Raw genomic sequence first — 236,618 nt, forward strand, 5'->3', positions numbered from 1 at the left:
CAGCAAAGCAGACAAAGGTTTCCCCCCCCGCCCCAGTCTTTTTCTTTTTTTCTTTTTTTTTCTGGTCCTGGAACTCCTCTTGCCTATACTATAACTTTTGGCCCTTCCCATTGAAGTGGAAGAATCACAAGTTATAGGTGGGGTTTTGATGACTGTGGTCATAAACATAAGGCATGGTCACTTTTCATTTGCATTCTTATGGGAGCAAAAGCTTATATGCAAATGGGGCTTTATGAGGGTGTTTTTTACTTTCTGCCAGAATTTACAGTTGCCACCAGAGGTAGAAAGAACACTTTGATCATCCTCCACCTGCTGAGGCAGCTGTAAAGGCTGTGTGACCGCTGTCAGAGGTCACTCCAGGCAGGCATTGTTTCATTGTCAGCCCTTGCTTGACCTGGGCTCTAGGTAAGCAAGGGGCTCAGCTCAAGTTTGTCTCAACCAGTTCTTCATAGACTTAGATCATGTCTGAGTGTTTAAGGCATCATCCACCTCCTGACCACAGTGTCTCAAACAACACCTATAAAAAGCACAAGAAATTCTGTGAAGCTGCCCGTGACTAAAGCTCTGTGAAGTGCCCCATCCTGCAGACACTGTTGCCACAATATCTAGAAGATTATTCCTTTGTTCCTTTCACAATTTCCTGTTCCTTGACCACGACTGACCTCACTTTTGCCATCACACTTCAAACATGTCCCTTCCATGATGCTTTTCTTCATGTGGTATTTGCCTGACTTGTCTTTCCCATTCAGTAGGATTAGGAGATACATGTAGGATGAGGCTTAGGTGATACATGGAATGCTGTGGAGCATAAGGGGAGGGAACACTCACCAAAGGAGCCCCATCTACTTCTCAGGTGAAAAATCTCACTGCATTGGCACATGGCACCTTGCAAATGGATTCAGGATCCCTAAACAGGGACTTGTCAGCGATACAAGTGGCCATATTTCACACACAGGAGAACAAACACTGCTCATTCATTCTTCATTAAACTCACTAGGTACCTCTGAAAACCTGTCCTTTCTGTCCTGCTTCTGAGACAACTCCTCTACTGGATACAGCATATCATTCAGAACAATGTGTAGGAGAACTGCACTTGTGTTGAAAAAAAACCTAATATATTTTCTGATTGCCAGCACTGAGGTGCTTGATCTTAATTGTTGGTGCATTTTCTCTGAACAAGAAAAATGCATATAGGGCATGGAGAATATGTGACATGATCTTTTCATCACAAAGGATGCCTGAGGATCCCTCATTACAAATGCATTTTTTTCTCTTGTCTTCAGCAGGAAGGCTCTTTGGACAAATATCCAACTAGAGCAGTAAAGAGTACAAATAAAGAAAATAGAAAAGAAGGGTCTGGCAGAGCTCAAGGGTTAGTCAGGCGAACAGACCCTTCCCTCCACAATGAGCATGTAATCCCTTCAAAATCCAGTGTAAAGATACAACCCAGACTGTTCACCAGATTTGCCATGGTCAAGTGCAAATCCAGCTCAAAGGACCACTTCTTCAGACCCAGCTGGAGCCTGGCAGTGCATGGCCTATTTGACCACAGTTCTTGCCTTATGTGCTTCCAACAGAGATAAGCCTATCTCCTTAGCCAAGACAATATCCATGGGCAAATACACTTGCAGCACAGAACTACAGGTTTGCAAGAATTAACAGGAGGTTTGATTCCCTCCAAAGCAAGTTTCCAACAGAGCAGAATGATGATACATACTTCCCAGAATAAGAATAATAAGAATAATAATCCTGGATGTTGGTATTTGCCAGGCATAGCTGCAAGCCTTCCTGTCTACTCAGGCAGGCAAATGCCAAACCAACTACTTTGAATGGTGCTGACATTACTTGGGTTGAATTACAATTTCACAATAGGTGCAGTGCTGGGCAAGTGCCATGAAAACTATTCAGGATGCATCTGAAAGAACGTGAGACACAGTAAAGCTACAGAGGAAGTGGCAAAATGGGGTGAGACAAACAAAAGAAGAAATAAACAGTGGAAAATTTAAGCCAAGGGTACTACAGAAGAAAACCCCAAGCAAAACAGTTATCCCAAAAGTTACTCTAATACTAAGTTTTAAATCACTAATATTTAGTTTTAAATCATTCTAATCACTTCATTTTCATGCAGTGGTAGGGTAAGAAACACAGTATTGCTTTTCTGTCAATGAGGTTACAATTCCAAAAGATACTTTAAATGAAAGCTTCTATTGACTCTTGAACACAGCAACATGAGCAACACAGCTTTAAGGAATATACCCTGAAGTCTAAATGCAATTTCCTGCTACAAGAAGCAACACAACGCTTCCACTAGGGACCTAGACATCAGTTTTTCCTGACTGTCTTGTCCATACTACATGTCTTGAATGTTTCATAGCTACCTGTGAGAATGCCTGAATTGTATTTTCATTTTTGCTGGAAATGTTTTTCATCTTTACAATCACATCTTGTAGATTTTGTTTACACAAAAAAGGATTTTCATTTGGGTTTTTAATTTTAACAAAATACAGGCAATGCTTTCTTACTCTGACTATAGTTATGGTTACTCTCTGTTACTACCCTGGGAAATCTTCAGCACTGAAGCATTGTTTTCCTTGCAAAGCAGATGCCAGGGACCTAAGAAAATTCTGAATTGCAATGAAGTATATAACTTCTCTTTCATTATAGCAGTCTTCATTATTTACACTCATCTATGTATTTATTATAACCCTTAGATTTTGTCATATTTATTGGAACCCTTAGATTCATATTTGATAATATCACAGGGATTAATAGGTAGTGTACATTGCATAGATACACTTTATTGTGTATCTGTTGTGAAAATGATTAAGTTCTGATTTATATGGAAGTGGATGGCAGATTATATATATACATTAAAGTGTGTTTGAAATTATATAAGGCAAGAGTTAAATATTATCTCAGGATCTATAAAGTTTGAGACAGTGCATGTAACAATTATAAGAAGAATGCAGAATTGGTGTTCTCCTATCAGAGTTTGTATAGAACTTCCTAGGTTAGAAATGAAAGAAATAATTTGATAGAAGAGCAACAAGGTGCAGAAGAGTTTCCCTGCCAGCTTCTGGAGATGTTTTGGATTGCATGTTTGAATGGTTTGGATCTTCTCTAGAGGATGAATATAGTGTAGAACTTGACTAGGCTTCTTGAGTGAATATATCCAGTATGCCTTAGGGAGAATGCAGAGGGAACTCTAGCACAGTTGAACAACATGGGAGAGTGTTACTTTATGAAGCTGATTCGATTTATATGCCTCTTTTGGGCCTACTTTTTGTTTCACTTTCCATACTTGACCTTACTTTTGTCTGCCTTAATCTGTCATTCAATAACTTACTCTTCTTTCCTACACAGGTCCGTGCTGCTTATTTTCCATAACTACTGAAGGGATGTAAAGCTGAAATTTCACAGTTTAGTTATATATTTAGATATGAAGCTTTTGCCTGGGCAAAGACTGTTTTGGGACAACAGAGTTACAGATGGAGGCTGGAAAGGAGTTCTGGCCAAGCCCTACTCAGAGCAGCACCAGTTTAGACCTTCAGATATCTCCCTCAGGAGCACAGGACTCTTGACCTAAAGAAATAATCCAGTATTTTCCCAAACTTTTTAAAAATGTGATCCTCACCCTCCCTACTTTTCTGACTCATCATGTGTATGCAGCCAATTATATAAGACCACGAAGTGTGAGATAAGTGACTTAAATTAAGGTACTACTAGCAGTCAGACTTCTCTTTTGAAAAGTTTCACTTCCCCTTTCGTAGAGCAGAGCAGAACTTGATGAGTTCCAGACATCCCCTTCAGCCTATATTTTTCTGACTCCGTGATTCTCTGTCATTTCTAATTTTAATTTCTAATTCATCTTTCTATTTTATTTCCTTGTAGGTTGTTTGTATTAGAAGATCTCTAGTATTCGGATGTTGCCCATGATGATATTAACTTTATTCCTGATGACATCAAGAACCTCAGGTACCTAAACAACAGGAAATGAAAACAGATCTGTACATCATAATGCTCTGGACCATATCTGGATAGTAATTATGCCACTGAATACATTCAAAAAATTCACTGCCCCCTTCTCCCTCTTCTTACTCCTGTCCTATGGGAAAGTCTCATTGAAACAAATCCAGCAGATGATAACTGCATACCAGAAACAGCTCTGGTAGTGTACACCCAGCCACTATTTGCAAGAATAGCCATAAGTCAAATATTCCTGTGCAAAATATGATCATTCCCTCAACTGACCATACGTGCTCACACACTCTTGCTTTCTATGGTAAGGAAAGAGAAGATGTATTTCTAAACCATGTATGGTTGTTTTCAAGCAGTGTGAAGTGTTAGTGAGATAAAAATTAAAATGGGGACCCACCTAATAGAATCTGTAGGAAAAAAATATTCATATGAGACTTGTTCTTTGCTGACCTTAATGTTGATGTTATCTGCATATACATGTCTAATACATTCAGATGCTCACATTCCTGTTTTTCCAGATAATCCAGGTACTTAAAGTATCATTAGAAACGTACTGTACATACAATTGTGTCTAGAACCTAAAGAGCACTATGAGAAACACATAGCATTTTTTATGTACATACCAGCTTGTTTTATTAATTCACCAAATAGGATTTAGGACAACAATAATGTGGTCAAGGTTGGATATGGTGTGTAGAACCTATAAATGCCTAGTGATGCCTCAAGTTACTTAAAAATCAAGGGTTTGAACACTGAAGAGAACCAGCTCTCTGCTTTGCTATCTGGGATTTTGAATCTTCCACTAAAATTCCTCCAAACAAAAAATTACTTTGCTTGCTCACGTGGCTGCCATTTGCTTCTCCAGAAAGAACCCAACGGAAAATTACCTAGACATTAAAGACAGAAAACAAAAAAAAAATTGGATGAGTAATACAGAAATATGTCCCATTTTCTTGCCCCCCTCCAAGGAGTATTTTGAGCAAGAAATATGCAGAGATGAGCCCAAATCAGGAATTGTACGAGTAGCAGGAGAGTGGAAGTTCATAAGTGGTCCCCTCTTTCACATGAAATTAATGTTGAGCAGGGATATGATGTATGAGGTATGTCATGGTTTGCTCAGATCCAGATCTCAAGTGTAACTGAATGAACATGAAACCACTTCTAAGGGAGATTTATCAGGCATGCAAATATTTCCCTGTATCTGAGGTTTCCTAGGATTTTACACTGCCACCTGTCCTCTAGACAAATGTGCCTTGCAGCTTCACGTTGTGGCCGTGTGCCAAGCCAGTCTGCTCAGAAGGGAGATGGACCTGAAGTTCACAGCTGAGACAAAATTTTGTCAGCTCCATTTCAGGGAACTGCAGAAGCATTTTCTCCCCTCTCTTTTCACCCCACTGCACTGTACAGCACATCTTTCTATTCCTGACATGCCTGCCTCCTTCCCCACGGGAGCCCTGCAGACTGTGTGTGCTTTAAGGCCACAGTAATTTCTCCTCTGCAGGGTTGTGAGCCCACGCTGAAGTGGAGCTGGAAAGTTTAAGCACCTTCTCTAGTGAACCACAGCTATTTTGAGGCCAGATGATATCTTTAATCTGCATTTCTGAGTGAGGAGGTTGAGCTGCTGTGGGGGTGTGCACATGGTTGTAGAAGGATGATGCAAAATTTTTGGCCCAGTTTCTTCTCCAGCAGAGTTTTACCGTACTGATTGCTGCAGTGGACCTTGGGATGGGAAAGGACTTTGGCTCATCATTACAGGAGCATGCTTAGATTTGGAAGACTTCCCTTTTGTTTCCATGCTTGCTCATCATCATGCTACAGAAACCTCATCTCTCAGACTGCACTTGTCTCCTGTACCTTGTGAAAAATGATCTGGATTGCAGCAGAGGAACTGTGAATGGGATAAAATAGATTAAAAATAAAGATCTCATGCTATGCTGTTCTGTTGTACAACCAGGGACTGAGCTGGAGCAGTGATGGTATCAGTGCTTTCAGCCCTGAAAGGTCTGTTTCATCAATGTATATATAGTTGAATCAAAAGGAAAGGCAGACCCAGCCCTATGTAAAATCAATCAGGTTATATGCTGACCCTGTGTTTCCTCCAGTGATACTTGGAGAGGGATCAGATTTTTTCTGCTAGCACTATGTCATTTTACATCATAAGGCTCGTCCAAAAAAAAACCGCCAACAACAAGAACAAAAACAAACAAAAAACCCCAAACCAAGAACAATACTAAAAAAAAAAATAAAACAAAACAAAAAAACCCCAAACAAAACCCCAAAAACAAGAAAAAACACAACAATTACTTTATTCCTGGACCACAAATTACATATAGGACCTATTTGTCAAAACCGCAACATTTTTGCAAACTTTAGAAGGTCTTGCAAATAAATCTTGGCATTTCTTGTAAATACATTTGGTTTATTATAGGAAGAAAACCTGAATTTTTCATGAGTTGCAGTCCCCAAATCTGAAATGTCTGATGTTTTTTCTAAACACTAAGATCTCAAACAAACAAAAGCACTTTGCCTAAGTGCCTTGATGATGAAGATGGCCTGCAAGAGAAAGGAATCAGAGCTCCAGCTTCTGATCTGTTACCCCTTAACCACTGTACTGCTCAGTAAGGGCTTATTGGTTCTCCCTGCTGTTTCCCACATGGTATCTTTACCAGTGATACAGCACACAAACATAGTGTAACTTGAATGCTTTTTTAATTTTGAAAAATAAAACCCCTCTGCTTTTATTACAGTGCACTTAACAAGACATTATTATTAAGTGTGACAGATTTTAATATCTTTGGTTAAATTACAAAATCCAGCATCATTTCACAACTACAGTTGAAGGGGTTTGTTCTGATTTCTGTAACAAACATTGTACTTTTGCCTGTTCCAAGGCAAACATTTTCTGTATTGAAGGATTTATACCATAGCTCTGTAGCAGACTTTGGGCCCTGATGCACTGAATCCAGTGCCTGAGTCTTCCCTGAGTGTGGAACACCTGCAGCTACAACCTGGACTAAACAGGAGAAGGGGACTTCCAACATGGCCCTATGGGACTTGTCCAAACCTGGTGTTTCCATAACCTTCAGCTGGGAGTGCCTTGGTTTTTTTATGTGTCTTGATTGTCAATAACGTAAATTGTCTCAACAGTCAGTATTGTTTGACTTGAGGCTGGGAAGTCTGGAAATGGCTTTTCACAGATGCTGGATACACAGCATTATAAATGCAGGTGGGACTCCAAGACAGAAGAGGGAAATACTAAGGGAGAGATGAAAAACTGGTGACACAGTTCTTCTTTGTATCCCAGCACTCCTGTGCACAGATGTAATCCTCTGTCCCAGTGATAAGAACACAGTATTTGTCCCAAAATAGTTGCTGGATAAATTGCATCAGTAATTAAATAACACAGTATTTGTCCCAAAATAGTTGCTGGATACATTGCATCAAGGGCAGAGCCCTACATATGGGCCTCCTGCTTGTCTTAGATTTGGGCCACAAAGACAGGCGCCTTCTGCTGACCTCTTTCTCTGGCCCCATGAATCTTGCATGCCTGATGATGGCTGTGTAGCCCAGTATCACTGTCATATTTTCTGAAAAATCCCTTGGCCAGGATTTCTTCTCCTGGGAAGCTGAGAAGCCTCAGAGAAAAATGTAAATAATAATTATCTGATTCACTTCTCCTGTGTTTGCGGCTTTGGAATGTGGTTTGGACATTGTTTACCAGCTGTCAATGTTTGATTGGTTTCATGTGAATTGTTTTTACTTAATGACCAATCTCCATCAGCTGTGTCAGAGTCTGAGGAGTCAGTCACGAGTTTTTATAATCATTCTTGCTAAGCCTTCTGTCAGTATCCTTTCTTTTTGTTTAGTATAGTTATATTATAGTATTCTTTAATATCATGTCATGTCATAATAAATCGGCCTTCTGAGAACACGTAGTCAGATTCCTCATCTCTCACCTCATCCTGGGGACCTCACAAACTCAACAGCCTAGTAGCCCCCATTTCTCTCCCCACCACCCTTTCTCTCCCCACCACCCTTTCTGCTTTCCAGCATGTATCACTTTATTGTTACTGACCTGTGGTTGGTGAGCTCTGCTCCGCTAAGGTCACAGGCAGGGAAAGCAGCTCAGCCAAAGAAGGAATGCTTTTCACTTCCTGCTGAGTGCTCCAAACTCTGCTCAGCTGTGCAGACTCGGTTTCACTTCTCCCCTCCTCCTCCTCAATCTCAAGTGAAATTAGCGTTGTCCTTTTGTGGTTCCCACAGAACAGTCACCCACCTGTGTGTGCAGCAGGGAGTCTTCAAGTGCATTGAGGAGCTGCAAGGAGAATTTAGGTGCCTGTGGACAAAGGCCAAGGCAAAGACACAGTGAGGCTTCACTCTGTTAACACACCCAAAATCTTGTTTCTGTGGAGCTGAAGGATGGAAGTAATTTTGTGACTCTTCCTCCACTTGCTGGACTAAACATAGTAAAAAACTCAACTTCTTATTTCTGCTGGGATTTTCACTGGAGTCATTAATCTCAGTTACAAGTACCCTGCTACACACTGCCAGAAATAGGGAAATAGGGATAGACAGCCGTGGGGACTGGGAGTGAAATTAGAGATATTTAAATGCAGAAGCAGAAAATGATGCAGCAGAAAGAGAACTGCAAGAGGGAATTCAGAGTTTTAATAGAACTCATGGGCATTGCAAAGAAGACAGAAAATCTGAAGGAGTTTTTGGAAATGATAATAAGGATTATTCAAACATAGAAAACAGGGAAATGTGTTACTTGCAAGAAGATTGTCACTGGCTAAGTGTTAAAGCTTCATATACAGAGGGGAATGGCTAGTACTGAAACTCCACAGCAGTTTCAATGCGTACCATGGAACAGGTAGTCTGAACAACCACTTCATGATTTTGAGAGGAACAGGAAAGGAACATGCTACAGGAATAAGAGAGAATTTTCTTTTCCTTTAAAATTGTTTGGGATTTATGTCATTCCAGAAGATTTGTGCACACTGAGGAACCTGTGGCTGAAAACCAAAATAATCCAAAAACTAGCAAGATGCCCAGTAAAATTAACAGTGCCCTTTGGCTTTGTCTCACCAGTTGCTGGCTGTTTGTGGTGAGTAAAATGAACTCTGCACTGCAGAGTACAGTACAGAGCACAGAGTACAGCAGGTGCTTCTGCAAAGGGGCACGAAGGCATCGATAAACACAGACACGTGTGACCTCCTGTGCTCTGGGCTTGGAGCTGGCTGGCAGAGAGGGAGCTGTGAGCTGCAGTGACATTGTCTTCCATGCTACTCTAGTAGTAGTCAGAGTACCTCAAGTGCAGCGCTCTATCAGATACTCTCTGGCTTCTAAGTGAGAGTTTGGGCTGTGCCAGGGTCAGGGAGGAACCACCACGTGTCTGATCCTGCCTGAGCAGATATGCCTTTAAGGAACAGTAGTCTTGTGTCTTCCAAAGGGGAAAAAAATGTTCAGCAACACTGAGCTGCTCTAGGGATTACTTTAAAAATGTCTTCCTTTATTTTAGGAATGGCTGTGAAGCTTTCCAGGATTAATTAATAGGAGGAGTCTCCAGACTGAGGGAGTTCCAAATGCATTCAGGATTTCTGGCCCAGACTCCCGGCCTCTGTGCCAGGCTCTAGGGCAGGGATGTACTGTGCATTGCTAACGTGGCAGCAGCAGAGAGAGCCGGCGCTCGGTGCGTCTGTCACAGAACGGGAATAATGCAAGGAGTTAAGGGAGTGTAGGAATAGAAGTGGGCAAGCTTGGAGAAACGAGAAGGTGCCAAGCTGGCTGTGAACACACGGTGCAGCCGTGTCCTGCAGCCGCTGGAGTTGCTGGGGGGGTGGGCATCCCTGCCTCGGGATGAGCCTCCGCTCGTCTCCAGCCCGGAGCGGCTCTGCAGACCCACCTTAGGAACGGAGAGCAGCACCAACACAGCGGTACAGCAATGCTGAGGCCAGAAATCTGGTTCTGCCCGTGGTTCTAGGCAGAATTTGCAGTTTGCGTGGCTCCAGCTACACCGCGGCGTGTTTGCGGAGCCTCGTTTGTCTGTCTGTCTGTCCGTCTGTCTGTCCCCGCCGTCTGTGAGCCCGGTCCCGCGGCGCAGGAACGCGCCGCAGCCGTGTACAGCCAGCCCCCTCTAGTGGCACTTGTCCCCGCAGGGTCGGATGCCTCTCGAGACTGGACTCGGTTTTTTAAATTTTTAAATTTTATACTACGTAATATAGCATGGCGAGACGAGATGGTGACACAGAACCACAGGTTCGGAGAGACTGAAGCTGTTGGACTCGCCTGCAGTCTCTCTTACCTTGCATACGGAGCAAGTCACCTTCAGAAGTTTCTGTGGTGGAGTGAAATGAAAACCATGATCAAAGCTGCTCCTCGGGAACACACAGCTCTTCAGCTCACCACTAATGCTTCCCTCATCTCCTCTGTGAAAGCCCTCAAGCCTCACTTGCCTTCCTCCTCATTCAGGCCGCTCCCCCATTCATTCCTTTAAATGTAAAGCTAGTGTTAGATGAGATCCATACCCTGAAACTACCCTTGAGCATTTTACTAGCAGTATTTATTGCAGTGTAACTTCAGGCATCTGACCCACATGCTGGACCACAGGCATTTTTTGCATGGCCTCCAGACAGAGCTCACGCTTACACAGTTCCTCAAACAGAAGAGTGGAAAATATTAAAGTTACAGCCAGTTTGTGCTGGGGACCTCAGTTTGATCTTCCCACTAACTCAGGATTTGAAATTGTGTACTCTGGAGGCAGAGGACCAAGGTTATGTGAGGTTAAAAGTTTTTTCTTTTTTGTTTTATCCGGAGATCACAAAAAATATAATTCTAACTTTCACATCGTGTTTAGATAGTGCAGAAATTACTGACTAGGGGTGGTAAATACACAGCATTCTTGCTTCTCAGATGTGGCCTGATTTGAGACAAGATGTAATTTAGTCAAAGCTAAAATTGGCATTTCTTGATTGCATTGCACTGGGCCCTGCTCCCTTAAACATGTTTCTCTCTGTGTGCACACATGTAAAAGCAGATGTGTTCAGACATACCTGTACAGGCAGGCAGGGCAAGAGGGGAAGGAAGCTTTTTATTGCAAATCCTTTCTCAATTCACAGCTCTGGTCAGCTGAAAGGAGCTCTAAGAGTGAAGGTAATAAGGATGGTGAAGCAAGACACCCCGAGAGCTCCTGCCTTTGCATGCTGAGGGTAAGGTAGCTGTGAGTGACACACACTCATGCACTGATTTTGCACAGCCAGTGGGGAGAATTTGGGCCACAGTTAATAGCTGCAGCATGCCCTCTCCCATAGCTTTCAGAGGAAAAGCCAATGATTGAGGACTGTGTACTGTATTCCTTGCTTTGTGGCTACACCTGCGGCATTTTGTACCTGTAAAACACAGAGGGATTTCTAGACCAACACACAGGGTTGGTCACTGGACCAGCTGGAGCATGCAGGGTGGTTTCCTGGTCCATTCTGGAGGGTGTCCTCCTACCAGGAAACATTTTCTGCAGGTCAGTTGTGATTGGCAAGCACAAGAAAGATGTCTGTCTTGGGGGAATGAAGTGGAGTTTACAGAAAAAACTGCAACCATCTGTGCTTAACAGCACTGGCTGTGCCCCATCACATCTACAAAACTCCCAACAGGCTTGCTCCTGCTGTTCTGCATGTTTGCTCTTCACTCTTACCTGCTGCCTGTTCTGTCTTCTCACTGGGCTCAGCACACTTGGCTGTTTCTGTCACCTGCAACAGCCCCATCTCCTCTACCATCTACAGTGTCCTTTGGAGCCCAGATGAGGAAGAATCTTCCAGCTCTCATGATGAGAGGAAAGCTGAGGTTTCTGCTTCATTGATTGACACTGGTGGGAAGGGAGGTGAACAGATACAAGTCACTGCTCTCCTCATTCTTCCTGCCTGTGAACTGTGTCCAATCCCTCTGGAGGTCAAGGCACATCTTTCTGATCAACATATGAAACACACACCACTCGTTTCTTGGCCCTCATCTTGGCTTAGGGCACAGTCCTAGGGCACTGCACAGGGTATAAAATTTATGTGATATCTTATTTTTCAGTGTAGAGCTGCCTATGGCTGAGAAGCCCAGAAGCAGGCACGAGGACATATCTGACCATTAAACACCAGACTGGCCACCTGGGGCTTCTACAAGCAACCTACAAGCCTCACACATAACTAGAAGCTCAAGACTGTGTATAAATCCACTATTTCCTGCAGCCCCAGTGCATGAACTACCACACAGAGGGTGATAGCCACACCAGAGCCTCTTGCTCAAGTGGGATCCTCAGCCCTGACTCTCTGCATGACGCTGGGACCTCTTTCTCACTCTGACTCACAGGTGTCAAATGTCACAGGACTGCAGTCACAGTACAAATACAAGGGGTTGATTCACTCCCTCTCCTTGCTTCATTCTGATGCCTGCTTAGCAGAGAGGAGGGAGGGGGAAAACCCTTTTTTTTTTTTTTTTGCATAAATTAGGAAATTTCTAGGTAATCTCTTATTTCACTGGGGTAGAAACAGAAATTATTCAGTGTCAGTAAGTTCCATCTTCTTCCTTCCCCTGACTCAGGAAGAACTCTGAAGAGAAGTCCTGTGTAGCCATGCACCATCTTTGCTTTGGACAGGGCTTTGCACACATCCTTGGTCAGGCAGGGCAGGACAAGCAAACAGTAAATACCAGCATGAGCAGTGCATGAAATGAGCTATAGCACAGCAAAGGGACAGGACCAGCAAGAAGGTTTTATGCCATCTGCTGTCAAATTGGATGGTAGGACTTGTTTGAGAAATCTGCCCTTAGGCACTAGCATGGTTTCAGTATTTGTTTTCCTGGTAAGATCCAGTGCATAGAAAAGACTGACAACACCTTTGGATGTATTGATTTGGCAAAATAGCACCCTGAGGACAGTCTGATACTGTGGTACCTGTGATCCTAGCCCAGCTCTGAAGACAAAAGAAGTGTGATTTTTTCATGAGGCGTGGTAAACACCATTTGTAAATCTAGAGCACTTTTGTGATCTCCTGGATTATGAAGTCTGAGGATTTACAATCAGGTTTTTTTCACTCAGACAAAAGCATGTTCTTGTGCTCTGTCATCAACATGAAGTGGGAAAAAAAAGTGTGAGCTCCATCTTACAGCATTAGAAAGAGGTTTTATTCTCTAAGCTTGAATTCTGAATTCCTTTGACTGGGAAGCTATGTAGGTGAGCATAGATCATTGGGAAACAGAGTCATGGTTTAGTTGTTGATGTGTATTTCAGGTTTCACTGGCAGGTCAAGTTGGAAGAAAGGATGAGTGGTGAAAATGTACCCAGGAGAGAGCAGTGTGGATTTCAGTCCTGAAGAAAGTGAAGGCTCTTAGCAATAGTCAAAGGTTAATTAATGTGATATGTGCTGGAAAATCAGAGTTCTTCCAGGTTCTTCAAGTTCTTTGGGTTGGAGGTGGAACAAGGAGAGAGAGCAGGAGAGCACTTGGGCCTGAGATGAGTGCCCAGAGGAGACAGCAGCTGGAGGCAATAAGCTGCAGGGACCGAGGGGTACCTTCTTGACAGGCAAGGTGAGAAGGAAGGATTGCTGAAGGCTCCAGACAACCACAGGTGGCAGATGCCAGAAAAAGAGGGAGAAAGTGCTAGGAAGAAAAGGCATGGCTGTGGGAGCTAGGAACCCCTCGAAGGTAGGAGTGAATGAGGTGTCCACAGAAACCTGGAGATGAAAACATAGGGTAGGGGGGCCTGGAGAGATGAAAATAGAAGGAAAATTGCTGGGAAAATATGGGAATAATGTAATCATGTTCCTTTGGGGAGCACTCAGGACAGTGCTGAGACAAGACTGCCATGGAGACAGGCCCTGGACACAGCATCAAAGGCCCAATCAGGATCAGCAGATAGGCTGGTTGTGAATTCCCCCATCTCCTGGCTGGAGTAACTGGAAGACTGACACAGGGAAGCAACTTGTCCATCAGCAGCCAGCACCTGCTGCAGCAGCAGTTGTGCACATTTGCTGTGTGAAAAAGGAAGTACATGTGTTAAGCAGCCAGAACGCAATTTTGAAATAGGAAGTGTGTGGGATATGCTGGTAGCTATTTCTGCTTTCCCATCAGTCCGACAGATGCAGAAATCCTGGGGATTTGGGTTAGAGGAATCCAGCCTGTCCAGCTCAGGCCTTGTGCCTGACTGCTGGGACCGACAGAAGGAGCCCTACAGTGGATGCAGGGATATTCAGCAAGGAGAGTGAGCCAGGGGTCTTTGGGGCAATCAGCCTCTTTCTTGAGAGGGACAGCTTGATGAGTGGTGCTGCTAACATGTTGACTAATACATTGATGAAACATAATCCAATTTTTCTCCACTATAGGGAAGGAACAGGGTCTCTTCAGCCTTCTCTCTGCATTTCATCCTTTCTGAGAAAGTCAGTCTCCATCACTGCTGTGTCTCTCAGGGTTAGAGATGATCCTCTGCTCAGTCTGCTGGTCTACATCGAGGATGTGCTTCCATTTGAGCCATCACCTTCCTCAGGGCTGTTTAAGACTTAGCATTTTGCTACTCACACTTTTCTCTAATTACACATGACCTCATCCCATTGTATTTTTCTTCTTCAGTGACTTCTCACTCTTTTGTTACACTTCTAAGTGGTCCTGTGGCTCTGTTTCAGTCATAGACCACAAATATTTTTTCTAGTGTGACACAGCACAACATGCTGGCCATGTTAATGCTGTGCTAACCCAGGGAAATGCTGTGCCAAAGTATTTTCCTGTGAAAGAAGATTGCAATTGCAGCTAGATGTTCCTACAGTCCAAATCAGCTTTTGGGAAATCCTCTGTTATAGAAGCGTGGATATATCCACTGTGCTGACATAGAGTAACAGGCACATTCTTTTGCCTCATCCATGAAATGCATAGATGCCTAAAATCATATCCTCTTCCAGTAAAACCATTCCTGCTTTTAGTTTCACCTTCTGAGAACTCAGGGAGGGGAAGCTTGATTCACAGCAACTCTTGGCCAGAGATGAGAGGGCAGTAAAATGGCTCCCAGGTGAGGCACATAAATTCTCCTTTCCCACATCATGCTCCTTGATGCACAACAGTGCATTTTGGCAGTCTCTGACTTGCTTTGAAGTGACCACAGCACCACATTATTGCTGATTTATGCAAGGCACTCTGATCCCTTTCTTGGAGGAAATGCTTCTTGGTGTTGTCACCTAAGGCAGCAGGCAGGCCTCCCTAAGGACCTGCCAGCATTTTTCATCTCTTCAAGCTGACAATACCTCAATAGATTTGCTTCTCTCTTTTTTTTTTTTCCCCTCTCCAAACATCTCTCTTTGTATCATCCTTAGCTTATGGAATAGCCAAAGTATTTTATTACATTATTTGTTTTATCATAAAGATATTCATCTGGGCTGTAAAGACGCAACAATGGTTTAAAAAGTGAATAAAACAAGCAGGCCTAGGAGAAGAGGGGCTGGTAACATTGGGGATTTATCTCTGTTTCATTTTGCCTCTATGGACAACTGGAAATGCCTTGACTAAAATAGCAGAGAAAGGAATCCAAGAGGAACTGCTGCTGCTGCTTGGGGAAGTAAAGCAAGTCAGATAATTTCAGATAAGTGACATAGGGACAGTGGGAGCAGCTGTCAAAAATCAGTCCAGCTCAACTCTTGCAACTGTCCAAACAGCTTCATGGTCATCCAGACACTGCACTGTTCACAGCATCAGCAACACAGCGCTGGGACAAGACAGGCCCATGAATAAAATGATGTTGCTAAAAGCTGACATTGAAACATGCTTCACAAGCATTTTGCCCTGTTCCCTGGGCTCTCTTGAGCAAGCATCTGTCCATCACTCAAGCTGACTTCACCGTTTCTTAATCACAGGCAGACCCTGGCAGGAAACTGGAATCAAGATGCTCTGACCAGACCAATTCTCAGCCTGAGGAAAAGACCTCCAGGCAATGAAAAAATTTTCACTGGAAAGGACCATTGAAATAAGGCCTTCAGAAAACTGCATTTTTTCTTACTCAACTCCTCCTTAATACTGAAGTCAGCACTTTTTATTGGATCCTGGAGATTGATGGGTGTGACAGACATCCCTGGCATTGTATGGACCCATAAAACTATAAAGTATTTGACATTTACAGTTGCAACAACACCTGTATTTGTGAGACCGTACTACACCTGATAATTAGTATTATTCTGCTGTTTACACTAATAGCTGTATGATGCATCATGAAAAATCCTGGCTTCAATGCACCGCACACAACCTTAGCAAAGCACTTCCACCTCCAGAAAACTCACAACTGAAACTAAGAAGGAAAATATGACAAATCAGTATAAACAAATAATTATTGGAGAAGAGGGCAAAATTGGTATTGCATTCCCTTGAAACCTTGTGCCTATGGAAATTACTAGAAATACTGTCTTTAAGTGAACTCTGCCTCTGAAGTGAGGTGGGCAGTTAGCTAGGAGTAGGTTTCTCTGCCACCAAAGCCCCTGAAAGTGCTCCCCCAGCAGTGCCCTCAGCAGTGCTCCTGTTGTATCTACATGGCAACATAAAAACTCACAGTAAAGAATGAGCTTGGGTCATCACTGCTCATGCAAACAGAAGAGTTTGACAATTCCCTTTCCATAGCTGAACAATCAGGTCTGTTGCAACTCTTCTGTGAAACATGTTCAGCTCTCTAGCTAGTAGGCAGCTTATTTTGAACTGGCCCAACTCCTTAGTAAGTTTTCCTAACCCTTTTATGTCTACTCCTATCAAAGAATTCAGAGCTTGCATGTATAAGGACTGGAGGATTTAACTTCCTGCAAAGAAATTCACTGTAGCCATACAGCTTTTGTTTCTTAAATTCTTCTCTTGGATATACCTTATCATCTGGTTTAGCCTCAGAAATTACCAAACTCAGAAATTACCCATAGAGATATACTCAGAAGAGCATGGGATTGAGCTGAGAAGCTTAATGAGCTTCAAAACCTGATTCAAAGAACTTGGCTACACCCTAAAGCCATTTAGAGGGTTTGTACATAGAAATCATCCCTTTCTGTCCAAGCCACTTTATCACCCAAGACAGAAAGATAATGCATGCTTTCATCTGTATGATGGTTGCTGTATGCTATCCTAGGATAGGAGCTGGTAAGACACTCTCACCTCAGCAATGCTGAGAAAACCTTGTGTTTACTGCTCCAGTCACCTGTGCCTTGCTTCTCACCAGAGAAGACACTCAGGGTGAGTAGCCTCAGGTATTCCTGTGCTGTCCTGTGCTAACACCAGTACACAAGAATGTGGATTTGCTATGATCCCCCACCAGACCCATCAGTCAAAGGCAGTATCCCCTCAAATGCAGAAAATAGTTGGCAATGGGTGGCAATAATTAGTGAGGATAAGCTGTACTGGCTCTGTGGAGACCTGCACTGAACAGGGAGGATGTGAAGGACCAACACCTGATGCACACAACTTTTTGCCCGACACTCCCCCTCCTTGCACTGCTACTGCTTAGTGAGACCTCAGCATTCATGGAAAGCACAGCCAGAAACCAGATCAGCTCTTCTAAACTAATGAATAGTGAAAAAGACATACTCAGCTGCCCTGCAGGTTATCCCACAGAAGAATCATTCACAACTACTCCTTCGTAAGCACAAAATCCCTGCAAGCAAGGCCTTTCATGTGATTCAGTTAGCTGTGCACCCAACTTAAATGAGAATTTACTCTTGCATAACATTAAATACAGTCAGCTGCAAAAGCAGGCTCTTTCTCACCATGTCTTACCCTGCATTGGTGAGCTTGTGTAAGAGACACTAATCTTGCTTCAGAGCAGCAAGTAGGTAAGCTGGTTTTGATCACAGAAAAAGTAGATTAGTGGAAGTGTTAGTGAGCTTATTAGTACTGTAAACATTTATGTAGAGGTGAACTCCCAGGTAGCAGATCCTTTCCTTGCTAAAAGGTGGAGCAAAGAGATGAGGAGGGCAACAAAAAAATGCACAAAATGAGAACAAAAAATCCAAAATACTAACAGCATCCCACTGGAGAGAACAGAATGCTGATTCATACTTTCAGGTCCTGGGATTTCTCTGTTCATTGGTACTTCACAGCACTAACAGAAAAATGGTTTTACAGGTTTGAGCAGCTGTTCTACCTTTCTGAAGGTAAGGGCTTCATTAGAAGTAACCAACCAGGCAGGAAAATAAAGCTGCTTTCAATTTCCAGCACTTCACCTTCAGGCAAGGACTCTGTCTGCAAGTGTGAGGGTGGATTTAAACAGGAACATCTCTCCTGATCACTCCTGTCTCTCCTCACATTGCCAAGTTCTCTGGAAAGAAACTTCCAGAGTGGATTAGCTGGTGGAGGTGGCAAGATGCTGGCACTGGGTGACTGCATGGTGGCCTGTGTGTGCAGAGGCCAGGACTGCCCCATGCCAGATCCAGCTGCTTCCAGCCAGCTCCGATGGACACACTGCAGAACAGGGCTGAGCACCTCAGCCACAACGGCGATACTGCTAAAAACTGTATTTCAGAAAGAGCACGAGAAACAGCAGCAAAACACCAAGGTCAGTGAAAAAAGAGGAGGAAGAGGTGCTTTAGGCATCAGAGCACAGATTCCCCTGCAGTCCATGGAAAGGATCTCACTGGAGCACATGCATATTTCCTGAAGGAACTATAACTTCCGGAGAGCCTGTACAGGAGCAGGTTTATCCTGAAAGATTTCAGCCCATGGGAAGGATGCACACTGGAGAAAGGGAAAAGTGTGAGGAGGCAGGAGTAGAAGAAAGGAGCAGTTATGGACTGACAGCAACCTCAATTCCCCATCTGCCTTGCACCACTTGGGACAGGCTATAAGGTAGAAAAATTGCAAATGAAGATGCAAAGTTCAGCCTGGAAAATGGGTGGGTAAGGTAAGGGGAAATGATTGGTTTAGTCTTTGCTTTTCACCATCCTACTCAATTTCTAATTCACAATGCGTTTAATTTTCTCCAAATCAGGTTTGGTTTTTTTTACCCATGACAGTAGCTAGCAAGTGATCTCCCTGTCTGTATCTCAGCCTGTGAGCTCTTCCATCTTCTTTTCTCCCTCTATCCTCTTGAGGAATGAGGTGAGAGAGCAGCTGGGTGAAGTGTAAAGAGCACCTAGCAGCAGGCCAAGTTACCTCACGACAGGCTGTTGAATTGATGTGTTTAAAAGAAACTTAAAATTCACTGGTCCACAATAAGAATTTGCCATAACAATTTCAGATTAGCATCTGCCTAAAATTTGCAGACAGGTCTTTTCTATTTATTGTAGAGGTTTTCAGAGAACAATTTTGTACTTCACCACTTTTTCCCCATTTCCAAAATCGAACACAGGCAAAGACTTCCAACATTCACTTACTATCTATACATTATCTGCAGAATTACAGGGATGAATCATTTTTATATAAAAAAATACAGTATTAAAAATCTTACATCCAAGGACAAAACATAGCAACAAAAGGCAGCCCGAAAAATTAACATCCAGTCTGTCACCATTGAGAAGAAACTCCTTCAGGGTGAGTTTTCAATGACAAAAATGAAAAATGTCTTTTTCTTTTTTTTTTTTTTTTTTTTTTATTTTACCCCCCATAAAGGAGACATGCATTAAAAACAGTAATGTCTAAAACAACATTATTTAACACTTAATCATGCACCTGAAGATTTGGCTCTAAGCATCTTCTAAAGCCAGCAGTCGGGGAGCCCAGTTTCACTGAGGCACCAGTGATGGAGTTTCTGAAAGAGTCCTCCGAGCTGAGATCCGCAGACATTTGGGGCAGCCTCCAGACTTGAAGCATGCTTTGTGAAAGCACGTTTTGCACTCTGTTTATACATACAGAGTAGCATTTAGAGAGAAAAAAAAAATAGAATTAAAAAAAATGAATCAACAGCTGTGTTCCTTGAATCGTGTTCTATCATGTACGTATCAGCACAAAGTAAACAGAAGCAGTGCAAGGCTGGGACAGCCACCACCACTGTAATCATTTACACTGAATGCTGGCAAGATCTGATAAAACAGCTCTCTCATGCCTAGACCCAAAAAACAGCCTCCCCCTGCAAGCATAACCACAGTCAGGCCTGGTTTTGGTTTTGCTCTCTGAATCCACTGATACAAAACAGCTGCCACAGGCTGGTTTTCCAGGATGCATGCTGCCCATGGTTTACAACGCACATGCAAGTTTTCAAATATGCATGCTTTCAGTGAAGCTAGTTCTCAAAGTTTAAAATAAACCTAAATGGTTTTATACACCAAAATTCCCCCAAGATAAAAAAGAAAAACATTCAGTCTGGAACATACCTGGGCACCTTTTACATTTGGCAGTCTGATACGGAAAGAGCAGGTCTGTGCTCTGACAGAATTCACAGATAAACCCCTTCGCTTGACAGAGCTACAACAACAGCAAAAGGGTCGAATTTAAATCTAAGTAAAAAATTATCTGGGAATGGCAGCAGGGATATTTCCTCACAGTAGCAGCTGCAAGGATACTTAAAGCCCTGGTTTTTCCTTACCTCACAGCCATCTACATGAGAGGTGGAGCTCTTCAGAATATCTTTAAGAAGGGGCAGTAACTGCCCTCGTTTGATCTTCACCAGATCATCCAGTGAGAAAAGATGCAGCTCCTCTGTCAGATGGCTGGGAACCTGCTCAAATTCTTTCAGTACACTGCAAAGAGAAATAAAACCCAATTAAAGTTACAAAAAGTTATTTTTCAAGTGTATTTCCAGAATAAGCATCTTTCACTTCTCTAGTCACATGGGGATTATACAAGGCAAGTTCCTGATATCTACCTCCCTCCCAATTTGAGATCACTCTAATAAAAATTGTTAGGTTTGGGATTTAGAACAAACTATCTGCTTAAACATGCCTTCCTCAGGCTTTGGAGCTGCCATACACTGTTACCCCAGCAATCCTTAAATAATGTGTAAAGGGCTCCCTCCTACCTCAGTAACAGTAGGCAAAATCCCAGATAGTATCTAATAAAATAAGCCAGGCTTATTTATTTATTTATTTGCTTTGCAAAGAGGACTTTGAGGGCTTTTATCCCTGCACAGGTCACTAATGGGTGAAAGTATGCTTGTGCTGAGCAGGTGAACTCTGGAAATAGAGCTATTGGTCTTTATCACTTCTGCTTACTACCACTTTCATTTGCATATTTTAATAAAATAAACTGAATTGAGCATTATGACAGGTTTCTGGAAGAAATCTTTAAATGCTCAAGGAACACACTTGTTAATTTAAAAAAGCCAACATATTTTTAAAGACAAATATTCTCAGAAAGGTAAGTATCTTTGACATTTTAAGGAGTGAGAACCTAGGAGAAATAGAACAGGAAAAAATACACACCTAACTAAAATGACTCAACATTAAAACCAAACTATATTACAACAAACAGCTACCACATAAAACTGCACTTCACTCAACATTTGCAGTGCAATAGAAGGCAGTTTTTTTATTAGACTTCTCTCATGATCATATCAACTTATTTAAAACTGCACCCAAATGTCTCTAGAGAAGAAGGTTCTACAAGCACATAATGTACATTTATTAAGCTATTTTTCATGCATAATTACAGTCCATACCTTTCAGCAAACCTGCATGTTTTCAAAAGCTTTTTTAAATGAAAAAGCTGTTCTTGCACCTCCTAAAAGATGGAGGAGAAAAACAAAGCATTTTTAAATCAAAAGCATTGTTTGTACATACTCCTAAGTGAGGAACACCACTATTTGAGTCTGTGACCCTTGCAAGTACACCAAACCACACCTAAAAAAAAGGGACTTTACACCTAGCATAGTATGAAACAAATGGATTTTCTAATGCATGAAAGCCAAAAGGCAAAGGCTATTTTTATTCCCTGACAAGTGAAGCAAGTCCTAATGCTAAAAACAGCTGCAGGTCTTGATGCATGCTAGACCCACATCTGTGTAAGAACAGGTAATCCAGGTAAACTCCTCAGCCAAGAAGGGAACACATGCCTACTTGCAGTCTTCAGCAGAACACTCTTCCTGAAGCTGTAGGAGGTACAGCTCTTACATAAGCAAAATGTGTTTCCCCAGATGGCCCACAAAATTAAGGAGTCATTCCAAAATTACAGAACTTTCCAACAGCCGAAAGCCAGGAAGATGTAAATATTTACTGCTGGAGACTAACTCCCTTATATGCACTAAAATTGGAAACCACTAAAGAAGCACCTCCCAAAGAAAACAGGGCTAAGGAGACCTCTGGCATAGGCTGGAAACACCTCTCTTTGCTCCCTTCACCTGAGGGAAAAGAGGGCAATCCCAGAAGTGGTGATGGGATAAGTCAGAAAAAGACAAACCTCCTCCTTACCCCATACACACACAGGACATCCTGCCCCACTAAGGACTTCTTCCTGAAAGTCTCAGACCCAGAAATTCCTAATAAAAAAAACTCCAACACTTACCCTGACCCTGTCCATTTCTTTACTTTTCGTGTAGAGGGTTTTGTTAATAGATGACACATTGAAAATGGGGTGCTGCCATATGCTGTCCAGTAGGTGTTTGGAGAAGTTGCACACATAGTATTTTTTGAAATCCCACTTTGAAAGTATTCGGGCAGGAATAGAAGACTGGGCATAGCTGTGGCAGCAGTCACAGAAGTACTTCCCCAGGTAGTCACAATAGCGGAGTCTCCTGATATATTCTGCAGGCAGACAGCAATGAAATGCTGAGTATTTTAAAAACTTATGGGACATAACCCTTGTCTGTACGCCTAGTCTGTCTAAATAACTCAGATCTAGTGGAATGAAGAGAAAGGGATTTTTTTTTTTATTATTCTTTTCAGTAGAGGGCTTCATTATTGTGGCAAACACATGTGCAAGGCTTGTACTTGGCATTAGAACACAAAGCTTTCCTCATTTCCATATTTGTTCAACTGATTATAATTATCAAGTTCCTAGAAAAAAAACCTGGTTTGCTTTAACCACAAAAGAAACACTATGTAAAATACACAACAAAAATACTTCCATCGATTTTGGAGTCATGTTGGTACAATACTTTTTCACATCAGGAGATTTGTGGGGTTTTTCCCAGCTATTACAGCATCTCCTATTTGCTCAAATCAATATGCCATCATAGATTGTTGATACTTTACAGGACACCACAAATGCTGCTCTGGTGAGCTGACCCAGAGCGAGACTTAAGAGCCACTTCAAAGATTTCTTAGGTAAGATGTCTGTAAGTTCTGTAAATCATTGTGCTTTCAAGCAGTTCTCACAAAGTATCAGGAATTAAGCAAAAAAACAAGAAAGGTTTTGTCATCAAGATCTAAACAAACAAAAAGTTCTAAAAATACACCCCAAAAGAACAAAAACACAGATTCCATTAGCTTGCATACAGTCTCCAGAAAGAGACTTTTGGCAATGTCTAAACTGGCACAGAGAAAGAATTATTAAAAAAAACCAACTGGATTATGTAAAACCAGCACTTTCCAGCCTGGAAGGTTTATTTTCTTTGTATAGTTTTTTTTCTGTTTTATGACTGTTATGAATTTTTGTGGTTATGAGAAGGACATCTATCAAGTATTGTATTCTGTATTGTATGAAAAATTCCAGACACCGGAAAGATCCCACTGTCTGTTTTACTATTGCAGGCACATCCAACAAGGAGATTTTCCTTCTAACTCAGATGATAATTTAAAAATTGTGGTACATCTGTGTTGGTGAGGATTATAGTCTGATTACAGCACTGACTGCAGTACAAGTACTGCACTTATTAGGGGTTTCTTGCCCGTTTTGGTAATACTTACTGCTTTCTATCGGGGTTCCACAGCCAACACACGTAAAGTTTTGTGCAGCCACCACTGCATCTCTCCTGTATACAGAGGCAAATAGTTAGACCATTCAGCACCCAAAAGACAGTTTAAATTAACATTCTTCCCAAGTGCAAAAGAGCTAACGCTGGCACCGGGGAGAACGTCCACCTCAGGAGCTGACTCCTACCCTTCACATGAAGAAGGGAGATTCTGTAACGCTTGTAGAAAGAACTAAATTATTTTCCATTTCTTAAGGTGGCATCAGTATCATAGAGTTTGGAGAGGGGAAATCCACATTTGCAACTGAAAAAGCAACTGTACCTGCAGCAACACAGGGAACAGCCAGTTTGCTTACTGTCTGCACTTCACAGCATTTGAGACAGGGTGAGACAGCCATTTCCTCACACATGACCTGCTGCCTCCCCCCACTTTCTGAAAACCAGCTATCCATAAAATACAAGCAGGACAGCAGGGAAAGGCAAGAATATTCTCCAGGTGGTGTCACAAAACGAAATTTCCAGGAGCTAAGTACACTGCCACTGTAACACCAAAGAGCACGTGTATTATCACATGGAAAATTGGACATGCTGTGTTCATCAGGATGTGCCAAGAGAGGGAAAAAGAGGCCATCTGTTTTCTAGCGAGGCTGGTGACAGACACTGCAGAAGGCTGTGCCATGCACCAGCTCTAGACCTGTTCACAGATCATCTGCACATGCACTAGATCTGTTAATCACCCAAGCTCCTTCCAGCAGCTTTCCCCAAGCGATACAAAACGACAATGCCCAGATTCCTCAAAACTTACTTGACTGAAGGATGAATATTAAATATAATCTGTGATCTTGGCGGGGACCAGCCAGAAGATCCTCTCAACTTGGATATGATCTTTATTTCTTCAGCCAGATTCAAACTGGACTCAAGTTCTCTTGGAATCTCTTCTTTCAGCACGGACTATTGGGAAAGACAAGATCATGAAGATAACCAGCCCATCAACTGGACATATGTTAAATGTTACAGATGTTTATCTCCCTTTATACTCCAGTATTTTAAAGTTCAGTTCTCATCTGCATGTAGTCCCCCCTCAAACTCCCTCATATCAGTCCCAGAAAAAAGCACATCCTGATTGTTCACAACTACATTGTTTTAAGTGGGCTGAATTTTGCTGGAGAGAGAAGACATTTTCTAAAAATTTAGATAAAGTGAACTAATAAACTGTAAGCACTCATGTGTATTTGTTTTCTTTTTCTTTTTTTTTTTTTTAATGCAGCTTCCTCCTTTTCCTAGCAGCGAAGCAGCTGCAGTGAGACTGTGATTATTGGGGGAACTGAATAAAGAGCTCGTTGTTTTCAGATCAGACTCACTCTCTGCTTAGATGAGCTCAGGCAACCAGACAGCTGAACTGCAGAGTCTGTCTGCAACCAGTATTTTCTGAAAGCTCTGCACAACTCCTGGGCTGTTGCTTCAGCAGAATTGCAGCCTGGTTCAAAAGATGATCTGAAAGGTAAGGAATACTGTCAGTGAAAAATAGCAGCATGTCATCAGTGTCTCCACTGCCTTTTCTGCACCCAGGAAAAGTTTTCTCCCATTTCTTCATTCCTACCCTGTTTCTTTGATACACCCAGGCCCTTGAAGAGCCACAGACACACCACCCTCCAGCAAGACTAGGGAGCAGAGAAACACTGCTAAGCCAAGCAGCAGAGACATTTGCTGTCAAGCAACATTCCTTCCCTTCCTTGAGAGGGCCCAATTTATCACTCCCACAACTTTCCCTGCCCCAGCCAGAAGAACCACCAGAAAGCTGCTCCAGCAGAAAAGGCAGAGCCAGGGGGCTATTATAGTAAAGATACACACCTTTTATCAGGGGCAACAGACAGATTTTCAAGGTCTTCAAGTTCTGCAGTAAAGGAGAAAATTTTATTAAACCATTTAAGAAACAAAGCATCTCTTACTCAGCACTGTTTTAAAAATACTTTCTGTGTTACCACAGTGTCAGTTTCAAATCTATTCATCTTTCAAACACCCTTCCTGGATGTGGGAAATAACCTCAGCCCTGGCTGTAAAACAGGCATAAGGAGTCTCATCTCCTCTGCATATCTCTGACGTGATGAAGAATATTCCCTAATAACTTTGCATCTTATCATCACCATCAGCCTGCCTTCAAGACCTGAAAAGGTAAGGAGAGACTAAGTGCATGCTGGTCTATGTCCAGACAGAAGTCACTCAACAGCACAGAGCCAAGAGTGGCCACATCAGCTTTTTTGGACACTAACAGATGTTTGGAGACCCCAGTCATAAACATCCCAATTAATGCTATAAACATGTTAGTAACAGGTGAGATTAATGCAACTAAAGGACACACTTCATTATGTCTACATGGACACAATAGGCTTATGCCAACGGGGTGTTCACACTGTAGTGTCAGTTTTGACCATGCTTATTGCTCTCAAGACAAATGTTTCCCCATTTATACATCTCAAAGTAACTCTTGCTGCTAGGAATGTAGTTCTTTTGGGAGCTTGTTCTTCATTAGTAGATCAGGGAAAGATGAGAGGAAAAAATAAGTCTCTGAGATCAAAGAGAACAATAAAATCCATTTGTTATCAGGAAAAAGATAAAATAAAGGTTAAAAGTTGCACAGGCCACTTTGCAGGGTTTCTATTTCTCTCTGTGTAAAAATCAGAAGCAAACCAAATCAAACTCGGGATGTCCTAAAGAGAAGCAAAGCACATCTAAGAGAACAGAGACATTTTACTCTAGTCCTGAAGCAGAGGGAGAGGCTGCCTAAAACTGAGTCAACCTGTTTCATTAGAAAATTATCATGTCCTAAATTCTCTCAAACAGTGCTGCCATAGCTGACTGAGGTTGTGCCAGTTTCACACTTTCTTCATGCATGTTCCTTTGGTTTAATCCTTAGATATAATTTTAGTCCCTCTGTTGGGTTTGCATGGCAAGATTTTGGTAGCAGGAGGGGCTATGGCAGTGGCTTGTGTGAGAAGCTGCCAGAAGCTTCTCCCAAACCTGAGAGCCAATACCAGACAGCTCCAGAATGGACACACCACGGGCCAAGGCTGAGCCCACAGCCATAGTGGTAGTGCCTGTGGGATAACAGAGTCAAAATGGGAGGGGAAAAACCCTGGAGAGAGGTGTGAGAATATGTGTGAGGAACAGCCCTGCAGACACCCAGGTCAGTGGTGAAGGAGGGGCAGGAGGTGCTCCAGGAGGCAGAACTGGGGTTCCCCTGCAGCTCCTCACGCAGCCCATGGTGAGGCAGCTGTGCCCCTGCAGCCCACGGGGATTAACGGGGGAGCAGAGATCCCCCTGCAACCTGTGGAAGAGCCCAGGCTGGGGCTGGAAGGAGGCTGTGAGCTAGAGGAAAGAAGCCCATGCTGCAGCAGGCTCCTGACAGGATGTGTGGGAAGCCCCAAGAGGTAGAGAAATCAGAAGTGAAGTTTAGCTCAGGAAGAAGGGAGAGGTAGGTGGGGGGGGAAGATGCTTTAAAACTTGATTTAATTTCTCATTACCCTACTCCGATTTGATTTGCAATAAATGAATTTCCCCAGGTTGACTGTTTTGTTTGGGACAGTTTTTTTTGATGAGTGATGTCTCCCTGTCCATATCCAACCCACAAGCCTTTTGTTCTGATTTCTCTCTCTTTCCAGTGGAGAAAGGAAGTGACAGAGTGGTTTGGTGATCACTTTTGTCCAGCCAGAGTCAGCTCACCACACTCCCAAACCAAAAAAGATATTCTTTCCTATAAATGAAATCCTGCAGCAGTCTGATATTTCTGCATGTGTTCTAATAATAATTATGTATGCTACACATACATAATTATTTCCATTTTCTCATGTTATTTCTCCTACAATAACATCTACTAAATCAAGAGAATTCCCACACAATGGAATAGATTCAACTAACCAATATATCTGTTTCTGCAGTTACAATATTAAAGCCTTACCAATAATTACATATTCATCCTCTGAGTCACTGGGGCAATGAAATCTGGTAACCTCGTGATGTGATGGTAGATGCACTGGGGAGCTGACAGGCAGCAAAGCACAGCCTGCCCAAGACAAGGACAAGATCAGTTGAACTTTTCCAGCATTTATAAGTAGCTGCGATTATGTTTACATTTTTCATCACTTGCCAAAACTTTAGCACACAGACTGCATTTATACAGCAATTTTAATTGTTTTTGTACATACACAGAGCAGGCCAGTTCTTGGGAGTCTGCCATACAGTATGCCCCTCAGTTTCTCAGCCAGAATCTTGTAGAGATAAACCCAAACCTTTTATATTGCTGGTGGTCTCTCCCCTTTTCACGTCCAAGAACACCATTCATTTTTCCACTGAATTTATGTCATTTAGACTTTAGACTTATGACATTTAGACTTTATGTCACTTTTGACTCATGATTCATCACTAAGATCTGTACTGCTCAAGAGACTAAAATCCACTTAAAATTGCTTGTTCTGACTCAAGCATAATAATGCCAGGAGTATTTATTATCTTGCCTTAAACTGTATGTGAATGAATACTCTGGGGAGTCTCACTCAAACCAATTGCACATTGGTTGCATTCCTCATCTGCATATTGTAGAAGCAAACACAGAAGGAAAGACAAAAATTGCAAATACTACAAAAAAAAAAATATTTAAGCAGAGAGAAAAACAGCCAGCTACAGGCATGCTCTGTGGAGAGTCATGCTTGGCTTGTGGCATCTAACCCTACATTTTAATTTTAACGTAAAAAATGATTATAATTAATAAAACATAGGTGTGAGCCACCAATGTGGTGGCAAAAGGAAGTATGTGACCCACAGGAAAACACATAATGACATAATGATCCTCAATGGCATAATGATCCTCAATGGACCCAGCTCCCCAGAGACTCAGAGAAGATAACAGAGGATTTGGTTGCAAGCAACGCCCCAATTTGTTTAGTATTTTCTTGCACAGAAACGAACAGCAAAGGCTTTCAAACAAGGTTACATTCTAAATTAAGTAACTTGCCTTCATAACCACTGTCTGAAGAGGTAACGGAAGAATCAGACTTCTTTACTCCAGGGTAAGAAGATAACTCTGAATCAGTGTGATAGCTGCCATCTGATCCACTTGTTTCCTCCACACCCCAGGACTCTGCTTGTTGTTGGCTTAGGATATTACATTTCATTTTTTCTAGTGATGCTATAATCATATCTGCGACAAAAAAGTGTGCGTTTTCCTGGACACGAGATTGGAACACTCATTAGTACAGATATTTAGTCAAGATGAAGTGAAATGTATCATTTTCCCCCCATACTTTTTCAACTCTATAAATAAAAATGTAAACTTGTCTGACCTTTTATTTAAATTCAAAAAAAAACCACCCCAAGAGCAATTCAGGAACAATATGCAAAAGGCGACTGCCTAGATAATTGTCTAACCCTTGATTATAACATCCAATCTATTTTATCTTACCCATGTATTAAATAAAAATGAACTTGATTACATGACTAACTGGTGTATATGTATGCATTTCAGAGATGCAGTCTTCTAGTTACACTGCATTATGTAGTATGCAAGCATGCATCCAAGTAACCCATGATTTAATTTCAAGTCAATGTGTATGAGCAGTTTTGCACACACGCTAGCTGGAGGAGGCCAGAAGTGGCAAGTGTTGAATGGAGTGTAGATCTTCAGGTGGTGGGAAGCACAAGAGCTAGTAAAATGTTTTCATGTGTTAAGAGTTAGGGTAGTGAGGTGGGGAATATGCAGCAAGATAGCTTACATGGCCAACTCAACCCTACATAGAAAGTCTGTGATATGAGTAAGTGGGAACCTGGCTCCCCTGGGCTTCCCACTGCCTTAAATAAAAGGTAGCTGTTCCAAAGCTTCACTGTAGCATTTCCGAATCAGACAACACTTCCCTGTGATGTCTCTTGCCATCCTGCCTGCCCTGGTCACCCATTCTCTAGGAAAAGGGACCACTGAGACATACACACACACCTGGGGCTCCTTTCCTAATACCACTGCTGCATCCCTTGCTTTCTGAGGTCTAACAGAGCATCCCACCAGCCCCACCTGAGCTACTGCTGATAGCCTGGGCACAAGTCCCACACCAGTCTCAGCTCAAAAGTGGACACATCATGGACACATGTTGTACTCAGGGTGGTAATCCAGAGACACCCAGGATACTCTCAAGTGCCATGTGCAAACATAAACTTACACCTAAAAAGCTATGGCAGCATCCAAGGCTAGAGATTGCTGAGTACAGGATAATTAAAGCTTTAAAAAAGTGACTTATGCTTAGAAAATTGTACCACTCAACATCAGTATTCATTATATCCCCTCAACTTGTATGGGAACCATGAAGAAAGACATCAGTGTTTAGGAACAGCTAAATCTTAAGGAGCACAACAGACAGCACAGCTTTCTTACTGCTCACAGACAAATACATGTAGACAAGATTAATCTCAGCATTAGAGTGCGCCCAAGTCCCTGTGGGTGTTTGGAGAGACTTATCTTTTTCCTACCACTAATTAATATGACTTGCTTGGTGCACAGTTTCCCCAGAGACAACTTTCAGTGAACTTTAGGAGTCCAGGACTTCGCTATCCCTTCCATTAGCAAAGAAATCATTTAAAAGCCTTTTTTCCTTTAGGGAGTTATCTCCTACTTTGAAGATAGAAAAAGTCTCAAGTTAGTGGCAGAAGACAGCCTATCAGCATGCCCTGCTGATAAAAGCAATTATGAGTATATCTGAGAGAGCTGCATTGAAACAGAACACACAGACTCCTGTACTCAGCATGACTATCAGCTTTCAGCTCTGCCTACTGATAGCTCCCTCACCCTACGAAGCAGAACCAACTCAGCTGTGACACACCAACCTTCTCATTTCTGTCCTCTCCCACTAACATCAGTGGAAAGTCCCTTTAAGATTATCTGACCCATTTCCTTCCTAGCACACAACTGCAGGACCTACTGACACCACATGTACCTTAACTTTCAGTCCTAAAGTTGAAAGACACAAGCTAAAAGTATTTGAAATTTAGTGAGTTTTTGTTTGGTTGGCTTTTTTTGTTCTTTGGGTTTATTTTAAAGGCAGCCTTGCTCATAACAGACAGCTCTTGCTATCTTTTAACTTGTACTCACATCAGCCCCCAATCTCTGCACAGCAGTAGTAGCTGATAAGATCTTTATTCACTCAACACTCAGATTGTGCTTTCTAATCCAGATACTGCTCACCGGTCTCCTGGTGTTTGAAAACAAATTACTTTTGTTTTAGGTCCCACAATAAAGGTGGAGAAACATTGTCTCCTTTCTGAAACACCTTTCATAAAAAGCAACACAAAAAGCTAGTTCAAGTTTGTTGAGTTTTGCTGTGTGATTTATTGAGTGGGTTTTGTTGTTTGAAATGCACCTTATGGGTGTTGAGAGCTTCAAACCAAAGGCAGAATTTGCTCCTCTGGTAAAACCAGTGCTGTGCACAAAGATGATGGTTACTTCTGGGACCCAGGACACGGGACCACATGCACACAGTCCAGCAAAAAAAAAAAAATTTCCTTTACTAGGCACATTTTTAAAGCTCTTTTATATTAAATCCTACTCATTGCAATCCATTAACCCCTCTTTTTCCACTGTTGGAAAAGATTAACATTTAGCGCACAGAGTTATGTGTGACAGCTTTAGCTCCTTATCTTTAGCTCTCTTTATAGGCTGGAGTGGACTGCCTATCTGGCAACACACCTAAGACTGTTTGAGGCCCTTATGAGAAACTGCTTGAATTACCACAGCTCTTAAGAGTTATTGTGCTTGGTATCCATACTGTAATTCTTTGACAAAAAATTTCACATGCTTATCATCAACACACACAAAAAAACCCCATCCTCTCCCCATCTTTTGATAGTAAAAGCATGAGGTAAATCTCATACACATGCATGCATGCAGCTGCAACAACTTCTATGTAACATATTCTAATACAACTTTAAAGATACTAATGTTAAAGTTTGCTTTCAAGGAATGTGTGGGGAAATGATGGAATGAAAAGCAGAAACATACATTGTTCCTGTATATATTTCCATTATTTAAGAATAATTAAAATATTTCATTAATGGGTCAAGAGTAGAAGACAAATTATGAAATAGGCATTTTATGTTTGTAGGTTCGCCCATAGAGGGCAAGAAGAGGGAAAATAGAGTATTTGTAAAGATTAGTACATCTATCAGGAAGTTCATTTATTGAGAAACACCTCTCGTCATTTGGTTTTGCCACAATAAAACGTAAATCCATGATGATGATAGTGTTTGTTGTGCTCACCTTTTCCACATCCTCTGGAAGCATGCAGACCTCCTGCAGTGAACGATTCAAGGGTATAGCACTAATATTCAAAGGAGAAGTAGAACCTGAGGGTAATAACAAGAACTTTTATTAGTTACTTCTTTCTCTGTAGCTCTCACAATGCATGCTGGGATTTCCAGAAAGCAAAGCAAGGCTTTTTTCCCAAAACTGAACACTACTGGGGCTGGAGGCTGTGGTAGAAGCTAAGGCAGAGAAAAATGTGAGAAACACACTGGCATTTGACCTATTCCGGCAACCTGAAGCATGAACATCAACTATGAGAGAAACACAATTTCAATGCTGTGCTGTGACAGCAGCGCTGCACTCTCACACCAATTCTCTCCAAGCTACAGCCTGAGCTGCTGGGGACAACCACAAACAGAACCTGAGGCTGGATGTGCAGCGATGCTCTGCAGCAGGTGACACAGCCAGCTAACACTGGCTGCTCCTTCACAGCTGCTGGAAGAAACACAAATCCCACTGCTGTCTGGGCATGCAGAGAGATGCACCAGCCTTAAAAGATTCCCCATATCACTGCTGGTATTGGTTGGAAACATTAAGTTTGGAAAACATTTTGACACTATGTTTCCCTACCCCGAGGAAATATCCCTCCTGCTTCCAACTGCAACCCATACTGAAGGGTAGTACGTCCAACTGTGGCATTAGCCACAGTATTCCTTCCTTCCCAGAATTGCAGCTTTTTTCTCCTGGTAGCCTCTCATGAGTACGTGAAATAAATTTTATCTCTTTTTCCCCAAAAAGAACTTTTCACTGTACAGCAGAGCACACATCAGGTTTTTACTGGGGCTTACCACCTCTTCTTGGACCTTGAACTCACAGAGTTTCTGTTTCACCCTCATGATGTTCACGGGATAAAACAGACCACATGTGGTAGAAAAGGGCCACCACACAGACACCATTTAAAGCCTGTGCAAATAGCACAGCTCAATCAATGGCTCTTTATTTTTTAAAAAACGCCCCTCCTAAATTGGTTTAAAAGTCACAGGCTAAAGAGCTCCCACAAAATACGATCCTAATTTATGTAAAACTTTTCTCCAACTGAGGGACACTGACTCTCAGGCCTAGTTTGGATTATTTATGTTGCTGCAGTTAGAGAAACCACGTTATGCTGCCCTGAGCATCGATGACATCAGGCTGTAAAGTCAATACTGTGCTCAAGCAGAGTGACACAGATGGAGAGTTTGTGTACAGAATTATTAATACCTCCATTGTGTATACCATGAAGGAAAAATGGAAAGGCTGACAATGTGACTTTTCAAAACACATTTAACAGCCTAATTAAGTTGTTTTCATACCTACCTGATGATTCATCTTACTAGGTAACCTCTATAGCTTGATAATAGACTACATTCTCGTCAGTTAAGGTAACAAATATTACTCTCTAAACTAAAAATAATAAGCAGAAATAAGGAAATGGGAAAATTATTCCTTTCTCTTTAAAATATAAGACCCAAATCATCTTCAATATAATTTTGAAATCTAATGGGAGCTCTCTCCTTTGCTTACCTCTTGCACCCCACTTGCATCTTTAAGTAAAAAGAAAATGTAAAAAAAAGCAGAGAAGGAGCTCAGCACATCAAGCAATGGGATGCAACTCTAGGTCTGATGCAGAAAAGTTATCTGGTTTCTCTTCTGCTCCTGAGCACTGTTGCCTGAGGCTGCTGGGGCTGCGGAAAGAGTTCTAAGAGCCAGAGAAGGAAGTGACTTTGATGTACATAGAGGTTAAAAGAAAGAACAAGCTTGTGAACTCGGTGACACACTAGCCACAATAAAGCCCCCAGAAAACACTAAACTCAGTCACAAACTCTTCACTAACAGTGACAGAGCCTTTTCAAAAGGTTGAATAAGGGCCATTCTCTGGTAGCCTCAAACATATGAACACAGCCTAGAAGGAATTTCAGGGGACCAGCAGAAAATCCCGCTAAACAAAAATTATATACCACTGAAAAAGAAACTTTTCTAATTTAAGTGATATTACATAGTTTTCTTGTATCTTGTGAATCCCTCAGCAATTCTCCTGCGAGAAACCATCATCTCTAAGACAGCAAGTCAGGAAATCCTATTGTGTAATTTCTGCACTCAAATTAGGCATTATATTTCTTCTTTTTCGTTTTGCTATTCCCTTTTTACATCCTCATAGTACTTGACAGTGTAGAGAGAACGAGACCTCATTACCCAAGCTACCCAGTAGCAAGTTAATGGTTAAAAGCAACAAGGAATGAAGAAATGCAGAAGTTTTCACTTTGTACAGAAAAGGCCTGAGTCTAAGGCAGACAGAACATACCACATCGTGAAGAGTCTACCAGAATCCTGCCTCCTATGAGGAGTATCTTTTAGTAAAATCAAGGATGCTCTTCAGTCACCTGGCTGCCACATTCCTTGCTCCCTTTGTTTTGGAGAGCCAGCAGCGCTACTATCCAAACACAAGCTTGTGACACATCCGACTCGTGCCAGAAGGTCGAGTCACACACGATGTGTTTGTTCTTCGACGCGTGCCTCGTGCCTCACAGTCGCTGCTGACCCCGAGAGCCTGGGCTGTGCTTTCCAGACCCAGCTCCCCAAACACGTGTGACTGGCCTCAGCCAGCCCCAACTGCTGGGTGCGGTTTCCTTCTCCCTGCTGGGCACTTCTCGAAGGCACAGAGCCAACGCAACACCCAGCAGAAGGAAACAGCCATAATCGTCACATACTAACTGATGACAGCAGCCTGTCCCAGATGACAGAGGTGTTACTAAGAGCACACAGTCCTGCAAAGGCACGTGCCTGTTTGAGACCTTGCTGCCAACTTAGACCTCGGGTGAATAGCTAACAAGGATCAGAAACTGGAAGTGGAGGTCAGTGGAGTGTCACCGTTAGGACTACTACTGACCAAACGGAGAAGAAAAAACCCAAATCGAAACAAACAAACAAGACCTAGACATTGTATTATTCTTTTATAATACAAAGGCAGGATGAACACTCCCTGCTCTTTGCCTTTATTCCAGTAGAAAAATCAGACCTCAGCTGCAATATTTTTCTGAAGCTCATAATCCATCATCATGGAATCATAGAGGGGTTTGGATTGGAACAGAAATGGAACATTACCTTTTTCCAAACCTCTTGCCATGGACAGGGACACCTTCCACTATACCAGGTTGCTTGAAGATCACTCACTAGACCAGGTTGGTCAGGACCCTATCCAACCTGGCCTTGAACACTTAAAGGGATGGGGCATCCACAACTTCTCTGAGCAATCTGTGCCAGTGCCTCAGCACCCTCATAATAAAAGATTTCTTCCTAATATCTGGTCGCCCTTCCTATTTTTTTATAAGACCCCCCTCTAAGTACTGGGGGGCTGCTACAAGGTCTCCCTGGAGCCTTGTCCAAGCTGAACAACCCCAGCTCTGTCTTCATAGAAGAGGTGCTCTGTCCATCTGAACATCTTTGTGGCCCTAAGTCAAGTCCTTAGATGCCACTAACATCCTCTATAAACAAACCAAAAATGCTTCATCTCTCTGTACCAAAGGCTGCTCCTGTCAATATTGGGTGTTAAACAGGAAGGAACAGTTCTGCTGCCAAAGGGCAGGAGCCACACACAACCCCAAGGCCAGGCCAGTTGCTCCCCCAGCCATCTCAGGGACACGTGCTGAACTTTCCCACTGAACAGCTCCTCACCTACAGGAGACACTGCCCAGAACCCCCTGACACTGCAGGGACAGAAGGCACCCTGCTCAAAGAGCACCCTCTGCTAGCAGCCCTCAGCCAGTCCTCTTCACAGACAACACAGGGGATTATCCATATGGCTGGAAACTGGTGAAAGGTGTAAAGAACCTGTTCTACATCAGATGGGAGTTTGTGTCTCCAAAACCTCAGGGGCACTTGTAAAGGAGAACAGGGGAAAAAGTTCCGCTCCAGAACAAGCCAATTTAGTCATAATAAACTGGATGATAATGCCCTGCTTCCAAAACCCCAGAATCCAAGGACTCCCTTTTCTCCAGCTGCTGCCAAGCACAACATGACTCCACACACACCAATGAATCACTACCCAATGCCCAGATCCATGCTATCTGCTGTTGGGAAAAGGGTAACAGTGATGACAAGATAAAGCTGGTAGAAAGCTCATCCAGTGGACATTCTACATTTCTCACAGGTCAGCAACTTCTACATTTTATCTACAGTTGTATATTGCAAAAGCATTTCTGCATCCTGAGAGATGCCTACCGCAAAAGCGTGAGCATCTCCCATTTAACCAACCACGCCTCAGGGTTCTCCTTGGGTTTTAAGCTCTTTCTCCCCTCTCTCCTATTTTGAATGACAGCATCTGTCTTATTTGCAATCACCATAAATACAGCCTGCTTCAATTACAGTTCTTTCCAGAGATCTTACAACAAAAATGCAGCTGCAAAGTTACCTGTTGGATTGACTGGCTCTGACTGGGAAAGGCCACTGGGAGAATCGCTGTCACGGCTGCTGAGAGGCACAGGCTCCACGGCATGAGGGTATTTCACTAGATCTGCTTTACCAACAGTTGAATCTGAAAGCAACCTCGTGAAAGCCAAGTCTCTTTCAGGGGAGGTACAAGATTCTTTTCCAGAATGCACAACAGCGGATGTGACGGTGCCTCCTGTCAACGTCACCTGGGTAAAGCAGTCACGCTTCAGAGGGGACACGCTTGAAAGAGTGAAACCATTCAAGGAGGAAGTAGCAGGATCTCCATCAGTATAACGGGGACAAGGGAAAGTATCCAGCGAAAGTCTGGGGGAATCACAGTCCGTGTTGTTCCAACATGCCCGGGGCCTGGTGAACCGAATGTCTGTTTGTGTACAGGCAGTGCTGTGATGTGCAGAATCACTGTCACTGTCATCATGGCTGTCCCCAGAGCTGCTTTCTTCCCACTGCTCCACATCACTGTCCGGATGCTCAGCTCCCTGCATTGTGCTCTGCTCCAACACCAAAGAGGGCTTCAAACCAGATGCATTTAAAACAGACACGAGAATATCTTTGATAGCTTCAGCACTGCCTGGGTATGATCCAAAACTTCCAGCATGTCCAATCACTGCTGGCCTTGAAGATTCATCTGTTCAGAAATTAGAAGAGAAAAACAGGTTAGGAAACAATACTAAGAAAAGGTTAATACACAACATGAATAAAATGCATGGTATTTTTTTACGCAGGTGAGAAGACAGGACAGCTGAATTCACTCACCACTCGCTGCTGCCTCTTCCTGCAAAAAACCTCTTGCTTTCTGCACTCAGGAAGCAATTCTGTCATTGATAAAGGCTAGGTAATAAACCAACAGTAAAGTATTCTGCTGCTATCCAAACACGATTAGCTAAGACTTTAATGGTGACTGATTGTCAGTGTGCTTAAAAACATCACTGTTGTACAAAACAGGATAACAAAACTATTACTGGTACAGGTACTGATCCTATTGCCAATAGAAGAGACAACTACATTATAGTAAGTCACATGGAAGATCAATAGAGCAAAAAGAGAAACAAAAAAATACACTCAGTAATACAAGGTCAACGTGCTTGTGTGTTTCAGTTCAGTCAGACTGCAAATGGCTAAAGTAAACTGCAGTCCCATTATTCATGGGGTGGCAACACTTGGCCAAAACCATAACAAACTTAGCTCTGTCACACCAAGATCATTATATATCATTATATATTATATATATTATATATCATTATAATGCCTGTGAAAGAATGAAAAGCACTGCCAAGGTCCTATGTGATCTATTGCAAAACTTAGTTCAACAGAAAATGGAAAAACTCCTTTTAGTGGCAGATATAGCAACATTAGCAGGACACAGAAGCATGCACCACAACCAGTAGCTTTTGAAGAATAAACTGAAGTCCTGTACCTTGAACAAAACAAACAAAAAATCCAAAAACAAACTAAGAAAAAAGCCTCAGAGGAACTGCCATAATCCAAGTAATTGTGAGATCAGACACAAAGTCTATGTTCAAGAAGAAACCATCGACTGCATCAACACAATGAAGTTAACAACTATCTCCTTTGGGGAAGATAAGTCAGTTGTAAAATTCTAAGAATAGATATAATCAAGAAGAATCATTTCCAGCACAAAGAACTCCTAGCTAAGACCACGAGGATTGTTAAACACAGCTGGTGACAAAAGCAGGAAGTCTTGCAGACTCCAGACTTTGCCCAGAGGTTGCTCTCCTTGGACAAATCTCATTGGAAAACAGTAAACTTCTCCAAGAGTCTCTCAACTGGAAGCCTGCCTGCACGCAAACCACATGATAAGAAAGTTTACTAATAAAGGGATCAAAACCAAAACAAAAAAACCCTAAGTATTTTGGAACACCAAGTCCATATAAAGACCCAGGCTTATCAAGAAAAAGCTGAAAAAATCAGAGAACATCACATATAACTGAAAGAGCAAGAGCTGCTAGCAAAACTAACATAGTAAAGCCAGGTCAAAATCAGCCAGAGTATGTCAGTAATAGGAATCAGTCACCTGCCACTTACCAGGCCAAAGCTCTTGCAGAAATAGAACAAAACTGCACACTTTACTGGCTGCACTAGCAAACAAACATCTTGCCAATGTAGCCACCCATGGCAATGTAAGGACAGGAATGGGAAAATTAAAACTAGCTGACTTTCAAACAAATACATTTCAAACTTTTCATGGAAAGAAAGACACTTTGGTAACTACTGACATTTCAAGTGCACAGGAATACCTAAATTTGGGCTGCAAACATCATCTTCTCTGTGCAAAACATGTAGTGTTATAATAAAAAAATTGTCAAATTTTATAAGCTGAAAGGGGCCTGAAAGATCATCTAGTTCCAACCCCCCTGCTGTAGGTGGGGACACCTTCCATTAGACCAGATTGCTCAGAGTCCCATCCAACCTTGCCTTGAACACTTAAAGGGATGGGGCATTCACAGCTTTTCTGGGCAACCTGATCCACCCTCACACCCAAATATCAGCATTAACTAAAACAGCCAAACTACCATTAAAAAACCACCCATAGGCAAAAAACACCCATACTTGCAAATTGTATAATGTATTTTGATGTTGCACCACCCTCAAAGCCATTAAGCAAGGAACCCTCTTCAAACAAACTAGACTTGTTTAGTACATACAAACACCAATAGCTTTTGCTAGCACCATCAAAACTCCCTCAGAGGGAGGCAGTTTGGGACTAAGTGGCATTACCTGAGAGAACAGAGATTTGAGGTGTCGGAGCAAGGCAGCTAATCCTCACGGAGGGATTTGAAGAACACGCTGAGTCGGTGAATGCCACCTTTAGGCTTTCTTGGTTTAACTATAATGAGAACAGAGAGGCAGACAATTTGGTTATAAGATAACAGCACTCTGCTAATGATACCCTCAGTGTCACAGTCATCCCAGCAGGAAGAGCACTTTTCTGAAGCCTGCTGACAGTCACCTAACCAATGCCTACATTTCTGGCTGCCTGGAAATATCCACAGAAGCATGTACTGTCTGGAGAGCACTCACATCTCAGCTCTGCATCTCTCATTTCAATCCAGGAGGCAGGTGACCAAAAGAAACTCTCCACAGCAGGAAGATTAAGCATGTGCATAAGGCACAAATGAGACAAAATGCTGAATAGGATGCCTGTATATCTACCAAAACACCAGCAATGGAGGGGAAAAGAATTCAAGGAACCACCAATCTGTATCTGGAAGCACTGGCCTATTTAGATGTATACAAGTTATAAGCTAAATCTATGAGGATCCAACTCCACAAATATCTGATCCATGTGCTGCTTTATCTTCCAGCCCTAACAACTGGGAGCAAGTGTGGTCATGTCACCTAATTTGATAGAACACAGTACATGCGGTTCATGTCAGCAACGTGACTGACCCAGCATAATGCAAGAGGTGACACAGATAGATAATACTCATCCTGCCATAGGAGCCTGCCAGTATAAGCTGACCAAAATTCTGAATGCATTTGAACTGCCTGAGCAAGTTTATACCAGACCAGCACTTCATTTTTTTGCAGGCAGGATGCTCCCAATTCAGTATTTCTAGCCTCAAAGCTGGATTTACCATAATTACCAGCTGAAGCAGGGAAGCAGATAGTGCAGATACTCAGGGGCTAATTCCAGCAAGAGACTGATACACTCAAGACAGCAAAGCAACAGGTATCCTCCCTAAGCTCATAAATTCCTTGTGAGGACCTAAAATTTGTCCCCCCACCTCCCTGCTGCCTCAAGTATGTGATGGACCTGCAGAGCACACCACAGAAACCAGGGAAATGAAAGGCATGCCCTCGTTGAAAGGCACTTAACCAAGGTGTTGTGCCTTCCCCCAGATCAGTGAGAATGTCTGCACACTGAAGCACTACCAGGACTCCTCTCACCCTCCCCTGAACTCTGTGATCCCATAAAAAGAGAAGGGAGTTAAAGGTGTGCTGTCCTCGGCCACCCCAGGTTGTTGACCTCTACACTTCCTACGTGGAACAGCGAGGTGACTCAGAGTACAGCTCTTGTCCAGATACCCCTCAGACTCACGGAAAGCAGAAGAAATTAAAACCCACAGAGAATTTCCCTTTTAACTGAAGAATAACGTTTCAAGCCAAAAATAGTATGTTTAATTTAAAATATTTAGCATCTGATTATGCCAGTGCTTAGAAAAATACTCTTTCCAGTATCTGCTAGCATTTTCTATTTTTCCCCCATCTGTACCTCTTTAGAGAAACTGGCAGGTAGACAGGCTTTATAAATATAAATATCATATGGTCAAAATTGTTTTCAATACAATTAACAAACTCTCAGCAATTAACAGATTCTACCCCTTAGGACGCAAGTATCCCAACCGCCCAGCAAGATAAATACAAGTACTTTATCAGTAAGAATAGTTGTTAAGGGTGCTGAGTTTTAAGACTTTTATCTTTGTTTTTAAACAATGCTCCCATCTCTCAGGTCTTATCAGAATGGTGTGAGAATTCAGGTACGATTTCCATTTACTCTCCAGATGCTATGATTTCAACTACATCACAGGGAAAAATAAAAAAGCCACATAACTGTCCCCTCCAATAACCGCAAGAAAAAAAAAAAGCGATTAAAGAGCAGTGATAAGGAAATACAACAATAACAGACACACATGGAAAGCACAAAACACTGCCATAACAAGAAAAAAAAAAAAAAAGACAATTTGACATCTTCCCATCTTCCTACTATAAAAGAAGTCTGCCTTTTCCTCCCCCACCTCAATGTTGGGACTGTGTTTCCCAAGTTAACTCTACCAGCATTTAAAAATAACTTAGGACGTCCACTGAAACTAAAAGCTGTTTTTTGAACCAAAACCCCCCCGAGCTAAGAGCACACTGAGCCACCATTCAGAGGTCTCCCTTGCCTCACCTTCTCAGAGCAGGGGTGTTTGAAGACTTCTGTTCTGCTGAAGCTGGCGAGCGCTACTGTATGGAGAGACATGATGGGAAAGCTTTCATTTTTCGGTGTAGTTAAGTACCTGGAAGCAATAGAGAATTACAGTCACCACTACGTTATCCGTGCTTCTCCATCTGTTTTGCAGACTCTACAGTTAATATTCTGAACTATTTTCCGTCCCGACTTGGCACGCTTATAGAAGCTCACCGAAAAGCAGAGCTCAGCAACAATGGAAACGCGCTTTAAAAAAGTGCCTTAGTCAGAGATGGGGGATCGTTTGTTTGCGTGTTTGTTTTTCTAAGTAACACAACAGAAACGCCTTCCACATGCATAAGAGAAAGATTATTGATCTGTGGTCCTTCAGTTTGCTATAAAAGGAAGAAGAGAGGGAGCGGAGTGAGCAGCAGCGAGCTCCGCGCTCCGGCTCTGCAGCAGAGGCTGCATCCCCCACGCCGGGTGCCAGGCAGAGGCAGGGGCGGGCAGCGGCGATGGCAAACGCGGGCGATGTTCCCGGCACGCCGCGCTGCCCTGCTCCCACCGGGCACCGACCGCTCTCCCCCGGCCGCGCTCCCCGCTCCCACCTGCGGCCGCGGCTCCAGCGCCTCCTGCCCGCCCGGCCGCCGCGCCGACGATGCTGAGGCCGCCTCCTCCCGCTCCACCTCCCTCCCTCTCTCCCGGCCCGCCTACCTTCCCTCCCGAGGCGGGGCCCAAACCAAACGACGCCGAGCAAATCTAAACAACAAAAAAGCTGCTGCCGAGGCGTAGCGGTGGAGCTTTGCGCTTGTCTGGGCTGGAGAAAATGAGGCTGAGGGCCGGCGACCTCGTTGCTCTTTGCAGTTTCCTTAGGAGAGCGAGGGGTTGAGCTCTTCTCGCTCAGCGACAGGACGCCTGGGAATGGTTCAAAGCTGCTCCTTAAGTTTACACTGGACACTGGGGAGCGTTTCTTTGCCGAGAGGAATGGCGATCCTGAAGGTGGTCAATGCCCCAAGGCTGTCCTTGTTTGAGAAGCATTCGGACAACGACCTTATCAATATGGTTTAACTTGGTCAGCACTCAGTTACCCAGGAAGTTGGACCAGGTGATCACCGTAGTACCACACAACCAAACAAACCCAAGAGGAGTCAACTGGGAATGAATGGAGGGTGTTCTCTCGGTCGGTGTGAGCTGGGGTGGAGTACAGTGAAGCTTCCAGGCAACGTATGGAGACACAACTCGAGAATCAGCTGTATCCGAGGACTTGCTAACTGGCTGATTTGAAGTGCCAAGTCCATTCTCACTGAGCTTTTGGAAAAGAATTGAGCCATCTGCCAGGCTGATCTACGAGTCAGCTGCCCTAGCAGGCTCAAAACTAGCAAGCTGTAGATCCTAGTAGCCAGTCTGAGCTAAAAATAGAGTGAAGGAATGCTGAGCTGTATTTGTGAGGCTAAAAAATTGCTGATTGTTCATAAAAAGCAAAAAATATGTGCAGGAACTTGGGAAATCGCAAATCATGAGGAAGTGGGAAGGAGATAGAGTCCAGATGGTACCATGCAGAAATAAGTAGAAGCAGTAAATAGAATGCAAAACAAAGCTGCAGCTGAAAATGTGGCTTTCAGATGTTCTGGAGTAATTGTCTCCTTTTTAAGCACAAATTATGACTTAGCCAGTAAACAGGAGAGTGGAAATAGACTGTGGAAACTTAGGAGGAGCTGCTGGCCACGCTGCACATTTACCTGAATTTAGGCTGGGTGGGGCTGTAAGCAACACTGATCTCATCAAAGATGTCCCTGCTTATCCCAGGGGGGTTTGACTAGATATCCTTTAAATGTCCCTTCTAACACAAACTATTCTATGATTCTGTGTTATCCCATGGCGTGAGTTTCAAAGTCCCAGATACAGAATGGTAATTTCACATTATTATTCGTAAAAATAAATTCTACTTTTGAGACATATTAGTGTCAGGAAGGGCAGTTAGTAAAATGGAAGGTAGTTCTTACTAAAGCCTGGCAAAAGATGTGCTAGAGAATTTGTGTTTTATAAAGTTTTCTGAAATGTTTACAGGAAAATAATTATACAAATGAAAAACACTAAGTATGTCTGAAAGCAACCCAACACCAAAAAAAAAAAAATTGTGGTAGTATTTTCATGTCCATTAGTACTTTTTTTCCCTTCCTTCTACACTCCTTGTACATATATGTGTGTGTGTGTGTATTGCCAGGAACCTTTGTATTGTATCAGGCTCTTTGCTCAGGATATGAATAAAAGCACTTTTTGCAGATGTCACCAATAGAAATATTGGAAAACTGGACACAAGGAAAAAGGGGAAGAAAATGTCAGACTGTTTTTAAAGTTGATTAGGTGGAAACTCAACAAAGCTAGGACGCACCAAGCTGGCATCTCACCCCTAGAAATGTATCACCCACAGTGGCTTAGGAAGAGGCAAACCCAATTTATTTTGTCAGGTGTATCTGCTAAAACAAAAAGCATCAGCAAAAATGTGTCCCAAACCTTACAGCAGAATGTAAAAACCTAGAGGCTGGGAGCAGAGACAGCAGATTAAAAGCCCATCAATGGGCTTCTGTAGAGGAACCTTCCTACTTTCCATATCTTGGGCATGGAAGTACATGTCCTGCAAACTTCAGGGTATAGACCACGGAGATCTTTGAGGTACAAAAGGATACTGGGGAGAACTAAAGCGGATTTACTGGGTGTCTCTAATATAGTTTATTTATTTTATGTTGAAGTCATTGTTCCCAACAGGGACCCAAGAGAGTCCTGACTCTGTAATGTTTGCATCAAACTGCCTGAAAGTAATCAAGAAGAGCAGGATTTTTAATCACACCTAAAATAGCTCAAAGCTCAATAGCTCAATTATTTGGAAGACTTTAACAGAGAAGCCCCAAAGGCTTTAATTTTTTTGTTTGTTTCTTTGTTTTTAATTTTAAGGATAATATTACAGAATGACCCAACTCTACCTTTTGAAAAGACTCAATATTCCTAATTCTCTGTAAAAGAGCTACCAGGAATAGCTTTAAAGTTAAACATGTAAGCAATATAAAAGGAGGAAGTGTACAAGTAATTGCATGTAAAACCAAAATAATTACAAGGATAGGAGAACTATTCCAAGCCAAATGTACATCCAGGAAATTGGTGGTCAGCTGACCTTCTAAGGAATTCCAAACATGCTGATTTACAGGGATCCACTCAAAATACAAAATATGTCTGAGGGTGTTGGTCCCCTGGCAGAGGATGACAGCTTGAGACAGTGTCCTCAGCTTCCCACCCAGTGTGGCCATGCTGCTCCTGAGTGAGCTACCAGAGCCTCGGCATGCTGGTAGACCTTGCAGTGCTCCATCAGAGCAAATGCACATCCTGCTTTCTTCCTTTTCTTTTTTTTTTTTTTTTCCTGGCAGATACTTAGTTACAAATATGTAGTCAATTCTAACGCGGCCAAAGACCATCATTTCTGTGGCAATGTCGTTTAATCCCAGTAGCTGAATAGAGGTTGATGAGTGGCTCTGCCACCCAAGTCAGAAGGTCAAGGAGACCAAAGGCACTGCAGTCATTCCTGTTCAGAAATTCTGACTCTGCACTACTGGTACTGTGCAACTGTCATAATTGACACATATTCATATTTTAGATGAGTTTAAGCCTTTTTAAAAACCCTGTAATGAGCTAAATTATCCTCAGTAGAAGACAGAGTCAAGTGTCCTTCTATTCATCCTTTTAAACATTGAAAATGGAGCAGAGAAAAGGATAGAGTGGAGCTGCTTTCAGCAGGAGTAGAGCTGGATTCTGAAGGTTGAGGAAAGAGAAAAGGGAAAGACCTTGCAGTTTTCCATTAAAATCAGTCTGTAAAGGCTTTCCAGTATTGATCATTTCAAGGCATATGGGAAAACTTGGCATTTTGGGAAAAGGCTAATCCTTACAGCTATGAACTGAATATCAGAAACAGTTAAAAAAACATCACTTTTGGATGTTTTTAATAGTAAACTCTGCACCAGTACAACTGCTGAGGCAAGGATTATACAGGGTATTTAAAGTCAAAAATATACCATATGTAGATTCATATTTCAGTAAGTTCTGGTTTTAACCTCTTGTTTAGCTGAGGATGCGACTATTCCTCATGAGTACAACTTTAAAAAACACTCACTAATGTAGAAAAAACCCTCACTGATGTACAACTTGCATAGAAATTTCTGAAGTGAAGTGTGTTTGGAAGAATCCTGGAGAAAAAGGGAGAAGAGTGAATCACAGAGAAGTTAAAGACAGAGGAAATAGAGACATTTAAGAGCTATCTCTCTGTTGTGCTGAGTTTACTCGAGGTGGAGAGTCAAACTCACACAATGCTTACCAATGTGATGGGGTTTTTTGACATAAATGCGTGACAGAGAGAACAGATACTGTTGAGGTGCATCATACTTCTCCATATCCCATATGAGTAGAGACAACAGATATTTTCTAGGATAGCAAAAGTGGCTTAAGTAGTTCTTGTCCTTGCTGCCAGGTGTCTTGTCTCATAGCTCTGTGTTCCCACATCTAGTCTGCTCCTTCAGTTGCCAGTGCCACAGTAATTCAGACTATACATTACAAGGAAGAAAACTAACAGGAATTACAGCTTATTATTAAATTTAATTATTTCGCAATCCAATGTACAGCAAGCTGATACAGGACTGATACAGATGAGAAAGCATGTATATGAGAAGAAATCACAGATGAGGGCAAAATATGGGGCTGACTGCTTGTTAAACCAGTTTTTTTTTCATAATATAAAATGGATCAAGGAGCTACATCTATATCTCTAGACCAGTCACCTGTAAAGAGATGGTTTTTCCTCTTGCATTTTGCTCATCACAGATGCTGAGTGGTTTACTACAAGGAAAGAATTGGTTCTCCTCACAAAACTTCAGTAGCAAGTTGTTTCACCTGCATTAAATAATTCAGAAAAGCTTCCAAAATAAAATGCTGAGAACCATAGTTGCAAAGAGGAAAGGTGAAAGATCAAGCAGAATTAGACACTGAAAGTCACTGAAGTAGGCATGCCCAATAGGCACAGTTTCTTTTCCTCCAGTCTTTGCTGGGAAAACTATGTGAATCAAATGAAAATGTGAAGTTGACGCACCAAATTTACATTGAGGTCTCTCTTTCATTTAAACAGAGCAAAAGCATGGCCATGGCTCTTTTTGATTCAAATGTTTAGCACAGACAAGTGATAGATGTTTCATTCACAGAATCACAAGTTTGACTTCTGATGTCTGAGCTGTGTAACCACTGTAATGGAGAGCTGCACGATGAGGAAATGATGCTTGGTCTGTTCTGGTGAGATGCAGTTGCCAGACTGTGTGCTGGAAGAACTGAGTATTTTCACAGGATGTCTTACCCCATAAATGTAAGATGGCCCATTTGTCAGAGACAGACCCTCAAAAGCTTTCATATTGTAATGCTGAAGAGCATGCTGTAGGGTCTTCTCATGCCACTTCCTTAGCCTGCAGGGCTGCTGCTTAGATCGATTTCTGAGATAAGTCTTGGTAACATTTGCTCTTTGTTGGAAAAATGAAGTGTAGGAAAACACCATGGAAAAAAATGACTGCTGAGTGATTGAGCAGCAGAACCATGACAAATTATATTAGACTGCATAATATTTTCAGTTGCTTCAAGATATTTTGCTCTTGCCTCTGTCATCAAACTTCTAAGTAATTATCTACAAAAAAAGTGCACAAAATGTGCACCAGTTCAACAAAAATGTTCTTTTTTCCCTCCAAGCACTCTGTGTTCACAAATGATGGCAACATACTTAGAGTGGGTATATTTCATCACCACTGTTGATGGAAATGCAGATATTTGCAGTTCAGCATCTTTGAAGCAGATGACTACTCATTCACTTACTTCTGCCTTCCAGTTTTAAACAGGAGTTCTGCTATTTAGACCTCCCATGTCCTTTCAACTGTAAAATGAACCAATCCATGTGCAAGGTTATTTTATGAACTTCTGCTTTTCAGTATTTGCCACACTAAATTGTTTTAAATAAACAAATCTTGCAAAAGCAGTTCAACTTTCTCTCCAGGACAGTCAAGCATTTGTTTAATTAGACTGATTTACAAACAGGTGTGGTGTTTGTATTGCAGGCAGAGCCAGAAGTGCCATTTTTGAAACAGCATTATGCTCACAGATTTCCCTGGAAATCATGAGGAGTATAAAGAGGCACAGCTCTCCACCCAGACAAACACACTGGGAGCAGTCCAGCTGAAGGCTCCTTCCTGGAGAAGTTTCCTTGTTGTGATAGAATCTCATTTATATAATGGACATTTTCTGCTCACATACTATTCTGGTGATAGAGAGAATACGGAAATGCCATGATGCTCTTTCAGGGTAGGAAACTTTTGAACTATCAAGTGGTTACAAGTGAGAAGTAATGCCTGCAGTGAGAAGTAATGTCTTTTATTAGACCAGATGATGCAGTGGTGAAGAACAGGCTGGCTTTCATGAACACAAAAAGCCCTTCATCTTATTGAGGGTGGAGGCCCAGTTCATGGAGCCTGAACAATGGAACCATCCAAGGCCATGGTCCCACAGGATGAAAGGCTGGGTCCTAGGGCACCAAGTACAGGATCAAAACCACTGCAGCTACTTGACACACAATCATACAAACTCATAATGCCAGCTGAAGTGTAATACATGTTTTGCAGAGATAATTTTGTCCAAGCATATTTTACAGTAAATCAGGTATCATCTGCCAGAGCCCAGTGACCATAGCATGGTTGTAAACACTATGTCCTGTGCTTTAACATGACAGAAGTGGTATTGTTGGCTGGCACTTTGTATGGATGAAATTTATACTCTTATGTGATGTTGTAGCACAGATCTAGTATCAATGAGTGAAAAAAGAAACCAGTCTAAACCAAAAGTGCTTGTTTTAAATTACTTTGTATTTATGAAAGGTTTTCTGTTGTAAACACATGATCATATCCACACACTGAACTCCTTTGATACTTCTTGATGAAGTGCTGGTTTAAAAAAAATCAGTAAAATGCTTAAACTTTGTAGTTCTAACTAGTCATGGAAAAACAGTCTTTTGACCATCACTAAATTTAGTAATGATGGAGAAAATTAGGTTTTTATGTGAGACAAAAGAAACGAATTTAGTGAAGTTTGTATCTTACACTGATACTTTCCTACACATGAAAATACATCAGAACATTCAAACAGGCCTAAAATATATTTTTCAAATATGGGGGAGTGGTGTGCAGTAGAAAAGTATTGTTACAGAACTAAATTCCTACCACACAGACACTTTAATATGATCTAGGATAATGGATATGTGTCTGTCTGCCATGAATCACTATGAAATGCTGCTGGAGGAAGAGTAGAAAAAAAATCCAGATTTGTCAAGAATTTCAGAATTCCAAAAGGATTGTCTCAAAGATAAACTGTATGAATACACTGGCATTAAAGTTTTTCAGCCTTACTTCCACTCCAGTCTGTATTTTTGCCAGTGGGACAAGGGTAGAATTTGCTAGTTCCCTTCACAGGGAGAAACTACTCCACCATGTTGTTTTGATCACAGGGATTCATTAATAATTGGTCACTAATTTATTATTGTCACATAATCACATCGTGGTCAGTGTGCTACACGTATGAAATCTGTACCAGCACTACAACAGATAAATCAGAGTGCTAACCAACATTGACAAATGCTTGAACACCCTTCTATGAGAACTCCCCAGAATTTCAACCCCCTCCCAGGTGCTACAGAGCTGCAGGCACCCATAAATCACATACCTCATGGCATGATACCTTGTGTTGACAGGCCAGGTTTCTCTTCCCTCATTGTGAAGTTTCATGCTTTGTTTAGACTTCTCTTGAAGCTGAGGGGTTTTTTTTTTGTTGTTGTTTTACTTGAGAAGTCTCTTGGTAATTTCCTGGTTACTATTTAATCCAGCTGATGGCCATCTCCTAAGCAAACCTCATTATTGTTATTCTCCTCTTTAGCATGACTTGCTCTGGGGCAAATGCCTTTGCAGGTGTATTTGGGGATTCTGTTCATTCACACTTTTCTCAGCTGCATGTTGTCATATCAGAAGCTGTTACCCACCCCATGGCACCGAGGTGGGGGCCCTGCACATTGACTGCATCTCCCAGGTGAGGAGCCACATGTTTCACACCTCCCTCCCCACCTCTGAGCCAGTCGTCCTCAGCCAGGCTGGCAATTGTACACATTTAGGATGTGATTCAGTTCCTCCTAAGAGGAAACAGCCAGAAGAGATCAGAAACCTGCCCTGTAGGCACCTAAACAAGGGTCCCAACTCCAGACTTCAAAGAATGTATACTATGTTTTAAACATTTTACTAATTGTGAAACTAGAAGTCAGGCTGGCCTGGCTTGTCATGCACAGATGAAGCTAATTGCAAGCCACATGTGAGGTACATAATTTATGCAGTTTCTCCCTTACTAAGATATATACTGAGAACTCCCCTTCCTGAAATCTTTTACATGGTGACCTAACTTCACTGAGTTTGGTTACAGCTCTGATTTCCCCCAACTTTTTTTTGTGTGGACCAAGGACTTGTGTAACAGCTATGAGGGATTTGGGGTTTGGCCTGGAGTGTCCTGCACAAGGGCGAGTCTGTGCCAAGGGTTTGTTAGCCAGCGCTCGTTTGCGCACTATTGTGGCTCCCTTTATTTCTTTTGCAGCACATACAGCGGCAGACCCTGGTTTCACATTTGGTGATAGTGCTGCCTAAGATGCTTAATGGGCTTGGTTCCTACTGCTCTGCTCATGGCTTCTTGTTCCCGTTGCCCCCCTGAACCACCCTTGCAGCAGCTTGCACAGTGAGGTTGTGAACCAAGGGGTGGAATGGGGACAGCTTGTGGTGGTTCAGAAAAAAACAGGTTGTTTTCCAGCCAGATCAGTTTAACTTGCAGCTGCATACACACACACAGCTGATTTGGCGCAGTAAGGGGGTAACACAGGCCTGAGAATTTGCAAGGGGAATGGGAGCTCCATGGGGCACTATTGCCATTCAAAACAATGCCTGTGTAACCATGTCCTCTGAGGACATAAATTAACTCAAATGAATGAGAAGATCTTGCTAGGGGTATCTCTGAGGTGCTGTATACCTGTTATTGAAGCTCTAGCCATGCCTGCAGGATGAACTGCAGGATATTTTTCAACTGCCCAAGATTTGGAAGAGATGCTGGAGAGATCTGGCCCTGCACTTCTCTTGAGCTTCTTGTTCCCACTGCTCTCAGTAGGAGCTGAGATTTTGCAGTACTTCGTGGATGTGAGTGTCTTCTCAGGGCTCAGATACTAAAGTCAATCTTGGCAGGGCATTGCCACCAGGTAGCATGTTGCAAACCTTGTTCGTGTACTCTGGAAAAGAAAAGATGTAGTGGGGCATAGCAAACAGCCTTTGCAGCAGCTACACTTGTGTTAAGAATTGCAGTGTCTGAGCTCTTGTTGCTTAACTGCTTCTTCCAAGACATAGTTTATAACTGTCACATTAGTGTTTACTCGTGTTTAACCCCATTAGATCCATTGGAAAGCTGAGCTGTAACTTAAAATTGCCACATTCCCTGTAAAAATTACATCACTCTGTGTTTGTGTATCACTAACACTTTCTTTTAAATTCAAAGCTAAATGTGACTAGACAAATATTTACCAGCAGTACACTTCTGCTTTACTTCCTTAAATATGTATATCATCTGCCCTTAAACATAGACATAATTTTGTTGCTAATTTGAGCAGGTCAGAGTGATTTTCCATATGTATTATTTTGTCTCAGGAGAGTCCTCTGTTGAAACAAAAACATTTCCATGGCACTTTTGCTAACAAAATAGCTGTTTTTTGTTGAAGGAAAAGGAATGACAGGGAATACCAAAATTTTAATTTCATATTATTAAGAGAGTAATTAGGTGCACTGTACATAGTAACACACCGAGTTATTTTTTTCTTTTACTGCATAAATGAGAATATCAGCTGTTTCTAATATCAATGCTTTAGGCTACATTACGTCTCCAAGATATTAAAACCAGATGGCTTTCAGGTCAGGTTTGCAGCTGAAAAATTTTGCTGAAATGTTACTGAAAAAAATTTCCTATTGTGTGTGCAGCTTATACCAACTAAATAAAATCCTAGCACACACCACCTATTTTGAACCCTAAAAATTAAAGAACTGTTTTCCTACTGACCTAGAACAAACTCAATTGAAGAACTTAAGAAATAAGGTTTCAGACTAGCCCCTCCTAGTGTGTCTTTTCATAGTGTGTTAAATGGTGTGAGTCTTGTTAGACACCACTGTTATATCTCCCACCATTCTCCATGACTGCTTTGAGGCACTTTACTGGGCAGCTTTTCAAAACTACCAGCAGAAACCTGTGCTAGCAGGACTTCAGCTGGCAAAATCCTTTAGTCCAGATAAAATCTACAGTGCCTTTAAGATGTAGGGCAACTGGTTATGAGAAAGGCAGTTTCTTCTTTCACAACACAGAAAAGAGAATCTAGGTGTCTGCTTAGTTATTTGTCAATTAGACACCAATTTGTAAATCCACAGTGGGCGGTGTGTGGCAGAATTTGGAAGAATAAAATACTGGGTGTGCCCAGGTTGCCAGAGGAGTTTGAGTTTGAAGTTATTTTCAAGTACAGACTTGTTACTGAGCTTCCTTGTGTGCACAGAGTTTATCCTGGCTCTGGAGTCTGCTGAAAACAGAATTTAAATGAATCCAAACTCTCATTAATAATATCTATGCAAATGGCTGAAAGACAAACCAAATCATCTTTTAATTTCACAGCACTCAGCAGTCCGACTTGGGATGAGTTTCATGTTATGTGGGCTGGGCAACATGTGCAAAAAAAAAGGTTAAGGAGCAGCTGATACTTATTTAAAATATGTGTCTTGCAGTCTGGGTTTCTCCTTAGTTACACCAGCTCGACTCATGTGCAGGTTCACTGAGAAAAGCTGACCTGTAGTGATTGTAACACTACAAAACTACATGGGGAAAAAAGCTTTGTGAAGGAGGTCTTCAGGTTGTGTTTTTTTAAGAACATTTATCATGTAGAGTGTGTGAATTATGTTGGAACTTCAGCTACTGGTAGCATTTCATAGAATAACAGAATGGTTGAGGTCAGAACCTTTAAAGGTCATCTAGTCTAACCCCCTTAACATGAGCAGGGACATTTTTCAACAGATTACGTTGCTCAGAGCCCCCCCATTCAATTTGATCTTGAACACTGAGATGAGGCATTCGCAGCTTTTCTGGGCAATTTGTGCCAGTGCCTCAACACTCTCAAATTAAAGAATTTCTTCTTAATACCTAATTTAAACCTGCCCTCTTTCCGTTTGAAGCCATTCCCCCTTGTCTGATCACTGCATAGTATTGTAAAAAGTCCCTCATTAGCTCTCCTATAGCCCCCTTTAGGTGCTGGAAGGTGCTCTAAGGTCTTCCCCGCACCTTCTCTTCTCCAGGCTGAACAACCACAATTCTCTCAGCCTGTCTTCATAGGAGAGGTTCTCCAGCCCTTTAACTTCCTCTGGGTCCCTCCTCTGGACCCACTGTAACCAGTCCATGTCTTTCTTGTTCCGAGGACCCCAGAGCTGGATGCAGCACTCCAGATGATGTCTCACCAGAGTGTAGAAGAGGGGCTGAATCCCCTCCTTTGCCCTTGCTGACCACGCTGCTTTTGTTGCAGCCCAGGATACAGATGGCTTTCTGGGCTGTGAGTGCAAATTGCCGAGTCATGCCCAGTTTTTCATCTGCCAGCTGCTTCAAGCCCTTTTCCTCAGGGCTGCTCTCAATCCATCCATCCCTCAGGCCCTGTTGGTAGTAGAGCTTGCCCTGACCAAGCGCTTAGACCTTGCACAAGTGCCTTGCACTTGGCACTAGATAATGGGAATTATTTACAGGAAGGGAGAGGAACGGCACCACCTCACTCTGCAGGGTGTGGTTATATTTGACACCTAACAATATATGATAATAATAAAATGATCTGTTATCAGCTACTAAGAACTTCACATTTTGGAAGTGGCAAGAATGAAGGGAGGGGCAACTTTTCTGGACTATTGGTAGGACTGGCATTAGCTGTATGAAAACAGACAAACTGGTGCATTTGCAGTCTTTTATCAGCTCTCAGAAATCTACTGCAACCAACTTACTGAATACAGTGGGTGGGCTTGTGTCAGTACCTGAAGCCTTTGAACAAATTCCCTGCTAATTGACACCTGGGTAAGACTATTTGAAAGAATGACTTTCATTTCACTGCCCATCCAAGCAGCTGAAAACCCACACCTTTTTTGCCCAATTAATAAGTGTTACTAATTCAAGGATTTTTGTTTCCTTTTGTTTTGGTTTTTTGTTTTGTTTTTGTTTTTTTGTTTGGTTGGTTGTTTTTTTTTTTTTTTTTTTTTTTTTTTTTTTTTGGTGTGTGTGGGTTTTTTTTCTCCTCCTGGGATTTGAAGAAAACTAACTTTCAGCTTCAGGGAAGCAAAGAGGTAGGCTCTCAGAAAGGGGCTGACTGAGGTTCTGAGTGAGAAGACAGCAGGTTTGGTGGGTGCAGTTGCTTCCTCCTTGTGAGAGATGTCACACACTTTGTGATTAGTGTCTTCAGCATCAGGGTTTGGGTTGCTGTGACCTGCATGTGCTCAGTCTCCTTCTGAATAAAGATGTAACGTGAAACAAGAAATTCATTGGAAACCCCAAAACCCAACAATTTGAGTGTGTGGCTTTGCTGTCAGGGCCTTCACACAAAGGAGGCGATATTGGGAGGCAGACCTTGCTTTGAACGTACACAACGTAAACTACTCTTGCCAAGAAATGCTCTGTCAGTGATGCACTGACCTCTGCTGCATTAATGACTGAACAGGGAAGAGACAGCAGACATCCTTGATTACCTGAGGGGGTATTAATCTGGCAGTGAAGGCTCAAACCTTAGCAATGAATGTGGTGGAATCCAGTGGTAGAACCTGTTTGGTTATATCCTTCTGTTCTTCTTCTTTATAATGCTGACCTGTTAGGACAGCTGTGTCTTTCTCTGCATTACATCTTTCTCTCTCTGTCTTTTTCCAGTTCTAGGTTTTTGGGTTCTTTTCCTGATATTGTCTGCAGTGCTTTTGAACTGTTCTGATGTGCAGGCATCCTACACTTTTTTCAAAGGAGGAGTACATTTGTATGGTGAATGGAAACCTGCTGTCCATATCCTTGCTTTTCTTAGTTACCTTTCAAGGCTAAAATAGTCCACAGACTCCTCACAGAAAATCAGTGAGCTACTTTGAATGCTGGGATCTTAATATTCATAAATGAGACTAAAGACTTGACTTAGCTGTAAAGAGAGAAGTTACTTAGTTTCGTTATGACTATTGAAGTCCTTCAAGCTGGACGAAGCCCTGGCGGTTGAGTGGTAGTAAATTTTCAGTATGGAAGGGTTATTTCAAATGGAAAATATAGATATCTTTTTTGCAAACTCATAGACTTCAAGCCAAGGCATGATTCTGCTCTGAATGAAATCAGTGGAATTTTTTGTTTCTCTAATTAAATGCCACAAGTAAATGCGGGGTTTGTTCTTGATCTTCAGGCAGTGTTTGTTACATCCTCTTTTGGCTATTTCCTTTTCCACTCACTTTCTATTCTCTATTTAAATGATTCATATTTGTTTTCTTTCTTTCCTTTCCTTGATATTCTGATTCCTTTTTATAAAAGCTAATGACATGTGGGAGCATACAGAAGAATCACGTCACTCTGCCTTCATGGCATTTAAGCCCTGGGTTAGCAATCTGGCTGTGCTGAATGAAATAATGCTCTGTAGGACGCTGCTGAGGCCGGCATTGTGAGGTGGTTTGGTGACCCCACTCTTGGCCATGGCTTCCTGTTATTTTGGTACTTCTCCAGTGGTGAGGCAGCCACAACAGACCAAGACTTTGGGAAATGAAGCTGGCGTATATTGAGATAAAAGAGACCAACTTTGTGGCTGCTTTGCCTGTGAAAATGTCACCTCATATTCTGTGGAAAACCCCCGCTTATATGGCCACCTCAGGCCACCTCGAGACCTGCCCATGTCTCCCTGTCAGCTGATGGCCAAACACAGAAAGGCTCACTGGCTCCATGGGAACAAAATCCATGCTGCAGTACTGAATGGTTCACATTGTCAGCTGAGATCCTGAATGAAGCAAATCACCTGGAATAATTAGTGACAGAGGCACTGGCAGCAACGTGGGCTTCTTCCCATGGAGGTAAATGAGTGCAGAGCCCCCTCATCCATTCTCAGCATTGCTTAGCAGCACTGAGATCCCTGTTAAAAGCTGAGAAAGAATGCGCTAGATTTAAGGGGCTGATAATTAAGGCATTTTAGGCATTTATTGCAATGAAAGGAGGAATTAATCTTAGGATATGAAACTGAACTAGTTACCTATTTAAAATAGGATTTCCAATTACCACTTTCCCAGAAAAAAAGGTAATTACCTCCTCAAAAAGCTTTCTGTTCTGTTTTTGACAAGACCCAATTTGTATGGGTCAATTGACTTAGGTGATCTAATAGATCTATTCAGTAAAATGCACTGGGATCCTGAGAGCAGAAAGTGTGCCAGTGTTACTGATTTTATTTATAAGAAGTACTAACCTAATCAGAAAGCTCACAAAGGGAGCATTGTGCAAGGATTTACCTGTAGTTGCAAATAAGCTGGTTGTAGCTGCAGAATGTTTGATGTTCCTAGGATTAGTGTGAGGTAATTGCTCCCTATAAAAAAACCCAAAACCCTAAACATAAAAACAACATGCACAAGAGCATTATCAAAATATCACTGAGGTTTTCTTTAAGGTTTTTGAGGAGGGGATCACATTTGCTTTTGACAAGCTGCTGGGCAGCTCCCAGTGCAATCTAATTAGAAAGAAATGAATTGTCTGGCTCCTAGAAGAAAAAAAGGTGATTAATGCTAAAAGTACAATTTTTGTATGTCATAGAATGCTTCTGCTTTTGTTGTAGTTCCCCAGTTTAATAGGCTGTTTGGAATAACTTCAGTTGGTTGTTGAATGGCAGGGTGTGAGGTATATATTGGTTTATATATATGTATAGTATATAGTGTGTATATATATAGTATAGTATAATAGGTATACTTATAGTATAACAGGCAGCCCAAAGGCTATTTCAGGGTCATCACTGAACAAAACTGAAATCAGACAGCTCAAATTCAGCTGGAGGACAGATGGCAGCTTCTGAGAGGGGAGGGAAGGAAAAGAGGGAGGTGACTATGGTAGCCTCAGATGAGACAAATTTAAGCCATCATAGAACAGTTGCTTTTTATTTCACATTGTGTCTGTTTGCTTTGGTGGGTGCGTGGTTGAGAGTGCATGCTTGTGGGATCTGGCCCCATGTCATGCCTCCACACAGACTTCCCAAAATTGGAGTTTTGAGGTTGAGAAAAGGGAAAAGTCTGTGGAGGAATCCTCACGCAGACAAGCTTGTTTATAGGTCATTAAATAGTAGCAAATACTTTTAATTCCAGCAGCAGACACATTCTGCAAATATGGTAGTTCATAGTATTTTTTTACAGATTCACAGAATATTCTGGGTTGGAAGGGACCCACAACTATAAGTTGTACTACATTTCAGCTTCCATTTTAGGAGGACAACTTTTGTTTTGATAAAAAATACTGGGCTCTGCTTTTTCAAAAATGGACTTTGGCTATTCATTTCCCCTGGAGTGGCTATGAGACCTAGAATCCTGATGGTACCTGTGTCGGTATTATGTAGCCACCTGTGGCTGGTGATTACTCGGATGAACTCGTGTTGGTGGGGTGCTGGAGAATTCAGTTCTGCCTTAGGTTTAGGCCCCATTTGGTTAAAGAAGAATCAGAGGCTGTGCAATGACCTCTGCCAGGACAAACCTGGCTAGCACTGCTCTCGGGGGCTTATGGCATCACTGTGTATGGTAGAAATGAGTCTATTTAGGTCAGGGCTTGTCCCTGTACCCAGCACTGGTGATGCCACACCTCAGACCCTGTGTCCAGTTCTGGGCCCCTCACCACAAAGAAGACATTGAGGGGCTGGAGCATGTCCAGAGAAGGGCAGTGGAGCTGGGGAATGGTCTGGAGCACAAGACAAGAAGGAGCTGGGGGTGTTTATGCTGGAGAAAAGGAGGCTCAGGGGGACCTTATTGCTCTCTACAACTGCCTGAGAGGAGGGTCAGCTGCAGGGGCAGGGCGGGGGGGAGTCAGTCTCTTCTCTCGAGCAAGAAGTGATAGGACAAGAGGGCCTCAAGTCACACCAGGGAGGTTTAGATTGGGTATGTGAAGAATGCCAGTCACTTGTTTCTTAAAATTTTAAAAGTTTAATGATAATAAAATGGTTATAAAAATAGCAATACAAATAGAGTAATAATAATTTGGACAATTTGGATTAGGACAATATGAGACAATAAGAACAAAGAGTTACTGATGTCCGGGTGCCTTTTTCTGGGCAACATAAGCCTGAAAAAGGACACACGTTAACAGAGGATTAATCCTTAAAAACAACAGCCTGTTGCATGTTCATACACCTCATACATTATGCATAAATTCCATTCAAACACAGGATTCTGTCTGGTCATCATCAGCTTCTTCCTCTGAATCCAAATGGAATCTTCATGGCTGAGCGAGGTGGGAAGAAGTTAGTTTCTTCTGATAAGAAGCAATAAATTGTCTTTCTCTGAAAGATTTAGGTGTCCTGTGGCTGCTATCTCACTGTGAGTCCATTCTTTAAAAAAAATATCTTACATAGCATAGTTTCTATTTTAACATTTTGTTATAACCTAAAACTATATTTAACATGCTACTTAAAAAAATTAATACAGCATAACTTTCTAACATAACACATACAATATTCATTTTAATATTTGCGAAAAGCCAATCATAAAATACGCAGTTTTCACACGGTATATGGAGGTTTTCATTGGGTAAAAACTTCTGTATGGAAAAGATGGCCATGCATTATGTGAAAAATGCATATTTTATGATTGGCTTTTCGCAAATATTAAAATGAATATTATATGTGTTGTGTTAGAAAGTAATGCTGTATTAATTCTCTTAAGTAGCATCTTAAATATAGTTTTGGGTTATAACAAAATGTTAAAATAGAAACGATGCTATGTAAGATACTTTTTTTAAAGAAAGGATTTGCAGTGGGCTAGCAGCCACAGGACACCTAAATCTTTCAGAGAAAAAGAATTTATTGCCCTCCTATCAGAAGGAAGGAACTTCTTCTCGCCTCGAAGGTGCTGTTAGGATTAGGAGGAAGAAGGTGATGATGACCAGACCGAATCCTTTATTTGAATGGAATTTATGCATCATGTATAAAGTGTATGAATATCCAACAAGTTTTTAAGGGTTAATCCTCTGTTAATACGTGTCCTTTTTCGGGCTTGTGCTGCCCAGAAAAGGGGACCCGGACGTCCGTAACTCTTTGTTTTTTGTTGTCTCATATTGTCCTAATTCAAGTTGTCCAAATTATTACTACTCTAACTGTATTGCTATTTCTATAACCATTTTATTACTATTAAACCTTTAAAATTTTAAAAATAAATGATTGGCGTTTTTCTCAATTAGAAGAGGCTGCCCAGGGAAGCGGTTAAGTCCCCATCCCTGGAGGTGTTTAAAAGGCGCGCGTAGGGGTGGCACTGAGGGACATGGTTTAAATGGTGGCCTTGGCAGTGCCGGGTTAATAGTTGGATGATCTCGGATGTCTTTTCCAACACGAACGATTCCACGATCCTCTGAGGTTTGCATTGTATCTCCCACGCTGGGTGGCCGGGGAGTAGCGCTGGGAGCTGTGGCAGGACGGCGGCTGACGAGGGCACGGCGCCACAGGCCACGGGCCACAGGCCACAGGCCGCGGGCGGGGCGGGGCGGGGCGGGGCGGGCGTGAGGCGGCCGTGGCGGGCAGTGCCCGGCAGGGGGCGGCAGAGCCCGCCCGCAGCGCCCACAGCGCCCACAGCGCCCACAGCGCGGGGCCTGCTCCGCGCAGCGCCCCGGTGCCCGCGCTGCTGCCCGGCGCTCCTGCCCAGCATTCCTGCCCAGCGTTCCTGCCCGGCATTCCTGCATTCCCGGCCCTCGCACCCGCGCGAGGGAAGCCCGCGGAACGCCCCGGGGCTGGCGATGCTCCCTCACGTCCCGCACGCCGCTCCCCAGGGAGAGGGGCTGGAGAAGGAAAGGGAGGCTCATAATGCCCGCGCTTCTTAAAGGCCAGCTAATAGTCTTTGTCCACTTCAGAAAAGAGGAGGAGGTACAAATGGATATTCGGTACTAATATTGTCAGACAGGGGAAGGGTAGATATACAAAAACTCATAAATAAGAGGATGAACAATGAGCCATTGTGCTGATAGTACTGGCAGGGGGGAAAGAAATGAGGTCGCCTGTCTCTCTTGCCCCACCTCACCTGGCACGGCTTGTTGGCTTTGTTGTCTGTCCTCAGCTAAAGCTGCCATTCACATATGAAAATGGGATGTTTGCAGGAAATGTTGCTCCCTCCAAAGTTGGACTGTTTATCTAGCCAAAATGTGTGGGAAATTCTGTTTTGGTCACAAGGATGCTAAACTACCTCATGATGTCAGCCTTATCAATATTGGGTTTTGAGGGGGAAAAAGCTCATGCAAAATTCAGATGGACTGAAGATGAACATCCGTAGGTAAATAACAGATAAATACTTTTCTGAGTATGAGCATGGTGTAATTAGGAAAAAAAAAAAAAAAACAACCAACTTGCAAAGTAAGAATAGTATTCTCCTGTCTTATGGAAGTTATAAGGACAAACTCAACAAGCAGCACTGAGATCCTCCAAGTCTGATGCCTTCCTTATGCTCAAGGCTTAAAAATAATGTACCTGCCCCCACAGGGAGACCCAGAATTCCTTATCTGGATTTCTAGTATGCCTCTTATTAATGGAAGCATCTCTGAAGCAGAGCATGTCTAGAATGCTCATATGCAGAGAGGACCCAAAGGAAAGAAGGCATAGCTGGTAGGAAACACTCATCTTCTTTCTGCAGTGCAATAATGAGTCTTGGTGTCCCTTTGGAGAAGTGTTTCCCTTTAAAAAAAAAAAAAAAAAAGTGGAATAAATGGAGAAATGCAGGTGGTGGCTGAGGATGTTGTCTGACTTGTCAAAGTGTAAACATCAATTTTAATATGTTCCTTTCCTCTTTAAATGCAGCGCCCAGAGTTGTCTGCTAATGTTCATCTTTATGCTGTTGTCCAACTCAACTGAGTATATCAACCAAGCTCAGGACCCTCTGCTGAAAAAAGACAGAGAAAATTTGGGTTCAGGTCAGTAGAAACTTAGATGCTGCTTAGACATAACATATCAGCCACTTTCTTGGGTTGTATGGGACCGTGGTTAATACAGCCCACCCTCCTTAAGGTAGCCACAAGTTCCAGTAGAAATGCAGTTCAAGCATCTGCCCTGGGGCAGTGTCATTTAACTTCTTCAAGGTAAGCCACACCTTGAATCCAAACAGTAAAAATCAGTATGAAAATATGTGGTGAAAGTTGTGCTATAGATCCAGCATATAAATTTGCCTTGGCTCAGACAGGCAGTGCCAAGGCCAGGGCTACAGTGGCATTTCCAGGCCAATCAGAAAATGGCCATCCTATGGTTGATGTCTGTTGTCTTATTCATATAAAAAGGTTAGCTGAGCTGAATAAAGTATTTAATAAGATCACTTACGTTGTGACTGGTAAAAAAAGGTGATTTATTTTACATATTCTGTGCGAAGTAAATCCATTAATCGTTTTTGGATTCACAGAGAGTAGACAGGGATAAAGACCAGTAAGTTTATCTCTGTGCCTGTCTCACCTATGAAAAATAATTCCGTATGCTGTCATTTGATTATTTAATCCAATATTTCTAGAATATTAGAAATTCAGGCTATTTCTCATGCAAGATTGTGCAGAATCCAGCATGTCTTTCTGTTTTTATTTAATGTAAATTTTTCGTTCTTTAGTTTCACTTCATTGCTTTGAGTTACACCTGTTTTCATCCCTGAGAAATCCAAAAACTGTAGGGTCTCCTTTAAGCATGCTAGGACTCTTTTTCAACATGTGGGTTTGATTTACATGCCAAATTCTACTTATTGAACTTAATTCCAGATAATTGGGACTGTGAATGAGGGAACTTTGTCTTTGCAGTCTCTGCAGGAAAGGTATTGCTTTGCTTCCAATAAGGTTTGCTTCCCATAAGATTAAACAGTCCATGGTGCATTATTTCCTAAATTCAGTGCACTGGTGTGTCCATGTTTCACTGGGCATAAACTGCTACTGCTGCCTGACAAGTGGTGTACAGCTCAGTATTAATGACCAAGGAGTTCCATATAAAATGGAATATCCAGGTCACAATATAGGAACATGATGGGAGAACAGGGCTGTGCTACAGTGAAAGAGTTCCTCAGCCACAAGTTTGCTTCCCAACACTGTGTCTGTCCCCTCCACTGAGCAATGCACCAGCTTCTGTGGCTGGACTGCAGAGGACTGGATTATTGACATAATTTAAGTTAAAGAATAATAGGAAAAAAAAAAGTTTATTTTTAAACTAAGATAGTTGAAATGATCCAGTTTGCAGCAGTCCCCAAAGCAGCTGCCTTGGCACAACTGAGGGGAGCATGAGCTGCAGCACGTGGCTGGGAAGGAAGGGGCTGAAACCAAGAGAGGAGCAGTTTTTCTAACCCATTTTCCACTGGCAGAGGTGGCTTTCCAAATCAAAAGCCTTAGCTTCTAAGGTGCCAGCTGTTTGCCCTGCACTGACACCTCTCAAGTCTTCCCCACAACCTTTGTTATAGTGAATTTGAGACTTGCTGAAGGGTGTGGCACTATCAGAACAAACCATGGCTGCCCTTTCTGGACGAGGAGTATTTTGAAGCAGGGATGAGAGAAAGGTGACCTGAGCTGCTGCATTCCTTTTATTCTCAGCTGTTGCAATGCCCTTCAGGGGGCTGCCAGCGGGGGCAGGGATGCAGCAGCTCCCTGCAGCTGAACAGAAATCATCAGAGAGCTGAGATTGTAGCTTGTGCACTGGTGACACTGGAGGCAGTCCAAGGGAGGAGAAAAAGGCCAAAGCCCTGTCTGTTCCTTGCCTCCTGTTTTCTGCTTGACACAATTGATTTTAAAATCTGGACAGGCCCAGGAAGCCTTTTGTTCACATTCCTTAACTTCAGGAAAAGCAACTCTGCTGTAATTGCACCACATGTTATCCTTCAGCCTCGCTTTTTCAGAGCTCAGGATGCTCTCACAGCATTGAAGGGAAGTGCCTGAACAGGGAATTACAAATAAAGAGGATCAAGCTATATGCTCTAAATCCTGAATGCTAACACTAAACACATTTTTCTTTAAATGGATCTCATCTGACTTCTGCCTGCAGGCACAGCTCCGAGGGTGAAATTAAGACATTAGGCAAGGTCTAGGATGCAACAATAAACTTTTCATTCCTATTAGTGGGAATCATGTGCTTAAGCTACCCTCCAAAGTCACCCATGGTAATTAAGGAACATACTTAGCCCATAATGGAGAGTTAATGGATTAAAGTGATGCCTTATTGCACAGTGGTTCAACTTTACAGGGCTGCTTTCATCCTAAAACTCTTGAAAATCCCAGGGCTCAGGCTTGTTGTTATTGGAATCAGTGCTGAAATTGTGATTGATCGTCCATCAGCCGAGCAGAGATCTCACTATGGCCAGCAGTTCTGAAGGGACCTCCCTTTAGGAATCTTCACTCCCTCAGCCCCATCAAAGCTCATGCCTGCATAAAGAGGGGCACTTTCATGCCAGTTCTTGTTCCACAGGCAGGTTACCTATTTTGCATTCATCAGCATAAAGCAGCCCTTAAAGAAGAGATTAAACCAGTTTTCTTCCCTTCTGGGTGAATCCCTTAATCCGTGGACTACAGCTATGCTCAGTTACTGCCCCCTTCAATCTTTTAGTCCATGCTGCAAAGTAGGACAGCTTCCTAGGGAAAAGCAGGCTCTTCCCACCGGGTGGGTGAAGAGATATGGGTCTGAACCTTCTGGCTCTGCTCCTGAAGGTCAGAGTGGCTGAGGGCCATTGTTGTCTGGGTTGTAGGGGCTTTGGCATCCCCATGTTCTGAAGCATGGGGATGAATGAATCCCTGAAGCATGTAGTGGCACAGCAGCCCATTTAATCCGATAAGGAATGAAGCTGATTCTGCTTGAAGCTATAATTAAAAAAAAAAACTGCATAAAAATTGGGCTGTTTTGTGGATTAAAAAGACAAAGCAACTGATTTTTTTAGGCTAATAAATCTAGATGTTCCAACCTTACCTGCATTTGAGCAAGTCTGTGAGAAGAAGACCTAAGTGGCAAACACTTGTTCTGTATTTATTATTCAGTCTATCTGTAACATTCATCTATGTATTCATTTTATAAAGCTCTGGGTTAATAACAAATTTGAAATTCTTCAATACTCCCTGAAGCCCTGAACCCATTCTAAAATGAGTGTAAATGAAACTTGATGGCTCATTTATCCTCACCATTATGTGCCTATTTTGATTTAGACTTAATTTGGAGACAATGTAACGATATGATAGGGGGATGCTCCATGATCTTGCTTTGATAGGTCAGAAAGCCCTTGTACAGTGATATGACCACAATAATAGCCAGAATTTATTAATAATGGAATTTGGTAAAGCTGAAATGGAACAGCCAGGTCTCGTTCTGGTTTTCTTAGTCTTCCAATAAAGTTTTTAATCAGTTAATTTATGCATTATCAGTTGAATCCTTTGAAGTCCACTAATCACAAATGGACATACAGTATATCCTCATCTACCAGTTTAATAAAGTGGCATTCCTCACTCCTAGTTTAAAAGTGTCTTTTACTATCCTTGTAGGAGAAATAGGATTCTCAGAAGGGATTTGCAAGCAGCTCTACTGATCTTTGCAATATTTCTTTCACCTTGTCTTTCATAATGAATTTTAAAAAAATCACATGTCCAGGGAAGAGGGTAATTTAGAACTTTAATAGATTGCTGCTGCTGCCATTCATGAAAAATTATACTCTGAAGCATGGATGGTACCACTGAATTCAATGGAGCAAATGATTGTGAGCAGCAAGATACTCCAGGGGAGTGTGGCAGACTTTACCCAGGGATTGTTGCTGCTTCAGGACAGAGACAGTGTTTAACTAGACAACACATACAGTCTCCATCTCAAACTGGCTACTCCAGGCACTGCTGTAATACATATTAATAGAAGTTTTGTTGAAAGGCCTTATTGCAATATTTAATTTGCTTTGGCCCAGCCACATGAAAGGACATCCAAGTAAGAACAAAGAGAACACACCATGGCCAGGGACAGAGTCAGCTAGTTAGGAGCAATCTGGGGCCAAAAGCTGAGGGCCCAGTAAACCAGTCTGGCATCTGATCTGCATGGCTCATTTGAAACAGACTGATAAAAACTACAGAGAGAAGACCAGAGAAATTCTAAAGAACTAAAACCCCCCCAAAAATTTAAATAAATTTTTAGCATCTCAAAAAGAAAATTAAGACACCAGAGCATTGCAATGCTTAGGTACCTTGATTCAGAGAAAATGCAGAAGTCTTTAGGATGGCAAGGCTCTACAGAAATGCTGTAATATGACTCATTTAAACTAACAAGTAAAGTTTAAAAATGAGGCAGATATTTTTACATGAGGGTCTCCCACTGAAGCAACAAGACATGGATGAAAGAGGTGAATGCCTCTTCAATGGCTTCTTTAAGTGAAGTCTAAAGCGGGAATTGTTTGTATTTTATGACACCTAAAAGTTTTTCCATTATGGTAAACTTTTATTTGTGTACTAAATGACACCTTGATGTATCACACTGTGTTATATTCAACAGCCTGACTTTTTCTAACTTGCTTGATTTAAGTTTGAAGTTCCTGCTGATTTTCCAGAGCACAGTTGTAGAACATCAGCTCAAATTTTCTGCTTTCCTTCATGCAGAATTTGAATTGGGAAGAACATGTAGTATTTTGCTAACCTTTCTGAGATTAAAACAAAAAAGGCTTTCCTTCAGAGAGACACTATGGAAGGAGGATGTTAAGAGGCAGAAAGATGATGAATTTTGTTGAGTTTTGTTGGAGGAGGCATTGAGCAATGTCCACAAGAGGAATGTTGATTTTCAAGGCTGCATAAGCTGTACTGTTGGGAGATGACTCAAATTTCGGTAACCCATCAGCCTGCTGTGGTCTCACAGATGGGCCATTTCCCGTAGGATCCAAATCATTAGCCTGGCTCCATAGCTAGTCTGCAGAGACAGTGAAGGACTCCCACCAGCCCCGACCTCTACAGTCATGCAGGACCCAAGCTCCAGCAATCACAGAGCAAGGAGTCCATAACTAAAGGTCCAGCTAAAAATATACCAGGAACCATGGGGACTGAGCAACTGAAGTGTGATGCTGTTAATAAAAAGCCTGATATATGTGTGCAGTACACACACTTAAAGCAACATTATGTAGGAGCAGGGAGGTCACTTTCCTATGAACTGTTCCTGCTAAGATCTTTACCATGCATTAAGATCCAAGAAAAGTTGGAGCAGGGCAGGTCCAGATGCACAGTCACAGGTCTGGGGATATGAAACAAGAGCCAGTCCAGTCAACATCATGTCGTTCATCATGGTCACAGTGGTCTTCAGTGTCATTGCTGCTGGGTGTTGATAACTTGTGTATTCTGTGGGTGTTACCATAATGCCTCTTCCTGCAATCTGTGGGGCTTCTCTGGCTAAAGGTGGTGCTGCAGCACAACCCTGCTCTTAGCAGGCATCTTCCAAAACCATGGCCCCACCCTCACCTCTGTGGTGGAGCCATGTAAGACTGCCCAGCTAAGGAAAGACCAGAGCAGGTTGTCATGCGCACAGTGCTATAACAGGCTGCAAATTATGAGGGCTATTAAAAATGAAAAGAAAAGCAAAAGGAAATTGTAAATCATACCAGTTCTACTTAAATCAATCCAAATAATTTTAGCAAGTGGAGAAAGACTGTGAGGATGATGTCAAAAGTGTAATATATTTGCTGTCCCTGGCTGAGGGGAAGCAACACACATAAAACATGTGTAATAGGTGGCTTGACAAAAATAAATCTTAGACACAAATCATGTTAATTGAGTTCCTTAGTGCAGAGCAGCCTTTCTGGCAGACACATGGATAGAATTTGTCTGTAATCATGAGGTTTCCCCCAGGCAACCCCTAAGTGCTCTGTACATTTTGTCACTGTGTTTTACAATAGTAGCAGCTTCTGGAGCCCCAATCACTTCACTACACGAAATTCAGTATTTCTGTATTTAGAGTGATCTGATCACCATCTATTCAAATAGCTTTCATTGAAACGTCTCCAGCTCTTTTGCTGGACTGAAATATAGAATTGAGTACCATGGTTGATGATAAAATTATTTCAGTTAGAGGTGTTTATAATTTACAAAAGCTGTTTATCTTTCAACTTGTGTATGTTTTGTTCCAGGGCTATACATATCACTGATTATACCAGCATTCATGCAGAGTCACAGATAAGCAAGACAGTAAGTGTTTTAGTTTGCATCGATACCCACAACCACAGAAAAGGTTGTGAAAGGTGTCGACTGCATCTGGATGGATTTAACACTCCAACAGAAACGAAATTTTCTGTGCATTTTAATTCTCATTTCCACTCAGGTGTTTTACTGGTAGCTTATAATACTAAAGGAGGCATGCCAGCATTAAAAGGATTTACATCTGCTTTGATTTTCATAACATGCTGGTAATGTATAGATCATGTCATATGAGGAAAACTGAGAAAAATTACAAGGAATACCACATCTTGACAGAACAGAATTACAAGAAATATTATAAATGAAATGAGATGAGGGGGCAGTGGGTACAGTATCAGTGAAATATGCTCTTTTATTAGATTTGGACTCTGAGCCTTTAACCTGCCCAAGCCAAAGGGCATTTATAAACATATGGGCAGGTATTAGCCATGAGGTGGAGAAATGCTTTTCTTGTACAGCACCACCAGAAACACCAGGTTGACAGATCTATTTACCATTGTGCCCAAAGGCAAAACGAGTTTCTTCTGCTTTGACTCACTTCAGATGGGCTGATTGCAGCCCTCAGTTTATGTAGTCATAACTCTGCTGAAGGAAACATGACTGCGTAAATGTACCTTGAGGACAGACCACAGATCATCATAAAAATGACCTAGTGAGATCACCTGGTCTGCAGAGCCACACAGGGCAGCCAAAAGCACACACAGAGTCCTCTTTCTCACAGCCTTCAAGACAGGACTGCCTCTCTAAGGAAAAGAGTCCCTGCAATAAGAAATTATGTTCTGTTCATATTGCCATTTTCTTTTCCTTTCCTGTTTAACAGGTTTGTGGCTTCTTGCCTAAGTCCTGAGTATGTATAATCCAACATTTTCTTGCTACTGATGCTTTGTCTCTGAACACAACAGGTCTAGCCCAGAGACAGGGCTGGCCTTGCCCCTTCTTTGGGAGCAGTGTCATCAATAGCTTTGGATAATGCAAGATGTTAACTTTGGAAGATGCCTCTCTAGAAGAAAAAAAAATCTTTTCTTCCAGCTGATCAAATTTCTCACATACAGCAAAGCAATTTGATTTTAAAAGCAGTTTAGCAACACTTACAGATATTTTCTCAATTCCAAGAGTTTTATAATTGTGGGAGAGATATCACTTTTGCTAACTTTAGACACATGAAAATATATAGGTATATATTCTATGATGATTATCTCATAGAGTTGCATTAAAAGGAATTAAAAATATCTTTTCTAGCTCTTAAAAAAAAACCCAGCCAAAATTCCTTCTTTATCTCTTTCAGTGTTAGGTAACGATTTTCCACTTGCACTTTAAAATTCTTAGATGCAGTTGACAAAGGGATATTATCAAAAGTTTAACATTTCTTTCACAATGTGTCACAAGATTTTTTTAATATGATAACATTGAAATTGAATGACCTAATGATGTATGTGCTGAAATTAACTGTGTCATGCATTTATGAGAGGTAAGTCACAAGACAGAATTGGTTGTTCCTCAGTAATAAGTACAGTTTTTATCTAAAGCACTTCTTAGTCAACAAAAAAAAAAGGCTTTTGTCGCATATCCAAATACTTGACTTCACATTTTAGTTTTAATCTCAATCAGACTAAGATGATTTCTCTGAAAAAAAACCAGTGACTTTCCGGGTACAGTAAGTTCTCCTGAGTAACTTCAATCTGATAGAAAGCTGGATACAGCATATTTTCATAAGACTTCTTATATACTGGGAGTCTCAGCACAGCAGCTTTAACATGTTTCAGGAGTCTTTTATTAAGATATAGACTAAACCGTCCTCTTTTCATTATCATAAGCCCCTTAGAACTCATGATGCCATTCCTACTTCAGATGCAGAGAAAATGCTGAATATTTTTCACAAGTGAACCTGTTAAAAACTGAATTATGTAAGGCTTCAAACTAAAGTAATTTCAGTCTTTTTGAGGAGAATTGCATTATCTGATTTCAAGACATGCAGGATACATTAGTTGTTATTGTCAATAACAACTAAGTAAATGTTGCCCTGGAACTCAGTAAATTGATTAGCTGCTGGAGGTATTTGACTGAATGCTTGAAAGACACATCCACAATTAAATGGAAAATCTCACCCCCATAAAATATCCCATAGCAGTCATGACTCACTCACAAGAGTTGACCACCTGTGCCATGAAGGACCTGCACTCGTCCACCCTCCCAGTGAGCCCTGCCCCAAAAGGACACCCAGATGTCTTGCCCCACCTTGGCTCCCTTCCCCTCTCCTTACTCTCAACCCCAAAATCTCCTAATTCCTGCCGTCTTTCATGGCAGTTTCTCATCAAAAGCATTAAAAGAGGTTGCAGCAGGAACCTCTTTGGTTGAACCTCTTTGGCAGGATGTGGGTGACCCAAAGCCACCGGATGCTGATGTGGGACCTTGAAGTGGCTGGCAGGTGTGCTTGCTCACCTCCTGTGCTGTGCTGCACCCTGAGTTGCAGCAATTGAACTCCCTTATCACTGCCCGACCAGACCTTAAAATAAAAAGAGAAGTAAGGCTCTTTTCATGTGCCTAAGCAGTCTAGGGTAGCACTTGTTATGCAGGCAGGTGCTGCATGCAGTCAGCTTCTGCCCTGGGTGAGCATGTTTTTCTCACAGGGGAGAAAAAAAAAGTTGTCAGTAAAATGCTGTTTCTAAACAAAGCTTGGCAGGGGTTTCAGGATAAGGTACAGTGCTGCACTTAATCTTTTTTCCAAAAGAACGGATTTGAAGTTAATGACCCCTGAAGCACATTTATTTGCTTTGTGGTAACAACCAAAACATCAATTTTTTTCTTTATTTGGGGACAAGAAGGAAGGTTTACAGCGCCAATTACTTCTACTTTGCTACTTGAAAGACCATTCTGTGTTTCATAGGAGAGTATTTGGAAGATATTCCTGCCTTAGGAAAAATACTTGGGACTGCAGGGGCAGGAAGTAACTACTGCAGATATTTTAGTAGAGTCTGTGGGTTGTTGGCATTGCTGCAAGCTCAGGTCTGTCTAGAGGCGAGGGCTGTGCAGTTTTCAGTATGACTTTGTCTTGATGTTGGCATGTGACCTGCCTGACGAAGCCAAAGCATGATAAGACTCGCAACGTGATTTAGCAGTGCAGGAAGAGGGAAAACAATGATTGTTTTTGAGAGTGTCAGGAAAAGAAATCCCATTCCAGTCAACTTTTTTTTTTTTTTAATTGTTTTCCAGAGTAATGAAATCTTTAAAAAAAGAGAAAAAAGAGAGAGCTTGTTCTCAGTGTGAATTTTTTCCTGTGGGTAATGATCTGGACAAGCATAAAACTGGATCAGTGGTTTCCACTGTTTCCAAGCCACGTTTGCCATTGCTGGATTTCTGCCAAACTTATCAACTTGCCTTGAAGTGGAAGAACTGTGGTAGATCTGACCTCTATAGCCCTGTCACTCCCAGCAGCAGTCACGCTGCAAACACAACTGTCTTGGCAACTACTCAGATACTTTTTACTGATCTACAGTTGCTGAGACATAGCTGAAAGCTGGGCCTCCAGTCTTTGCATCTGTCAGGGTGATTTAAAAATATACATAGTCAGAACCATGAACACTGAATTATGGGTACTCACAGAACCCAGTGAATAGTCAGAACAAAACTTTTATGTCTCTGTGTGCTGACAGATCTTGTCATTCAATGATCTTGGTGTGCACTGCTAAAATATTTTGAAGCTTTTGCACTAATACACTCCACTACAGTTCAGTGACATCTTGCTGAACCCAAAGCTTAGTTTTTCTACCCGGCACTGGTCATACTTGTTTCCAGCTGAGCTCTTTGGGCTCATGACCCCAGGAGAGATGGGCAATATCCACAAGAAAAAGCACTTGACAAAGACTAAGCTCAGCAGCAGTGTTATGTTACAAACATGTCATAAGATTGTGTGTCTAGATGTATGTCTGTCTGTCTAATATCTATAACTGCTAAAAGCACTGGAGGATAACAAGAGGTATATAACAACATATACAGCTGAACTTTGTAAGCATTTCCTTTGACGAAAACCAGTATAATTTTAGGACAAAAGAAAAGCAGTTTGGAAGAAATGTATGTTCCACCCCAGCGTTCAGATCGGTTCTGTCAGGGGTGTGTGACTCCCCCATGTGCCTTCTGTTTTGCTCATTCAATGAGGTTACCCAAAGAAAATGGTGCACACATCTTATATCATCTGAAATGTCAAACAGCCTTGGAAAAACAAAGAAAAGTTGTCTTTATACTTCCTCCCTGATGGCCTTTTCATAGCTCCAGCAATCTATACAAACTCCCCTTGCAGAGGACCTTATCTTGTGTGTGTCATGGACTTCATATACAGAGCAAAGCCAGGTTCCCATTGCTCTCAAAGCAGAACATTGTTCTTGTCCCAGTATTGGATTCATAGCTCTTCAAACAGACACAGAGCTTCCTATAAACCTTTGAAGTCATGATATGAAACATAATGCTGGCAGCAAAAGCCACAATGTGGGAAGCAGAACTGAGGGACAGAGACACCCAGCTCTTCTGTTTAACAAATAGCTCACTTCCTTTTAGCAGTAGAGTTACCTCCTGCAGGCAAAGCCATAAATCATGCTGCCCAGCAGTCACCAAGTTGAGAAAGTCATCCCTGAATTTAGAAACTGAGTGTCAAGTTATACCACCTATTGCTCTCTGACTTATTCATTATGCTTGAATCTGTGGAATTTGCGGTATTCTAGCCCAGCTCATAAAAATAATGTCCTGGATGATGAAAGGTGTACTTTGATCTGCAGACCTCTTTCTTTGTCTTGAGGCACCAGCCTCAAACACCTCAAGGACATCTGGTAATTAGACTGAAATGAGTCTGCTCTGCTGAGCAGAGCTACATGCATGACAACAAGCAACCCTCAAGCCAGTTTGTGTAGTAACACGTTGGTCAGTTTTTCACTTCTCCTAAGCACGGTGAGGCCTCTCAGATATTGAAAGACATCTTATCTCCACCTGGCCTGTCTGAAAGGGAACATTTTGTCTCAGGATTTTATGAAGCATCTTCTGTTTAGTCCTGACTCAAAACTCCAGTTACTCTGATAGGAAATGACTCTCCAGCAAATCTTGGAAAACCATTTTCCCTGGGGACAGACTCACCTCAGACTATTCTCTTTCCCATGAAAGACCTTGGTAGCACTCAGGCAAAGATTTCTGCTGATTTTCCGCTTGGTCTGGTGGAGAAAGCTTGAACTTTGGCAAACCCTTAACACGGACCAGGGTGTGCAGATGCTCTGAGAATTCTCTGTCTTAGCAGCTCCACTTGGTGTCCTGGTAGCCTGTTACATGGTGATGGGAAAGATATGATCTTTCTAGTAAGCGTCCTGATATTGCCTGACAGGGGTAACTAGGATTTGTAGATACCTTGATACGAGCCTTCCTTTGCATGTGAGTGCTTGCTGCTAAGCCTGATGCACACAGAGTGTGCTTGGACTAGGTGTGAGGAAGCACACCAGGTTTTTCTGGCTTGGCCAGCTCACCTAGAGTTCAGGTTTACCAAAAACACACTAGGCTTTGCTGCAACTTGTTACAATTCCAGTGTCTGCCAATGATGGCCTGAAGAGTACCTAGTCCTCAGGAAGACCTGAACTGGGGACCTGTTAAAGAGAGGAGGCTTGCTCTGTGGAAACGGTGAAGGAAAGAACTCAAACTATGTGAGATTCTCACAGTATTTAATGCTGCAAGTGTTAATGAGACTTGTGGTGTAGCTGTGCAGGGCAAGAGCAGGGAGGTGGAGAGTTGCATTACCAGTAAGTTCCCAGAGGTGCAACATTAATGAGTTTGAGAACTTGAATTAGGAAATAAGACCAAAGCTCAGAAGAAAACAAGAAGTAGAATTCGTTGTCTATAATTTGGTTTGGGGTTTTTTTTTGTTGTTGTTGGTTTTGTTTGGTTGGGTTTTGGTTTGGTTTTTTTTGTTTGGTTTTTTTTTTTTTTTTTTTTTTTTTTGTGTGTGCACAAGCTAAAAAGAAAGTGCCATCTGGGATCTCAGAGACTGAAATATCTTGAATATTCATATGGCATTATATGGTATTATGGAAGGGTATCCATAGCCAAGCATGTGGCCATCAGTGCCGCAGTGAATGAGTAGGGCATATAGGTCACATAAAGAGGTGAATATCAGGGAAATTTCATATCATCTGGAGTTCCTAAAGAGATCAGAGGACAGCAAGGGGAAAAGATTGAGATCACAGGCTAGGTAAAAGATCAAGATCAAACAGCACATCATTTTGATGCAGAGACAGTTACAGACACTGAAGTACTCAGTAGAGAAACAGCTACAGGTTAGTACAGATCAGTCACCAAACCTGATGGATTTCCAGTTATTTGCTCCCTCTGTCTAAGGTTTGCTGGGTACCAGTGAGTGGTGCTTTAGACACAAGGATGTGTAGCATTAAGGCACAAATGCTACACATCCTTGTGTCTAAATGACGCAAGGATGTGTAGCATTTGTGCCTAAATGCTACACATTTGCTACAAATTTGTAGCATATTATCAGGTCTCTTTTACTAAGGTTTACATCACTTTCTGACTTTGCCCCCAACTGTTATGGGTGCCACAGAGGGGAGAGTTTTGCTGTGAAGGAAATCTTGGAGTTAAACCCAGGGTAAACACATGACTTGAATATGCAGAGTATTCCTGTTAGGTTTACAAGCTATTTATTTGACTCTTTCGTGGATTAAATAAGGTGGTTTTGACCAGCCAGTGTGGCAATCCATTAATTTAATCCTATTCATTTTGGTATGAGCATATCTGTATGCATGCATTTACACTCCACTGAGCAGTGACTTGGTTGTGGTTTAAGCCCCACATAGCCGCTCGCTCACTCCATCACTAGTGGGATCAGGGAGAGAATCAGAAGGGTAAAAGCTGGAGAACTCATGGATTGAGATAAAGAGCATTTGATGGGGAAAGTAAAAGCTGCACACAAAAGTAAAACAAATCATTCATTAGTTCACTGCTCCCCCTGGGCAGGCAGGTGTTCAGCCATCTTCAGGAGAGCAGGACCCCATCGTGTGTAATGGGTACTTAGGAAGACAAGCACCATTGCTCCAAATGTCCTCCACTTCCTCCTTCTTCCCCCACTTTATATATTGGGCATGGTGTTGCATGGTCTGGAGTCTCCCTTTGGTCAGTTTGGGTCACCTGTCCTGGCTGTGTCTCCTCCCATGCACCCTGAGCCTCCTTGCCAGAATGGCAGTACAAAAGGGAGAAAACTGGGTCTGTGTAAACTCTGCTCAGCAATAACAAAAACATTTCTGTAGTATTAACCTTGTGTCCAGCACAAATCCAAAACACAGCCTCATACCAGCTACTGTGAAGAAAATTACCCCAGCCGAAATCAGCACAGACTTGAACTCCTGCTGGATCCTGGTTACTTGACTCACATTGGTCCACACACAGATGATAAGTACAAGACTGACTGCTGGAATGCAACAATTTAATGTATGAGCAGTTAGATAGTATTGAGAAAGAGGTAAAAGGCCTGATGGATATAGGCAGGTTTTCTCTAATGACATATTTAATGCTTAGAGGGGAAATTATCATAAAATTTGAGATACCTGAATCTGATGAATGAAACAACATAGGAGCAGTTTATACACATACACACATATATAGACACATACACACAGAGGTCTTATGTTTTTGGGAGTTTATATATGTGTATGTCTCTACATGTATATGTACATATATGTATGTGTACTTGCTCTGCTGATGCATTTAGGCTCATGAGCAAGCACAGCTACTGCATTGGCCCACCCTTGCTGGAATGGGAAGGGCTGGTGGACTGACCTACAGTGGCCTGGTACTCCAATGGCACAATTTCCACCCCATGTGAGAGTGAAATTACTCATTCTCTAAAAACATGCAAATCTTGACACTGAATAAATGGGAAATAAGGTTACCTAGGTCAAGCGGTGAGTACTTATGTCTGCTTTGGATTTGTCTACATTTAGTCAGATGACAGAGAAGTTTGTGGTATTCCCTAAACCATCACTGCCTTTCTGCAGGGATGTGTCTTGAGAGAACAGCTGGAGCAGAGCATTATTGTTTGGGGGTGCACAACAGATAAAGCCACCCTGACCATTTAATCTCTGCACCCACAGAATTACATCATTTTAGCCAGAAGTGCAATATTTAACGTTTGATTTTATTCTTCTTTCATGTACATAATCCACTGGTAGACAGACTCTTCTAATCCTCTTGTCAGTGAGGGCTTTGTAGGGTTTATGTTCTCTAAGATGATATATCCTAGCAACATCAGACTTAAACTAGCTGCAGTGAAAGAGGGAAGCTGCAGGAATGTCCAAGTTACTGGGTATTCACCATAATTTGATTAATACAGCTGCTTGCAGTGATGTTTCCAACAGTTCAGTGGCCCAAAGAGGTATCCTGACAGTGGCACAAAGTATAGGCCATTTCTTACAGTCATATTCTCAGAGCCCCAGAATCCTCTTTGATGTTATGCTTACTGGTAGAGACACTGTGACATGGTTACACAGGTAGCTCTCAAACCTGGAGGGATGGAATGCGAGTAGCTCATGCAGAGAAATGGCACTGCTTCTATGTCTCTAAAGGAAAGGGGGTGCTTCACTCTCCCATGCTGATTGCTGGATGTCTCTTAGCATGTGAGCTCAAAGGAAGTTTTTATTTTAATAACAGCACTTTTTCCCATTTTTTGTTTTTCTTGATCTGTTTTTTTTTAACTTATGGAAAATTGTCTGAAAAGGGAAAACCAGAGTCCTGCTACAAGAGCCATGTCTGATGTGAGGTAGCAGCTGGGGCACCACTTTGATCTACAATAATACAATGGATTAGAACCTGCATATGTTCCTGTGTGATACTGGAAGACGTCAGTGAAGAACAAAGTGCATAAAAATCTCCCCTTTTTAAACAAACAAACAAACAACTAGAAAATCCACCAGAGAAAGTTTCTTTTCATTGATGTTGAAGACACCTTGTTGGACTGCAATTTTGATGGACAGTTCCTTTCCCAGTGCCTCTTAGCACTAGGCTGTATTTTGCCTTTATGTCCTGAACTTTTGTGAGAAAAAGCTTTCATCCTACCACAAATGATTTAAATCTTCTTTCCCCCTCCAGCCCAAGCTTATTAATCTCACTCAGTTTGCAAACAGACTGTGTAACTCAGCTGCTTCCTTTAATGCCAGCCCAGATTTAGAGTGTCACACTTTCTGGTGTGACATTTGGTCCTGTTCACTGCTCACCCCCAAGTACTGCTCTAAAAAATCTGTGTCATACTCCTGGTGTCCTGTGCATCCTTTCTTCTGGGTGTTGCCTGCCCTCCCTTATGCCCAGGACAGTGTAAGAGGGAGTTTCCCCTCCCTTACCCAAAGAGTTTCAATGTGCTCCAGTTTGCCCTCCAGTTCTGGCCATCCTCCCACTAATGCTGGTGACTCTACTGGCCTTTCTCCTACTTTCTTTCTTTCCCTGCTCCCTGACATTGTTTTTAATTCACTTGCAGTCTGTAAAAATGATGCTGACATTAACTGGGGCTGTGGCCAGGGTTGAGATAAGTCAGAAGCATCTGTCTGCTGGGAGGCAATAACTCCACTACCCATGAGCTGCTTTGAAGTTGATAATTAGGGTCAGTGAGTATCATGTCACACAACATTAGTCCTCTACTCTTTCCTAGCTCTGTGATTCCTCCCTAAATCAATTGCCAATGGTTGCCTTTAAGACACCACACAATTCTGGAACTGGCTGACTGCTTCAGCATCCTTAAAAGGCTGCATCGAGGAAGACACTTGTCCTCTAGTTGAACAAAAAGATTTGATTTGCTTTGTGGGGAAGAAAGGGTTTCAGCTGAAAAATAAAACAAAAGTTCAAACCATTGAAGAATGGTTACTTGCTTATCAAAAGATATTTCCCAGAGGTCTCTAGGACATGCAGGCTGAGTGTGCACAACATTCCCTGAACAAATGCTCCAATCTGATATCTTCTTATGGTGATTCTAAAGGAGAGAAGAAATCAAATAGAAATACAAATAAAGTAATTTAAAGGAAATGGCCATATGACAAGTTCACCAGATTATTGTAATTCTACTTAAGCATATGATTAACTCCCAATTTTCAAATACTAGGGATCTGTGCATACATTGATATAGTCAGGCCACACTTAGGGCACATGAAAAGAATATAGAATGGCATTTGGGTCAACAGCATAAAAAAATTATTCCTGTAATCAGTCTGTTAATTACTTGCTCTTTATCAGAAAATTCTTATTAAATTTATCATGCTAATTTATTACTACCATGACAATATTTGGCATTTTGCCATTACTTGGAATTTGATTCTGAGAAAATCTGAACTTTTAATAAAAAGATAATTTTAAAAGGCTTGAATCATTGCATAAGATGACATGAATGTGCAAATTATATAGGCCTTAAAGGCTCAGAAACCAGCCGGCAAATTGAAAGAACCTACCATTTATTAAAATAAAATGAAAAACCAAACAAAGAAAAACCTTTCATGATTTTCAAGGCATTTTCCTGCTGCTCAAGGATCTGATGTTGTTCAAAACCCTGATCCTGACAATGTTGCTAAACTCAAAAAACTTCTCAGAAGTGGAAACCTGCTGCTGTACCCTTTAATTCATCTGGGCAACATGTTTTGTCCAGAAGTGTCCCAATTCCTTGTGACTTCATTACACTTTTCTCGATTCCTCCCCTCTTGCTCCCTTCTCTTTTCTGGTGGAACTAGATTCTGAGCACTTGCTCTGCTCCTAAGCCCTTCCTATTTGCTTTGCACTTGCTCATTTGTTTCTACCATTGTTTGCTTGGACTTCTCCTTAGGTTGTAGCTGCAAAGAAACAGCCAGTTGCAGAATTATGCTAAGGCAACCCAAAAGAGGAAGGCATGTCACCAGCCCAGAGACCCAGGGGAGCTGCTGTGGCATTGCAGCAATCCCCAGTGCCTTTACCAGCTTCTCCTTCCCTGCTACAGCAGATGACATCCTCTCCTTCGGCTCTTTGCTCCATTACCTGCCCCGTTGGGCCCCAGGAGCAGGTGGCAGCCCCCTCCTGGCCCCATCAGGCTGCTGGAGGTGTTGGAGTGTCAGGGAGAAGGGCTAGGGCATTGAAGACTTGCAGGTGGCATTGGGGCAGCTGTCTTTCTCAGGCTGTGTTTCTGCATCCACACTTGTTACAGTTTACATCATTTATAGTCTCTTCCTGCACAGCCACGGCTGCTTTCCCAGGCCCACCCCCTTGCCCCTCCAGCTGGAAGTGCCATCTCCCTGGCTCCTAAGCTTTCATGGCTGATTCCTGTTCGATGACAGTACTAAAGGCAGATGCTTAGATGCATAGTAGGATATTTGCAGGCAACTAATGTAAGACACTTGTAAATATTTGTCTTGACTTTCTCAAGGAGTGACTTTGGCCATATCAAAGTCTCTTTCTATAACCCATCAAACTGCGCTAGCAAAAATGTGTTTGGAGAATTGGAAAGAGGTGCTGGCTCTGTGTGACAAGCTCTCTCACCCTCAGTGCTGCTGGAATTAGGATTTGATAGATGCTGTGAATCTAATTGCTATGACACTGGCTTCTTAAAGTCTTTGTTGCAAGTTTTATAGCAGTGCTCCTGCCAGCATAGGCTTATCACCAAAATGTTGCTTTCCTCTGATTTTCTGCCTCTCAAAGGAGGGTAAGAATGTCCTGCTGTGAGTGGGAGCAGGCATGAAAAAACCCAGATTACTTCCTGAAATGAGATTTGAAGACAAAAACAGATCTGACTACTCATTCTGGTGGAGATTTCCACAAGTAAGCACACAGAGGGTGCTTTGTAAGGCCAAGGTGAAGGTAACCTTAAGGGGATACTGTTTGAAAGCACATCCCAACTGCTCCAGACGAAGTGTTCAGTTCAGATAAATTGCACTAATGCAGCAATCAACAATAAGGGTGTTTGGAAATGCATGATCATCTTTTAGTCATATAGAAGTCAAATGATCTTTCAATTTCAGCACTTGAAAAACATCTGAATTACTCCCTGATGTATCCAGTGAGGGACACTGGAGATCTAAAAAAAGAGACATTTAATAAATGCTTCTATGCTCATTACCCATTAAGGCAAAAATTGTTTGATCATCTCTACAAACCTCTGCCTGAGATGGACTGTTGTTGTCTGTGCCCTCAGCTCAGCCCTCCCTGAGGGTCTCCCAGCCCCCCACGGTCTCTCTACTGCAGCTGCCAGCACTGAGCAGCCCTACCTGTTTAACCCAGGCATGGAAGACCTTCTATATTTCTACTTCAGTTCACCTGTAGTGTGCTAGTTTTTCTTTCCCATGTCAGGCTTAGCCAATGATCCTCACACCAGGAGGAACCTGCCTTCAGTGGTGGGAGTTTTCTGCCTGGGTATTGAGCAGAGTACTTTGAAATCTCTGGGAGTTTAAGGCATCAACCAACTACAGTGTTATTTTCTAACTCAAATGCATGAAAGGAACTAAAATATCATCTCTCTCTGCACTGCAGATCTATTTAATATTCCTCCCTTATCTGCAAGCAGAAGTTCTACTGACATTAACTGGAGCTTTATATTCAAAATACAGTAAACAGCAAAGTCCTCAATGCAAACAGAATAGATAAACAAAGATGTATCAAACATGAGAGGAAAAACTTGGATGCTGGGCACCCAGGGGTCACCACTGAAAAATTTGGAAGGGATATTTCTATGCATTGTTTCCTTTCTGTGACTAGGGTTTGCAGTGCCATATGGATAAATTCATTTAAGTTAATTTGAATGTCTTGTTCATCCAGACATAACAGAGCATCACATAATGTCTTGTGGATAGACACATGAGCTTATCCTAATAGAAGGTCCCCGTAGATGAATGCATGCCTGACACTCAAAAGACCAGCCTGTGTGATTTTGCCTGCATTGACCCAAGGTCTAGTCAAATATGCACATATGTGAGGAAGGATGTCAGGTCATGTTAGTGTGCATCATGCACCCCAGCACACAACCAGGATGACTGTTGGATGTAAAAATAGGAGGAAAACATGAATCTGCTTGTGAGCAAGTGAATCAGGAACTGTGAGGGGGGTGGGGAAGAAGCCAGTGTGTCATGTAGGGACTGCTTTGGAGACCTGTAGCTCCTCTGGAGGAGGGTCTTTGAGGCATTTGTGGGCTCCTGGAGAATGTGGAGCACTTCTGATATGTTGAAACAAACTCCTCTGCACAAAATGCAGATGGGCTGTGTGTGTGTCTTTGCAAAATATGATAAGAGGTGTTCTGGTAGGTTCATCAGCAGGAGCACAAAAACCCCATCCCTTAAATGGCAATCCTGGCCTCCTCTCTCACCCCAAGCTGGAAGGAGCATATGTGCTGGGTAGGGTGAGGAGGAATTATGTTTACTGTGGTAACAGATTGCCAGAGAGTTATTTGCTCTTTCTGTTCACCAACTCTCAGACTTCACCCTTGAAATCCAGCAGCCATTCCTGTCAGTCTACATGATGGAGAACCGCCATCTTATTGTACAGATGCAGCCTGCACATACTGGAGCTATTTTTGAGATGTCATGCCCTTCCCTGGGATGGAGAAATTGTGGTAATGTATCTCCACCCATTTTCAGTGCATGTTTCACTCTGATTAAATAGGCAATTTTTACCTTCATCCTTTTGGTGAAGGACCTACGCTGTGATTCCTGTGGGATGACACCTGCAGAGCTGATCTCTTCTGACAAATGAGCAGCGCTGCAGTCACGCTGGGTTTTTCTCCAAGAAAATTGCCTGGAAGCCTTCCAGTATCTCTTAATCCCGCCTTCTATCCCAGCAGCCAGTACAGCCCTAATCTGATCAAGTTCTGCAACTATGGGGCAACGATGACATGCTTGGGGCGCTCATGTTCTTGTCCAGGAAACCCCATGATTGCTAAAGGGTCTGTCCTTCTTTATTTGAAAAAAAAAAATGAGAGAGAGAAGAGGGAGAGAAGGACAACCTTTCTTTTTCTCTGTTAGTTTCATAAGATTGCTCCCATGCCCCCAGGGTGAAGAAAGAACCTTTTTTTCTGGGATAAGAAAGTATGCAGGAATGTTCTTCAGAGGGACATGAAGAGTTAGGGCTTCCCTAGCCTGACCAGTCTGGTTCAGCCTGTGCTAGATAAATGTTTGCTTTGAAATGGGTGGAAAGTTATGGAAAAATCCCACTTCCTATGGGGAAAACTCCCATCAGCTTCAGATGGAATTTTGCTTAAATGTAACCACCAGGATATGGCCCAAAGAAGATGAAAGCTATATGCAAAGGAATTGCATAGCAGTGGTGAGACCCAGAGTGGCTGTCTCTGCCCTGTGACAGACAGATGCAGCCTCTACCCAGCAGGATGTGAGGATCCACAGTTTGCTGGCCCATGTGACAGATCGTGCTACAGCACCTGCTGCGATTGTTGTGCTTCTGATGGGAATGTAACAAAACTGGAAGAGCCAGATCAAAATCTGCCAGCACCAGGGAGCTATGAGCCTCTGTGTGCATGCAGTACAGGAGAAACAGCTCAGGAGGGAGTGTACAGTTGATGGAGGATAAGGGCAGGGGGAGCAGGGAGCCTTTATTTCAGTGACTACCCTAAGGGCAGCCATGGCCTCTGTGATGCTCAAAGTGTGAGCTCTGAGCTGCACAAGCTCAGGAAAACTGCACGGAGGTATTCACTGTGGCAAAGGACTGAGAGGGTGCTCAAGACCCTGGCATCACCCCACTAAGTCAGTACCCTGCCCCTGTGGCATGGACCATGTCTGAAAGGCTGGCTCTGAAACGTTTCCAGGGAGGACTGCGTCCCCCACCCCTTGCCACTAGAAAGCTGAACTCTCAGTACATACAAGCCATGCATCATCAGCGAAGACCTCAGCTTTTCCTATAATTTACCAGTTATTTCTGTAAAAGGCACCTTTTCTGCCTGATCCAAGACCACACAGTGCCGGTGCTCACTGGAGAAGAGAAAATGTTCAAATAGCCCTGGGGATCACTCAGTATCAAACACCTTTTTCTCCTTCTCAGGAAAGGCCCTTTCCACAGCTTTCCACCACCCTGCTCTCTTCCTTGGCTAGCTCTAGTGGGGGAGGAAGTGCTGTTCCCCAAGCTTTGCCTTGGGGAGAACAGAAACCCACTGGAAACACAAGGAAATCTCCCCTCCGACCTGTCATTTTTGATCCTCACTACTCCTCCTTCATCACCTCATTTGGGAAGAAGGAGAGGAACTGAAAACACCTCTTAGATACTTTCCTCAGTTTGCAAGGATGAGCAGCTGGCTGAGAGTCATTTGCTCTTTCTCCCTTCACCACCTGTGGAGCAGAGAGTGCAAAGCCCCAGGAGCTGTGGGTATGAGCTGGGTGGTGCAGGATTGACAGGATGTAGGGTTCTTGTTGGGGTAAAAATACTGTGGAGTTGCTGGGCATGTGGGTGCCCCCACTGGGGCTGGGGCTTGGGGAGGGTTTGTCAATCAGAGAGGATCTTGAGACCAGTGTTATCAGGTGACAGGAAAATCAGGCTCTTTTTGGGCTTTGTGAATTTCCTAATGGGCTGTTAAAATTAATTAGCAGGTGGAAGAGTGAACCAAAATAGGGACAGCAATATACCAAGCCCTTAATACATGTACACACATGCGTTTTTCTAAGCCATTTTAGGAACAGCCTGGCAGTGCCTGGGTCTTCAAACCCATCTCACCTCTATTCTCATTTCTCATTTATAAGTGACCCTGAATAAATATGTTGAACCTAACCTAACAGGCAAAGACAAGACGTTTACTTGCAATTTCATCAATACACTTCTTAAGATAGGCAATATAAAGGAGCAGTGGAGGGCATAATCTGGAAAGGGGGTGATAACAGATGCCCTTGAAAGATGAAAACCATGTTGTGAGTGACTGTTGAAAACACAGCTGGTTCTCACTAGACATCAGTAGGTGCTGAAGAGGCAGAATCCAGCAAAATAAAAAACTGTGGAGGATGAAGTGATGTAGGAGTACAAGAATGGTGAGGTGGGATAGGTGGAAGCTATCAATAAATACTTGGACCTTTCTGGTGGGCAGCAGGTATAAGGAAGCTGTTTCAGGATGTCTTCCATGTTCTTTCCCTGGTCAATATTTTTCCCTATATGCAAGCAGGAAAAATGCGAAGCTCTGGCTACCGTGCTAGGCAGAGCTAAAGGGATGGTGAGAGACAGACACAGAGAGAATTAGGACGAAGCAGATGGTAGCATATAAAATTATCTATCATCTGTGTCTTAGAAATATCTTATTTTCTCCTTTGCTTATAGAGATGCCATTTCAGATATAGACATCTCCCCATAAGTGTCAGGCTAGATGGCATTGATTTGTCCCCAGTCTATTGCACATTCCCAGGGGAAGAGGCCCTAGTTTTGCAGCAGAGAGCCATCAAAAGCTTCTGTCTTGCTTTTGGTGTAAAGAGAGACTTCTGTTTACTTCTGTGTCCCTGCCATCTCTCGACAGATGGCTTGTTTGCTTGTACATTCACTTCCAATCAATCCTCTTTCAAATGAAGTGTGTCAGGCTTTAATAGCAAAAGCCTATTTATGATATTTTTTAAGGTACTAAGGCTACTTTTGTCTGAATTGTGTTAGAGAACAATCTTATAGGTAGTTTATCTGTCTAGCATATGCACAAGGCTGAGAAAGTGGAGAGCAAGTGTGATGAGGAGAATCGTCACTGGGAGTCCAATTCAGTGAAGGACCTGAAGTACTCTGCCAGGTTTTAAAGAAATCAGCATCTCATTACGTTTAACATGCAAGGCTGCCCTGCAAGCTCATGCCAGCAGCAGTGAAAGGAGGACTTCCCAACCCAGCTGCTCACAGGGCTGGGAAGACATCCCCACTCCAGAATGGTGGGGGTTCTTCAGCCCCTGTTCAGCACAGCCAAAATGCATTGGTTGCTGCTGCTGCTCATGTAGAGATGCAGCACTTCAGTCAGCCAAGGAAATACGGACATTGCAGACAGCCTCTTGTATAGGCTGGGAACCTCCCAGGATGAGTTGGAATTGACCAGTTGTCTCCAGCATTGCTGCTCTGGATTTGGGTTACAAAGGCCAGTTTTAGACATCTGTGACTGCTCTGGATCTGTCACTTGGATACATGATGATGCAATATGAGATAGCTCAACCTTTATATGCAGTATCTAGTCTCTATCAGGGGCCCAATTTCCACTTTCTGTGGGCTTGCTAAGAAGAATATGTTTCTGCAGTAGCTTGCAAAATTTAGGGGGTTTCAACAAGCACATCTTAATTTCCTAAGATTAGATATTAGATGTGTCGTTTTGCCACTGATGAATGTAAATAAAGACCCAAATCTTTGAGCTATAGGCCATATGCAGCTAACAGTAGGGAAAAAAAGAGAGCTCTTGAGGAGTGAACTTCAAGAATATTTTATTACAAAACAAACCAGTCTCTAAGTAAAGCACCACGATTTAAAAGAAGGAGTTGGACTTTATATTTTTTGATCTGGCATTTCTTTATATAATTTTTCACTGCGTCTCGTAGACTGGAGTATGTTCTCAGTGGCCTCTCAACTTGCCCATTTCAGTGGTAGAATTTTAGATGGTGAAGAAGTAATGATGAGAAAGGCAGGCTGTCAGAAAGGCAGCTTTCAGTGGTTGAGCTGGGACATGACCTGTTGTAGCCAACCAATCCCTCTGCCTACAATGATTTTAAATCCAGTTTAGTTTGTATCTATGGTAGTGTAAATTCATGGAGATCAGTGGAGCTCACTTAGTGGAAGTGAAGGGAGGCCTTTAAGTTTTTATATCTGGTAGTCCATTTCATAGAGGCATAATAATATCATGGCACATTCTCACTTTGTGTGTGTTTCTTGAGCAGACAATGGTACATTCCTGTAGCAGCCTGCAAAATTTAGATGCGAAGCCTTGATCCAACAGCTTCAGCTGGGGCTGAAATTGTTTCAACATGGGCCTATAATGATTTAATAAGCAGATCAGTACATCTCAGCATGTTGAATTAACTTGTGGTTGACTTAAAGAGGCAGGGCAAAGGACAAGGAAAAGGCAAAATTATCTGTCATACCCCAACATTCTTCACTGAACCATGACTTTAAATCAATATATAGCTATTGTTTTTCAGTCCTGTTTCCATTTCTTGTTCAAAAAAGATGTAATAAAAAAAAGATAATAAATCATGTTCAAAATGCAGCTTGAGAAAAATTGAGGGTATTTTTTAATCATAGAATTGAAAAAGACATCTAAGACCATTGAGTCCAACTATTTTGATCCAGTTACAGCTCAAGTTTCTCAGTTCTGAATCTTTACTTCTATGGAATATGTATATTATATATAAATATATTACAACATATATGTATATAGGTACATATATATGTATGTATGCAAAACATACAGTGCAAGAAGTATCCTCTTTTTGCCAATGCCAAGGAACTGCCAAAGGAGCCACCTTTGATTTCCCAGCTAATCTTTGCCTACAGGAGACAACCTGCTGCTGGAAGTGATCTTGGTGCTTGGAGCTGAGAACACGCTGGAGCCTGGCAACAAATCTTCTGGAGGGAGACCCCTGAGGCTGAAGTGTAGCCGTGACACCAGGCATCCCTGCTCACCCCCTCCAGCCCACTGTGCACTGTGGGAGCTCCTGCAGGGCTGCTCCTGCCACAGGCAAAAGGCCCTGGGGGAAAGCTGGAGCTGCTGGCTGGCAGCAGCTCTCATGTGTACTTGTAAACCCACTAGAGTTCAGAAATGTTTCAGTAAAACAAAGCAACCAGTTCTCTTTTGTTACTTACGTCATGTTTAAAAAAACAAAACAGTGAAGGGTGAACAAATTTCAGAAAGCCTTTCATGGTCTGTCTTAGGCATCCTTGCAGCAAGGAAGGTGATACTTCCTCCTGTGTGCTAGCAAATGTTTGCAGGGCAGTGTTCAGGCAGAGGCAGACTTTAGCCAAAACTCAGCCAGCTGAAGCTATTCTAAGGAGGGTCATTTCTATTTGAAAATAAAAACTGGAAATTGCTTGGGAAATTGATGCCAAAGAGAAAACTAAGGATTAGATACACTTGAGGTGATGGTCAGGAATACAAATAGGTTACAAAGGGCTAAGATGAAATGCACAAGTAATTTCCTTGTGGCACAAGTGTACACTGTAAACCAAGAAAATTCAGAATAAAGCATAAACTTACCAGAAAACAACCTAAAGAAAATATGGTGCCATATGGAAACTTACAGCAAAGGCACATAATTAATCTTACCTCTGTCCTCATAGTGGGACTTGGCACTCCCTGTGCTTATGAATTATAAATGCAGCGATGTTTGCTACAGATCAATGCCTTTGGTCCAAGAAATATCACATTAGTTGTTAATCAAAACAGACTGTTTCTCTCCTTCTTTGTGTCCTGTATATATAATGCTAAGATAAGGCAGTTTAACCACTCATTTGGAGATTTTAATGTGCTATAAAAATCCAGATTAAAAAAAATTTCCAAACTCTGAAGATAAAATGAATTTGTTAAAGGAGCTACTAGGTATTCCAGCCAGCAATGCTGATCTCTCATGCGGCATTGACACTTGTGTGGAAGTGTTAAGCCAGCAGCTGCCCTCTCACCCAGCCTGCTAGCTCTTTGTTCTTCCCTAAAAAATTTTTCCTATCTTCTTATCCAGTCCAAACACCCAGTCTGACTTCCTCATCTCAAATAAAAAATTACTAACTATGAAATCCAGTGCAGTTCCCTGAATGGCTCACTGCATGGCTGCATAGGTAACTTTGAGGGGAAGGCAGAATAAATAGGACTTAGCAAATTCTCACTGACACTGTATGGAGCTGCTTCTCAAGTCACTCTGTCGTTGTAATGGCTCTTTTCAGCACTGCAGCTAAAAGCAAACATTAGAGGCTTTTAGGGCTGGAAAGTTACCAGAATTCCCCTGTCCCTGGGTGATGTTTGCTGTGACTTGTATTAAATACAGGAGCAGATCATATCGTGCTATATTTCCCTAGGGGTTGGTTTGATTCTCTTCCTTCTCATGAGCTATCAAATGAGCCTTGAGAAGCTGTAGATGAGGGTAATGATTTTGGAAAACATCGTTAAACTCCAGTCACCCCCAATATAGATAGAACCCTGCGTTAGTTGCTGTAAAGCTGAAGGTGGACAGGCCCTTTTCTCCCAAGAACACCTTATTTGCTTTTCAGTCCTGTAGCTCCTGCCTTGAGAGCTGTCCTGAGCACCCTAATCCCCAGGGAATAAGATGAGCACCATGGATCAAGCTCAGCTCTGCAGAGGGCAGTCTCCTGCTTTCCTTACCCAAAGTAATAAAACATCAATCTGTTGCCACGTTTTGGAGACATGCAAAGCTGGCACAGGTATTGGTGTAAGAAAGAGAAGGATTTAGAGAGCTGCATGAAACTGCAAGGTGTGGGACAGCAGAAGGACTTGAAGCTGCTCTGGTCCTTTCTGGCATTACTCAATTCATGTGGTGTGTGGCAAATTCTCCACAGATGCATTGTATTGTAGTGGAATCTCACCAAAATTCTACTTCTTACCTAAGCCCTTTAGTTCTCTTTAAATTTATAACTTCCTTCCTTAAAGCTTGCATCTGATCCTGGTGCAGGGGTGTTTTATGTACCGTGAATATTTGCTACACTTAAGATTTCAATGATCCATGAACTACAGAGACCATTTCTTCTGGAATGCCTTTGGCTTATATTTTAAGCTAATATTTTTATGCAATATGGAGATCATCACAAAAAGCAAGTTTATAGATGTCTTGGACCTTGAAAAATTTGCTGTAATAAAAATAACCCTTTTATGGCCTTTTCTCATACTACTGGCTGCTATGGAAAAAAAAAAGTAATTAAATTCTTTTTTAGGGAGGGTTATTGAACCAGTGTTCAATATAGTTTTCTATAGAAAGGAATATGGAGATGATGTTCTAGGTCTCAAGCTGGAAGCAATATTGTTGATTCTGGCCAACAGCAGCATGAACATTATTTCTTCTGTCTATTTCTTGTTTGTGCTAACCCACAGCTCCACTGGAGGCAAACAAAAATTGGGTATTTTTCTCAAAGTATCTGACACCTTTTAATTGTAGGAAATTTTTATCAGTAGCAATGTGTAAAGAAGAGTCCAGTCAGTCACATCTTACAATTTTGCAATAAAAGCACTAATTAAGAAAAAAAAAAGTATATCCAAGCATTCGAAGGATGATAGATTACTGCTTTTAAATTGACAAATTTCTGCCATAGTTTTCAAATTCTAATGTATTCAGCTATAACGAAGCATGAACATAACCCAACTTTTGCAAGGTACTGAATGTTGGGACACCTATTTCTATTACCTCTTTTAAGGTGCCTTGTTGGAAACAAACAGGCTGAGTCATTTTCATTGAGGAATTAAATGCTGTTGTTCCTGTATTAGTTAAAAAGTAACACGACATTATCAGTACCCAGGCTCACGTTTCTGTTGTTCTGAATCTAGCTTGTTCATAAGCTACATTACTGTTAAAATGCCCAGACAGTGGAATTATATATTATGGAAATAGAAGTGTTAAACATTGTTTCCATGTGTTTTGGCAGTGATGACTCGGAGCTAAACTGGTGTCACTAAATGTCTCCCTCTTGTATGTTATAAACTGTGCCCTGCAGTTCTGTTTTGTTAAAAGCCTGTTTCTCTGGCCTCTCTTTTCTGCAGAAGGTGTTCAGCTCACAGATGTCCATGCTGCTGGCACAGGTGGGATGTCACTTGCCTTGGGAGTTCTGAAGGTAGAAATGCAGTGAGGAAGGAGTTGTCATTTCAGGGAGGGATGTTGTGGATTCTCACATCTTTGTGTTCCTGGGGTAGCCAGGTAGTGGATGAGCAGCACCTGACATTTGGGCTTGTCTTGCAATCCAGGTAAGCAGCAGCTCTGCAGGGGTCTGATCTGTAGAGACATGTTCAGAAAAACCAAGTATCACCACTGACTATCCCCAGTTAGGATTATTTTTTTTTCAGACTAGACACTAGACCTTTGCTAATAGCTGCAGATTGAATGGTTTCCTAAAGTTTTGCCAAAAAATAGTTGCACTGGGACTAGATAAAGCACAAATCCCTTTGATCTAGTATTGCATAGTCTACTTAAAGGTTCTTATTTTAAGAGTCAAAGTGCACTGAGAGTCTTAGTGCAACAGATTAGATCCTGAGCATAATTGCTGTATGATTTAGCTTTCATCATCTTGAAAGCTATGACCCACTTTCAGAGCATATGCCTATGCTGCATTCAGAGCCATAAGTGCAATGCAGATGCACTGAACTGACCTTGAACAGAAGTGCTGAAGTGCCAAAAACAGCTGAGGTGTCTGCAATCACCTGGCTACAGCAGCAGCCATCCTAGAACAAATTACTTTGATCCTTGGGTGGGTCTGAATTGCATCTTTTCTGCCCTGCTCTTTTATTTTCTTTTCCACAGAAAATATTTTGGTTTTGATGAATCAACACTCTCATGAGAGGTTTCTTCCCAAATATTCCTGAAGCTGACCAGTCTCAAACATTGTCATTCAATGTGGAAATGCAGTGTCAGGATGCCACTAACTGCCTATGCTTTAAGGGGAGATGGTTGCTACAACCTTAGGGTAGGACACTCTAGACTTGGATTCTGCCACTTTTTCTGTGTCTTTGGGCAAGTTATTTCAGATTTGAGGGAACAAAATACAGAAATGATTGCCTAATTCCTGCTTAAGGCCTCCTACTGCAATATCTTGGTCTTGCTCTTCCAGATTCCTGTCTACTAAATGAGACTTTCCAACTCACTGTGTTGCTATCAAGAACTCATGTATTATGGTGTGAGGGAAATGGCAAAAGGTAGCTGAATTTCTGAGATAGATAAATATAGTAAACAAAATGAGGACAAGAGTAGTCTGATCTGCACCACATGAGGTGCAGGCTGCACTTGGCCATGCCTGGTGCAATTCTCAGTAGGCTGAAGGATCCCAGCTCTGGTGCACTTGAGCACACAAGCGAACTGTATCAATGCACACCTGCTGTCTTAATGCTCTTATTATTTAGTGGTTACTGGACCACAGAAAGGGGACTTTCCATCCCTTCACTTCTCATTGCTGTCTGTCTCTTCGGGTATAATACACTGTCCCAAGTTGACAATTTCTTCAAGTTTCTCTTATCTCCTCTTCCCTGTTTATCTTTTTGTTCATAACTTTATAGTATTCTCATTGTTATTTGTTTTCTTATATGCAGTCAAAATAGATTCTTGGTTACTATAGTGGGGAGGGACACATAAACTCAACTAATAAATATTGAGGCTTTGCTTCCCTTAGCTTTCTGGTACATTTTTGCTCTTTCCCCCCCACTTCCCTCCCCTCTGCCCCCAGTATTTTTTAACCAGTAGGTCCAATTTCATAACACACTATTTGTTATTAAAAAACTGCCTCCAAAATCTCAACTTGTATCCATCTCAGCAGTTGGTTTTCACTTTATTGTTGCTGTTAGCTCTCATTGATTCCCCAGAGGTTTCAGTCAAATGTTCATGTAATTGCTGTGAAGAGCAGTATTTCAAATTCTTCACATACTTAATGAAAATTTTATAGGAAATCTAAAAATAAAAATATTTGTATTAATGGTGGCACCATCTATTGTTTGTCCAATGCTTTCCATGATGAGCTCCTGTTCCCTATGTTTATAACTTTGCCAAATGGTAACAATAGAGAATAAAAGCTTCCCTGCTGGGCATCTGCTCATTTAGCTGAAATTTAAGTGCATACATAAAACAGTTCAGTCCCTTCCAAGAATGTGGCTAGAAAATATGTGTTATTTTAAGATGCTAATTTCTGTCTTTCATTTGGAAACTCCAGTTGGTCCCTATGCTTATAGGAGGGACATGAAACTAACTGTAAATGAGTTTTGTATACTTAGTATCTCCAGAAAAATGAACCCAAATATGGCCAAGTTTAGACTTTTTAGGGTAGAAAAAATGCAGCTAGCATGCTTCACAAATCTCTGCTGCAGCTGTGTGCTAAATACCTTGCAAAGTCTGTCTGAGCTGGACACCATTCCTTCTGGACTGTGTAATTGCAGCTCTGGGCTGTCATGGCCTTGGGTTCTGTTTTCCTGGCCTCCTAATGTCCCTCTTTTTCTGGAAGGTGATAGTAAGGAGAGATAAGTTTGGTTTAAATATAGGAAAAATCAGAGCTAGAGCTTGGACACATTTAAGCAATTTTGGACAAGGACAGAGCAAAGGCAGAATGGGATAATGAGGGTAGATATGGGCTGGGTGAGGAAATGTAGGAGGCTGGAACTGGGAATGAGAAGCCAAGAATAGGAAAAGATAAGTCTGGATGGGCTGGGAGAAAAAGAGGTCAAATTTGAGAAGGACTGGGAGGAAAACATGTGGCTGCTTATACAGGATCCCTGCAAATGGATACCAGGGGGAAATCCATGAGAGGCCCACAGATTTTGATTAATTCACAGACAGATTTGACCCTTGCCTGTTCTCTTGGGGACAGGGCCACTGAGAAGAAAATCACCTGCAAAACACTCTGCAGTGTCCTACACTCCTCTGGCTCTTGCTGAGCCAGTCAGCTCCGGCCCTGGTGCTGACCATTTCGCTGAAGGCAAAATCAGGGGGCAGGGAATCAGGTGCATTTTCAGGTGTTTTAAAAAAAGCAAGAATAGGCAAAACATTCTCTGCATTCCTACCTTCTCCCCATAGCATTATATTAGAAGAACATGCAGGTTTGTTGTAAAGATATTAAAAAGATAGAAACTCCTGGAATTCATAGAATCTCTATGACCTTAATTTAGCTGTTGGCTTGGGATTTGCATTACAATCTCTTTCATAAAAAAGAATTAAGGGCTAGCCTGGAAAGCTTTGGTTGCCTCAGGGTCACTGACCATGATCTGACTATGTTTAATATGGGCAAGAGCTGCACACAGGCCACCAGCTGTGTATGTGTACTGGTTATCCTGAAAATTAAATTCCTGACACAGGATAAATTAAGAAAAAAGTGTATGGGAAATGAAATAGAAATAGAAAAATAAAAATAAATATGGAAATCTATTTTAGAGACATTTATTCAGATAGAAAAGTGTCACATTTTCCCCTTTGTCAATGAAGGACTAAACATCAGTTATGATTCAGGGTCAGAAGTAAATCAGTTGTTTACAAGACAGCTTCTTTTTCAATAGTGAAAAAAGAACAATCCATTAAAGTAAAAAGTCATCATGTGCTGAAAATAAGTAAATAAATTCTTCAAATGACAGCCAAGGATAATATGAAATCATTCAATTACTAGGAACAATGATAATGGTTTAGGCCCATGACTAGAAAAAGCAGAAAAAACCCAATATCTGTGATGCAGAACAGGCAGAAATATTTCAGAAAATTATTCTTCAGAATACAGCAGGGTGTGCTTGTATTCTGCCAGAATCGTACACAACTTTCAACATATCAGCAGTTAAAGATGTTCAGAAAACACCTTGCAATCAGAAAATTCCAGAAGACTGGGAGTCTGTGCCAGAATTCAGAGGGTGTGACAAACCACTAATTATAGGCTTGTTAGCTTACATCAGTTGTAGGCAAAATGACAGAAAAATGACATGGGGCTTCAAAGGAACTGACATATACAAATATAATTATTGCCATCAATATGGTTTAGTGAAAATGAGTTATTGTAAAGCAAGCCTGATTTAATGCTTGAGGAATTTATATACTTAGCTGATAAAAATACTGTAATATATTTAGATTTATTAAGGCTTTTGACTTAACACTGGGTGGTGTTCTGTTAAAAACACGTGTGCTGGCCAATTTTCAGAGGTTTTATTGCAGATATGTTGCACATATGAGGCACACCTGGTAATTAGGCTTTAAATATATACTTGTCTTGAAATCAGTCTTCCTCACTTCTCCGGTTAAATATCCATGACCTGACAAAAGTCAGGTAATTTGAAGATGCTGTCTTTGAATGAAAGGTGCGGTGTTGCTATGAATAATTGCCTTGGACATGTACCTCCAACAGAGCTCAGGAAAGACATTTTATGAGTTTCATGTGAATGTGAATATCCTGAATCCTAGTTTTAACAAACTGCAGTGTCCAAGATTAGGCACACTTGGCATAAACATCCACACAAAGGCAGTTTGAGGAGGTCCTACAGGCATTTAGAAGTTTGCTGTGAACAGGCCAAACTCACTCAAGGACTGGACCAAAAGCTCCCCATGCTCCAGTGCTGGTGGGCAGTGCTTGCTGAGAGAGATGTGGAGCCCTGTGGCTTGTCCTGCAAGATATGCTGCTGCAGCAGGACTCGCTGGCCTGAAGAACAAGGAAGTAGCCATAGATGAAAGATGTGAGGGGATTGCTGCTGGTTTGGGTGAACTTGAGCTGTGTTGAATGTACAAAAAGAAAGGGAATTTATAAGTTCAGAAGAAAACTTCTGAAATTATTTATGAAACACACCTCATTTTTGTGGCCTGTAATTACAGAGAATGGTATCTCATCAGAGCACAAGATATTATAGTAGCATTGTAGAAGCTTCTACAATATAGAAGCATTATAGTAGCAACCATCCTAATAATTTCCCATCTTAGTATCTTGGGAAAAATCAATTGTTTCTTTGCAAGGATGGAGAATTCAGATTTTTTTGTGGACAAATAACCAAACAAAACAACAACCAACCAACCAACCAGTAAAGCACTGGTCTCAACATCCAGTTCCTATTCCCATTCTTTTTCTGTAAAAATAATCTCTCTCCCCTACCTATCATGGAAAGCTTTAAATGGATGCTTTCCCTGATTAGCACTTTCCTTCTTTTATTTTTCTTCGGAGTACTAAGACCATTTGTTTCACTTTGTTAGCTATTTTCATTCTTTCTAAACAGCTGTCTAGGCTCTCATGGATGAGATAAAGGATATACTCTTGCCCAAATATATGCCCAAATGAGTTCAGGGAAAGGCAGCAAGATCCCTGAAAGTTTTTTGGTTTTTTTTTCCCCAGGAAATTCTGCTATTTCTCTTTCATTTGTTATAATTGCTAAAGACCAGTTATCTGCATTACTGCTCAGGCGTTGTAGTAATAGCAATGCCATAAGCAACACATGTTAAAAACATCCCTACTTGAACTGCTACATGTAATGTAGGCTGTACAGGCTGGTCTGTGTTTTACACATTAGCAGAGATGTACTGATCACAGATGGGGGGATGGGTGAAGAATTGCTTTTCCTTCTCCTTCTCTCTGCATACATTTCACTTAGCTCTGCTGTTTCAGTGTTCAGCTCCTATTGTTAAAACAGAGTGTGAGACATTAAGAAAGCACTTGAAGGTAAAGGAGATGGCTGAAACAAAACTGGGAGAGAACAGAAAAGGACATTCATGTAGTTGTCCTTAAATGGGTGCACACTGAGAATGTAAGGATGTCCCTTACAGACAGATTCTGCAGGAAGGTGAGCACCCTTCACTCCCATCAGCTTCTGCAGCATGGGAGGACCTTCTGGCATCTCCCAGGAGCCAAACCATTGAGAGAAAGTGGCCAGAGCACCACCCAGACCTGGGTACTTACCTGGCCTTCACCACACGCAGGATATGAAAGTCTGCAGCTAACAGGGTTGCCTTTATTTTTCCATGTCCAAGACCAGGCTGTACCTCCACCTGCCAGTGAGAAGGAAAGTCATTCTGCTGGCTGTGCACTGCTCAGTCTGATAGTGTGTATCTGGAAAGAGGAGGTAAAGAGAGGGGTGTTGTCTGCCCAGCATTGCAAGCACCTGGACTTACCCCATGTGAACCATTTTTGAGCTCTTTTGCAGACAGTCTCACTAGGAACATTGCATACTTTTTCTTCCCAAGAGGAATCTGTTGTTTCCATCGAGATCCTTGGTATTATGCCTCTTACTTCATGCTATACACTCACTCACCAAACATGCAGACCTCTATGTATGAAATATGATTTGATTCTTATAGTGCAAGAGATTCTAGCCAGCAATTGTCTTCTTGCACCTTCTTGCACCTTTTAAATAAAAATAAGAGGAACTGCACAATCAGAGGAACACAACAATCTGTCACTTAGTTTCATCTTTGGCAAAGACTGAGATGCTCTCATACAATGCTGTGATTTGAAAGGTGACAGGGACAAGGGACAAGTGACATGGAATTTGGAGTGAGGCTGCAGTGGAGAGTACTACTTCTCTCACACAGTTCAGCTGTGCACTCGTTCTGCCTGTGGTTCCACCCATCTCCTACGATGTCTGGTCACTCTCTTGTACCTAGCACATGAGATTTTGCAGTGGTGGAATGTTCACATCCCTGTGCTGTGATTGCAAGATCCAGACTTCACTGGAAAGCACCAAGGGCCTGCTGTGTGAGGATTCTGCTCACCTCACAGATGCTGCAGGCTTGGGATGCAGTGCTGGGAAGTGCTCCCTGCTACAGGTGGAGCAGCAAAGTCACACCTAGAAGAGCTGTCTCACCTCCTCATGTCCCCGCTCCATATTTCCACTGCACCCCAGCTCAGCCCATGCTGAGCTCCAGTGATCCAGATCACAAGCTGGGAACTAATGCCAAGTGATTACAGGTTGGAGGCTTTGTTATGTGCTGGAAGAAACTAAGATTGCTCTAAATTAAATGGTGTGTTCTGTAACTAATTGTGAATAGAATGCCTCTAAAACATTGCTTACAAACTTACTTGGTATAGAGTTATTATAGTTATTTTAGATGTATTAGAGAGTTATGATGAAACAGGATAACTTGCTGCTTTTCTGTCAAAGAAACCAGGAAATTATATATTTCTTTCTAGTTATGCGGAATTATTGGTTTTGGGAAGTTTAATATGAATTGCTCAATGCCTTAATCTTAATGGAAGGGATGAGGACATAAATTGCAATTAAATGGTAAACTTCGATCTTGATTCTTTGCCACTGATTTTCAAGACCTGTACATAGTACTTTCAGCATAGCGAATGAGGATTTAAGTTATTTTTGATCACCTGCAAGACACTATCAGCTGCCCTGGCATCATATATGAAATAGAAAAGAATCAAGGTTGCTCCAAGACATACATTTTCTCTGTAGCCATGTAGCCACAGTTCTTGAAATACCAAGTATACTGAGTATCCCCTCCTAGGCCAGCACTTCCCATGGCCATGTACCAAGGCAACATCCCCATATGGGCTAAAATCTGTTTATAAAACACATACAGCTTCACTTCCATGAAAAGTCACTTAAACCAAGTAATTAAACCTGAGAGCACATGACTTTTTCTTCTTAAAATATTGCATCTTGCCATCCTTATTGATGTTTGGGGGCTATTCGGACAACCAAGGAGGAGTGCTGATGGTGCTGTTATTGCAAATAACTCTTGTTTCAGTGGCCCTGGACACATATTAGGAAAACAAAGATACCTCTTGGGGTGGCATACCTTCTGGACAGAGAGGTGCTGGTGGTCACAAAGGATCCATATTTGTACACATTATCAGAGTATATCTGGTTAATAACATGCTTTTAATACAATTCCCTATTCAAGAACTGCATGCATGGTGTGGTTTTTTTCCCCAATGGCAGGTACCCTCTTTGCAATTTCACCTTCTAATTTATTGCTGCCAGGTTACTGATATCAGCAACTTGGTGGAATGAGTGAGGACAAGGCCTAAACACAATGCTGGTCAACTAAAATCACTTATCTGACTTAAGTCAGCTAAGTACTTTGCAACCACCAGATTTGTGTTGGTTCACAACTCTGAGTCCCCAGGTGTCTCAAAAACTTGTTTATACCAGAGAGATGGTCTGTGTGGTTTGCAAGAAATATATCTGGGCTTGCATGAAGGGTTGAGCTGTTCTTTCATTTCCACTGCTGCTTTTGGCCTTTAGGCCTTCACTTTCGCCTTTCTACATCCCAATGATTTACCAGGCCATAGTTCTCTTTGGTTCCAGTGTTCTTGTTGCTCTTTAAAGGGATATGAAGCATTCTACCTGCTGTCTTTCCCATAATCATTAGCACAGGCTTTACAAAGTGTGGCTTTGCTGTGTGTGCTCCACCTAGAAACCTGAATTCATCTGGTTGGCAGATGTCTTCTATCTCCTTGCATTTTCTGAATTTTGCAATAGACTGATGACTCGCTATTTCAATTTTCGTTTCATGTGTCTGTGCTAATAGTCTGATGTGGGTAGGAAATCAGGTTTGCATAGTTTTTTTTTGCAACAGACATAGAAACTGCTGTATTTCGACAGCAGTTTACACTGGAGGTATTGTGAGGCTGCCAGCAATGTGTCTCCATAGATGTCTAATTGCTATTGACAATAACTAGTTGTTTTCTCTATTTTTGTTAGAAGACAGGTTCTATCTTACCCTGATGGCTCCTTCCCTTACCAGATGCTGTTTCAAATATTCATAAGGGCAAACTCTTGGAAGACAATCCTTTCCCAGCTTAGGTGTGTCTTTGTTTTCCTCTCCATAGTTTAAATACTTATCGGCTCTTCCTGTTTGTAGGGCAAGGCTCCCATCACAGTTACAATCCCCTGAACCTCTGCTGAAGTTGATACAAAGTAAGAATGGCTATAGTTATCACTATCACATTGCATATTTCAAGGTTGTCTGAAAAACTTGAAAGAAACACTGCCAGTTTACAACTAATAATGTGAGCTAAATTAGTATTTCAAGCATGTAAGTGCATTGCCTTTAACTCCGCAGTAATTTCCAGTGTTTCAGTGATACTAAGTTTCATTTTGGTTTCAGTTTGCATTCAGTTCTATTTTCACGACCAGTTAGCTGAAAACTGAGCTTGTGGTCGTGATCTTCTGCAGCTTCTCTCCTCTTGCATCAGTGTCTGTACAGAGCATCACTACCATGACAGTGGCAGTGAACCTTGCCAATTTGCCCAGTGTATGTGGGGGTGTTTGAGATCTATCCTGTGGCAATTGAATCCCACCAACCACCATTCAGGTTGTGTTTTGACCTGCGCACCTGCTAGGTCTTAGGACACAGTGAGGAAGATGCTTTCCTGAGCCTCCAATTCTTGTAACAATCACTGGCAGGCACCAAGAAGAGCTTCTTTTTCTGTAGTAATTAAATAATTGTATTCCCTTATATAATGAGCTTGCTTGAGTCTATGTAAGGATGAACCTTGTTTGTCTTCTGAGCAGTGACTATCCTGCTTGTCTCCTTTCTGAGCTCCTGCTTTATATGTAAGCTTCTCCCGATCTCTTGTCTCCTATCAATTAATTGTTCTCTTCTTCCCCTCACCTCTTTTTTTTTCTTTCTTTCTGAGTGTTCTGAGAGGTAGGTGTTCTGTAGATGGATTTTTCTGAGCTGTTTCCTGATATAGCTTCCTTGCCTTTCATACTCCCTTCGCCAGCTTTGCTGCAAGGAAGCTCCAGTGCACTGTCTGCTCTGCGTAGGCTACTCATTCTCCTGGTGGGTCTGCTCTGTGTAGGCTACTAATCCTTCTGGTGTGTCTGCTATGAACTGCTCGTCCCAGGAATGCTGTGAGCAGTGTAGGGAGTCTGTGCTCTAATTGAAAGAAACATCTTTCACTCTGTGCCACCTGATGCTTCGGTCTGCATACTTTTTCTTTTGAGATTCCTCTAGTAATTTTCTTTGCCCTGGTGCTGTTTGTCAAGCTACCAAGGATGTATAATGTGTCCTGAGTTGTAGCCGCTGTTTTGTGTGGCACCAAACAGGGGCAGCCTTGCAGGCTGAGTGCCACACGCTTTCTGTTTGACATCTTACTTAATGCATGTGTTGTTTCTGTCTCCAGACCAGACAGCTTGTCCACCTGTGATATTCATGTGAAAAAAACACTGGTGTACCCTGACTGTCTCTGAACTACTTCACACAATTCTTTCTTCAGCATTATCTCAGAGCACATGGAGCATGAGGCAAATGTCTTCATGCTAAGGTAAAGTAAGGCTCTCCTGCTGCATGCTGTGAAAGTGCCATGTCTAGCACAGGACAGGTACCCCCACTGAGGTCCCATGCTATCCTGTGAGGGACCAACTCCCTGCACGTAAGTCTCCACCCAACTCTGATCTTCACAAGGCACATAGGCCTTGCCATTTGCCTTTTTCCTGCCAATTTAGAGTAACAGAAATTCACTCAGGAACTCTAAGGCTCATGTTCTCCTTAGCTGTGGTACTTTCTGTGCATTTGTGATATAAATTTTCTTCTCACAACCATTATGTGTGACCCAACTGGCAGAACAGTCACCTGTCTTCTGATACCATCCATAAGACTTCATTCTGGATTCTTCTCTCCTCTGCTACACTCGTTATCAGCTTGCTGAAGAGTATCCACTGTTTTCCTCCTAGAGCTGCTCCTTTTAAGCTGTTCTAGGTCTCATTGAAGAGACAAACAAATGCAAATACTGTCACATAGGAACTGGCGGGGGCAAGGAATCGAAGGGCTGTTTGCAGTGACACCTTGCCACTAGCTTAGTTAAGCTGCTGTGCCAGGATGTGCCCACTTAGTGATCTGATCAAAGTCAATACATGGAGCGTGACCTTCCAAATACATCTGCATAGAGAGGAAACTGGTGCTGGTGTGATTGGTCTTTTTGTTTTCTGTAGTGCTTCCAGTTTCTAATCCTTTGTATCTATAGGAACGGAGTTAGATCTGGCATAGTGCTCAGGCAGAGAGGAGAGAAAGTGAAGGCAATGTACAGCCTCAGTTCTATGCAGGTGTTTTTTTTTTTTTGCTTTCCACAATCTTGGTAACATGGACAGTTTTCATAGTGTTACTTCCAGGAGCTTCAACTTCGTGTGTGATAAGCACAGGTCACGCCTGCATTGAAGCTCAGCTGCTCAGATCAAAAAGCAGTTTAAATCAGCCTTGATCCCTGATTATTGGTGGGTGCCCTTGCACTGCTATAAAGTAAAACCTACTCTTTAACCCCTGCTAGGCCAAGTGCCACCTTTCTGTAATCCTAGCTGTCCTCATGCTGCATGTCTTCAAAGGGAAGGCTGTGCTGACTTGTCTGCCTTTGCCAGCCACAGGCCCCTCATGTGAGCCCAGCAGGGCAGGGAAGGTGGGCACGTGGTGTCTGCCTGCAAGCAGGGCAACCTGGTGACTCCTCTGGGCTTTGGGTACCTCCTGCAAAGGAGGACAAGTTGTCTTTCACATAAGGCTGAGAAAGGTATCACTGCTAATTTCCCTTCAGTGAGATGCTGTGAATCAGTTCTCAGCATTGGTGTTATGGTGTGAGGTCAATGAAGAGAAAAATAAAACCATCTTTTTTTCTTTTCCTTTTTTTTTTTAAATAAAAATCAGCTTTAGAAATAATGTCTTACCAGAAGTGGGGGAGGAAGGGACATAGTATTCCACTGGTGTGAAAACTTCACAAAACTCACCAGAAAACATGCTTCATTCCTGACTATAAAGACCTGATGATGGAAGAGGAATTTTTCATTTATGCTGCCTGAATGTTTTGTTCTATATTTAAAATTTCCAAATAAAATTCCACAATGCTGGGTAATTTAATACACAGGAAATCTCCCATGCAAAGTCATTTACTGAGTTACAAAACCTACAGTATTTCAGATTTATTTAAGTGTATAAGAATATAGTACTTAGTTCATTAAACTTGCATTTAAGAAATTGCATTTAAAAATATAGGAGGAACCTAGAAGTTAGTTCCTATTCACAGTTTATTCAACTTGAATTGGATAATGGTTTTATTACTTACTGTTTAGCAACACTTTTCTTTAAATTGCAGAAAAGATGTAGCTATTTGTCTATTTCTTTATGCTTTCCAGCAGCAATGCAAAGATTGCATGCAAACTGGAATTAAACATTTTAACAAAACCAAAACATGCTGTGACTAGTGGAAATTTGTGAGTAATATGGTCTTCATAACCCACCAACAAGCTTTGTCAAAAGCAATGTGATATCTGGGCACAAATGTTGTGGTAACTGTTGGTTAACTTCGGCTAGGGGCTGTTCCAAGGAATGCTGCCAAGATTTACTCTCTGGTGCATCCAAAATTTTCTTGAATTGGTAGTACACTGTCTTAGTCATGCCAAAAACTAAGATCTCTGCATAAAAAATCAAAAACTGGCAGTAGTAGGGGCTCGGGTAGCAATAGTATGTATAGAGGGGAATTTGCACTGGAGATTAATTCAGGGTTTGTATTTTAGGTGTATTATAAATGTAATTACAGTAAAATAACCCCCTTTATAGCTTTACTTTATAGGTTTTTCCTTAATGTAAGGCATCTTTTTAAAACAGTGCTAGGCTACTTGCTGACACTTTTGCACTGATACAATGCATATAAAACATAAATGAAAAATGCTGATACTGAGAACATATCTAAATTATAAAGAACAAGTTTTTAATGGATGTTGTGATATTTTTATGTGAAAAGATCCACCTCTAACACCCTTCCTCCCATTTTCTTAACATCTTTTTCCCCAGGGCTGTTTCTGGTTGTGACTGCTAAACTCGCCATGATGTCTCGTGTTCTTGGGGTTATTTCCTTGTGTGCCAGTTAGGTCTTCCTTGTCTCTGTAGCACACAGCAGTTGAACTTCCTGGAGCTGGGAAGGCTTTGGTTTAATGTCAACCATTGATCACGGCTCAGGGTGAGTGAGTGAAATGTAATGGTCTGTAAAGCACAGGTCAGGGGTGACGTTGTACAAGTCCTGTTTTATCTTTAAACTCGGTAACTCGTGTGGGACCACTCAGCCTTGCTCCTCTGCATCTCCTGGGCTCAGCTTCGCCAAGCTGTAGAGAGGAAAGGGGGAATAAACCAAACCCATCACCCTCACCCGCTCGGAAAAGTCATCCCACCGTAAACTGAACGGATGGCGGCTCCTATGCTTGGTTTGTCGCTACAAATCCTTCGAGGGTCCCTCTGGGGCAGGCTGTGCGCAGGAGCCACAGACAGGTGTGAACCGGCCGCTGCGGGAGAAGCACGGCACAGAAAGCCCTTCTGCAGGGCAGATGCTCCCAAGGCTTCGCTCGGTGCGAAAAGCCGCCGCAGCCTTTAACTTCCCAATGCGGAAAGCCGAGCCCGCACACGCTGCTGCCGGCACACCTGCAGGCTCACACCGCCCGCCGCCCACCGCCTGCCATCCAGCCCCCGGGCCCTGCTGCGGGACAGCTCCGCCGGCTGCCCGCAGAAGGGGCCCAAGTCGGCGGCGGGCAGGCCTCCCGGGCTGGCTTTCCAAGGAATGCTGTGGCAAGGAAACAATGGAGAGCCGCCCCCTCTCCGCCTGGCACTTCCAGCGCCGGGGGCAGCGCGCCGCCGCTAGGTGGCGCCGCGGCGGGGAGCGGTGCCGGGAGGAGCGGAGCATGCGCAGTGGGCGCGCCTCGCCCGGGCCGCGCGCCTCCGCCCCCTGCTCGCGCCGCCGCCGCCGCCGCGAGCGGGAGGAGGAGGAGGAGGAGGAAAGAGGGAGAGAAGAAGGGAAGGAGGGAGGCAGGTCCGGTGGCCCTCTCGGGTAGCCCCAGCGGCGAGGGAAAGATGGCGACGCTGGGAGGCGAGTCGCAGCCCTTCCCTTCTGCTGCTCTGGCGGCGACGGCCGGGGTGGGCGGCGGCGGCGGCGGCAGCGGGGCGCTGGGTCTGCAGGCGCCGCTGAACCGCGGTCTGGAGCGGGCGCTGGAGGAGGCGGCGCACTCCGGGGGGCTCAACCTGAGCGGCAGGAAGCTGAAGGAGTTCCCGCGCAGCGCCGCCGCCCTCAGCCACGACCTCTCCGACACGGTGCGGGCAGGTGAGCCCGGGCGAGCGGCCGCGGGCGCGCAGGGAGGGGGCGGCCGGGGAGAGGGGAAGGCGGGTTTGTTGAATCGCCCGGGATCCCCTCCCCGCCCCCTCGGTGCCCCCCGACCTCTCCCTGTGAGGCGAACACCCCCTCCCCACCCTTTCGTTCGCCTTCCTCGGGGCCCGTCCCCACACGGAAGCCGAGCCCACCCCATCTCTCCGTGGACCCTGTGCTTTCTTTATTCCCCCCGCCTTGGTGTATGAGGTAGGTGTTTGCTTCCATATGGCTGGATCTGTGCGCGCTCCCCTCCATCCCCCCCGCTCGGCGTTTGGTGATACAGAGATGCCTCTCCCGTGGCACACTGGGGGAATGTGTGGGGAATTCTTGCTCCCACCTGTCCTCTTCTCTCTCTGGGGAATGTGCGTCTCTGTGCCACCCTTCCCTGACTGCTGAGGTTTGCGGTGGCAGCCAGCCCACCTTTGATTCAGCCGCGGCGGGAATGCACACACAGTGCTGGGGTGGATACCTGCTGCTTCTGTCCTGCTGCTCGTGGGTGAACCCACCTGGCCCGGAGGGGATGCAGGTCCGTATGTAACCACGTTGAGATACTCATGTGCCTCCTAACGTGTCACCTGTTTGCGTGCCGTAGGGGGAGGCATGTCCATAGGAAGACTGTTTGCTGTGCAGATGCCCCAGGGAGCATGCTACCTCTCACAAATGCCACTTGTTCAGCACTGGGGTTGACATGCCCCTTAGTGTCCTTACAGTCATTTAGCCACAAGTGCCAGCTCTATGCAATGCTATCTTCCAGGGCAAATGTACAGGGAAATCCTTGTCTTCACAGGCACTGTATGTACTCTACAGTGGGGGACACCAACATTACATAAATCTGCAGAGGGGACAGGCCTGACAACCCTGCAGGCAGGAGTGGTGAGGGGACATGTATTCAGTCTGTGTTAATTTGCTCTCACACCTTTTTTCCAACATGAAAAAGGGCACGCTTATTTCTCACGTAGGGAGGCAGACCCACCTCAAAGGGTCATGTGAGTTTTCCGGCTCCTGTTTATCCCAGGTGATGGAACCTAATCCCTTCTTTACATGGTGTCACTAGGTAGAAGGGTGTAAACCTGCATTAGAGGAATATATTAGTGTACTGCTAAGGTCTTCAGCATACAGCCTCCACATGCCCTTGTGTCCCCATTTGCCTGCTGGAGCCAGTTGTGTTGTGGTAGCGGAGCAGGAGACGTGTAGTCACTTGTTCTTGTCCCGCAAAACAGCAGGTGCTATACCTACATGCAGACATGTGATAACATGAATCTAAATTCTCAGCTACTCCTGCACATGAGGGCATTTATGCCTTCCTGTATATGGAGACACACATGCTTGTTGTGTCTGTCCCAGAGTTAGTGCCTCAGATGTATGGTAGGTGTCATGTGTTATTGTTTAACTTTGTTTCTTGGGGGCTGTTGCTGAGTGGATTTCACATTGGTCTGTGTGAGCACCTATATGGTTATATGAATTAAAAAAAAAAAGTGAAGGAAGCTTGATGAATGAAACTACCATGAATTGATAGCATGAATTACTGTTGTAACCATTAGCTGACTCAGTAGCAGATGTGAAAGGGATAGGCAAGGTAGGGGAACTCTGTGTGGTTAGAAGAATGACTTTCAGCTTGTCATCCCAAGCAAGGCATTTTTAATCTCATTTCTTTTTCAAAAAGACATGCTGCAAAAGATAAATAGTTTGGAAGTCCAGAAACTGAGCTTGTTTAATATTGAACCAAACTGTTGGAAAAACAAATTATATACTGAGGGGATTGTATACTGGGAAGAAAATTGTTTGATTGGTAGTGATTGCATGTTAGTATTTGTGTATTGTTTAAGTGTGTGCTGTACAGGCATGAGCTGTGTTTAGTATGTAGAGGTAGCACCTGCTTCTTACATGCTTGCTTGTTCTACTGATTTTTCTAGGGAAAAAATAGTCTTTATCTTCAAGCATTATTGGGCTTTTGTCGGGGTTTACATGGAAAACATTCAGTATGAAATTGAATGTAGAATTGTGTTTTCATTCTCTTTTTGTTTGATATAAACAGCAGTGTAGATCAACCCTTGTCTTAATCTTGTGACAACAGCAGCCCTTTTATCATTGTCACTTTCTAGAAGAACACGGTGTTAATCTATAGTTTCTTTAAGGTTTTGTTTGTAACAGCTTCTTGTAGCTGTTTAATGGGAACTGCCTTGAAAGTTGTGTGTTGATATATTTCAAAAAAATTAATGTTTTTTTTCTGTTTGTTACATTACATAACAAATATATAAACAGAAGAGGTGCCTGGCTTAAGGCCAGATTTCTGAAACTCTTGGGGCAAACTCTTGATGGGAATTTTTTCTTCTGCTTCCTCTCCATAAATGTACATAGCATAAAACTTTCTTGTACTACTTGGAATAGGTCCTTGAAATGAGTGATTTGTAGTTTTGGATCTGATGTGCTGACATGTCTCTGAAGTCCTGAAACATTGGGTTTTAGGGTAGGGGTAGCCTTTTACTGTTTTTTTGAGGGGAGGAGAGGATTGCCAGTCTCACTGAAAAATGAAGATACTTGTTGATGTAGAGGAGATGAGTGAGGGGGGTTAAGTTTAGGGCTCTGAGGAGCAGGGAATTTCCAGAAAACTGAAACCATGTCTGCACTTGACAGTGTTTTAGTACTGCAGACTGCAAATATTTTTTGATTCAGAAAGCGATCATCTACAGCTGCTTTTAAATAAAATATTATCAAGCTTGTTTTCTAGAAAGGTTCTGAGTGCTGTTTGTAGGTCTGAGGAAGAAAAGAGTGATCAACTTTAAGTTCTCTGTTCATGCATTTATTTTTTTCCTGAAGTTAGAAGTCAGATTTTGTATAGCAACTGATGCACTTACAAAAGGGACATGGCTTGTTTGCCTTTAGCAGCTGGGATGGGATTGTTTGATTTTTCTAGTTCTCACTGCAGTTACATTCTGTAATAACTACAGAGGCTGAACTGTACTTGTCACTTTCTATTCCTGTGGCTTCTGGTTATGCGTTTTCTTCTGTGACTTTTCTTTGCATTGAATCCATCTTGGTTATAGAAATGTGATAGAACATTTCTTCCTCAGTCTTTGAGAGTTCTGGTCAAGTGCTGAGTGACCTGGTCAGGTCTCTGCACACAGAATGGAGTTTTCATGATGTTCAGTACTGTTAGAGGAAAATAAAACCTCTATGCAAAGTGTCTTGAGTTTAGTCAGATGTTTTAAACCACATCAGTGTGAATGCAATGCAAAAACCATTTCAAAAATAATAAATGCTATTCTTATCACTTTTATTACAGGCTGGGTTATGCGGAAGGCAGTGGCACAGTAATCACATAGTTCTTAAGTAATAGCATGCAATTATATTCCTCCAAACCTCTGGGAATGCTGGAAGCATGTTACTTTATAAAAGAGCAAGCAAAGGCCCCAAAGATGTAACCATTGCTGCCTCCTGTATTACTTCAGCCTCTTTCTGTGGGCTTTGATTATATTTCTGAAGACAGATCCTCTGAACCTTTTCTAGTGAATACCTGCATCATCCATTTCTATTGGATGAATTAGGCACATGGAGAGGGATTACTTGCTGCTGCCGGTAGTGACCTGGCAGAGAAGAAAATAAGTTCTTTAAATTACATGCTAGATTATGAGATTATTAGAAAATAATTACAAATTGAAGTATTTTATTGATACATTGAACAGTATGAAATTTTTGAAGGAATGTGTATTTTTTTGTGCAGTAAAATGCTCCCTTGATAAAAGAGCTCCTACCTGCTTTTTTTTAAAGTGCTTCTGAGTGGACTATACTTGTGAGACAATGCTGTGTTGAAGACATTTTTGCCTGGCAGCATCTTTGAGATAGTTGTTTTGACTGTGTAACAATGAACTTGCTTTCAAGATGGTTGAAAAAATCATAGTATCACTGTGAGCGTTGATGCTGGTTCGGGTGAAATACATTCCTTTTGTTCCTCTTTGCTGATAAAATCAACAGTAATATTTCTTGTTTCACCCCCCCCCCCCTTTTTTCCTTTTTTTAAAATTTAAGTATGATGTGCATGGGGCTCAGAGCAACCTTATCTAGTCAAAGATGTTGCTGCTTCATGCAGAGGAGTTGAACTAGATGACATTTAAAAGTTCAATCCAACCTAGACCATTCTATGATTCTGTGTACATTTGATTCCCATAATTTATTCTTACTTATTTTCTCCACCTGCTTTATTAATGTAATTCTTCCTTCACATGTGAGAATTCTCCTAATATCAGCAGTAGATGTGCAGTTGATTCCACCTGTTCTAAGTGCAGGTTGTACTGGGCAGGATGTCATGGCTTGTTTGTGCTGCTGCACACTTCCAAATATCAAATATGACCACTATATAGACTCTTGTTTAGAATTTGGTTGTTATTTGGCCGCTAGAGAAAAATATATTTATATGCCCCGCTCATTTTACGAATTCTCTCTGATAATAACTTTGAATAATTAATAATTTTGAATTAATATTTTTATTAAATATTAAATGGGTTTTTTTGGATAAGGCTGAGAGCCTCTCATTATGGTCATTTAACTTAAACTCATATCAATAAATAATATCTTTATAAGGCTAAAAAATAATAGAACTCTGTTTATTTTTAATTTCAAAAGTCAGTCCCTTCCTACAACATTTCTGTGTTTATTTGAAGATTTCTAACCTTACTTACTGGTTTTTTTACGCAAAGATTATCTTAAGTATATTAGGACAGGGAGAGAGAATAAATATGTTTGCTTATTATCACCAATGAATTGAATTTTACCCTGCAGCCAAAACTTAGGAGATGTAATTCTTATGGCTAAAACATGAAGATAAATCAATTTTGTATTCATTATTATGTATTTAACAGTTTCTGACACCACCTGTTCATGGGGTCTGTCTGGACATCTCTGTGCCAACATATTCTACCTTCTGTTTTTTTACTCATAAGCAATGTTTTGGGAGAGGGCTTTATCAAACTAAAGGAGTTCTTTTAGAAACATGGATGTGCATAGCAACTTATAACTGCAGAATACGATTTAAACCCTCTTGGCCCTTTTATTCTTCCTGAAGCCTGACTATATCCTTGCTTGTGGATCTTACAAACATCAAAGCTATTGACTTCTATTGAGAACAGTCTATTAGTTCTCTTGTTGTAGAGTCTAGTCAGTGGTACTTTTGAAAGTTATCTCTTTTTTCTGGAGATTTATGCTCCTGTAGCTGAAATGTAGCCAGTGACTTTGCAGGTGCTGTTACACACTTCTCAGCACAAAATGAAGTGAATTGGCTCAGGCTGTCTTTGTTGCATGGAACAAATTATGAGTACACAATTGTCTGGTTACTGTTTCAGAATGTGGCTTGAGCAGATTAACGGCTTTCCACCGCTGACTCTCTGTGTTCTTCTTTTATTTGTTTGTTTGTTTTTTTCTTTTTGACTTGCTTGCTAGTTAAAACTAGTGCACGTGCTAAGAGGTAGGAGAGATGCCAGCCTAAAAACCATGGGAGGGGATTTGGGAAGGGTGAAATCCCTCCATTTCAGCAGGAGTAGGCTCTGCTGTGGATTTAACCTTTACCCCCAAAGAAAACTTCCCCTTTAGGGTGGTAGTTTTTTAAACAGCTCTGCCTAGAATTGCTGTGTTTGGATGTGCTGTGCGTGTAAATTAATAAAAGCTGGAGGCTTTTGTAGAAATATTGTTGCTTTATGCATCCTTGGCCAATCTGCTTGGAAAAGGCTGACTCAGAGCTTTAGAAGGGCTGTTATGAAAGTCAAGGTGCTACAGGTTCCCTTTCAAATGCTTTTAGACATTTTTGCAGATTTTGCAGATCCGTTCACCTGTGATCACTGGTGGGAGGTAGAAGCCAAATATCCCTACATTGTTTGTGAGCCTTCTTTTAGTCCTTCCCTGGTCTGTTTCTGTTGTGTCTTCAGCAAAAAAGGCATCTTGGTTTAGACATCTTTTAAACAGGAGAAACTGTAGGAATCTTAACACAGTTACTATACAGAGAGTTTTGAAAACACTGAATACTTCTGTGAGGGGACGGGGTTGGGGCAGAATCAGCTATGACAAAGTAGAATCAATATTTGCACAGTAGAGCTGTGGCTTGGAAGAGGAAGGTGGCAAATGCCAATGCAATATAGGCTTGAACAAGGAAATAAGTAAAAAGATGGTGCTGTTAAAGGCAGAAGTGTCATAGAGAGTGAAAACTTAGGAACTGTTGAAAAAAATATATGAAGTCAAAGGGAAATGTGTGTAATGGCTTGGGATAATTATCTGGAATCTGTAAAACTGAGGAAAAATGCCAGTTATGTTCATAATTATTAGAATTGTGTGCACAGATAATCAGATAAACATGGAGAAAATTGACTCCCAAGATACATGACATTTATAGACTTTACAGTACAAATATAGTTTCAAATTCATGCTTTAAAATCCTAATTGTTGAATTTAAGCTTGGGAAGCTTAGCATCCATTTGCCTGCATAAGGAAAACCCAGTGATTTTGCTGCTTGCAGAGTTACAAGATCAACCAAGATGGAGAGACTGGTGTTTTGTATATCAGAATGACCATTCTAGGAAGGATGAGTAACTTCTCTGGGCCACAGGCTGACTGCTCATCATTCTGCTGCCTGCTGTGTTCTTGCTGACTGTTAGTAAGCATTTATTAGGTTTGTGAACATTCCCAAGCTGGTTAGGTTGCTAACTCACAGTTAAAATCAATATGATTTAAATAATTGAAATGGCACTTCCCAAACCAGAGATGTCTTAAATTTGTTCTGCTGAGACCAGAATTATGGGAAGTGCACCCATTTATTGTCCTCCAATGTGTCAAATTCAAAGAGCCAGAAACATTATCCCTGTGTTCAGTGAGGGGATCACTGTCAAAACTGGAAATAGTGTTACATCTGACTTCTGACTCTGTTCTCTGCTGACCATGTTGTGCAAAGTATTATACACCCATCAGAGGAGTTCTTCGGAATGCAGCTGAGGGGTTAAGCTTCTGGAGGAATAATTCCTTTCTGCTAAATTTGTGCGTAGATGTTTCTTTGTGGGAGGAGTTCATTTATGAAATTCTAACATTTTCTCCCCAGTGTCTTTCTCTAAGGGTGTCTTGCTGGCCAGCTTTTTATTCTTTTTTTCCTTGTATGGTGCAGAACACCCTAATGTCTGTAAACCTCCTAACTATTTAAAAATAGAAATAACAATAACAGTCTTTTGTCCTCCTATCCCAGGCGGTAGGAGAAATATTCTTAAAGGAAAAAACAAAAAGTCAAAAGTTGTGAGACGATGATTGTGGCAGAGCCAAGTGGGGGTTAGTTTTGCGCTTAATTTGGAGCCTGAGGAGGTTTGCACTTGCTTTTGAAGCTGCATGAAGTGTTTCATGTTCAGCTGAGCTTGTGTGGATTTAGAACTTTTAAAAGCTAATTGCTAAGTTCATGGTTATTACGTGAGGTGATTCTTCTAGGAATAGTTAGAGAAATTACTGGAAGTAGCTGGAAGTTTTAAATACCAGAATAGAGTTCTTGGTCTTTTTGAAAAGCAGAACAAGGGCAAAATAGCTGAGCACCAATGTTAGCAGTGACTTGTGCTGCTGAATGGAGAAGGTTTTTATGTCAATTTTCTGTGTATGGGTGATTTTATTCCTTGGTGTGAAGTGCAGTAGTTGTAATATTTTTATTTCCTTTCAGGACCGTGGTGCTTTAAAACACTAGATTAGTAACTGCTTTAATTTCTAGGTTTTGGATTTAACCACATAAACTAGGTGTTTTCTGCTATTGTAGTCTGATGAATATTTATTTCTGGTAGGAAGTGACATTGCTGGACCAGCTGGCATTAATATATGTGTGAAGCATTTAAGGCAAATAATTTTTTTAATTAAGTAAAATTCAGCAAAGTACATCTTGGAAATATATTTAAATGTAGCATGTGAATTGATTTCTTTATACTGTAAAGAACACTAAAATACTATTATAATACTAGTTTTTATTCTCAAGTAGTATGTTTCAAAAGTAGCAAAATGACTGCAAATGACATTTTCACTTCAATTTATCTTATGTGATCAGAACTGAGCTTTTTTAGCATTTAAAGTCTGCATGTTTGGTTTTGCTATTTGCAGTGACACCTCTCCTTTGTAGCATTACATTAGACAGCCAAAAAGGAAAAAGAAATAAGATGGGGGGGAAAAACCCCACCACATTTAAATATGAAGAGAAAAGCATGAGTAAGAAGCTGGATCTGTTGTTTGGGGAACAGAAAGAAACAGGTTCGTAAAATGTGTGCAAAGATAAATCACTGAAACTGATGGAGAAGTTTTGTGAAATGGGCAAGAAATGGGGTAGGAAAAGAAAATTGAATCAGAGGGTAAGCCAAGGAAAGACATGGAGCAGAATACACACTTGGGGTAACCTTTACAGGGTAAGGCAGAATGCCAAAAATACAAGTGCAATAGTTTGTCACCTTGATTTTTTCAGATTTTCTAAGCCTTCTGATGTTGACATTTTTGTAGCAAACTTTCTCACACACTTTCTGTAAATAACTCATTGTTATGCATTCCTTTATAGAAGAAGAGAAATTTGATAGACTGTTAGTTTGTCCAGTGTTATTGGAGAGATGGCACTGTCACCCTCCAATCCACTGTCACTTTTAGAAAACTATAAATGTTAGAGTCAGAAAATAAACTTCCCTTTTTCTCTTCACCTTGAGAACAGCAGTGCGCGCCTGTGTTCTTTTGTGTCCTATCGTGACAATAGTTTATGTAGAGTAAGAACCTTATGTCCAATTTTAAAGACAGGGAAATTGTTATCATGGTCAGCAAAGCTTTTATTATTAAAATGGCTTTTTGTACTATTTGCACTTTTAACTATTTAAAAACTTAATGATATGAGAAATAGGGATTATTGAACTATAGACACATAGTACATATCTGTTGCTGCTGTTACATTGCTGTATTTTGATAATAGTGAGGTTTAGCTGAATTCATTTGATTCAGTCTTTTTAAGGCAGGGTAAGGGTATTAACATCAAAGCTGTGTGTCTGTTCAGTGGGGAAGGATGAAGAACATAGTGTCATTCATATGTTATATAATTAAAAAATGCAGACTGTTATGAAGATTTCTGGAATGGGTGTCTGGTCAAAGCTGAAAGGAGCTTTCTCAGCAGATGGAGCCGGACAAGGATGCCCTGGTTACTAAATACAGCTGTGATTGATCAAGGGGAACAACTTAACCCAGGATTTCCCATGCTCATTTTATGTTGTGTTGCTAGGGTTTCTTGTTTGCTTGTTTTGTTGGGTTTTTTGAGTTCATCCCAGTTCAAGAAAACTGTCCTTTTGCTTTCCACTTTGTACAGTGTAGTTTCCCTGCTCGGTAAGTTTTGTCTGTGATCCCCTTTCCAAGGTTTGAATTCCAGTCTGGCTGAATGCCTACTCCTTGCTTGTGTTCCATTTAGCAGCCATTCAGATTGCCTTGTGTTACTGACTTGATTTTTTCCTCACTCACACATGTCCTGTCACTTGCAAGGTTTGCTAGGCACAGTATTTATTTGCCTCTGCTTACTAGTGTGTTTGAAGGCAGGTGTCTGAACAAGAACAACCTTGTGCCATCCGTCTGAAATGTTTTGACTTATTTTGAGACCCATCAGTGCCAGTTCCTTCTAGTTTCTATATAGCATCAATATGATGATGCAGCTTCTTAGTCATAATGTGCAGAAATCACGACTGATTTACTGAATTGTAGCCGTGTTATAATGGATGTTTCTATTCACTGTCGGAACTTTCAATTGTGATGGAAAACTATTATGTTAATTTGGCAATGTATAGTTTTATATGTTATTTTTCTGAGGTTTTATTTGGGGGGAATGAAAAAGACTGCAGAGCCTAAAATTGTTTTTAATTTTAAAAATTGCCAAATTTCTCCCCATCTTCAGAACTTAATTTTTTTTTTTCTTTTTCCATGTGCTGTCTCAAATTCACCATAAAAAGTGAAGATAATCTGGCAGGCTCTCTGCAAAAAAAAAAAAAAATCTTTCATGCAAATGGTGTGGATCTTGTGATTTGAAAGAAAATCAGAACTAATTTAAAATAACCAGTAACTTCAATTTGCTGACATTTTTGTAAGTGAATTTAGAGAGAAGAAAGACACTATCATGGTGTGGACCATGAGACACTTCTATATCATGGTATTGCTGCTATTACTGCTCTGCTGAAGTGTGCTGTGAGTGACTTTGACATTCGGCCAATCAGTCAGGAGCTTGTAAGGGTAGAGAAAGTAGTCTTTTGAATTTCTTGTAATTTGAAAGCCTTTTATGTAATTATATTGATTGTTAATGTAATGACTTTAAGAGCTAAAGTCTTAAAGTCATTAATATAATGGCTTTAAGTTTTCTACTTTTAGTGGTTCCTAGCATGGATCTTGCTCTGTGTTTCCATTAAAAAATTACCATGCAAACTTTGCTCAGAGAGTTATTTCATTGCTCTATAACGATGCAGGTTATCCCTGGTTGTATAGATTGGAAAAACTCGGAAGCAGGAATTTTGAATGACTTAATTCAGATCTCAGAACAGATCAGAGGCAAAACTGTGAATGGACCCCAACTTGGTTTCTCTGGTATTTTTTGGAGATTTTTTTGCCATTTTTTTTAACTGTCAGTGTATAATATCTTGAAGAATGGATGTTGAGGTATTTGAATTAGTTTTGTTCTGGAAGATGTTGGGATGGCAGTAAAGACTTAAAGCTTCCATTAAGGTCTTAAGTCCTGGGAGTGGTTTTAAATGTATTAACACAATGCAGAAACTCACTTTATAGTAGCTTCTGGCACAGACGTACAACTCACAAATAGTCTCAAAAAGAATATCACTATAGATTTGCAATCAGTTAAGAATCAGGTAATATGAAAGAGTAGTAACTATACACAGTAAAAAAAAAAAAGCAGTATTTTGGCAAGAAGTGCTGTACTCCTTCTGCCAGTTTTCATATCTTTGTACATTTGGCTTCCTAGAGAACTGAAAAGGTTATTTTTGGCCTAGTGCCCTGGGCTAAAAATGGCTTCTGGAATCTCATAGCTCCGTTTGGTGTTGAGCAGTTCTGTGCGGTAGTAACAGAACTGCAGTAATTGGTAGTCTCAGTGAAGCATTTTAGTTATGCACTTAAATGTTAAGCTGTGGGAGATGTGGCTCTGGGATCCCTCCAGCATCCCATTTATCAGAAAAATTTAGGCCATGTTTATCTATGAAGCATTGGTAGCCTGAAGAAAAAGATGCTTTTCTACAAGTACTTGTTAAAGGGAAATAAGAGACAGTGTAAGGTTTAGCCTCTACAGGGAAAGGCTCAAAAATGAAGAAATAAATCAGGGTATTGCTGTGGGAGCAGTGAAACTCAAGCATTGCAGTTGAGACTGTACATGTAGGCAATAGGAGTCTGTGAAGTTTCCATGTGCATCTATCCAGCGTTGCAGGGTTTACCTTTAAAAGGGAAAAAAATCCACCACAACCCTAACACTGCCCTCCCCCAAGAAACAGATGTACCAGTTACTAGATGTGAATGTTTGCTTATTATAAATGTAAGTTTCTGAATGATTTCTAAATACTTTGGATGGAGTTTGAAATAGTCAGGGAATAGTGAACAGGCTAATTAAATCTGAAAAATCTTACACCAATAAAGGGTCTGAAAACTTGCAAAAAAGGCTGGAGGTTGCTTCCCTCTATGTGCCTCACAAATCTGTTAGCTTTCTCCCCAATATTTTGTATTGGGCTAAATGGAAGTAATGCATGGTAGTGCAAGAAAGTAAAGTTTTCAGGAATAGAACTCGTTAAAAAAACCTTTTTTTTTTCTTGTGTATAAAGTCAACATGGACAAATTCTGCATGATAATCAGAGTTTTTCTAGACATAGCTCATAAATATCCATCAAACCCTCATTTTAAAATCACCCAAGAAATCAGTAGTGGGGTTTTTTTTTCCTAACTTTGCAGTGTAAGGCTTTGTTAACATAGTAATCTGGAAATATGGCCAAACTAAAGTGAGTTCTGATCAAAATTGTAATCACACAAATTTGAGATGATCAGTCTAGTGAATAGCTTTTCAAAGACAGTTATCAGATTTTGTTATTGGTGTTAAGGCTCTAAAATGAGGAAATAAATAATGGTATTGGTATGGGGGGAGTAAAGCATGAGCATCTCAGAAAGCTATCTATCTCCAAAATTAGAGTTTATTTTTTTTCCTGTGGAAGAGTGTAAATAAATAATTGGGAAGCAGTCTTGCACAAATGAAAATGGTAGGGGGTAGTAAGCTGCTAGGGCTTTTTGCTTTATGAACAGAAACTTCTTGCTTTTAGAGGAATTTCTCTTAATACCTAAAAAGTATTTAGTCAGTCCTGTTGTTCCATACTGTCTCACCTTATTTTGTACTGCTGTTTACATTCTGATGGTAGTGGACTATCCTTGCTGAAGCATGTTGAAGCAATTGATTTGTCCTAATAAAAGAGACTTTTATGTTGATAGAGTTTGTCCCTCTGCTTAATGCTGGCCATCAATTTCCCTGCCTGAGTCTGTGTATCTAGATCAGAAATTTATGGCTCATGTATACCATCTCAATTTTAAAGAATGCCAGTGGTAATAGTATGATTGATTGTATATTTCCTTTGGAAACAAACAAGAGATTACACAGCAATTTTCTATTTTAGCTTCAACTTCTGGTCATTTATTCTTTTTTTCTTAACAAGATCAGCTAATCCACTGTAGAAGGCATTTACTTTTCTGCAGTTGTTTATACATTATTTTTTACTTTTGTATTCAATAAACTTCTGTATTTGATTAATGAGGGATAATTCCAATTACAGTAATTTAGGATGCCATTGCAATTGTCCATCTAGCTTCCTGCTGAAAGCTACTGCCCATGTAAATAGGGTGAAGATCTAAATGGTTATGATGGTGGATTTAAACTCCTAGGGCAGGCTTGGAATTGTGGCATTAAGGAGCTGGCATGTAATTTTGCCTGCCGTGCCTGTTCTTGGGGAGGAAACCACCCTCAGAGTAGTGGGGGACGGAGTTGAGGCTGCTCCTATCTTACATTGCTGTACTAAATGTTGCAAGGGCTTGTGAGACAGTCCTAAACAGATGAACCTTTGGTGTTCTGCTGTGAATATGACTTCAGATCCCAAATCTTGCAGTTTCATGACACTCTACAGGTCTTTTGCTTCGTTATTAACAACTGGACATAGCAGCTTGTGAATTGCTTTGTAAACACCTTCCTTTGGGTAATGTGTGTTCAGCTTATTTTGCAGTAGTCACTGTTAGCGCACCCACTTTCATTTTAGTAATTTGCACCTTTAGACTTGGTGGGAGCTGGTGATTTCCATTGTTCCAGCCTTATGCTGTCACTTGCCAAGACTGTGATTCTGTGATTGTATTCCTCCTTGTTGTATTTTTAAGTTTTCATATGACAGAGTTAAATATGACCTTGATTGTGTCTGACCTACCATGTGCTCCAGGTCCCCATGTATCTATAACTTGGCCTTGCTGTTACTTATGGCACCATTACTGTCAATCGCTCACAGATTTTATCTGTGGCTTTGTATTCTAGGGAGGAAGGTCTTGAAAATCCTGACTGATGCTGGCTTGTGAAGAAATAAATAAAACTCATTTCTTGTGTGAGACATTTAATGATTTCCTTGAGGGTGTTGTTCATTTTCTCTGAGTAGATATTGGATTTACAACCACATTGAAATGACTGATGTTCTGGTGTGAGCAAACAGAAAATCTCTTATAGTAGATAGTGTATTTGTATGAGGATGTAGAATATGATTTGTTTCAATAGTGTACAAATCCTAGCTTATGACCATGTCTTTTTAAAGATATCAAAGTGAACTTTTCTTCTTGTGATAGTTTTTCACTTGTGTCTCCTTTTGTATTTTGTACAATGAATTAGGAACATAAAAATTAAGATTATGCATAATATTGAGGAAGGTTCTAAATAAAATACAGGTAAAATTGCTTTACAATTAAGAATTCCTCCCTGAGTATGTGTCCTAGAATGGATTGCTTGACAATTCCATTTATAGAAACAGGATGTTTTGGTTTTATGAATGTGGATTTCTTGGGAACTCATTTTGAGAAAGTGTTTGTCTGCCTCCACCCTTGGTGGAATGCAGATGACATCAGAATTTTTTATGTACTGGTGCTATGGATACGGAAGGACCAGCTTTAGAAGTGTCAGTGACATAAAAGAAGTTGCATTCTAAGCAGTCTTACTATTTAAGGTGAATTGGTGGTACAGATGTCCAGGTGATCAAATCTAAGGCAATAGAGGCAATAGAGTAGTAGGTGATTTGGATTTTTACTTATTCCATTTTACCTATTCCATAAATAATTGTAGAGTAGGCTCCAGGTAATTTTATGATCTAAAACATAACCCTTTGACTGCCTTTCTTGTTCAGCAGAGCTCTGCTGTTCACTTGTTTTGGATCTCTTATATGTGTTTTTCTCTTGTGATAATTTTGGTTCCACTGGTGTTTGAGTTGTCCTTTTAAAAACTTTAGGTTAAGATCTAATTACAACTTCACAAAAGCAGCTTCTTTAAGAGCATATTTGTTTGTAAGTAAATGGTAACTATCAGTTAAAATACGCAGTTAATTTAATAGCAACTTCATTCTAACTTTGTATCTGAATTTTATAGGATCGCGGGGTAACTATGAAAGGACCTAAGATGCTGATGAAGGGACCCCTGTAAGTCATCTAGTCCAACCACTGGTGCAAAGTTGGACCAAGTCTAAACTTGTTCAAACTGTTCTTGTCAGCTGAAGCATATTTCATGTAGCTGAGGCATTCCCAAGTATCTTGAAGTCCCAGGTATTCCTTCTGTTATGAATTCCCAGCATTTTTATGGTGAAAGAATACCCAAGGTGATTAGATTTGGTTTACAACCTTGCTTTGCAGCTATGCAAAATAGACTAGTCAGACACCTTTTGTTTGCTGACATATTTATCCACAGCCCTGTTTGTAGAGTTTTGCTCCAGTTGTGTATTGACATAAATTCTGACACGTTTTGCATCTATATTACCAAATGTAGATTCTTATTGTTAGTCTGTTAAGGAAATACTGAAGAGGACCTAGGTTAATGCATTTTGGAAGTGCTTTTACAACACTTCAAAAGAGAATGTGGTGTGGTCTTAATTTTAAATCCTATTCTGTGTACCTTGGGGTTTCTCCATTAGAAAGATGTTCGTGAGGAGCTTGTAACAAGCTTGTAGCAACTCAAGACTGGAGTTCTCAGTAAAAATACTCAGAGACACAGACTTGCTTATGTTGAGATTAGTGTGTGGTGGTTTTGTTCCTTTAAGTTCTGATGGCAGCTGTGGAATGCCTGTGTTTAGAATTGCTAAACTGTTTAAAGTTGTATGGCAGTAAATTTTACTTATTTGTACGGGGATAAGCCCAGTAGGCAGCTAAAACCCACACAGCTGCTCACTGACTCCCCCACAGCGGAATGGAGAAATGAGTCAGAAGGGTTAAAAGTGTGGGTCGAGCTAGTGAATTTAATAGACAAAGGAAAAGCTGTACATGCAAGCAAAGCAAAATAAGTTGTGGGTGGGTTTGTTTGTTTTGAAAATTTGGTATGCAAATGCAGGTAGCACGAAACGTGGGCATGAGTGAAGTTATTGGCAAAATCCCTTCTGACTGATGTATGTGGGACTTTCCCTGTTCTAGTGTTCTAAAACAAATTATATTTCGGACTGGGTTATAGCAGTGTAAGGAAGTTTACCAGTCTTCTTGCATCTGCATAAACCTCAGCACAGGCTTGTTTAACCTACTTTCTGGGCAAAGTCTCCTGTCATGCTGCTGTCCTTAGCCTGCTCTCAGCATCTGAGTTTAGTTAGTTCAGCAGGAGTTTCTGTGTCACCATGACTGTAGTAGTTGGTAAATAATGCAGTTAGAGCTGTTGGAATATCGTTATTCTTGCTCACTGGATAGTGTGTATGGTCTTGCATGTTATGCCTTGGTTTTCATTCTTTCTAACTGTCTTGGGGAATCTGTAACAGCAAGAATGTAAGCAAGGAAATACTAGGAGAAAATATTAGGAGAATTCTTATATACCAGGATCTGAATGTTAGAAAATTTATTCCTGAATTTTCTGTTAACTGCCAATATATTTTCATTGTATGCAGTGTGTCTACTATATAACTTCATGAAATATGGTTTTAAGATGTGAAAGGTCTCCTCCCACACAGATGGGGGAACAGAATATATGATACATGACGAATACCTGTTTTTTTTAGATTTCTTCTCTTTGGTTTCTTCTCTTTAGTTTCTTCAACAAATTACCAGAAACCGTAGCTATTAAAATGAACCTGTTTTCTGTATTTATTCAGATGAAAATCTGCAGGTGAACTCATCTGTGGCAAGATGATACCAGATTACTTTCACGATTCAGCCATGTATTAGTGTGTAATGAAATGCATTGAGGACTGTACTATTAGGGATCACTGTTGTTACATTGGATTTCGTTGTTTGTTTTTTTATTTTTTTTTTTGTACCATGTTTTCTTGAAGAACGGTAACATTTAATCAAATGAAGTCTTAGAAAGAATGTTATTCTCACAAAACGCTCTTGTATTAATTAAATTTGTACTTTGTAACATGGTTACCAATATGTTTCTTCCTTGTAAAACATTAAGGCAGCATTTAACTGTATTTGAAGTTTTTTGTTTATTCCCATAACAACTGTCAAGGGCTGTAAACCTTTTGAATAGTAGATTTCAACTAGTGAGAATTTTGCTGTTATAACTGGAGAAATTGATGAGGAATGGAGAAGGCAGCAGATGTAATGGGAAGTGACAAATTTCTAAATAATGTTTAAATGCTGTTAGTCCTCTGGATGCCTTCTTTTTTGTTTGCTGTTTTGGGTTTTGTGCTTTCCATTAACCTTTATAGCTAATGGTAAAGAAACAAGGAGTAACTCTTAGGCAAAGTAGTAGCAAATAGTTATGGTTTTATGGGAAGGGTTATGGTTTTACTGTCTTAGGTGCATTGAGTGGTTTTGAACTTGACTGTGAATAAATCTGAAACTGCCTCTTTTATATTGTTCTCATAAAAGTAGTAAGCGGGAAGTTTTAAAGAAAAAGGAAGTACAGTGAGTATAATAACTGAGTTTATATCCCACTAGGTTGTATTTCTACAGTTCAATAGCATGTACATATTTTCTTTGGGGGATTGCTCTGTGTTCCTCAATTTTTGTTTAAAATGTTTGTCAGTCAGTGTACCTGGCAGTAAATTAACTGGAGGAAGTTAGTGTTTAAATATAAAATAGTTTGACTGTTTCATCTATAAATTTTTAAGGGACTTTCCACTGGATTTCTACTGTGGTCATAGGTAATTTTTTATACTGCAGCTTTTTTTGCTGTTGCTGTTAAAGAAGCTTGTACTTCTGGTCTCATTAAACTACTATGTAAACACTGAGCTACCTTTACACTTTTAGCCATCCTCATGCAGTTTGCTGGTTTAGAAAATTTGTAAGTTATGCAGCATGAATGTATTGTTTTGCACAGTGTTTTAGTAGCTAACTTGGAATTGCAGAGTGAATAGAGCTGTACTGTATATGAAAGTAAGATGGCAATATTGAATTTTAGGATACCACTTGGAAACTTTTTTCTCCCCTTTTTTGGTTTAACCTCATTTTACAGTGATGAAAGCAGTTTGTTCACTGAAAAGTTGAGTCTTGGTGCAAATGCTCTCTGGCCCCTCTCTGACACCAAGGAAAAATGAAGGAAACAGAAGATTGAGCCCGCCTCTTTTTGCAGAGAAACAAAATCTGAAGTGTAACAGCTTGAAAAGGGCATCCTCTAAGAATTTCACTTTCCCTTTTAGTAGTGCTTAATCAGGTGTAGGCCTCTCTAAGCCTTGGTAGGGTAGTTAAGATACCTTGGTTGGTATCTTATTTGCCAGATAAAACTACAATTTAGGCAGGAGAATGTATCTTCTTAAAGACTGTTCCCTAGGAACTACTCACATAAAGACACATCTATTTTGAGTTTCATAAGTACATGCAGGCAAGCTATTTCAAATCATACTGGCTATTGAAATTACTGCTAACCAGAGTTTTGTATGATGCAGTTTGTCAAGCAAGGATGAATTTGAATAAAAAATTGCTCCCATCTTTGTGCATTGTATTCTCTCATTTGTAGGTATATGCAAGCCTATGTCCACAGACATGTGGGACATGATGTGAACAGATGTACACACTTCAGGCATATGGACTGAAAATTTTGGCTTTCATTTTCTTGTAGCTGGAAGAGAAAAATGGCACATTTTTATGTCCATAATTTTAAAATTAGAGGTAATTAGTGTAATCATTGGAGCTTTTCAGGATCAGTTTTAAATTTTTATGATTTATGCAGAATTTATTCAGAGAAATGGTATATATATATTTCATATATATTTCATTCTGATTTTGGTTGCTATTCACAATACATGCTGTGTTATTTTTACAGTAATTTCTTCATATCTAAACACTGTATTGTGTTTAGGTAATGATGTAGCATTAGCTAGTTTGTTATGCAACTATATAATGTTCTTGTAAAGTATGCAGCTGATCATTGGTTTAAAATCTCTGTTCTGTTTTTACAGGTAAAGTAAGTGGTAGAAGAGTATTAGCACCTCATAATTCTATCCTACTCTTTTTAATTTTGTGTCCTTCTGCAGTTGTTTTTCTAAGTATGTCTGGTTACAGTTTAGCAAGAAAAAATGTATTTTACCCTTCTCTTCATTCATGATTTTATGATTTCTGTGGGTATGTCCATATAAGTTTTATCATTTTTTCCAAGATTGCTTAGTGTCTGAGAAGAGTAATGTAATGCTGATAAGGTGTGTCCCTAACTATGGTGGCAGTAAATGGCTCAATTCTCTTTAGACAGTCCTGATGCTTTGGAGCTGCAGAAATGGGGACCACTGTAACAGCCAGGGCATCCCTGTGTCTTTGTCAAATCAAGATGTATGATGTATGTAGACTTCAAAGAATAGATGAAGGTAGGAAAAGTATTTAACAATGCTGTCAGATATATAATGTTCAAGTGTGTGTGAAAATTTACTCACATGTGACTTCAAATTTCTTACTGAAACAAAGGTATGGAAAACCTTTCCCTTTGAACTTGTGTTGCTGAAAATTCCATGTCAGAGAGACTTTCTGTAAGTGTTTTCGATCTGTTGGAATTGGAGATGGAAGAGATCTTGTTTTACTTTTTCATTGCAGAAGACGTCTTATCCTGATTTTTCACTTTGGACAGTTTCTCTAGAACAGTGGTTTTCAAGTTGAAAAACATTGATTACCTAAAAGCTTGAAAGTGGCATCCCATTGAAAATATTTGCAGATCCTTGACATGAAACCTGAGAATTTTCTGAAGAATGTCCTCTTTCCCTTATGACTGCTGAAAATACAAGTAATGGCCAGAAACAAAACAGAATTCTCTGTTGAGCAGTTTTCTAAAGGAAAGCTAAGCAACCTAGTCAAGATATTCTAGAAGGGAATTTTTTTTTTGGTGTAACAACTTCATCTCTCTGGGTATTGTTTTGCACTTTATATGAATATTCTAGACTCAGAAAAGATCCTTGATTTAAATATCTGGTTTATATTAAAGTTCCAAACTACTTTGTGTTAATTTAAAAGTATAGTATATTTTTACAATATATTTGGAAATATTCCAAATTATTTTTTCATTTGAGAACTAGAAATAAGTTTAAAATTCTCTTCTGGCTTGTATTTTTTTATGGTGCCTTATTAGCATTCCTCTGTGCCTTTATAATTGAGATGCCTAATTTGCAAGGCTTTGAACAAAAGAGAGGTAGGAAACAATGTAGGTTCTTAAGGGTTATGCTGAGGTCCCTGACACTGGCAGTGCTTGTGTGTTCCTTGCAGAATTGTCTGAAATGAATGTGAATGAAGATGGGACTATTGAGCAAAGGGTGAAAAGCAAATAAAACTATACAACAAAAAAGATAAGAAAACCTAGGAATAACTTAGCAAATTAGTAGCCTGTGGTTCACCATAATTAAATAGACTAACCACAGCATAGACACAGTTTCTGGATAATGTTGATAGTAAATGCTAACACAGACCCATTTCTTGACATGCAATTACTGTGTTATATCTAAATTCTCAGTAGAACTGAGCCTTTTTTATTATTGGATATAGTTGCCATGTAAGAGCACAACAGCAAAGCAGAGAAGAAAGCATTTGGCTATTTAAATGAATGCCTAGCCTTTGATTCTATATAAAGCACTGCAAATCACTTTCTAATTCTGAAAGAAAGAGTGCCTTATTTAAAAATGGTGTGAAAATGTTGGAACCAATCTTAAAATCATAGGATTTTATTCTGTCCTTTTATAGGATCATAGGTAAAAAGACCTTTAAGGCCATATATCATTAGACATGCCAAAAGGTATCTTGGATACTGCTACTAGTTTATGGTCTGCGCTCTTACTGTTGTTAATGCACCAACACCAGCACAAACCAGAAACCTGATCTTTGCCAATGTAGGCATCTTTGCTGAATCTTAACATTTACATTTAGTAAATGCTAGGCAATGAAACTCTTCAGTCTTCAGCAAAAACAAAAATAAACTGAAAGTGTCTGGGATTCTTCAGGGTAAAGCTGGCTTCCTCTCCTGGTTTTTAAAACTGTATGTGGTAAAGATGGAGAGTCCCTTCTTTTTTACTCTTTCTCTGCTGCTTTCACCGATATTACTATGCATTTTTTTTCATCCTCTGAATCCTTTTACAGCCTCTGTGCCTGATAATTTTCCCTTAGGGAAATAAGATGTCATCTTAGAACATACATCTAGGGTAAGACAGAAATATCTGGCTTTTCTCTATTAGTCTGGCTTTGCTGGCTTGTGTTACTTATTAAATATGGATAATACAACTCCCACTGCTCTTGAAGCAAGTGATGTGTGGTGTCTTTGAAAAGCTAATTTCAAAGAAGTCACTGTGTCTCCAATTCCTTGTAAAATAGACATAGCAGCAATTTTTATGTACTAGAAGTATGAGAACAAGTGTAATAAAGAGGAGTACACCAATATCTCAGGACTCATTAAAATGTGCCAGCAAGATACAAGAACAAGTGCTGGAATGAATAGGGAAAGATGGACAAGAGTTTGGAACTAGAAGTGGGGGACAGGTGGGTTGTAGGAAAGAGTTAGCCTTGCCCTCACCTGCAGCTGTTTTAACAGTTTGGTATAATTTGCAGCTACATTAAACTGTCATGGAGTTTTTCTTCTGGTGTCTTTATTTTTTATTAACTACAGTATACTGAAAATATATATGTTTAATCATGCTTATTTGTTAAATCATGTTTAAATGTTTTAAAATAAAACCAGCATGATAATGCAATAAGAAAGCTAAAATGTTGGTGAAATAGTAACTAAGTTGTCTCAAAATCTTGTTGCTTTTTGAGATATGTGTAATGATATCTGATTTCTGGCTATTCAGGTAGTCAGATACTGACCAGAGGTGTAGTATAAGGTGGAAAACTGAACCACTTAATCTGTTAAACTGCTCCTAAAACGAGCAATGTTGACCAGTGAAGCCATTATCCCTGTTGCAAAACCTGCTGAGGTGATTAACTGGAAGAAACTCTTTGGAATGCCAGGCAAACTGTCCTGAGGGTTGGAGGGTTAAGCTGTTAAAAACAGTGCATAAGATGTGTTAGAGTGGCACTGGGGACAGGTAAAAGAATTTTGAGATTGTACAGGTCTGATACCTGTTATTTAAGACAGGGATCAGAAGTGGAAAAGCGTCCAAGTGAAGTGGGGAGGTAGGAGTGTGGGAAAAGGAGAGAAAGAAGGGATAAAAGGGGACAGTTACATTTTAAAGCAGGCTGGTACATTTGCCTGGTGAGGCTCTGTTGCCCTATTACCATGACTTAACCTATGAAACTTTTAAAAATTTTCTCTTTGTTATTCCCCTGCCTTGTGAATGTCTATGGGATGTGTGCATGATCTTCTACTAGGCTTGAGGCTGGAGTAGCCAGCAAGTAGATAGAGTGAGAGACAGTGGAGGGACAAAAGCTAATAGAGAAAACAGTGAAGAGTTTTTATCTCTTAGTATTGTTCCTTAGGAACAAGATGGATCTGTCTGTGGTGTCTGTGTTTGTGCAGGTATTCAGTGCAGTAGTGCTCCCTTCTATTCATTTGTGTGTTTGTGGTGAGATGTGATATCTCCAAGGTGTCTCCCTGTCCTTTGGAGTTACTGCTCCATCTTCCTATGCTTGGAAGGGTTCTAGGAAGCAGTAGCTCTTATTCACTAGGCCGGGAGAGGAGGGCTTCTGTGAGTCCCTCAGTAGGCCTTATTTGCCTACCTCTAACAAATAAGCTTTTTGCTTCAGTTGTTAGTCTTTTGTGAGGGATCCTTTGCAGGGTTTGGTGCTGCCCTCAATGCAAGTTTTCTGTATCAGGATTGCATCTAACAGTGCAGAACAAAATTTTCAGTGTTGGAGGCCTGGTATTCAAAAAACGGTTAACACCCTGAACTCTGCTGGAATTTGATATGCCCTTTGGGTGATTATCACCTCTGAAAGTTAGGGTACTCTCATTTTTGGATTTTAATGCCTGCAGAGTCCTAACAACTTTATTTCCATAATAGTGAATAAACACTGTTACTGATTTATATGTACAGTGTGTTTTTTAGCACATCAGCTAAGTATCCTGGTTTGGTTTTTTAAGTAGTCCTCTTTTATTGCTAAAAAATTATTTGATAGAAACAAGTAGAAAGTAATAGCGGGGGAGAGAGATTGAATACTTTTATGCAAAAGCATATGAGAAACTATGCAAGACTGTATTAACACAAACATTGGTAAAGGTGTAAACATGAGTAGTTAAGGGTGTTTCAGGATTACTCCCATTTCTAACCCTTGTTTTAAACTTTTTCCTGAAGTGCTGTTAATTTCCAGTTTCCAGTGTAAACTTCAGGAAATTAATTTTCTGTTGGGGATACCTGTCTTCCTTCAATCCCAGTTCACTTCTCCCTTTTAGCACAAGGGATCCACTTACCTTAACTCAGGGATTAACTCAGTCATTAACTCGGGCATCCGAAGGACTGACCTGCTATACAGCTGATTTACGAAACACCATCTATGTCAGGGAAAAGATATATTTATAGGTGAGTTTTCTTAATGGTTTTCATTGTTTTATAGTTGGATTTTTCAGGGCCAACTCTAAATATGGGTTTGAAGAGGAGCAAGCAGCAGTCATATAATTTCCTTTCGTTCATTTTGTTACCAGCATAACTGGAAATAGGGGATACTGCTTGTCTGAGAGAAGCTGGCCTCCATACTACAGAGTGTGATTAGAAGTAGTGTAGTGGGAGCTTCAGAAAGCTTTGCTGTTTATAATGTTCTGGTTTTATTTTAAGAAAAGGTGCCTGGTAGATTTGTGGTCAATTATGTTAATAAACACAATGACTGAAGTAGAGAGCTTCTATAACATGATTTTAATCTTTGAAGCCTGAACAGTTTATTTTATGCCAGCTTTATGCCAACCAGTGTTCTTAGAAAGCTGGTTCTGAATTCTTAGAATACTTAGTTCTTAGTCATCTCTTCTCTAGCTTGAAATGTAAGGCTGTCCTGCTCCACTTTACTGTTTACTTTCTTTAGGTTGACTGAGTGTTTTCTTCTCATGCAGTAGTGAAGAGAATTTAACTCATTTGTCATGTCCAGATTCATTTGGTGAATACTGTGTTGGTTCATATGTGTGGCATCAGGGTGCTCCCTCTAGTTTTAGATGCTCTGTAATAAACAAAGTGGTACAACTTTGCCAAGTACTATGGCAAGACGCATGAGTTTTACCAGGTCTAGTTAAGACATAAAAGATTGTTTGTTATGGATTGGACAGTGAGTAACTGTGGTCTAGAAACTTTGTAGAAGTATCTGACTGCCAAGAAACATAATGTCTTCATTTCATCCTACTAATTCAAGTTGACTCCTTCTTGCAGGGATGGTAATTTGCCACTTACAGTTTAAAGCAAGGAAATTGGAATTATCAGTGTTCCTGCCATTCTGTACGGGGTGTAACTTCATTGTTTGGGTACATTTTACCAGCAAGAAGCATGATTGTTTACCTAGGTTTGTATTGCATACTGTCATATTGTTTGATGCAGTTAGGGTGAGAAGTTCAACCACTTTCTCTTTCTTTATAAAAAGTGTGAAAATTTACTAGTAGTAAAAGATACAGAATTCTTAGGACTTGAAAATACCAATGTGTAAGCCATAGGCTCAGTAATAAAGCAGTGGATGCAGTGATTTGTAGGTAACCAAAACATAATTCTTACATTAGGAAATGGCTGATGGAAGACAAGCTGTCGAAGTGACTGCTCTCTGGCCAGCTGGCTGAAAAAAAGAGGGCCCAAAAAGACAATGAGGAAATAAAAATTTTGGTCAAGCTGGCACTGTTGCTATATTTAGAAAAAAACCCCAACGACTTCTTAGGAGAATGGACTTGACTTTCGCCCAGGTTTTTGCACAGCTGTGTTCCTTATGCCACTGACAGCCATGGACAATTCGAGCTGCTCCTTTTCTTTTCCTAACGGATGCACTCGCCAGAGCATGCTTTTACCTGAGATTGCAATTTAACTTTCCTGTAGTTCATGCAGTCACACTGTCCCTCATGGACTCTGCTCATGAGTCACAGCCTTGCCTTAGGTTTTCCCTTCTGGAATTTCTCATCTTCTAGCAGGTATGTCAGCCCAAGATCTGATCTCATTTCTGACTAAGATGGGTTGCACTTTGTTTTCAGAACAGTAGTATTTAACACTAAGGCATTATAATAGGTCATTCTTTTTCAGATATTAGGTAATCTTGATTTTCAGTTGCCTGTTGGAATTGCAGCCAACAAAATTAAAATAATACAGACACATCAGAAGCATGATATAAGCTTTAAAGGAAAACACTGTTTTTATTTATTATGTGGTGCCACTTTTCCAACCAAGAAAGACTGGAAGTTTTTCAAAACTAAGTTTTCTCCAGTGATGCTCTCTCCTATTATGTGGTATCAATCTTTATTACTTTTTTTTTTGCATGTCTACAGCATTGCAAAACTAACATTGCCGTAAAACCCTGTCAAGATCTTCCAATTTTTAAAATAAATGTAGAACAGAAAAATTAGTCCCTCAAGTGTTAAATATTGTATATTTTTAGATGGAAGATAGAAAGTGAACATGGGGTGCAAAATTTGTGTATCCTCTGAGTTAAGTAAGTTGCTTATATTATGAGGTTATTCAGTATTAGTAATAGTAATACAACTAAATTAACATTAATAATACAACTAAATCTGGAAGTAATGAATATGAACTAATGTCAAGAGGCAACCCTGTTGGTGAAACCAAGGGAGTGTGATTGGTGGGCCTGCTTTTCCAGTCTGTCTTACTGACTCGATGGTGTGTTTGCAGAGAGAACTGCAAAATTCCAAGAATTAGGCAATTTGTTTCCCATTGGCATTTCCTGTGGGTATGTTGCATGTATTGCATTTTATTGTCTACATTGTGCATTCAGTCTCTTCAACATGTTTTCTTTATTGAATGCTTAGTGAAGACAATCAATAATAGAACAAACAATCATATTGAGCTCTTAGAAATAAATCATGTGGGTAGCTTGTAGCTTGTTCAGTTGTACTCTGAAAACACTTAAAATTCTGATGAATGGGTGACTCTAGTTTTCCTCTCTCAGCGATCTATTATAGAACATTCCCCATGTGTTTGGAATAGTCATATTGTTATCATGTTCTCTCTTTTACTTAGCAAAAGAGGAGTCTGTTGGCTCAGAGGGAATTTCGGAATCAGAATTTACTGGCACAAAAATCAAAATTTTATTTTGCCAGAATACAGTTGGTTTTCTTTTTGAATGCACCAGAATTTAAAAAGCATAATTGAATTTGATCAAAAGTCACATTTTCATTAGAAGTAAAAAAAATTCCATCATCTGCAGCCTGTAAGGCACTCTAAAAACTAATTTTTTGGTATGTAAACTGTACAAGTCAGTGGCATACCACAGATTCTTTGACTTGTCTCTCTAATGGGGTGATAAAATAGGGAATTTTTAATGAATTGCAAAAAATTATATTTTATAATAGCTAACAATCATTTCAGATTTTTAAGAAGTTAATTTCAAAGAACTTTGCTCATTACAATAAAAGAAATCTGTTTTGCCATGTATAATGATTGTTAGGAATTCCCTTGCAGTAAATATTTTTGTTTCTGCTTTTCAGTGTTTGTTTTTTTTTTCTCCATTGAAAACTGTTATCATCTGCAACTGGCAGGAGCAGTTTTTCTCTGAGTTTCAGGGCTGAAAATGCAAATTATAATGGATTTGATCATTGTTTAGTATTTAGCATCCTTCTATTTCTAACCATTTTTAAAATGCTGATGAATCTTTATGGGACTATATTTACTTTTTAAAAATAATTTTTTCAGTTTTGTTTATAGTTCTCTTAACTGAAGTTGTTCTACTGTGGTTCAACTTAATTACATTCCTCAGGAAATGAGAGTCTTATACTTGGAATAGTGTCAAATGCAAAAAAACTAAATCATGACTTTCATCAACTTCTTTTACCTCACACAAATCCTAGAATTTCAAAGCCTTAAGTATTTTTTATTTCTGTTGTACAGCTATATTTGAGCCTGAAGAAATGGGTTTTATTTGGCTGGGTTTTTTTAGCTAGTACTGGCATGTGAAAGTTCAGTAAGCGTTCATGAAAAGGTTGCTGAGAGCCAGTTGCACTAGTTGGAAAGAGCTGATGGAAAAAGATTTGTAGGTGTGCAATTCATACCCCAACTGTAAATCATAAAATACTGCATATTGCATATATGTTTTAATGTATTATACACCTAGATTTTATGTGCTTCTTATGGATTTGAAAAGTAGTTATGTATATAATACATCATTAAATGCTGCACTTTTTGTGCAGTATAAATGACTTTCTGTGGGGTTTTTCCAACTAATTCTTTATTCCAGTCATTTTAAAATACAAATGTGTAAACTGTTAGTAGCTTATAGTAGCTGCTCACTTTCTTTTCATTTCTTCAGTTTAACCAGGCCAATGTAAAACTTGGAAATACCTCCATACATCTGCCTTGAATGATTTTGTCCCCCTGCCCTTTGGTCTTCGTGTTAAAAATTCAGGTGTAGCTTTTTCTGGAATGATTTTGAAGCAGCTGAGATTATAGGATTGTAATGTTAGAAGTGCAGAAAGAAAATTCAGAAGGGAGTTGGGTTGGTTTTCAAGTCTCAGCCATTTAAAATTTTTGCATCAGAGAAATTATTAGACAGCTTTTTGTTAAAAGTTATGCATTTCAAAGAAACTGCCTGATGGAATGTTAGGGGGGGTTGAGCACTGTGCTTGTACCAGAAGATGCAAAGCCAAATTAAATTTGGGCTTATTTATTTTTTTGCTGCTTTAGTTTTGTTTGTAAGATGGACCACACAGGACAAACTACCAAAAATATTGATGACTTCTGTAACTACATGATCACCTGTTATCTCTTTCTTTAGATCTTTCATTAGGATTTGTTCCTGTGAGTCATGATTTTTTGGTTTTTTTGCATATAGTTTTAAACTCACTCTGTTCCTGCCAGGCACTTCTGAGGTAGATGACTGTGAGGAACAAAGCCTTGTGTGATCTGGGTGTGTGGGTTGCGCATCAGTCTGCCTTGCTTACAATGCCTAGCTTCCATTTCTGAAGGTGGTAATTGGGTAAAGGTGGTGTTAATTTAAGTATTGTATGTCCTTCTTCTATAAGCAGTAGTTTTTTCATGTTCAGTTCTCTTCTGATATTATGTGTATAACAAAGTAGTTCTTCAGGGCAGAGACATTTTGATTCAGGAGACCTGAAGCCATCTGGCCAAACTGAGGCTTCACTTTCACAGTTGAAAGAGAAAAATAGTAGTGGGAGTGGCACGGGCTCAAATTTTTTTAACCATGGTAACTGTGCGTGGGCAATGCTGGCAAAATAATGAGGACAAGCATTTCTGTTTTACTGAGGTAAACTTGCTGAGGCAAGACCTGTATTTCTGAGACTGACCTTGTGTTTAGTTCCCTAGAGGTAAAAATTTTGCTGCCTTACTCAGCAGTGTTGAACAAACCTGAAAACTTGAGGCTGTAAAACCAGTTTGGAATTAAGTTGTTAAAATGCAAGTGGTTTGAACTGTGCCTGTTTGTTTGTATGTTTGTTTGTATAGGAGCTGTTACTCTGCAGTGTGAAATTTCATGGCTGCTGTCTTGTCCTTTTCAACATATTTTTCCTTTCCTTTTAGAACTGTTTTTAACAAACATGCATATGTATGAGATCTCTGATTATTCTGGATTAATGTCATGCCGTGAAAACAGGCTAGCATAAGATTTTAAAAGACTCAAGTGATGGAGAGGTCCACCTTGAATTTCATCAGAGGTGAAGGAATTTGGGGAATTCTGAAAAGTACTGAATGCCTCTTTTGGTTTGTATTCCTCAGTCGAAGTCTAGTTGGAGGATGTATCTTAAGTTAAATGGATGCAGCTGAATAATCTCTGAGGAAATGTTTGGGTTTTTCTTTTTTCCTACAAAAAAAGCATGTTCGGTCTGTATTATCTATGGACAGCTGCTAAGAAACAATAGAAATTAATGTAAAGATTGACATATTCAAAGACTCATAGTGCTGACTGTTGCAGGGAAAAATGCTCAGATCATGTAGTTTAAACTACAAAAAGCACTTTACTGACTTATTAATGCAATGTTAACAGCAGTCAGGAAACTGAATACTTGGGATTGATATGAGGAATACAACAGATAAACCAGACTGTCAGACCATTAGAAAAATTAATAAACATCTACAAATATCTGAACACTCTTGATAATTTTTCATGAGAAGTTCTAATCCCTTTCTTGCCTCACACAGTTTTTGGCACACAGGCTCCCATGGGCAGTGTGGGTTACAAGCAGCGCTTGTTCTTCCAGGAGTGTGAGTTCACCTAATTGCACACACATCTTCCTGGCAGGATGGGTGTCCCAGCTTTATAGCAGGGCCACCCAATCTGCTAAGATGTAGGCTGGCAGTAAAGTGTGTTCCCCATCCCAAATCACACAGGCCACCCAAGCCATGGCCTCCCCACTTCCTGCCCTCCCAACTGCCACCGTGCTGATTGGAGTGTGGCTGCCCATGTCACTGTGTGGGGAGGCTGCTCCCCAAGGCGTTGAGGAGGGTGTGATGTGTTGGGAAGGATGTGGGGTGATTTCTTCATCCTCTGGTCAGGCTTTGGTGATCCTCTCTTGCCACTGTGGAAGAGGTTCTTCCTCTCCTCCATTATAAACAAAGCACAAATGTTTGTCCTTTTCAAAATGACCCTTTTTTTTAAGTGCTCATCTTGTGGTTATTTTATATATAAGATTTTCAGTAGTGTAAAATCTGGGGCATGGTTCTAGCTCTGTTAAAATGGTTTAGTCTGCTTTGCTTTTCTAGAAATGCTTTTACAGCAAACTGATTCAAGAATGTCTTAATCAAGCATGCTGGTTTTGTGTCTTTTTAATGTTGTAGTTTGGTAATGAATTACTGAAGTAATCTAGTGGGGTTTCTCTTCCCCTGTGCCTTAATATGCAGAGTGCTCTGACATGCTGAATTAAATTGAGTTTCCTTTGATTTGAAAGCCTTTTGGACTGTTATTTATATGGTAATTGCTTATGTGCTTATGTGTGTGTGGACTTTTTCAAAACACCAGCTTTCTTAGTGATTTTAGACTTTGAAATCTCTGAAGGTGGAATTTGTTCTCCTAAAGTATCTAGGCACATATCTTTAAATGTTTTGTCATTTATTAAAATCAGTCTTTATATGTGACATACATTCTTTCTGCATCTCTTAGGCAACATCGTGTGGTTTTTGAGTAAAAAGTCACTTGACATCTAGTTTGCACTTATTTTTTTCCAGATTGATCAAGTTCCGTTTCAGGTAGAATTACTTTTACTCTGTCAGCCTGCACTAAATTAATTCTATAGGAAAATTATTGTCATAGGTCCAAGCTAGGCAACATTTTACATAAAAATAGATTTTACAACAATTGAATTTAAATTATTTCAGATCTTGTCAGTAGATAAGCTTGCTGAAAGCTGTTCCTGACTTTAATTGAAATTTATACCAACCCTGTTTTCTTGAAAAGCTTTACAAAAATTCATCACCCTTCATAGATCCATTGTGAGGTTTGCATTTTTGTCACCTGCTGCTGAAAAAAAAATTGTTGCAGGGGATTGATTGATTTTGGACAGAATTACCATGCAACTGTTTTTCTGTCTAACCAGTTTATTTTATTTAGGTTACGATTTTCTTAGAAGAGCATAATGTGACAGAAGAGCACAATGTTCAAGCCAAAGGGGGAAGCAAATAGGAATAGTTACAATTGAACTCCCTCATGTTTGCAGAATGGTGAATGTATTATTAATGGTGGTTATTAGTGGTTGCTGTGAAATACTGTAATTGAGAGTCAAATATTTGGTGTACTAAATTCAATATACCTTTGGTTCTTCACAGGAACTGAGTTTCCTGTGCTAAGCTCTCTGTCACCATTGTGCTTGACAACCAGTGCCCACAAAGGTGTTAAATGAATGTTCAGGGTCATCCCCTTCTTAGGTGTAATTGCTGGATTAATTGAATAAAGCATGTTTTGCTTTATCACATATGATTTATGAAGAGTTTTGGAGAAAGCATCTCAACAGGCCAACCAGAAATTCAAGCAGTGTGGTTTCTTTGTCTCAGCTTCACTCCTGAAATTTCACAAAGCTGGGAATTTCAGCATAAAACTTTGTGAGCCTTAATAGGAGTGGCTGGGGGGGGGGGGGGGTGGGGTTCAGCCTGGAGAAGAGGAGGCTCAGGAGGGACCTTATCACTCCCTACAAATGCCTGAAAGGAGGGTGCAGCCAGATTGGCCTCTTCTCTCTGGCAACCAGTGACAGGACAAGAGGACACAGTCTGAAGCTGTGCCAGGGGAGGTTTAGGTTGCACATGGAACCTAAAGGAAAAGGTGATGAGATACTGGAATGGTTGCTCCGGGAGGTGATGGAGACATCATCCCTGGAGCTATGTAAGGAAAGACTGGATGTGGTCATTAGTGCCATGGTCTAGTTGACAGGGTGATGTTTGGTCATAGGTTGGACTTGATCTCAGAGTTCTTTTCCAACCTTATTGATGCTGTGATTCATTTATTGTTACATGTGAAGTCCTGTCAGAAAGGTGTCTTATTTAGACTTTGTTGCCTGCCCTTTATCTGTTGGTAAAAATAATTCTAACAGGGATTTCACAGTTTTTATGAAGGAAAGCAGGTGGGTTGCATTTCTTTTTTTTGTTATGTTTCTAGTTGTCTGCTGGTAAAACCAGAATGGTGCAATTTAGTGACATTCTGAATGAAATGCTCTATGATGTGGATCATTATTACTGGAATGCATTGTTCATGTAGAACTTAGTTCTACTGACAACTGCCTGTAATCTTATGCTTATTACACATCTTCTGTGTGTAGTTGTCTATGTCTAGATTTCATAACTTTTTAGAAAAGAGATGATTTTGTTCTTTGTGTAACGTGATTGTTATTTGTGTAAAGTTAACAATTCTCCTATAGGGGTTGTAGGGCTGACGTGCCCCTAAAAGAATACTGCTTATTATCTTATTAAATGAGTATATTACTGGGATGTGAAGAAGCTTTTTTGAAGTCTGTTTTTAGGAGAGTACATGATGTTCCATTCAAACTCATAAGCCATCATTACAGTGGCAGAGGGGCTGCAACCATTTTCCCTTAAAAGCGTTACTTTCATTTTTCTGTCACCTTTAAATATCAAGCAGTCATGCATACAGAACTTAGGGCTGGAAGTCTTGAAGTATATTGCGGTTTATTAAATGTCTGCTTTAACCTTAAACTAACTGATATTGAAGTAAAAAATGCTGTATAGCAGGTTTGCAGTGCAGGTGGCATGGTGAAATGACAAGAGTATGATTTGGGCAGTAAAACAGACTAATAGCTTTGCTGTTCATTGTTGTGCAGCAAAGAGACTGCGGTAAATTAGTGAACTGCAGTCATTAATCATAATGTATGACTGTCAATTGACAATTTTAACAAAGCTGTTTCTCTGAATTTTTGCAGGCTTTAACTTAATCTGAACTTTTTATATGCTCAGAAGAGCATGAAAAAGATGAAAAAGAGCTTGGAGCAGTAGGTGTTGCTTAGCCCAGGAGACCATCTCAGTGGCCCATATGTGCCTGGAGAAGGGAACTGATTAGTCAAGCACGTGTTCTTACCTGCCCAGAGCACATGGCCTATTTTCAAAAATTTGCAGCTGAGGGACTTCATGAGGCAGAAGTGTTGCCTTTAAATCCTTGGTGGCTATTTCTTTCAGAAAGTTTGTGTTGTTCCTTTTTGAATTCCAGTAAACACTTGTAAGGAGTTCCATTCTGTGTTTCGGTTTGGTTTTTTCCTTCAATTACAGACACAGAGGGACAGTTGAATTACCATTCCGTACTGACCAAGTTGGTTCCATTCCTGACTTTGACTGCCATCTCTCTTCCACCAGGTTGTCTCCATTCCAAACAATCTTAAACAACTCAATCTTCCTTTTCATGGAAATTGTTCTGATATTTTCATTGTTTTTTTCTCTTATTTGGCCTTTCAGTTTTGACTATATTCTTTTGTTACAGAGTCTGCTAGAACCATATAAAGTCTTCAAAATAGATCCACAGCTCTGTGGATTTGTTTGGGACATAGTCATTTGCATTATCTGTTTATGCATTGTTCCTTGCTTGCTTTTCTAAATGTTTTAATTACTACTACAATTCCTAATGAGTACTGCTGAGTGCTGCTCTTTGATAATCTTGTATAAGTCAAAATCTCTATCCTCTGAAGTAACATACAGTGAAGAAGAAGGGGGCAAAAGTGTCATCCAGCTTTGCTTACTGAATGCCTCTTTCTAGGATTTGGAAAGGTATTAAACACACCAGAACACTGCAAATCTTCTGTCACTACTTTGCATTTTTTTGGGGAACTTTGTGTGTCAGTCTAATATGCTGTATTGGATGAAGATTTTATTTTCCCATGCCCTAAATCCCATTATTTGGTGTGTTAAATCAATTTTCCACCTGCCATGTGCATTTTTTTAATGCTTCATTCATCTTTGCATGTAGCACTGGTTGTGCAGTGTTCGTGTTGTTTGACAACACTTCATTTTATTTTTGTCTTTACAGGCATAAGAAGTGTAGTATTATCACCTGTGGGGCTGGAATGGATAACTAGGTCATGATCTGGCAGGCCACTGTTAGACTAACAGAATGCAAGCAGCATTACTGACTTAGCAAGAATATAGAGAAGTAATGTATGGACTCTTGAACAGCTGCTCCCAATTTCTCCCTTTAGTCAGGATAGAATTATTTTACAGCTTGCAAAATAAATGTTAAAAGCTGAGCTTGTTTAGAAAGATTACAGCGTATAAAACTGCTTTGATCTGACCCTGATAACTTTATCATATCTTCTTCAAATTCCTTCCTCTGATGTCCTTTTTTCATCCTGTAGTTCTAGAGGAATAAAGCCAAAGGCCTTGTGGTCTGCTCTTTTACTGGCTTGCATGTATGGACACAGGAGCCTCTTACCAATTTCCCCTTATTTGATTTCAAATAAGGGGAATGTTGCTGCAGTCCTAACTTCTAAAAATTCTGAAACTAAATTCATAGGGGATTAACAGCTTCTTTCATATAGTGGTAAAAGACACTGCTGAAAATCATATAGGTGAGAACTTTTCAATTGTAAGATCAGACTAAGATGGAATAGTAAGAAAAAGCAATACATGCTTTTTCTTCTCATAACACTATTTTAAAGTTTATTTTATTTCTTAATTTGGATTCTTAAACTTCTGCAGAGAAATCTGTATTAGATTTTTGTGATGCTATTTTTAATTTCTGTTTAGCTGTTTGTTTTACACAGACATTTATAGTAACTGAGACTTCTTTTTGGGCCTCCCAGTTCAGGCAGTTTAGATGGTTGGGCATGTTTGATGTCAGTGTAATGTGAGTTCATTCAGCTGGGTTTAGCTGTAGTGAGTATTATATCTGAACAGCTTACCTTCTGACAGCAAGGGTAGGATACTGAAGTTTTTTTTCTGTAGGGAACAATAGTATATTTGAGTTTTTATTTAAGTTCTTTGTTCAGTGTAGAGTAAAATGCAGTATGTTTTGGATGTACACAATACATGTTACTAAATTAATTGTAGTACTGTGAAAACATCAGTATAAAATAAAGCTAAACTTCTGTTGCGTCTTCTGAAGTTCTGAATATGGTTTTTCTCTCTTTTTTTTTTTACTTTCTTTACTTTGAGTCTCAACTGAATTTAAGCAGTTGTCAGGAACTTCTGTCTTCTTTACTCGTGTTGAGTTGTTGATTTGCTATAGTTCATATCCTTAAGCATTCAAAACAGCATTTGGGGAAGTTCAGTTTTCTGGGAATAAATGTATTTGCAGTGTTACTAATAATAGCACAGTCAACACTTTTCCCTCATAAACTCACCTCTTTGAATAGATTTGGACAATAACTTCAGAAGGTTAAGTTGAAAACTACATATCATAATGGTCTTGTTTTCATTCCTGTCTACTGGTAGTCACAAGCTACTGATTGCAATCTACAGTGAGGATGTTTGAACTCCTTCAGAATTTTGTACATTATGTTCATATGGACAGCCACTTTGATCTGCTTGTGATTTAGCTATTCCTGGAGCCATAAAATAGCCTGCTTTTGAAGCTTTATTTTTAACATGCTGGTTATTTTTCCTTGAATTTTTTTATTTTGGGCAATTGTTCAGGTCTTCAGACGTAGATTAGTTTGCAGCGTTCTAGGAAGATATTAATGGACTGTATTGCTCTGTTGAAGATATCTAAGTAAATGCTGGTGAGTTGAAAAACTGTCTTGAAGAGGAATCAGAACAGTGCTGATATGAAATAGAGAATGGAGTGCTGTAATTTGCTGTCACACGTATATCAAAATGTAGATTTTGTGTAGACCAAGAACATGATGAAGTCCTATGACCTCTTGCTCTCCTCTGTGTCCCTGAATGCCAGGGGCATACCAGAATTCCATACCTAATAACAAACTAATTACAAAAAATAAATCCTGTAAGCCCTACACAGTAAATTTGAAAAAGATACCTTAATCTTTACAGTTCCTTGGCCTTTCCAAACTACTTCAGTCATTTGTTGGCTTTTTTTTTTAACTGCACGTGTCTAAAACTCCTGGTAAGAAAATTAAAAAAAAAAAATCATTCTTCAAATAATTCAATAAAGAAAAATGTTAATATACTATTTTCCTTGCTGATAGGATGGGTAATTCTCTGTAGAAAATAGGTGAACAGTTGTGTGAGAAAATGGAATTAATTCAATAGTGGTTCAGGAAGCTGGTAGGAAAATCTTAGGGTATCAAAGTCTCTGGCCTGTGTATTTGGGAATTTGCCATGGCAGGATAGTATTAGGGGTCACATAACCTCAGTCAAGAGGGTTCAGCCAAGGAATGTAGCAGAAGCAAACTGGAGAGGATTTGTGTTGAAATTTGGATGAGAAATACTGTGGATGATTTAACTGAATTAAAGAAACTTTTTTAAATTCTGAAAGGCAATGGGAAACAATGCTTTCTTTCTGACTGAAGTGTACTAGATTGATGATTAGAATGTTTTTACATCATCCATTTTCTCCAAAGAGGATCAACTTACCTCTGTCATGCTGTAAGGAGAATAACTTAGAGCAGAGTCTAAAATCAGGAATATTTTCTCAGTTGCTTCATGAATTTTTTAAATTGAATTAACAATCTAAATATTGTATGGGTTACCTGTCAGTCTGTGGGATCCTTCTCATATCTACAGTAACCAGACAGTGATTTTGTTAAATTCTTAGTGAACTTTATAGTTCATTGACCATTGCAGTGGAGTTAGGGGAGCTTTATAGCTCACTGAACTTAGCAGTCTGAAAAATTATGATTTATAGTCAGTATATAAGTTATTTGAACACTATTTTCCTAAGTCAGTGCATGATTAGTTGTGTTTCAAAGGCAACACTGGAAATCCATGTGAAGGCAAAGAATATATAGTTTCCTATACAGCTGGAATTTCTTGAAAGTATTTAAGACCAGAAAACTTCTAGGAACAACTGAAAAGTTAATATGAAAGTCTGGAAATAAATTTTGAAGAGTTCTGATAAACTTTTACCAGCTGCTTTTATAGGACAGTCTTATGTTTAGAAACTGGAGTTCATTTATTAGATCCAAGTTTTTTGTTTTAAGACTTCTTAAAATCAGTATGTGACTTACTGAAAATATATGAAGGACTCATGGAAGTCTCAAAAGGCACTTTACACTACTGCTTAATTAGTTTTGAGCAAACTTTGAGGCCTAAAAGGGGCTTTTAGCCTGTCAGAATTGGGCAGTGAAAGCTGCTAAAGCACAGTGTATGAAAGCTACTGAGTTGTTTGCTTTGGCTGTTAAGGAAAGGCTATATTTCTTGTTTGTTATACCTTTTAATGACTGGGAGAGAGGTTTTGCATGTTTGGTTGTGGTTTTTGGAAGATACTGTTGCTCAGTGGCCAAGTTTCACTAAGCTGTACTGAAAGCTGTTATATGTTGGTACAAAACAGTAAGGACCAAAGAGCAGCTGGAAATGACATGAGTCTACCACATGCAAATAATTTGGCAATCTATATACAGAGAATGCAGAAACAATTTTAAAAATGTAGACTGCTCCTGCTGGCAATAAATTCCCGTCTACATCTAGAAGCAGCTTGAGGCAACTCAGTGATATGCTTTTTATCAGTTGCTTTATGTTCAAGTGCCAAAAGAAAAGAAATGAAATATGTATTAAGAGACTTCAAGTAATTATTTCTGTGCTTAAGGAGATTTTTTTCATGCTGTCACTTAAATACATATAATATTACATGGGTAATAATAATACTTAGACTAATGTAGTTTGAAGAGTTAGTGTGTCAGTGACATTTGTGCTTTTGAGAGGGGGTTTTTTATCTATGCTTATTTATGAGTGTAGCATATGCAAGGATTGAAATTTCCTCCTTCCCTATTTTCTTGTTCCAGTCAATGACAAACTGTTCTTGTAACAGTCATGCAATGTCTGAATTGAAATGTACTTCCTTTTAAAGAAATCCAAAGCCATTTGGGTACGTTTAGACTATGATAATGTCTACTGACGAACAAGTGTGATAATTACAATGTTTAAAAAACCCCCCGCACCTTAGACCAACCTTTTTTATATCTCCTTAAAATAATGCAGTCTTATTTGTAGAAGGATTTTATTTCCTCTAAAGCATGTATCTATGTCGGAATCTTAATTTGTTCAGGTTTTACCTAAACCAGATGCATTTTACATGGTGATCCCAGACTGTCCTATTACTAATTAATTATGCTAGAAGGAAAGTTCTACTTTCAGCTTTGACATTGCCTTTAAGCATTCAAGAGCTGATAAATAGATGGCAGTGGTGACTTCACTATCAGTAGCATGAAATAATACAGGAGGATAAACTCTTAACTTACTGTAGCAGAAGCAAGTAGTCTGTATGCATTGCTCATCTGAAGTAGAACTGCAGTTAGAAGAGAAAATACTCATTCTCTGTTATCTTTTAACTTTTACATTTGAAAAAATTGGGAAAAATCATCTCTGCTTTTTTGTGCTTGGAAAAACAAGGGCAAGTGAGTTGCTGAATACAGTCTACATTGGCCATTCATATGCTGAAAGGCAGCAGAATTTGGCTCTGCCTTCCCTTCCTTTCTGTCAAGGGCAATGATCTCACGGATCTGTTAATAACTCTGAGTCATTCTTTAATTCATGGCCCTCCAATGATTTTAAGTGTTGTATTCTACATGGTGCTGAAGATCACTTGTTCACTGGAGTGAAGCAAATAAGGGTTTTCCATCTTGGGTACTGTTATACCCTCTTCCTACTTTGTCTCCAATGTATGCAAAGAGGACTCCAGCAGGACTAGGCTGTAATTTTTGTTACAGTGTTGCCTGAGGAAGGGGATGCTGGTCCAGGTCTGTGCCAGCTAGTCCCTGCTCCTGCCTGTGTCCTCTTGGACAGTCACTGTTCAGGGAACTGCTGGTGTGGACTCATTATCCCATTTCTGTGCCGCAGTTGCTAAGACGCTTTGCACATCGTGCCTGAAGGAGAGGCCAAGTTCCCTCCTTCCTCTGTGCATGCTAGCTAGTATTTGTTTTCGTCTTTGAAAAATATTGGCATATAAATCCAGTGTGTATATAGTTTATATATAATGTTCTTGGCATTTGGCTACAATGTCCAGACTTGTAATTTACCTTGCCTCCTTGAAGCATTTTTTCTTGTTTTTCAATAAAAAATGAATTGTGGGATAACAGATGAGTCTTCCTGATGGGAGTTGCTGAGGTTGTTTCCATGAATTCTGTCATATAGGAGAAGATGCAACATGAAATAGAAATGCTAGTGCATATCTCTGAGTTGTTGATGTTGATGGGGAATTGCTGATGTCATTTCACATCAGCAGACTGACCCATGGGTGTAATGGTCTTTATTAATTTATAAAGTGTATCTATAAATTATATATGCTTTATATAAAAAAGTATTTCTTAATAATGTATGCATACTTTATTAAAATAAGTTTAATCTGTTCATACTTGGTTCAAGCATTTTTATGTTGTGAAAGAGATTTGTTTCAATAAACATTGCTTTAGACCTTTATTACCCTCTAAAACAAACCGTAAAGTAAGCCTAAATTTTTTTTTCTTCTTTTTTAGAGGTTTATTTAACCTCTGAAATAGTCTTTCCTAGTGGAAAATGTCAAGAACATGTTTCATGGTTAGGATATGGCTGATGTGTTGGCAGGAAGGAAGCACATGGGCAAGATTCTCTTCAGATGTTTGAGAAAAGCAGGCCTGGTGATACTTAGTAACAAATGGCAATACACATGTTTTCAAATAATCTACTGATAAACTGCTGGTTTGGCTATTGGCATAGTTTACTAAAGGATCATAGCTTTTCTCTTTGGAATTACAACTGAGATTTGTAATGCCAGATATGCTTGCAGATACTTGCCAAACACTTTGTTGTTACAAACTTGTAGTAGAAAATGCTGTGGTTTACATTCTACTTGTGAGCAAAAAATGTTGGGTAGTGTTTTTTCCCTTCTTTTTTTTTATGCTGTTGGTTATTTCTGTTTTCTTTAATTTCATCTGAAGTAGGTAACTTAGTTATGTGACCTGAAACTTTGTTATAGAAACAAAGTATTTTCTAGTATCAGGGTTTGGGTTTGTGGCTCCCCCCCACCCATGCTCTGTTTCTTAAACAGTTTTACTGTTTTATGGTGAGAACACTGATTTATGACAGCACTCAAGGTACATTTGGCACTGGAAACATTCATTGTTCTGTGAAGAATGCTCCAGAAGAAAATTTAAAGGGTCACAAAGGGAAGTGGCTGCTTTAATTTACGATTTCATCACTGATAATTAGTGAAGGAAGAAAGCTTGCATTTGATACTTCTAAAGATGGTCACAAGCCACCAGTATGACAAATTGTAACCATCTGATTTTGTCTTGAGGCTTTATCAGAAAATGTGTTTCAATGCAGGTTAGAAATTCTTCATTATTTTATGTATGACAGTGGTCTAACATAAAGCTTTTATGGTGGTTTCTGTCCCATTCATGTTCAAGGAAGATGACTTGAGACTGGAACAGGTGCAGAAAGACTTGAATGATCAGGAAAACTGTAACAAGAGGAAACTAGAAGAAGCCAGCTTGCTTATTAGTCTTTTAGGAGAATGACTGGGAGAAAATAGTGTTCTCATGAATATCACTGGGAAAAAGTAGGGGGAGGAATTGTTAAGAGGACAGTCTTTGTCCTTAGTGTTACATATCCATGTGGGTGGTTGTGTAGCAGCTGAGCTGTAGAATCAAGAAAAAAGCCTCCTGCATGTCAGGCATTGGAAAAAGCTGTAGGAGAATTTTTTTATTCACATATTCTTCTGGCAAAAGATTTCAGATGATATAGCAGACCTTGACAGAATACATCTTAAACTTCCTGGAATTTAAAATCTTGAGGTGCTTGATTTGAAAGCACAAATTAACCTTTTAACAAAGTTTTAGAACCTTTTAACCTTTTCCACTTGTTACAAGACCATGGTATAAAATAGATATTTCTGTCCTCAGCCAAGAGTTAAAATTAGGTTTCTCTGAAATCAAATCCTGTTGTATACAGAACACAGAGCAACTGACAGCACAACAGTTGTCTCCTATCTTGCACAGAGTATATAACTCTGGAATAATAGTCTCAAATAACATTTTCAGTATATCTGCAGGTGTGCTGGCAGAGAGCTCAGCACAAGCCACATTAGAAGCTTTTTGTGTTAGAGTTGATTTTCTGTTATCTGCTAATCTGGAATAAACAAACTTCAGAGATGAGACTTTCATTAAGCAAGCATAGGAAACACATGGGAGTATGTGATATTGTCATCTCTGCAGAGAAAAAGTCTGCTGGTTGAAATGATTCATAGTTTCTGCATAATCAGAGCTTTTTTTTTTCCTGAAGGAAAATGCATTTATAATTGTACATTTGCTGGTGAATCTCTTTAGAAGGTCTTTCCAAAAGAATGAATTTCCTATCTAAATGTTTTGATGACACAGAGGGAAGAGGGGATGTGAACTGAGGAGAGTTAGTGTCAGTCACAAGGATTACCCAGTTTTGGAAAAGTCCAAATAAAAATTTTAGAGCCTCTAGTGAGCTCTTGGCTTTTTTTCTTTTCTTTTTATTTTTTTCCCCTTTCTTTTTTCTGGGTAAAAAAAGGCTGAATTGGGAGTGAGTTAGGTAAAAATGTGAGACTGTTGGTTTTTGAATGCAGAAAAGAAATTGTAATGTGAGAATTCCAGGCATTTTTTCAGTTAAAACCACAGTTTTCTCAGTAGCTGTAACCTCTTCTTCCTAGGCATGACTGAACTACTTGATACTGAGATATTGAGTCATGAGAACTGATTTGGTAAGACTCAAAGTCCTGACAGGATGACTTTTAGCATTGTCTGAAAAATTACAAAATTGTCTAAATCACCAGTAGATTTCTTTACCTCTATGTTAATGAACTTGTTGGGGGTACATTTGAAATACCTGTTGAGTCAGAATGTTTAGAGGGTACAGTTAAAAGTATGTTCTTAAATCAGTGAGTTTTGCAATGCATTAATGACTTAAAAATTGAATAAACTCAAAATTGCACATTTGGTATGATATCAGTCTGATATGATTAATAATATCAGAAGTTTAGCCATTGAGTAATAGTAGTGGCAGTATAAGGTTAGCAGGTTCAGTATTCTGAACAACCAGGTTCAGCACCTCCTCTGGTGGCAAACTTAAAAGTTAGCAGTTCATCTCATAGTAAAGATTTTAAAACGTGTATGGTGGATAAACAAATAAAGGCAAAAAGTTCTAAACCTCACATCCAAAAAATCTTTTGCACTTTCTGCTGCCCCAGTTAAAGGTATATTCCCTGAATCTTTCACATTCTAGGCCTGAAGCTTTTAACCTTATCCGTTTTTCACAAAACCTCACCTGGATTCGCAGCAGCATGTGTATCAGAATGTTACTTGTCGATTTGAGCAGGTTCACAGCTTGTGCAATAAAGACCTTTGTCTTCTGAACAGGGCAATTTAACCCCAACTGTTTCATTAAAGCATTATTATATTTATCAACAGGAAGAAGTGGATTGAGTAAAAGGTTGAGGTTTTGGGTTGTTATTTTTTAAAATACAACAACAGTGTTATGTTAAAAACAGTTACTGGACCTCTTAAATCTAAGATCTATTAAATCTTGCATAGACTTTGCTGTGTACCCATCAGGCCATGATAACTGAAGGGAAATGATGCTGTACATCAGCTCTTCACAGGACTCCTCATTATCCACCTGCAGGGGTCTCATTTGGGCATAAATAAGAGCTGATGTAGCCTCTTCATGATAACACTTCTGAGTCTGGAGCTCATTACATTTTCTTTTAATTATTGCTAGGGATGGCATTGTGAATTAACACTTTCCTGTCCCTTTCCTGCTTTTGATGCAACCTGTTCTGTGTCTGTGATAAGCCACTATTACCAGTGAGAGCACACAAGCCATCAAACTAAGATGAATGTGCGAGGTAAGATATGAGTAAAAGCAGAACAGAATTCCTTCAGAATGATTTTGGGCTCAGTACTCTTTCTTATAGAAAAACATAATGATAATACTTAGCCTGTAAGGTGGAACTTTGACTTCATGAAGGGTAGTTTGAAAGGAAAATGAATAAGGAAGTAGAAGGTAATCTACACCAGAAGCAGAAATTGTAAGCCAGGCTTAGTAGGCTATACTGACGAGGGTTAAATTATTTTGTGCGTTTCAGAAGACTGTGGAGTACCCCCACCAAAAACACCAAATGGAAGAAATTAGACCAGAAGGAGGCTTTTGTCTGTTCAAAATACATATTGTCATACAGTTATTAAACAGCAATAGCACTGATACTTACCTGTGATTTCAGGCTGCCCACAAGTGCCATTGGTGCCTGTTGGCTTATTCCCACTTGTATCCCCCAGCAAGAATTAATGGCAAACATTAGGTGGTTTCTACCTGCCTAGTCATGGGCACTGGGTTGTTTATAAGTAGAGGCTGTGTGTGTGGATTTTACTTCCTCCTCCCAAGTCTTTTTGGACTCTGTGTATCTGATGTGTCTCATCTTGTAAAGATGTTAGATTAAAATCCTGTTGCAAACTATGACTTGTTAAAACAAGTTAAAAAAAATGTTGCACATGTTACCCATCCAACCCCTCCCTGACCGACAATCACCATACTGGATATCTATTTTGGGTTTGTTTTCCCCAAAGAAGACAAGGTTCTTTGATTATGAAGGAAAGAACAATTAGAAGGTTGAGAAACATTGTCTTCAACTTAAGGAAGAGCCATGGGAACAGTTACATAGGATAGAGAATTACAAAAATTACAGGTCTGTAGTTCCAGTGGTTCCAGCTGTGTGGTTTTTTGTTTGTTTGGGGTTTTTTAAAGGATGGATAAAATATGAACTGTGCTCATTTTGGTTTCAGTTCAAGGAAGTATTTTTATTATTTTTTCCTTTTGTTTTCCCCCTCTGTCTAGGAATAGGCATCTGAGTTTTGATTATTTATTACAATATAATTTGTTTATTCCAGGATTTTTCCTTCTTGGTACCTTTTTGATGTTTTCATGGATTTTTGTTCTGTTTAGAAGTCTGAAATACTTCTTAGCCATTCTTTCAAATGTTGTACCTCCTGTGTAACAGACATATAATTACTTTATTGTTTAAGGTTCTGCTTGATAGTGTAAGTCAGCTTTCATGGCACAAAACAGATTTGTATTGATAAACTGTTACAATTATGTTGTGCTGACTTCAAGAACTGTTGGGGGAGAAGGACATGAATAATGTAGATAAGGGAGATTAACCCTGACATCTGTGGGAGATGGGCAGACAGAAAGGGAAGTGATTAGATGAGTAATACTCTGCTTTCCTTGCCACTGTAAATCAGCATCAGGTAGCTTTCTCGTGTCTTTGCCCTCATGCCTTTGATGTACTTAAAGATCAAATAACTTTTGCTCATTTCCATGATTGTAGCAAATTTTCTTATGGAACAGTGAGACTATTCATGTGTAAAATGAATTTAAAATAGGCAAATGTAGCATTTAAGTCTGTCAGGTGTGAAAAATAATTTTCTTCAAAACGCAGGCAAGTGAGCTGCCTCATAAAAATTGGTTTATGTGCTACTTATACCAGATGGTAAATGTGAGGTAACTCCTCTTTCAGCAGGTCACTGAGGCAGATAATGCACAGCATAAGCAGTGTCCTCTCTTCACAGCTTGAGAGGAAAAAGATAAGTAATAGCTATTAAAAGAGAGAATGGTGTGAATAACAAATCTGGACATTGCATTTAGATTGTTTCTTCTTACTAGTGATGTCTGTGGGCTGGGAAAGGTTCTAGACCATTAGATTACATCCTGCTGTTTTTGAGAACATCATGTGGAATTCCCCAATAGAGGTGGAAGGTGTTGACTTGCAAGGTAGACAGCTTTAAGAAAGATGATCTCTGTGGCTAAAACAAGAGATTTGTACTACAAGGTATTGGAAGAGTATGTCTGTGCAGGGATCCACTGCCTTCTTTGGGCAGAATGTAATTCCTGGTTTTATTTCACATCTTTTCCAGTTGTCCAATAGGTGGAAGTTGCTTGAATGAAATAAGCTTGTGTGCCTACTCATTTATATACATACAAATGAAATCTACATTTATATACATTTATATACATACATATGCATATACACATGCACATTTATATACATACAAATGAAATGAATATTTTTCAACTTTTGTATTTGATGAAAGTAGTGTTCACTGTTCGTCTTTCAGAAAAGAATTTAATAATTTTTTGTTCTGTTAGACACCTCTAATATACCTGGAAGTCCCCATAATTATGACCTGCAGTTTTACCTGATCTCTCATCATTCCATGCTAATAATTTAAGTGTATCTGTGGTGGCTGAAGTTAATCTTGAGGACTTCTCAGTATCAAGATATATTTTTTGTTTCCACAGAGAAGGCAGTGAATGCCCTGCCCTCATTTGTGGGTGTTCACTGTGAAATTTTCTTTCATGTGCCAAAAGGAGCAGTTCAAGCAGATGAGGGAAATGTAGTTCCATACAGTAGAGGGGGGATTCACCTGGACAGAGTATGATGTTAACACTTCAGTTCCCCAGTGCTCTGAGTCAACCTACTATAAAGGCTAAAAATGGGAGCTAGATGGCAGTTTTTAAAGTTTTTAGAGTTGAATGAAGATTTCTTCTTACTGCTCCTGTGTCTGAAAAAACACCTGAAATATTTGTCCTGCTCAGGCTGCTGCATACAACACTGGCATGATACAATCCATTGATCCTTCTTAGGACAGGTTGTTTATTGAGGAGTGAAAATTAATGACTTGTACCCTCCCTCTTGTGCGGAAGGCGTGGGAGAAGGAGGAATTCTTCATGAGCCATGAAGTGGGTTTCATACCAAATGCTTTTTGTGTTGATGGAACATGTTTGTTGTCAGATAATTTTTTTCCATCTCATAATACAAATATTTGGGTGCCTATGTGAGGTTCACATGGCAAGAGAACCCACACAGGAGCAATTCTTGAAGTACTACAGTCTGTGGGAAGGACCTGTGTTGGAGAAGTTAATGAAGGACTGTAACCCATGGGATGAACCTGTTCTGGAGTAGGGGAAGAGTAAGAGGAGGAAGGAGTAGCAGAAATGAAGTGTTTATGGACTGACCACAACTCTTATTCCCTGCTCCCCTGCACCACTGAGGGACATGGAGGCTGGGAGAGAAATAGCAGAATCATTAGAGAGGTTTAGTCTGAAAAAGGAGTATAAAGTGATTTTAGTTGCTATAGTTTCTTATTACCCTACTCTATTATTAATTGGCAATAAATCAAATTCCTCAAGCTGAATCTATTTTTGCCCATGACACTGATTGATGAGGGATCCCTCCTGTCTTTATCTTGGCCTATGAGCTTTTGCTTTGTGTTTTGTCCCTCTGTCCTGCTGAGGATGGGAGTGATAGAGCCACTGGGTGGGCAGCTGTTGGCCAGCTAGGGTCAGTCCAGCATGGTCCACATCTCTTTGTACCTGCATGGAGGTCTGCAGGAATAATCCTGTTGTTTTACTCTGTTTTTAGGGAGTCTTATGCACTTTCACACCAGATTCATCTCCCAACAGTATTTTTTCTGATAATCTTAACCCCAAACCACTGTTGTCCTAAAGAGGAAGAAATAGGAGATAAAGGAAACATTTAAGTGTTGTATGTTGTCACCTAAAAGCAGGTACAATAATGAAGCAGACTACTATTGTAACCTTAATATTTTTATTCCTTCAGACTTATGATGTTTCTTGCAGAGAAATTTTCATTTTGCGTCCTTGGAACTGGAGTGTGCTGTGGTGATAATAATAAGAATATGCTAGCCTTGTGCTCCCTCCTTCCCCTCTTATTTCATACAGAGGAAACAAAAAACCCTGAAGTGATGTTTGCACAAAATTTTGGGATCATTGGGAGAGCCAATTTAAGCTGCTAGATTGCTCCAGGCTAGTGTTAGTCCACTACCTGAGGAAAAACGTAGGGTGCGTGTTTCTTACACTTGCCTTACTTCATTGCAGGTTACTGTGGAAAAGTAAGCTGTGTATTCCATTGTGGAGTGATGGATGGAATAGAGTAAATAAGGATTGCTTGGGTGGTGTTTGTCAAATCATTTTGGCCAAACGTGGCTACTGTTGTTCAACAGGGTTCAAGGATGCCTTCTCTTCTTGCATCATCTGAGTGAAGGTTGGGGAAAAGGACTTCAGTGTGACTATTTCAGAATAGACTTTCTTTTTAAGGGCTTCCTATAGTAATGGTTGCAACCGAGCAACCGCATTTGTAATCTTTTGAAAACTGTGGTGGGCGACACGTTCACAGGGGTGCCCAGGGGTGTTTTAAAGTGAACCTTCCTGTTTCTGCCCCCTGCATCCGCTGGGGATGGGTTCTGAAAGAAGCAAAAGAAGAAACACCCGTGCAGGGTGTTGGCCAAGTCGTGAGATCGAGGCCCCCTCTAGTGGTGACATCTCTGCCTTGCTTTACGATTTCCTGCTCTCAACCTGTTTTTATTCAGACCGGGTTTTTTCCCCCTTTTCTCTAAATCCCGCATTTAGTTTCTCTGTGCATTAGCCCTTTACCTTGCCCACGTATTATACACAGTGGTAAAGAAGGATATTTTGATATGGTAAATCTAGTGATTAAAAGAAAAGTGGTTACAAAAGTAGATGTATGATCACTTTCAAATCTCCTACATCTCTAGAGTCATCTTAATTTAACTGTGGCTTAGGTGGAGGTTTTTAATGTTGGTTCTTAAATTAATGAAAGGGAAACAGATGAAAACGTACAAGATGCTGACAGGGCTCAAAAGTAGTGCTTACCAAGTGTATGAGATGGCAGAGTTCCTTCATAATCTCTTCAAAATACTTCTCTTGCAAGGTCTATATGTTTTTGTCTTTCTGCACTTTCTACGTATTTTGAGTCAGCAGCTCATCTGTACATCTGGATTCAGGGTTGATCAATGTTCAGATGCTATTGTTTCATATGGGGGGATCAGTAATGATGACTTTGCTAGAAATCAACTTTAGAGCTACCCTTTTTCAATCTGATACAAGTTGTACTTTCAGAAGGAAAAACTTTGAGCCTATGCATTACTATGTTATGTTTTTTTCTAATAGGGAGCAGAATTGTTTTTACTTTTCTGGATGTTCTTTGTCTTCTGTTATTTGTTACTCTGTTTGCTAAGTAACTGAGATAGAAATGTCTCTTAGTGAAGAAATGCCATGCATTTTTTTGGTGTAACTGTCATGAGTAAAGCAGAACACATTTGATGCCAGAGGCAGTGGAGGTCTTTGCTGCTTCTTTTTCACGTGTGTAGCCTCACTGTCCTAGAAGCTGCTGGCTGCAGTAAAAGCTGGCTGTACACCCAGGATATTATTCATAAATTCTGGCAGAGGGAGAGGACAAGTAGGTATCCTGCCATGAGTATGGGGATAATGACAACTTGTAGGGCATGTCTTGTCTTAAAAGTATGTAGTACTTTGGTTCCGTGAGTGTTCTCATGACTAATGGATAGCATTTGCCCCTAGAATGGTGGATTTTCCTACCATTTGAGGGGAAGGCTAGAACAAAGAAATTGCTTCATTAGAGAGCATTGGCATTTGATTGAGTCTCATTGGTGCAATTATATTGATAGTAGATGATTTGCCTTCTTTGCCAAAGTGGAGGACTGCATTGCCAAAGATTTGAAGTGCACTTTTAGTAGATATTCCAAAAGGTGTCAAAGATACAGTGCTATAATTTGTGGCTTCAGTTCCCAATAAAGATGTACCTTGCTAATGAGGAAATACAGGCTTCCTCAAAGCCTGATAAAACTATGGGAAGCTTACAGTATAAAAGGAAGAGCTCCATGTGGTTGTGCCTTCTTTATGTATTTTCTAATGTTCGTATTTGCATTATGAAACTAGGGTTGAACTGACTAATTTTTTTTGGCTTTTACAGTGAATTGTTTGAATTCCTTGTCAAATTTCAGACATCTCATTTGAATACCTTGAATGATATCTTCGTGCAAATGCAAATAGCTTCTTCAAAGTGATTCCTGTCTTTTTTTTCACTAAGTGCTGAATCCTGCAGAAAAAAAAGGAACTTAGTGGGCTGGAATTAAGGTTGTTTGGGCGATGTGTTTCCCTTGCAATTTCTTGATTTCAGAACTTCATAGCAAATACAGATATTTCATATATATAGAGATATCTTTATATATAGATAGATATATTTAATTCTTTTTATTGTTCTGTGGTTGATAGTTTGTCTATTGCAGGTCTGTGTGCTAGAAACAAACTTCTAGTGAATTTCTCTAACATCTGGAATGTGTAAATCACTTCCTTTTAATAAACTGCTTTCTTTAAAGTTCTTTGTCAAGGTGTAGTGCATGTGCATATATGTTTAAAGAATTAGTTTTACAATTTAAAGTCTTCAGTTTTTTAGCTCTCACATAAATAGTGTGCAATTTTAATTTAATAATGTGTTAATAACTGATCTTTAAAAATACATTAATCACTAGAAAGTAGCAAAATTGGAGCATTTTAGTAGTTTTAGTGAAAGAAATGTAACTATTTGACTTCTGATTTTTTTTTTAAATATTTTGGCAAAACCATTTTGGTCTCTGCAGTGCAGTTTTTTAATACTATGCTTATATAGTGTATATATGTATAGCGGCACTTGTTTGTCAGGCTGTAAATTGTGAAGTCAGGAAGGTCCTACTCAGTGGCAGCACTTCATTGTGGTGGAGGTTGTCAGAGCTGTAGGAATGAAAAAGTTTTGCCGCAGGGATGGGGGCCAGTAACTACTGCTGTAATGGCAGCGTGGTTCCTGGCCATGCAGTGTGCCAGTTACCAAACAAGGCTTGGAGTCTCCTGTTAAATGCTTATTTACCAGTGTGAACTTTTTTGCTTTTTATTGTTCTCTCACAGCTAAGGAAGTGCTTATTTTGTGTAGTTCCTGTCTGGCTTCCAGCATAGTAACACTTCTCATACAAAAGCCATGTCATTGTGCCAGAATTCTGCTGACTCTTTTAAAGATCAAGATTCCATCTAATATTTTTCTAAACTGGCTTGCTTATTTTTTTATGTTCTGTTACTTTATTTTGGAATTTTAACAAACTTGTTCTTGGCAGGGAAAGATGAAGTGAAGCCAGACGTCGTTTGAAAATGTCTTGGTGTCGCAAATAATGAATGAATGGTGCATTTCATTTAAAACAGGAAGCTCACTCCATTGCATGGACTCCCCTGCCCCATTGTTTTGTATTTGTGGCACCTATTTCATTATGGAAGTTACAGGAAATAGTGACCTCAGGTGAAACCTACCTGTACTGTCTTGGCAACAATGAAATGTTCTTCTGCTATCATAGATTCATTAATTTGTTACATCTCCCTTGTGTTGCATAGTCTAAGCAAATTGTTTAAAATTCTTTTAAACACCAGCAAATTCCACCTCTCTGTTCATTTCCATTTCTGTAGCAAAAGCCAGTCTGTACAGTAACTTATTATTAGTAATTACCATGAAGTGTTATTCTTCAAATTAGTGATGTAAGGGGGCTGTGCAGCTTAGCAGTTTGGGAAGTGTAGAGTTAAATAATTGCAGGAAGAAACTAAAGGTTTGCCACCTAGTTGTTTCTGTACTTTACAGATATTGTCACAAGTGGTTTAAAAATGCAGTTTCTGCATTCTTTTCCCTAAATAACCCAAGAATGCCTTAGCAAAAAAAATTCAGAAAGTTTATGAATGGTGACAAAACCGAGGTACAGGCATACTGTTTTTTTCAGTATGCTCAAATGATTCTGCAGTTTCCTAAAGCCTTAACCCTTGTATTTTATGCTAGAACTTGTATTTCAGGTTAACTCTGAGTTTTATACAGACTTACTGTAAGATGCAGAAATTTGAGGTAAAAGTGCTTTCATATAAAGTAGTATCATAACAATTATGTGAACTTCAGAGGTTTCTCTACATGTTTGTGTGGGCTTATAACATACAGTATAAAACTGGTAGGCAGGCTGTTTTCCTTTTAGTTTCTTATAACACGTACTCTCCTGTGTAGAATTTTGAGCTTTCTACTAAGCTTTCTTCACAGCTGCATCATGTCCAGAGACTTACGTACATTATAGGATTGTATAAAAGCAATCTGTTTTCTTCTTTAGCTTCCATATGATCAGGGAGGTCTATTTTTTTGGCCAAAGTTATACCACTAGTTAAAAATGTGATGGGCATTCTGTTTGTCAGATTCCATTCCAGTATTGTGTGGAATGGAAGACATTCAGATTTCCTGTTAATGATACCTTCCATCAGTAAATTATAGTGACAAACTTCTGCTTTTTCTAGTAAGTTATGTTGCAACAATGTGTAAATAAAATGTGCAGTTTTTATTCCCCTGTATTATACTGTGAATAGGTTAGATTTTTAAAAAAATTATTTTTATTGTCATCATTATCATTATTTAGGAAGCAACAGTAGATACAAGTGTTGAAATTATTTTACTGTGGTGACTACACAGCAACAAATAATTGACTTCCTTTGCTGTGCGTGTAGTGTGTCCTATAAGCCATGGTCCCGTGGATGACAGGAAGGGATTTGTCTGTGATGATCTGTGTGGTTTTTGTTTTTCTTTCATCAGTTTAACAGAGTTAAAACCTTGAGAACAAAAGATAGCAATAAATAATGAGGGGAAAAAAGGCATTTAACTGTGTTAGTAATGCCTGTTTTAGGAGTGGGGTCAATCTAGTTGCTATTTTGCTTTGTTGAGATACTAGAATTTTTAAAGAGTGAGTCAAATATTGTGGCAACAGTCTTTTATTTGATGTGAAGATAAATGAGAACCGGCATGAAGAGGGAGTTAAGGTGGCAGGCTGCAGTTTTAGAGTTTGAGAAGAAGTAACATTTTAGTGTTCACAGGTTTTGATCTGTGTATCACTGGAGCAGGATCAGGTGAAGGATGGGTTGTTACTCTCCATCTAGTGCCATACAGGTTGTTTTCACCCTAGACAGGAGAGTTTACTTTGGATTTTGCTGCTCTTTCCACTTTAAAGGAGAAAGTGAGCGGGATATTCCTGGCAATGTCACTCCAGAAGAGCCTGATTTTAAAAAAGTGAGGTTTTCTTTGCACTTGAATTGTAAAATATGAATAGCCCCTGCATCATTCGAAAAGTTACAGCATGGCAGTCATCTGTTAATATCTGATAATAAACATAGCTAGAAAGGCAGCAGAATTCTTTTGGAATGCTGTGCTGATAATCAAGTGCTCTCAGGATAAATAGAAAACAGTAGAGAATTAAAGCATTAAACCAGAGGAACAGTGAAGAACTTTGTCCTGCTTGGAAACAGTAGTAAGTCACTCAACAGGAAATGCTTTAGTTTGATGTCAGAAATTAAGGGAAGCAGAAGGTGAGGTAATGCTGTATCTAACCACATCAAAGCCTGCTAAGAGAAAGCTGAGCAATTAGAGTTGCTGTTGTATAGTAACTTAGAAGTGAATAATTTTGGTTGCAGTGCTCAAATTGATCATGCTACCATTAGAATCAGCAGAGCTGCTCTCAGTCTGTGCCTGCAGGCCATCACAATTGCCTTGGTAGGGGATGGAGTAATGAAACCAACTTCTTGTTAGAAGCAATGAGGTGAAGCCAAGTGGAGGCTGACAAGACTAGAATGTGCTGAATTTCAACTCACACTGCAGGAACAAGAACAAAACTAATAAGTCCTGGCTGGTGATAGGTTTGAATTCAAGCTGTGCTTCAGCAAAGCCAACTTCAAAGGAAGTTAAAAAATTCTTCTGACTTCTACCTGTTTGTTCACAAAAAGCAAAAATATGATTTATGGCCCTAAGGACAGGTCCATGGAAATAATCCATACTTTGGCTGCTGTTTTCTTTTTATTTTAAGTAAGCTTTGAAATAAGCTTTGCAGGATCAGGCACTAGGCTTAAAATAGCAGCAGTGAAGTAAGGAGATCATTAAGTTCTATTTTTTTCCTTACCATCAGACGTTTCCCTTTTTGTGTAGGTGCATTCCTGTTCCTTCCACTTCACAGGTGACCATTCTTCAGGGCAGGTTATCAGGCTGGTGACATGGCTAGGTAGCATTTGTCTAGTTTCTGAGGATAAGATTTGTTTCTGCCACACTACTTAAACAATTATTTGAACCCAGTTGATTCAGTTGAATGCTGCCATGCATTATTATTTTATGACTTGAGCTCACATCTGTACTATGATACCTACTTTGTCATACAGTGGTAGTTAAGTAACAAAGCTCAGTAATGTTTTTTCCTCCTTATTTTCCTTTGTGTCTGTGTGCTTAGAATGGCAAATGAAGAATGAATAACTGATCAAAAGTCAAAAGCTTTTGTTTTGTTGGGTACAAGCAGTGTCATGGCAGATTGGAATCCATCACCGTTGTCTTGTATGTACTTATATAAAATCCATTCTTGAAGAACACCACTGTTTCGTTCGGTAACATTAATTTATAAATGGTTTAAACTCAGGAAATACAGGCCAGTTTGAAGAATTACCTGATTTATTTATTTATTTATCTACTTAAATAAATTAAAGATGTAATCCTGGTTGCTTGTTTTCTCTCAATGCCGTCGTTACTTGCAGATGTCTAACTGTGTATTGGCTAGATCTTTGGGTATATTATGAGCTTTGGAATCTATTTGCAACTATTTCCTCAGCATATTGAGTCCTGCAAATAATTACTTTTTATTAGACCAAATAAATCCTAATTGGATGTTTGCTCTTTTATATGCAGCCTGTTCCATTTCAAAATTGTAGAACTTTGCACTGGCTTTACTTTGCATTATGAATACACTGATCTAATTTGCTGTCTCCCTGTAAATTATATTTATTCACTTACTTTAATAAAGTGCAGCTTTTCAAAGTATATCTTTCTAATGGTTCAAAAAATATGCCTTCTCTTTTTCTTCTTTTCAGATTTATCCAAGAATAGGTTAACTGAAGTTCCTACGGAGTTGTGCCATTTTGTGTCACTGGAAACACTAAATCTGTACCACAATTGTATCAAAGTTATCCCAGATGCCATAGTAAACTTACAAATGCTAACTTACTTAAATTTGAGGTAAGTTTATCTTTGCCACATTTTTTTTTGTTTATTTGCAAATAAGTAAAGCTTTTTTTGTCTGCACTTTAAAATGTTCTGGAACAACTGACTGCATTTTTTCATGTTACTGAAAAGGGTAATGCAAAAGCTCACTGGCTGCAGAGATAGCTCTGTATGAAGGCATCGTAAATGCAAGATATAAAAATAATTATTAAAACAAAACCAAGAAAGTTAATCCAGTTCTGTCCCTTAATCTTCTAACAAATCCAGAATGCTAATCACATCCCCAGAGTTGTTTTCTTCTAATTCACTTCTGATGACAAATTTTGTAAAGCTTGACGTACATTTTGCAGCTCAAAAGATGAAGCGACAGAGGATTTATATTTTCACCACGGGGAATAGAATGGAAGAGTGAGATACTATATCTATCACTAGCATAGTCACATTATGGAAGAAATATGGCTGCTGCCTTTTTGAGGAGAAAGTGGCAAAGAATTAGACATCTTTGACTCCTTTCCAGGAAAAATCTGTGTGAATACTAATCAGTACAGAGAATTGCTGCTAGTTGAAATGCAGGTGAATGCACATGTGCTCTTGATGGAGGACAAGTGAGCCCTTTTTCAGTTGGGGCAAGATGTGGAGTTTTCTTTATAGTTTAATGTGTAAAAACTGTAATAGTGAGGATATATCAGTCTGCTCTTTGTGAGAATGAGGTCTGAGTAGAAGGTGAAGTGGCTCTTGGCCTTTTAAATTCAGTGAAGGAAGTCCTGATCATTAGTTTTATCAACACTGAAGATCTTTCTCATGTCTTATTTTCTCAAGTCTATATTTTTACTATACTGCAGTTTTGGCCACTGTGGAACACTATTTTGTCTTAAAAATTGAAGTAGAATAGTGTGTCCTGAGTATCTGCACACACACAAGAAATAGGACTTGAGATTTTGAATTAGTGTTTGTTAGATATACATGAAGAACTTAAAACTGGATTAAGTTATTAAAAATACATAAAACATCTTGATAAATTTAAGAATTAGAATTAACTTGGTTAGAATTCAATGTCATGAAACAGTGAATTAGAACTCTGTGTAGTGATAGAATTTGTCTGAATCATCACAAAACTATAATAGATTTTATATCACATATGACAATAACTTGGACAAAATAAAAGTGATTTTTTTTTTATTTAAGTAAGGTTGTTTCTCTCAGTTTAAAATCCCCCCTTTACTTGGATGTGTTCTTCCCCATGTTAGTTGAATGTATTGAAGAGTCTCAAGGAGGAAATACATCCTTGACTTTCTAACTACCTTGCTTCTTGGCAAGAAATACATAATAGATTTTAAATGCATATTTTTCTGCCTGTTACCAGCAGAGCCCATATGTTGAATAGAATTAGGAAGTGATGCCAAGAGATCTATATATAGTTTTTGGGCCTTGGTGGATACTGTTCATGTTTTATTTAAAGAAATTCCTTTGAAACTAATGATGATTTATTACTCACTTGCCCTGCTTATGTTCTGTTCCTTATCTCTTACTGGGTTGCTTCTGAGTTCTGTGGAGCTTAAAAATTGGTTTTACTTATTTTTTATCTGTGTCTGATCTGTGGCATAGGGTTACTGTTTTAGACTCTAAGCTTCCTCCATTTGAGTTCTCTAGAATTTGAAACAATACTCCACTTTCAAAAAAGTCTTGATCTTCTGTAAGGACATTAGAATTAAGAAATCTAGCTCTACAATAAGTGTTCTCGTTTTTTTTCAGCTTCTGTTGGTTAACAGTCAGAGTTCTCATTTTTATTTTCTTTGGGATTGTTATTTGATATCTGTCTGTATCCTGGCACACACAACAGAGACAGGATAGTAGTTTGATTTGTACAACATTTTGAGACTGTTTTGTAGAGCATGAATATGAGCATCTCTATATGCACTTTTGTAGCATGCTGCTGGTCTAGCTCTTGAAGAAATGCTTTGCAACTTGTGGAATTTTGACTTTTGCTTGTCTTTGTTTCATGTCAATATTGCAATTTCTATTGAAATTACAAAGGACAATTTTTACCATGTGTTCCAGAGTATAGTCATATATCTTTACTTTCTGAACCCTTAACATGTAGGCATAAGCTAAAAAAAAAGGTTATACTGGGGTGCCACTTCAAGTTACTGTTCATTGTTTTACTACATGTTAATAATCATAATAAAGAAAATGTTATATTTTAAGGAAATTTTAAAACATTCCAGAAGAGAGTAGCTATGTTATTCTGATAAGCATGAAGTTTCTTCTGGGAACTGAGCCACGAATTACTATTTTTAATCTTGTGGACATCACAAAGGGCCATGATATTTGTCTTTACGCTCTAGCTTATGAATCTTGGGAAGAAATGAACCATTGATAGTGCCAGAATTTTTGCAGTATTTACCTGGGTTAATAGCACAGAACCATAGACCAAGAAGTACCAAGTAATTACCAACTATAGATGTGTTTTAAATTAATTGAGAAAATAAGCATTTTGTCTGTGATTTATATATTTGTCTTTCAGCTGGAACAAAAGGCATCCATTTTAATGGCACATAAAACCACAGGAATGTTTAAATATTTGCAAAATACTGTCTCCATTGACTTTCCTGTATTCATTAGGAAAGGAAAACAGCTGTTCTTTGTGACAAACAGATTTGTTACAATGTTAAACTGATACAATGCATTTTTTCCACAGTGGTAAATTCTGCAATATTGTTAGTCAATAATCAGGTGTTTCTAATATGCAAGTGTCTTCTTAATGATTGCCTTTTGAAAATTTCAATTTTATCTGCATAAAATATGACCCACAAAAATGAAGACATTTTGCAGCTCTCAGAGTTTGTGAGTATACAGTAGAACATCACCAATGGTTTTAATATTTTTTGTTTTGTTTTGTTGCAGTCGAAATCAGCTTTCTTCTTTGCCAGCTTGCCTGTGTGGTCTTCCTCTAAAAGTCTTAATTGCAAGTAACAATAAGCTAGGTTCCCTTCCAGAAGAGATAGGTCAGCTAAAACAGTTAATGGAATTGGTATGTTACTGATCTTTTTTTTTTACTTTTTATTTTGACTTCTTTTGAATTTTAATAGAAACAGTAAAATTCACTTTTCACATATATTTGAACAAGTGCTTAATACCGTAATGTAGTTTGCAGAACTTAAGTTTTTAACTTCTTAAGTGTGTTGGATAGTAACACAATAGGAGTTTCCTTTATGTTCTTCAGGACTCTTTTAACATCACTGCCCTTGGTTCATTCAAAACTCAAAGTTCCTCATCTTTACCAGTGTTGCTCACTGCCTGCCCTGTTTCACTGTATCAAGTCCTTAAGTTCTGGCATCAGGCTCTGCAAGGTTGTACCTCCCCCTGTAGCACCCTCCCCTCCTGCTTCCTTTCTGTGTTTTTACTATCTGCTTACCACACTGCATTCCACTCAAGCTACTGGTCTTATCAGTCTATTTTCATTTTATTTCACTACATTTGTCATGCAACCTTCCTTTCCTGGAACACCCATCTAAACAGATCTACAAAATGATTATACTCTTCATTTTCAAAGCTGTCTACTCTAGTACTGTTTCTGCAAGCAGTAGATAATTTAGAATATATTGTCCAGTCAATGACAGTCTGAAAAAGCAAAACTTATTTGGTACTATAGCATAAAAGTAATTTAATTGCTCATGTTTGTGGAAAATATATATGAGAATGCATGCCTTTCTCTCTCCCTTTATCTTCCTCTGCTATATATGTAGGCTGAGACTCTGAATTCTTTATGGCATAAGTCTTCTGGTTATTTCTATTCATTTTGACCTTTTGAGATACAAATTGACAAACTATTTTGACACTACTAATTTATGCATAGTAAAGCAATCAGATTTGAACTTCCTTCCAGCTGCTGGTATCTCCATTGACAGCATTTACTTTGCATTGCTTTTCTGTGCCTGAAAGTGCCTTTTTATCATATTCTTGTTTTTATAACAGTAGTTCCTGCAATAAATTACGTTACAGAAATAAATAACATTGCTTGAGGCCCCAACCCTGCTATTGATTCTTCATAGGTGGTATGAAGTGGCAACTGTGGGGCTTTATCCTTCTGATATTCTTGAGCAGCATCCTGTGGTATCAGGTTCTGTTATGTATTCAAATTGATGTGGCTGTTGATGAAGATGGTGGGGGTAGTTACTTTTTCCTCTCTGAGTTATGACTGAGTTCAAGACTACTAAGTTTGTTTTCTTTGGTGAACATTATTAATTTCTCTTATCAAATATTTTAAATTTTTGTGTGTGTGTGGCGGGTTTAGTGAGATTTACACAGATGGTTTTGATTTAATTATTCTTAAAAATATGTTAGGTAATAGCACTGTTTTTGTTGTGCTTAAAATAGACACAATAGAAGGTGATGGTTCCAGTTTTATAAATAATTAAGTTAAATTTAGTGAAAAGTTTAGTAAAAAACTAAAAGCTTGAAATCAATGTTGATTATACGCAAAGCAGATTGGGTTTGTTTCAAGCATATCATGTGTTTAAATTCTGGATTTTCATATTGCTTTCCAGTTCTAGTATAGTTTGTGTTACTGTTTGTCATGAAGAGCAAAACAATTCTTGCTCTGAAAGTATTTCATATGAGAGCTCTAGCTACATGTCACTTTGTAGCCTAGAAGATACATGAAAACTGAAAAAGGTCTGATGCTTGTTCTTTGTGATTTAGAAGGCATTGGGGGGAGGGGGGTGCTGAATGAAAAACAAGTTTTTGTTAAATTGAGTATGAGTCTGTTCAGATGACCTGATTACACAGTTTGATGCCACCATGTGTGTTTGGTACATTTCTAGTGAAATGAGTTGCACTATTTAACTGGAAATGACATAACTGTGAGGTATTGGGAGAAGCAAATAGTGGTAGGATTGAGAGTGGGGAATCTGTATTGGCATGTAAACTGTAAAGCAGTTTAGATAATAAGGTGATCATTGTTCTAAAACAAGTAAAAGAAACAAACAAAAACCATGAAGTCATATTGCAGTTGTTGCACAAAAAGTTCAGCTGTGAGAGCAATGCCAGCCTGAATAGCATGGGATTCAAGCAGAAACATCACTCAGCCCTCTGGCAGGGAGTGCTGTTGTTTTGGTGTGTACACAGTGGTGGTGCTGGCCTGGGCCAGGGGATAGACCCTCAGATTCCACCTGGCTGTGTGCAGTTCTCAGATCCGTAGGACATTTCTGAGCAACCTCAGGTTCCCCAGATGTTCCACAAATGGCAGTGAGATCTGTATGTACATAGCAAAGGGTTCTTTTTGTCTACTTTTTAAATACAACATTTACCCCTATAGTCACTGTTGAATGATGCAAACGTAATTTGCTGCAAATGAGACCTTTCCAATAAACTCTGCATTTTCCCTTCTATCCTCCAAAATGGGGTAGGTAATGGTTTTCCTATTACAGGTATGTTTTTTTATTAATTTCATACCTGCAGTGTAGAATAGCTTTGATATTATATGCAGAAAACTTTCAGGTATTCTTTTAAATTTAGGGTTCTGACAGCTAACTTTTTTGGCACTTATAGCATAAGTTTTTGTCCCTGCAGAATACATTGTAATTATTTGGTTGGGAAATTTACTTTTATTTGCTGCAAAAAAATCTTTGACTCAATCATGCCTCTACTATCAGGCAAGAGAGTGTAAAATTTGTGTGAAGATAATCTGAAACTTACTTTCTGCCAAGGAAATGTAATTATGCAGAGATGGCTCAGTAATTGTACCCAAAACTATCAGATGTACAGTGAAGTTCCATTCTCCATCCTATCAGGCAGTATTGCACTTCTGCCTTCTTCAGATAAGCCCTCTCTATCTCTGGGATGCTCCTATCTCATGTTGGAAGCCTTCAAATTTCTCACCTGGGCTTTTATGGCTTTTACCTCATTCATTTAAACAGAGACAGTAGCCTGACCACGTGGGACTTGCTGCCTGCTGTTTTCTAAAAGAGTCCATGTGTTCACATACTGTGTAACTTCTTTTTACTTTTCAGTATGGCTTCTTTGTCACAAGCTCTGACTGAACCCAGGTGCTTTTTAGAATAATGGCTCAGTCAGGAGTCCTGAGTTTAAAGTTACGTAAGGAGGAAGTTTACCTCAATTTGAATGGTTTGGATAAACTTCCGTGTGTATGAATAAATATGTTGATATGGAGTCAGAGTACCTTATTGTTTTTTCTGTTTCTCTTGCTGAACATACATGCTGAATTGGATTGGTTTAAGGCCATTTAAACATTACCATAAACAAAGGGAAACAGTTGGTGATTTGGCTTTCATGCCACCAAACTTCATGCAACAGAAATTGTTACATTTCCTAATTTAATAAATGTTAAATAAAACCCTTACATTTCTCTGATTTTGAAAAATTGCCTTGTCATGGCAGGACATGGTCTGTCTGGTGAGAACAAAATAGAATTAATACCAGAAGTCTGACCTCAGCAAATACTAGTTCCCTATGGAACTTATGTGTTTGCACCTCAGTTACCTGCAAATGTCCCTGCAGCTGAGTTCCAAACTGCTGGTGTCATAATTGCTTAAAAAGCTACTTGCTTGGAAACCATAGGTTTTTGATAGTATAGCTTCCACTGTCTCTGTCACATACATAGTCATGAAGTCTAATAATAGTCAAGAGCATAACTGTGAATAAGTGTTACAAGTCATTGTTTTCCATGGCTATTCGAACAAAGTAATAAAAAAATGCAGGTTGGACTACAGTGTTTAGTAGGGAAAGGATACTGCTGTCTCTAGAGATCTTGTGAATGCTGACACACTGTCACAACAGATCAGTCTTATCAAGGATGTTTTGAAAGGCTGTAAGTGGAAGTGGACTTTGTTTTTGAGGTCACACACTGCCAGCTTGCTTTTTCTCTTTTTGATGCTTCCTTTAGAATTCTCTCTTTCCCCAGCTTGTTCTGGTATGTGTGCCTAAGTACACTTGATCTAGAGTTTCTTTGCCACAAGGTGACTTTAAATTCTGTGCCCTAAAAATCGAGTATCTAATTATGAAGTAATTTAAAGACTGTAAATTAAAAATAGGACAGTAAAGTTTTAAAAATAAATGATCAGGGAACAGTGCAATTAACCAAACTTTGTGACAACTTGGGCAAAAATGCACTCATTAGCTGGGATTTCTAATTTCTTTGTCTAAAAGCTACAGTAATTTCCTGACTGTGTTTTGAGAAGGGAAGGAAGTCTTGGCGGCAATAGGATTGATTCTATTACAAGAAGAAACTTGTTGGAACAACTTGTTGGAACAACAGGGAACAGCATTGCCAGATCATATTTTGGTTTTGCTATAATTTTTTTGTTAAGTAGATTTTAGGCTCAAAGATAGGGAGTTAATATAATGCTTTTGACTAGCATTAAAGCAAGCATCTTCAAAGGCATGACTTGGAAATATGGCTTCTCAAACTTTTGTAGTCTAAGAGCTCCCAGATACTTTATAAATGCTTTTGAAACAATTGAGAGAGTAGGATTATTCAGTTGGCTTTTCAGGAAAATGGGGCATTACCCCATTTAGCTTTCATACTGTGAGATACTGTTTCCTTCTTTTAGTCCTGAAATGACAGCATAACTGGAACATTACTGAAATTTGCCTGGGATGTGAGCAGAAGTTTCAGTGTCCGTTTGGCAGCAAAAGTGATAGCTGGTATTTAACAATTGTCCTATCACAGACTGACTTAATCCAAGAAGTTGATCTTTCATGCGCATTCATAGCAGTTTCTTGCTTGAAATAGCTAAGTGATATCAAATAAGCTCTCTTTTCATTAAGGTCTACTACGTGCCATGATGATTAAATATATGCCTTTACTGAGCATCATTACAGATGTTATTGCTGTATTACTATTATTATTATTATTATTACTGTTATTTATTTTGCTTAAATATTCCATCTAGAAGAACAAGAACTGTTTTAAAAACTCAGATCCACACACTAGTATTTTTACATTTCTTCCTAACATGTGTGGTTATATAATCACTATACTGAATTCTTCAGATAAAGAAAAGAGAAAAAAAATAGAACTTGTTAAGTAAGTAGTTTTGAATATTTCTATAGAAATTAAATTAACTTTCAAAATTAACTTGTTCTCCTAATAACAATTTGCTATGGTTTTAACTAATGTGCAGACATTTTCCTACGTATTTTTTATTTTGTTGTGACTACAGGACATAGATTGTTGCATTTTTTCAGGTTAATAAAATGTCACAATGATAATAGCATATTAGCTATGTTTGTATCATGGAACATGTAGGAGCTGAAATATCATTATTATTTGTTATTACTGTTTTGCTGTAGGATGTCAGCTGTAATGAAATCACAGCTTTGCCACAGCAGATAGGCCAGCTGAAATCTTTAAAAGAACTGAATGTCAGAAGAAATTACCTCGAAGTTTTACCCCAAGGTAAAAGCAAATGAATAAAAAAATATCTTCGTAGTAGCTCTTCTTATTATAATTTTGAAAGTATTTTTAGTCATATAAATAGATATTATTTAAAAGTAGCTATTTCTATTGTGTTCAGCTTTATTCCATTTGGGTCTGCAGAATATAACATTCAGTGGTATCCACTGCAGAACAGTGTGTGAGGTTTCTTCAATGCATCTTTATGATTCTAGGCAACTTTTAAGTTGAACAAATGTCTGAATGCCAAATGGGAACTGTCAGCTGAGTTTCAGGGGAAAAAAATTTTTAAAGTATTTGCTTTAGAATTTCTTGTCACTTTTATAACACTTTTATTTCCCAGTATAAAATGGAGTAAGTGTTGATCATATTCCTCCCTGAGTTTGTGTTTTTCCTGAATGCATAAGAAGAGTTATTAAAAAATATTTTATTTTATGCCAAAAATAAAAACCGATATAACACCTTCTCTCCTTTTTATTATTTTTAGAACTAGTACAGCTTCCCTTGGTAAAGTTTGACTTTTCCTGCAATAAAGTGCTTGTGATTCCAATTTGTTTTAGAAAGATGGTGCAGTTACAAGTATTACTGCTTGAGAATAATCCTTTGCAATCTCCACCAGCACAAGTAAGTAATAATATAAGTTGTGCCTTAATGTTGGATGACTGCTAACACATTTTAGAGTGTAAAATGTCACCTTCTGCAATTGCAGGCTTCTGAATTTCAGTCATCACAGACTGTTGATAGTTGTTGATATTTAAATAAGACATAGGATGTATCTAAATAAGACATAAAAAGTATCCTCTGTTCTCAATATGAATTTGTACAGCACTTAAACCAACACAGCTAGAAGATGTCCATTCTGATAGCTGTTAATTTTTGTGATTTCTATTTGCATATGAAAGTTAACGATGGAATATGTGTATAATTTTGAAAAAGAGTAGTGATGAACTTCCTGGGTAATTTTTCTTTCTGGTAAAATGAATCCAGTTCTAGAAGGTTCTACAGTGATTTGCTAACTGTGACTTGAAAGATATGCCTAAATAGTCTAAAACACAATCTGTTTTAGAAATTTATTTCACTTTATAGTGTAAGGTCATAGATTGTGATACACAAAGAAATAAAACTCTTCTTTGGAACTGTGGGCCACTCTCAGTAATAAAGATAAATGAATGCAACCTATGTTTGCTGCTTAAGGACAATCTTGTTAACTTAGTGAACAGTAGATTCAAACTGCATGTCTGAAAGCCACAAGTGTTCTGGCTCAACAGTTGTTGAAGTACTTAAGAATTTTTATTACATTGAAGAAATGCTTTTCATAATCAGTAATGATGCTACGTTTAAACTAAAAAATACAAAGCAAGAAGTGTTCAGTTAAAAAGAAAATTCTAAAATGAAGGTGAATTGCATCATAAGTATGCTTGGACACTATTAAAAACAATGTGACAAAGAATATAAAGGGCACACTAGTTAATTAAATGTCATGATACACTAATTTTGAAATAATTAATTACTCTATTTATAGTTAGTAATAGGCCATACCGTATATTTTAATGTCTTTTCTTTGAGTTAGAAGCTCATTTGGATTTTTTTAAACAGGAATACATAATTTTCTTGTTTTCTGTCTTAGTCTCTGAGGGTATTTATACTGGTACACACAAATAATTGAGTATATAATTGAAGTACTTAGTAATTCAAAAAAAATCTATTTTCTTTTAAGTGAAATTTGTAATATTAGTTGAATTTCAGGGAGGTTTATGCCAAGTGACACTTGGAATAAATTGCTTTTTTAATTCTAGTTATAAACCTAATTTTTCCTTATCCCACAGATTTGTACAAAGGGTAAGGTGCATATATTCAAATACCTGACGGTACAGGCCTGTCAGATTAAAACAGCAGACTCGCTGTATCTTAATGCCATTGAACCACAGCATTTGCCACAACCTGTGGAAGAGAGGTATGTATGAAAGTCTTACAAACAATAAAATAGTATTTATCTTACTGTTCCACAGTTTTGTTTCTTTAGATGCTATTCAGAGTGTACTTTTTCGCCCAGAGATTTGATATACTTTTGTTCTAATGCAATCCCCATAAGAGTTCAGGCAATTAAAAATCAATTCTGATTTAAGTTAACAGCACATTTGTTAAGAGTTTAAAAGTGAACCTGAGTTTAAATCCAACTTCTTTCTAGTGGACTCCTGGAATACATTGAAAGTAATCAGATGGTAGTTACATTAGGTGTTGGCTTGATCTGTCTACACATTAAATTTAATATCATGTGTTGTTTTGTGATTTCTGTGATGTGTTTTTTGATTTTCATGCGATTTGTATGTTTGCACTTTTGTGACATTTTAATTTTTTTTAATTAATTCAAAGTCATCTGTCAAATAAAGAGAACTGCATGAATGTTTTTAAATGAACTGTGCTAGTTTGTTAGCAAAATGAGGCAAAATCTTCTGTCTCGTATCAGACTTGTAGGAAATGGCATCTTGTGCCATCGTTTAAGGACAGGAACCAGATACAAAGCAGCTCCTTTCTATGAGAATCTCCATAGCTGGTTGGAAATCAGCTTTTAGCCCAGTTTTTCTCTTCTAACAAAGGCAGTGTAATATAACCAGAGAAAGTATGATATCTTTGAAGAGAAATACTCAATGAAAACAAAGTGTTGATATGAATAATAGTAGAGATGTTACTGTTAAAATCCTGGGAGGAAAAAAACCAAGCTGTTACAGAATCTCCTTTTCAGTCTTCTCAATAAGATTTGAATCAAATTGTTTTTGTCCGTGTACCTTTGGAGATCCCTGTGTGAATTTCTATCAGACAAATGTCAAATGTTAGAAGAATCCAGGATGAAGAGCAGGTATTCCATTTGGGAAACACGTACTGGTTTTCTGCTTTGTTCTTTTAGTATACAAAATAATTGACAGGAATGTCATGTCCTATCTGGCATTTTGGTCATACTGAAGAATACAGGTTACGGTAAGAGGATAGTAAGGATGGTACAGAGTAGATTTCCAAAGGCATTTTCTGCAAAACAATCTTCAGTGTTTACTGGTAAGAGGTAATTTAAGATTAGGATTAATGAATCAGATACCTTATTCATGTGAAGACCGATAAAGCTCCTTTCTTAAATTGCTGTGTCAATCTGAATTCAGTATCACAGCTTTTAGGATAGCAAATAAAGGGATACAAGGTATATTTAAAAAAAAAATTAAGTGATGAGAGTACTGCATCTAATAGTGCCCTTTAAAATGAGTAGAGGTCATATTGGGTAGTGAAACCAGAATAGAGAGCCTTTGCTGTTGTTACAGTAATTTTCTCAAAAACCTAATTCCAAGGTCTATTTTAAGGCACCAAAAGCAGGTTTCTGTGTTAATAATTATTTCAAGCCTGAGGGAGATATGTGTTCTGTTTTAATGGATCAGTGGTTGCAATTGTATCAGTTGACTCCGCTTTGAGTTTTGCTATTTTGGTTTCTTCTCCCATGGCTAAATTGCTTCAGTCTTGTGCTGCTTAGCTAGTAACTAAGAAATTTTTCATAATGTGTAGACAAAAGCAAGCTAGTTGCAGATTATTTCTGTTGCTTCATTAATCCTTAGGCTAACTAGCCATTCAGTCTGATCTATTTTATCATCAGCAGATTAATGTTTGGTGTTTTACTGTACTAGGCTATTCCACCTTCTACCAATAAGACTAGTTTGAAATTTGCTCAGAGTTAAGTGAAAACAGAACAGAATTTTAATGTAAATGTTATGATAGCTTTTTACTGATTTTTAATTTTTTTTATTCACATCTAGCATTGATGACATCTATCCAAGTAAAAAGGACTCAGATTCAGGTGTTGGTAGTGATAATGGTGATAAACGTTTGTCAGCAACAGAGGTAAGTTTCCTGTCTTTTGTGTCAAACTCCTCTCCCAGCACTCATATTTTGACTATATTTTAAGTTTGGTAAGAATGTGAAAAGATTTTTAGACTTAAACCTCTGCAATTGTATCCTTGACATGAATTTTACACTAAGAAATGGCTAAAACAAAGATAAAAGGAGACTGTGGGGTGGGGTTTTCTTTTTTTTTTTGGCTGTGCACTGTCTGTGGTGGGCATGAGATACTTGCTTCCAAATGGTTACAGACTTACCAATAGTGAATATCCTCTACAGTTTTCTGGCAGTTTACATAACCTAGAGAAGTAGACACAAACCAGAATTCATTTCTGCTGTTTTCAACAAAGTAAACATGGTAACAGGTTACAATGTGATGACTTCTCACATATTTTTCTCTTTGCTTGATTACTCTTTCCTGTTGGGAATTTATAGTGCCCAGTCTCAGTATGTTCTGTGATGTGGTTATGGAACATTGCTATAGTGTAGAAACTTCAGAAACTTTGCAGATTTTAATGTGTTTAAATATTCTGGCAGCTAGGCAAAGCTGAGACTAAACCTTCAGATCTTTTCCTGAACTTTGCCATCTGACTGAGCAAAGAGAAAGGGTAGCTTTGTGGCACCAGTGTTGCCCTAAGCAGTTAGAACTGATTCACAGAGGTTTTTTTTCTGAGACACTAGCTGAACTGGGCACTAAACCTGTGTGGAGTTGAACTAAATGGATAATGATAAATAAGTAACTAATTAGCAGTATAAATCAGTGATGATTATCTTTCTGAAATATACAGTAATGGGATTTGTGGTCTGACTTAATGGGAAAGGCCTCAGATTAAAAGGATGACCTTCTTGTTACTTAAAATAGTTGTACACTGATTCTTTAGTGGCTTTGTCCTCCTTTGAGGAAAAGAGATTTTGTTTTGAAACAAATGTATGAAGAATCAAGCTTAGGTTTATAGTTACTCAAAAGCAAATTAAACATGAATCCACTTACTCACTGCTTGGTCTCTTAAATACAATAGTACTTTAAAAAACCTCATGTGAATTTCCAAGTGTTTGGGCAAGTTTCTTGGTAGATGAAATAAATTGTTATGAATTCTAGCCAAATCTCTAATGTTTTACTTATAGCTGTAAGAGCATTAAGTCTGTTCAGAGGCATTTACAAACCATTTTACCAGTCTTACTCTTCCTAGAGCTCAGTTGGCTTGTTAATGAAACTTTTATCCCAGGATTTCCTCTTTAGCTATAAATCACACCTTTAGAAAATAGATCATGCTACCTGTAATCAAAAGACAGCAATTGAAGTACTGCAAAAAATATTTTGAAGACTACCAACAATGAACCAATACATTTTTAATAGCACAAAACTTTTTTTAAAGAAGAATGATTTTGTTCATTCTATCACCACCTGACTGCTGCTCTGCTTTTAAGGAGAAATAGATGCTGAGATCAGTAATCCCAAATGCATTTGGTAGTAAATTTACACACACTTTCCTTCTGATGTGACCTTTAATACCTGTGTAGCACATGGGAATTGTGCGAAAAATACTAGCATGATGCAAATACAGGCTCACATGTGTTGTTAATTACAGTCAGAAAGTTACATACCAAACTTTGGATAAGCATTAAATGATCAGTCATAATCATTAAAACATGATTCTGGAGGTTTTTTAATGAATATAAACTACTGTTCAGTGTGGAGGGTAGTGGCTATTGAGTTTCTGTTCTTTTACAGAAAATACTACAATGTCATTTTTCATGTGTAACTTAATAACATAAATGAATCACTGGTTTGAACACTATTGTAGTTTTTATGAAGCTTGCTAATTGACTTTGATGAACTCTCTTGGACTTTGTAGGGTCAAAGTTTTCCCCGCTATAGCCATCCTGGGCATTTCAAGTGAAAGTTATCTTGTAGCGTTGCTGTAAAATTGATCATTACAACTTGAAGGCAAAGTCTGCCTTAAGGCAGTCTACCATTTACCTCATCTTTTAGGAAAAATACAGCATTTTGATAATTTTTCTCTCTTAATTTTGCCTTATTTTTCTTTTTGTTAAAATTCATTAGAATGAAATTAGAATGGTGTCTGTGTTTTATTACCTGTATGAATGATGCATTAGTACCAGGAGGAATATATATGAAGAGTCTTTCAAAGTGCATCATCTCAATTCTGTCTTAGAACAATGTTAGGTATTTTTGATTCTGATTTGTCTATTGCTGTCTGAAGAAAAAGTAAAACTATGGAAGAAGGAAGTTGGATACTGTATTTCATCTGTGAAAGAGCGATACTTTATTATCCAAGGCTGCTTTGGATAGTTTTTGTTTCATAGTATAGTGGCAGGAAACACATGGAAAATTAGTTACACAATTCTGTAGGTCCTGAAAGGAATTTGTTTCCAAATTGAATGGTCTGTTCCTTTTTTTTATACCAACACTCCAAAATATTTTCCTCAAAGTGTGTGTTACTCTGGTAAGAAAAAATATTGTACCTGTTTTGGATCCAGAACTTCTAATAAAGTGTGTAGGAACATTTTATTGTACTATTTTCAAAGGATAGTTGAAAAATTAACACAGCATCAACTTTGATCTAGAATAATCAAATTTAGTACTTAAATGTCATATGAGATACAGCCTGAAAGAGAAGGAACGTCACTGTAACTCTCGTTGTCTGAATGACTTTATATTGTATACCTTATTTTAATTTTTTTAAAGTTGTTGAATTGTTATTGCTTCAGATCTAAAAGGCTTTTGTGCTTAGGGTACTTGGAGTGTAATTTATTTTCTGTTGGAGTTTCATTTGAAAATACACTAATTTTAAAATTTAAAATTTATTTTGAAAAGGCTTTATGAAGCCCCCAAACACCCTTTTTTTCTCCTTAACTTTTTTCTCCTTAAGCCAAAGAATACAGCCAGTGAATTCATAGAGTTAATAACATGCAGTTTATTTATCAGAAAGAACATTCATCATTGTCCATGTTTACATATTTTGGGTCCAAGGTATTCTTGGAAAATAGGAATAACCACGTGTATCTTTGGCGTTTTTAAGAGCAAGTTGGATTTGCTCCATACTTTATCACAAACTTTAGCTTCAAGAGTTAGAAAAAATACTTTCTACATAGATTATGAACATCTAAAATTAGCAAAAATGGCAGACTTCTATTAGAAGCTAGCTAGAATTAAATAACTGATTATATGTAACACATTTCATTTCAGATCTTTTTTGTTACAGTTGTCTGATAAACTGGGGAATATAACTGATAAAATGGGGAATATAATTTCCTTAAAAAATATTTTTTAAGGATATGGAACAGAGTGCTGTTTGTATTATATCAGTTATAATTACAGAATACATGTGTGGAAAATGTATGCACAGAGTAGCAAGTTGCAGAAACACAGAGCATTTAAAGAATGAGCAACACTCATGGACATTCTGGAAAATACATTTGCAAAGTTCTGACACTGTTGTAGTGGTAAATTCTCTGTCTCAGGAGAGCGAGAATAAAAACTTGGTCTCTTCTGCAAACTGTGGTTTTGTTCTAGCTCACCTCAGGAGAGGATGTAAGCAGGTCCCACTTGAGCAGGTCACTGCTGGCCCTGCAGAGAAACACAGCCATAGTGGCCTAGAGCAGAATTGTGTCTGTTCTTCCTTGTGCAGCTGCTATCTGTAAAGTCATAGACAGGATATGTTTGTTAGATACAATTTAAGTGTTTTAGTGTACCAGCCAGTAGAGCTGGAAAAAATGGGGGAGCTTTTAAGTCAGAAAAAGCTAATGTACTTGAGAGTCTATGCTTTTTTTTTTTTTCAGCTCTGTCAGTTAACATAATTAAAGATGGTGCCTTGCTTGATGTTGGTCTTGCTTGCTGTAGGCATTCAGTTCAGAAGCTGCATGGTACAGCAGGGAAGAAGAGTCATGGAAGGAAAGAAAAAAGGCTGTGATATGAGGCTTAGTGTTTCTCCAGACTTTGTGGCTGCAAGGAGTCCTTGTAATTTTCAGCTGCCCTAGGGAAGCACAGAGGGCAGTGGTGTCAGTGCAAGGAGAGGAACTAGTGCCATGAGTAAGACAGAAAAAGAGGGCATGTGAATTGTTCTACTTGGCAAACCTCATGTGAGGATATATTCAGCGTGACTACAACTTCCTACAACAGGATGTGGTCATGTTAGATGCTCTGGTATCCTCTTCCATCTTAATTTGCAGCTCTTTGGTGAGCAATCTTGTTAACATGTACATTTTTATCATTCTTGGTTTGAGCTGGGACTAGTGTTTTCTTATTTTTTTCTAGCCATCTGATGAAGATACTATCAGCTTTAATGTTCCAATGTCAGACATTGTGGAAGAAGATCATATTATAAAGGATGATTCAGGTCACCATGCTAACTCAAGAAAAGGTTGGAATGTAAAAAACAGGGAAGTTAAGTACAGGGAAATTCTGTTGTTGATTCCATGCCTGCCTACTTACCCAGAAGGCTTTGGGCATGCATATGCAGTTGTGTAAAAATGAAAAAAATGTTACTTGGAAAATCTTTACTGTACTGAATTGAGTCTGTCTAGTAATTTTCAGAATCAGTTCCAAAAAACTTGCTGCACCTTGTCTCAAGAATTAATAAGATCTGATTCTGACTGGGGGTTAAGAAAAGTTAAAGGTGGTTTGAGCCGTACTATCCTTCAGCTAATATCGCTGTTCAGGAATTTAGCAAAGTGCAATAATGGAGTCTTATTTCTATAGCTGGACTTAGTGTATATATAAAGCTTTTTTAGTCAGTCAGCATCACCTCTGGAAACGAGTAAATTTCTTTGTTTTTTGTGAGAGATCTAATTTTATCCAATTTTTTAAAAGTAACTTATGTTTTTCTAACTTATATTACGTACTGATAAACAACGGTTCTCCAAGTTCTGCACATATTAATGATAAATGACAGGATGAAGTCAGCAAGCTGCATATGGAGACCACATGAATAGGAGATGGCATAACCTCAGTGTTACCCACTTTAATGAAGTTCCATGGAGAACTTACCAGAATTTGGTAGAATATGGAGAGAAATTACAGGATTTTATCCTACAGTGTTTATTAGCAAACTGGAGAGGGTAAATCATAGCATCATATCCTTGGAAATGGTATACGTAGGCAAAAGATTGGGACGGGCTCTAAATAATTTTGCTGGGTGTTTGGTTTGTTACAACATGGTAACTCTGAAATTGCATTCAATTGCAAGTCACTGCCTAAGACGACTGAATTTCTTAAAATGCTGCACAGTTGTCCAGCTATGTTCTTGTATTGCTACTGGCAAGACAGACTTGGTGTAGTTCAAAACTGGCTCCTTCAATGCCTGCTTTGGGGCTTCTGATATACAACTGTGTATGCCCAGGGAATGGATTTATTACATCTTAGAAATTAATTGGCATCACTGCTTGCAATGACAAAATCTTAATATGTTTGAAGTTTTTAATGTGATTTTAAACTTAATTTTTGAAATCATTCTTTGAATTTTATTTCATTGCTGTTCCTAGTGGAGTTCCATCAAGGATCTTCTCACACGTTTGTCAGTGATAAGTCGCGAGAAACAGGAAGCCAGTTTGATGAACACGATACTCTTACTGCTGAATTTATGACCTACATTAAGGCAAGTTTGTGACAATGTTAAGTGGGGGAAAATATTTCTGCTACTTTCATAAGTGCAGAGTAAACAGGAATGATAAACACCAGATATTTTAATGAATAAGAGACTGCAGCTGATATTGTTTTAAAAATACAGAAAGCAAAACTAGACAGGTAGCTTTAAAATTATTACAATTGATCTAGGACAATTTACCCAGAACTCTATTTAGGATATGTGAGAGTTATCCTTTAACTATGTTTAAGGCTTTAAGGAAAGTGGCAGGTTTTTTCTGTGCTATTTGCTTTATATTTTGAATCAAGTGATTTATTGTGTTTGTTTCATTGCTGAAATGAGAGATGACTTTGTGCTAGCCGTGGTGGCTAAGGCTTTGAAGTAATGTTATGGTATTAAAATACATTTTCTGTATTTTTTAAACATTATAGTAGCAGTTGAGAGATCCTTTAAGAAAAAATATATCAAATCACCTTCTAGAATAAGTGCTGCATCTTATGTTATGTACCCTTGTTACAGGAAAATATCATGGTCTTGATTCCTGTAAGGTGAAGATAGATGAAAAATAATGGCTTTATTCTTCTACTAGAGACTGTCACTGGGAAATGAGCCATCATTGGAGAGTGTTAGAGAAGCTGGTACACTCTTCAGTGTCACATACAGCAGAATTGGGTAGAATTTATTGGTACAGGATGATACAACTGATGTGCCAAAACACATGACACAAGAGAGGATAAGCCTCTGTTTTCTCCTGTTTCTTCTCTAGAAGTACAAATGCATATTCATTCAGAGAGCTTCTGTCTTTACTGGCAGTTGAACTACTTCAGTGCTCCTGCCTGTTTGAAATGAAAGAGTTGCAAGACACCAAGTAAAAACATAAAGGAGATTCAGGTTTTCAAATAAGTAGCACTTCATATTTATAGTTGTGGGGGATCTAATTTGACTACATTGAACCCAAAATAACTGGCTGACTGATAGGAATTCCTGGATACAACTTTTGTTCCAATTTGTTCCTTTCTAAAAAGAAATGATTCATGGCTGTCAAAATTGTCAAATATGAATCCTGTTAATAATTATGCTTGAAGTACGTAATTGCCACTGTTTGCATGTTTGGAATTTCCTTGCTTTGTAAACAAATCTGGCTGCAGTAGGAGAGCAAGGAGAAGGAGAGTTGGGATCGTGCTTAATCGAAGCATTGTTTCTATATGCCAGAAAGTCACAAATGGAATCTGGGACATAGAACAAAGAATTCTTATGCTGCTTGACTTTCTTTTCACAGCTAAAAGAGGGTAAGGGCTGTTGACCTCAATAAAATCTTCTGAATAGGAAATCTTGTAATCAGTATCTTAAAAGGGGGTAGAGGAAGGAATGGAGCAGAAGTGTTGGATTGCTTCAACCAGCCAACCTAAAATGTTACATAAATTAGGTCAGTGCTGAGTTGGAAAGCAAAATTTATCTGCCTACTTGATTGCAAAGTTCAGTTCTCATTATCGCCTTTGTCTGCTTACAGAGCAGAGCAGCAGAGTGTGATGAATTATTGAGAATAGAAGAGGACACGCAATGGCAAACAGACGAAATGTGAGTATTTTTTATGTATCTATTAATAATTAGCTATGTCTTTTAATTAGTTTGACCAGGACTGGTATGACTTTGCTGTTTAATAATTCTGTAGATTTGGAGGCAAGACAATAACATAACCTTGCATTTTGTGTGTGCTCAGTGTTTTATATTTTATTGCTAAAAAGAGTGGATGTCATATTACAACTAAATAATTTGTATTCCCCAGTAACTTTTTATCTATGTAGAATGCAGTCTTTTTTAATTAGGTACTTAGATATTTTGTTTATTAAAGGCATTGCTGAAAAAAATAATCAAAACTTGCAAGATCAAAATTTAATGTACATTTTAAAAATCAATTTTATTAGAAAACATATCTTATTCTTTTTCTTACTTGTCATAATTTTAACCTTGAAGCAATCATTAGTTTATAGATATTAATTCCAGAGTGGAAAAAATGAACATCAGTTGCTAAGTACATAAGGAAAGGAAATTCAACATGACTGTACTGTGAAGTTCTCACTCATCAGAACAGTGTAGTCCTATATGGTATTAAAAAAAGACCCAAACCTGAAGGGAGGAAAGAATAAATACTTTCTGAAATAGCCTTATTGGCAGAACTAATGGGAGGTTATGTTTCTAATCCCCAAAAAGAACTATAAATGTTGAAAAGCAAAAGAAAGCAAGCTGGCCCTTATAAAAACTCATTGTATTTACTATTTCTGCTGAAGCAATAAATGGGATGAGTGCCTTTAAGAGTCAGATGTTGGTAAATAAATGTTCAATTTTAAAAGTCATTCTGTTTAATTGAATGCTAAAAGTTTTACTTCATCACATTTATTTATGTATGTATTAGGCTAGGGGGCTTTGTTAAGGACAAAGTGTTGGAGAATGTTTTTCAGAAGGAGCTCTTTCCATAAATTCAGCACATCCCAGTGTGCAGAGAGGCTGTTTTTCCCCCTATAGTGTTTGCATGCCAGTTGTAAGGTGGACCTCACACTGAAATTCAGACTACCCATGATAATTGCCGTTGTACCTTTTTTTTTGAATGTTTTTGTTTTCTGTTATAGAATAAATTTATCAGAAGAACAAACTATTGATATAGCAATGATAGAACAACTAAGAGAAGCTGTAGATTTATTACAAGATTCCAACAGGTATGCTTACAGTAGCTGATGTGTAGTAGTATAATAATATAATGTAATATATTTTAATTTTTTTGTGAATTACATTAGAGTTCTCTTTTAACTGACAACTGAAAGCTCTCAGGAGTTACCAAGTGCTTTGTTAGCATACCAGTGTGTGCAAGGTAGTTAAGAAGGAAACTCAAATTCTCTCTTGAGTATCTAGACAAGATTCCCAGTAAATTAAGAAGGTATAAAAGAAACCAGAGCTGAGGACACCCCTTAACCATTCATCTCATGTACCCTACTGTGATCATCTGAAGTTTTGTCTACGATTGTCACATTTCTTTTAGGGACTATGAATTTTCCTCTTACTCATGCTTGGTATATATTGTTGGAATGAGAAGGGCTTCTGGCCCATCATCATGCCAGTTCAATGAAGCACATAAAGGAGGTGCCTGAATTAATGGTGGAGTTTCTTTAGTTTTTTGACATCCAAAGGAGGAAGAGGCAAAGAAAGTTAGTTATATTTCCCCTGACTACAGAAGACAAGCTTTTATAATTTAGACGCCCATTTTAAGTCACATAGAATGGCTCTGAAACTGTGGCTAAACACAAGAATAAGTATTTAAAAGAAAGCAAGTGATAGCCCTACTGGAAAAATATGACAGTAGTCGTGCCTGTAGTTCTGTCTGTCCAGATGCTTGCTATTGCTTTTCTTAGTGTAATCACCTTCAGAAATTAAGTTAATTTCTAAACTCATTTTAATTCTTACTTCTATGAAGTAGCTGGTTTGCAGCTTCATTTCTCTGAAGACTGAAAACCTCCTTGTCACTTCAGCCTTAAGTATGCTTGGTTCTCTTTCCTCCCTTGATAGCTACTTGCTTTGTGACTACACTGTTCTTTACTTTAAATGCCTATTTTGAACTGCTTTTTCACCTAGCAGGCTTTTGTACTTTTAGGACAGAAATTGATTCCTGCTAGTATTTCTAAAGAGACAGCTGGTTTTATTTTGCATCATGTAAAGAATACCTAAATGTTTGAATCATACAGTAAATACTTGAATCAAAAATATTTTTGTTTAATAAAATGTAAAATCAGGAAACAAACTATTAGGAAATCTCTATAGTTCCTTTAGCTTCCTAGTACCATTACTTCTGCATCTCATATGAGGCTTATTATTTTCTTGGAAGAGTTTTGTAGTTAAAGAAAGAAAGTGTTTGTTTTGGAAAAAACACCAGCAAATTTATTTTAGTTGTTAGCCTGATAAATTTTGTCATTTTGGTTTTTTTTTTCCAGACATTGCCCTAATATTTCCTACATATTTAGGTACTTCTGTCAAATTAAGAAGGTCAATAAAATACAGAAAATCTGGTTTTTGTTTACACAAAGATACACTTTCATTAGTAATACTACAATAAATTTCAAAAATTACTTTTAGAAGTGGCTAATCATGTCATGTATGTCTGTATTTCTCTACTGTTGTTTTTACAGCATGCTGGGGGGTTTGTGGCTGCACTTTCTTTTTCTAACCTTATAATATGAGCATTTATATTTAGTTTTCTGAGCACCATATAGGCTTTTGAATGTACATCTCCTGTGTATTAGCATCCAGTCCTAAGCAGCAAGGTACATTTGAGTACCCAGTACTTGTCAGATGATGCCATAGACTTTCAGTCCTCTGAGCCATGGGTTCCTCATAATTTTTTTTAATAATTACTGAATTTTATGGCATTTTGTTTTATACTTGCTTTATATAAAGCAGTGTGAGAATTTTTTTTTTCTCACACTCAAGAGGTTTTATGTCCAGAAAGGAATGTAAATGCTTTTGTTGCTCTTTATTTTAAGATGCACTAAACTTGTGTTTGCTTTTAACTTAAATCTAGAGCATGTCAACAATTGTAACTTTTTCCAGTTTCCTTTGTGCATCCGTATAATTCTGGTGGCCTAGTCAAGGTAACCTGGTTGAAATAACTAACTCTATCCAGGACCATCCTTATTCACACTGAAAGCCCTTTAGGAGAAAACACTGTTGGGGCTGGAGCAGTTGGTGATCCTGGTATGCTTAATGTGCACTGGCTGGAATTCTTTCAAGCTGTTTTTGCTAGTGGGTGTGATTATTAAACTTGTTAAAAGCTTGTCCAGTTACTATTCTGCAGAACACAGGTTCCAGTGTTCTGCAGAAGTTAAAATCTGCATACTCTATTAGACACAGACAGCATTTTGTTTCTGGGAAGCATTTCAAATTTAACCTTTTTCAGTATTTTAGATGCTTGCATTGTATTTCTATATTTGCTTTTCTATATTTCCTGCTTTTTTTCATTTTCTGTTTCACTGCTTTGTTTTCAGCCAACATAAATTAAGTGGAAATATCTAGGCAGACCTGTGGCTTCCATTTGAACACTGAGTTCTAGAGGTTAAATACAGAAATCTGCAGGCTTCTAGATAACATGGGTGTTGGTCATAAACAGGTCCTTTTGTTTTGATGGAAGCTATTCCTCAGGGTGGTACTTTGCAAATGAAACCATGAATGATGCTTCAGACTGAACTTCAGACTGAGGTTCAGTCTGAAGCATCAGGAGGCATTTCCAAAAGCTCTTAAGAGATGACACTGAACAGGTTAAAATGATATCTATAAAAGTATTTAATGTATATATTTGTTTGAAATTAAATATTGAACATAATGGTTTCCAGAGTTATAGCCCAGTATAATGTTTTTATTTCAAACCTTGCAGATTAAGCATGGATATTTCAGAGAGCAGTGCTGTGAATCTGTATCCCACAGAACCAGCAACAGTTTTAGAATTTCATGAGTCTACAGTAAAGTGTGTTTATATACCTTATGTAGAAAAAAATATAATTTGTTAGATGCATCATGTTCAAGTTGCTACACAGTGAATTACATATTTGCCTTTGTCTTTATACATAGTGGTCAAATGCACATGGACATGTCTTCTTTTGGTCAGGTATGTTAAATGAGTGTATAATTACAAAATATTCTGGGGGGGAAAGACAGAAAATGAGCCCACAATTTCATCAATTGGTAATCTGCCAAGTAGGGAAGGTAAAAAGTAAATAGGCTGAAGGGCAAAGCTAATTCTTCTTTAACATATTTATGGAATTGATGTGGGGTTGGTTTGTCTGTTTTTGTCTGCGCGTGTGTCTGTATATGTAAAGTTTTTCTGTGTATATCTGTTATTTTTTCATTTTAGTTTCCCCACCCTGTCTCTCCCTGTATGTCAGTTCAGCTATGCATCATTAGCTACCATTAGAACCACATTCCCCCCACCCCCCGAAATCTTCACCTTTTGGTGTAGGAAAACAGTATATTCATTAAAAATAACCCCAAAATAATTTGTAAAATAAAAATTAGTGGTACTGTCCAGAGTACTGTCACTATACTTACAGAGAGTATAGTTAAAGTATGGGACTTGAGTTTTATGGTGTGATATATGTTCCTTATTATTTGTTCTGTCTCCTGTCTGGTGAATCTGGTGAAATGATGTTTTTTATTAAGTAGTTGATTTAGATTTACATTACCCACCTGTTAGTGCTGGAACAGCACTTACATAGTATCTAATTGCTTTTCTGTCTGCTTTTTATCACAGTATTTGTAATAAATACTTCAAGGTAATGCTATGCCAAAAAAAAGAAAAAAGTTCTATTTCCAGTAGTACAGACAGAAGAGTTATTTATCTTACAGAGAGAAAATGCTGAAGAGGAACTGGAATTCCATAGGAGGAGGGAGTTGATTATGGAGAAAGCAAAGCCTGAAGCAAGACCTTGTGAGCAGGGTGAAAAATGGTCATTGAGCCAGGTATGGAAGGGTCCTGATGCAATAAATGTGGAAAGATTGGAATGGATCATTGCATTCTGTCAATTTGTGTGTGGGGATAATGGCTTTAGGCCCAGTGTGGAGGTTGGGCTTTTTTTTGCCTTAGCATGAATCTCAAGGTTTGACTGTGAATGGAAAGTTGATAAAGACCCATCCCTTTGGAAAGAACTTATATAATAAATATATCCATTAAAAGCATAGTAGTTGCAGGGGTTGCATTCCCCTGGAAAAAATGTCATCTCAAAGTTAGATCTTCAAGAAAATGAAGTACTGGCTCCTTTTCTCCCCTTACCTCAAATATTCTTTTGTAGTTATATAAGTTTCTAAGTTTATGTTAGCAGCAGTTTTTTTAATTGTAGTTACTATTGCAAACAGACTGTATATAGGTTGAGATGATAGTTTTTAAAGTTTCAAAAATATTTTAAGATTTGTACATTGTAATGATCCAGAAATGTAGAGCTACAAAAAAAAAACCTTAAATAAGGAGATGGTGAGAATAAAATTACAGAAGATGCTGTCTATATTGGCAGTACCTTAATATTGTCAGTTCTATCCAGAAATAGGTTGGGTTTTTTTTCTTTATCTTGATGCTTTTCAAATATTCATATGTATAATCATCATAACATCAAATACTGCTGTGATAAAGCTCTGTGACTGTTGGGACCTAATGTTCCAAGTGCTCTCTTGTGTTTCCATGTTTTTGTCAATTAAAAAAAAAAATTGGCCCTAGGGAAGTTGTTTTGGATTGAATTATAATTTACTTTTACTTATGCCAGTTGTCTTTCTGCTGAGTTATGATCACTCTGAATTAATGATTTTGTTTCGTATTTATCAATGGTGTTCATGTTTCCTATGTAACTATAACAGAAGTGGTAACAAAAGGTATGTTATGTTGTAATTATAAATGTAATTGTTAGCAGAATACCTCTCTCTTCAAATCTGTATTGGAAATCTATATGTGCAAATGAAACCTTCGTGATAGTTTAATTAAAAGAAATATGCTGCATTTTAACCAACAAACATTAAAATCTTATAAATGCACTTATAATCCCTTAGTATTGAAGCAAAAAATTAATGACAGATCTGTGTGAATTGTTTCCACATGCTTTTAAAAAAGGTTCTTCAGCTAGCAATTAGAAGTATTTATGATTCATGCAAATTATTCATTTCAGTGAAAAAAAAAATTGTTAATGTGTATCTGACTATAATTAGTAAAATTTCTCATTGCAGTGCATCACTAATATAGGTTCTGAAATGTGTTTTGTCTTTTTTTTTTTTTTTTTTACTTTCCAAACATGCAGAATGATCTAATTGTTTGGAACGCAAGCGGGCAAACCTCTCACAATGAGGTAAGATGTGATTTGTTTGTCTCTTATATGTTTTATATGAGTGTTTCATAGACTAAATGAAACATAACTGAATTCCACAGAACATATGACTGAGATTTGCGTCAGAAATGAATATGTGGTTTGCTTGGCATGTGATTTAATCTTGTCATCTCAGATTTACTAGAGTACAAAAATATGCTTTCTGATCAGTTTGTTTAATGCAGTTCAGTATAAAGCATTTAATTTTTTTACATTTTCTCCGCTCAGACGCAATTTTTAATTTTTCTTTTTTTCATACTTCCTTCAACAAGATTATCTATTGATTTCAGTGCAGTTTCTTTTTGCACAGTTGTGTCATGTCCTTGATTAGTTTTCAGAGAGGAATCTAATTTTATTGATCCTTTAGCTTTCTATTGTAAATCTCATTGGAACATCAAAAAGGCAAAAACCATATGGAGCTCCCTCCTTATGGAGATTATTTACCTCTTTTTTTTTTTTTTTTTTGTGCAGAAATAGGCCTTCTCTCTCTGTATTGTATTGGGCATAAGCATATTGCAAATTTGTGGGCACCCAGCCACCGTCCACCAGTCTTGGTGATGGGAATTCTGTAGTTCCCAGCTCCCAGTGGAATCACTTTTTAAGTGGGTTTCCCATTATGGGGTTTGGTCATAGGACTCCTCCTGTGTTGCCATTGGTGGTATGCTGCTGCTCCATTCTTCCTGCTGCAACTCATAGCCTAGTTCAGGGTCAGGGGAGATCCTGCTCTGAGGCATAAGCTTAATTTCCTGTTTTCTGTTTTTAATGCAGAAATTCGGTGTTGAATGGAAAATACCGTGCAGAATAGTAGTTAATTTTGTGAAAGAAACAAACATGTCTAAGGAAAAAACATTCCTTTGCTTTGGTTTTTTAAATGTATTCTGTCACAAAATGTATGTTTGATGGAACCAAGTGATGACATGGGAGAAAACTGATAAATAATTGAGCTTATTTATAACTAGGGGGAATATCTTGCTGCCTTTTGTCAGAAAGCTGTCTTTTCTAACAGAGAAATAGGCTGCGATAAGAAAGGGAGATTATCATAGGTTTGGGACTATATTGTGATCAGATTATAGGAACAGTTATAGCATGCAGTAGTGTTAATTTTTGCATTTTGCATGGTCAGATATGCTGAGATACATTCTGGGTGTTATTCTAACTCCGGATGTATGTTCTTGAATTACAGAATAAGGATAAAAGTCCAACAATGTCTCCTACTACGAATGCCACAATCCCTTTTGGCCTGAAGCCACGATCAGGTAATGTGGGAAACCAGTTTGTGTGTACTGGTTTGGGGTTTTTTACATCTCTGTTATGATTAGATATCTCTATTTCTCCTCCTTAAGAAGTAAGCAGTGTAACATTTTCCATACAGTTAGAAGAAGCTTAGAACATTTTAAGGTTCTCTAGTTTTGAATCAAGTTTGAATTTGTAAGAAGTATTTATTTGGCACATTATATATGGATCAACTTTCATCCATTACTAGTAAATTGGGTGTTTTATAAAGTTTATATGTATATTAAAAATGTGTTTGGATATAACTACACATAATTTATATACATATAAATTTATCATCAATTTATATACATATACATTTATCATCTGTGCTGACATAATAATTGAAATAAGATTTTTGTGCTTGATTGGCATGTGGTGATACAGTTTAGATTTTGTTCAGTAATATATGTGAATAATTAGGCTAGTTTGGAAAACATTGGTGTTGCTCTGAAAATTTTTCACTTCATTGAGTCTGTCAGTAGTTAGGCTTGAGTAAAGATCAAGCGTTATGAAAGGTTACATCTTCACTTCAGCCAGCAACTGAGTTCAATGAATTTACAATGCCTGTATCTACATAACCACCAGTCTTTTAACAAGCAGCAGTTTATTTGAAAACAAACAAACTAAAATTAAAAATAAGTAACAACAAATAACCTCCCAAACTTAGAGATGTATTTGAGGGCTTGGATAACAGCTTCCTTTAAAAATTGGATTATCTACACGATTTAATTCAGTTTTTGTTTTCTCTGTGCGGAGGTAGTCAATATTAAGTCGTGTCATGTCACCTCTAATCAGTGGCTGTAGGTTTTCAGTATGTTTCAGCATACTAAGATCGTAGTTCTGGTTTCTCTCATTCACCACAAATGCTTTTAATCAAGTGATGGTAAACCCCTACAAGCTTGTAGTTTCCATAACAAAATACTTGGTACTAATGGCAGTAGTTTGTGAAACTGCTGGTGAAGTATTGTGAAAATGTTTATGAAATTGTACCCATAGATTTAGTTGGTTTTTGTTGTTTGGTTTGATTTTTTTTTAAGTATTAGAAAGCTGTTTTTATTAAGGAATATACTTCAAGTTTCTCATGTAGTTGTGATATACAGTTAGATCTGTTCAACTGCATTTCTTTGGTGGTAGGAATGTTAAACTCAGTCTGTCTTGTTCCTGATGATTTAAAAATGTTGATATTTCTACATAAATTTAAAATACATGTTAAATGATGAGCAAATGGGTCCTTTCAGGATCTGTTGAAAATAAAACATTGAGTAATGTGGTATAGTCCAGTGGCAATATTGCAATATCGCTGTCAGGAGTAAAAACCAAAGGAGCCCAGGCCATGTTGCTGCTTTCACAGGATGTGGGCTGTGTTCTGAGCCCACAGTGAAATCTGCTGGGGGTTGGAAGTTGCTTTGTGGAAGAATATGCAAGACTGTGGTTTCTTGTTCAAGTGTTAGTTTAACATGCACTTTTGAATCTTGGCATACTGTGCCTGAGTTTCTTATACTTAATGACTAGAGTAGGTGCAGGTGAAATAGCCTAGTGACTTTTTTTGAGAGAATTTCTAGAAAGACTGGATTGCAATGTTTGCAACAAAATCTCCAAGTCACATGATTCTAGACCAGATGTGCACAAGTCCTACTCTTCATCCCTTTTTTATATATTGCAGCTGTGTATAGTCTCTTTGAATACCAAAGTCAGTTGGTTAGAACATGCTGATTTTCTGCACTGTACTAATTGAAGTTCATATATTCTAAAATCTTTGAGCATGCCAATAGTGGAGTGTCTTTTGGTCACGTTATGGTTGTGTTAAACTTGATAATGTGAATTTATTTTCCATGTGAGGTACTACAGGCACTAAGATAGAACTATTACTGCACAGTTTCTCACCTGATCATGTCTAGCTTCAGTCGTCTTACCTTAAATTTATACCCTGTAAAATAGGGGAACTTGGCAATAGTAAAACTTAATGTCCAGTTTGAGATAAAAATACAGTATATTAGCTGTGTAGCACCATGTAGCAAAATGAAACCTTGCAAAGGCATAGTAAAACTGCATATTGTTTTATCTTCTGCTGTTTTGCTAACATATAAGAAATACTTACAGATGGAAGTAGAACATGTCAGAGAATACTGGCATGTTTGTGAAGCCTGCATGTTTTTCCTTTTAAAGCTGGTTTGCTTGGCAGGTCTGTAGTTTCTTTATTATAGTTCCTTTAAAACTTTGTACAAGTTTTGTGTATTTGAACCATTCCACCACTGGTTGGAATTTGTACTTGTTAATTATATACTGCTTTATTGTCATAGACCTGAGCTAGTAAAGAGATCCAGCATTTCTGTGACCCAGGAAGGTTTTTCAGCTTAGTTTGTAGTGTATTTTAATAGGTTTTTTCATTTCAGTACTTAATGGCCTTCAGGAAAATGTTAAAACTTACTGGAAATGTAAGCTCTAATGAAGTTAAATAGTCCTAATGACTTCTAAGTGTTTAACTTTGTTAGAGCTCGCATTTGAATTAATTAGCTCTATAAATCTCTTAAATCTAAGTGCAACATTAAAAGGACATTGAAATGTTCTAACTAAAATGTGTCCACTATGCTCTGTGGAAAAAATAGTGGCAATTTTTCAATGAAAATATATGCAACTGTATTTTTTCTGAAATTTGAGAGTTTATTTTCACTGTGTTTATTTTCATCTATTTAAAATGAATGTTGCTTTCTATTTGACTTTCCATCTTCCTCATAATTTCATAATGGTTTATATCTCTTGGAAAGGTGAAAGTAAACTGTTCTAGACTTGTGGTAAAGATTCCAGTTTTTTTGAAGTACACACACAAATATAACTGCTTCCAGAGGATAAACCACAGTGGCTTAAACTTCTGTGTTAATACATACTGATATGTGTTCAGGACTGAAGGTCCTTTTATACTTTCATTTTTAAGCTAGGCAAAACATCAGGGAAATTCATATCTGGTGGCTGACAGAAAGAACCCAAAGTACCCAAAGAAAATATTTTGAAAGGTAACTAATGTGTTCACATTTCTGGAAAGATTTTTTTCCAAGGGTCAGAAGTTTACATTGAATGTAAAAAGGATTTTTTAATTTTTCAGATTATTTCCTTCTGTATTTTAAATATTTTCAGAGAGTATGGACTTTTCAAATTCATATTAATTTTGAAAACCTTAAAAAAATTCCATTGAACAGAATGAATTTCTTTAGAGCTGTAGTTCTCCTCTTGGGAAGTGCATTAGCTCTCTGAAAAGGAATCTCTCAAAATAGCAAATAAATTTAAAATCTCCCTCCTTCATCCATGAATTAAAATGTTCAAAGTGGTGCTAATTGTTGAAATTGAGCGTTGCCAAGGTCTTGTGTTATCTTTAATATGCCAGACCTTCAAGTCTGGTTTGAAGCAGACATTAGAACAGCTTCTAATACATCTTGCAATCAAGAGCTGTTTTTCTTTTGTGTTGTGCCATTTCTACATCACTGTATTTCTTAGTTTCTGCTGAAAAAAGTGACAGCAATACAGACAAAAAAAATTTCTCTTGTCAGAGGCTGAAGCAAGCACTGACAAAACTCAAAGTCACAAAGCACTTTGTATTCTGAAGTGAGAAGTTATTCCCTTGAAACTGTTACATAGTGTGATATTACTTTTGAATCCGGTGCCTTCAGTTTGGTTGACTTGTAAAGAACTTGAAGCACAATGTTGATATCTATGCTGGACATGCTTCTCTTTCAAGTTAGTTGGAACATGTAATGATCAATGAAACTTGACAGTATTTTTCTCTCATTGGAGTACTCATTACTGTCTTTCTATCTCTGGATATTTGTTTTCTTCCCGAACTGCTTTTATCTGTGTACTTTGGAAAATAGTTGAGAATCCCAATTGCTACCAGAGTCAGACTGTTTACTTTTTGCCATAAATCTGTGTACTGTTACCTAGTGTTGACTCAGAGTTTAGCTTGTGCTGACTCTGAAGTTCAGCTGGTGTCCCAATAGCCAGAACCAGTGACCCAACCTTGGGAAATTCTAAAGAGAGAGAGCTATGGAACTCTGAAAAGAAGTTTAAGGTGAATTACTGAAAAGAAGTTTAAGTCTGAATTACTGTCATGTTAAGACAGATTCCAAAACTATGGGAAGGAGAAGTCCTACATGAATAAGTTCCTTCTGAATATTAGTTGGGAATGTTAGAAAGGAGGGACTTTCTGTGCTTACTGAAACTTTACTTTGGACTTTCTTCTAATATTTGAGTGGTTTTAGTTGTTTTTAGATCTACACAGCAATCTTGAATTGATTTGCCTTTATGGTTTAGCATTTAGAGCAGAAGTAGTTTATAGCCTCTAGTTTGGTCTGAGGAACATGAATGTTGCTTGTGTGTAGGATTCAGTAGATAAATGTGAAGATACATGTAGAAAAACAAGAAATTAGTGAATTCTTGTTTTTAACACTTTTGTGGAAGTGATAAGGAACATCGTGATCACATACAGAAAGAGTTCATTAAGGAGCAACATCACTGTAAAAGGCAGAAAAGAGATCTAAATCTCTGTCAGAAAATAGGAAACCAGTGTGAAGCTTTGAAAGGATGGATGATATGCTGAAGAGATTCAGGAAGGAGATATTTTAAGGGTGTCAGTATCCAGTTCTGAAACAGTGTAGAATGGAGGTTTGAGGAAAGCTTGGGCAGAAATCCTTGCCACAATTGAGACAAGAGACAGAAGTGCAGAGTAGACATGGTGGGGAAGGAAAAAAATTTCCGCAGAAGGATCTGAGGATCAGTAAGAGGTGACGTTGTAACTAGTTAAAGAAGAGAAGGCAGAATGGATAGGGAGAGCAGGAGCTGTATTGCTGCCCCAGTTTAGCTCTACAATGAGTTAATGAGTGGTCATGAACTGTAGGCATGACATGCTTTTACTGTCATGTGGTGAATGGTCTGCAGACTTGCAGATTCTGTGGAAATGGACAGTTTTGTGTACTTCAGGGACCCCAGTCAAATAATTACTGATGCTCTGTTTGTTAGAAGACTGTCTGTGGTGCAAGGTTGCCTAAGCTTGTTGTGCAAACTTAGGATCAGCCTTTAGGGGGTATTCTGTGCCTGTTCTTGTCCTTGGGAAGCCTCTCTAAAAGTTCTGGAGGATCAGTACTTACACAGCATGGGGGACCCATTGTAAATTTTATTTATTGCTGGGGGAGTTAGCAAGAAAAAAAGGTAGCACTTCATTTAGTAGTAAGTGAATTAAAATGAAAGGAAAACATCTGTGGTACATGTACTTACTGAACGTCCTTCAACAAAATGAGAAGTGATAGCCAAGTGATAATATAGTTGCTACTTCCAAAGTCAGCTGGGAAATTGTAATGTAATAGCATTTTCATATGGATGTGTAAATTTTCTTTGTCTTTGTGGGAAGTGTTCTTATTATGTAGTTACACAAATACATAAAAATCCTGCTTCTGTGGTAGTTTCCTTCTTGAAATTTCACAGCTGATATATTTACCTCCTGACTCAGAGTAAAGGCTATAAAGTAAAATCTATGGGTACTTTTTCTTAAAACTTGGTTGTAACAAGTTGTATGAAGTGCTATGATTACAATGATCTTGTTAAGCTTAACAGCCTTAACTGCACATATAATGTATGATTTGCAAGTACTAACATTTAACTCTTCGTTCTTTTTATTCTGCACCATCTTTCATTCTTTTCTCAAAATTTATACATTTTGTATTAATCACCTTTGAATTACATCTTTGCCATTACCATACAATCCTAATGCCATATATGAAATGCTGCTGCTCACTTTTATCCCCACTCTGGTCCTTATTACCACAATGGTTGGACTGGTTATCACTCCCCTCCAGCAGACCCATCCCTCAGTTTTCCTCCTATCTCCTTCAACACACTTACACAGGCACAAACATGGGACAACTTTAGCTACAGTATCCCATCTGAAGGAGACAGTGACAATGGTAGGTGTTCCATATATAATTTACTTTACTTGTTTTCAGAAACATGAGTATGTGGTGAATGCCCCACGTGGCAAAGGACAAAAGACAGTACTCTCCAGGGGATGTTTATAAGACTAAATTCCTCAAAGGATGCACTTTAATTTGCTCTGGAATATGTAGTGTCAAAAGTCAGAGTGAAGCTTCACTCTTTTCTACTCTGGCAAAACAACTTTTCCCATGATATTAATTCCAATAACTATTTTCAGTGTGGGTTTATTTACTTGCTTTATTTTCAAGAGTTATAAAAGTTGTACTCAAACAGCAGTTAATTTTGCTGCTCTCGCTTCTGCATTTTTTATTTAATATTTTTTTAAAGTTACTTAACTATTAAAATATCCTGGTTCCACCTGCATTTATTGGTTCAGGTGCATAACTAGCATAATAAAAGAATCCATAATGAAAGAAAGCTGAAACAATCATCTAAGCAAAGATAGTGATTTCTGTCCAATAGAAACTGTTGTTTATAAGCTGTTCACAGTGAAATTCAGGTACATTAGTGGACTTTTGTTACTGTTGCTTTTGTTTTGTTTTTTTTTTTTCCAGGGTTGTCTTGTCATAATACACTGAGGCACAGCACCAATGTGCAAAGTGGGCCATGTTTTGCCCTAAAGTAGAAAGGTGTTTAGATATTAAAAGGTTGTGAAACTTTCAAAAGCATCAGATTGCAACCAAGATCACAAATATTGAATGATAAATGCAAACATTTAGCTTACAGTTAAGGAAAATTTCCTCTCTTGACTATTCAGGTGCCACTCTGGGAGTCACACTTGTACCACCCAAGACTTCAGGACTGAAGCCTCTTCACAAGAGGGCGTTTCATTCTTAGTTCAGGTCTTTAGTTGAGAGTATTGCCAATTTGCCTCAGTGTTCTTGGTTACAAAACCATAAAAGATATCATATGTAAGGAATCAGCTCCATAAGGGAAGTGAGTGTGGAACATAAGAATTCTGATACTGGTAACTTGAAAAAACTGAATTTAGTTCATAATGGTCTCAGGCTAAGTTAACATTTCACTGATAAATAGTGTAACAGAGAAACCTAGAGGTGCTTCTTCTATCAGTGCAGAATTTGATCTGTGTTTTACATATATTTTTTAGTGTTTTAATCTTCTGAATGAAAGAAGGGGCACAGACTAGCTTGTGCATTTGGAAATGATAGAAGCCTCCTGTCACTCAAATCTTAAGCCAAATGGAAATGTTAGCGTTTGTCTTGGAGTGTTATAGCAGAACAGCTGCATATTTTTTTAACTGGGGCTATTGCATTTCTCTTACTTAAATTTAGACTGAATAAGTCAATCAAAGAGAAAAGTAACTAGGAACTTTTGGCCTTTCTTCAGCTCTGCCTGTCATAGTCCAACCTTCTTTTTATCTGTTATATTTAGAGTCAGGTTAAATAATTTTGTGGTTTGCCTGAAGGATGACATTGTCACACTGAGTACTCAGTACACTGAATTCCCATAGGTACAATTAATAGTGAAGAAATGTGCACTGAAATTCAGTGCAGAAATGAAAATTTTTTGCCAGGAAGTTTGTCCTTTGCAGTGGTATGTTGAGTATGTTATTAACTATGTTATTAACTATTACTCATCTAACTTGTTGACACTTGTGCAAAATACTTTCTAAAAAAATTTTTGGAACAAGTACTGCTTAATAACCTGGCTTGAGCATAGATCCAAAAAGCAGAAACTGATTTTTTGAAGGAGTGAAAAACAGACATTCAGATGTGTGTGAGTTATGGGCTCCCCTTGCTGGAGATTGTGTGTAATGCTAAGAAGCAAACAACACTTAAAACTGCCAAAACTTCCTCTATGAGGACACTTTAAAACATTCAGTACATAACTAAAACTTTTATAGTTAGTGTCTAGAGTGTGGAGGTTTTTTAATTCTGTTTTTTAATCATTCAAACTTACTTTATTGAAAAGCTTCTAATTGTGGGTAAGGTACATTTGTAATCTGAAATTGGAAGTAAGTAAATCTTGGAACGCTGACTTCACAAAGGCCTAAAAAAGGATAGCTGGGGCCAAACTGAATGAAGACCATAATGATACTCTGATTCTATGATATTTGAACATAACTTTGTACAATTGTTTATGTAGATAATTATTTGAAATGTTGCTACTGCTAATAAAGCTACAGAGGCTTTTAAGTACCATTTAAACCATGGTTGTACTCTTTAAGAAGTATTTTTATCTAGATATTTCATCTGTGAGAGGCAGCAAAGCTCAATTATTAGACTTGTACAATGAACTAGAAAATCGTAGTAATTGCAGCGACTATTTTTAATTAATGTGATAAGAGATTTTTATTTCACCTCTTAAAAACTTATCAAAAGCCTCCAGTAAATTATTACAGAGTTGCTAATGCAGAAATTTTAATACAGTACAGTTCTGGAGTTAATAGAAGTCCTTGATAAGAGTTTCTACTCTTGAAAAACTTAGGATTTTGTTTTGTTTTGTTGTAGTCATCTTAAATGATACAATTTATAAATAACATTTTATGTATTTTTCACCATATATCAGTATTCTAACAGCCTCTGTGTTTTGGGCATGTACAGTCGTAGTCATGTGTACCTTTCTACAAAATGTTAGGAAGCATGGATCTGTTCATACACCCTACTTTGGATTGAGAATTCAATTCCAAATATTGAGTTCGCCCTCTACAAAGCAGAAGATTAAATATCAGTAAAACTGTGGGCCCTTTGCATCTGAAGGCATGGCTCTTCTACTCTCATGCATTGTGTGGCAGGTCAGAATGAAGACTGCATCAATATGGCATTCCAGGAATTACTGATTTTACTGAAATTACAGCAATGCAGCAAATTTCAGTTCACTGAGAAAAGTTAAATCAGGACTGTATGGGTCAAGTAGTGGAAGGAAGCAAGTTTGGTAACTAGCCATGGTTTATTCTGTCTTGATGCCTAAGATGAATAGCCTAAAGATATACAAGGAGTTTGTTGCCTTCGGCTGTTTATAGTAGCTAGGGGAAGGAACTCGGCCTTTTGGCTGAAGTGCCATAGGTGCTGTCTGTCTGTCCCTTTGGCTAAAGAAGTAACTTAGATTAATCATCTCATTACTTAAACAGCCTGCATACAGGTGAACTTGCATGCAGCTGGGTGAGATTCCTCATGATTACGCTTGTGTGAGGTGGGAAACAGAGTCACAAACAGGGACAGTTGCATTTTGGCTGTACATCCTCTTGCTCTTCCAACCCTTTCAAAGCAGTCACTGCACTGGAAAAGTGGAGGTGCATATTTGCAGAAACATCATGTAATGATTTCAAGGAACTGTATTGTGGACAGTTGACAGGACTGGTAGGAAGGAGAACTGCCCAGGGTGTGTGCTATGCTACGTTTGCAATATGACTTTTTAGTGTAGGCACTTCCTGAATGGCTGAGTCTTCCTACATTTGTCTTTGTTTGGTGGGTTTGTTTTGTTTTTTATTTTTTAGCATAACCTTATCTAGTAAGCATTTTGTTCTGTGTAGGAGGCTTGTCACAGCTTTTTACTCAATTCAGCATGTAGTTAGGAGAGAGTTCAACTTAAGAGTAAGAGGTGTTTCCTGCCATGTTAAATGCAAAGCGTTGTAGAGATCAGACTTTCTAAGGGACACTGCTGGTGCTTAATCATCTGACAAAACTTGCCCATTCAGATTAGGATTTGGATGATAAATTATCTGCACCATTGCTGCCTCAGGACACTGTCCAGAGCAATATCCCAAAAGCAGCTATTCATAATTGTAATCAAAGATCAGATTTTTCTGTTCTCCGGAGGACAAAAAAAAATCTTCTGTTTTTGCTGGAGGCAATGCCTAGGGATTTTGCTTAATTTAGAAATAAATAAAAGTGTTTGTTCGTAAACTAAAATCTCTCTTTTAAAAAATCACAGTGTTCTTAAGACCACAAAGAAATTTGGAATCAATAGATCCACAGTTCACAATTCGAAGGAAAATGGAGCAGATGAGAGAAGAGAGAGAGCTTGTGGAACAGCTACGTGAGGTATGTGAGTGTTGGTAGAATTAATTGATGCTGATGGAATGTCTTTTTTAGTTTTTCTTTGGGAAAGTTGCCTAAGGAGAAAAATAGAAGAAAGGTTATATGAGGCAATATTACTTCTGCAAATCACATTGTTGAGACTATTGCTGAAGTTCTTTATCACAGATGTCTGTATTTCAGGAAAGACTTTGTAAAAATGAGAAATAATAATGGGAGCTACCTGAATGACATCCAAAGTTAATCAGCATGCCTTGCACTGGTGGAATTAACTATTTGTTTAATTTAATGAGAAAGGATGGAGTGAGCACTTGAGACAGAGAGAGAGGTCTAGGAAGTATTTCCAAGCAGCTGGAGAAATCTTCAGTTTTGCATGTAAAAGGCACAGTGAAATTTATTAGTTCAAGCTGAAAGTAGATAACTAATGCTAGAAGCAGCTTTCTTAGAAATTAAATCAGTATTTCATCAGTGGAAAATCTGCATACAGAAGTTGATTTCCTGATACATTGTCTTGAATGTAAGAGCTAGAACCTCATGGAAAAATTGGTGTATAATATTTGTGTTATAAAGCTAATACCTGGGTAGCAATGTTTGTGTGACACCTGGTTGTGCTGACAAAAAAGGGATGACAATCTTTGTTGTGAGGAATGTCACAAGCCTGAACCTGTCAAGGTTTCCAGTTATATCCCATTAACAAGGCAGAGGGACAGATATTAACATAACTGCTAATCCTGAAAGTGATAGGTGATTTTCATTTCACATCTAAATTACAAGATTATTTGTCCTTGCCTCATTAGCTTCGTGGAATGGCTAATTGAAAAATTATTGGTTTGTTTTAAATAACATATTTTCTATTCTTTAATTTTAAAGCAACACGGTTCTGCTCTTTACCAAAAAGTGTTTTAAAGGTGGGATTTTTAATGTAGAACTATGCAGACTTCTAGATTTGCATTGTCTTACCTGAGGCCCTCACCTGTTCTCAGTACGAATTAACGTATCTTTGCCCTGCTGATTATATATTTTTTTAGCAGAACAGGACTTAGTAAAGATTTAACATAGTTGATAGAATGTAGTGTATTATCAATTCTAAACCTGAATGATGCCAAAAGGACAAGATGCAGGAATTAGATGAGACAGACTTATTGGCAATGGGAAAGAAAATGTGGTAGTGGGGAAGTAGCAGTAATAAACTGCAGTAGTTTCTAGTTATTCTGAGGCTAGTCTGTTCAGCAGCATCAATGCAGCTTTTAAACGTTTCTTTGAAGAGTTACCATAGGTATGTAGCAAATCCCCAAGTTCCTAAAAATAATCATAGATCATTTCCACAAGATTCCTGCCTTGTGCATTAGTTCAGTTAATCCTCACAATGAAAAGTAGAACAAGATTATTCACTGTGTCAGGTATGATTGTGGAGAGGTAATAAGGATATCTCTACACAGTATTAGGTGTTACCAATAATGCTGGTTTCATGTGTTACGTTTTAGCTCCACTCACTATCCTTCTTTACTCTCACCCTGAGATATCATGTCCTGGAATGCAAATTATAATGTTTCTTGTGAGAAGTTTGATTACAAGCCAATGAGCTAGAAGACTGACTGTGTTTGAAAACACAAAGTGAGATTTTCAAATTAATAAAACTTATTTAGATATACTGGGTCCTTTAGTGACATTAGTAACCACCAGAGCATTTGATTATGTACTGCACAAGAAAATAGCCCAGAACATAAAAGTTTGTACTTTATTCAATTAATACATATATTAGTAAATTCTGCTTTTGAATTGTTTAACGGTAAGTTAGCATGTAGTGAGATTCCACAGAACCATGAACTCCAGCATGGAATTGCATTGAGTTGGTATTGTAGATGCACTGTGCTCCTATAAAAAGCACACCCTGAGCTACACTGAATAGTCTCCCAACAGACAAATTAGTGTTCTAAGAAATACATTTTTGTTTTATTACCTTTATATGAATCTTTTTGTAACAGGTTTTGGAAAAACATTCTCAAAGTATTCTTTTACGTACTTACTTAAAATGTTTTCTGATTTGTGAATTAAACCAAGGTGAAAATGAAATATTATATTAGTGAACATCATGCAATCCCTTGTTTGCTGCTTGTGAAACTTAAATGCTAGTACTTGAGTAGTGCGTCTAGTAAAAGAAAAAATGGGAAAATATAATGAAACCCCAGGATGCTTCAGTGGAGGCTATTTCATGGTGAGGCCACCCAAATAAAGGCTGTATGAGGAGGAAGTGAAGAGCTAGATTTCTTTAGATTGGATTTCTTGCTTTAGAGGGCTGAGAAAATCGTGTGACTGTCTTCAGCTGCCTGAGGGATAGTAAAAGAGAAGGTGTAAAGCCAGGTTTTTCAAAGATTAACAGTGAACCCATGAAAAACAGTGGCATAAATTGCAGAGAACGACGTTTCAAATAGTTATAAGGAGAAAATTCTTTGCCATAAGAGCAGTGAAGCACTAAATGAAGTTGCTTGGAGGTTTTGAGAGCTCTCTGTCCTTGCAGATATCCAAAACTTAACTAACCAGGGCTCTGGTGTCACTTCAAATTTGTTAGACTGTGACCTCCAAAAATATGTTCCTACCTATTTCCTTTATCCTAAAAAGAATTATCTATTCATAGATATTCATATTCAACCAGTATAGGTTGAGGTAAGATATTAATAGAGAGTAATGACATTAAGAGGTTCAACTAAGAAATATCTATTTAAAGATAATGGAGGGTAATTATCTCTTAAGTGTAGAGCTGGAATGTTTTCAAGATTGGAGCTCAGTTCAGGAAACTCATCATATATAGCAATCTATTGGGTTTGGTGGTTTCTTTAATACTTAAGTATTTTCAAAAGTATTTTGTTTTGCAATATCAAATTCTGTTTGTTGAGACTTATGTTTTTCTTAATGTGTATCCAGAATTTTTCTTTTACATCTGAATGTTTTGCCTTCTTACCTATTTTTCTGATCACTCTAAAGCTTCCTGAGTAATTTTTAGGCTACTAGGGAAAGATTGCCTTTTATTCTCTGGTTGTTCAGTCATTAACACAATGTAATTCTGTTTCAGTTTTCTGCTGATAAAGAAAATTTAAGATGGATAAGTAGAAGACTAGGGGGAATGGTAAAAGGAAGGAGTCACATGCAGTCAGTCACATGACTAATTGCATGAAGATGTGTTTTTATACCTCTCTGTATAAAAATAGTTGCATATTGTGGCAACAGCATTGCAGTGTTGAGTTCATTTAAGAAGGTTTATGTAGTTGAGTGACCAGCATAAAGGAGATTGTGGCTTAGTTTCGAAAGGATTAATTACATAAAGGAATTGCGTTTTTTTGTAATAAAATTCCAAACCTGGCTATGTGCCTGCAGCATAGGAGATGAGGGTATTTATTCCCTTTTTGTCCCGTTCATGCATTTCTATATCAAAGTGTGCCTGCATTCTTCCTTTGCAGAACATAGAAACGAGACTGAAGATCTGTTTGCCTGAAGACCTGGGCTCGGCTCTGATGGATGGCGTCGTTCTGTGCCATTTAGTCAATCACGTTCGCCCTCGGTCTGTCGGGAGCATTCATGTACCCTCACCAGCAGTAGTGAGTTGCATGTTTCTTGCTGCACTGAAATGTTTTATTGATTACTGTTTCATTCCCAAATGATATGGGGGTACATAAACCATGTTACTGTTCAATTAAAGATCTTTGCTGTTACGGGCAACATTTGTATGATTGCAAATGTTCATTAACTTTTGTATATAATACATTTATATATATAATCTAGGTATATATATGTGTGTGTGTATATATATATATATATATATATATATATACACACATACATATACAGCCACACTTATAAATGAGCAAAATTTTCCTGCCTTGTTCCTAATCTAGCGACAAGATCAAGTATTTTCATAATGGCATTTCTGTTCAGAACAGTATGAAATGCTTTGGTTACACAGTACACACTTAAAAAAGAAAAAGAGCTTGTCCTCTGATTGAAGAAAAAGTGAGTCTGGCTTCAGCAATGTATGGCTAAAGCAGATGTCATGCTACTAAAGCACTTAAAACAGTTATTAGTATATTTGTCCTCTTGGGTTGTATGTAGAGGTGATTCCTTTTGCCTGCAGACAAAACAGAAACTTGCACTGTAGTGATTTAATATTGGCTCATATTACCTGAAGATTACTGTACATAAACTGTGTGCACTTATTAAAACTTGAGAAAACACTATTGTGTTTTCTCTGTTTATATCTATTTATTGAATAGATAATTGTTCCAGGTTTCTGGTAACAGTCTGGTTCTGAAGAGGTTTTGTGTGTTTTCAACTATTTGCCTTTTTTCTTTTTAACATACAATTTGGTAAAAATTGCCATGTGCACACTGATACTCAATAACGAGAATATTATGTGGATTTTGGAGGCAGTCTGAAAGAACTTTCAAGAAGACAGATTTAAGAAAAATGTACTTTTTCAGATATTCTAGTGGAATTTCTTTTGCTGTTCCTTGACTTGAAATAATTTCTATCTTTGTAAAAATATGACATTGCCAAAATATGTAAACTTGAATATCTGGGGTAAAAACTTCTCATGCTGATTTTTAAAAATATCTTGTGATGTTTTCTGTAACAAAATGCACATATTTTAATTTTTTTTTCATTTTGTTTCAACTTTATGTTGATGTTCTCTTCCTTGAAACAGCCTTCAAATTACTTTAGCCTGGAAAATTAGTTCTTTGAATTCCTTGCTACTACAGTGAATTCTTGGTTTAAGTGAATATTCAGGAATTACAATTGTTTCACATCTGATATTAAGAAACTAAAATAGTGAGGAGTTTGGGTTTTGGTTTTTCTTTTTGGTAACATGATGCTTCTGTAAGTGTTTGGTGAATAGTTCTGAGTGAGACAAATTGTAGAAATGTTTGATATTCTAAAGTAATGAGACATTGATTCTTCAGGGACATTAATATAGTGTATAGCTACTATGAATTTGTGAGTACAAAAAAATTTAAAAGATGTGAGCTTTTTAATTACAGTTAAGTCTGTTCTTCATGACTTCTTTAGCCATAGATGATTTTTTTTTTTTCTGTTCTACAGCCTAAACTTAGCATGGCCAAATGCAGGAGAAACGTGGAAAACTTTTTGGATGCATGTAGAAAACTGGGGATACCAGAGGTAATTTAATTAAGTCTGTCATTTCTAGACATTCAAAAATGAAAATACATTAATTACGTGAAAGCTGAAGGATAATTTTATGAACTATAGGTTTTTAGCAATAAAGACACAGAATTTAAAAACTGAGCTAAATAATGTGATTTAATACTACTTTAGTGCATTTAAATGGCTTATTTTATAGTACTTAAAAATTGCAGGTGTTGTCTTAAAAGAGTAATTCACTATTATCTCTAATGCATCTTTTTTTGCTATGGAAAATAAATAAGGAATTCTGATAGTTTATTATGTAAGTAGCCAAAAGCCTACTATTTTTTTCATTGCACAGCATAACTGCATTTTTACCTCATGCTTTTAGAATACGAACTTCATCCTTTTTAATTTTTTCTTTTTTTGCAATATTTCCATTTTTTACAATGTTAAGTATTTTATGCATTGGTGACTAATAACAGACTCATCTCTTGTATTGAAATATTTCTACAGTGATTTGAAGAAAAGCGTTGTATGTTAAGTATGGAAAGCACATATGTGTAAGATTCTGTCATGTAGTTATAAATATTTCAGTAGTTGGAAACAGGGAAATTGCAGTGCTTGGTGAGTTCTGATTTTCATTTAAGAATGGTATCACTCATCATGTAATTTATTCTCATCTTCTTAACTAATGTAAGGAATACTGCAGTTGCATTGGGATTATTTCAAAGACTTCCTTATTGTTTAGAAGAATCTACTAAGAAAAAGTTAAATTTCAAATATGTGACCCTCAAAAGAAGGTAAAGTGTTACATAAGGTCATTTTAAACTGAGCACAGGAAAATTACATTATGTATTTGCACTGGTGCCTACATATGACAGTATAACTAAGGCTGAGTTCTTTTTCATCTGTTCCAAGAATGCAAAGATATTTTGTGTGATTTCCACCACCATTCCCTCGGGAGCAGATGGTAATGCAAGATTTCACATTGGGAAAGAATTATAGTGTCAATTGTCAATTCTTTGTTTTATCTGTATTTTAGCACTTGATTTGGAGGACAGCAAATGTGACAGATCACTTTTGCTATTTGTAGGAATTTTGAGGGGGAGACTTTCTTGCAGTTCCAATGAATGGTTCATCATAAATTTAATTTGACAATTCAATGTAATGACTGGCTCTCTTAAGCTGTAATGGTTCATTTAGTTCTTGTAGTTATGTAATTTATTATGTTAGAATGATTTCATATTAAAGGTAAAATTTCACTTCAGAGAAGATGAAAATCTCATTGTTGTGGACTTCTAGACATGGAGCATTTGTTAAGCAGCCCCAAAATTCTTCTGATGTATCATAAATAACCAGTGAACAGAATGCAGGTCCAATTTTCCTGGCTATAGCCTTTTGGGAAAGAAAAGGCTATGAGATCTTTTAGAAATCTTTCCTTCTTTTTGATTTTGGATTTCTCTAAGTAAGCTCTCTATAGAAGTGTCTTCATGGTATTTTGGGAATAGGCATTTCCATAAATATATTTCTTACCCCTCCTTTTTAATCCTTTCATCAAAATTACTCTTGAATTCTGTAAGATTTTTTACAATTTTGTTTAAGTTTATTTATTGAAGAGTTGCATGGAGGCTTGGGCTCAAAGCCACATCTTACCAGTCTGATTTGTAAACTAACCATATTTTATGGTTATCTAAATAAGCATTAAGTTCTCTTGAAAGGAAAAACTCATTCACTTAAATATTAAATTAACTGCTTGCAATTGTAAACTTACAATAGGTTTTAAGTACTCTGGGAATATTCTTTTTGATTAGCCATTGGTAATTTGCAAATGTATATTTGCAAAATTTGCTGTATTTTGTGAAAACACATCATGTTGTGGAGCTAGCTGGTAGATGCTAGAACTTTGCCGTGTGTTGCAGGGACATGGATTAGGATGCCAAGTTGTGTAATAGCGAGTATGGCAGTCAGCTGTCAAAGAACTACAGATGGCGTGCTCATGCTGCTTCAGGTTGATGAGCTGTGCAGTGCCTGTCTCTGGAGAAACCAGGAAAAGAAGTGCAGTGAATGACCTTTTTTTTTTTTAAAACAAGCACCTTATGTGGGAAACTCATGGGTTCTACTTTTGAGTCCTTATATACCTGTAGGTACTGGGCTTTTCTGTGGTACTTATGCCCATGCCTAGTTCCTGAGAATTGACTTGAAATTCTTCTGCATGGGTTTGAAAAGTATTTTAAATGGTCATAATTTGTGTTGGTTTGTTTTCATTTATTCAAGGAATAGAGTACATGCTGTTTCTTGAACTCCACAGGTTTGGAATAATTTCCTTTTTAGTCATGTAAAATGAAAATAAGAAAATAGCTAAGTAATTGCTGCGTTGTGCTGATATGCATGGACTCTTACTTCTGTGGTTTTCAGCATTCAATTCTTGGATCAAAATTACTTTCCCAGAATGATCCTGGGAAGTTTCATACAAATGTAGAACAACGCAGCTGCTGCCTAAATGTGTCACACTTGAGTATTTGGCATCTTGACCAAAGAATTGCAAATACAAAATTGAGGAACATCAGTGTCTCTTTATAATGGCTGGTATGTAGAAGACTCTGAAAGCCATTACCTGCCAGGTGAGAGTTCCAGTACAGTGAGGGAAACATTGAAATTGATTTCTGTTAACAGCCACATGATGCTTTTGACTGCATGCAGAAGGAACGTGCTGGATCACGCACAACAGGGAGGTTTGAAGTCTGACCCTTAATAAGAAACTAAATAGCAATGCTCTGGCTGCACCAGGAGGCTGTCAAAAGTGTGAGAATTGCAGAACAATCAAGTTGTGTCCAATTTTGCTAGTAGGCTTTGCTGTAGCACCTTATCAGTGTACCTCTTAAATCACTTTTTGAGACAAGACAACCTTTTTGTTTGATGTGAGAAAGAGGTGTTGGCAGGTAAGTATCTGAAAGCATGAAGATTCAGAAAATGTTCCCCTCAGGAGTTGTATAACAAAAAGGTTCAATCTTTGTCTCTTAGAAAATTGCTAAAGAATACTTTATTTTACATTGTTAACTAAAACCCATTAAATTATCTAAATTACCTCAGCAGGCCTAGGTCCTGCTGCATTTTTCAGTCACATGCAGTACTTGGATCGTGCCATTCCCTGGACTTACATTGTTAATGTCACGTGAGCCCACAAATCCTCACTGCTCACTCAGTTCATCCATGTTGCACCCACCCCCTCATACTCTGTGGGTTTGAAAAATAAAGCTGGATTTTTAACTTCTCTTTTGCATGGAAGTGTGGCCCCCAAAGTCTCAAATGTAATGATTCTATTGCAGTTTTACTCTTCCTAGTGGCATCTCATGCCAAAGATGTTAAAAATTGTCAGAAGAGTGAATTATCATCACATTACCTTGTATGCGAAGTTATGGAAGTGTTTTGTTTACAACTGCTCTTTCACAAACTAGTAACAATATATGTAAATAAAGGCAAAAATATTCATGCAGATTTCTTCAACTTGTCCTTGCAAAATCAGTATTCATACTAGAAGCAACTTTCCTATTTCATCCTGCAAATTAATAACTTAATTAAAGTTGAGCTTTTATTCTTGGTAGCTGTTTTTCCTGGTAATCCATATTACAGGGTATTATGCAATTTCAGTAGTGTTAACCAGTACTCCTTTCAAAAGTTAAAAATCATTGATTTGTGATGGGTTGAATGATACTTTACTATCAGATTTAGACCAAAACAAAGCTGTACATGCAATATGTTTGAAAGACAAAAGTTACACGTTTTAGTCTGCATTTTTTCTGCTTCTCAGTTATTAACAAATAAGGGGTATCAGAAGTAGGATCTTCTAAGCATTTTTTGAAAAAGAATGAAGTCTTTTCAATGTCTGTGAAATTAGCTTTTTACAAAGACAGGAATTAATTTTTATGGTATTCAGCTTACACTAATATGTAATATCTTAACAGTTTAGGCACTTGAGCATATTTTGACCCTTTATTGGGGTCAGGTCAGAGAAATACAATTTATCTTTTTAAAAAGAAAAGAAAGACCTTCCCCACGTAACATACTGTATTGATCATCATACAGCTTAAGAAAAAAGATAGACTGAAGTTACCATGATAACTACTAGAATGGTAATTTCTCTTTGTAAAAGGTAGTGATAAAATGAAATCTTTCACAGCCAAATGTTCCAGTGTCTGTGTTCCAGCATATCAGCAGCAATGCAGCATGATTTAGTGTGACAAATAATTATACCTTGTGTAGGAATGAGAGACTTCTGCTATATCTCTTAAATTTTTAGTCATTTACATTGAGTAAACATATTGAGCAGAAAAGAGGGTGATGATAAGGAATGGCTTTTTGGATCTCACATCATTGTACAAAGATGCAGACTACAAAAGATTTATCTGTGATGCTTCTGAGTGACTTTAGAGTCCTGCAAATGGGACCTAATACTGTGTATCAGCCTCTCCTCTGATAATGAGATCCACTATGTGGCAATGTCAGATTATTCTAAAAATTAGTGTGACTTGAGTTAGTGTAGGAATTGCAAATTAATAAAACAATAATAAAGAAAAACAAAATAGGAGGCTTTTTTATTCTAAAATAGCAAAACAAAGTAAAGAAGGCAGCCAGGCATTGACTGTAAAGTGTTTTACCTTCTATCTGCCTGTTAGTTGTTCCACTGGTAATCATGTATTTCAGTTTAATGCAAGGTATGTTATCATTACCACTTATGCTTGTTTTCTAATGACTTCACATAAGCAGTAACTTCTCCATAGTTTCATCATGAGACATCCATGAAGTTGCAATAAGTTTTATCAGGTATGACTCATTTCTCCACCTTTTCCCCCTGGATTCGGTAATAGACACTTTGGCCTACGGTATGGACTTAAGTGGTTCAATACATTCTCAATTGCAGTCCTGAAAGCAGAGTTCTGAGCTTCCTTTCATTTATGTTTTGAGTATAGTGCATATGCACTACAGATTTCTTTCTTTAATGCACTTCTGCAAACTTACTCTTGACTTCTTACCAGAGTGTAAATCCAAGGAGGTCAGTTCTGAAATGCTCTCTGTTTTCAGTCACTGCAGGAGCATGCAGAATGAGGGTGGTTTGTGCACACAAACAGCTGGTTATGCTTTTGCTGTCCCATTTCTGTCTCACTGTGTTTATTCCCAGGTGCATGATTGACAGCTCTATGATTTAATCATACAGCTTCATAGACGTAACATTTCAGTGCATAAATGTAATGATTAAATACGTGTATCTTTGTCATTCTTACTGGCAATAATTTCAGTCCCCTCAATGAGAGGGGCAGTGTTTGTCACAGATGGGTGGATGGGTGATTATCTTGGAGACTTTGTATGGAGGTCATGTGCTTTTTCACTATTTCATGATGTCATGTTTTAGTTTTGTATTTTTATTGCACAATATCAGTGCAATAAGTGGAAATACTACTTCTGTTTTAGAAAAGCTATATATTTTTCATCTACAGTTATATTACAGAAATCTAAAATACATAAAATATAAATATTTTATATTATAAGGTGTGAATATAACACCATTATCCATCATCACAGAACAAACAAAAATAGATATTCCTAAGGCTTTCCCAAGTTTCACTGAATTAACTAAAACACATTATGTCAGTTTCTGTAGAAAGTTTCTTCTGCATGTGTTGGCTGTTTTTGTACACTTTGGCTTCTCCTTATGCTGCTTAGGATGTTAATCTTGGGTTAGCAACTTCATCAGTATCTGTAAAAAGTCAACCTATTACCAGCTCTCAGTCTCTAAAGTCTGAAATTACTCCCTTCACCATTTGACTCCAGTAGGGACTGTTGGCATTTTTTGGGGGTTTTTTGGACAAAAATTTTAAAAAGTCCTTGTTATAAAGGTCTGGCATTGTATTTTTGAAATATAAGTTGAATGTATCTTAGATATTTACTTTTGGTATGTATTTGCAGTAAGTAGGAATCTAGTCTTGGATGTTGTTCCAAAATTAATCCAGCATTTACTGGGTTTATTGGTGCCTTTGATATAAATGCAATATATTATGTAGTTGGTAGTCACGAATAGTTTGCACTAAAACTTGTTTCTGTGGTAAGCAGCTTGTGGATGTAGGTGTTCTCAAATACAGTACTAAATCTATCCCATTTTGAAACAAGATCAGCATGTTTTGTGCTGTCTGTGAGTTTTCAAACTCTAAAAAATAACAGAATTGCACTGAAGTTTATTATCACATTAGAGTTTTGAGTTAAAAAATTCTGAAAAAGGACTGCAAAAAATGTGCTGTTGCTAGGCAGGTTGGTTCTCTGTTCTGTATCTGCTGGCCTAAGTAAAAAAATTTTGCAGCATTTGACTCCTGGTAAAGCTAGAAACACTCATGGTAAGCAAAAATAAAACAAAACAAGAAAAAAAAGTGTCACTATTTAATTTGTGTATGGATGACAGTTTTGACTTCCAGTTTCACTAGCCACTTTTCAGGATAGAAAGACATTTTAAATTTAAAGACATTTTAAAGTTTAATTTATTTCAAACTGGAGCTTGAAACTTTGCACTAACAGAAAACAGACGTTGAACTTCCATGTCTTGGTTTATTTGGGGTACTGTCAGTTCATTAAGGAAGTGAGACTGAAAAGCCTCCACAGGAGCAGTGTTCTTTCAAATTCTTACTGCATGTAATTTTGTTCAGTAAGTATTCGTTATCTCAGTAAGGCCTTATTTACAATGTAAAATGGTATATCTTAGATTGCATTTTGAAAGTACTAGTGTTGCTTGGTTTAATTTAAATGTTAAATATTGTGTGAATATATTGGTACTATTACATATTGCACTTCATATTGTATAGCTAGTCCAGAGTAAGTTGCCACATCAAGTCATTGATTCTTTTCAAAAAAGGTATGGGAATCTAACCTGCTAATAATATAAAAAATGCTGTGTAAGAAATTTAGTGTCCAATGCTTCAGTTTAGAAACTTTATTAAAATTAAGTATAGTTAGTGCTACAATGTCTTTTTGTGTTTCTGTCCCTGGGTATCATTTGAGGTGATATTTGAATACCAAGTTTTAGATTATTATATTAGAGAATTTTGCATACTTCTAATGATTTCTGTAAGTACTTTTTCTTTAGACTTCATATTGCTGCTGCTCCTGCTTTTAACAGCTTTCTAACCCACTCTTTGCTATTTTTAAGTTAGTTTTTTCAGTTGGTTCCATTTAAGCATTTGAATAAGGTCCAAATGGGCAAAGGTGTGCAGACCTCATTGGAACGAGTGGATCAAATGCACTTCCTCACCCTTGTGAACTTGGGCACAATTTTGGAAGGATTAGAAGGCTTGAGCTCTTCTGTCTTAACATTCTGATGTTATATGATAGCTTCAGTATTTAGAGGAAATAAAAGAAAGCTGGGATGTCTAGTGAGGCAATACTAGGAAGAAACTATTCCTACATGTTTATGCTGGAATATTGTGATAATTTATTTATCAATACTTTTCTATTTTTGTATTTTTAATTTTTTGCACTCTTTTTCTGTTCTAATGGCTGCCCTTCGGGATAGGCTGACCTCTGCTCTCCGTATGACATCCTGCAGTCGGATATTCGTCACATTCGAAAGACTGTTGACACTCTGCTCGCCCTCGGGGAGAAACCCCCACAATCAACTTCTACTTTTCGCTCCTGGGATCTATTAGGCTTTTGTCTTTTCCATATACTTTTTATAGTCTTGATGTATATAACTTATCACTGGAATTTGCTAACAGCATAACCTGTTCGCATGTGCGCACAAACTTTCTGCTTTGTCTCTGAAAAATTACAGGTACTTAATTTCCTTCCTTTGCCTTTCAAACTTCTCCCTTTCCCTTGCTTCCCTTCCTTGTAATATCTTTATTAATCTCTTGAAATAGAAGAGAGGAGTAGCATCTTGAAGGCAAGTCCCATGTCTTCTCTCCCCTCCAGCTGTAGTTTAAGAACTTATGTATCTCTTTATTTATAGCTTTTCTTTCATGTTGCCTAGACTACTCACTAAACGTGTTGAAGCAGTGAAGCTCCTCTTATTCCATATTTGGGTGTAGGCTAGATGTGTATCACAAGCTAAATAGAGCTGAGCCTCTTACTTTTTGTGAAAATCCAAGAATGCTGCAGATATTGAAGCAGCTTCAGGTGGCACTTCCAGCAGGTGATAGTGTCTTCCGAGTAGGTGCCAATTATCTCTGCACATACTGTGTTAAGAGCACTTAGAGAATTATCTTTCAAATTACTGTGATTTTTTTTTTTTTAAGTCTTATATATTAACAAGAGTACTGGTAGAATAATCTTTTTCTTCTGTCACACAAAACAGTGTTGGACTCCTTTTAAACACTTGCTACACTAGACCCCAAAGGTGACTGTAAATTAGCAGTGGGTATGAGCAAGCCCTAGAATCCAAGGGACTTCAGGATCTTTCAGGAAGAAGGTCATGCAGTACAGTGACACAGTTTGGGAATAAGCTATTCTATTCCTTTACCTGCCATTCTTTAGTGTGGCATCAAGCAAATCCCATCATTATCTTCTCTGTTTCATCACCTGTGAACATGCAGATACTGTTTGTTTGTTTGTTTGTTTGTTTTTGTGTAACCAATGGAGCAAAGACAATGTAGCTAGGAAAACAGATCCTCTGGGAAGATTCTAGCTTTTCCATTCTAAGAAATTTTAAAGAGCAGTTTAGACATACATTAGGCAGGAACTATTTTGCTATGTTTGAACTCTGCCTATGGTTAGACTGCTGGACTGATGACTTCCATTTTCCTTCCAGTTCTGAGTTCTGTTCATCTACTCTAAACCTTAAATAAGACAATTCTGGGGTTTTCTCCTTATTGGCATGAAAGATACAAATTAAAATTGATTGAAAAATACAAATCCTCGAGTATAAACCTATATCGACATTGAGATATTGGCCTAGCTGCTGTTGCCTAAATTTGTAGTTCAGACTAGCTAGCCAAAGGACCTCAGTTTAGTGTCTTGGAAATACATGCATTCATTTCCCCCCGTCTAGTATATAATAAAATAAGCTATAGACTTTTAGAGTATAACTAGGATAACAAGGATGTATGTTACTGATTATTCTGACCATACAGTCATTATTTAATGCTGCTCTATAAATATTCCCACTCCACAGATACTTGTAAAATTTTATTAAAAAACTTCTAAGTGCAGTTCTATTCCTGGTTTCTGTGGCTTAAAAAAAAAATATATATATATACATACAGATATACATAAAAAGTATAAGTGTATTAAATATATATTTTACAATGAAAAAAATTTAATTTCTGATGCTGGATAAATCAAAAATTTTAAAGGGTTTGGTGTCTGGCAGCTTCCAGTGCATACATCTAACAACTTTATTTTGAAGAGTGTCATCTGTGATGGAGCAAGAGTTCAGTGAATGCATCTAAGCTTTTTATTTGGTATGTAGCTATAGACTTGTGCCCTCATCCTGCACAGGCCTGTCTTCTAACTGTGAGCCTAATTTCAGCAATTCCAATACCAGACACTTGTTTATTCAATCACAGCTTAACATTTAAGCTTCCACTTTGAGCAGATCTTTGTTTTGATTTTTTGTTGTCTTGTTCTAATTGTTTTGCTTTTCTGATGAAACTGGGTGACGTATGGCTTGAATCAGTTCAGAATCGACTAATATGTTTGTTTATAGTCCAGTGTTGGCATTTGAGACAGAAGTGATGTCTTCTGTAGGGTTGGGGTTTTGCTATTGCTCCCATAGTGGCAAACAGGTCTCCTGTCAATGGTGTTTGTTGTGCCCTCCTTATATAGTGCTGAACTGCTTGTAAGAGTACATCTTTTCAAATGAGAAAATCCTGTGGAGAAAGGTTTTGCCGCCATTCTATAATGCACATCTGTCTTTGTCTAACAGCACGTCTGATTATCCACTGTATCCAATAGTTTGGAGGGCAGTAAGAGGAGTAATCAGTGTGGTGTGCATTTTCAGTGTGCAGAAATGGAAGTTCATGTCTTCAGTGGTTTTGAATGTTTTATCAGAGTAGACACTGGGCTAGAAACTGAACTACTGTTGTGCCAGTGTAGACCAAGTGAACGTCCCCCAGTCACAGTGACACTTAACTCTCAACCTTGTCTGAAGTCCTAACTTTGTCTATGCTTGCCATGCGAACAGAGTCATCCCTCAGGGACCATTTTCTGTGTGTTCTCAGCTATGACAGTATCTGGTATTTGAAGTGTAGCATTATGTGCAGTTTATGGAAGTTAGAGATGGTGAAAAACACCAAACATATTTGGTTCATGACAAGCACAGCTGTGCTAACATACATGAGACTTATCCAGTTTGGTAATTTTTGGGTGTTGTTATTGATTACACTTCCAAATATGTGTAAATCTTACCGGGAAAGAAGTAGTGAAATTACCCTTACATTTTCTGAGTTTGAATATAGTTAAGTTTCTCAAAATATATTTCAAATGTAATGCAAATATGAAAAATATGTCTTTCCATTCTCTGAAGTCAATAATTCTTACACTAAATGGGGAACTGGAAACTAAAACATCTTTAATCTACTCTAATAGGTTCTTTGCTAAATTCAGAGTCCTGCTTCTGTGCTGCTGTTCTGTGGTTTTAGTACTTGTGAACCAAACAGTTCAACTCTTTGATGGTTCCTCACCTGTGAGGAGATGTCAATATTGAGATACCCATTTAGATATAACTGGTACTTAGTGCTCATAGCCAGTCACATAATAAGGTTGATTGCCTTGTGTTTAAAAAAAAAAAAAAGTTCACCGTAGTTCCCCCCTATATTCATTAATAACATTAATTATATTTGCTCCTCCATTTCTTTTCCCATTCATTTTTTTACTTTGCAGTGATTGTCAGAGATTTTCAAACCATGATATCCTAATAAATGAGTTTCCAGTCTGTACTGTGCCCATCATACTCTCATGTCCTGTGAAGGCCATCTCATCCATACTGCAATACAATAATAAATACAGCTTGTAGTGGATGTTCGTGCAGGCAAAATGTGTTTGCACCGAATCACAAGTGGCATTTTGATGTGAGGATTTGACTTTCTTTTTCCTTGATCCAGAAAAAGAATTTTCAAGTGCAGTGTAAAGTAGTGTAGTAGTCCTTCAAATGCTTTTTGTATATTAACAAGTTTTAAAATCTGTATATAGATCCCATTGTGCTCCTAATAAGTGTTCTGAAAGTTGAACTTTATATGAATGGGGACTGAATTAGATGTGAGCAAATATTCAGTAGGGTTTTCTATTCAGTATACATTCATAAGTTACCAAAGAATTGCCATGTCACTGTTTTTCACAAAATTTTTTTTCCTGTTACAAAAAAGAAAAACCCAAAAATCCCAGACATACATGCAAGTTGAGAAAAAAAATGGTACAGCTGGTTTTGTGAGCCTTTCCCATTTCCTTCATTTCTAGAACACAAGCTGTATTATGCAGAAAGAGCAGTACAAAAATACTGTAAGGTAACGATGTATTCTGCTTTGATGATACAAAGCACTCATCACTTTATCAGAATTTAATATGTAACTTTCTGGTATAATTGGTATTTCCCTTGCAAGACTGTGTTTTCTCTTACTGTTTCATGTGTGTCTTGTCTTTAAGATTTTTGTTCTTTGAAGTTTCAGGTCACTGTTTTCTACGCTTGTTAGAATAAAACTGTGAGGGATTTTATAAAATATGTGGTCTACTTTTAAACTTTATGGCTCAATGTTATAATTTATTGAAGGATCCAAAGCCCATCATCAGTAACTAGAGTTTTGCAAATATTTCCAGTTTCTTGAGGTGAAAGGTGATAGGTGCAGAAGATGCACCTATCTAGATGTCTAACTGGCTATGACTCCAAATACATGATTTTGCAGCTGCAGTATGGTCTGAATTACTGTACTTTTTTATATCTCTTTTCATTTGTACTTGAATGGTAGTGCAGGGCATCTGGGCGTATACAAACATCAACAGTAATAGTGGAAAAGTAAAAAATATATAAAAGGACAGAATTTTAAATTGCCTTAGATATATGAAAAAGTAAATATTTGCTATAGCTTTTTTTTCTGAGCTTTAGAAAGAAAATTAGTTTTGTCCTAAAAAAATGCAAAGGTTGAGTATTTGGACATGTTTGCTTAATTGTAATGCCCTGAAGTTTCTTTTATTGACTTCCAACTTCAAAATAGTTGGCTTCAAACATGAAATGATGGGCATTACATGGACTTGGGTTTTTTAATTTGTGCTTTGAGAAATTGCACATTCCAATATTCATTGTTTCATTAATATTTTTCCCCTGTAGATCTGAAATTTCACATTCTACAAATACAAGGAAGAAAGAGAAATGTTCTTGCTGAATCATGGGATTCCTTTCCTCTGTATTTTTACTAACAAATACAGACAGTTGGGCCTTGCTTTTATCATGATCGTTATTTTACCACTTAACAACCTGATATTATGGCAGCAATGTCTTTTTAATAGATGCTTACTGTATCTGAATTGCCAAGCTGCTTGCCCTGCCATAAACTAATTCAAACAGTTGTCTTAACTTTGAAGTCATCTAGTGTCGAATAAAAATAGATGTGTGTGTGAAGTGTGCCACATATTCTTGAGGGATTAGTGTCATTGTGTATTACTGACTTCTGTCCTAAAACAGATATTTTGTTCCAGGATTAGAAACTTGCTGTGGCAAGCACATGCACACGTGCACCTTTGTGGGTACATCTGTGGTACTGTCTCTTTGTGCTGCTTTGTGATTCAGCCTCCTGCTGCTGCCTCCTTTTTGTGCACTTAACATTTTTTTCCTTCAGGAGGAGTTTGTTCTTTTGCTTCATTATAAGTTTGAAGGCATCTTTATCCATTCAAAATGGCTGTGTGTCTGTAGAAGGTGGTTTGCTTGCAACAAGTAATTTAAGTTCCTTTGTGTTCTTAGAGAGAAAAAAGGCAGTCAAAATATATTAGATCTTCATTTGTGTAGTGGATGGAGAATAGAGAGATTGGTGCTGCTATGAGGAGTGGCAGCCCTTCCCACCACAATTGTTTTAGGCTGTCTGTAGAATGAATATCCATTTCTTCCATCTGTTCTTTTGGAGTTTGTTCAGTGATGGTTTCAACAGGGGTGTTTTTAGAGAGAGAATTCACACCTCTATACAGAAATGCTATGTGTTTACCTCTATTGTAAATGGGACAGAAATTTTATTTAATGTGGGGAGAAGTGAGTGGAGTCTCCTCAGAGTTAGGGGCAAGTTCTCCTCTTGGTTGACCAGGCATTTCCTTCAAAATGCTAGGATTTCAGGAAAGCTTTGAAATCTCCATGGCTTGCAGCTTCACAGCTTTGCTGTCTTTGGTTTCCAGAGAGCAGTTGTATCTGGTGAGGGAATGAGGCAGAGCATGGAAAGCAGGGAGAGCAGCTGAACTAAAGTACAGAGACACCTGGGACGGTACTGCTGCTATGGAAAGCTGTTTTTGTGCTTTGGATTCCATCCTTGGCAAGATTTGCCTTTTCTTAGTCTGAGAAGTAAAAATGTGACTCAAAAACTCCGATTTAAAAAGTATGGGAGACAATTGATGAAAGCTATTTACAGAGCTTTTAAGATAGTGTTTAGGGCTTACATATCAGAACTGATTTGTGAGATATTAAGAGAAGCTTGTCATTTTTAGGAGATGGCATTGGTCTCATTGTCTAGTTTGAAAAGTTCATTGTAGCCATGTGTTTAGCTGCAGAATTATAAATTGTTAGCCAAGTGTGCTTCATCAGAGAAGGCTGTTAAGTATATTTGTTTTGACCACTGACATAGAATAGTACATAAAAAACTTACGTGGTGGGAAACTTTTCACTCCTACAACAGTTGTATGGTCCTATTTTTTACAGACCTCCTAGATCAGCTGTCCTGATTGGAGTATGCATCTTACAAATACAGCAGGTAGAGAGAGGTTGCCTCATACAGACTAAATTACTGTGCTCTATTTAAAATAATTAGATAATGCTTGCCTTTAAAAATGGAAAAAACCTGTATTGGATGGGGTTTTTATAGGAAATGGGGCATGCATTCTCTTATGCTTAAAGTGCAAATGTGCTTACAAGCAACTGCAAAAATCCTAGCAAGAGAGCATGACAGTACAGCTCAGTGAGTGCTACAAGGTGCCACAGAAACAATAGGTTTAGAATTTAAATTTTTCTAAGTAAACATTCTTAACTGTGATGGTTTAAGCAAATCTGATTTCAATAGCAAAATGCAGAATATTTTCAAACATAAATATCAAGCAAGGTAGGTTTTCTTAGGCTTTGGGGTTTTGGGTTCAGTCCATACCCTTCAGCCTTGTAATGCCTGTCCCTTAGTTTTCAGATACTGGATTCAGTATCTGAATTCTTATTAAATGCCTTTTGTCTAGCACGGAAGAATAATGAAATATTGGCATGCTAAGGGCCACCAAATCTGTGAAACAAGAGCCTACTATGGAAGGACACTGGAAAGAAGTAGAAGAGTGTGGAAAGGATAACATTTCTCTCCAGGTGTCCGATTTGTATTCTCAAATAAGATTAATATGGATCTTTAAAAAAAAAAATCAAAATCAGAGCATTGTGGATTTTTAGATGAACTAGCTCCCAGGACAATAGATTGGCAAAATGTCTAGTAGAAATCACACTTTTGAAGTAGAAGAATATTGGGTGGGGTTTTTTCACCCTTTTATTTGATATCACTGTATTTACCTTCTTATGTAGCTATTCCAGAGCTAAACAGTATCAGTTTAGGAGTTTGCATCCTAAACTATATGATTTTCTGGAAAAGACACTTTTTTTTAGAGGAATAAAAGTTGGGGGGAACCATCTCTGAAAGTTTGCGGGTCAATATTTCAGTCAGAAGAACAAACAAGAATGAACTGCTGACTCACTGTCTTAACTTAAATGATCAGTTTATGGTAGGTAGGTTTGGAATGGAAATGTGGCTGATGACCAGGTGTGGCTGGGGTAGTTCCTTGGCCTGACTGGACAAGTAGTTGCAGCAAGGAGGGGCAGTGTGGCTGACAGGCGCAGGAAGCTGTTGCCACAATAGTTTGGTCAATGTGAATCAGAATCCACAAACTCAGTGGAAGTAGTAACTCGGTGTTAGCAAAATATCACTATATATGCTCTCTTCCATGTGGGGAAATGTATGTTGTCCATCTCCTACAGACCTACTCAGCCAAGCTCCCTGAAAATTATCTGTTTGAAGTTGTTTCTTGGGTCTTAAAGAAATCTTTCAAACGTAAAATAATAAATACTAAAACAGCTTCAGTAGTAAATATAAAATGTAAAAGAATACAGATAAATCACAGTTACCAGTATCAGATGCTGTGATTGCAAATGAAGTTTGGCTCTTCAGGTTCAGTAGTTAATAGGTACGTTTTGCAGCCACTCTCACTGTGGCTGGAGTGGGCTATGAGGAACTTCATAGGAAATTTAAGCAAGCTAAATGTTGGTTATGCATAAGGTTATGCATAAGGGTTATGCATAAGGGAAATTCTTTTGCTATTCATTAGCAAAAGAAAGTCATAAACGCCAGAAGTAGTGGAACAGCTGTTTAGTACTGATACTTTTCTGGAGCTGTGGCCCACTGGAGGAGGTCTCCTGAGCAAGGACTGGACAGGAGTGGAAGGAGATAAAAACAATTAAACATAGGTGCATAGCATAGTAAAGACTGTATGAATTGTTCTTGCGTGTACTAGTTTCATTGTATAGAGTTGTAAGGGTCCACAGGAATCAAGGAAGGGACTAGAACTGAAAAAATGTGTAATGAGAAGAGGTTGAAAAGATCAGCGAAGTTTAAATTGAAGGAGTAATCGGTATGAGGAAGTGTGGAAAAGGACATGAATTGCATAAAAATAAAATAAGGGACCATTAATTAACGTTACAGACACCAGAGGAATATTCAGTAGAAGACAGGTAGTTAATTAAAACAGAAATTCAAATGCATCAGTAGTTTTAAAAGCTGAAAGTTTATTGAATAACTAAGATATTCAGTAGTGAGACTATCAAAACCACCCTCTCTTTGCAAAAACTCAGTATTGCAAGTCTGCTGATGGTTATGTATGGATGTTTTGGGAAGGAACAGGTTAGACAACACAGATGGTGCCTTTTTCATGCTTAAATGACATAGAGCTGAAATACTTCATGAGCCAGGCACTGTTTCCATGTGTTTGTGTATAATAGCTCTGTTTGGATTTTTCTCTTAGTTGTATATTTTTGTCATCCCACTTATGCTTTTTGCTTCTATGTTGTGGCAGTGAGTCTCACAGTTATAATTATGGTTTATGTGATATAGTCTGGCTTTTCCATTTATTTATTATAGACCTGCTGCCCAATTTCATAATTTCATTGATTTCTTAACAAGAATGCCCAGTAACATTTAGAAAGTTTTTTCTCAACAGAGGGCCAGTCATGACACAAGGCTGTCTCTCTGACACTTTCTCTAATTGTTCATGGGTGGGTGTCTTGCTGTCCTTGTAGGAGATACAGCATTTACTGCTTGCCTGTCTCCTGCTATAACAGCCTCTGTGGACAGCTAGTGAGCTCCATCCTGGCCATGAGTTCTGTGTCCTTATGGTGAATAAAGTTGATTCCTGGGTGTTTCAGATAAGGTGCCAATACTCAGAATGAAACACTTTGCCCATTGAATGCACAGCATTGCACACACTTCCCTGGATGTGCTAGTGGGTTGTTTTCAAGGTGCATATCCTGGGCCCTGTCCAGAGCTCAGTGGGAGAATGGGGGTTTTTTGGTTTGCTTTTTATTTTTTTAAGTTAGGCTTCCATCCCCCATCTCACACATGTCATAACAGGACAAATGCTGTGTTATCCTGCTTTGTAGGTGAAAGTTTGGTGTGTGCTTGCTGGCCCTCACTCTTAGCTGTTTATGTGCTATAATGACTGCAGAACAACTTGGCTTCTGGGGCCCAGAATATTAACAGATCTCTCACTAACTCTTAGGGGTAGCAGGAGCAAAATCAGAGACTTTCTGTCAAAATGACAGGAAGTTCTTTTTAATTAAAAATAGGAAATGATTCCTGCTTGCTGGGATTTGTGTTCCAAATGTGATCATGTGAAGTGAGATTCTGCAGTGAGTATTGAATATTCTAATTTTTACTCCTTTTTTTTGTCTTTTTCTAGGAGAAGCTCTGCCTACCACATCACATCCTAGAAGAAAAGGGCTTGGTAAAAGTGAGCATAACAGTTCAAGCATTGCTAGATGTAACCACAGTGAAACAAGCTTTATTCACATGAAACTACTCTCTCTGCTGTTACCAGCTACACTGTGCCATGAACAAATCAAAAAACTGCCCATTTTTTCAAACTGCATTGAAAACAACTCCAGTACTCCAAGAGTATTCTTATGATTTTAAACCCATGTTTCAGACTGTACATATGTGTTGAACTACAAAGCAGAAACTGAACAGAAACATTTTCTAGAGGAAGTTGGCACTTCACTGCTTTTATAGCTCACTTTGTACAGTACTTACTAAAACAACACCTCTCTGCCACTTAAAATCGCGTGGAGTACACAGCTGTCTTGCAGCAAGATACTTTGTATTACTAAACTACTAAACTAAGAATCACTGTAATCACCTTGGGGGAGGGAGAAGGGAGAGTAAATCAGACTGCTACCACCTTAGGTTTTTCTGCAGTTGCTTCAGGCTATTGCCTTTTAAAAATATCCAGACATTAAATATTTATATAAATATTATTTATTAGTGAGTTGTTATTCATCCTTTGGATGCAAAATGTAAATTAGGAAACTGTATTTTATTACTGCTTTTTTTGTGGTTAAACACTTTATTTTAATATAAATACTTAGTTATTTTTTATTCTACTTGGTGTGCAGTAGCTCTAGATCTCCGTAAATTGTATTTTCTAATATGTAAGATAAAAAGCCAACAAAATAGGTGCTTCTATTAAAAGAACAGCTAGCTGGAATGGCATTCTTTATTTCTTGAATCTGTGGAACATTGGTAAAAAATTGTCTGCATTCCATTGAGTTTCCTACATTCCAGTAACACCTCTCCCCTCACTAGATAGACTAAATTGGCTGAAAGTGAGAGCACACCCATTTTATTTGTATATAGATGTTTAGAAACAAAAGGAAATATGTAAACTTGAAAAATAAATGTGAAAAAATATTTTTGATTGCTTATTTTGCTATGCACAAGACATTTAACTTTTGCCACAACAAAATTATTTATGTGCATTAGGATCATGTGTCTTGAAATGTAATTTTGCACTGTAACTTGATTTCTTTGAAAGATTACAGCACTACAGAACAAATAGTACAAAATAGCACAAGAACGTTAACAAGATTAACAGGTAGCCAAAAAATTAACTTACTTTCTTCAGTGATTCCTTCCAGAGGAGACAAAATGACTGAAATTGCCAAAGGCAGTCTCAAAGACCTGATCTTCCAGATCCAGCCTGCCTGGGTGCTTCTCTTTAAAAGTATCCACAGAATTAAGCACAATGTTCTGTAGTGCACATTTGCAGCATCAGACCTCTACTTCCACGTCAGCAATAGGAAATAAAAGTTCTTCTCCTTCTTACCACTTTACATTTTTCAAAGAGGTTTTTAAAAGTATGCTTTTATTATTAAGACATCACACATTTTAGATCAGAAAGTTCCAGCACAGTGCTGCTATCTGGAACATCCCGTTTCCATTCACACAAGAAGCCAGTGATGGGACTTGGGCAAGCAGGACGGGGCAGCAGCATGTGGTGAAAAGGGAAGCTGGCTGGGGCCACACAAGCAGGGAGTTTGAAGTGTAGAGTGGCAAAAAAAAGAGGCAAGGGGGTGTGAGGACTAAATATTTAAGCAAGAGGATGTGGAGAGAGCTATTATTGTATGAAGGCTTTTGGGCAGAGTGATGCATACTTGTCACTGCCCCCTTTAAACCCACCCGTGTTGAGCAGCAGATCTGCTGAGCTTCAGGCAGTGCTGAACGCAGGGCACACACTTCAACACCAACACTTGCTCCGGGGCTGGGAGGTAGTGACAGCAGCGTGTGAGGAGGAGCAAAGGGGACTCGCAGACAATGAGCCAGACAGTATGCATGGAATATCCAGTTACTTCAACCAAAGCAAAAACATTTATTTTATAGAGGGAACATAGACTTAAATTGTAATTTGATTGGCAGCTAGCATATTGTTTCCTATAAAATGTACTGTGCACTTTAACACTAAATGAAAATGTATTTTAATATTTTACAGAGCTGCACAAATATCTGTTTTGTCAAAAAGCACGAGCAATGTAAAGAAAATAAGTTTTCAAGTCAGAGTTTATCAAATTTTAGAAGCATTCAAGGATCAAGTATAAAAATAGGAATATTGATTTCTGCATCTTGAGGGTAAAAATGCAGGTTTCCTGAGTATTTTTTTACAATGTATATATGGCAACATGAAGCTTTGTAATTATTATTATTTTGACAAATCTTGTTTTTTCATAATTAAAATTTTGTTTTTCTCCTGATAGTGTCTTTCAGTATTTGCTTGAACTTAGCTGTAAATAAATAGCTCTAAGTATTTTGTAATACAGCTTTTTTATGCAGTCTTACCCTGTATGGCTAAAAAGAGAATCTTCATGATCCTTTGTACAATATTTATATGTGCAATAAAACATGCATGGCAAATCTGTAATACCCTCCACGGTGAACATAATGTATATAGAAAATCTTTACTGTAGTTACAATTAAACTATATTATTTGCAGAAACCCTTTAATGCCTATCCCTGTGCCTGATGATTTCTTGTCAAAGACATGGTAGTTGGAGAGCATAACACTGGAAATGATGGGTTTGGGGATGGGGGAAGATGATGATGTGATGCAAATAAAGGCATTTTGCAGCTAAAGTAGGCATAAGATCCAGCTGATAGCTGTTGGATACCTGCAGTGTTCTCTCTGCAGCTTTGCTGCTCCTGTTGTGAAGGGCTCCAGCCAGTCTGTCAGGGGCAGTGAATTATCTGCCCTCTGCTGCCAGGGCTGGGCTGGGCTCAGGGAGATTGGAGGATACCCTTCCTTCAATTTGCTCCTGCTCACATCGGTGTATGAGTTGTTCATTTTACTGCTAACACTTCTCTCTACAGGGCAGCCTTTTCTCCTCCTGAAATGCAGAGATTGTTCTGCAGCCTTCTGCTTCAGCAAACAAAACATGAACATTCCTGGATAGTACTGACTCCAAGCAGCAAACACAGTGAGCCTTTGGCCCTGGGGATAACCTACGGTGTGCCAGCACTGTGCTCAGCTGCTGTGCTCTGCCCCTTGCTGCAGAAACAAGGAGCAGGTCACACCATCCAGCCTTCTCTTGCCCATGAGGATTTCTGAAGTCATCCAAGTACAGATTCTCCTAGATTCCAATTTCTCTAAATGGAGTGTCTTTACCTTAGTGAACAGGTGAGTGAACAGGTGACTTTATGGGCTGTACTTTTTCACATTTGATAGGGGATTTTGGAAGCAGAGGATCCCTCTGCAATAATTTCCTTCTGGAGAGCTCTTGCAATGCACACAGTTGTATCTTCCCAGCCTTCAGAACTTAATCATAAATTATTAGATGCCAGACTGATCTAAATCAATGCATAATTTAAGGCTGTCACCAGCACCAGCCTCCCTGTAACCTAGAATCTAGCAGGAACCAGGGACACAGGAGAGCATTCAGCATTGCCTAAAAAAAAAACCCCATCATACATCTGTGGTAGAATTTCCTCTGGCAAGAGTGAGTCAAGGTGTGAGCAACGCTTCAGGTTGCTGAGCCATGAGAAGGCTGAGTTTACAGGTGATTACTTGCAGTTTACTGGAACAATCTGTGTTCTTGTCCAAGATAGCTGGCAGAATTATATCACCAAGAGCTATTTTAGATCTACAACTGTCAGGACTAAATTCTGCCATCTTTTGTAAAATAAGAATACTTGATTTCAGCAACAAGTTATTAGATCATCTAGATAGCAATTGCTTTTCTGAGATCTATTTAGCAGTTTCTTCTCAGTCCTGTCACATCTAAGATACACACTTCAAGTCTTTCACACTCTTAAGAATCAAAGGCAAGTGGATAAAAAACCCTTTTTAGTACAGACTGCTTCCTTCACATGTTTTTTAAGAGGTCTTTTCTATAAGTATCATCCACAGAATACTTCAGATCATTTACTTGATCACACAAAGGACAGTAAGCAACTGTGCACAGCAGGCTTTTGTCTGCATTCTCCACCAGACCTTGTCCTTGGAAGGTATTTACACAGGCCAAGGAAAAACACACCTACCAGTTCAGATTAATTAAGGAGCTTGATTAGCTGTGCCACTAACAACTTCCTTCCCTATTAAAGGTTGAAGTAAACCCCAGTAATTAATTGGATGAATGGGCACACTGTTGTTAATCACAGTCTTTGCACAGTTGCACTAGAAGCTGTCTGCAGATGCCACATCCACACCCATGCTCATGGTGTGAAAGTCACTCATCTGCCTGGCTTACATTTTGACCCAAAATGGAGCAGATGTAACTTGATGGCATCAAGAGTTTTCCAAGCATTCAAGAACATTCCCAATACTTACTCTAAAGCACACACATCAAATTAAGTGGGACTTTTATTTTTCTTAGAAGTACAATCAGAAGAGCTCCATTTTACAAACATTACTTCAGCAAATGATTTTTGTTTAGTTCACCACTATCTCTTGATTCATATTGTCCAGGCAGCACTCACATCCAAATGGTTCAAGCATTGAGGTATTTTGCATGGTGCTTGATGTGGTCATTAATAAATGAAGCAATGAAATAATAGCTGTGATCGTAACCCTAGAAAAGAGCAACAATAAAGAAATCAGCAGAGAACATACAGCTCATGATAAAGCAATCATGCTAAGCTACTTTAAAGGAAATGTAATGACTCTTGTGGTTTTATCCATCTCCAGAAACACCTGGAATATATCTAAAAATGTCAAGGGATATGTAACAGGCTAAGTACAGATGAGCACTAGGAAGCTGAACAAACAGCAAGTCCCTTAACCTGCCCAGATCTGGGCCTGTAAGCTGGAGATGGGTAACAGCAAGGCTCAGCTGCAGAGTGAGAGGCAATCTGAGAGAGCAGTTGCCCTCACAGGCACTGTTCTGGTAAAACAAAGGGGGGATAAGGAGAACACAGCCCAGGTCTGAGTTACTGCTCCATCACTGTGCTGAAATGCCACCCTCTGGTCCACAGCCCTTCATCAGCACTAACTCTATCTTTAGGTGCAAGGCTTACGATAAAGCAGAGTGGACAATTCTTCACTCCACAACTGAGTTCCTCACTGGGTGGAAGTTGCCAGTGGCTTACAAAGACTCCACTGCTCTCAGGACAGTCTTGTTCTGGGTCACTGCACTACAGGTAAGAGTGATGTAAAGACCTGGGTCTTTACATGAATCTAGGATGTCAAGCAGTTCCACCCCTTCCCTAATTTACATAATTTACATGCAAACTAAATCTCAAAGTTCTATGGTAAACACGAAACCCACAGCACAGGTAGGGGATGCAGCAGAAGGCCATGTGTCACTTTGGCTGTAGAGTGACTGCAGTACGCATTAAAAATCATTACTGCTGTGTCTCCCTAGCACCAGCTGCCCGAGTCCCCATGCAGGGATCAGCCTGTCCAAGCTGGAAGCACGACGGCACCTAGTGGTGAAGCGCGGCTGAATCGGGTGGGTGATGCACACCTTGATGGCCCACGGGAAAGTGTCACTTCTCACCCTCCTCCTCAGGTGGCCAGGGACGCCCACAGTGAGAGCATGCCTGCCCCCTTACAGACACTCTCTTCACTGCCTGCTGTACGGAACCAAAAATCAAACAAGAATCTGACAAAGGAGGACTGCAGAAGCAACTTGCCTGCTGCAGTCTGAAGACTACTGGGATTTTCTGCTCAGTGCAGGCAGCAATGAAATTATCAGGCAGTAACTGGCCTGCAGACAGGAACTGGTCATCTTTGCCTTGGTCAATCAAGATGTCAAGGCGAGGACCCGAGTAGGACTTCACAAGCTGTGTAGCATCATAGGCCTGCAGAAATAAAAGAGAAATTACTTCATTTACATAGCTTCCACTGGTTTCAGTTTGTCGACTGCAAGAAAAGAATGGCACAGAGAGAGTCCTGGGCAGTATTGCTCAGGACACCAAGCTGCACTTTGGAAGAGCAAAAAACCAGGAAAAATCCAGACAACTGAAAAGTAATACCCATTGCTTTTAAAAAGGGCAAATGTATGAGCTAGATAATTACCAAGTTGGCAGTTTAACCAAACAGAGCACATCCAGCCCAGGGCTGACTTCCTACAGAATGGAAGAACAGCAATATAGTCAGTACTCATTCACAGCCTTGTGCAGAAACTAGATCCTGCTGAAGAAACTTGCTATCTTGGTGTATTTATTCTGGCAGCTAAAAGTCAAAACACCAGTGTGGCACAACTAAGCCCATAGGCAGGAGTTTAACCTGAAGGCTACCCTGATCGTTTGACCAAGAAAATTTGGTTTGACTGAGAAACAAATTAGAAACTCTAAACATATATGTATCAGAATGTAATTATGATGGGGAACATGTTACCTATGGGGTCCTGTGCTTATTACATGCTCAAAATAAATAACTCTTTTAAAAAGACAGCAAAGTGTTTAAATGCTGTGGAGAAGACCAATCACCAATGGACAGCAAAATCCAAAGTCCTACACCAAGGCATCAGAGCCATCCTTCCAGAATGCCACCAGATCCAGAAATGGCAGTGGGAGCTTGGGCTCAGCCCAGCACTGTGGCCATGGTATCAAGTTATCCTGAGCATATTTACATGGCAATTTTAAGCAAAAATAGAGAGATCAGAGGTTGGATATCTGTTTCAAAGGCAGATCCAGATCCTTTCAAAGGTGTGTTCCTGATGATTGCTGTTGATCTACTGGAATAGATTTGCAGAAGTGCTACAAAACAAACTAAGGGGACAGAAAACAGGTTTTTGGGCAGTTGTTTTGTTTTGTTTCACAACAAATCCATTACATTAAGTCTAAGCAAGTTTAAGTGGTGGTTTCTAAGTACACAAACTACACTATCAGAAAAGCAGAAAACACTCTCCAATCCTGTAAAGTCTTAATCAGACCTGGGAGTCTTTCTAAGACATACTTTAATCCAATTTACAAGGGACTGAACTGCAGCTTGTGCTTATTTACAAGGAAACCTGAGTACATGGTCATAACAATCCCTTCTAACTTAATTATAAAAATACAGTGCAGTGTTCAAGTTGAGATTAAAAATACTGAAGGGCTGCCCAAATAATGCAGCAACCACGCAGACACACATTTTTGTATCTTAGCCATTCATATACAACTAATGATAACTCAAAATTAACATCCTGGAGCTAAAATCTAACTTTGTCTAGTTTAATGCTGTTCTGCAGGACACCAATTTCCAAGTATCTGACGGGCTCCTCTTGGAGGCTTCCCACAGGCTGCCCCTGAAAGATGTCATGAGGCTCATCAGTCTGAACAGTTTGCAGCAGTCTCTCTCTTCAGGCTACTACAAAAATACACTGCTCATAATTGTTCTCAGTGCAGACTTTTAAATCTTCATAAAACTGAGAGGAATGTAGTTGATTTGATGAGAGACCTGTATCTCATTACATTTTCATAAGCATCCTAAGGCAACAGCAAGTCACTTCTGCCAGAAACAAACAATGCTTTTCTGTGCTTAGGGGTGTAGTAGAAAAACAGTACCAGCTCATGGGCAATCCAGAGTTTTTTTCCAGGCTCCTGCTGTGATGTATTTACAGATCACTCATTCATCTGTCATTAAAGAACTGCAGCTGCAACACATACCTCCCATTTGCTTGCATCTGGTCCCAGATATCCACCAAGGGCTTTCTTCCCCCACTGACACTGAATTGGGTTGCAGATAGGAGCAAATGCTGACACAGACTGTTCAGAAAGACAGCAGCAAAAAAATAAAAACCATGTAACAATGAACTGCAGCAAATGAAACTATTTATACATTTATTGCCCTCAAAGAACTCAATATTATATTTTCTTCAGTCACATTTACAGAAATCTATATAGGCATTAGTACATCTCATATAAGCTATACTTCATCTTACTTTGTACTTCCCTGGATTCTTCAGAGCAATAATAAGAGCTCCATGACCTCCCATGGAATGCCCAAAAATAGACATCCGTTCAGGGTCAGTTGGAAAATTGGCATTTATTAGTTTAGGCAGCTGTAAAGGAAAAAAAAGCATAATAAAAATGTTAAACAACTTGAGTGTGTTTAAGAAAAAAAGCACACAACTAACCAGCTTTTAATGCCACTGAAACCAAAGGCACATCTCCGGTTCTAGCCTGACATTTGTGATCATGGCCTGAAAGCAACTTGAAGGGGAATGTGAAATCAAAAGGAAACAGTTCAGCTGATAATAAGTAACTCAAAGTATCTCTATAGAAATCTCCCATAACCTTGTAACACAAGATGTGGGAATTTCCTATGACTGAGCCACGCCCCTTTACCTTACCCAGCAACACCAGGAGAACCCAACCGCCCAGTTACCTCATCCTTTATGTAGGAATACATCCTGTAGTTTGTTTTCCAAGGATCTTCAGTAGCATCCACATAAAAACCAGCACCAGTGCCAAAATCCCAGCTTTCATCTTCTCCTTCAATATTGCAGCCACCTAGTGTGACAAATCTTTCCTTTACTACATGTTCAGAATTGGAGAACTGCCATACAAATCAGACTCGGGACACAAGTTTCTCAATCACATGTCTACCCCTTCAACTATAAAACAATTCAGATTTTAATTCACTAGTTCAATGTTTTCAAGTGCTATTTCAACACTTTCAAAATTACACTTACATAATACCTACAAATATACCCAATTTCTAAACAGTGTCAATATCTCCATAAATAAATATAGCATACACACATCTTCCAAATTATTTCTGTAAAGCTTTGTCCAATTTACTCAGGAACTTAATCAAAAGTTGGCACTTGTTAATTGGTTCTACCAGCTTATTTCAGCCATAAGACCTGTGTGACAAACAGAAGAAAATTTTTTTTCCCGAGAATCACAGAACCATGTATCACCAAATGATGTGTCCAAGCCAATTTATGTGCTTTAAATAATGCTTGCTACACCTCCCTTTTTAAGATTTTCCAGAAGAATAATTCACTATTCCTATCATTTCACAAGTCTACTTCTTCTGCAAATTCATTTCATTGCTCCCACCTATAATTTCCATGGAACATTAATAATTTCTTCTTTGGATACCTGCAGGATTATATCCTCTTTTCCAAGGCTACACTTTCAAACTAAATTTGCAGATGTATTCTTGAAAGTCAGTACACCCCACCCAGTCCTCCCTTTGATTAGTCTGTGATTTACCAGCCTGGTCTGCAAAACCTAATGTAATATTTCAAGGTATATGTGATAGGAATGTTTTGGGGAAAGAGAGGCCATTATTTCCTACCTATTATTTTACCACGGTCAGATTACACTGCAAACCCATGGGTAATTCAACAGTCCCTCACAATTTGTGCAGAGATGGCTGCTACCCTCCCACAAATCCCACTTGTGAAATCAGGTTTGTAGAAGGATCAAAGTTGACTTTGCTCCAGTGACATGCCCTTGAACACTGAGTGATTCTGTAACTTAACAGTACAACAATCACAGGGACTGGGCTGCTTAAACATGTTGGATGTAAAAAAATCTATCTTCAGTACCGCAGAGGTGGACAAAAACTCAGAAAGTACTGACAGGCAATGAAGGCATAATGCTCATTATGCTAAAAAAAAACTTTCAGGAAGCCTTGGAAAAAAATGAAATTTCAAAAGGAATCTGCACAATATTGCTCAGTACACCTGTCTGGAAAAACAAACCCCTTCAAAGCAGGAAAAGTAAAAGTCTATCAAGGCCTGACTGAGGGTATGTAATGACAAGTATGTCCTGACTTCATGCAGTCTTTTTCCCCATCCAGATACATCTCCTGACTCTTGGAAGGTAATTCTCATGCACTACATAATTAAAATGCATATGTAAGCATTTTCAATACCTCTCAGCTCATGATTATATTTGAGTTGCTTTTCACTTGTTTCTCCAGACAGCTCAAACAGACTTAAGAACACCTGGGGTCTCTGAGCTAAAATTTAAGAGTATAAAATGAAGCTCATACCAAAACTCATTTTAAATAGTAGAGCAATCCTTATCAGTCATTCGGCTAAAAGGCAAAAGAGAAGCTGCCACGAGGGACTTAAAAGAAATTGAACAAAGCAATGACCTATGCAAAGGCAATTACACGTTGACAGAGACAATTTACAGATACTACCAAAACCAAGTTCCGGTCCAACTACCCAATATGAATAAAGCAAAGGTTAGTTGCCCATCTCTAGCCTGCAGCAAATAGCAAAAACAAAGTGTGAAGTTCATTCATTCACAAGTTTTGCTCTTCTGTCCCTCTTCTTCATTAGAAACATGTATTTACATTCTTTGACCTGACACAACTTCAAAACCTAGATGTAAAAAATACTTTTTGGAAAGAACATCACTTCTTTCCCATGCTGCCTGCAGTCAGATGTAATCCATTAAAGCCTGAGAAATATTAGAATGCTGACACCTTTGTTTACAGCACTCATGAGACTGTGGCAGAATCCAACAAATATCAAACAGTGAATCCCCAGTATTTCCAATAACTGCAGATCCAGCATTTTCAGATTTCCCATACCATAAGCTCAGCCTTATACAAATAATAGCATGTAATTAAAAAAATATATTCATCAGTAGTCTGTTGTAGCTGCAGGGGAAAAGGGTTTCTAGTTTGCTTTTTAAGTATTGTAATCCTCTGAAGGCACATGTTTAATTTGCTTTAGAAGCCAAAATACAATTAAGAGCAAGCATTGCATCTTTATATGGCAACACAGTTCTGCAGGTTTTATAGGGTCTCAGCAAGGCACACAAAATGTCAGCAAGAATTCTAATAAGATGCATTTGTTGTTTCCCTTTTCTTCCCTCTCCTAGTCTGTGCTGAACTCTAGAGCCCCTTTGTTCTAGTTTTTGTGCCACAACAATAAATTCCAATGTCCAACCCTCGCTATCCCACTATTAAAAACACATACAATGTAATCTAGTGAACAATGAAGGTGTGCAGAGGTCAAATTTTGACTCAGGTGGGCAACGCACATTTCAGCCCACTGCAGCACCCCATTCTGTGAGGACAGAGAGTGCACTTCAGTGTAATGACTGTCAGCATGGCTCGTGTGGAACTTACGTGGGCTCGTGTCTGGTGCCACCACAATAAGGCCGTGCTGGGCTGCCGCTTGTTGAAACGCGGCTTTCGTTATGAAATTCTGTTCTGTGCAGGTCAGCCCTAGAGAAATAAAAGTATCCTTGGTTAGCCATTGCTCGTGGCATACCGGTTTCAAAACTCTTTTTGAAAGAAAAGGTTTTAGTGCCTTCCAGCACTGTGCATTTAAACCCACTGACCACAGGCATTTGCTAAGGCTGACACTGTTAACTTCTGACCCCTCATCCTCCAAATACATTTTGCTTTGTACTGTCATCTCAGCTGTTTGCATTACAGAATCACACATGTGGTCTGACCAATTCTACATATTTTAGACAGGATTAAGGCCTCATAAGCACCCTGGCTCCAAAAGCCACAGAAATACATGCCTTTTCTAGAGCAGCAGGTCCAAATAAAGTCCAGTTACAAATAAATTATATTTCACACCAATATTTCAATTTTGCTTCACTATGCAAATTGTGAGGAGTTAATGATTCTAGTTTTCTCTGAGGACAAGTTGCCAGTAACCTAATTTGACTGATATATTGCGCAAAGCAGTACAGTTTACATCCAATAAAATAAATGTGCTGCATGGCATAGAGCTCTTCAGACAATTTTGATGTTCCTAACTTCAAGTATAAACATTTTTACCCAGCTCACTGTCATGACACAAATCAGACCCACCAGCTACTTTGTAACAAGGAACACAAGTCTCCAGCTAACAGTCCTAGTCTCCAACTTTCTAAACACAAGTCTCAATATAGCAACTTCTCAAATTACAGAACAGAGTTTCTGCTTTTTATTTTTAATAAAAGACAAAAGAATTTAATGAATTAATTTTTTATGAGACAACTTCACTCCTGCTGCATAAGCCTCTTCAGCCCCTGGCCCTTTCTGATCCCCCAGGTTTACTTCACACCAGACACGCTTGTGCTAAGGCAGCTGACAGCACCTCTCTTTTCAAGTTCACCAGTTGCTTCCTGCAAAGTTGTACTTGCAACAAGGTAGAGTCCACAGGACAAATGTGCAGGCTTCCATGGGCTCTTTGCACATCCCTACTCTGTCATCTGAAGCAGTTTTTAGAAATAAACGAAAGCAGGAGGTGTCCCAACGGGAAGGCCTTACAGGAGAACCTTCACATATACACTTTGGAACTAAAGATACGAACATTTTAGAACAAAAGGTTAGAACACTTGGGGCATTTTAGAACACAATCTGGTAGGCTACCCCCAAGCTGCATTCTGATTTTTCACAGTACACTCAAACCAAGCGTGCCTTCCAGAAGAGGAGTTTCTGTAGAATCCAAGAGCTGCCACTGCAGTACCTCTATATTAAGTTTTCAGTAACTGTAGTGCAGTAGTTTAAAAATATTTAAGATTGTATTTTTTAAGTTACTAAGACTCATGTTACTTACCTGAGAGCCAATACAGCACAGGACACTTCCCAGTTTCTGCTTTTGGAGGCAAGTAGATTCCAAATTTCATTTTGCATTTTAGCTCTGCACTGTATTAATAAAATATTCCTTGTTATCACCACTACTTAATTAACAAGATCACTACCATTAAAAAAAGGAATCAGTGGACCAGTGCATTTCATTGAAAGGGAGATCTGGTCAGTGAATTGTAACAACTAAGTTAAAGGAAGAGAAAAATCAATTTTTAAACTCAGCCTTAGTCTCTAGATTTGGCAACAGCTAACTTTTCAACCTTGTTCTGAACACACTTAAACAGAAACTTACAAATAAGCCACATTTTCACAGCACTGCTAACCAAGAACAGGCTGAAAATCGAATTTTGAATCCCAGCAATATTTAGCTTGAGCTTTGGCTATCAAAAGCAATTTTTACTGAAGAACACATTCACATGAGTTACACAACATAAAATGCACAGCATGTGCCAGCAAGGGAAGTTTTCAATCTACAAAGTCTACCAAGTCTAAGACCAATTAATTGCTCAGCTAATGCTAAAGCCTAAAACTATCAATAAACTCTTATCTAAGCACAACTGATGATTTTATTTTTATTTGGAGCAATTTTTTTTAAAAGCTTGGGTTCTTTGTACACCTTCATTAAACAAGAATCTATTCACTATGTCACTGCTCACAGCACTTTCCCAGAGTGCATAGAAGTAAGAGACCCAGTAACAAGTGGAACACTGCAAACACAGTGGTTCTCTGTGCTGCAAAACAGGACAACCCAAAGTAAGGAAGCTCCATTTTCAAAGGTAAAAGTACTAGCTTCCCACCTCAGCTCTGCAGCACTAAGTATACTAGATTATGTTAAACATTAACACACAAATTCAAGAGCACAGCCAAAGCAGCAGCAGACATTACTCCTGACTGAAATATGGATGTTAGTGAGAGCATGCTGTTTTCCTGAAGACTTTTTGAAAACACTGACAGCAATGGATTCACTGCCCCAAGCCAAACATCTTGGTTGCTTTAGTGCCATTTACCTGTCATGTTCAAACACCTTCTGGAAACCTTCAAAGCATTTGTTGCTGGAAACCTGTTTCAGTGCCATGATTTTAACTGGGGAAGGGAAAAAAAAAAAAAAAGAAAAAAAAAGAGAGAAAAAAAAAGAGAGAAAGTTAAATTTGAAAATAAAACAATCCTGGTCTTAGACTTTTTGAGAACAGAAGAATTGAATACAACTTGTAGTATCTTTGCTTAATGTTACAATTTCTGAGAAGAATTTCCTGCACATGCTTTCTGCCTTCATTAACTTTCTATTTCCCCACAAAAAAGGGACAGGGGAGGTTGAACTCTTCTGAGCAGAATGGGCAAAGCCTACCTGCTTTTCTACAGACCCACATCTCCAATGACTTTTTCCTCAGTAGTACAAGTACTACTGTGGCTTGCTCTTTGGCTACCAAACAAGCATTCCCACATGCTCTGGGAGCTCCCTGTGCCAGCCTGTTACCCCACTATTACCAGGCAGGAAAGAAACCAAACCTGTCCCACCTTTCCTTCTCTTGTGTGACAGTATCCAGCCACTAACTACCACAATACTGAGCCTTATTCTCATCTTTGATGGAAGGTTATTACCATGTGCTAACAGTCTGTGGGACAGCAGAAACAGAGGAGCAGAAGGCTTATTTCGATGGCAAACAGCATGAAAAATACAAGCAAAGGGGAGCCATGGGAGTTTTAGAACTGCTGGTAGTGCAAGTGTGCTAAGGAAATTCAGGAAGGCTGACACAGAAGTGGTCACTGTCAGCTTGCATGGGGCAGTAAGGCCAAGCAGGGAGCTGAAAGGTGAACAGACTGCAGGGTCACAGAATCACAGAATATTCCGAGTCAGAAGGGGCGCCCGGGGATCATCACCTGGCCCTGCACAGGACTATCCCCAAGTGTGACACCATGTGCCTGAGAGCATTGTGGAAATGCTCCTTGAGCTCCGTCAGGCTGGTGCTGTGACCGCTTCCCTGAGGAGCTGTTCCAGTGCCCAGCCACCCTGGGGGTGGAGAACATTTTCCTGATATCCAGCCTGAACCCGCTCTGACACACCTTCAGGCCATTGCCCCGGGTCCTGTCACCGGCGCACAAGAAAATCCTGAGGGGAACCCAGGTGATACCAGACCAGGTAACAAACACCGAAACGAAAGCGTCCCATCCCTCACGCCTGCGCGCTCCTACGGGGCACCGGGCAAGAAGAACCACGCACGGCGGGGAGCCCTCGGAGCTCAGCGCTGTCCCCCGCGGGGCTGGGGCCGAGGGCCGCCCGCCCAGCAGCGCCTCACCGCCATGGCACGGCAGCCGCCAAGGCCCGGGCCCGGCTCGGGACGCCCCTTTCCCCACAGCCAGCCCTGCCCGCCGCGCCGCAGCTCTCCCCGGTGCCTCCATTGCCGCCCTCCCGCCAGGCCCGCACGGTCCAGGCGCTGCCGCCGGCGCCTCCCCCGCCCTCCCGGCCCGTTCTCGCTGCCGTTCCCGCTGCCTTACCGCGGCAGAGCGGCGGGAAGGGGCGGCCCTGTGTGGAGGCGGCTCCTCCTCCCGCCCCGGGGCCGGCCCGCACCGCCCCCGCCCGCCACGGCGCTGCCCGGCCCGGCCCGGCCTCCCCCGGGCACTGCCGGGCCTGGGGGCGCCGTGGGGGTGGGACGCGTCGAAACGCGTGTAAACATTTTCTTGAAAAAGTTTGCTGTGAAAAATGCGTATTTTATGATTGGCTTTTCGCAAATATTAAAATGAATATTATATGCGTTATGTTAGAAAGTTACGCTGCGTTAATTTTCTTAAGTTGTGTGTTAAATATAGTTTTAGGTTATAAAATAATGTTAAAATAGAAACTATGTACGTGAGATATTTTTTAAAGAGAGGAATGAGGTACTCGCACCAGATGGCAGGCACAGGACACCTCAATTTTTCAGAGAAAAAGAATTTATTGCTCTCATATCAGAAGAAACGAACTTCTTCCTGCCTCGCTCGATCCTGAAGACGCCTCAGGATTAAGAGGAAGAAGTTGACGCTGACCAGACAGAATCCTTTGTTTGAATGGAATTTATACGTCATGTTTGAGGTGTATGAACATGCAACAGGCTGTTGCTTTTAAGGGTTAATCCTCTGTTAACATGTGTCCTTTTTCGGGCTTATTTTGCCCAGAAAGAGGTACCCAGACCATCCGCAACTCTTTGTTCTTATTGTCTCCTATTGTCCTAAATCCTAATTGTCCAAATTTTTATTATTCTAATTGTATTACTATTTTTATAACCATTTTATTACTATTAAACTTTTAAAATTCTAAAAGCAAGTGATTGGCATTTTTCACAGTTGCTTTATGATGTTTGATCTTTATAGACTTTGAAGCCTAACCAAGAATGGAGATTTAATCTGTGAAATAGCAGCGAATAAGCTCTAATTGATGCCCAGCTACTAGAAAGACAAATTGCTTGTCTGTAGAATTGCCTTGTTAAATTTTAGGGCTTGACATGTTTCAGTGGTCTGAGACCTAGGGAGAGGTTTGCAAAGCCTGGGGACAGGGTTGTGCTGCTGATAGTGGGCACGAAGAACACAGAATTCATGGGCCACAAGGACATTTGGCAGAACTCCTAGGACAGGGAAGAAAATAACAAAGAATACTCATTAACTGTGCTGAAATCAGCTCTAATTGGGTAGAAGATAATTCTGATGGGGAGATCGTGACCATTGACTAGCAACCCACTGACTCAAAAAATGCACCAGAGAATCCATAATAGTGAACTATTCAAAGCAGCCCTTGTGTTCCTGTCATGGTCCCTTGACCATTTCAAGGGGGAAAAAAAGTTGCTGAAGTGGCCTGAGCTGGGACCACTGCATTGTTCCATTGCAAATGTTTTACTTCCCTTCAGGATTTCAGAGTTCTTCAAAGCAGGTGCCACCAGATGAACTGCTGATTTTATAATAAATCCAAATTTTAGCATAGGTATTTTACACCTTGCCTGCAAGATCACAAATTAATGGTGATACTTGGCAGAGCTTCTATCTTACTCATAACACAAATGATCCCACTTTGTGCTGGGCTTTTGTTATTTCTTTATGTATTAATTTGCAGCTAAGCATGCCTATCAGTTGTCAAAAAATATCCTCAGCAAAGCTCCCTTCTACTTTGTGGTCTTGTACCATGTACTGCTTTGGCTGTAACTGTTTTTGTCTATAACCTTTTTCAGCCTTGACTTTTCCAATTCCTTTTACGTTATTGAATCCTAATTCTAGCAATGCACAGTTCTCACAATTTTATCCCCCCATTACTTTCTATTCTTCCCCAGCAGATCTTTTTGGACCACAGCTGCTGGACCCCAGATCTGGGCCTTGCATCCTGTCTTCCAGAGCAGCTTTCCTCTCCTGCCTCTGTACTTGGATGTAGTTGGTACAAATAGTCTGTCTCTGAGCTGTTTAAACCTCCTCAACTTTTTTTTTTTCAAGCTCTGTTTAAATTGCAATCAATCAAATTAAATTATGTACTTAAGTACTCTTCAGGTTGGTCCTTCCATCTCTATGTGGGCATTTTGTAACTCCCTAAATGTCTCTCGCTAGCAAGATAATGCCCACTTACTTATTTGAACTGAACTGTAGCCTGTGTGTTTTCTCTCTCCTATGTAACATGTGTAACAGCTGTTGTTACACACATCTCATTTTCCCTGGTATCTGCAATTCATGTACTCTCAGTATGAAATCTGCCTATCTCAGGCAGTGATCCTGACCAGACGTTGATGTGTTTCTGCTCTTCCTGTCCAAGTCCATTAGACAACCTCTGCCCTATTTCCTCCTATTTCACAGTGAACAATTGGAAGGGTTCACCTGAGAGCCTGCTGATAAGTTTCCCTGGCCTCTGCACATCTCCCTGTCAAGATGTAGGCGTTATTTTTATGTCTTTTTCATCAAAAATGGCTGAACATAAATGCATAGGTAAATTATGTGAGGGCTGTGTCTCAGCTCTTCAGAGAGCTGCTTTCATGGCACAGAGCTGACACACCAGGATAGTGTTAAGAACAGTGAAAGGCAAAGGCAGCCAAGCTGGTGCAGTCTCTTCTGTGCTATGGTATAGATCTTTCTAATATCTTTGGTTATGGATGTTTGTTAAAGCTTAATTCCCTTTCTATATCCTTTCAGGCAGTTCTCACCTGTGAATTCATTTTGTTTGCATTCTGCCTATCATTTCAGGTTCTCTAAAAAATGCCAGATGTGAAACAAGCTTCCTTTCCTTCATCATTAAAAGTCTTCTCTTATGGTACAGCAGGACAACCAGTAGAAATGAGGATATGAAAATAAAAGAATGACAGATACTCACTTTAGAAAATCTTTTGGCTTATGTACTCTTGCTTTATTGTATTCCAATACAGCACATACTGTTCCAACATACTTTCTCTGTGTTCTCTCTACACAGACAGTGCTTTCTACCATCTTACCTCTCAATCACTGATGATCTCATCCACCGGTGAGATATGACTTCACGTCATCCACCTAGAATTTCTCTCGGTATCAGTAAGAAAGTCTTTGCATTCTGTCAGAAAGGTTTTTGCCTTTTCACCATCTTTTCTGAACTTGGGGAAACATTACATTACTTCAACACTCCCAAACACATATTTTGTGAAGCTTCCAGCAAGAAACTTCCACATTGCAGCCAAGCAGCCTGTATGTCTTTAAGCTTATGGCACTAAATTTTTCTTTTCCCTTTTTTTTGCAGTAAGTACAGTCTTTCCCTCAGCCATGCATCTGGCTACACACTTTTCTAATGTTCTAATACTTTTTGCCATAGTCTGAATTCAGAGTGGTGGTTACTAACTTCCTCCTGCCTGCTTTTCAGTTATTTTTTCTCAACTTTTTGTATGTGATCTCATCATCACTTTGGTTATTCAGAGCTCTGAATTCACACTTCACTGTGGACTTTGCCGAGAGATTATTTGTTTGCTGCTCTTTTCTGTAAAGAACTGCTCCATTGTTCTTTATAGCAATTGTTTATAACTAAGTCTTTTAGAATTCTAATATGATATTTATCTAAATTATCTTAAACTGCCTTAAGCCATGCTATGTTGTTTTCAAGAAACATAAATGCTGGCAACAGTATCATCCCTCGGTATATTTCATGCTGGCTGTATTGACACAACCTATTTCAAGTCTTTAGCTTTTCAAGGGAGAAAGTTTGCACAGGGAAAGGGAGGATTTTCTGTATGACTGTATTGTTATTGATTATCTTTATTATTTCCCCTTCCTTCCACATCCATCTATCTTTTACCTTTTATTCCTAGATGGAAGTTAGATCTGAGCTTCTTTTCTTTCTTTCCTATACATCCTCACTTTCTTTTTCTGTGTGCATTGAGGGCTTTTTTCTGCTTTGTTCTAATTCTTGATTTCATTATTTCCTTTCTGTTCATTAGTGTGTCATTTGAATCCCTAGGTCCTTTGGGGACACAGCATTGTCCTTTGGTCTTGCTTGCACAGTAATCCCAGTTACATAGCTCCCCTGGCTCCTCTTTCACTTGACTTTATCTTGGATTGGTGCTCCTGCAGCACTGCACTGGGGGTCAGGAATGGCCTCAATAGCTCTGAGCTGCTATGAGGCTGAGCAGGTTCATAAATCCTCTTTGCAGAGAGACTGTGGAAAATATATACACAGAAGATTTGCAGTTGCAGAAACAAGTAATTTGTGATAAGAAAATAGAAGAGGTAATGTTTTTTGAAGAATTCTTTGTCCCTGGAGCAGTTAAAGCACTTACAACTTTTCCAAGGGAAAAAAACACCCATTCATGCTTCTTTTATTACAGTAATGTAAGAAATATTAGAAATGTTTTCTAATCACTTCAGAAAAATGGAAAATTAAATATGTTACAACTGATATTAAGTCCAGTGAGGAATATGCTCCTGATAATTCTGACAGAAAGTATCTTCCTCTTAATGTGTTACAATTAAAAATGAAGTCTTCTTTTTTCATAGTAAATTAATTGCACATATTTGTATTATGTCTTTTCTATTTCTTTCTAGTACAGATTAATTTTGAACCTATGAAGAGCTTGCTTGTTTGAGAAATTTTTCTACGTACAGTTTTAAATATCTCATGTATTTACTGAACCCTTGAGGCTGGCATTTTGAATTCAGATATTCAAGTAAACTTTGATGTATAGTTGCAGCTAAGGAAAGATATTGGCTGACAAGAATGTAATCGTGAAGATCTGATTTAGCAAATGCCAAAGGACAAATTTAAATTCAATTTAAGCCAATAAATAATATAGTAGAACATTACAGCTTGTCTTATTAACAAGGGCTGCAACGGAAAGGTAGAATGGATGCCATTTGTTTATGCTTGTGGTTGTCATTCCAAGGGAAACAGTGCTTTTCTTTAGGTCTTATGGAATGAGTTAAGATCAGCAACACCAGCTGGCATGCCTTGATCCCTACATGAGCCTTGAAGTAATACATGTACAGTAGACTTCCTTTCTTGGCCTTGGTGGACAGTTCAGGCCACAGACTTGAAGTCATTTATGAAAATCAGGGTTGAAGTAGCAGAAGAAGCTTCCATGTGTATCATAAATTCTTCCTGAGAGAATTATTTAAATCTGTTATCTATAATGAGGTAAGACAGAGAGTTGTGCAAAATTACAATAAAAGATTATTTTAGAGACCATGGCTTTTAGAAAAGCTGAGGAAAAGACAGTAATTTATTGCTGTCAAAGATGAGTATGTAACATTCCTACATGGCTTTTGGAACAACTGGCCTGATCCCCAGCAGAGAGAATATTTTTCAATAATATATATGATTCCTAGAGGGAGTACAGGCAATGAAAGGGTCAGAAGATTCCAAACATCATTTAAGATGAGAAAGTAGAAGTAGGTGCTTATATTGCCCAAAGACAATTGACAAAAAACTTGATTGATCGGATTTTAAGAAAAGATAAGTCTTCTGAAAGTTTAAAAAAAAAAATAATAAACCTTGAAGGGAACAAGTTTTCGATCACTAATATCGGGATTATTTAGTTACTGTCTAAAAGTGTCTAAATTAGTGTCTAAAAGATCAAGAAAACTAAGGACAGATCAGCCTTACCACCACTCTCAGAAAAGTAGTGGGACAAATCCTCCTGGGAGCCATACCCAGGTATACAGAGAAGAAGAAGGTGAATAGTAATAGCCAACATGGATTTACCAAGAGCACAGCACACCTGACCAGTCTAATTACCTTCTGAAGAGAAGTCTGCATCAACAGACAAAGCAGGGGCAGTGGAAGTTGTAAGTTAGCAAGGGCTTGGAAAGAGCTTCTAATAGTCTCCTTGTCTCCTTTCAAAAGACTGGAGAAATAAGGTGGGTGGAAAATTGGCTTCATTGCTGGGCTCAGGGAGTATTGATCAGCAGCCCAGAGTCCGGCTGCCAGAGTGACACCCCTCAGGATTGATACAATGGACAGGACTGTTTAGTGTCTTTATTAGTGACCTGGGTGATGAGATGGAGGGCAGTCTGAGATATGTAGGCAAGAAAAAGCCAGTTTATACTACTCCCTGCAGTTACAAAGATAAAGAGAGAAGGATAATAGATCTTTTGGAAAAGAAGAGACTTCAGTTCAGAAATATATTCTGGAGTTCTGGAAGAGAGAATCTAAGTTGCAGTAAGGAAGGGTATTGATAATATAGGTCACTATTGATAATACAGCTCATTGAAAGAAAAGGAAAGAGCTTTTTGCTATTGACAGTGACCAGGTCCACAGTGCAAAGCACAGTAGAAAAACCTATTGAAGCAAACCTTCTCACTTGAAGGGTTCACTGTCCACAAGACAGGAAGGGGGGGAAAATAATTTCTATGCTTCTCATGTGGAGAACAGAAATGTTGACTTCCAGAGTGCAGCCATGATGATTATGCTTCTGTGGAAACTTCAACCTTAATTTTATGCATAGTTATAGGGAGCAATTCCAAA

At 39.2% G+C, this 236,618-nt stretch overlaps 3 protein-coding genes across 6 annotated transcripts; 1 reads left to right on the top strand and 2 right to left on the bottom strand.

Moving 5' to 3' along the window:
• Positions 1-19,423: 19,423 nt before the first annotated feature.
• Positions 19,424-42,056, bottom strand: RUBCNL (rubicon like autophagy enhancer). Its single transcript, XM_084226700.1, has 16 exons — positions 42,027-42,056; positions 41,419-41,527; positions 39,246-39,354; positions 36,469-37,134; positions 32,037-32,122; positions 28,752-28,962; positions 27,699-27,803; positions 25,595-25,637; positions 25,105-25,237; positions 24,549-24,694; positions 23,739-23,803; positions 22,396-22,634; positions 21,554-21,615; positions 20,483-20,636; positions 20,271-20,361; positions 19,424-19,795 (listed from the first exon to the last, which is right to left on the bottom strand). The coding sequence occupies exons 2-16, from the start codon at positions 41,488-41,490 to the stop codon at positions 19,683-19,685; spliced, it is 2,295 nt and encodes a 764-aa protein (XP_084082826.1). The 5' UTR covers positions 41,491-41,527; positions 42,027-42,056; the 3' UTR covers positions 19,424-19,682.
• An 18,200-nt stretch (positions 42,057-60,256) lies between these two features.
• On the top strand, positions 60,257-217,710 carry LRCH1 (leucine rich repeats and calponin homology domain containing 1). Of its 4 annotated transcripts, XM_084226597.1 has the most exons (20): positions 102,287-102,579; positions 155,688-155,832; positions 158,722-158,848; positions 164,131-164,236; positions 164,721-164,857; positions 166,060-166,187; positions 168,028-168,112; positions 172,389-172,494; positions 173,615-173,727; positions 175,226-175,293; positions 176,343-176,429; positions 179,326-179,362; positions 180,100-180,213; positions 181,533-181,580; positions 182,782-182,854; positions 192,744-192,853; positions 196,303-196,440; positions 197,939-198,016; positions 215,123-215,173; positions 216,344-217,710. In XM_084226597.1, exons 1-20 carry the CDS (start codon positions 102,333-102,335, stop codon positions 216,344-216,346), a joined length of 2,001 nt encoding a protein of 666 aa, XP_084082723.1. In that variant the 5' UTR covers positions 102,287-102,332; the 3' UTR covers positions 216,347-217,710. The 4 variants fall into 4 exon arrangements, with proteins under 4 accessions (XP_084082725.1, XP_084082723.1, XP_084082722.1 ...); XM_084226599.1 differs by lacking the exon at positions 102,287-102,579 and adding an exon at positions 60,257-60,702 and having other exon boundaries at positions 215,123-217,710; XM_084226596.1 differs by having other exon boundaries at positions 215,123-217,710.
• A 1,848-nt stretch (positions 217,711-219,558) lies between these two features.
• On the bottom strand, positions 219,559-230,263 carry ESD (esterase D). Its single transcript, XM_084226716.1, has 9 exons — positions 230,189-230,263; positions 228,703-228,778; positions 227,664-227,752; positions 226,235-226,333; positions 223,520-223,644; positions 223,074-223,193; positions 222,799-222,897; positions 220,840-221,007; positions 219,559-219,776 (listed from the first exon to the last, which is right to left on the bottom strand). The coding sequence occupies exons 2-9, from the start codon at positions 228,768-228,770 to the stop codon at positions 219,696-219,698; spliced, it is 849 nt and encodes a 282-aa protein (XP_084082842.1). The 5' UTR covers positions 228,771-228,778; positions 230,189-230,263; the 3' UTR covers positions 219,559-219,695.
• Positions 230,264-236,618: the final 6,355 nt, after the last annotated feature.

The sequence above is a fragment of the Fringilla coelebs genome, assembly GCF_963513975.1.
Source record: "Fringilla coelebs genome assembly, chromosome: 2".
Classification (NCBI taxonomy): domain Eukaryota; kingdom Metazoa; phylum Chordata; class Aves; order Passeriformes; family Fringillidae; genus Fringilla; species Fringilla coelebs.

Excerpts from the sequence above, each read along its gene's own strand:
- RUBCNL (XM_084226700.1), bottom strand. The coding sequence starts at position 41,490 with ATGTCTCTCCATACAGTAGCGCTCGCCAGCTTCAGCAGAACAGAAGTC. Across the intron at positions 32,123-36,468 it reads AGAGCCAGTCAATCCAACAG|GTTCTACTTCTCCTTTGAAT; the intron begins GTAACTTTGCAG and ends TATTACCCTCAG. Across the intron at positions 21,616-22,395 it reads AAGAAATGGACAGGGTCAGG|GAGGTGCAAGAACAGCTTTT; the intron begins GTAAGTGTTGGA and ends TCCATCTTTTAG.
- LRCH1 (XM_084226596.1), top strand. The coding sequence starts at position 102,333 with ATGGCGACGCTGGGAGGCGAGTCGCAGCCCTTCCCTTCTGCTGCTCTG. Across the intron at positions 176,430-179,325 it reads TTATTACAAGATTCCAACAG|TGGTCAAATGCACATGGACA; the intron begins GTATGCTTACAG and ends CTTTATACATAG. Across the intron at positions 192,854-196,302 it reads TTGTGGAACAGCTACGTGAG|AACATAGAAACGAGACTGAA; the intron begins GTATGTGAGTGT and ends CTTCCTTTGCAG.
- ESD (XM_084226716.1), bottom strand. The coding sequence starts at position 228,770 with ATGGCACTGAAACAGGTTTCCAGCAACAAATGCTTTGAAGGTTTCCAG. Across the intron at positions 223,645-226,234 it reads GGCACCAGACACGAGCCCAC|GTGGCTGCAATATTGAAGGA; the intron begins GTAAGTTCCACA and ends TTGTCACACTAG. Across the intron at positions 223,194-223,519 it reads ATTCCTACATAAAGGATGAG|CTGCCTAAACTAATAAATGC; the intron begins GTAACTGGGCGG and ends TTTCCTTTACAG.